Source organism: Sorex fumeus, unplaced genomic scaffold, assembly GCF_029834395.1.
Source record: "Sorex fumeus unplaced genomic scaffold, SorFum_2.1 ptg000010l, whole genome shotgun sequence".
Classification (NCBI taxonomy): Eukaryota; Metazoa; Chordata; class Mammalia; order Eulipotyphla; family Soricidae; genus Sorex; species Sorex fumeus.
The window spans coordinates 4,943,581-5,231,938 of NW_026606067.1; the positions used below are offsets into that span (position 1 = coordinate 4,943,581).

The 288,358-nt window shown below is 40.4% G+C and overlaps 1 protein-coding gene and 1 pseudogene across 3 annotated transcripts; one reads left to right on the forward strand and one right to left on the reverse strand.

Annotated features, from left to right (window-relative positions):
• Positions 1–56,372: 56,372 nt before the first annotated feature.
• On the reverse strand, positions 56,373–200,157 carry NEK7 (NIMA related kinase 7). Of its 3 annotated transcripts, none has more exons than XM_056110715.1 (10): positions 199,895–200,157; positions 140,250–140,334; positions 125,026–125,166; positions 111,794–111,856; positions 109,534–109,644; positions 94,084–94,192; positions 93,054–93,161; positions 80,300–80,394; positions 76,187–76,300; positions 56,373–59,344 (listed from the first exon to the last, which is right to left on the reverse strand). In XM_056110715.1, exons 2-10 carry the CDS (start codon positions 140,304–140,306, stop codon positions 59,234–59,236), a joined length of 909 nt encoding a protein of 302 aa, XP_055966690.1. In that variant the 5' UTR covers positions 140,307–140,334; positions 199,895–200,157; the 3' UTR covers positions 56,373–59,233. The 3 variants fall into 3 exon arrangements, with proteins under 3 accessions (XP_055966690.1, XP_055966693.1, XP_055966691.1); XM_056110718.1 differs by lacking the exon at positions 199,895–200,157 and adding an exon at positions 185,826–185,843; XM_056110716.1 differs by lacking the exon at positions 199,895–200,157 and adding an exon at positions 175,982–176,067.
• LOC130020215 (uncharacterized) lies at positions 184,542–184,731 on the forward strand (annotated as a pseudogene).
• Positions 200,158–288,358: the final 88,201 nt, after the last annotated feature.

The following is a 288,358-nucleotide window of genomic DNA, read 5'->3' on the forward strand; positions in this document are numbered from 1 at the left end:
TTATTGAGGACTTTATGAGAGCTGCCCTCATGGCAATCACCTTTCCTTCTTATTCTATCAATTACTTCTATCTTTTATTGGACCACTTTTTATCATTCATTGATTTAGTTTTAAAACCACCTACACTTCTATTACCATGTGATGTTCAAAGACAAACATATTAAATATTACCAGTGAACTTTTCATATGGAAAAATGAAAACACCATGGGACCGTTGAGTAAAGCCATCTCAGAATGTGTGGGCTTGTGCACATGTTGCATGAGTAGAAATGTTTTAACAGAGCAGAGAGGTCCAAGCATAGTTGGGTACCTGGGTGAAGATTAGAAAGAAGAATGAAAAGTAGATTCTAGCTCTGGTCTTATATGTTCTCAATACTTGCTATAATCCCTTGAGTTCCATTTTCACTTCTGTAATATTGGCAAGATAAGATGTGAGATTTGGGATGAGAGATAGTACAGCAGTTTAAGGAAGTTGACTTCAATGCAGTAGTTTGATCCCTAGAACAACATGGTCCACTAAGTATAACCATGGGTCAATCCCGAATACAGAGCCATGAATAGACTCTGAGTACTTCCCAGCCTCAACACCTCAAACAAAAAGATGTGAGTTTAATAAAAAAAAAAAAATCCAGGAGCAGAGTGCCTGGCAATCAGCTGTAAATCTTATTATTGCTGTAGGGGGGCACTATGTAAAATGAACATTGACAGTAATTATTTTTTAAATGATGTCCTTTGATTTATTTGGGGGTGGCAAAGAGGGGTTAGGTAAACATGCACCCCATTACCACAACACATTCATATGAGTTTATATTTTGCCACAGTTATGCAACAGAAAAGAGACACACACATCTCTTCCATTCTCCAAAGCCTCTGTATACTAATAAATTATTCATCTTGCAAGTACAAATGACTTCTCAGAAGACAAGGAGGGTCTTGCCCAATAAATGTTGTGATTAAAAGGTTCTGGCTAGGTTTGATTTGTCTGTGGATTTACAGATACAAGTTAGGGGTCAGAAAGAGAGCCAGACCGAAAACCCTCCATGACATTGAAGCTAATGGTATCTTCAAAGATGTCACACCACTGGCCGAGCAAGTGTAAACAGAGATAGATTAATGGGACTTTCTTAAACTAAGAAGCTTCTGCACCTCCAAAGAAACAGTGACCGAAATACAAAGACAGTCTACAGAATGGGAAAGGATATTCACCGAATACACATCTGACAAGGGGTTGATATCAAGGGTATATAAAGTACTGGTTGAACTCCACAAGAAGAAAACTTCCAACCCCATCAAAAAATGGGGCAATGAAATGAACAGAAACTTTCTCAAAGAAGAAATCTGAATGGCAAAAAAGCACATGAGAAAATGTTCACATCATTAATTATCAGGGAGATGCAGATCAAAACCACAATGAGATAGCATCTCACACCTCAGAGACTGGCCCACATCCAAAAGAACAAAAGCAACCAATGCTGGCGCGGATGTGGAGAGAAAGGGATACTCCTGCACTGTTGGTGGGAATGCCAACTAGTTCAGCCCTTTTGGAAAACAGTATGGACGACTCTCAAGAAATTAGAAATTGAGCTCCCATTTAACCCAGCAATACCACTCCTGGGAATATATCCCAGAGAGGCAAAAATGTATAGTCGAAGTGATATCTGCACTTGTTTGTTCATTGCAGCACTCTTTACAATAGCCAGAAAGTGGAAAAAACCTGAGTGCCCAAGAACAGATGACTGGTTAAAGAAACTTTGGTACATTACACAATGGAGTACTATGTAGCTGTTAGAAAAGATGAAGTCATGAAATTTACATACAAGTGGTACAACATGGAAAGTATCATGCTAAGCGAAATGAGTCAGAAAGAGAGGGATAGACATAGAAAGATTGCATTCATCTGGGGGATATAAAGTAACAAAATATGAGATTAATACCCAAGAATAGCTGAGATCAACACCAGGAAGATTACTCCATAGCTCAGAGGCCAGCCGGGTATTCTAGGGGAAAAGGCAGTTCAGATAGACAAGGGAGCACCAAATAAAGGGTGTTTGGAGGATCCTCCCAGAAGGGGAGATGCATGTTGAAAGTAGACTATGGACTGAACATGTTTGCCACTCAATGCCTCTTTTGCAGACCACAGCACCCAAAAGGAGAGAGAGAACAAAAGGAAATGCTCTGCCACAGAGGCAGGGTGGGATTGGGGGATGGGTGTGGGAGGGATACTGGGATCCATGATGGTGGGAAATGGGAACTGGTGGAGGGATAGGTATTTGATCATTGTATAATCGAAACCCAAGCACGAAAATTTGTAAATCTACAACTGTACCTCATGGTGTTTCACTAATAAAAAAAAAAAGAAAAGAAAAAAAAAAGAAAGAGAGCCAGACCACTTTAAAAGTAAAACAAAACAGAAATCATTTTAAATCTTCATTCACAAAGAACATTGCTCTCATCTTGGTGTTCCATGCAATTTCGTAAAAACAGAAGGAACTAGTCCAAACAAGTCTTATGCACAACAGAACATTTGTTATTTTATTGTTATTGAAGTAATGTAGTTGTCAATGTATTCCGAACACCTCCATTAAGTTTGACACAAATGTAGTGCTTTTTAGGCATGAATTCTCCTAAGTCTCAAGGAAATGGAAATTGAAAAGGGTGAATAATTTCTCCACATCTCATAGCTACAAAATGGAATGAAGAGTCTGGCTCTCATTCCAGTTCTGTTTGGTTGCACAGCCATCACCTTCTTACTCTAAGATATACCTCTGATATCATGCCTTTAAAAAAAAAGGCTCTGTGAAATAGGAAGTATTCAACAAATATATATATATATGCATATATATATTTAAAGGTACATGGGTTTTCTACAAAACAGAGGATAATTTGTGCGTATCCTCACAATGTTATGTACAACAATGGTGCATGCTAAATACATGGAAAATGAAACTGTGGAGAATGTATAGTTGGGCTTGTCTACACACTGGCTAACTATGTTAGGAATGAAACATTCCGAGAGTGTGTGTCATGGAGGTAGAGAAGGGAGGTAAAGTTTAGCTTCCCTTCAGAATGTCATCACAAAAAAATGTACAAAGGCTTGGCACTAAAGCTTTATCCGCACCATAGATCTATGATAACAATCTCTTACTGGTTACATCAATAAGGGAAAAGTACTCATCGATTTCACAATATAATCACTTGATATCCCATTACTCATCAATTTGCTCGAGGGGTCGCCAGTAATGTCTCCATTTGTCCCTGTCATGTGCTAGTGTAGCCCAATGGCATCTGCTCGTTCTAGGAACACAAAGAGCCTCAAACCGATCGTTCAGGATCTTGACGAAGAAGTCTGACCATCTCATAGGTGGGCGACCACGTGATCTTTTGACATCCCGTGGAATCACAGTATAATATAGATAGGAACTTGTATTTCAGTCTGAACAGAGAGGGGGAAATAAACACTTTCATTATAAGCTGGAAAACTGAGAAATTTCTCTGCTTCTATTGTTCCATAGAGTAATTTCATCTTACACGAGAAAAGCAGAACAGAGTAGTGATTCTTTGGGTCTAAGGCCCAGTTCTGATCTCATGAGCTGGAACCCTTTTGGAAGGTTACACGTTAATTTCTTTGTATGCAAATTCTATCATTCAAAAATTGGATGAAATAATGATATCTACCTCATGGGACCTTAACAAGGATTTAAATAACTCATAAAATGCTTAGAATCATAATCTTGAATAGAGTTAGTTTTGGTTAAATATTTTTAGTTATACATTAAAACCGGCAGAGCCTGGCAAGCTGCCCGTGACGTATTCGCTATGCCAAACACAGTAACAACAAGTCTCACGATAGAGACGCTACTGGGCCCGCTCGAGCAAATCAATGAACAACGGGAGGACCATGACCATGACCGTGATACATTAAAACAGAAATATTTGAACTATAATAATAATGAAAATGTTTAGGGTTCTAACAATATGGCAAAAGTTGAAACAAATTATCTTCATAGATTAATGCATTTCTTGCAGTAAATTGTCGAGGTAGGTACTAAACAGATGTGAAAAAAAATTTTTTTAAATATATGTGTTCAAGATTACATAACTCGTGAAACTGTCACATTGGTCAGCACACATCCTCAGGACCCAGAGTTCCCATTTTGGCTAGAAGATGGATCTCCTAGATGCTAGTTCTCCTAAATACAGAGAGCAAATCATATCATCATAAAAAGAATTAAATTAGAAAAAAACCTGGAGAATTGGTTAGTGATAGGTATCAATACCTAGTTTTAGAATTGACTCTACAGACACAACTTACTACTTTAAATTACAAGATGAATGTATAAGTGTTTAATATCTCAAAGATTATTTATATGAATCCAAAATACATATTCAAACCCTTGAAATTCTAGTATTGATTTACTTCGCCATAAACAGACCAAAAGAAAATAGCTGCATAGATTAACAGTGACCTAATTATGTTAGCCTCGTTCCCTCCAGGAACTTTCCAACTTAATTATCCAGTCTATATCTGACTAAAGATAACCTCGTTCTATTCTTAGTCATCCTCGAATTGCAGTATTAGAAATCCACAGAAAATACTCATCATTTATGCACTCTCTTGTATCTCATGTTGCATTAGCTTAAAGCTTCCCAAGTGATGTTAAGAAAAAAGTTTTAAGGTTGTAATTTGATTACTCAAGAAAGAAATAGATCTAAATAAATGAGCTGACCTGTTTGACTATTAACCATGTTTCCTTTCTCACAGCAGAACTTCACAGAATTATCATTACATTTCCCAGTGTGTCCTATGAACAAGAATGGAATTTAATAAAGCAATTGTTTCCATATACGTTTAATCTTAGAGAACTTTAGTCCTTAAAGCACATGTATATCAACATGGAGTATGATCTTTAGAACATACTCTTGAAGATGACATGCCAATATCATCTGGTTTACATATTACAAATTTCAAGGATGGGTGAGAACTCTAAACCACCACTTACATCGATCTGCCACTAAAACAAAAGCCACAGATACGGGGTAATTTGGCTCAGGTTGTGATATTACACGGCTGTGACAGGATTTGAACCTAGACTCAATCTATTCTTTCTCCCATGCCATGCAGCTTCCCTGCAAAAATTCAGTCACACACTTCCACAGTACACTGCCTGACTGCTATCCAGAACTTCCAGTTTCTACCCTACCCCAATCTAATTCGACCACAAGGAAAAAGGAAACCAACTGCTGTGTCCTAGGTTTCCTTTCCAACTTTTCCCTTTCATTCCAGGAGAAATATCCCTTATAGATTTGATATCTGGGTCTAAGAAAGATTTTGGAAAACACCAAAAATTTGATTTACCATTAGTACAAAAGCCCCTTTCAAAGACTCTAGAAGCCTCCAAAGCTTCTCAGAAATATCCAACCATGATGGTAACTTGCCTCCTGAGAAATGCAGGCCTCTGGATCAGGCTAAATCAGAACAGTCAATCAGTTCCTAGCAATAGGAAGGTAGAGATGTCGGTGGGGCAGAGTGCAATAGAATTTCATTTGAGAACTAATGAATGCACTTTTCCCTCTTGGAGTTACAAACATTCAGTTTGCCCTTTTGGTGACCACATTTTCTTCCACTCTTTGCCTCAGCGCATCAAGATTCTTCCTAATGTACTCCTAAATTGACTCTTAAAGTCAGAATCACAAATCCTCTCATTCACTCAACTATCACCCAAATGTGTCTCCTTCCTATCATTTCCACCCTCTCATTTAATATTAGAGGCTATGAATTTATTAAGATCGTACTCTATACTTTAAAATAAATTCTTAAAATTCTGTAATATTGGTATAGAAAATAAGAGTTTCTTAAGAATCCTGAGCAAATTTGGATTTAACTTACATGTGAAAAAACATTTTCTTAATATTTACTTCTCATGTATTTTGTTCTGATTCAGGACTTTGGTGCTCACTTATTACTGGGGTAGGAAGGCACATAATAAAATATTCTGAAAATTAAAAACATGGATTATTTTCTTTAATGAAGCAAATCTTAAAGTACTTTCCATGCATATAGGTAATGGCTTCCCTTTCTATAACTGCTATTGTAGAATGAAAATATTAAAAAGTTTAAACCATCCACACAGTCTTAATTAAAAGGTATCCATTCCCTTCATTTCCCTCTTAAGTTTTCATTGATGTGTTTACTTCAGTCAAATCAATGAAATCATTTCTAAACTGCAAGGTAACAAGAACCAGACCCTAAACCTTATGTAATAAAATAAATTATTTTCCCTTCTGTTCAGCACTTGTCCCATGTGTTTGACATGGTTGCACCATATAAGGAGGTGGCAGTTCTTGTTTTCCACCATTGATCTGTCCTCAACTTCTTGAAATTTTGACAGCAAAGCCTCTTGACATTAGATTGAGAGTAAAGACTGGGAAAACATTCAAGAAACCAAACTAAGCACAAATTCACTCTTCTAACTGCTCGCTATGGGATTGTCATATAAATACCTCTAGCTTACAAACACACAGAATAATTGGAAAACAGAGAATCTGTGTCTCTGTAAACACACAAACTATTTTTTAAATTGTAAAACAACAATAAGTACTTTGCACTTTATTGTATTTAGGTGTTCACAAGTTATTTGATTATTATGTGTCTCTCATTTTGGGAGTGCTTCTCATAAACACTACTGTCAACACCTATGAATTTTTGGTGACTAATAAACATTACCTAAAGAACTTACATTTTTATTTACAGATGCCAGATTTAGAGAATAAAAGATGTAAGTCAGGATACATGACTTGGAGCATGTTTGGACTTGCTCAAGTGAGTAAAGAGGAAAAATGACTGAATTCAAACACAGTCTAAGGAAAAAGAATATGAGCTCTAGACCACCCACTTAAAAATATGGAAATAAAAATAGAGTAACTAGGAAAATAAGTTAGAAATTCAGAAAGAAGCTATAGATTTCAATACAGAACATTAATTTCCACTAAATATATCACGATCACAACCATCCTGTTGTTCGTTGATTGCCTCGAGCAGTCCCGAGTAACATCTCCTTCGTCCTAGCCCTGAGATTTTTTTTTAAAGTGCCATATTCAAGGCTCTTTCAGGGTTAGGAGAATGAGACCCATAATTGTTACTGGTATTTGGCATATTGGGTACACCATGGGGAGTTTGCCAGACTTTGCCGTGTGGGCAGGTTACATTTGGTGGCCTGCCATTTTGTCCAAAGTAAGAATGAGATAACAAGATGTCGTGTGGCTGCAAATGCGGCCGCAAGCTTCCTTCCACGAACTGGGTTTTATAGTCTCTGGGTCTTGACCGCTGATGGGATTACACGGCGCCAGGGGGCCAGTTGGTGGGTGTGACCCCTGCCTACTGGAAGATGGAGGATCTGGGTGGAGGATGCTCAGCCCCGATCTGAGCAGGCTTGGAGATCTCAGCCCCAGGACCCACATACCTTTATTACTTTGCCAGTACCTTCATGCGTGCGGAGAGTGGTCTCAGCATGGTGGTAGCTGGTTCTGGAGGTCTTCAGCTGCCAGAGCCCTGGTCGGGGCAGGGAGAGAAACTCAACCCGCTCCCCTCCAAGGGCCCCTGGCGAGGAGTTTCCGCACGCATGAAGCTACTGGCAGAGTAATAAAGGCATGCGGGTCCCGGGGCTGAGATCTCCAAGCCTACTCATATTGGGGCTGAGCATCCTCCACCCAGATCCTCCATATTCCAGTAGTCAGGGGTCACACCCACCAACTGGCCCCCGGTACCGTGTAATCCCATCAGTGGCCAAGACCCAGAGACTATAAAACCCAGCTCCCAGAAGAGAACTAAATGTATCAATAAATAATAATTTATCCATTCATAAGACTAACATTTTTCAGACATCCATTTTAAATAGGACTGGAGCGATAGCACAGCGGGTAGGGCATTTGCCTTGCATGCAGCCAACATTGTCGACCCAAGTTCGATTCCTCCACCCCTCTCGGAGAGTCCAGCAAGCTACCGAGAGTATCTCGCCTGCCCGCCAGAGCCTGGCAAGCTACCCGTGATGTATTCGATATGCCAAACACAGTAACAACAAAGTCTCCAATGGAGACGTTACTGGACCCACTCGAGCAAATTGATGAACAATGGAAGGACAGTGACAGTGACATTTTAAATAAACTCATGTCCAAAAACAAATGCTTATTGACTAATAATAATAATTCCCTTCATTTTACCATCAAAATTTGTAGCCATTAATAATAATCTTATTTTAAACACATAACTGATGCTTTCTAATGTCAAAGAAATTTTATGACAAGATGTAGAGGCAGGAAGACTGAATACTTTCCATCAAGAATATTCCCTAGGGCACTCAAACCTCAAGAGTAAAACCCTTGTCTTAGAATGAAAATAATTAAAGATGAAGAATCTTATGATGAAACCAAGATATATTTCTATTTTTCTTGTTGGAAGAGATCCAGGAGAAATAAGAATGGATAAATGGGAATAAGAGTGGGGTGAGCAGCAGGAAAGGCAACTTGCGCATTTCTTTTTTTTTAAAGTGGAATTTAGTAAAATGCCACATTGATTCCCTATGACATCAAATTTTGCAATTACACCTCATTCCTGATTATAGTTAATAGGGACACCATTAGGCTTCTTCTTATATCAAGCAACAAATTTTAAATTGGCTGGAGAAAAATATGAAAAGATCAAACCCAATCCAAGCATCCAAGCAATGAAAAAGGAGAAAGTCAAGGGAGGGGTTAGAATGAGATAGAGATGAAATATTTAGTAAATTTGAAATACATGCTTATCAGGAAAAATTGGTTAAGACTCCATATACACAGAAAGCCTCCAACAATGTCTAACAGAGTCACATTACCAGGTTGAGAGAAGCAAGTATAAATTTCTAGGGCACAAGTATTTCCATTTGTAAAACTATCATCAATCTTCTAAAGACTCTTTTTTTTGCTTTCTGGGTAACACCCAGTGATTCTCAGGGGTTACTCCTGGCTCTGCACTCAGGAATTACTCCTGGTGGTGCTCAGGGCACCATATGGGATGCTGGGAATCAAACCTGGGTGGGTTGCATTCAAGGCAAATGCGCTACCCTCTGTACAATCACTCCAGCCCCTCAATAAAGACTCTTATCTTGTATTCTTTTTTCCATTCATTTCTTTACTGCAACATTAGTACAGATCAGGATCAAAGATGACCAGATGCTCTCTCTGAAATTCAAGGCAAAAGGTGGGAACTAGTTTGAGAAAGAATGTCCTTCCATTTCAGGGCACAATCACACAGACACACAGACACACAGACACACACACACACACACACAAACACACAGACTTGTGACGAGGAGCTCATGGACATGGCAATGAACCTTACATACTCCTCTTTGGCATGGGGGAGGAAACCATAGTACCCGGAGAAAACTCACATGAGAATCAAATCACAAACTGCACATGAGAGCAGCCCCAGTTAGAAATTGATTTTATCTTTCTCATCGATATCATAACAAAACAGTAGTGAACATAGGCACGTTATAATGAAACTGGAGGGTCCCTGCCTTGCATAGACCCTTTGAAGATCTGGAGTGATAACCACTGTGGGGATACAGTTTTGTAAAATCAGTAAAAGTGAATTTAATTATAATAGCATAAGATTATGGTCTTCATATCCATTCTAACATTCTCTGTTTATTCCATTCTCCTGCATGTTCATCTTTAGACAGGATGGTGTGGCTGTGGGTTTTTAGAACACCCCTGAAGGGAGTTAGATATTTAATATTGGGTTGTCAATCTGGGTCAAGAAAATCACAGTAGGACTAGAGTTATAGAACAGAAGGTAGAGAGCTTTTCTTGCATGCAGTCAATGGGGTTAACCCCCAGTGTTCTATACGGCCCCCAGAGCACTGCCAGGAGTAATTCCTGAGGGCAGTGCTAGGGGTTACCTCTAAGCATTGTCAGGTGTAGCTTCAAAAGGGAGGAAAAAAGAAGAAAAAGAAATCACACTAATTTAAGGTAGGAATGCTTGATATATATGTTTATGTTTATGTATATGTATATATATATATTGAAATATTGGAGTGATAAGGGATTGGACTCTTTAAAAAGAGAATGAAAGAAATGGATATGGCCATTATCAGGATGGCCACTACCTCAGGGCTGAGTTGGTGTGCCCAGAGAAAAGTTTCCCATGATTGATATCAGACTTTGCCAGGAAGGACCTCCTATCGATTCCTTGCATGGTAGAGAACTCACCATGCTGCCTTGTTGGTGGAATTTGCAAGGAATGGAATCTTTAGGGTCTAAGGCAGAGAAAGCTCTTTAGGGAAAGTCTCTTGTTGAAAGTGCTTTACTAAGAAGTCACTAAGGGTGGTATGATGAGAAACCACCAGCTTCTGGGTCTTGCTGGCCCCTGTACCAGACAATGCCTGAATCTGCGCTCCCCTGGAGAAATCTCTGCATTGCTGGAATTGGCACTAAGGAGGCTACCAATGGAACATGCGAGAAAAAAAAGAAAGCAAAACACTTTCTTCCTGTACCTTCCACCAACAAAGCCTCTACTGACAAAGGAAAATGTAAATGCAGAGCCCACGTCCATTTCTAGTGAGCAGATGAGTCTGGAGTTGAGAAGTAAAAAATTGATAATTAACTTAGTCCATCCCATTGGCCATTCAGTTTCTATCTTATTTGCATTCTTATTTGCACACATATTTGAACTCCTGTACATCAATAAAATAACTTTATATTTTACCTTAACAATGTTACCATGTAAGTATGAATTTTCACACTCCTTCCCCTAAGTGAGAATCCCTGTCCCCAGAGATGTTGCCTCTATTAATTTTTTGTTCCAGTCAATTTTTTGGCTGAATATTAAATGATTGCATGATCAACTAAATGATGTATAACGACTTGCATATAAAATTTAAATGAAGGTGGAATAAGAAAAGGGTAAGTACAAGTAAATAAACTTACGTATGCAAAAAAGAGAGAATATATCAAAAGTTTATTTTTATATATCAAAAGTGCATTCTTATTTGCACACGTATTTGAACTCCTCATCAATAAAATAACTTTGTATTTTACCTTAACAATGTTACCATGTAAGTATGAATTTTCATACTTCTTCCCCTAAGTGAGAATCCCTGTCCCCAGAGATGTTGTACCCATTGTTGCCTCTATTAATTTTTGTTCCAGTCAATCTTTTGGCTGAATATTAAATGATTGTATGATCAATTAAATGATGTATAACGACTTGCATATAAAATTTAAATGAAGGTGGAATAAGAAAATGGTAAGTACAAGTAAATAAACTTATGTATGCAAAAAAGAGAAAGTATATCAAAAGTTTCAATGATCCTTGTTCTTTCATTGCTCTTGAGATTGCAGTTATTACTTTTAGTTTTTTTCATTAACACCCAGTTTGTATTTCCCTTCACCCTTATCAGAACCTCTACTGCTCTGGGTTCTTTATCTTCAAACCTTCATTCTATAAGGATATGAATCCTTCATTATCCTGCCTTTTCTTGGGGGCTGTGATCTTCCCATTCCTCTACTCTGGTGACACCCCAGAGTCCCATTGGTTCAAGAGGGTCTTTCTTGTCTGTAATCTAAAGCTACAACCCAAGCTGTCCTTTGATATTCAGATGTAATCACTTAGGCAGAAGATTCACCTTTTTCCTCTGTTGGCTCAAGCATATTAAGGTCCCCAAATGGTAATGGATCAGGCCTCTCTTTAAGTTTTAGCGGCAAAACTACTGTGTCCCTGGTAGAAGTCCTCTTGAGTACTAAGATCAAAGCCCACAATAAGTGTTTTCTTTTTCATGGTCAGCTCAAAACAGGACACAATAAGAATGGCTCTTTCAGCGGGCACAGAAAAAGTGAGAAGAGGGCTGGGCACATGACTGTAGTGGTAGCACCCAAGTGACACACATTGGAAACCCTAGACTTAATCCCTGCCACCACCTGTTTCTCCACTTCAGACCCCAGCATCGCTGTGATTTACAATGTTATTGATAGTTGAATTTTAGGCATATAACATTTCAACACCAGTCCCACCACCAGCGTCAACTTCTCTCCACCAGTGTTCCCTTATTCCCTCTCCATCCCAACACTCACCCCTTCCCTGTCTGTCAACTTGGCAGGCACATAACAAATTTTCAGTGGTTGCAGCTTAGATCTCATGTTTTCAGTTGTTTTGAGTCTGCGTTTAGGATATATGCACAGGAATTTTCTAAGGCATGTAAAGTACTTCCTGCTCACCCAGGTTATCCACCTAATGTCAACACAACAGACCAAGTGATGTTTTTGTGAATTATCTAGATAGATACATGTGTATGTGCACGTGTGTGAGTGTGTGTGTGTGTGTGTGTGTGTGTTTGCTTTCTATACAGACTTATTGCCAAATATTCTTATTTAGGAAGATTCATTGTGGCTCTTAACTGAACATTGTAGCACAAATATGTATGGGCAGATGTGAAGCAAAATCTGAAATTGTTCACAGGAAGTGTGTGAAGAGTGAAAAAGAAACAAGATGTCAAGAAGAGTGAAAAAGAAACAAGATGTAAATGATTCCAGGTAAAAGTTTATTTGTGGAAGTCTCTTATGTCATCAAGCATAAGCATCTTTATTTTTTTTAATTAAATAATTTATTAATTTATTGAATCACTGTGGGAAAAGTTACAAAGCTTTCAGGTTTAAGTCTCGGTCATGCAATTATCAAACACATTTCCCTTCACCAATACTTTTTTTTCACCACCAAGAACCCCAATAAACCCCCCTCCCAACCCTCCTAATGCCTGTGAGGCAGATGAATTCTAGTTAAAACTCTATCTACTTTGATTAGATTCATTGTTTTGACAAAAGATGCACCATTAATATTTAGAGTTTACACTTCCAAATCAGACATGCTGAAAAGGCATTGTGAAATAATTTGTTTCCTACAGTTGGTTACAAGAATCAAATGATTTTGGATTTCTGGTATTTTACTTATTAAGCCTGAAAGTATTTCTGCTGAGAGTCAGATAATTATGAGATTGATTTCTGTTCTCTGGAGCCATGGCCGTGCTGGAGAGCCGCTCGTGGGGGGCAACTCCTGACCTCGGTAGGGTGTGAAGGACGAGCCAGGAACACCCCCCTTCCCATGAGGTTTCAGTCGCCCCGTCACGACCGGCTCATACCTGGCTTTCCACAAAGCTTCGAAGCGGCTGCCATCTCTCTTCCAGAGGGAAAAAGGCGGAAAGCATATGCATCTTTAGGTAACATGCAGGTGGAGTTGCAACTACTTGTCTAAATGGTAGGTTTTTTTAAAATTATTAGATAAAAAGTATATAAATTATTAAGCACCATGCATGTATTTCCTTTATCACAAAAATCAAATGAATGAAAGAATTTCTGTTTATAGATCAAAAACTTGCAGCATTACCACATAGAGCTAGAACATTTGTCTGAAATTCCATGTTTTATGTATTCCAACTAACAATAATATAAAACAAACTTTTTATCAATCCTGAAGAAAAAAAGGGTAAATAATATTTCCATTATTCTTCTTCTAAAAATTTCTGTTATTTTGAGAGGAAAATCAATAGTATGCAAACATCTAATAACATTCTTAAACATCTATAGCATTCTTAAATGCTAATTTTCTGGATTGGGGAATGTTTATGGTATTAATCAGGTTTTTTAAAATCATCTATTTCTTGGATTTTCTTCATTTGTTCTAAATAGAAACCCGGTTTCAAATTTAAAGTATATTGGTAGCTGGGGTTGGAGCAATAACACAGAGAGTAGGGCATTTGCCTTGCACGAGGCCAACCCAGGTTCGATTCCCAGCATCCCCTATGGACCCCGTATCACTGCCAGGAGTAATTCCTGAGTGTATGAGCCAGGAGTAACCCCTATGCAGCACCGGGTGTGACCCAAAAAGAAAAAAAAGTATATTGGTAGCTTTGTGCATTCTTATTTAAGTTTTTCAAAAGTAATTAAATGTCAGACCCACTCAAGCTCTATGTAAAATTGGTCATGTAAGGTACTCAGTAAAATCAATGTTTTGGTACACACATATACTTAGAATCAATCATAATTAATATAAGTATATATATATGACTTATGACTTTTATACTGAAATTTAAAAAATTTTAGATTTCTAATTTTTGTGAAAATATAATGTTGGATCAATAAATATGGTGCTTGCTTTGAAACACACAAACACAAAGGACTTGGCTCTTGTTAAATTTCTTATGAGTAATATGCTTCTTAAAATGCAATTTTAAACTGAAATATAAAATATAAACTAAAAGGTTCATTTGGGGTCTCAAAGCCCAATTCAGGACCTCTAAAAGTGATGTGGTAGTATTTATAGATATGTTTATTTAATTCTTTTTCAGCAGGTGGCAGTAAAGAGTCTTTTTCTAAAATCAATTAGAATGTGATTAACAATCTCTGTTCTTTTTTGCTTATTTTATTTTTGGACCACATCCAGTGATGTTCAGGGCTTACTCCTGGCTCTGCTCAGGGACCACTCCTGGAGGGACTGAAGTAAAGGAAACCTTTACTGGGTGCCAGGAATTGAACCTGGGTCAGCCATATGCAAGGCAAGCTCTCTGCCCACTGTGCTATCTCTGCCCCATGACAATAATTTCTGACAGATGAAGATAAAATGTTTTGGGGGAAAGGAATGTCTTTTCTGATTTAAACGAAGACTTTTAGACAACAAGAGTTCCTGAGAACCGGTTTAGTTCTCTAAGAATTCTAACCTACTATTGAGACGCAAATTGAATTTTGAGTCTGGTAGCCAACACAGCTACCTGAAATTGGGGGCTACCTTACCCTGGAACATCAGGGAGGAGAAGGGACATATTTGGAAGCAACTTGAGTATTTTTCTCAGGGTCAAGCTAATACAACTTTTAGGAAAGAACTAATTTGCTAAACACTAACGGTTCGTACCCCAAAAATGGACTGGATAAGGAAAAACATTTTAGAGTCAATGTGATTAACTGCAGTGTCAATTTGGACATAATATCAGTTTTATTTAAAACTCTACTCCTTGGGCAAGAGCCATCCTACAGTGGATAGGGCATTTGCCTTGCATGTGGCCAACCCAGATTCAATCCCTAGCACTTCATATGTTCTCCTGAGCCTGCCAAGAGTGATCCCCAAGTGCAGAGTAGGGAGAAATTCTTGAGTACCACTGGGTGTGGCCCCCAAACCAAACTAAAGTAATAATAATAATAATAATAAATAAAACTAGTCCTTTCACTTATATGAGTGTGATTCATGTACACATACAAAAATCATTACCTATGTGGTTTAGAAATCCAGAACTGTTAAAAATGAATCAAAGATTCTAAAAAAAATTAGCATTTTCTAATTTCTATTAGAAAATAGTCTTGGGGATATTCTTGTACTGAATGATGTGTTGGAAGAACAGAAGAATTAAAAGCCAAAGCTGAACAGCTGGGATGACTTCCATGGCTGAAGGGGCAGTCCGCAGCAGAGTGCTCTGAGAATAAATGTTCAAGAGGAAATAGCAGCAAAATTGTTTGACCATCTGAATAGGTACAGTAATCAAACTCAACTGAAAGATCATAATGGATGTGTCCATTATGCTTTTAACAAAAGATTAATGCAAGTTACTACATTACATTAGCTGCATAGGCAATCCACAAATTTATACTGCTTTTACTGGCCTCAAGTCCTGACGAATTCGACTGAAACATCTCACTTGTGGTTAAAAAACATTCCAATCTATAGGACATATATTTTACAGGAAATTCTGGGTCAATTTTCTTGTATCCCAGGAATGTAAGAACAGAACAAATAGGACTGTTTACACTTAATTTTCAAATTTGACTGGTAAACTTTAAATGTTTACAGAATTTATTTGCCATATATCTAGACTGGCAGTCAATCCTATAGCCTTTCTTTGGGGGAAATCTCATTTTAATCTGCTCTTTTGTGATCCTATAACACAATAGACTGTTAAACATTTTTTTTTAAATTTTTATTAGTGAGACACCATGAGGTAAAGTTGTAGACTTACAAATTTTTGTGCTTGGGTTTCAATTATACAATGATCAAATACCCATCCCTCCAACAGTGCCCATTTCCCACCACCATGGATCCCAGTATCCCTCCCATCCCCCATCCCCCCATCCCACCCTGCCTCTGTGGCGGGGCATTCCTTTTTGTTCTCTCTCTCCTATTGGGTGTTGTGGTTTGCAAAAGAGTCATTGAGTGGCAATCATGTTTGGTCTATAGTCTACTTTCAGCATACTTCTCCCATGCTGGGAGGATCCTCCCAACACCCTTTATTTGGTGCTCCCTTCTCTATCTGAGCTCCCTTTTCCCCTAGCATGTGTGGCTGGCCTCCAAACCATGGAGTAAAATTCCTGGTACTAATCTCGGCCATTCTTGGGTGTTAGTCTCCTATTTTGTTACTTTATGTTCCCCAGATGAATGCAATCTTTCTATGTCTATCCCTTTCTTTCTGACTCATTTCGCTTAACATGATACTTTTCATGTAGTACCACTTGTATGTAAATTTCATGACTTCATCTTTTTTAACAGCTACATAGTACTCTGTTAAACATTTTTTTAAAAAAGTTTTTCCTGAATAAGATTTGAGATGTCATTCTGTTTTGGGGGGAGGGGGTTCTGATTTAAAGCAAACGCTTTAGTCACATATAAAATTTATTAAAATTCAAGCTGATTTTTTGGTTGTGATAAACATTTTTTCCAAATTCAACTAATCTATTAAAAAAGTGACGCCATCTTTCCCAACCAATAAGTTATCCAATGCTAAAGTAACTTAGAAGTGCCTAGTTCACCAATGTTCAGTAACCAACAAACAAAGAAATGAAATTAAAAATACAAATGCCAAGTGTGGCAGTGGACAGGGAATAGGCAAGAAAATGAAGCTATTTAGAGATTGTGATAGAAGGGAAAGATGAAAATCAAGAGGTTGCTCAGCTCACCACAGGTCATGGGAAAGCATTTCAATAGAGATATTTGTCTGAAAAGAACTCTCTAGAACTGCTTCCAACAAAACAACTGAACCATATGTCATTTATGGATCCTATTGTTTTCAATAGCGGTCATTGAAACCCTAGCCAAACAGAACGTTCAAACTCAATATAGTAGGATCCTCCGTGAACTGTATTACGGATTCACTACCAAGATCTCATCATTCTACAAGGAAGTGATCATCCGTGTCAAGAGAGGGATTCGGCAAGGTGATACCATTTCAACAAAACTCTTCAGAGCCACCCTCGAGAACATCATGCGATGACTGGAATGGGAAGGAATGGGAATAAGATAGACGGTTGGCAACTTTGCTGATGACATCGTTCACATAACATCAAACATTAGCCAAGCGGCACAAATGCTTTGGCCAACTTCAACTGTGAGTGTGGAAAGGTCAGATTCCAGCTGAATCTCGCGAGGACAATGTTTATGAGAAACAAACTCGTTCCTGATATTCCATTTGCTCTCAACAGAATGACCATCCCCTAATGCAACAGTTATGTGTACCTAGGTCGAGAAGTCAAAATGACGAATGACCTGGCACATGAGTTGCACAGGAGGAAGAGAGTGGCTTCGAATGCCTTCAAGACCGTCAAAGAAATAGCTAAGAGGATGAAGAACCTACAGCTCTGGGCACATCTCTTTGATTCCACTGTTATTCCTACGTTAACATACGCCTCAGAGACCTGAGCCCTATGAAAACAGGATGAGAACGCTATTTGGGTCTCCCAAAGAGGAATCAAAAAAACTCTGCTTGGAGTATCATGCTTCACTCAAGTGAGAGAAAGAATCCGGAGTTCCAACCTCCACTGATGATCAAGAATCAGGGACACGCTCTTGTTTGCCAAGGCGTCGAAAATCAGATGGGCTGGACACGTAATGCGATTTGGAGACAACCACTGGACTAGAGCCATTACCACTGGACTCCACAGGACATCAAAAGATAGTGTGGCTGCCCACCTATGAGATAGTCAGACTTCTTCATCAAGACCCTGAAAGATCGGTTTGAGGCTCTTCGTGTTCCTGGAGCAAGCTGACGCCATTGGGCTACACTAGAACGTGACAGGGAGATGAATGGAGACATTACTGGCGCCCGCTCGAGCAATTCGATGAGTAATGGGATGTCAAGTGATCAAGTGATCAAGTGATTGTTTTCAAATCAAGGACTTCCTTAGGCTACAAAATGATGTCACTTAAAGGAAGAGAACCAAAGAAGTGAGAAATGGGGAAAAAGAAGGGGAGAAAGAGAAAGAGAGATTGAGTGAGAGAGAGAGAGCAGAGGTTAGGAAAGAAGAGAGATTTGTAGCTTTTGGAACAAATCATGGGAATTTATAGATCTACAAACTTCTGATGAGTGTACTAAATTTGACTGACTTACCAATTATTTTCATATATGGAGCTGGAACGATAGCACAGCGGGTAGGGCGTCTACCTTGCAAGCAGCCAACATGGCCGACCCGAGTTCGATTCCTCCGCCCCTCTCGGGGAGCCCGGCAAGCTACCGAGAGTATTCAATATGCCCGACACAGTAACAACAAAGTCTCCAATGGAGATGTTACTGGGCCCGCTCGAGCAAATCGATTACTCTACAATTGGCATCCAAAATCCAGGACTTATTCTAAAATATAGACTAGCCACTGAAGACTATCATCACTTCAGAACTGGTTCAACCCTACCTGTTAGCCCTAACCTGCACTTTCACCTTCATCTCTTAAATTTCTAAGTGTAGAGGAAAGGGGAAGGAGAGACCCACCTCAGCTGTGTCTGCTGTGTCTGAGAGAGAAATCTGAAGCAGGGGTTGGCTCTTCCCGTTAAGCAGAGCACAGCAGAATGAGACTGGGATGATTAAGGTGTCTCCCAAATCTTTAGAAAAGGAGACTATTTCTGTCCAATAATTTGTTAGTCTGTTTCTTGCATCTGTTTGAGAAAGAAGAAAAAGAGGGGATGAGGATTAGGGAGCAAGGGAGTAGAAGGGAGGAAGCAGCTGGGTGGCTTTCCAGTAACCAATGAATTCAGATTCAGTGAGGGGGCTGTTTTCCTTGCCTCAAGTATATAATGGGGACATCTTCCTAGGTTTGCAGAAAAACCTATGTGTAAGGATTTTTGCTAGGCAAAGATTCCATTGCAGCAGGGAATTGTGATGCATAAACCACAAGAAGGCAGAGGAAAGGTCATCCTGAAATCAGAATGCTGAAACTCAATGTTTGTGCAATTGGGAGTTGGTTTGTCCCTACAACACTTTTTTTTTTTTTAATTTTATTTTATTTTATTTTATTTTTTTTTTATAATTTATTTATTTATTGAATCACTGTGGGAAAAGTTACAGAGCTTTCGGGTTTAGGTCTCAGTCATGTAGATACCGAACACATTTCCCTTTACCAATACTCATTTTTAACCCCGAACCCCAATAGACCCCCACCTCCCACCCCTCCCAATTCTTGTGAGGCAGATGAGTTCTAGTTAATACTCTATCTACTTTGACTAGATAGATTATTTCGATAGAAGATGCACAATTATTGTTTAGAGTTTACGACCCACCCCCCACAATCAGACATGCTGAAACAGCGTTGTGAAATGATTTGCTTTCTACAACTTGGTTTAAGAATAAAATGAATTTCTGCTATTTTATTTCTGTTTTGAATTTCTGCTATTTTACTTATTGACCCTGGAAGAATTTCTATTAAAAGTTAGCTAGTTAAGAGATTGGTTTCTGTGTCCTGGAGTCGTGGCCGTGCCGGAGAGCCGCTCGTGGGGGGCAGCTGGCGACCCCGGTGGGGCGTGGGGGACGGCCCACAAAGCCCCCCTTCCCATGAGGTCCCCGCTGCTCCCCCCCCGAGCCCGGCTCAAACCCGCTTTCCACAAGGCTCCCGTGCGGCCGCCATCTTTCTTTCCAGAGAGGAACGGGCGGGCTGGTCAACGCCCTTCCCCCTCCGGGCAGGCTTGGTGGCGCGGATCAACACAAGTCCATTTGCTTTTCTGCTCCAAGCGGCTGGTTCTCTGTGCTAAGTCCTTGTGCCTCCGGGGCCGTGGCCGTGCCGGAGAGCCGCTCGTGGGGGGCAGCTGGCGACCCCGGTGGGGCGTGGGGGACGGCCCACAAAGCCCCCCTTCCCATGAGGTCCCCGCTGCTCCCCCCCCGAGCCCGGCTCAAACCCGCTTTCCACAAGGCTCCCATGCGGCCGCCATCTTTCTTTCCAGAGAGGAACGGGCGGGCTGGTCAACGCCCTTCCCCCTCCGGGCAGGCTTGGTGGCGCGGATCAACACAAGTCCATTTGCTTTTCTGCTCCAAGCGGCTGGTTCTCTGTGCTAAGTCCTTGTGCCTCCGGGGCCGTGGCCGTGCCGGAGAGCCGCTCGTGGGGGGCAGCTGGCGACCCCGGTGGGGCGTGGGGGACGGTCCACAAAGCCCCCCTTCCCATGAGGTCCCCGCTGCTCCCCCCCCGAGCCCGGCTCAAACCCGCTTTCCACAAGGCTCCCGTGCGGCCGCCATCTTTCTTTCCAGAGAGGAACGGGCGGGCTGGTCAACGCCCTTCCCCCTCCGGGCAGGCTTGGTGGCGCGGATCAACACAAGTCCATTTGCTTTTCTGCTCCAAGCGGCTGGTTCTCTGTGCTAAGTCCTTGTGCCTCCGGGGCCGTGGCCGTGCCGGAGAGCCGCTCGTGGGGGGCAGCTGGCGACCCCGGTGGGGCGTGGGGGACGGCCCACAAAGCCCCCCTTCCCATGAGGTCCCCGCTGCTCCCCCCCCGAGCCCGGCTCAAACCCGCTTTCCACAAGGCTCCCGTGCGGCCGCCATCTTTCTTTCCAGAGAGGAACGGGCGGGCTGGTCAACGCCCTTCCCCCTCCGGGCAGGCTTGGTGGCGCGGATCAACACAAGTCCATTTGCTTTTCTGCTCCAAGCGGCTGGTTCTCTGTGCTAAGTCCTTGTGCCTCCGGGGCCGTGGCCGTGCCGGAGAGCCGCTCGTGGGGGGCAGCTGGCGACCCCGGTGGGGCGTGGGGGACGGCCCACAAAGCCCCCCTTCCCATGAGGTCCCCGCTGCTCCCCCCCCGAGCCCGGCTCAAACCCGCTTTCCACAAGGCTCCCGTGCGGCCGCCATCTTTCTTTCCAGAGAGGAACCCCTACAACACTTTTTGAGGAAGAAAAACTTCCACTTTTTTGAAAGCTGGTTCCCAGCATCACATTCTCCATGAACCTAATAAAGCTTATGTCTCCTAATTTTGAGGGCTAGAGAATCATTAGTAAAATCAGTTGTATTTACTTGGCTTTTGGTTAAGGCCCTCCCGTTGATCATCGATTTGCTTGAGCGGGCCCAGTAACGTCTCCATTGGAGACTTTGTTGTTACTGTGTTTGGCATATCGAACACGTCACAGGGAGCTTGCCAGGCCCTGCCGTGCGGGCGAGATACTCTCAGTAGCTTGCCGGGCTCTCCGAGAGGGGCGGAGGAATCGAACTCGGGTTGGCCATGTTGGCTGCGTGCAAGGCAAACGCCCTACCGCTGTGCTATCGTTCTTGCCCCCAAAATTCCATAAAACTGTAGACTAGTGTCTATTTAGTTACATTTCTTCTCAGGTCAGCTGGTTTCGGTACTCAGCAGAAAGGAAATACAGCTGGGAATATATTTAGTTTGGGTTTGCGGGTTCCAGGGCTGAAATCTCCAAGCCTGCTCATATCGGGGCTGAGCATCCTCCACCCAGATCCTCCAAATTCCAGTAGGCAGGGGTCACACCCACCAACTGGCTCCCTGGCGCCATGTAATCCCATCAGCGTCCAAGACCCAGAGACTATAAAACCCAGATCCTGGAAGCGCACAGCCACATGACATCTTATTGTCTCATCCTTACTTTGGACAAACTGGCAGGCTATGGAATGTAACCTGCCCACACGGCAGAGTCTGGCAAACTCCCCGTGGCGTACCCAATATGCCAAATACCAGTAACAATGATGGGTCTCATTCTCCTAACCCTGAAAGAGCCTTGAATATGGCACATTTTAAAAAAATCTCAGGGCTTGGATGAAGGAGACGTTACTGGGGCCTGCTCGAGGCAATCGACGAACAACAGGATGGTCATGATCGTGATCGTGATCAGGATTGGTCATGTATATACTAATGTAGCAACCCATCACTTCTTAGCATTACTTGAATTATTGCTAGTCGTTCTGGTACAGGAAAAATTCAAAAATATTCCTACCACCCATTGTCCATTCTTATACATAGTCATGGCAAGAAGATTAAAATTGAGTCAAAGATCACTTTATGATATGAATATGTTCTATGCACATGTTATGAAAAATATATAGAAGTAGAAATAATATATAATATTTAGTCCAGTAACTAGATATAGAATTTTCAATTAGGTAATACAGTTTAAATTTGAAAAAAGTAATACAGATTGTGACTCTACGATTTATTTATAAATCGTAGAGTCACAATCTGTATTACTTTTTAAAAATTATTTCATATGTTTTATGTTTGAAATACAATGTAGTTACTCACATTACTAAAAACAATGTATGAAACTCTGAAGAAAGATTTTCTAAACTATCAATAATTTTTATAAAAAAATTTCCAACAATTTCTAAAAATGCAGCATTTGCTATAAAAATTCAATGACAATTATTATTATTTATTGTATGCACCATAATTTACAATACTGTTAATGCTAGGCTTTCATGTATAACGCATTACAGCACAAGCATATTCACCAGAGTTTACACTTGCTTTCACCACTGTTCCAGCGTTCCCCTTTTATCTTCGCCCCAAACATGGTAAGCTTTTCACTGAAGACCTTAGTTTCTATTGCCTTAGGGCATTTGTTATTACCATACTATGTTTTTTTAAAATAATATTTGGCATATAATGAGATTTTCAGTGTCTCTGTGCCTCTATATCGGATTAATTCACTCTGCATAATACTCCTCAGATCCATCCACATAGCTGCAAACTATGACTTCATCCTTTCTTATAGCCCAGTAGCATTCCACTGTGTATACGTACCATAGTTTCTTTATCCAACCATGAATTCTTGACACTTGGACTATTTCCAGATTTTTGGCTATTATGGATAGTGCTTCAATGAATATAAGGAGTGCAAATGTCCTCTGAATAGACTACAAAAATAATCACATGGCAAAGTGGAAAAAGAATATGAAAAAGAATATCCAAAAAATGAGGAAAAAACAATAACATAAATATGTATTAAGAAGCTAATAATGAAAATGACTTGCTGGTTTTTTGAATTCTAGCTATTTTCTTACATTATTTATTGGTCTTTAATGATCATAATTTGTTGTGCTTATGTTGAATAACTATTTGCTTTCTTATACAATTTTGTGTTTATTGTTTTCTTTTTCTGTAGGAGATTTTGTATGAAGCTTTAATTTCAATTCCTAATACATACATAGAAAAAGAAGTGGGAGGAGGTGGAAGTGGAAGAAGAGGAGAATAAGTGGAAAAGATGAGGGGAGGGGGAAGGAGATAAAATAGGAGGAGAAGGAAGAGATAAGGTTTGATAAGGAGGAGAAGGAAGAGATAAGGTTTGATAAGGAGGCTTTATCCTCAAACTATGGCCACACCTATATCTCTCCCTGGAGCAGGAATGGGAACAGTTTGGAAATAAACCACACTCCTTGTCTCTTCATATTATCCTATCACTGGCTAAGTGTTTGAAGTAAAATAAATAAATAACACACTGAGTCAAATATGAAAGTATAATTTTAGCAAGACTTTAAGAATGGAAAAATGCACCAAAGTGAAGCAATCTGCCCAATATTTTGCTAACGGACCCCATGGAATCATAAAAGTGGATTCCCTGGAGTACATTTGATGATGCTAAGCTGAGACCAAGAAAACCATATCATGTCATTATTCCCACCAGTGTAAGTCTGCACAGGCAGGAAAGAGAAAACAGTGACTCCCTGAACTGGATTGGAAATAAGATAAACACCACCCTGGAATGCCTGATCATTGTGCTGAACAGGGTGAGTAAGAGGATTGTGGCTAGTAAATTATATGCTTGTTATTTGTCTTAAAATTAATTTATGTTGAAAACAATGATCTCTAAGTGAGTGACTAATCTAGGACTGGAAACACCCAGCACAAAGAAAAACAATCTTTGCAAAGGAGAATTAAGTGGTTTTCAAATCATGAAAATAATATTTGAACTCCCAGGGGTGTTATCAGAAAGTTATTAGCACTAGAATAGGGATGTAAAGGCCATGTTCAATGCAAGGTAGTGTTAGGGAAAGCAAAGAGTCCTCATGGTGATGAAATTTGGGATTCTATAGACAGTCTCATAGATCTTACCACTGAAGGAGCATTGAAATGTAAGAAAAGATACAGCTTAGGACTTGGTAGGTGTCTAGCAATGTTCCAGGCCCGGGGAGTTTCTCATTTTTTAATCACCTTCATTGTCTTACCTGAACTAGAAGCAGAAGAAAGTAGGATGTCACTGTCTCTCTGTAAATGGCAGCACATTCCTCTCAGTACCTAGATTGCACTTGAAAACTTCTGCTACATTATTTGCTACCAGTTCATTTTCCATATCCTGAAAATGTGATCTTTCCAGGGTGCATGTTAGGTCTAGTCATTTGTGTGCTAAAAAAATATTCAGTGGCTCCCCTTGCCTGGAGGAGGAAGGGGAACATTTTAACATCTGCAGACTAAGTCATTCTTGACCAGTAAATAGCTGTGGATCTATTCCATATTCTATATCCTCCCTCAGGTATCATTGTTATAACTGTGCCAAGTACATTGCTCTGCCTTATATTTTCTTTTTTGGTCTTGAACCTACGAAATAAACTCATATCCTCTTCTTCCATATTCTTTCCGTTTTACTGTTTCATATACCACAATTCACAACTACACTGGTGAGTCATCATATTTGAGAAATTTTTCAGGACTCCTGCTTCTCTAGTATATTCAGGAACCTCTTCCAAGAGACTTTGTACAACCATAGCACCCTGTTATATATTTTGGCATGACATTTATCTAATTGAATATAAGCCTTTCTTCATTTCTTGGTCTGCTAATAGACGCCGTAATCTGGAATAGAGCCTGGAACTTGGTGGTTGCTCAATAAGGCACTTTTATTTGCTGAATGAGTGAGGATGAGCTGGCATGGAAAACTGGATAACAAGGCAACTCATTGGCAGCATTTGCCAGTTTTGGATTCTTTCCTGACCCTTTGCAATGCCTGAACGTACTGAAAAGTTTAGAGAGCTGCTTCTAAAAAATGCGTGATCAATGAAATGAATTATATGGGACTAAGAAAGGAAAGTTGAGGATGATGACATTTATAACTAAGAAGAACTAGAAGAGATATCATTAAAATCATCATTAAAATCTCTTAAACTAAAAGGTCAAAAGATGTTTGGAAGTATGATGTATGTACTTACACTAGAAAGTGTTGACAACTTTCTTTCTTGGCAACTTATTTCAGTTTATTGCTTTCCTCTAGGTTTTTCTCGTTTCTTGTTCTACATCGTTTCCCTTCGCAAATCTAAACACAGCCTTGGTGACTTTCACATAAAACCTAAGCAGAGGTGGGGACTGCTTGGCTCTAAACCACTGCAGGTGTGCAAAGAGGAGGCAAACAGCCAAGAAAATGTTCTGTCTTAGTTGTTGCTTTTGTGCAGTGAGAATGCTGTAAATGCTACCTCCTAGAGATAAACGATACAGTCCTTCTAGTCACAAACCAGTTATGCTTTTGTCCTCTTGTACTATCTAATATCTACAGAACATAGCCATTCTCTGGGAATGGAATAGCTGTTTACGGATTAGCTTGGAGATGGAGTTTAGAGGCCACTGTAGAAACTGCTTCTAGACAGGATTTGTGAAATAACATGTCAACGATCCTAAGTTGAGAGGTGCAGGCAGTTGACTTTCCTCTGCCTGACACAGCCAACAAGTAAACATGTTTCTAACTTCACCAACAGCATAGCAGGTACTGTACCAGATGGCTGAGTTTTGCCCTCACAGCAAACTGTGAAAGAGCTATCTTGACGTCTCATTTTAGAGATGAGGAAAAATAAAGATCAGAGAGATAACCTAAGCAAATCAGTTCTAGGTAGCCAAGAAGATAACAAAATCCAAGTCTTTCTCATTATATAATCTAAGCTCTTTACATTTTATCCTCTTCTAAAGGTTTAGGTGCTGAAGAGGAGTAGCATTTATTCGTCAGTAATACTTTCAAAGTATATTTAGGAGCCAGAGAGATAAATCAAGAGTTAAGGTGCTTGCCTTGTATGCAGCTGACACCAGTTCTATGCACCCCCACCCAGTACCACACCCTGAACACCATGAGGAGTCACCAAGAAAACAGATCCAGGAGTAAGCCCTGAGCGTACTTACCCATGGATGTCGCCCTCCAAACAACATAAAAAGTATATTTTAATCATTTGAATTAACTGTTTATTTTCTGATTATATATAGTTCTTCAGTAATAATAAATATATTGATCAAAAACATTTTATTCAACTTTTTCATTGAACCTCTTTATAAAAATCCAGGCTGCTTTTGAAAGCATCTTCAACCTAGCACAATCATTAGAGAATGTATGTAAATTATTTTAAAGGTGTAATATATCTCCCAGGACATCCTCAAAGATTAAATGTCAGAAATGAAATATTGCATTTCAATTTCATAGGCTTGTTTGGAGAGAAGATGAAAACAATAATGAAGAGTTCTGCAAAGTGCGATTGATGAGATTGTGATTCTAGAGATTGGTCAGTTTAATGGAAAAAAATTAATATAGACTTTGGCCCCTAGAGTAGACTGTGTCTGATCCTTCAGATGATGTCCTAAGCGATCTCATGACATTTGTGAAGGTAAAGGATGTTTACTAGTGAGCTTCACCACTGGCACTTTTTCTATGCTTCAGAAAAAAGAGTAGGATTGTTAGCAGAGTCTTTGGAAAAACACTTGATCTCACTTCTAAATGAAAGGATTCTTTAGAGGTCTGATGCTAAAAAATGTGATTAGTATTAAGAGGAGGTTGACTTTGGCTCGTGGACCGCTCATCATGTCAGCGGCCAGCGTGGCATCTCAGATATAGCTGGGCGAAAGAATCAAAGAAGAAATAAGGTCCATTCCGGTCTCCTGGGTAGCACGGCAAAAAGATGAATGCCTGTGGGCTCAACTTCCCTGTATTCAGAAATACTCACACAAAGCTCAGCCTTCTCTGGGCAGCAGGTGAGCTGTAAATTCCCTCCTCTGTTTGGTTCTGCTCTAAAAGCAGCCTGATTGAGCTCTGTGATATTGCTGTTTCACAATTTCCTCGACTGCTTCTTAGCCCTACAAAGAGGAAGGAAATCAATAACGTTTCTTCTGTTTGTTTATTTCAATTTTGTAGACAGTCACTTCAAAACCCCCTTTCCATGCTGGCTCTAACAGCTGAGGGAGGTGGGCAAGGAGCAAAGCCTTTGCTTTCTTCAGGAGCTTCCTCTTTTCCTCCCCCTCTTCCCTGTGGCTGAGAACAGGATAAGTGGACGCTGCGGCACAGTGAGGGGGATGTTGTGAGAGCTTCTGACACTGCCAGCCCCGATGGTGGGGACATGGGTCATGTGGGAGCGGAGGTGTGGCAAGCATCTCAACGCTGGCCCTGATTGTCAGCCAGTCTTCGGCTCTCTGGATTAGGAGAAATGGCATTTCTAGCCGTCATTTTTATCATTTTTATTTGGGGTCTGTTGTCAGTCAGGTTTTTCAACCAAAGAAATAATCACTTTTGACTGCTGCTAAGTACTCTGCCAGCCTGTGGTTATCAGAAGTTTCTAAATAAAGCCAACCACCAAAGCAAATGGATACGGCTCACAAAAACGACTCTTTTCTATAGGATTATGTGCCTGCAGTCAAAGCCCCTCTTTCTACCTAATTTTTTTAAAGGTACAATCTGAGCCTCTGAAGAGTGCTTTCTTTGAAAATAAATAGATATTCAGTTTAACTTCAAGCTTTTTTAAAAAACTAAAAATATGGGGAAAGGGGGGGGGGGGCTATTGCTCTGCTCCAGTAAATCGGTAGGAAAAGGGAGATGTTCTCCTTGAGCACAGACATGACTTGCTGCAAAAGAGAACTGCTTTGATATACTCAGCATTGGCATATAAGTGTACATTATTCTCCCTTCTTTTAGTTCTTCACTAGAGGAGACTGGATTTAGCAAAGCTCTTGGTATAATTTAGCAAAGCTTTGTGATTGGTATTTTCCTTTCTAAAATTGAAAAAAAAATTCTATGATATGCAACTTTTTCCAAGGTATCGTAGTTATTCTTGCTCTTAGCTGCAAAGATACATCTACATGGATATTAACATCAATCTAAAGAAACCTCAAGAAAAAACATGAGTTCTATGTGAATCTTTTTAGAATGAGAAGATATCACATCCCCATCAATGCTCTAAGTGGTAAAAATCTGGTGCGGGGGCATGCAAGGCCCATGAAATCATGTGGTCTGGCCCTGATACATTACCAAATAGACATGTATGGTCCTCACCAACTGCCCATACCCTGTCTGTCTACATTGTATGTTATAAAAATACAAATGGCCCTTCGCCAAAAAATACATTACAAGTCAAATAATGGAAAATAGCTTCCTCATTCTAATTGCAAAAGGGAGTCAATCTATAGAAAAATCAAATGATTTGCAGGACAAAATAATTCTCAGTGGCAGAAGTGTATTAGAGTATGAATCAGAAATACAAGTAATAAAATAGATGGGGATAAATGATAAATCAGAACAATTATATGATGCGTTAAAAGACATAATGAATTTGATGCAGAGAATTGATGCCATAAAAGTGTATCAATAAATATGGGAATATCGGGATTATGAAGTAAAGACCTGGAGTTAAAATGAATCACAATCTACAAGCAAAAGTAAAAAATGGTTTGAAGGAGAGTCCTGGAAGAGTATAAATTGGCTAAATTTACAAGGACTCACTGACTGGTAAGTTAGTAAGAAGAAGAGGAAAAGAAAGAGGGCATCTATTTCCCAATATTTTAAGTAATTTGTTTGCAAGGTATAATGAATCCCTGGTTTTTCTCTATCATTTCTGAAAATAAAAATGGATATAGATCTGTGTTGTCAGTTATTTGGGGGAAGAGGCTGTAGAGAGATGTTTACTGGCTCATTGCATAGTTTAGCTCTTAGAAATATGTGCTTACTTATTTGCTATTTATTACATATCAGTGCATGCTATTACAGAAATATTAAGAATTCCCCACTTAACTACTAAAGTCCCTGTTGACCCCCTTCTTTCCATTTCAGACTCCTTTCTTCATTATGTTCACTCCTGATTTGAATAATGCTGAACTCTTGTTTGTCCCGTATTTTACACAAGATTTTTTTCTTTTCAGATGCATATTCTAAAGAAGGAAACAAGGTTAATGAGGTATTTATCCAAAATTGAGGAGTGGTTTCTTAGCAGAATAGGGAATTTGATCAGAATAATTTTTTACTATTTGATGAAATCAAGTATTTCACTAGTTCTATATAATTTCTTGGCTAAAATTGTCAGCTGTGAAAAACTGGCTATATCGACCTAAAAGAAAGAACACTCAGTGCATAAAGCACATCTCAATACTGATGACTGTAGGACTTGAGTCATCATGTACTCCTTAGACCACAGGTTTTTATCAGGATAAAAATGCTTTGAACTAGCTGTACAAATGGAAAGCAGGCGGCTCTTGTTTTCACTTATGCATTTATATAAAGGTAAAGGTAAAGGTAAAGGCCCTCCCGTTGTTCGTCGATTTGCTTGAGCGGGCCCAGTAACGTCTCCATTGGAGACTTTGTTGTTACTGTGTTTGGCATATTGAATACGTCACGGGGAGCTTGCCAGGCTCTGCCCTGCGGGCGAGATACTCTCAGTAGCTTACCAAGAGGGGCGGAGGAATCAAACTCAGGTCGGCCATGTTGGCTGTGTGCAAGGCAAACACCTTACCGCTGTGCTATGCATTTATAAAAAGTGATTCATATTTTAAATCAGTGGACTTTTATTAATTGTAGAAAGATAGTAGTGTATTAGGCATAGATTAACTCTAAGGGTATGGCGCAAAAGTTTAACTCTATTATATGCAACTGGGATGCTTTGAGAAGAGTTAACTTCTCTTTTAACTTGACTTTTCTTCCCTTTTTAAAATTAGTTTTGAAAGGAAGATAACATCTACCTCACGAAGATAAGCATCAGTGACTATTTAGTATCCAGGTTTGTCAATGTGTCTTTTGTTTTTTCTCATTTTTTATATCCTCATTATCTAGAATCAAGCCTGGAACTTCATCTGCATCAAATGTTTTTGAAAGGAGGAATAAAGTTAATTTGCCATTTCTTTCTTTTACCCTTTCACTTTCTTCTAGTATTAAAAAAATGAAATTTGATGTTGATAATCTGATCAGGGCAGATGACCAAATGCCCAGTGTATGTGGGTCTATGTGTAGCCTAACTGGGATTAAGACATGTTCAAACGCCACCATTTATTTGTCCAGGAAATAAAGTCTCTTTGTCAGGAAACTATGAATCAAACACAGATGATCTGCTTATCAAGCTTAACAGCTCCTCCAATTTTGTAACTTGATTCTAATCCTTGATCCCATCCCATAAACTCAAGCCAGGGTACTATAGACCATGAATAATGACACTACTACAATGCTGTACAATACAACTTTGGTATGCCTTTCACCAGGATTGATCAAAAGGAAGAGAGAAGATCATTTTTCCTTCCTCCAATTCTCTCCCATTGTGTTGAAGCTTGAAGCTCAGATGATTCTCACCCATTCCTGATTACTTGTGTCAATGATCCCTAAAGGTAGTTTGGCTATCTGGTGAGGTGATGATGAACAGGAATATCAAAATACACAGAGAAAGATAGAACTAGCCACATGCAGAGCAAAGGATTCCCAAGGAAACTGACAGAAATGACCTCTGGAAATACCAGTGACCAGTTGAAAAGCCAGTGATGCTCAAGAGATGGTTAGAAGAGCTCACTGGATTTCATGATAAAGTTTTCTGAGACAACCCAAGGGTCTTTATTCATCTCATGAGTGTTGTGGTAGGTTCTTAAAGATGTTTATTTCCCAATCCTTGGAATCTGTGAATATATTATTGATGTATGTGTGGCAAGAGACTTTGCAGATATGACTAGCAGATTGATAAAAAAGAGGAGACTTTCTTGTATTATGCAGGAAATCCATTTTAATGACTTTCCTTAAAAGTAATGAAACTCCTGACCACAAAAGGATGGAGCTCGAAAAGGACCCTATCCATCATTGCTGGGTTAGAGGAAACCGAATCAAAGGATGCGGGCAGTCATGAGAGATAGGGAAGGCAGAACAGATCCTCTCCTAGTATTTTGAATCAATTCCCTTACCTACAAAATGTGCATTGTCAGAAATACAAAAAATTTGTGCAAATTCAGTCCTCTTTTACCACAGGAACAAAATAGGACCTATAGTAGGACTCAAGCCTAACATTTTAAAAAGATAGCCATCCACAACACTATTCAAAAACTTCTAAAGAGGATGAGATGGAAAACTAGCCCATAGTTAAATTGATAGATGTCACAAAATAAGTTACCTGTAGAATAAAATACAGAAGACTACTTTTAGATATACTTTAGTAAAATGGTTGCCCATTTACACACATGCATATAAATACACAAATACTTATTTTAACTAATTGACTTTAGGCCACACATATCTTAAGAAATGAAGCACAAACCTTATTTGGCTTCAAAATTAGATCAGTATTTGTATTTAACACACAATACTAAAGTAGATATTATTCCTGGGTTAAAAAAATACTTTCATCTTTGGTTGTCATCAACATTTTTCAGAGGTAAAAGGTAAATTACACATGGGCAAAGCTACCATTGCTAACCAACTGGGTTAACTGGGAAACTAAAATTTGAATTTCTGGTTATTTTTAATTTAACATTTCACCAAAAACTAATATTCTCAATCATACTGATTTTTCTTTACAAAAGCATTTAATTTACAAGAAGATCTACATGAGGGAATACTGAGAATGAACTTTCTGTGTTTAAAAAGGACTTTTTTCTTTCTCAGAACTATTCTGTGTTATATACTAGACAATTCTTGCAGTGATGATTTCTATTGACACTCTTTTCATGTAGAAAAACAATTTAGTAATCAACTTCCTAGTACTCCAAGAGAACTTTCCAAGGTCCAGAAGGATTTCTCAAACTCTATGGTACTAAATATTTAGGGCGATAAATATAAATGTGAACCTGCCTCCGAGTGTCATCTCAGCTCACCAATGGCCTTGGTCCAGAGACACAGCAGTGAGTCCCAGAAGACAGAGATCTTTCCGGACCCCAGATCGAGCCAATTCCCCCTGGGCACCTCAGATGGAGCAGGTGTGCCCTCTCCGCCCACTCCAGATGAAACCCCAGTGGCCACAAGCTTCCAGAAGCAAGGTCCAGGTATGCGGGTTCTAGGACTAAGACTCCAGGCCTCATGGCAGTGGCAGAGATGTTGGGCGGTACCTCCCGGTCTTCCTGACGCTCAGGGTCCTGGCTGTCACACCCACAATCTGCCTCTGGGCACCACATCAGTACACCAACAGTCTTGGCCCAGAGATTCCCAAATGAATTCCAAAATGGATTAGCTCCCTACAGAGATGTCTTTGGACCCCAACCATTTGCAATTTTAGAATTACAGAAGTGTGGTGCTGCTTTCTCAGCCGTGTGATCTCTCATGATATTCAAAGTGAGTAATATAAAATAAATTATCTAGCATCTGCCCCTGGCAGGCAGGCTTGAATGGTGGTGGGAAAATTTGAGCAAACTCTGATGCCCAAAATTAGAGAGAGAGTATGGGGGAAATTGTCTGCCATAGAGGCAGAGGGAGGGCTGGGATGTGGAGGTGGAGGGGGGGATACTGGGGACACTGGTGGTGGAAAATGTGCACTGGTGGAGGGATGGGTGATCAATCACTGTATGGCTGAAGCTCAAACATGAAAGCTTTGTAACTGTATCTCACGGTGATTCAATAAAAAAATGAAAAAATATAAATATCAACATTTATATTGCTGAAGGCTGTCCCATGTAATGTAATAGGATCTCTAGTCTCTACCACTTCCTGCCAGTAGTACTTTCTCCTCACCATCTCCACTTCTAGTTTTAGCAATCAAAAATGTCTCTAGGAGGCAGAGCGATAGTACAGCAGGTCAGAGCTTCCCTTGCAGGAGGAGGCCAACGCGAGATCAATCTCTGCCACCCCATCTGGTCCGTTTAGCCTACCAGGAGAGATCCCTGAGCAAAGAGCCAGGAGTAAACCTTGAGCACCTCCAGTTGTGACACCCAAAACAAAGTAAAAATATCTCCAAATATTGCCAGTGTCTCTGAAAAGGAAAATCTCAGTTGAGAATTATCAGTCTAAGTAATTACTAGTGATTAATGTAATCAAAAACCAACTACATCTTTAAAAAACATCAAGTCACATAGTATTTTATGGTTGTACTTTTTACTTTTCACTTTCTGAAGAACTCCAATTTTAGGATCTGGGGATATTTTCTGAATGCTAAAGTGAGTTAGTAATTACTAATGCAACAATAATGAAATGTCATTAAATAATAAGCTCTTTTATCTTTAAAGTCAGAATTAAAACAAAAAACTTTAAATGGTATCAATTTCTAGAAAAACTGTAATATTCTGTTGGCCTCACTCCCCAGATCGTTTTATACACAGTCACTGTCGCTGTCACTGTTCTCCAGTTGTTCATCTATTTGCTCGAGCAGGCCCAGTAACGTCTCCACTGTGACACTTGTTACTGTATTTGGCATATCGAATACGTCACAGGTAGCTTGCCAGGCTCTCCGAGAGCGAGGAGGAATCAAACCTGGGTCGGCCGAGTCAGCCAAGTGCAAGGCAAATGCCCTGCCCTGCTGTGCTATCTCTCCAAAGAACAGCTATGCATAAAAATATAACATATTAGTTGAACCTAAACAATGTTTGCAATTAAATATTATGTGCATTCTAACAATAAATATTAAATACAAGGGTGACAAAAATATCACCAAATTGCAGGTCTTTGAAAGATGGCAAAATTTCACCAATTGAGAAAATTACATAGGATGCTTTAGTTCAAGATAAACAAAATTCAGTTTTTAATTTTATTTGTTTACTTGAAAAATTCTTAGTGAGAGAATGAAGAAGGAAACAGATTCATAAATAAATTGCTGAATCATTTCTATAACCAGGTAAATTTTTTGGGTTTGTTTATAACACATAAAGATTTTAAGCTGACCTGTACGTGGTAATTTTTAAAAGGATATTATTGAGGGGCTGGAGAGATAACACGGCGGGTAGGGCGTTTGCCTTGCACCCAGCCGACCCGGGTTCGATTCCCAGCATCCCATATACTCCTGAGCACCGCCATACTCCTGAGCCATACTCCTGAGCACCGCCAGGAGTAACTCCTGAGTGCAGAGCCAGGAGTAACCCCTGTGCATCACCGGGTGTGATCCAAAAAAAAAAAAAGGATATTATTGAGATGCTTTAGGTTTTTTGAAGTGAAATAAGATATGTTGAAAATAGAGAGTATTCTTACATAAAATTTTGAATAGGTTCAAATATCTAGAAACACATACCAGAGTTGCAACAGATCACTGAAGTTAAAATGGTATTAGCCTAGGATACACTACAGAGAAAGCATCAATGGCATTTGAGGAGATACTATATCATAGAGAAAAGATAAAGTGGGTAAAACCTAAAGCAAACTAACTATGTGATACACACACACACGCACACGCACACACACGCACAGACACACAGAGTAAGATTGGTGTCTAGGTTTAAAAACATTTCTCGGGCTCACAATACAGATAGGGAAAATGGATTTTATTAGAAATTTTACTGAAAAAACTTAACATCCTCGACGGATGGTTTAACAGAAAAAATACAAGTTCATTTTAATTTATTTGTTTTAATTTGGGTTTTTGGACCACACCCAGCTGTGCTCAACATTCTGTACACAGGCATCACTCCTGGCGGTGCTCAGGTAATCACAGTGCCAAAGATCCAAACAGAGTTGGCTGTACGCTCAAGGCAAGTGCCTTTGATCCCTGGACTATCACTGTGGCACCAGAGATATAACTTTTGAAAGAAAACTATCTTTCACTCACACATAATTTCTAAAAACAGAGTTTCTGTGGTAATGGAAATCAAAGTCAACTTTATTTGGTTTACATAACTGGCATTAGGTGTGTAAACTTAGATTCCAGGGAATATAAAGAATATGAATCCCACTTCTAAAGAGTGCATTCTTTCTGAGATCCTCATTTTAAAAATACCAGGTGACTTTTTGTGGTTCGATGACGATTGCACTCACACACACACACACACACACACACACACACACACACACACACACAGAGAGAGAGAGAGAAAGAGAGGGAGCGAGAAACAGAGAGACAGAGAAGGGTGGGGAGAGGGAGGTAACTTGTTTTTTCTGTGTTTAGGGGACTGAAATTTGATTTCTAGGTGGTTGGTAATTGGAATAAATACCAAGACAGGTTGGTAATTGAAATCAAATTGTTCTCTGCTTCTCAAAACACTCGGCACAAGGGTCATTCCTTCTGATTGGTTATTCCTGGAGAGATGGAAAAGAGCAGAGGGAGAAAATATTGTGGCCAGATGCACCTGAGCTGGCTGCTGGATCAATGGTCAGTATCAGCAGGGCTCTATTTAATGAAGCGTGCACCAGTGTCATCGCCTTCCTGATAGCAGTGGGTAGCACTGGTGCCAAAGCAGAGGCAGCTGAATCTATTGGAGGACAAAATAATTGCCTCATTTTTTGGTACAAAGCTACAAATCTGATTTTTGTGTACATAAGAGCCAGCTTTAAGTCCTTAACTGGAAGAGGGCCTCACACAGAACACAGAGCGAGACATGGTAGAAAGATATGGTGCAGGGCAGTTGTTTCTACTGGCTCACAGAACTCCAGGAGAATCGCTGAGAAGCTTTATAGTCTAGGAATTCCGGGCTCTGTAGGCGAACACCCACCTGAAAGCAAGCTGTCTCAGTTACCCAGAGAAAATAGTTGTTTTCATTTGTGCTTTTCCATGATAAAGTGTTTTGACAAATCAATAGAAGGAGGGGGAAAAAACCCACTGGTGTGATTTACACCTAATTTATCTCATTATTGCCTCATTATTATGGGGGAGCCTCTGCAGGTATCTGGCTTATGCTGCAGAGTGGAAAAGCAAAGGAAAACTACAGAACTCAGGATAGCCATGCATGTTTAAATTTTCTGGAGTTTTCTCGAACTGTCTTTGTACTGGCAAGTTAGAATCATGAGATGGTTCTGTCTTTTAAAAGAAAATGTTACTCTTATGATATTCATAGCAAGCAATACAAAAGAGAGTATAGTGGAGATTGTCTGCTATAGAGGCAGGGGGAAGGGTGGGATGGGGGATACTGGGGTTCTTGGTGGTGGAAGATGTGCACTGGTAGAGGATTGGATTATTGATCATTGTATGACTGAAACTCGAACAGGAAAACTTTGTAACTGCATCTCACGGTGATTTGAAAAAAATAATAAAACAAATAAAATTAAAAAAGAAAATGATACAAAAATTAAAAACTAGGTACACATTCTTAGAAATAGAAATGTGGTGAAGCTTAAAAATTAATGAACTCCATTGGTTTCTATAGCATTCAGGCACCTCTTTATTATCTGATAATGAAGAATGCATCATGCTTAAGCATTGGGATAAAAATCAGTCCTCCACTAGACATCAAGGAAATCACAAAAAAAAAGATCTGTCCTGCTTCAAAGTCACCCTTGTGTAATAAACGCCACTGCAATTACATTTGTTTTCACAATCTTGATGGATAGAATTCAAGAGCGAAAAAGGATGGACCAGTGGGCATTCTCACCAACAGTGAAAGAGCATCCCTTTTTCCCCACATCCACGCCAGCACTGGTTGCTTTTGTTCTTTTGAATGTATGCCTGTCTCTGTGGTATGAGATGATATCTCACTATTGTTTTGATTTGCATCTTCCTGATAACTAGCTATGTGGAGCATTTATTCATGTGCCTTTTGGCCACTTGTATTTCTTTTTTGAGGAAACTTCTGTTCATTTCTTCTCCCCATTTTAAAAAGTAGAAACTGAGCTTCCGTATCACCCCACAATATCACTTCTGGGAATATATCCTGAGGATGCAAAAAAACACAGTAGAAATGACATCTGTACCTATATGTTCATTGCAGCACTGTTCACAATAGCCACAATCTGGAAACAACCCAAGCGCCCTAGAATAGATAACTGGTTAAAGAAACTTTGGTTCATTTACACAATGTAATACTGTCAGGAAAGATAAAGTCATGAACTTTGCTTATAAATGGATAGACATGAAGAGTATCAGGCTAGGTGAAATGAGTCAGAAAGAGAGGGACAGACATAGAAGGACTGCGCTTATTTGTGGAGTATAAAACAACATAACATGAGACTGACACCTAAGGACAGTAGATACACAGGCTAGGAAGATTGCGCCATAACTGGAAGTCGGCCTCAAGAGCGAAGGGGAAAAGGCAGCTGGAATAGAGAAGGGATCACTAAGAAAATGATGGTTGCAAGATCCAGCACCCCTTTATGATGAAAACCCTAGCCAAAATGGGTATAGAGGGGACCTTCCTCAACATAATTAAAGCCATCTACCACAAGCCTACAGCAAGCATCATCCTCAATGGGGAAAAAACTGAGAGCCTTCCCTCTATGATCAGGGACGAGACAAGGATGCCCACTATCTCCACTGCTGTTCAATATAGTACTGGAAGTACTTTCAATAGTGATTAGGCAAGAAAAAGATATTAAGGGCATTCAGGTAGGAAAGGAAGAAATCAAGCTCTCACTATTCGCAGATAATATGATACTATATTTAGAGAACCTAATAACCTCCACCAAAAAACTCCTAGAAACAATAGACTCGTATGGTAAAGTTGCAGGCTATAAAATCAATACCCAAAAGTCCATGGCTTTCCTATATGCAAACAGTGAGAGAGAAGAAAGCAATATGAAAAAAACAATCCTGTTCACAATTGTGCCCCAGAAAATCAAGTACATAGGAATCAGCTTAACTAAGGAAATAAAGGACCTGTACAAAGAAAACTACAAAACGCTACTTCAGGAAATAAAAGAGGACATGAGGAAATGGAAAGATATCCCCTGCTCATGGGTCGGGAGACTTAACATTGTCAAAATGGCAATACTACCGAAAGCATTGTATAAATTCAATGCAATCCCTATAAGGATACCCATGACATTCTTCAAAGAAATGGAGCAAACACTCCTGAAATATATACGGAACAATAAGCACATTTGTGGAACCCGGCTTGCTCGCATGGTTGTCCTTCATCTAGTGTTCTGCCAATCCTATTTAGGATGACTCGAGTGAACAACTTGTAGATGACAGACAATAGGCAGATCGGGCGATAGTTGCCAATGTCATGGATGTCTCCCTTCTTGAACAGTAGTACGGTCCTGCTGGTTTTCCACTGGGACGGAACCTTGCATTCAGACAGGTAGTGAGTGAAGAGCCGAGCCAGTGTATTGATGAGTACTGACGGCAGGTTCTTCAGGTGTTCAGGTCTGACCTTGTCTGGGCCGGGTGCTGTTTGTTTCTTTACCGACGAAAAGGCGTGTCGGATTTCGGAAGGGAGAACTTTGGGAACGACATATCCATCCTGTGGAATTTGGTATGTCGGCAAGTGGACATGGCTATCGAAGAGATTTGAGTAGAAGCCATGGATAATCTTCTCCATTGCCGTTCTGGAGGATGTGATGGACCCATCAGGATGTCGGAGGGCAGTCATCTTGGTCTTGTAGTTGGCGAAGGACAGGCGGGCCTTACAAATACTTTTCCCGGCTTCTGCCACATCTACCAGTACTTCTGCTCTTCTCTCTTTGAGGTCTTCCTTGATCACATCTCTGCACTGCTTTGCGAGCTCAGACGTTAGCTTGCGGTTACCTGAGGCATGCGCCAAACCACGCTGGCGAATTAGCTCAAGAGTTTTCGAAGATAGGCGATTTTTTGTGGCTATCTCTCTCTTGGCGTTCCTTGCACATTCATGGAGGTGCTGAACCAGTCAATCGTATTCCTCGTCAATGTTGTCAACAATGGCATCTTCCCATGTTGCCGCAATAGTACCAAAGAGTTCCCAGTTGGTGGTCATTCTGGGAGTTCTCTTTTTGAACTTTGCAGTCTTTTCTCCCCACTCTGTGAAGTAGAATTTTGCACAAAGGAGACGGTGGTCCGATCCCTTTCGAAATTTTGGGACAACAGCGACATCAGTCAGGCAAAACCATCGATTGAATATGATGTGGTCTATTTCGTTGTGGAATCATCCACCGGGAGACTCCCATGTCCATCGTTTAGATTCTGCCTTCTGGAACTGTGAGTTACCATGAATGGTCTTGGTCGACATGATGAACTCAGACAGTCTCTCACCCTGTTCGTTCCATTCTAGGCCATGGGTCCCGATGTGAAGTTCTTCAGCTGATCTTACGAAGACAATGTTTATGAGAAACAGCCTCGTTCCTGACGCCCCATTCGCTCTCAACGGAACGACCATCTCCGAATGCAACAGCTATGTGTACCTCGGTCGAGAGGTCAACATGACAAATGACCTGGCACCCGAGCTGCGCAGGAGGAAGAGAGCGGCTTGGAACGCCTTCAAGAACATCGAAGAAATAGCTAAGAGGATGAAGAACCTCTGGCTCCGGGCACATCTCTTTGATTCCACTGTTCTTCCTGCATTAACATATGCCTCAGAGACCTGGACCCTACGCAAACAAGATGAGAACGCTATTCAGGTCTCCCAAAGAAGAATAGAAAGAGCTATGCTTGGAATATCACGTTTCACTCAAATGAGAGAAAGAATCCAGAGTTCTGACATCCATCGACGATTAAGAATCAGTGACGCTGTCTCATTTGCCAAGGTGTCGAAAATCAGATGGGCTGGTCACGTAATGAGATTTAAAGACGACCGCTAGACTAGAGCTGTTACGGACTGGATTCCATGGGATGTCAAAAGACCGCGTGGCCGCCCACCTACCAGATGGTCAGACTTCTTCGTCAAGATCAAGAACGATTGGTTTGAGGCCCTTCATGTTCCTGGAGTGAACAGATGCCATTGGGCTACACTAGGACGCGACAGGGACAAATGGAGACATTACTGGCGCCCGCTCGAGCAAATCGACGACTAACGGGAAGTTAAGTGATTAAGTGATTAAGCCCCCATGAATAGCTAAAGCAATTCTTGGGAAAAAGAAAATGGGAGGAATCAACCTCCCGAACTTCAAACTGTACTACAAAGGTAAAGGTAAAAGGTAAAGGCCCTCCCGTTGATCATCGATTTGCTCGAGCGGGCCCAGTAATGTCTCCATTGGAGACCTTGTTGTTACTGTGTCTGGCATATAGAATACTCTAGGTAGCTTGCAGGGCTCTCCGAGAGGGGCGGAGGAATCGAACTCGGGTCGGCCATGTTGGCCGCTTATAAGGCGAACGCCCTACCCACTGTGCTTAAAACAGCATGGTACTGGAATAAAGGCATAACTGCAGACCAATGGAACAGGGTTGAATACACTGACATCTCCCCTCAATCATATGATCATCTAATCTTTGATAAAGGTGCAAGTAATGTGAAGTGGAGTAAGGAAAGCCTCTTTAACAAATTGTGCTGGCATCACTGGACGGCTACATGCAAAAAAATGGGCTCAGAACTCTGCCTAACACCATGTGCAAAAGTAAGATCAAAATGGATTAAAGACCTCAACATCAGACCAGAAACCATAAGGTACATTGAAAATAAAGTTGGCAAAACCCTCCATGACATTGAAGCTAATGGTATCTTCAAAGATGCCACGCCACTGACTGAACAAGTGAAAACAGAGATAGATAAATGGGACTATCTTAAACTAAGAAGCTTCTGCACCTCCAAAGAAACAGTGACCAAAATACAAAGACAGTCTACAGAATGGGAAAGGATATTCGCCGAATACACATCTGACAAGGGGTTGATATCCAGGATATACAAAATACTGCTTAAACTCCACAAGAAGAAAACATCCAACCCCATCCAAAAATGGGGCAATGAAATGAACAGAAACTTTCTCAAAGAAGAAATCCGAATGGCAAAAAAGCACATGAGAAAATGCTCTACATCACTAATCATCATGGAGATGCAGATCAAAACCACAATGAGATAGCATCTCACACCTCAGAGACTGGCCCACATCCAAAGAACAAAAGCAACCAATGCTGGCGCGGATGTGGAGAGAAAGGGACACTCCTTCACTGTTGGTGGGAATGTCGACTGGATCAGCCCTTCTGGAAAACAGTATGGACAATTCTCAAAAAATTAGAAATTGAGCTCCCATTTGACCCAGCAATACCACTCCTGGGAATATATCCCAGAGAGGCAAAAATGTATAGTCGAAGTGACATCTGCACTTGTTTGTTCATTGCAGCACTCTTTACAATAGCCAGAAACTGGAAGAAACCTGAATGCCCAAGAACAGACGACTGGTTAAAGAAACTTTGGTACATCTACACAATGGAGTACTATGTAGCTGTTAGAAAAGATGAAGTCATGAAATTTACATACAAGTGGTACAACATGGAAAGTATCATGCTAAGCGAAATGAGTCAGAAAGAGAGGGATAGACATAGAAAGATTGCATTCATCTGGGGGATATAAAGTAACAAAATATGAGATTAATACCCAAGAATAGATGAGATCAGCACCAGGAGGATTACTCCATAGCTTAGTGGCCAGTCGGGCATTCTAGAGGAAAGGGCAACTCAGATAGAGAAGGGAACACCAAATAAAGGGTATTTGGAGGATCCTCCCAGGAGGGGAGATGCATGTCGAAAGTAGACTATGGACTGAACATGTTTGCCACTCAATGCCTCTTTTGCAGACCACAACACCCAAAAGGAGAGAGAGAACACAGGGGATTGCCCTGCCACAGAGGCAGGGGGGGATGGGGGAATGGGGGTGGGGTGATATTATCCATGGTGGTGGAAAATGGGTACTGGTGGAAGGATGGGTATCTGATCATTGTATAATCGAAACCCAAGCACAAAAAATTGTAAATCTACAACTGTACCTCATGGTGTTTCACTAATAAAAAAAAAGAAGAAAATGATGGCTGGAGAAACTGGTCTGGATGGGAGATTGTGCTAAAAGTAGATAATGAACCAAACATGATAACCTCTCAGTATCTGTATTGCAAATCATAATGCCCCAAAGTACAGAAAGAGTATGGGGAATATTGTCTGCCATGGAGGCAGGGGGAGGGTGGGAAAGAGGGGGTATATCGAGGATATTGGTGGTGAGGAATGTGCACTGGTGGAGGGATGGGTGTTTGATCATTATGTGATTCTAACCCAAACACGAAAGCTTGTAACTATCTCACGGAGTGATTTAATACAATTTAAAAAAAAAGAATTCAAGAGCCAAACCCGTTCAATTCTCTGGCACTACATATAGTGCCCGCCCATATCCAGGGGTCACTCTTGAGCACAGAGTCAGGAATGGCCCCCTGTGCACTTCTTGGATGTGCCCAACTCCCCTCCCAAATGTGAATTCCATTTGAAGGTAAGTCTGTTGTAACTCATAAATCTAAATTCCACTTACTTCCTTGAACTTTTCTCATCTCAACAGCCTTTCCAAAATCCCCTTGTCTTCCCTTTGTTCATTGATATTCTGAACAAAGATTTATTTTGTGAAGACAATGAACTAAGAGTTTCTTCCATCATGTCCAGACTGTGTGTGACTTTGGGCAAAGCAACATTTCAAGCTTAATTTGCCCAGTCTTCTTCAAAAGAGAAAATAAGAAACTGGAGCAATAATACAGTGGACAGGGAGTCTGCTTTGCACATGGCCAATGTGGGTTCAATCCCCAGCATCCCATATGGTTCTCAAAGCATCATCAGGAATAATTCCTGAGGGCAGAGCCAGGAGTAATCCCTGAGTATCGCCGGGTGTAACCCCTAAAGCCATCAATCTATATAAATTACAAGAGAGAAAAAATATTAGCAACTACTTAGTGAAGTAATTTGATAATTGACAAAAACAAATATGGAGAATGCAGAGGCCCAGCACTTAGAATATTCCCTTCAATTCAAGTCAAATGCAAGTACACTCTATTTTTCTCTCTCTTCAATGATCACTACCAGATATCTTCACGGGATGTTAAGGAGGGTCTTATTAGGCTGCCTTCTCAAACTACTGTACAGCTGCTATATTGGGAAGCATGCTCATTGACCAAGCTATGTATCCAACACACCCACCTGGCACGTTAGACCTACAGTTGTTTTACCAAGCACCTCTATCAGCAAGTCACAAATGAGAAGCAGAGAGCAATAAAGCAAATGTGTTAACTAATCCATGTGTTTAGATCTTTAATTCAGCCCCAGAATTTCTTGGCTGGTTTCTCTGTATGTGACTTAGAGTAGAAGAACCCAAATAAAACTAATTCTTTTGGAAAAACTACCACATCAGGATCATAGTTTATCTTAACTGCAAAGTAAAGACAATGATACTCCAACAGAAATATGTTTTGTGGGGTGACCTTGGTGATAGTTAGCCTACTGGAACTGGGGTTCAAGTAGAGGGTCCAGGGATGCAAATCTGCCTGGGCTTTCCATGTTGGGGACTATCCAAGCAACCTGGATATTGTTTAGGAGCCTGCAGTGCTGTATCTGATGATGCTTGGGGGACTTTGTGGTGCTTAGAATTGAACCAACTAGGGCTGGAGCGATAGCACAGCAGGTCGGTGCTTGCCTTGCACATAGCCAACATGACCAACCCAAGTTCGATTCCTCCACCCCTCTCGGAGAGCTCGGTAAGCTACCAAGAGTATCTAACAGACACGGCAAAGCGTGGCAAGCTACCCATGATGTATTCGATATGCCAAAAACAGTAACAACAAATCTCACAATTTATTGTGAGACGTTACTGGTGCCCATTTGAGCAAATCGATGAACAATGGGAGGACAGTGCTACAGAGCTACAGAATTGAACCAAGTTAAGCTGTACTCAGGTGTATGTCTAAACCCTGAATTACCTCTCTGCCCACCATAAAACTTTTGAGAAAAGGGTGGATCCAGAGCCAATAGTACAGCAGTAAAGGTATTTTCTTACATGATGCCTATCTGGGTTCTATCCCCAGCATGCCATATGGTCCCTGGAGTTCTGAAGGAATGATGCCTAAGCACAGAGCCAAAAGCAGTAAGTGTGTATTTGGAACTATATTCCAGGTGCTCTGCTAAGCGCTGAAGATAAAGTACTAATCATGAGGGATATCGCCCTTCCTACTGTGGGCTGACACCATGCATGGAAAGCAGATATTAAATATGACAGAATGAGTTATTATAAGAAGGACAAATTACAAAGGGGACATGTAATGACTTGGAGTGTGTTCAATAGCTGTGATGTCAAGGAAAGTCTCAGGAAAGCAACAGAGTATAATGTTACACTCATTTTTAATACTGAATAAACATGATAAAGACATTAATTTTATTTATCCAAATCTAAGAACTGTACAATCATTACAATAGAGAAATATATCCTGAGTAATCAACTTACTCCATTTTTGTTTTAAAAAATATATGCATGGGCTGGATGGGTAGTACAGTGGGTAGGATGTTTGCCTTACACATGGCCGACCCAGGTTCGATTCCCAGCATCCCATATGGTCCCCTGAGCACCACCAGGAGTAATTCCTGAGTGCAAAGCCAGGAGTAACCCCTGTGCATTGCTGGCTGTGATTCTAAAACAAACAAACAAACAAAAAAACTATGCATGTTGAAAATACTCTATAGAGTGAAGCGCACACAGAGATCTTGGGAATGAGGTCAAGATTGCATTTCTTCCTGATTAAGTCATTCAAACACACATCTTAAGCTACTGAGGATCTAGATGTAATAAATGATAAAGAAAGTTTGATATTAATATATACAGTTGAACCCTCAGTCATTCTGAGATTAGGGACACTGGTCTGTTCCAATAAAAAGAAATCTGAGTGTAACTTTTGGTTTCCCTCAAACTGAACTAGAGTCACTTTTTAGTGTTCTTGGGGGGCTGGTTTTGGAATCCCTGTGAACACCAACATCTTTGTTGTTATTGTCATTTGGGGCCACACCTACTGGTGCTCAGGGCTTACTCCTGGCTCTGTGCTCAGATATCACTCCTGCCGAGGTTCAGGGAATGAATGTGGTGCTGGGGCTCAAACCCAGGTCAGTGGCACACAAGGCACATGACTTACCTGCTGTATTATCTCTCCAGCCTCAACATCAAAATTTTTGGACTGAAAAATCCCATAAAGCTAGTGAGTCACAGAAACTGTTGGTGGAATCTGTGACTGTGGATAGAAAACACACACACACACACACACACACACAGACATACACACACACACACAGCTAAACAGTGCTGTTCAGGGATAAATTTTATTCTGTATTCCTTAAGCTGTGTTAATCAGGAAGATTGTCAGTTTTCACTATGTCGTTCATCAATTCACTCATTCATCAGTAAAGTATTAGAAGTCTCTCCTTTAAGTAACGCAGCAGACATTCTGCATACTTTGGCCCCTTTCTGGTCCTTTGTGTTTTCTTTATTCTTGCCACCCATTCCCCCCCTGAGCCTTCACACTGCAATCTTTCAATGAATTCCATTCCGTATAGTCAAATTCCTTTACAAACTTGTAGTCAATTCTTTGCCTTCAGTTCAAGGAGTGGAAAAAAGTAAATATTCACTTCCCCTCTATCGGAATTTCCTGTTACTTGCCTCGCCTGCTTTATACATTTAATCCAGCCGCTGTGGGACAAGCAGCCCCACATAGGTGAGGTCCCCAGCACATGGTTCCAGCTGCTGCATTGGAGAGCCCTTGCATACTCCGTGACTTTTTCCATGGGGCGTTATTGCTTCCATGGGGCTACATGACTGGTAGAGGCAGAGCCCCTGAGACGGTTGGACTGGAGAGACATGAAAGCGGAGCTTCCAGGACTGCGAGCAAGGAGTCTGAGAGTTAGCAGGTTGCTTGGACTGGAAAACTCGTTCCAAAGACTGGGCATGAGCAAGTAGCCATAGGAAGAGTTAGGTTTCTTGCTTTCAAATGAGTAAGAAATTAAGGGAATTGCTTCTCTCCCAGAAGGGAGCAACATGACGCATGCCATAACCACGCTGTCGTACCCTGCGCCAGACTGTTTCGCTTGTGGAGCCCCAGACGGGGGCAGTGAGGCCCCTCCCTGCCCCAAGGGACCCAGCCCTGGCAGCCAAAAACTTCGAGAACTCAATCACCGTCCTGTTCAGGGCCACTCTTCACACACTCGGGTCAAGTCTCACCCATGAGTGAACCTTTTCCCGGACCATGCACCACATTAGTGGCAGTGAGATACTTCATAGAACACACCCCACTTATACTCCAAAAGTACAGCACCACATTTAATGGGATTCAAATTAGGAGGCAACCAATCTTAGAGGGAAATATTGTATTATTTTGGATAGCTTTGGGGCAGAGATTGGGGTTCGGAATGGATACACACGAAATATGGTGGTGGGAAGGTGTAATGGTGGTGGAATTGGTGCTTGAATATTAAATGTAATCAAATATTGTAAACTACTTATACAATAAAAAATTTAAGAAAAGAAATTAATGGAATTGCAAAAGAAGTTGGAAAAAAGCGAAAGTTGTTTCTTGTAGTAACATGTCAACAATTACATGTAGAGGAAATGAAAAAAGTTGAATAGTTTTCTTTCACTCAACAACCACTACAGTAATAGTTTAAAGCATATGTTAATAATTTAATGATACTAAACTATTTGCAAAAGTCTATTGAGAAACCTAGTCGACATCATTCTTAACCTATCTAGTCATTATATACTATTACACAGCTAAAATACCAATTTTACAATTATGTTCAACTTAACACATGATTGAACTTTGTATCAACAGTAATGGACTATTATTATTATTTTTTTTTTAAATTTTTTTTATTTATTTATTTTTTTACAGTTGTAGATTTACAATTTTTTTTGTGCTTGGGTTTCAATTATACAATGATCAGATACCCATCCCTCCACCAGTGCCCGTTTTTCACCACCATGGATAATATCCCTCCCACCCCCATCCCCCCATCCCCCCCTGCCTCTGTGGCAGGACAATCCCCTGTGTTCTCTCTCTCCGTTTGGGTGTTGTGGTCTGCAAAAGAGGCATTGAGTGGCAAACATGTTCAGTCCATAGTCTACTTTCGACATGCATCTCCCCTCCTGGGAGGATCCTCCAAACATCCTTTATTTGGTGCTCCCTTCTCTATCTGAACTGCCCTTTCCTCTAGGATACCCGGCTGGCCTCTAAGTTATGGAGTAATCCTCCTGGTGCTGATCTCAGCTATTCTTGGGTATTAATCTCATACTTTGTTACTTTATATCCCCCAGATGAATGCAATCTTTCTATGTCTATCCCTCTCTTTCTGACATCTCCCCTCAATCATATGATCATCTAATCTTTGATAAAGGTGCAAGTAATGTGAAGTGGAGTAAGGAAAGCCTCTTTAATAAATTATGTTGGCATCATTGGACGGCTACATGCAAAAAAATAGGCTCAGAACTCTGCCTAACACCATGTACAAAAGTAAGATAAAAATGGATTAAAGACCTCAACATCAGACCAGAAACCATAAGGTACATTGAAAATAAAGTTGGCAAAACCCTCCATGATATTGAAGCTAATGGTATCTTCAAAGATGCCACGCCACTGGCCAAGCAAGTGAAAACAGAGATAGATAAATGGGACTATCTTAAACTAAGAAGCTTCTGCACCTCCAAAGAAACAGTGACCAAAATACAAAGACAGTCTACAGAATGGGAAAGGATATTCACCGAATACACATCTGACAAGGGGTTGATATCCAGGGTATACAAAATACTGGTTAAACTCCACAAGAAGAAAACATCCAACCCCATCCAAAAATGGGGCAATGAAATGAACAGAAACTTTCTCAAAGAAGAAATCCGAATGGCAAAAAAGCACATGAGAAAATGCTCTACATCATTAATCATCAGAGAGATGCAGATCAAAACCACAATGAGATACCATCTCACACCTCAGAGACTGGCCCACATTCAAAAGAACAAAAGCAACCAATGCTGGCGTGGATGTGGCGAGAAAGGGACACTCCTTCACTGTTGGTGGGAATGTCCACTGGTTCAGTCCTTCTGGACAACAGTATGGACGATTCTCAAAAAATTAGAAATTGAGCTCCCATTTGACCCAGCAATACCACTCCTGGGAATATATCCCAGAGAAGCAAAAATGTATAGTCGAAGTGACATCTGCACTTGTTTGTTCATTGCAGCACTCTTTACAATAGCCAGAAACTGGAAGAAACCTGAATGCCCAAGAACAGATGACTGGTTAAAGAAACTTTGGTACATCTACACAATGGAGTACTATGTAGCTGTTAGAAAAGATGAAGTCATGAAATTTACATACAAGTGGTACAATATGGAAAGTATCATGCTAAGCGAAATGGACTATTATTATTGATTTATAAATTTAACATCAGTTCAAGAGCATCCCAGCAAAAATATTAATCAGACAAATCTGAGCTGAAGTAATAACTGTTTCTATAAAATAAAATAATTTGTTTCCTAAAGCATTCTATAAAATAACTGGTTTGTTCAAAACCATCAAGGTCACAAAGGACAAATAATATATCGAAGAACTGTTTATATGAATAAAGAGACTTGAGAACTAAGTGCAACACAGGATTCCTAGTAAGTTCCCAGGAAAAAAAACAAACAACAAAAAATGGAAGGCACCCTCCACAGTGCTCAAGGTTACTCCTGGATTGATGTTCAGAGTCACTACTAGCAGGGCTCGGGGACCATGCAGAGCCAAAGATCAAACCTAAAATCTCAGCATGCAAAGCATATGGTCCAGGAGCCTGAGCTACTCTCTGGCTCCTGAAGACAACTATTGCTATAAATATCACAGGTAGAATTTTGAACGCAATTTTCAGGTTAGATAAGAGTACTAAATCACCTTAATTGCTTGATGATTATGACTGAACTATGGTGGTTATGTAGGAGAGGATCCTTGTCTTTGAGGAAAGAAATACGCAAGAACTTATGAGCAGTAGACATCATGTTTGGCACTTTCAACTAACTCAGACAAAAATATTTTAAAAGAGAGTGTAATAAATAAATGTAGCTAAATTTTGACATCTGAGTAATCTGGGTGGTGTTCGTAAGCTCTTTGTTCAAGTCTTGCAATATTTGTTAATTATTTTCCAAATGAAAGTTAATGATGATATAGGCTCAACTAAAAGAAAATATTTTAAGTGGGAAAAACTCTTCCTGTGTTTGCACTGAACAAAAGGAAAAATACAAAGAGATAGAAGGAAAACTCTAACTAATGACTCCCTTTGGTGACCTCTGAAGGTAAAGCAATGCCAGCCATTAAATTTTTTTCCTTCCCTTATTCCATGTTAATGTGACTATATACAAATCCATGTAAGTTTTTTGTTAGTTTTTTAAACAGAATCCTGGAGTCAGAGAGATAGTACAAAGGTTAAATATTACTATTTGCAGATGACATGATAATATGCATTCAAAATACAAAGGCTTCACTAAAAAAACCCTAGAAACATTAGCTAATATAGCAAAGTAGCAAGCTACAAGATCAACACACAAAAACCCAGGCTGGAGAGATAGTAGAGGAGTTAAGGCACTCATCTTGCACGTGAGATTCTCCAGATTCAATCCCCGCCACAGTATATGAGATCCCAGTAATCCCTGTGCATCATCAAGCCCCCCAAACCACAAAATAAAAATGTAACAGAATCCCATATTATTAGCTTTGAAATCATACTAAGGGAGACAAGCATCATTGACTGAGAGAGAAGACGTAAGTTCACTCATCTGCTACTCGTAAGTACAAAGAATGTAACCTAATTTATTCAATCAATGCCCTATATAAAAACCCAGGGTTCTTCTTTTTCTGGGGCATGATGCTGCAATAAACATCTTTGTGTAAAGATAACTATAACCACATCTTTTAAAACTGTGTTCTTGTTTCTGCAGAATAGATTCCACAACTTGTGATTACTGGTAAATACGTAGATCTAAGTAATAACGTCACATTTCTATTTTTGCTTTGTATTTTTGTGTCACCCCTGACAGTGCTTAGGAACTTACTTCTGGCTTACTGTCTAGAGGACCATGTGGGCCCAGGCATTGAACCAGAAATACTGAAAGCACAGCCTGTACTCTGACCCTGTATGCCAGGACTGTGGAACCTTTTCCTGTCAGGGTTCTAAATGTGGACATTTAAAGCATCATCCACAGGCCATGCAAGATGGGCAGCTAGGCTAGAGGTTAGTAGGCTATCAAAGAAGCGTGTATGCCTGTCCTTCCTCATGCCAGCATCAGACTACAGTTAAACATTACCCAAAGTTTCTTATAATTTCTTCCCTTGTATTCCCTCCCTCTCTTCTTTCTTTTTTTCCCCTCTAGTACTTAAGTTTTATCACTTACTTTTCAATATTGTGAGTTGGGCATCTTTGTTTTCATCCAGTGGATAATTGTACCAATATCTTTTATTTAATAACATATACTCTCCAATAAATTGTATGTCAACACCCCCTCAAACCCCCCCCCCAAAAGCCTGAAAAACATTGAATTTTTAAACATTAGTATAAATTCCTACTGTCAATTTGGAAAGCGAGGTGAAATCACCTGGAAAATATAGGGAAGCGCCAACACTAACATGGCAGACTTTTATAAATGATAGCACAGAGGCTAGGGTGTTTGCCTTGCAGGCGGCCAACCCGGTTCGATTTCTCCGTCCCTCTCTGAAAGCCCAGTGAGCTACCAAGAGTATCCTGCAAGCTCCCAGTGGCATATTCAATATGCCATAAACAGTAACAACAAGTCTCACAATGAAGTAGTTACTGGTGCCTGCTCAAGCAAATCAATGAACAATGGGAGGACTGTGCTATAGTGCTACATTCTTTCATATATAATTTTCATCATATGTTTACCTTCAAAAAAAGTCTACTGCTTTATTCACTGATTTCTCAGCCAATACTGCACTGTTTTAGTTAAACTAACTTTATGTTGTTTTAGTGCTTAATAAACCAAACTCAATCCATTTTTATTAAAATGTTTTTGAGCTCTCATTTTTCCATATGATCTTTGGCAATTATGTAGTTTCTCAAAGAGCTGAGATTCGATAGTGCATTGATTCTACAGCACTTGATTTTACATGAATTTTCTCTCCTGTGCTTATTTGTGCATTTGCTTGATAATTGTTTGGTTGTTTGCTTTTGAATCACACCTGGGGCTGCTCCCAGTCTGGTTCTTGGGGGGTCATTTCTGGTGTTGGAGAATCTCGAGGTGCCAGGGATTGAACCTCAGGCCCCAGCACACAAACCACATGCTTCAGTTCTTGAGTCATTTTCTGCTTGTTCTGTGTGTGTGTGTGTGTGTGTGTGTGTGTGTGTGTGTTGAAGCCAAGGCCTCACACATATAAAGTATGTTCTCTTCTAATGAGTCACATCCCTTTCCTTAAAGGAAGAATTCATCATTTCCTTCACAGAGGCTTTAAAAGTTTCTCATTCAATTATTTACATGATTTGTAATTCTTCCTTTTTGTCCATTTTCCTCATTCCCATTCCTAGTTATGGCAAATATTGAGAAAATAAACATTTACAAGCCCACTTCTGACCCCATCTCAGCTTCTGCCACTACCTGAAGCCCTCTCAGATACTCTGTCGGCTGGCCCTTCCCCCTTGCTTGTTTCTCAGCTGATTCCATCCCTTCCTTTAGGCTTGACCTAAATGTCATCTACTTGGTGTCTCTTTTCCTCCAGAGCACTGATCAGAGCTTACATGTTTCTGTTAGAATGGCTTCTTCCTGAGTTAATAAGTCTAGAAAGAGACATTTTTCTGGAGACTGTTGAGTTTTCCAAACCTAGTCGGCCAATGGCCTCCTTTTCAGGAAAAGGAAGTTGGTGTCCCCCCACAAATCTCTTCATTTATAAGCAAATAGAAAGCATCCCTGTTCCCTAATTGTACATAAATCTACTTCCAGTCTTTTGGTTGTTCCAGCACCACCACCTCACCTACACACCCAGGGGTAGTATCTCCCTGTAGGGAAACATGGATCTAATGGACTTAGTATGCGGGACAGAATACTTGAGTAATTATGGAGTTCATGTCCAGATCTTTCCTGCCAGTCTCCTTCCTTCACATCACCTTTTCTCCCTCTCCATGGACATACCTCCCCACTCACAACCACTCTTGCCTTTAAATCATCTTAATTTAAGATGTACTTATCTGTAACACTTGAGCTACTGTTTCTTGTTACTATCTAATTTTTCTCTAGACGCAATGTTCCTATTTCCACACCAATTTGGTTTCATCTCAGTCACCTATTAAAAGGGCTGCCTCAAACATGATCACAACTTCAATAAATCCAGTGGTCAAATTTCAATCCCGATTTAATTTCTTTATGTTAGCTGATAACTCAAGTATTTTCTTCTGGTATAGTTTGTTTTGTGTTCTTTTCCTGCCTCTCCTATCTTTGATTTCTGTTTTTGCATCTTTGCCTGCTCCCTTGCTGTGCTCAACTTTACTTGCAACATCAATGCCTGCTCATTAATCAGCAAAAATGAACTAAGTGACCACCATGAATAGGGTATTGTGTGAAGTCCGTGCTACAATAGTCAAGACAGAATGTACTATGTACTTGTCTGGCATAGAGCTTAGAATCTGGCAGGGAGGGTGAAAGTAAATAAGAATCCCATCCAAATTGGGATGATATTGAAGAAAATAGGATGGAATCTGGGTGACTCCAGGGTGGAGGCATTTAATATTGACCATGAGAAATAGAGGAGTCGAAATTCTACCCAAAAGAGAAAAGCTATTTAAAACTTACTGGCCTTAAAGTAAGCAGGACCTGGGAGTTTGAAAGCCAGTCCAGTGGGACTCAATAGAGAGCAAGGCCGAAGGAGATAAAGCCCAGACCAGAGCAGACGATCAAGTATTCAGTGCACTCAGTGGCATCGTAGCTATGTTTATCAAGCACTCGGCCCTGGCAGGGCAGTTTGTCCTTTTTAAAAGTACTTCAGTATCATTCTTGCAGTTTTGAATTGATATTCCTCCCCTGTATTTGAGAAAGTGAGGATTACTAAAGAAATTTCTTCATAGGATGACATCATCAGGAAGGAGAGAAAAAAATAAATATCTATGCATTTAATAGTAAGTGTAAAAACATGCTGGGGGAAAAGGCAGCTCAGACAGAGAAGGGAACACCGAGTAAAGGATGTTTGGAGGATTGGCTGGGATGCAAGATGCGTGCTGAAAGTAGACTATAGACCGAACACGATGGCCACTTAATACCTCTATTGAAAACCAAAACACCCTAAAGGAAAGGGAGAGCAAAAGGGAATGCCCTGTCACAAAGGCAGGGTGGAGTGGAGGAAGGGTGTGGGGGGAAGGGCTACTGGGATCAGTGGTGGTGGAGAATGGGCACTGGTGGAGGGATGGGTACTTGGTCATTGTATAACTGAAACCCAAGCACTAAAGTTTCTAAGTCTACAACTGTACCTCATGGTGTTTCATTAATAAAAAAAGGGGGGGAGGGGCTGGAGCAATGGCACAATGGGTAGGGTGTTTGCCTTACACATGGCCGACCCGGGTTCGATTCCCAGCATCCCATATGGTCCCCCGAGCACCACCAGGAGTGATTCCTGAGTGCAAAGCTTGGAGTAACTCCTGAGCATCGCAGGATGTGATCCAGAAAGAAAAAAAAGTTATAAATATTAACTTTTAAAAACCTCACCTTTTTTTTAATCTCTTAAGGATTAAATTTAGAGACCCAAGTGAATAATGAAATGGGTACATAAGATCAGAAAGATACCCTCAAGCAAGCCTCCCAATTAAAAATAAAATATGGGGCTGGAGCAATAGTACAGTGGGTAGGGCATTTGCCTTGCATGTGGCCAACCCAGGTTCGATTCCCAGCATCCCATATGGTCCCCTGAGCACCACCAAGGTGCAGAGCCAGAAGTAACCCCTGCACATGGCCTGGTGTGACCCAAAAAATACACTTTGGGGCCAGAGTGACAGTACAGCGGGTAAGTATAGTGGGTAATCTGCGGGTAAGTGTAGTGGGTAATTTGCATTGTACACTGCCAACCCAGGTTCAATTTCCAGCAACCCGTATGTTCCCAATGATCTCTGAGCACAGAGCCAGGAGTAAACCCTGAGCAACCCAGGGTGTGGCCCCCAAACCAAAATAAATTAAATAAGCTTTATGAACTTTCCCATATGTCTTCGAAAAATGTCAATTGTCCTAGATATTCACACATAATTAAAACTAATGTGTATTTGTGGATGGGTGGGTTGGTAGTGGGGTGTTTTTGTCAGAGATAGCTCAGTGGCAGATCCGACCATAGCACCACCACCCCAAATGCAATCAAGTACATTGGCCCCATGATGAGGTTACCCCTCACATCGTCTCAACAGCAAAATAAATAAATGAAAGTTGAGAAGAGATACACATAATGTAACAACTTCTCAGAAGATTTTTTTCCAGTGCTTTTTTTTACCTGAGGGTCCTGTCAATAGTGTTATGACTAATGTTCATTTTACCGAGGGTCCGGTCAATAGTGTTATGTTTATTTGTTGGTTTTGGGGTCACACCTAGAAGATCTCCGGGCCTCTTCCTAGCTCTGTGCTTGAATGACCGCTGCTGGTGCTCAGGGGACCATGTGTGGTAGAGGGGATGAAACTTCGGTAGGCCACTCGCAAGAGTCTTTGACCTTCCACACTATCTCGCAAGTCTCTTAATGGTAACTATTATTGTGCCAACGAATACAGTCAGATATGTGTGGTATTTCCAAATTAATATACTTTGGAAATAAAATCTGTAAGTAGTTCAAGACCTATTTGTTGTTCAAATTCACTGTACTTTATTATTGTGTGCTTACACCTACATAGACATACAAACACACACGGCAGTGATTCTTTTAAGAGATGTTCAGGTTAACAGGCATTACTTTATTACTACTTCTGTGCCTGCCAGGAAGTCCAGGATGGTTGAGTTAGCTGTGACAAGTTCTGGTGTAACTCCAACCGATTCTGAATGTCCTGTTCTGCTGTTGTTTGGGGCCACACCAGTTGGTGCTCAGGGTTTATTCCTTTTTTCAGGGATCACTCCTGTTGAAGTCTGGGGGACCAAGTGTGGTGCCAGGGACTGAACCTTGGTTGTGTGTGAGGCAAGTGCTCTACCAGCTGTTCTCTCTCTCTAGCCCTGAATGTTCTATTTTAATCAGTCTTCTTCTCCTTCACTTGAAATGCCAGATTCCCAGGCTCAATGTTAGACCCTCACTGACTTGCCAAAGTCAACTAAACAAGAGTAGTGGCCTTGCCTTTCCATATGAATAAACCTCTGCTTTGTGTTAGGAGGCAGAGAGCAAACCCCAAACCAAAGACAAGTTGGGGCCTGTGAATGAATGAAGCAGTTTAAATCTATTTTTTTTTTACATTTTAAAATATTTTAAAATTTATTTAAACAGTGTGCACTATACATTATAAGCCTATGAGGGCAAGTGGTTGCTGAATTTTATTAGATTCTTCCTAAATTTTTCATTTAACAATGACCCAAAATGTACTCTGTAACATCCCCTTCTCCCTCGCATACAAAAATGACAGCATCTCCCCATTTGAAAGCCAACCATCTTCCACCCACTCAAATCTCTACCTAGTTTGGTTTTCATATTTTTCATATATTTGTTTTACGCTGTGTGCTTGAGGGACCTTGGAAGATGTTTCCCTTTTATTAGACACTTAACATGTGCACTGTCACTCTGTCCTATGTGGTATGTCTCCAAGTTATCATCCACATCTAACCTCAAGAGGAGATACTGCATTTTTAGCATAATTGGCAAGCACAGTCTGTGTTATTTATTATGTTCACTTCTCTGGTTCACAGTCCCATCTTTCCAGTATTATCTTGATTTCTTAACATTTTTAGAGCATTAACAGTGATTATAATCTGAGGCTTTCCAAAGTAGCAAAAATGTTAAATTCTGAGACTTCTTACAGTGGTAAAAGAACTATTTTCTTAGTTCCCCAGTACTTACCCTCTCCCAAACAAACAAAACCCCAAATAACTTTGAAGTTGAGGATAGAGCTTAGTGGCAGAGTGTATGCATCAAATATCTGAGGCTCTGAATTCAATTAATCAAACAAAGAAGAACCATTTCTGGATGTCTTTTAAATGAATCATAAAACAGGCAACTTTAAAGGGAAAAACAAATACATAAAATTCTGGTTGTACTTCATGTTTTAACTTTATATTTTTATTTATATTAGGATATTATACAATTTTCAAAGCTGATAACAGAATCTTTTAGGATGAGTATTTGAAGCATAACAAAATAAAAGTATTTCACAAAAGAAGTTCATATTACAGTACTATTGAAAGATAAGGCAAAGGATAATCAGACATTTGTGGGTTATAAACATAATACATTCATTTTAAAGAAAAAAACATTTAATATGAATAACATTTGGTTAAAATAAATATCATGTAAATGCTAACAGCAACACCTGAAGTATAAGGATATGAAAAAGGTGTTTTGTAATAGATACTATGGTGAACGGGGAAGCATTTATGGAAAGGTTGTGATCTGACTAAATTTACAGTCATTATGCACTGCTGAGCACTGGATTTAGACAGGGATTCCCTCCAGACACCATTTCTAAACCACAGCATATAAAAAAAAAAGTTACCCCATGTTTCCCTCTGGGCAACTGGTACCAATGTCTAAATAAGGCTTAGGATCAGTTGTACCTTTCATTTTACTTTTTGCGATTCAAACACTTAATCAATACCAAATTTATTGATTAAACACATATAAAGAGAACATTTTGTAGGCAGTTCTACAACTTAAAACTTCCAATCATCTTCATAATTTTCAGACATAATTCCTTTCAAAATTTAAAATCTTCACATAGTGGTTTCTTCAGGAAAAGAATGAATACTTAGATAAAAGATATGACATCTGAAACATAAGGTTTCACTACATGTAGAAAATGGATTTCCCTGATTATTAAATTTATCCCAGCTATTTCCTTCTAGCAAACAGATTTACTGAAAGGAAAAGCTGAAATCACGGTGAGGGGTTAAGCTAATGAACTTTAGGTCCGTGTATTTTTAAAGATTTTTTTTAAAGATTTCAAGAAAGAGAGTATCTTTCAACATGAATATGACACTAATGGTCAGGAAAAACAATTCTATTCCTACCTCTGGAGCTAGCTCTATGAATGTGCAAGATAAATGTTACCACAGTGTAGAATATTAGAATCTGGGGGAAACAGTGGATCAGACCCTCGCATAAGATAAGCCTGGTTTTCCTTGCCTCTCCCAAGATAAAACTGTCCTTCAAATATGATAACTGAATAACAGATCCCACAATTGATTTCATTTTCAAAAAAGAAAAGGTTATACTTCTTTTCTTTCTCTTTATGCATTTTTCCTCAAAATTTAATCAGATTTGAAAGTATTAAAATGACTGTCAGGAAACACTGAAATGAAAAAAAGAAGCCCAAGAGCTATATTAGCTCAAAGTAAGAGTCCTCTGAAATTAGTAAGGCTTTCCCATTGTCAGAACTATGCTCCCAAGGGCATAAAGTGGCAGGCTTTGAACAGTGACCACTAATTGGCCCTTTGGCTTTACAGATTTCTGAAGAAACTGGTCACTACTACCAGGAAGGCATTCAGAAATAACATATCTCCACAACAGTCCTCATTAATCTCTGCCCATTTTCTAAAACTGAACAAAACATTACCATCTCTGTCATCTTCATTCATGAATACAGTACTTTGCTTAAAATCTTCTCAACAGGAATATTAATCTCTTAAGAACTCTGGCTGTGGTAATGACTAGTTTTCATTTCATTTCTAAAATTAACATCTTGTCAAATGAATTGAAACAGTATCAACATTCACAGATACAGTACAACATACATTCTTTCCTCCTCTCAAACAAGACAAAATACATCCATACAGAGTGGCCCAATTTTTAAAATAAAGCTTTCAATTCAAGAAAAGTGTTGGTATACCAAGTATCTTTAAAGGGATGTTACATTCTCAGAAAATCTGAAACATTAATTGATAAAATGCACATGCAGTATAAATAATAAACTGAAGAATAAAAAAATTTCCAGAGGGAACCAATCAGTATATCAATGAAATCTTTAAATAGAAACATGTTTATACCATAGTACACAATTATGAATATAGCATCTAAATTTATAGAGATTGAAATATAGTACTGCAAGATTATTCAAATAGTATTTTTCAAATGTACAAACAATAATAAAAACACACAGTAAAAGCTTTGAATAAAATGTGCAAGTTTCAAAATTACTACCACATTAGCCAAACAAATCCTTAACCACTTTTTAAGTGAATTCATTTCTACCATTTTAATGCAGAGACTATCAAAAGAAAACAAACTAAAGCAAAAAGAAAAAATAAAACTCTTCAGTGTCTGACTCACATTTTGTCCCCAAATCATTTCACATTAGTAATTGTGTTTTAAAAGTATAAGCAGTCTAAAGGTTTCTCCAAGAGTTGAGAATGCCAACTCAATGTGGACGCATATGTCTACATTGATCTTAGAAAAATTTAAAGTTACAAATGCTAAGAACTAAAACACATACTTCAAACTTTTAAAAGTAAAATAATCACCAAAGTTCACAATTGTGTTCCTCTCAAATATCCATAAATGACTGCAAAGCAAACATGTCATTATGTTCAGACTTGTCCTCAGGTACTGAGTAAACTTCTGATAAGTGCCAAGCTGCCACCATCAGTATTTGGCAGAGAGTCTATCTGAACACAATTCATCAGCTCTGAACTCCAAATAATCCTAAAAAAACCCTTTGGCTATTAAAATCTGCCAGATTTTACTTATACTCCTAACATGCAATTTGATTATTCCTAAATCATTTGGGGTTTGCAAGGTGACTTAAACTGGTACAAAATGAAACTTAGTGAAAACTGGTTAAGGATTCAAAGCACATTAGCTCTGAAATATTAAATCTTAACACCCAGACAAAAACAGGGAGGTATGATTTGCACAAAAATACTTTAAATGATTTTGGTTCTGTTCTTCATGATCTTGCACATGCCTAGCTGCTCGCAGTGTAGGCATGCATCCTCTTTGCCACGTCGTAGACGTAGGTGATGTCTGGTCGCTTCTCGGGGTCTGGGTTGATGCACATGTTCACTAACTGTCGCAACTGCAGAGTAAACACAACACACTTAGGAGAACCGCTTTCTTGAGTTATTACAAATGAAGAAATTATGGGAAGATATAGAGGTACAAGTAAATTATTGGTTTTCCAACTAAAAGTTTGGTGAGAAATCTCTAATTTCAGTGTCCATGATTTCAAAATTAGTGGAATATCCCAAGTAAAGTCATTGGTGGCAAGATATACTTCCTGGGGCCAGAGAGACATTACTGAGGTTAAGGAGCTTGCCTTATAATCATCTCATCCCGGTTCGATCCCAGGCACGAAATGCTCTCTGAGCACTGATGGGTGCAGCCCTGAAGGTTCTCAAGCACCAGAGTGTGCCCATGCAGCCTGGGTAAACCCCAATACACAGACCCCAAGTGGCACAGCATATTGGGACCCTCTGAACTACAGGCCCCACTGGCTGAGAATCTTGGGGAGAGGGCCCAGGTCTCCTGAGCACTATCAGGAGGCTCCACCAATGACACAACCAGCCACCAAGAAGTATTATCTATAATCAGAGGTTGCAAATGACCTTATTATCTTTCAGAAAAAAATTATCAGAAGATAGCTCACAGAAGACAGTAGGTTTTAAATTATGATTCTAAATTAACTGTATATACACACACTTACTTGATCTCCATTAGCCAAGAAAATATGGTGGAATTTTCAAGTCTATTATGTATCTTAGAGTATATATTAACAAGAACTATATTTGCATATATACACCTTTTTTTAATTGGGTTCATGTTATGGAAAAAAGAACCCCCAGAATCTAAGAATTAAGAAATGTCAAGCAAGATAAGGTATAAATAGTACTCTAATTTTCAAGCGTATGAAGTGGTATTATTGTCCTCACTTTCTGGATGCCTGGGCTGGGGTTTAGTTATTTACATCATGAAGTAGCGGGTATCTCAATAAACCAAAATAATGTCCTTCTATCTGGTCTAAAAGCTTCTGAATAGAAGGATGTAGGATGTCATTCTCAATTCTAAATATCACCAGTTTATAAAACTATTTGCCTTCATAAGCAAATAGTTTATGGTTTTCCATAGGGAGCCAGTAAGTCAGTCGGAAGAACTGGACCCTTTAACTTTTTTGTCTTTAGGGACGATTTTAAGACTTTGAAAACATGTATTAACATTTTCTTATCAGTATATTAGCATTTAGTAAATGAACACATTTCTAGTATAGTTTTTTCACAGTCCTCAACTTCTTGTCTTTGTCTAGAGGAAGCAGTAGGTGATAAACATGTGTGGCTAGAATCTGTAAAAGAGCCTTGGAGAAGGCTATTGCTGGTGAGAACTCAACTTCAGAAAGAAGGTATATGTCAGGAAGCTCGCTGGATGAGGACAGGGTTTGTGGGAGACAAGAGAGCCATTGTGTATGAGGGGGAAGTGGAAGGGAGGCCAGGCAAACACCAACTATGCCAAAGTTATTTCCTTTAGACATGTGCCCACAAGTAAGTGTCGGCTTTTAGAGATTTACATCTTCATCTATCTATCTGGTTTTTTGTTGTAGTTGTTGCTGTTACTATTTTATTTTGGGCCATACCCAGTGTTGCTCAGGGCTTACTGCTGGCTCTGTTCTCAGAGATCATTCCTGGCAGCACTCGGGACGGTGTGAGGTGCTGGGGATAGAAAGCTGGTTGACTGTGTCTAAGGCAAATGTCCTACATGCTATATTATCTCTTGAACCCCCTTTCTAGGAAGAAACATGAGGTAAAAGACTTAGAATGGTTCTTCCAGCTCTAATCTTTTCAAACAGACGATTGTTCCAGAGTTCAATTTAATGAGTCAACTTCACATTTGGAAATCTGACAATGTGGATGGTAAGTGACAATGATTGAAAGGGTCTGCAGATTTGTACTGAATTCCTTGCAACAGAACAGTGTATAGCATTAAAATATTCTGGGGACAGGCAGATAGTACAGCACATGCTTTCCTTCCAAGTGGCCAACCTGTGTTCAATCCCTGGGCCTCATATAGTTCTCTGAGTCCCACTAGGAATGGTCCCTGAGCACTGAGCCAGTAATAAGCCCTAGGCACAGAAAGGTGGGCCCCTCCCCTCAAAAATTCTTAAGGACACCTATCTATCTATACAAGCCAATTTTGTTAGGATAATGGAAGAGAAATTTATTTATTTATTTTTTTTAATCATTTTTTTTTATTAGTGAAACACCATGAGGTACAGTTATAGACTTATAAATTTTTGTGCTTGGGTTTCAGTTATACAATGATCAAGTACCCATCCCTCCACCAGTGCCCATCCTCCCCCACCACGGGTCCTAGCATCCCTCCCACCCCCCATCCCCCCCCACCCCACCCCCGTCCCACCCTGCTGCTGTGGCAGGGCATTCCCCCTTGTTCTCTCTCTCTTCTTTTGGGTACTGTGTTTTGCCAGAGAGGCATTGAGTGGCAATCATGTTTGGTCTATAGACTGTTTTTAGCATGTCTCTCCCACCCTGGGAGGGTCTTCACAACACCCTTTATTTGGTGCTCTCTTCTCTATCTGAGCTATGGAAGAGAAATTTAAATCAGACTGGCATTTTACCACCTACAATGAAAACAGATACATTCAGTTATACATAATGCAGGAATCACTCAGAAAAGCATGTCTAATGATGATTTTACCAAAAAAAAAAAAAAAGAAAACGTGTTCTAATAACTCAAATAATTTGTTTGGAGATAAAAATCAAGTTTTTTTTTTTAAATAAAAGATGAGAGGAAAAGAGAGCTGCAGTACAAAGATTCACTGTATTGAATGAAAATACAAAGAGGTTTATGTATTTGAATAAAATGGCCTCATTGATCAGATGGTCCGGAAACCTTATTTTCTTGCATAACAGTTCTCCAACAGGGGAGATTTCTAACTGGCTAGGAGCTAACAGTGGGCCTGGAGTCTTTTTGTCACAGGAGAAATCAGCCAAGGTGAGCATCAGAATGATACAAAATGTAGCTGAAGGAGGCAGAGATTCTCCAGATGTCCAAGGAAGGGAATCAGGAGTAGGAATAAGGAGCAGCAGAAAAATGGGTAAGAAGGGAGAGGAGGAGGTGGTGGCACAGGGTGAAGAGTGCAGTAGGGAGAGCCTGCGGGAGGGGCAGCTGGGGCGGCAGGACCCTCCCAGAGAGTGTCAGAGGATGCACTGTTTGTTTTCCTCTCGATTTCTGTGCTTTAGTCTCTATCAGGGATGTGGTCTGTCATAAGGATTTGCCTGCTGCGGAGGAAATGTCAACAAGTGTCACAGTCTAATGTCAGAGATGAGTAACAAAATATGCAGACCGTGCTCTGTTTATGGACCAGGTAAGGTCGGGAAATATTTTTGCCTAAGCTTTGTTTTAAATAAAATATGAAATGAAAACCCTCCCCCTGTAAAACTAAAATAAGCTTCAGCAGTGCAGCAACTCACCATTCCGGTATTTTTTTAAAGAGAATCTGTAAGAGCCATTCTGCTTACAGGTAGGACCCTGTCCAGGCTTCTGTGCAGACATGAGGCAAGGCCAGATTCTCCCTCCTGACAGCCAACACTTCCCTTCTTTTTGCCTCTCCCTTCCCCTCCCATCATTCATTCAATCAATCAATCAAGTAGCATTCAGCATACTTTATATACCAGTGACTATACCGGAGTTGAGAGATAAAGTAATAAATGAAATATACATGGCAGTAGCCCCAATCCAGTTTAAAATCTACTGAGAACTGACAAAGAGATAAACTTAAGCCAGAGGGAATCAATAAATTCCATCATAAACTATAAAGTGACAGAGATTTTAAGAGAGACCTGTGAGATAGGCAAAAAGACTCCCTCTGGCAGCCGCCCAGGGTACAATTCTTACTGTCTTCCTTCTTCCTACCATCTACCTGACTCTAGCACTTTGACCCTGGGCCACGGGGTGACAGTCTTCTCCATGTTAAATGCCACAAACATTACATTGGGTCACTGGAATGTTCATTTCGACCCTCGATGGAAACCAAAGTTTCCTGCTATAAGCTTCCTGATTCAAATGATCGCTTTTCAGATCAGTTCAGTCTCGGTCTCCCAAGAACACATCCTACTTCTTAAACTGTCCACTGTCCCAGAAGCACTGGAAGGATAAACTCTTGCCCTTCCAGGAATCTCCCACCATGTACCCCAACTTAGGGATGCCTTGATTTGACTGAGACAGTTTTCAGTGCCTGCCTTCCTGATCAATCCTTCTCTTCTACATGTTTAAGGTGTTCACGTTCAGCCGAGTCCTCAAAGTGTAATCCTTCAGTCAGTGACTTGGCAGCACTGTTCATAATAAATCCTCCGACTTTTAGCTCTAACGACCCTGAAAAATGAGGACTGCTGAAGAAAAGCCCCAAAAACATACAAACTGGAGTCCCAGCCCCCAGATTCAAGACTTTCTATTGCAGTTGTGTCTTAAAAGCTGTTCTGTTTTTAAATATGGTATGTATTCTCCAAGTGCCTGATGAGCTCCAGTCTTCACAACTAGTTCATCTCTCTTTCGTCATTAGTGGTCATGTTTGTTCCCCACATCCCTCAACTCATGCAATGGCCTCCTACGTCACAGAGAAACCCCAAGGCTATCCTCAATCTGGTGCTTCTTTTGCACTTGTGTATCTGAGCCACCTCATCTCTGTTCTCCAGTGAATTTTCTTTTCCACCCTTAGTCTATCACTGGAATCTGTTCCAGAATCTGAATCTTTTATACATCTTTTATACAGTTCCTAGTACATAAACAATTCTGAATGAGTATTTGAAGGATAAAAATGATGATGCTGTTATTCCTCTTTTACATTTTCAATTTCTCCTCATTTGCTGGTTCTTTCATCACTGACTATTACTACAAGAAAGTCATCCTCAGATCTAAGAAAAATCAGAGAATCCTTGTTCACTGTTGCCCTACCTGAGGTTAGTTAAGCACTATGGGGTGAGAAAAACTCTATTATTTCAAGTTTCTTAATCTATAAAGTCTTCTACAATAGCATTTCTCCTTCCCTATCTCCCTAAAGTACTTCACAGAAACAGTTTTGGCAAAGGTCAGGAGTACATGTCGGTTGCTAAGTCCCAGGACTCCTCATGATCACCTCCGATGTGCCTGCCTTTCAGCATGGTGGACATGACTTATGACATCCCTGCTGAGTGTCCCTTCTCCACAAGCTCAGGACTCCAGCCAGTTCTCTTTCAACTTCTGGACTCCTACCTTCCCCTGGCAGCATCCCAAGTTCTTTCATCTCTCTCTCTCTCTCTCCCCTTCTCACTGTTCCCTCATATCCCAAATAACTTCATTCCTCCCATGGCTTCAAAACCACCAACGCGTTGAGCAAGGCAAACGCAGATCTCAAGGCAAATCTCTCTGTGGCCTCCACGCACATGCTGCCAAACGCCTTCCGAGCAGACCAAATGCCAATCTGAGCCCAAATACCTCAAATTAAATGTGCTCAGAACTAAGCTCTTACTCTCGCATATGTGGGACCCAGCAAATTAGTCACAAAGGGCCAAAGGCAACAAAGGGGAGAACTGGTCCACATTCAGAGTTTGTAGAGGGACCAGTTCAAAGGGAGGGGCATAAGGGCTGTGGCAGAAGGAGAGGGGTACACTGGTGGTGAGTGTGGTATTGAAATTACATACATGTGAAACCACCATTAACAATACTGCAGATCACAGAACCCCAAGAAATAAAGCTGGGATAAAAACCAAAAAAACTCTTGACATATTTTTTTTCTGCTGCCCCCTCCTCCCCCATACCCCATAGCCAGTTCTTCCTCTCTGAGGTAGCGCTTCCAAATTCTTAGACCAGAAAAAAGAACTTCGTACACGATGTCTCACATTTCCTCCAGAAATCAAGTCATATCCTTTCTTGACTGCCACTGGGCCGTGCCTGTGCTCTAGCTAAAGTCCACCACCACCCTCTTGGAACACCCTTGCTTCCGGGTTCCTCCCCATCTCTCTAGAACTGCATGAGAACCAAGTTGACAATATTTAATGAGAACCTGTTTGACATCTCCCCACTGCCCTCTCGAAAGTCCAGTACCTTTAGCAGAACACATCAGGGGCTTCTAAGTGTCTCCCATACCCTTCATATACATTCATTAAAGTCCACATAAAAACTTTGTTTAATGGCTAAGTTCTTCTATTAAACTGAAAGGCCTAGCTTTGCACAGGCCCGACTCTAGTTTGAATCCCAGATTTAAGATGGCCAGGAGTGATCCCGGAGCACTGAGCCAGAAGTAAGCCCTGAACACTCCAGCTGTGTGCCCTCTCTCTCCTATCCCAAGCTTTACAAAGCACCCTAAATTTAAAAAATAAACTGTAAGATCTGAGGTGGACATGGATGAGGAGGATATGTGCACAGGGATGCTGAATGCAGCACTCAGAGAATAGACAGGTAAACCCAAGCTGAAAGGAAAAGGGGTTTGTGGTTGTCTTGGTGGTCACTGAACTGAGGTCTTCTGAAGCATGGATATGATTCTCGTATGTAAAGGGGTGTAGAGGGTCCCAAGCAGAGGAAACAGAGAGGAGAGTAAAAAGAAGGGTACGGAGTCAAGGCAAGTCTGAGGTGTGCGGAAGTGGAAGCAACAGCGGGTTCTTTGGTTAGACTGGGGAGTGCCAGGGATGACATGACTTGAAAGGCTTGAGGAATTGACAATGAACACATCCACGTGACAGGGAAGTGTGAGGGATGCAGGCGGGGAGGGAGAGATCATGACCCCTTGCCTTCCACAGATACTTTCTCAGTATATTCAGATGGCAGAAAGCAATGCTCAATGAAGTTCCTCTAAGAGTTTAGGCAAAAAAATATTCCTTAGCGGGCGTACTCAAGAGGGTACAGGACAGGGAGTGCCATCAAGACAAATGTGAACAGAGGGGGGTGAGACAGAAGGAAGGGAACCTCGAGACTGCCAGAAGGAGGCTGAGCCGTGGCACAGTAAACTGCTCAAGGCTCAAGATCTGAGATATTTAAATGAGAGAGTTGCATACATCCATGGATTCCTGAGTTCAGTATCCACACCCAGAGAACGGAACTGCCTGTTTCACACTATGTGTGCGACTCTGGATTTTGTGGTTTAATTACAGACTAGCAATCTTGATGCAAATGAAAAGATGACAACTCAGACTGTACATGATTTTGATTTGCATGGTTCTCTTATTTGCGTTAATCAATCATTTTTAAAGAGCAGAGATGCAGGATGCTAAAATTCCATATATATATATGTATGTACAGGTATACAAACATATACATGTATATATGTGAATCTAATATATATTTCACAAAATATTTAGATATTTTACAAAATCTTCCATATTCTTTTAATATTTTTAAATCATATTATTCCCCACAACAACTCATTCTCCAAAAGTAGAAGCTAAGATCAATTTGAAAACTGATGGTGGAGTCAGAAACCAAATAAACACTGTTAGCATTTTCATGCAAACCTTTTACTATTGAGAGAAAGGCTTGCTTACTTTGGTGTACTTGAAATCCAGAAATTTTGTCTGGATTTCTCTGATGCTTGCCTCTTCATGAACCCCAACTGGTTGAATTTCAAGTCACTACTATGGTTTTGATACTCATTTAGGTTTTGGAGTAGGACCCAAAACAGGTGCTCTAGGGCTCCTCTTGGCTCAGTGCTTAGGAGTGACTCCCAGGGGTGGTGCTCTGGGGACCATATGGTGTGAGGATGGAACCTGGGTTTCCCTCACACCTGTGTGTAAAGCAGATGTTCTGTCTGTTCAGTCATCTCACTGGTCCTGTCAAATCATAACTACCATGAAAGGCTACCACTTGGTTTAAGGTGCTTGTCTGCATTTCAACCAGGAGGGATAAATTAATAGGAAACGTTAGTTGTAAAGTGATCATCATCAGATACAGGAAGTAACACCTCCAAGGACTTTATTCCTCTTAAGAGGTCCATCTGCCTGATTAAATCTGGAAAACAAACGGAGCGTTAAGAAGCCTCGACTTGGAACAAAAATGTCACCCTGATTTGCTGTTTGCTTTCCCTGAGGAGAATGAGCAGAAGAGAATGTATCACTCCAGGTCTCTGCTAAAGAGTATTTAATAATGTATTAAATATTCAAAGATTTTGAATGTTCAAAGAAATACTGAAAATGCTACTCTGTTTTCCTACCCAGCAAAATCCGAACTTAGTCTAAGGGTTCTTCCTGACCATCTCTGTACAAAGGTGGGGTGACAAACCAGAAAGGCACAGACAGTTGTTAGGCTATTTGATTAGATAAAGAATGCTGGCTGTAGGGCTTAGTTAACTGTTTCTAAAATCAGTGGATCTGCTCTCTGATTACAGACCACATCTGTCTGCCTGTTCGTTTGCTTGTTTGTTTGGGGGGTCACACCCAGAAGTGTGCCACAGGTCCATGCAGTGTCAAGGACAGAACCTGAGCCTCATGCAAGCAAACCATGAGCTCAGCTCAGCCCACTGCACCATTTCTCTGGCCTCCAAAGAGCAAGTTTAATTAAAAAATGAAGTGAAATTATTGTCTATACGACTCTACAAAATTTGTATCTGTGATACATGAATAATGTTCAGATTTGTATTTTAACTAGGTGATCATTTTAATGTTAATTCTAATCTGATTCATTCACTAGAGTGATAGTAATTCCCAACCAACAACTAAAATTAAATGGACTTTTAACACGGGTCTATTTCTTGTATTGGATTCTAATCTTTAAAATGGGTTTCTAAGTCTTTCAAAAAGACAGACATTAAGCAATAAAAATGTAATAATTTTCTAAAAGCATTCCTCCAATTTCAGTTTTATAATCTTTAGAAGGTCTGTGCAAATCTCTAGAAGAAAGTTACTTTAAAAATTTCTAGTATTTATCCAATACTTCAGCCAGGATCCTAAATACTGCATTATTAATCAAGGAAAGCATATATTCATTTTAAAACTTCAGAAAAATTATGTATATTCCTATCTGTTTGGTTTCAATTTCTTGTAGTATTCTGATAACAGAATGTAATTACAGATTACAGAGTTATTATGCTATTCTAAATAATATTCTAATAATTTCTACTCTTAGGCAATCACTTGTTCAATATTTTCTGAGTTTGAACTGAAGAAATTAGCTTTCCATCTTAAACATTTTATGATATCCATTACTTTCAAATACACTTATTCAGTATGATTTTAAAATGCTTATAAAAGCATATGCTTTGCTACTTTAAAAATATTATTTTATAGAATAATTTACAAATACAGGTCTCAAAATACAAATACCTTTATTAAATCAGAAGAAAAATGTTTTAATTCAGCTATTTAAGGGAAATTTATAATGCAACACACAAAAACATTTAAATGAGAAAAAGCATACACAATAAAAATAAGATAGATTGCCTATGATCTTTCTAAAGGACTATGAAATTGTAAGTCATGTATTAATGAATATTTGTTTTCAATAAAGCAGAGAAAATAATGGTGCATTTTGATCTATCTACTGCTAAAGAAATATCAAAGCATATAGGTTGGTTCCAGGGATATTAAAAAAAAGAGAGTGCTAATAGTCATTGTTGTCAGGGCTACATCCCAATTACTATCAAGTTCAGTCACGTCCAGGTAATAACAATAGGGCTCTTTGTGTATGATAGCTTTAGGTCACTAACACAATTCTCAACAGAATAATAAAGACTGATGCTATTGGTACTGTTTCTCTTTCACCACCCCCATCTTAATCCCTTGGAGACCAATTATGTTATATCAGCCTCCCAGTTATAGCCAATTTCCATCTATCCAAGAATGCATTTTAGCACCCCAAAGTGGGCCTGATACATTAAAGTACACTAGACTTGGGGGCTTTAGATATTCATACAAAATGATTAGGCGTATCCAAGTCGTACAACAAAGTGTCACCAGTGGCAGACTTGGGGGTAGAGGGAACAAGGATAAAAAAGCAATCTCACATAGATATAAGGTAATGTAATGTCTATATCTCACAACTGAAGATCATTCCAGTTTTTTCGAAAACTGGGTAAGTCTTATAGAAAGTTACATTTTTTTATAGCATCCCACAGGATACGTGAAATATAGGGCACGATTCTGGATTCCCGTTTTTAAGGATAAGGTCCCTGGTGCTGCTTCAGAAGCATCAGCGAACAAAGGGCATGGTTAAATATATATATTTAAATATATATATATTCTATTCTAAAACATAATATTTTATATATATGTATAAAATGGAACATTTAAAATATAAACATAAGGCCTTAACCTTAAATGGCAATGGAAAATATTAATAATATTATATATCTGAGAGAAGTATCTAACTTATTCAAACCAATTTTAGAAATTGGTATGAATAAATAAAAAAATCGATAGTATTTTTGGAGAACACTCAATGTTATCCAAAAGTAGTGGCATAATAACAGTCTTTCTATCATAGTATTTCTATGTATCTCTACTTTTCTTGTTTTGTTTTGTTTTTGGGGGGAGGTGGCACACATCCAGCAGTGCTCAGGGTTTACCCCTGGTTCTGAGCTCAAGAAGCACTCAGGGGACCAACTGTGGTGCCTGGGACTTAATCTGGGTCAGAAGCATGCAAAGTAAGTGCCCAAACACTTTAGGTATGTAGGCTCTATCCCCTATATCTCGGCATTTTGAAATCAAGTATACCCACCTACTTTAATACTGGATAACATAATTATAAAAACTATAGAAATATTTGTGAAAACAGGTACCACATGTAATCTGTGTCACTCCTATTTAAATATTCTTAGGACCATGTAATAGGAAGACTTTTTTTTTGATGCTAATAACTGATTGGTTTCCAGTAAAAACTCTAGGTATTAACATAATTTGTTTAAGATTTATAAATCTGACAACTATAAAATAGAAGTATTTAGGAATATTCAAATAAGAGAAAAAGTTTTATAGTTAGTTTTTTACTTTAAAAAGTGTCAAAATAATCTGTACCTGTCACTTTTATCTTGTGTTTTCTTTCTTATTTACATAAAGCAGCTCCTTTAAAAACAAAGGTCATGATTTTTGTCATTGACTCAATTTCTGAAAAAAGCTTCTTTAAGCATATTCTCATTTAAATACAAACATAAATTATTCATAATGTTGGCTTAAAAAATAAGTTGAAATTTTTCAAGCTTTCATTTAATACTTTCTTTTCCACATGAGTACTAGTCCAGTGGAAAATAAAGTATTCATCAAATCATGCGACTAATGTTTTTGGTTTACATATTATGGACCACACATCTGATATTTTAACTGAAAAAGAAGTAATAGTGTCTGCATGTACTCTAATATGTAAAATTAATTCCACACCCTTCTGTGAAGTTTCCTCTTTCTTTCTTTACAAAGTTTATGGTCCTTGAAGCAGAAGAACATTCTGAGCAGATATGTGGTCATGCACATCTGCCCTTGAATGTGCCACTCCTCCCTCTAGGGAAGAAGATTCCAGATAAATAGGAGATGTGAGGGTAAGAATACCAAAGAGAGAGATGAAGAACTGGTAAATCCTCTCACACAATACCTGAGGGTTTTCTTGGGGCTGTGTGTTTCAGCGGCAAATGTTACTGAGATATCACATGGGGGGGGGGGGGGAGGGCTGGAGTCCAGCATTACTATGATGCTATCTTGGTCCCTCTTTGCTCCTGTGTAAAAGTATGGAATAGTGCTATGGTCTAACAAGAAACTTGTTAAATGGATTCCTTTAATTAACAATCCTTTATTGTTTTGTTATGTATTATCTAATCAAGCAGAGACCTGAGGTTATATATTTGTTTTAAATTCATATGTTCTTAAGTACTCTGGGCGTGGGGCGTGGGGGGGAGTAGGCAAGGATCAGCACTTTTCCTTATCTCAATAGTAACACTGACCCTGGAAGGTCCCATGCATCTTAAGTGAAACAGGGAAGCAGGGAAGATTGCCAAGTTGCAGCAGTAAGTATTTCTTGGAAAGGTGGAAAGAAGGAAAAAGTTCTTCTCTTTCTCCATTAGCAATCCATTTCTCTGCCTTAAAATAAAGAGGGGAGATTAGATGTGGCACCATCTAAGGAAAAAAAGACAAAAACAATGAAAGGGAGGTTAAAATTTTTAAAAAAGGGTGTGCTGTCACTTTGAGAAGGCAGTTTATGAGATTCCCTTCTGAGAGTTCTTTGACTAGATGTGACCTTTTAGGTTGGTATTTTAAAAGGTAATTGTACAGCTAAGAAGGAGACCTTTTAACTGATTTTTTGATATACAATAAGAGACATTATGTATGTAAAAAACTTGATTCCTGATTTAAATATTTTAAAATTATTTTTGGTTTTTCCACTTACCAAAAACAGAAGTAAGTCCTATTGGGTCAGCAAATTGTCAAAAATATAATTTCTCTGACAACAAACACAGACACTGTGTCCTACAAAGTTCTTATTTGCACTAAATTTTAAATTGTTGATAAACCCCTGCCATCATAATAGAATCAGCAAACACTGTTATAATGAAGTAGCTCACTTTATCAAAAAGTTTGAAACATCTCATCATTTTCCAGATGCTTAACTTTCTTTTCCACTCAAATTATTTCCGTAAAACATCAATTGTGTTCATTCCTACTAATTTCAAATCAAGATCACCTTTATTCTCCTTACTGATTTCCATATTTTAATTTCATCTGCAAATTCTTTATTCAGTTTTCAGAACTTCCTTCCAAATCTATCTGCTTAAATTTAAAACAAAAAATTGTTAAACATAACCACTAAGGTACCATTTTATTAAATATTTCTTGTATTCTATTTAAATTATAAATTTTAATATTAAAAGGAACAAAAACATATACTTTGCATAATGTTAATGTTCAGATTTTCAAATTAAAATGCCAGTTAAGAAGGAATCAGTACAAAGTCACATTTTAGTTTTTCTAAGTTGTCAATTAACAAATTACTTACAAATTTCAAGTCTTGCAAGAAAATGAAGTAATAATAGTGAAAATGCCTTTCTGAAGACCACTCCAGAGTATTTTCAAAAAGTAAAATACTGACTGAGGGGAAAGATACATTTGTTTAAAATCTCTATAACTGAACACCAGATGGTCCAAAGACAATGCTGCTTGCTTTAAAAAAATGAAAGAAAGTGGATCAAAGAGATAATACAGAGGTTAAGGTGTTGCTTAACAGTTGGCTGACTCCGGTTGGATCCTAGATATTGCGTGTGGTCCCAGAGCACTGCCGGAATGATCCCTGCACCAGGAGTTGGCAGATGTAGTCCCCAAACCCAAACCAGAATGAACAATAAATATCATACAGCAGAGTTTTGATAACGAAAGAAAACTATCATATATTTGTCGTGTCTTTGGACAGAAATTTCTGCACAGAAAGAGTTCTTTGAAGAATTTTCTGTTCTACAGTAGTGATCATGCATTCTGCACTTTAGTTTATTCCTTCACTCTTATTTCTTCAATCAAGCAATGAGTCAATAATTGTATCTTTTAAAATGTGCCTGACTTAAAGATGCAGTGGTAATAAAAGCAATTGCGGATCCTCAGGTGCAGGACCAAGGCAGACTGGAGGGGGAGCTGCGGGTGCAGAGAAACATCTAGAGAGCAGTGTGATGTCAAGGATGCCAGGAGTGGGGAGCAGAAAGGGAGAGGGGATCAGGGAGGGGCAGAAACACTTCATGCCAGGGCAGGATGCTTCCTCGGGTTTTTGTTTCACAGAAAATGAGTTTGCTTGATAAAGAAGAGGTGAAGGGATATTTTGGAAGGAGGAAAACGGTATCTAGGAAAAGAAGAAAAATGGATAAAGCATCTAGTTGGACCTGCATTAGTAGAGTCGGGGAAAGTAGAGAGTATCCCCCTGATCAGCAAGTTTTGAGATGTGAGCCCAGGATTTGTATTATAATTCCTTCTGCATGGTGAATCCTTAATAAATGCCTGCATCACTGATAGTAATTTCACAATCATCAACAATATAAGTAGTAATTAAGATGAAGCAATCCTTAAGGGAAAAATATCGATCTTTTCCAGCCAAGGTTTTTATTAAGTGTAGCAAATCCCTATGGCTACTGGATGAGAACATGACTAGAAAAGGAACAGATATTGAGCACTGCTAAAAAGAATGACCCATACTTTAAAAAAAATCAGTCATTACAAATAATGCATTTCCTAACATCTCACAAGCAGCTGAGCTATTTCAATCTATAATCCCAATCGTATATGTGTAGGAATATCAACTTAAGTCTAATGGAATTATTTGTGAACTTTACTTTTCCAAAAGATACTATTTCCTAGTTTTGGTTTTTCTGTTTAAGTGTGTCTATGTTTGATCACACCACTTAAAGGAAAAAAAATTCAGATTGTTCAACTCTCAGTTCTTCCTATTGGAATGGTTTTATCTAGAAATAAGCCTCAATACATTCCTTAGGTTTTCTATCAATGAGGCTCACTCATAGGCACAGCTACTGTGCTTATGAAATATTCCCTATAAATCTTCTTAGGGCAGTAGTTTTAACAAGTAAGCAATAGAAAAATCCATTTAATAGACTATTAAATGATTATATGTAGGAAGTTAATTTCCTTAACGTTTTTATTTTTCATGTATAGTCTACTGATTTCATTATAAAACTGACACAAAAAATTACTCTTAATTTTAATCAAAAGCTCACTCTTTAGAAACAATATATTTTACTTTTTATTGTGACTAAATTTTGTTGGCTGAAAACTTGAAATAGCAATTTTGCCTGTTCATGGGCACAAAAGGCCTTCTGCATAAAAAAATAAAATAAAATAAAAAACAGTGAAGATGCCATTAATGGGGATATCAAGTAGATTGGTAATTTTTGCTCCTATGACTGCCAAATAACTATTTCACAAATAGATTGAGTAGCTCATGAAGGAGAGAAAATATTTATCAGCACATCTACATTTCAAAAGTCTTGTTCTGAGAACTTGCCTACATAACTGAACACATTCAAGCAACATTTTCTTAAAGTCTATATTTTCTTTCATTTCATTAGAATGAATTAGTTTCCATATTTACCAAGACATTATTGCTTCTGATTTTATCACATCATAACAATGATTTCACCAATGAGAGGAACTGTATTGTCTTTTTTGGGGAAAAGTACACCATATAAGATTTTTGGCTTTAAATTTCTTTTTCGAAACTGGTAACTCTACGAAGCCAAGTAAAAAGTGAAATCTATTTTCTTTTTCCCAACTCTAAGACCTTCTATCTGGGCCAGACTTTGATATTTGCCCCTTGGCTGAGAATTCGCATATCCAACTTCACACTTAGCTGCAGTGAGGTAGCCCCGCAGGCAGGCCGACTTCAACGAACCACTAGTGGTATCATCATTAAAATCCTGCTGAAGGTCACCATGGTAACCGCCTGCTGAGGCTTCACTGCTGCACTCGGCATCTCCTAATCAGCTACCATGTGAAATGCAAATTCAGACAGTCTGAAAATTAGTCAAGAAGAATAGGGGATGAGGATGCAGATATGTGAAATATTCATGTGCTTCATGGAAAAAAGAAGACAGCATGAATGACACAACAAAGAACGGCCCCTGACATTCTTGCCATCATTCTGCGTTATTGTTCACACCCAACTGTATTTCCAGGCCTTGAGTTCTGAAGTTGGTTTTGTGAAATGCTGTATATTCTAAACCCAAAATAGTCATTAAAAATGGCTAACATAATGGCATTAGCATCAAATAAAGATGATATTCTCTAAATTATCCTCACTGCCTTAGGAGAGTTTATTCTCATTATTAAACACAAATGCTATGAAGCAAACAAAATCAAAATGGGCAGTGCTGAATATCAGTATCAAAACTACTAGAGGAAAAAAAGGGGGTACTTAGAACATCTTAGGGCCACCCATGCTTTACACATAGTAAAAATTCTTTTGAAACATTCATTATTCAAGTAACATTGATTCAATTTTCCTTATATAGAGCTGAAGCTGCTAGTTATTTCAAAAGAGTGGTTAAGGCTACTTAAGAAGTGAATGCTGTATGTCCTGTAGTTTATCCCCTGCTCCTTTCCATTTCCTTTGGGCAATAAATCTGCTGCAAGGAAGAGGTGAGAGGTCCGATCTCAAGGCACTGCCTTCTCTGGGTAGCGCTGCAGCCAACTTTCAAAAAAAAAAAAAGTCATAGGAACGCATTTAAAAGAGTCGAGGCAGGGCTAGTCTGCAGATCTCCTCAAATATTGGCTAAGTCATGATCTAGCAGGCTAATCAGGAGGCTCCATGAAAAATAGGGTATTGGCTAGAGCCAAAGCAATTCCATTTCAATGGGTTATCAACTGAGATCATAGTTAAGATAAATAAGATCTTCTGAAATGTTCAATGTAATATATGTTTGTTTGTTTGTTTTTTAAAAAACCATGTTACAGTGATCATCTTGAAACAATTCTCCATGGACAATTGCAGCAATATAGCAATATGGTGTTGACAAATACTGCCAAAGGAGAGTGAGGAAAACTAAAGGGATAAAGTTGAAAGATGTCTGAGAGATGTAAGTTTGGATTTTCAAAAAAACATGGAAGGGAAGGAATTTCTGCCAACAAAGGAAGTTGTATCTGTTTGCTGTGAGAATAAGGAGTTGGCCAATCAGAGGGGCCACCAGATAGGATGATAAGCGGGAGTCTGGGTATGAACACTGGCCATGGGCAGTGAGCTACAAAGTTAGCACCTGTTCTCAGCACACCAGGAAAGGGGCCCATGTTAGACCAGCTGCTGGTCTGGGGCCCACTCCACCTTAGGAGTAGCAGAGTCAACTTTCATAACACCAAATCTCCCACAGAGAGGACACCTCCACTTGTCATTTGTATTTCTGGATAAAGAAAAACTTCTTAATAAAATGCAAACATTAGCAAAGTGAACAGCAGATGAATGCATGGAATGAAAGCTTACTTACGTCCTCTGAATAGTGATCCGAAGGAAGAGGGGGGTAGTCACACTGTTCTATCTTCTTACACAGCGAGTACAAATTCATTTTGTCACCATAGAAAGGACTCTGTAATGCAGCCATCTGTAAAATGCTCCCAATGAAACTGATATAAGTGACAGAGTAACTTCAAAGGGGATTTCATCAAATATATTACACTGGGATAGAAAATTATCACAAATACTTTGAATAAAGTTATTTGGTTTTTGTACTGCCTTCTGAGAATTATATACTAAGTCTTAGAAATCTTACTTCAACTTATGGGATTTTAAAAAATTAATTAAAATGGAAGTTTCCTAACAGGAAAAAATGCACATAATTATTTGTTATTTTATATAGTTCGGCATATAATTATTTGTATTTTACATAAATTATACATAAATGATAAATTCATGTAATATAAAACAGCAGTAAGAAAAACGTAATGTAATTATTTGCAAATATACTGCCACAAAACACTATCATATCACATGACTACAGAGGCATCAGCAGTATTTCTCAACCACATGATAGTACAATACAATAAAAATGAAGATAAAGTTACCACTGAGTGATTAAGCAATGGCTAGGAAACAAAATAAATAGCATTTTTTGTTACATAATAGCTTCTCTAAGTTAACTTTGAGGGGGAGAAAGATCCTCTCAATCTGATTGTTAATAAACTGACCCTGGTGGATTTACAATGAATTAGAACTTTTTTCTTTGGATAGTGTCAAAAATACTAAATCTGCTCCAACCCTCTACAACACATAGCTGCTGCTTCAAAGCATCCAGAGGAGTGTTCCCTGCAGGGGGTGAGGGCAGGGAGGAGGGGCGGGGGAGGGGGAGAAAACTTGAAAATGAACAACTTTAAAAAAGATATTATTGAATTTAAATTTATTTTTTGAGACAAGGTTCTAACTTGACATTTAAAGCGCAAGCAAGTCCTTCGGTAAGTCGGGTTACAAAGTAAAAAATTCCATTTAAAATGTTCGCATCCTGTTCAGAACCTTCTAAATCTTTGAACCGCAGCAGCACGAATACAACAGTGTGAGGCTGCCCCAAAGTCAGTCACCCTTTTCTACATGTGCTAATAAGTTTGATTTTGGAAGGACAATGTGTACATTCCCCAGACAGGCAGAGTGTGTGTGAAACACGCTAGTCCGTGCTGTGCTACTCAGTGAGCGTCAGTGGGGACAGGACAAGCTGAAAATGGCTCTCATCTGTCTTCCGTGCTCTAGCCAGACTTAACTCTTTCACAGCCTCAGCCAGGAGACCCAGTTCCACAATGTGCCTCAGTGATTTTTACCAAACCTGTATTTTATGTGAAATCAACATGAAACTCTCAAGGAAAACCTAAGGGGCAGTTTTTCCTAATGAAGAAAAAAAAAGGTAAACAAAACAATGCAAATGACTTTACAAAACCTGCAAAAGACTCCATCTTTGAGAAATGTCTTTAAAAAATAAGAGGCTATAATAATTACTTTTTTTGAATTTTCCGATAAAATAGTCTATTAAAAGTGCCACCTTAACACCATGCTGTATAAATAAAGTCTCTATATGTTTGCGACATTCCTGAGCAAAAGTACATATATTATCATATACCAGGAGTTCATTACAGTACTTTTGTCTCAATAGTACAGTGTTAAAAAAAAAAAAGAGAATCTGAATCTCCCCTAAGGAGTTAAACAGGAATAGTATATTTTCATGCATCTCCTGCTTTGACAGATGAAAAATGTCAACTGTCCTGTTTTTATTTTCAAGCTTTTGCACTATTCATCTGGTTCATTAGTGCATCTCGATGCTGCCCCTGACAGCTGCTCGCCCTCTCCTCCCAGCAGTTGAATTTTTCAGGCTAATTTGATCCTCCACACTGAGACGATCGCTAGAATGATTGACTTGCTCCCTGACCTCCAGGGTCTGACTTTCCTGATTAGTATTCTGGGGGTGTTGGAGGGACGAAAGCCCACTGTCTGTCTTCGGGGCTGGTGGCAGTTCTCTTTTTTTTTTGAACTGTAAGCCACCAACCTACAACCCTGTAAGGATGCAATAGCTGCGCTGAACAATAAAGGAAATGTGTAAAACCCACTTTTCCATGTTAAGGTCCGTGTAGCAAAAGCACAGCATCTTGATTTTAATTAGTAAAGTCTACTTTGTTGCATATCAATTAAAACTGTACTGCTAGGGTTTTTTTTTGAGGTTTCAAGAATATTTGAAAGTCTAATTTTCTGTGTTTAAAATACATTTTCTAAAAGGCTTCCTATTCCTTGTTAGTAATACATTCTTGGTGGGTCAAAACATAAAATACCTATCTTATGTGGTAGCCAATTCTTCAAAGCAAATTTTTGATATTTCCATGAAAAAGATATTGAAACACAAGTGGAAGGAGATTTAAAATATAAAGGCAAATTAAATTTTTGAGGGACAAATGCAGCTCTTCCAAATGCATGGAGGAACTGCAAAAAGGTGCGTGGATAAAAACCCAGGATGACACAATAAATACACTGATTCAAAACCAACTGCAGCACAGAAAACACATGGATGTCGGGGAGTCGAAAGAATGACTATCTGTTGTAATGATCACTTACAGCACTTAAAACAAGGGAACACTTCCTCTCAAAGTCAAATTTAGACTGTGAGGAACTATTTATTTCAGTTTTGCCTAGAGTGCTTTCTATCCCTAGAAGAATTATGCAAACTTCTCAAAAAAAAAAGAAGCCAAACATATTACCACTTGCTGAACATTTTTTTCCATTGCTAAATTTAATCTCAATAGTGGAATTTACTATTTACATTTATATGATTGAATAATATTTGATAATATTAGATTATGGCCAGAAGGAATAAAAGACTAGGCAAGTATAAAATATTCCTAAATGTACAAAGTGACTTTTAAGTATGATTGACAATATAGTCAAATTTCTTGACACTGTACCAAATTATCAGTTTTAACCTCATAGCATACATAAAATATATTTTGTTATATCACTATTTTTTCCTATTAAGGTTATTCCAGTGACATTCATTAGGCACTTTAGTAGGAAGAACAAAATAAATAGCATTTACTCTTAAAAGTAAGAAAGTTTGGTATTGCAATCAGTAAATAATAATTAAAGATCACAATACATGATTTAAAAAATTCGACACTGTACTTCCAAGTAAATAGTGGAAAAGTTAAAATAAATTACTTCATTATATATTTCATTTAAGTTAGGAGTATTAGAAGCAGAATATGGAGTAAAAAATACATTGGCTTCATACATATTTCAGATTTCCTTTGAATAGATTGAACAATAAATGGAATATTTTCCTTCAATTATTTTACTAAAAGAATTACTTCATTGTAGGCTAATTTTTTTTAAAAGTTACTTGCAGACTAATTTTTAACAGCTCTGAATGAAAAAGAATCCACATTCTTAGGAAAATTACCATTGAATTAAACACATAAAATTAGAGCAGTCATGGGCTGATAATCTTTAGCATAATCACTCTATAAAATGGAGATAGTGTGCTTCTGATATATTTTCTTCTATCATCCAAATTATTTGCAATGCATCTGCCAGAAGATCAGCCTACATGGATCCATCTTCCTTTGATAAAATATCACCAGCAGAACAGGACAGAGTATAATTCTCTATGCTGTACCAATGAAAACCGTTACAGAAACGAATTAAGTGAAAATCTACAACAATGACCTGCTGGCATACTATCCTTTAAGACAACTGTAATAGTTTAAAAAAATGGTATAAATATTTTTACTGTGTTTGCCTATACTGAATTATTCCATCTCTCCTGTGATGCAGATAAGCAAGTTTCTCTATTTAGATACTCAAATGTACATTTTTATAAATCTGTATGTAAACTAATGTAAAAACACATAAAAATAAGTTTCTGTTCAAATAATTATAAGAGGAGGGAAATGTGGAGACTACAGTCAGTAAAGTCTATTCTAAAAATAAATAATTACTAAGCCATGGAATTAACTTTTTGTAATGAAAGAGCTAATTCTTAATCATCAGCCAGGAAAAAGTATATACTATAAATGTAAATGAATTACAGTAAACAAAAGCATACCAATATATAGATTTTATCAACATTACCCACCTCATATAGTAGACAGCCAAGAGACCAGATGTCAGATTTGAAGTTGTAGCCATTTTCATGTATTCTCTCTGGGGACATGTAATAAGGTGTACCCACTGCAAACCAAACCAAACAAAACAAGAGGAATAGAAAAATAAGACACAGTTGTGTTAAGAAAAATTACATACAAAATTCTTGCTTAAAAAAATACTACAAAAAACCAATTCATTCAAATTCAAGTTGTTTTTGAGAATATGCAATATTTTAAATTTTCCTCTTTAATGACATTACCAGTTAAAAAAGTGCAACGATATGATATATCAATCCTGCATTTGAAAGAGTTGGTGGGTAAAGTTCAGTTTATTTCTTTTGGCCAATTCAAGGAAGATAACCTTAACGAAAGGGGCGGGGGCAGGGGGGACGGGACTCTAACAAGAAAACTTATCTAAATAATTCATATTTATTTCACTCATTTCATTGATTCGGACATTTCAAATATGGCCCACACATCCCAATTAAGAGAAATCATTTAAAAACACAAACCCAAAACCAAATAGCAACATTCAAATTGAAGCGTGTACATAAATAAAACATGCTTTTCCAGCAGTATATCCTTAGAAAATAGTTATGACTCTTAAAATTACAAATGCTATAATCATAATTTCCAGCACCTTACTTACCTACTTGAGACTAGAGAAGGCTTGTGCATGAAAGGGTTATATAACTACACTTGGAAAGGTCACTGGGATCTCTGAAAAATATGTGAGCTATTGCAACCACTACTGAGGACTGTTGAAAGATAAGATATGCTAGGTAATTATTAGTACTCTTCATTTTCCCTTTTTTAATGACTATTTTAGAAAACAAAAAAGTACACTAAATTCTTACTAGATACAAAATTTAAAAGGCATATGTGAAGAATAAAAACATTTGAGGGGCTTCCAGTGTGAGAATCATAAATTTCAAGCCTGATTATTATTTCACCATCACAAGCTGCGGGGGTTTTTTGTCAAGTAGGAAATCAAACTTGCAGAGCTGATTTAGGAGTTATTTAGGAGTTTTGCTGGTTTGAGGCAACAACCCCAACCAGAGAAGACAGTCACGTCCTTTTTCCTGTTAATGTTCAAGAACTCACTAGGCATTTCTCTAAATCTTAATGAAACAAAAACTCGTAATTAGTCAGAGGCAACAAGGAGAGTCAGGCCAGCAATTAGTCCTTAATGACAAGGTGTCAACTTTCCAGAAAATCCAACTCGAAGCCTGAGAGTTGTATGTGAGAAGCACTGAGGGGAAGACACCACAGAGCGTGCATTGGCAAAGAAGGTTCATCTACTGGAATCCGTTTCCAGCAGGAACTGAGCATTCTCCTCAGGGTGGATGGACAGAATGCAGATGAAAGGCGCAAAAACTAGAGCATGTGAACCGGAGGAGGAAATAGGAAGCACCGAGAACGGAAATCATCACTGAGGCCAACTCTAAGGAGTATATGATGTCAATGCAGTATTTACCCCGCGGAGAAACAAGTTCATTTGCCAGTTTCTGTTGGGATCTGGGGAACCGAAAAACTCTTAGAAAAAAATAAGTTTAAAGAAGTCCCATTGTGACTGGGTAAAAGAGAGAGGAGCTCTCTAGCTTGGGGAGTTGCAACAGTTTCACTTGTAGTTTGCATAAGCGGCAGCGATTACTGGAAATATTTACACACTATCTCCATTCAAGGGAGGAAGGTGGGTACTGTTGGAATAATAAACGGACTGTGCACAGGCTCCTGGTTTCAGGACATAAAGCAAGTGACTGGCAGTGAGAAATGTGCAGAGGCTTCACAGAATCCACAGGGGGCAACTGAAAACACTGAGGTTTGAAGGTTCAGAGTTTACCAGAAGCAAAGGTAATTTCAACCAGCAGCTCTGGGAAACCTGCTGATACATTAGGGGTTTGATCGGAGTGTGAAAGATTGATGATAGGGAAGAAGAAGAACAAATGCCAGCATTTTACAGAGATTAGCCCCAGCATAACACCTCAACTGTAACACACCCTGAACTCACCGGCGACCCACCAGCCAAGAAAGCAGAGAAAAAGAATGATTAGGAATTTGACTAACTTCAAACATAAAAACTTTCCATCTACCAAAACAAAAACAAACAAACCACTTTTTTTTTCTTTCTGTGAGCTTCTGGAGATCGTTATTAAAAGTGCCAGTGTGGGCTACTTTAGACACAACTACTTCATTCTATTTTAAACCGAGCTGCTTTCAACTCCAACAGTGGTTCTGCGTTCTCAGACAAACGGCAAGCTGCTTTCTAACAGAATACTCGTGTTTGACTTCAATGGTTCAATTACATGTAGCTTGGAAGCATATGAAAATGTCAGTCCAAGTAGGCTTCTTACCTCTGATGAACACACTTCTGAAACTGAGTGTATGAGGAAGAAAGTTTGTATTTCTGAACTATGCTGATCGACTGGATGAATTTATAATTAACTGCTGAACACATGCATAAGCAGGAATCTCCCCATGTCCCTCTCCTCTTCCCAAAGGGGGCTCTGTTCTGCACACGGGCTTTGTTGGTGGATCAAAGAGGGTGAACCCCCTCACATAAACATACTCTTCTTTACCTAGCAGAGGCCGGACCATTTCAACACTCAGGAGAATCTGAAATATATTTAAATGCACTGATACCTTTTTCACATCTTGTGCCTAATGTATATATAATTTCCTAAAAGCTTGCTTTTTTAAATCCATGACAGTTGTGTCTATTATTACTGTTGCCTCAAGAATGTTATGACTTCTTTTAACAGCTGTACAAAAAAAGGAGAGTTGTGGAGTGATATGATTAGACATTAAAATAATCATGCAAATTGCTATCTACTGAGGCACTTTGAGGCTGCAGGATGCATAATTTCATTAATCTTCTGAGAATTCATGGTGTAGTTAAAATGGGAATATATTTTGCTATCAGCTGATACTTTTGTCATTTTAACCTGACGACCAAAAAAAAGTATCAAATGACGGATATTCAAAAACACAGAATGAGGATAAAGGGAATACTGCTCACAATTAAAAATGCCACCTGACCTTTTCTTCATTTATGTTAATATCAAAATATAAGAGAGTTATTTGAAAAATAAGTAATATTACCATCAGATAAACTGACTTATTCTAGCTATAAAAGTCTTATATAAAAATATATGCCTTTAATAATAAACCCTAACATTCATCTGAAACAAAATTTCTGATTTTCACTACAGTATATTTGAGAGCCAAAAAATGTAACATTTTGTCACAATGGTAAATGTGATTAAATTATTTGATATTTTTCATTTTAATAGAATTGGTTGTACAAGTATATTTTTCACCCAACAGTTTAGCTCAAAGTCCAGCACTGCAATTTCTGTGAAGAACTGAGATGAGAGAAAACTAAAGTCACTGAGACATTTTCTAATAGTATACTCGAGAATCTCCTTGTTTTTATATTTTAATAGGAGAGGAGGGCCAAAGTCACTTTAGAGCTGAATGAAATCAACTTTATCAGAGCAAAGCGCAGCAAAAACAAAAGCATAAACAAACACATAAATAAAAATAAATAAAAAGCTTTGCATAATCCCTTGTCAGGAAAAAGTCAAAGAATGCAAGTCACCTTATACTGTGGCTTGACTAAAATGTACATACGTACGTGTACACACACACATATCCCACTTTAGACTGGGGATGAATTTTCCTGCTCTTAAATTGGCTCAGAAGTTCTATGGGCAGACTGAACAAGGAGAGAGGCTCTATCTATTTGGGGGGGGGGGGAGGGGGGTAAGGAGGGCTCAATCAGATTGGCTAAGTGGTACATCACTATTTCTTCTACAGAGAGACTGAAGCAATAGAACGAACACCTAAAGAACTTAAAGAACACAAGGGGGGGCGGGGGGGGGCGGGGTGTGAGTGGAGGATGTGGCAACTAAGACTCAGAGAGTTTTGTGGTTCCTGTTCCTGTGTTCCAAGCACTTTGTTAAATAAATGCATTAGATGGACAATTTTGATTAGCTCCAACAAATGTTCAGCTAGCTCCTATTTTATGGACACGCTGTTCTAAGCTCAGGGGTGACAAGGAAACAGGAAGTGGATTTGATCTCCCAGGGCTGGTGGACCAGTGGGATGGGGTTTCTCGGAAGGTAGCTTCCTGTGATGTCACTTCCATAATCCTGTATTCAAAGCAAAAGAGGGAGGTCAGGTCATAGCACAAGGATCACCAAACCTAAGCAAGGGAGGTCTGGTTCTAGAATTCCAGTGGGGAAGCTCATGCCGGCCCTGAAGCCGTGACTTACTTGGTTAAAATCCAACAACGTGAAACATGACACAAAATCCCTTTCTTTCCATATGGAAAAGTAGGATATCAAGAAGCCTCAGCACAGACACATGGAATGCCAGGCAGAAGTGGCAGGGCCCAGTGGAAATTATGCTGCACTGCAGCTAACTGACTGCTTTAAATAAACACTTGTTGTGGCAACTGACAGGTTAAATGCAAAATCAGCTACCAGGCTGTACCCGGATCAATTATTTAATTTTCAAAAACGGACTGAAAAGTTAAAAATTAGTGAGTAAAAGTAGACTCTAAGTACTGACTGAACATATGTTGCCCTTTGGACTCCAAAGCACAGTAAACCACAGAGGGGTAGAAGGCAACAGGAGCTGCACAAGAGGTGCGAGGGAAAGGTGTGGGAAAAACAAGTATGTGACCACAGGTGGCCCTTGGCACCACCAACGAAACTGTTTTAATGCCTGGTTCAAGAACGCTAATTTTCCGAGTTGAAATCAGAGGGTATATCACACTTGGAAATAGTGTGGGGAACATGAATTGCATACTCCAGAGACTTCAGTGTGAAAATTCAGAGTCTGGTCTGAATGACGGCCAGGCATCTACTCTGTCGGGGACATCACAAAATCAGAGGATTGGCTGTCTCATTGTGAGAGGCAAAGAGGAGTTCAAACAATCCCAGAATGAAAACAAAAACAAAACACAATTCCCTCCCAAGGGGTTTCAAGTATTTGTCTAACACAAAGATCAATATCAGAGAGTTCTAATTAGCTTTAAAGAAAAAAAAAGATTCCATTCTTAGGACGTGCAACAAATATATAAATAACTAAGAATGTACATATGCATACAAAAAGAAAACTTTCCATCTTTTCTGGACACATTTTTGAGAGCAGGTAACACGCTATATTAAAATACTGCACAACTAATAACGGTTCGCGGTTCGCATCTGCTTTCTTCCTTTTACTAGAAGAGTCAGTGAACACCTAGATCATGTAATAAATGAAACTTCAGAGCACATTTGCTTCAATAGCAGACAGTCGCCCCCATTTACTTACATGGACCTTTGAAGCATTATCTAATCTGAGTAGATTTTGACAGATTAAGTTTTAATTGCTTTGTTAAAATTCATCTATCAGGGCAGTGGGCAAAATGGTGACCTCCCTCTTTACTTCCGGGAGATCCCTGTGTATATCAGGTACAGACTCCAAAGGGGGCAGTCTAATCTAAGCCTACATGCCTTTAAAGAAGAGGATGGCCCAAGATTACCAGTAAAAGGTTCGCAAAGGCAAGAGACTCGCCATCATTGCTGGCTTGGACGATGGATCCAGGAATGAGGGCGGCCTCTATGGGCACAGCCCTCACTTGTTATCGCCAAATATCTGGATCCTGCCAATAACTAATATAAAGCAGAAACAGGTTCTCCCCTAGAAGCCCAGATTCTCCCCTAGAGGTGCCGCTCTGTGGATACTGAATCAAGGCTGGTAAAAGTCTCACAGGGTTAGTCGCTTATGAAATTACAAACACATTCCAACTATTTGATGCCGAGAAATTTTTGATTAATTTGTTAGGGGAGCAACAGAAAGTGCCTACACATGTGTAACTGATTCATGCCTCACACAGGAAAGCGAAATATACGATTCAATGGACTGAACTCCCCACATACCAAGAACTTTTGAAGGCACTGGCAAAAAGAGAACTACAATACAGTTGAAAGAACATCTGACCTCTGACTGCTCACTGCATCACTCTGGGATGCGAAGTGTGTTTTCTGTCTGTTTTATTTGTTTTTGCAAGGGCAGGGGAACATGAGAATTGGAGAATCCAAAACATTTACTTTAAAATGAATAAATTATGTTCTTCCATAATTGAAAACAGCTCAGTACCATTCAATAACTTTAAAAACTCAAGACCAGGTAATCTCAAGTAGCTCAGGGACTTGTTGAATTAGAAACACAGAATTAGACAATGGTTTATGAGCTATTTGACACTTAGTCTATAACAGACGATTGAAATTTGGTAAGAAACAATTCTTATGAATGTTTCAAGTTGACTCAAAGAAGATCATCCTAAGATCTACTGGCAGAAAAAGTCATGAGGAATAAATACTTGAGGGATTGTCAGAAATCATTCTATATTTTAAAATAATCTCTCTGCTCAAAAATTTTTAATTAAGTCTTTTGGGTGGAGACTGGGAGGGAACGGGGGGCTTTTTTGGGGGGGAGGTGCTCAGGGCTTCCTCCTGTCTCTGTGCTCAAGCAACCATCTGTTGGGCCAGGGAGGGTACCCGGGTTGGCCATGTGCAAAGCAAGAGACTTACCTACAATACTATATCTCTGGCCCCATATTTTTTTAATATTCAAAAGCAAGGAAAAAAGGACACTGATCACTTAGCAAGTTGTCCTTGGATCCAAACATTTATGCTTAATAAAAGAAGACTTTAGACTAAGTTTAGAAACTGAATTGTACAAAAAATTCTTTCTCTTGGGATAAGAAAAAAATCCTCTTTCTTTGCTCCGTTTCTATTTCACAGGTCTTAGTGAACATTTTAGAGTCACTTCTTTTTAAGAGATGGAATTTCTAGTAGATGGAATGGTTATGAAGAGAAACTTTGAGCTCCAAAAGACCTATTTCCTGTTTATTTCTGAATCGTGAAGCAAAGTCCAGGAGACAGAGAGAGGGTAAATTATGTTTTGTACATTCCCAAGCAATGCCAAAGTATAATTCCAGATGGAAATAAACAACAGATCAGAAAATAGCAGGAGAGGAAGGGGAATTCTACCAGCTACTGAGGGACTGAAGATTCATGCAGAGGAGTGAGCCAGATCAGGAAGCCATGGGCCTGTTCACTCTCTTCTAGCTCTGCAGCCCCCTGGCCCAGGAGTGCTTCAGGGTTCCCCTCTCCATAAGGGGAGCAATTTGTTCAAGTGCTCCCAGAAATCTGTAAGAAACTTAGGGAGCTGAATGCTCTGCAAACTACAGAGCTGACATGCATATTCGCACCAACCTGCACAAGCAGAGGGAGCACTGTGAAACGACTAAGTTCTGTTTAACCAAAGGAACCAACCAGAAAACAAACTTTTAGAAAAGTATATGAAAGCTAGAAGATAAAGGAGTGTCTGTCTTTAAGTAAGTGGAAAAGCATGAAACACCGCAAATACTGACTGACGTTTTCCAACCTGCAGGTCATGATGCATCAGTGAGTTGTGAAATAAATTCCCTGGGTTTCACTGGCTTATTTTTGGCAAAATAAACCAAAATGAGACAGACGACTTTAAATGGAAAACACTGGTACTTAAAACTTTGATTCTACTTATATACATTGGTTATGATTCAATGCTGGGAAAGGTGATTCTCAAAAATTTCAAGTCATTTACCTAAACTACCAGAAAGTGTGATTCAAAAGAAAAGGTAAGGCCTTACCATAAATTTTAAAGCTACAGCCATCCACATCACCAACTTTCTAGTATCATTCATACTTCCAAGGTGGTTAAACAATATGGGGGGGAGAGGGGACAGGCAAAATTCACCGGGCTCTGTATCATCCTACAAGTACCTTTCCAAGCCACACTCCCTGTTCATATCAACATAAAAACACCAAAATGAAGAGGTACATGGCAAAAGGAGGGGGGACAAAAATCAAAGAACTGTCACAGGCAGGTGTTAGTGCCATGGAATGGTGAGCTCATGGGTGAAACACTGCTCAGTGTCAGAGGGACAAGCCAAGAGAGACAAGTCAAGCTTAGAAGAGCCTGGAAAGAGCAGACGACTATGTTTGAGTAGCCTGAAAACAGAGGCGGTTGTGTGTGTGTGTGTTTGGGGGTGGGGGGGAGCTATCTTCAAAGGAGATCATGCCATGCCTTTGTTTCCAAGCTGCAGAAGCGAGCCACTACCCTTGGAATCAAGTGGAAACTCTTCCAAGGGCTGGTCGGGACACTTCCTTCACCTGGCTCCAGCTCAGGATGCTCTGGCCACTTTGATAGTCTGAGACATGATTCCTGTGAGATGCTCACAGTTAGCTCTTCGGAAACATCCTACGCTCATTTCAAAGTTCCTTCCTCACTGAGGCCATGGCCATGCCGTTTCTCAAATACTTTCCCTGCACATCCTCCTCTGTCACAGGGCTGACAGTCATCTGACTTCTTTATTTTTTTTGATGTATTTTTTCCTACCACCAGGTAAGGTCTAGGAAGAAGAGGACCTGTCCTGTTTGGGTTCTTGGTTCCTAGAACAGCATCTGCATGAAAAAGGATTGGATGGATTTGGCTATTGTAAATGAAAAGACCACAAAAAGTCCTTCTCTTCTACATCTTCCTACAGAACAACAGGTATGTAACTCAAGGTTTTACATCTTCAAACATGGCACATGTCTCAAGTATGAGATGCAAGAGAAGAGACAACTGAAAAAATTCAAAGACATGCTAATCTCAATACAAAAACTTTGCCTAAATTAAAAGGAAGTGTGTACCCCTGCTAATAAATCAAAATAAGTTAAAAGAAAGTAATTTAATTTTTTTAACAAAAATGAATTTTTGGAAAAACAAGGCATAAACAAAAAACTCCAATAAGACATTTGAAGAATCCTACAAACTTTTTAGACTTTTTTTTTTTTCTTTTTTTGCTTTTTGGGTCACACCTGGCGATGCACAGGTGTGCACTAAGTGCACTACAGAATCACTCCTGGTGGTGCTCAGGGGACCATATGGCATGCTGGGAATCGAACCCGGGTTGGCCCTGTGCAAGACAAACGCCTTACCTGCTGTACTATCGCTCCAGCCCCACTCTTTGAACTTTTTAAATTGAATTCATGAAAGACTCTCCATTACAAAGTTAAATGAAATTTAGTTTTAAAATAGGTTTCCAAAAAGAAAACATTACATGGGAATTTTCTTTATGAACTACATACACAGCTCATTTATAACTTTACTAGAATTTAGACCTGTTCTATGAAAAAAAGTCCAATCATACAAAATTTATTCTAAGCAAAATGATTTTGTATAGCTGGTCAAATTTTCAGTTATATTTTGGAACTATCACTTAGAAGCAACATTAAAAATTTATTCTAAGGACGATTCTCAAAAAATTAGAAATTGAGCTCCCATTTGACCCAGCAATACCACCCCTGGGAATATATCCCTGAGAGACAAAAATGTATAGTCAAAGTGACATCTGCATTTGTTTGTTCATTGCAGCACTCTTTACAATACCCAGAATCTGGAAAAAACCTGAGTGCCCAAGAACAGATGACTAGTTAAAGAAACTTTGGTACGTCTACACAATGGAGTACTATGTAGCTGTTAGAAAAGATGAAGTCATGAAATTTACATACAAGTGGTACTACATGGAAAGTATCATGCTAAGCGAAATGAGTCAGAAAGAGAGTGATAGACATAAAAAGACTGCATTCATCTGGGGGACATAAAGTAACAAATTAGGAGATTAATACCCAAGAATAGCCGAGATCAGTACCAGGAGGACTACTCCATGGCTTAGAGGCCACCCCATGGCTTAGAGGCCAGCCGAGCAATCTAGGGGAAAGGGCAGTTCAGATAGAGAAGGGAGCACCAAATAAAGGGTGTTTGGAGGATCCTCCCAGGATGGGAGATGCATGTTGAAAGTAGACTATGGACCAAACATGATTGCCACTCAATGACTCTTTTGCAGACCATAACACCCAAAAGGAGAGAGAGAACAAAAGGGAATGCCCTGCCACAGAGGCAGGATGGGAATGGAGGATGGGGGTGGGAGGGATACTGGGATCCATGGTGGTGGAAAATGGGCACTGGTGGAGGGATGGGTATTTGATCATTGTATAATTGAAACCCAAGAACAAAAATTTGTAAGTCTACAACTGTACCTCATGGTGTTTCACTAATAAAAATTAAAAAAAAATTAAAGAAAAAAAAAGAGTTGCCTTGCAGTCTGCTGAATCCTGAAGATCAGCCCAGGCTGCATGTTGGAAGTGACAATGTGCATGGCAGCACATGCACAGGACAGAACTTGGTGCCACAGCCTGGCAAGGAGCACCTGGATGTGTGCAAGTAACCCTGTGCTTCTAAGGAGCTCAATGACAGAATGCATTAGGCATTCATTCTTTTCAGGAGACTGTAGCACTGTAGCACTGTTCTCCCATTGTTCATTGATTTGCTTGAGCGGGCACCAGTAATGTCTTCATTGTGAGACTTGTTGTTACTTTTTTGGCATATCAAATACACCACAGGGAGCTTGCCAGGCTCTGCCGTGCACGCAGGATACTCTCGGTAGCTTGCTGGGTTCTCCGAGAGGGACAGAAGAATAAAACTCGGGTCGGCCTCATGCAAAGCAAACGCTCTACCCACTGTGCTATTGCTCCAGCAGACTAGGAGAGTGAAATTTCTCTTTTCAAGTGACAAACGGCAATGCCTCTAAATAGTCTGTGATTTTCTACAACAGAATCCTTCCTTGTTTTCAGTGTAAGAATTATACCTCTGTCTACACACAACAGACTACTACTCAGCTATAAGAAAGGCTTACTACAATCCCGACGGAGCTAAAGGGCATGACGTTAAGTGAAATTAGACAGAGGGAGAGCACATACTGAAGATCCAACTCACAGGTGGCATTTTATGAAACAAGGCAAAGGTATATAGATAGTATTTAATGAAAACGGGAAGATCAAACTAATACATGGTATTTTAGGAAAGAAGGCAAAAGAGATGATATTTAATGGCAGCCCCTAGGACTTCGAATACAGAATCAAGATTACCAAGTGAGGGACAAGTTGCAAAGAGAAAGAGGCAGACTAGACATAACCCCAAGATTATGGAGAGTCCTCAACATTTTGATGATAGTAAAGGAACAACAATTATGCACATTATAAGTTTGAACATAAATATACTATAACCTCGTTGCCCGAACCACAATATAAATATTCTTAATACAACTTAACAATTTTTTCCATAAAATCCCTAAAAAATGGATTAAGGTGTTATGAACATTTATGTATTTCCATTACAGAAAACCTGCAGTACTCTTCAAAAGTAAAGGGAGAGTAAAGAAAAATAACGCCAGGCTACTCAGCTTTGGCTACAATTTTATTCTCTTAAATTTTCAGCAAAAATGAAACTATGAATAAAGTTTAGAGTGGGACTCAAAATTCTGTCCTTCACCAATATGGATTTGCCTATTCACATGAAAGATATTATTCTAGATGGAGAAAAATGAATAGGCTCAGAGAACTTCCATAATATAGCCAGATGCTTGCTCCACTACTCTGATAGTTAATGTCACTAACTTACTCTTTACCAGGCCATTTAGGATATTTTTCTTCCTCATCACACTTATAAGCGGTTTTATTTCTTTTTAAATAACAGTTTTCAAAAATAATATTTTTTAAATAATAGCTTTCAAACTTTTTAAATAGATTTTTGTTGTTATTTTGTATTTGTGAGATTTGTGTGTGTGTTTTGGGGGGAGGGGTGTCATATCCAGTGGTGCTCAAACACTCATTCAGTCTGAACGATGTGCCCAACCCTGACTGAGTTTTAAGACAAACTCTTTCACTTCCTTAAAGTTACTCAATTGTTTCTAAACTGCATAACTCACTTTCCATTTTAAAAATAACGCTACAATAGCTTTGTTTAGTCCTATTTTAGAAATGAAGAACTCCACTATATTATTAGTTACGGAAAGAGTAAAACACAGCTATCTTCCTCTTTAGAGTTTAGGAGAATTTTTTCCTCATGAGTCATGGATTATCTTCAGGATTTCCCCTCTGCAGTAGTAATAGCCATAAATTTTTAAAAGTATTTGTTATTATTAAGATATTGAAGTAACATTGGTTTAAATTAAGAGGGGTAAATTGAGTAAACATAAAAGAAAATACTTGCATGTTTTAGGGGCACAGTGTTACCAGGCAATTCCCACCACCAAAACGCTAATCACCCTCCACCAGAGACCACCCACTCTTCCTTTCCACCCATCCCTTGCATCCCCAAATCAGGTAACCTCAGTTTCACTATCAGAATCTAAAGGTTTGTGTTCATTCTACATGGTCTATTCAATCCTGCCTTTCTTTCCTTACACACTAAGTCTCCAATAGCGTACACATTATTTTAGTAGACATTTAGAGACTGCCACTGGATTTTTAAAGGGTGGAGTAGCTTCTAATATGTGGTTTCTTCGCTATATTTTCTCAATATGATGAAAAACAAAATAACACAGGATAAAAGGAATGCTCCATGTCAACAAATTACTCCATGTTTGTTCATGAGCACTTTCTTTAGCAAGGGCCTTTTACCAAGGTCAAAGCCACAGAAAATTCAACTTCTTATGACATATAATACCTATAGAGTGCTGTGGGTATCTACTCATGACCTGAGGAGCTTTAAAATAGTTTCACATAGGAAAGAAAAGCCAACATGTAACTGGGATATTCCTTGTGCTTTTCAAACCCCACACTCAAAAGAGGTAAGTGAATAGCATTATGTTGTGTCTCTTACCTAAAGAATGTGCAGCTGTGGTTTTGGAGCTGAAAAACCGGCCAAGTCCAAGGTCTCCAAGTTTGACCACCCCAGTGGCTGTAATGAACACATTTGCTGGTTTTATATCTGTGAAAACGAAGGGAGCATTTGAAGATGATGTCAGTTTAGATATCCTCAAGAGATTAAAACCTACGTTTTTATAGCAGAATTCTAAAAAGATCTTAAAAATGAAAAGCAGTTTGAATTTTGAACCAATGATATAATTTTGAACCAATGAATAATGGGCATATATTTTAATGGTTCTGCATTCAGCTTTCTGATAATCACCATTGAGCATAATAAAGATCACTATTAATTTTCATTTAAATATTTTTTCTTTCATTTTAAAATAAACACTTGAGAAATTTAAAGCACAAAATGAATTTGAATCCATTTTATATTCATCTCAAAATATCCTTATTAATTTATTGTTATGTTCACATCAGACATAAAATGATAATTCTATTACATATGATAAAATGATAATTCTATTATATATTTATGCAATTATTTACTTAGAAAACATTAAAAACATTAATTGCTTGAATAAATCATACTGAAAGTTTTCACAAACAAAAATTAGTGGATAAATTTCTTAGAGAAAAACCTTTATGAAGCTCTTCCCAACCATTTGATTGATAATTAAGAATTTATTAAGAACTAATGCTGAAAGTCAGAATTCCAAATGGCCATAGTAATATAAACTGTTCAATCAAGGGAAAAACACATCCCTTTTTTATGCTTATCCAGCTGCTTTTCAGCACCATTTTTTTTTTCTTATCAACATAATCTGAACTACACCATAGCAGTCAAGGAGAAAAATAACTCACTCTCTTCTTTAAAACCACATGGAGTCTTACTTAATGGATTATCATCCTAGTAAAATTAAAATCTGGATGTAGATCAACTGGGAAAGCATGATCCTATCCAATGATAGAAAGGTCTTCTTAGCTTCCTTAATGATGTGCATCACTAAAAACGCTGAGAGCCAGTCACAGTTTGACCTCACCTCGGTGCATGACGCGTCGAGAATGCATGTGTTCTAATGCGCTGCAGAGTTGAACAAAGTACTTCCAGACAGTTCTCTCGGGAATTAGTCTCTTTTGTTTCTTAAAATGCTTTAAAAATTAAAATAATGATAAGAATAAAAATATCTTGATTTGCAAAAAAGCTGTAAGTCAGAAACCTGTCTTACTTTTATTTACATATTACCAAAGAAAAAGCATCTTATGTGCCACATTAAAATGATTCCAAGAATGTTACCTGACTTCGTGACATAGTAACTTATATCTCTTTCTCATGCATCTAACAGTGAAGGTAATATAAAGTTGCACTTTTGTGATGTGTAAGCATTTAAAAATAATTAACCTCTCTATAAAATAATTATTTTCCCTTAAAAGGGGGTGTCAAATTTCATCTCAAGGAAAATCAGAATAAAAACATCTAGAAATCTGAAAGTAGTAATGCCTTTTAAATGGCAATTCTTTTGAAACATGATTTCAGTATAGAATCTGTCTAAACTATTGAACCACTGCAAGTGATCTGAAATATCACTTAATTAAAAATTAAAATAAAAGGGCTAATATAAAATTTTGTGACTGTTCATATTATACATGACAAGTCAAACTTGCATTTTGCTTTGAATATGTAAAACTGTACTTTGTAGAAAGAATCCAGAAAGAAATTAAACATCAGTTAGAAAGTGTGGGCTGTTATACATTGGAGGGCAGTCATTAAGGCCAGAGGTGTACATTTATGCACATTTGTCATATCACTTTTATTAGGATATGCTAAAAACATTACAGGGACAAAATTTTTAGTTTCACAGTTTCATAAAGATGTACCATATAAAAATTTTTCAAAACAAAATTTAAGTGGCTTTTCTATTTAACAAAATCTGTAAATGAACATAAAAATTGTGTAAGCAAATTTCTAGAACATTTTCTGATAGATTCAACTTAAAAATAAAACCCAGTGAATAAATATGTACCTTAACACATTTTATCTGGAAACCTGACATTTCTGAAGGTCAACCGATTTGATTTTAATTTTACTACTGACTAAGAAAAGAGACTTTAGACAAGTTCAAAATAACTACCTCTGTCAATTTTTACTCTTGTGACCAATTATGATAGGCTAAAAATTAAAAACAATATAGAAATATCTGCTAATATCTCTCTTTAGTAACAAGCAAAGACTGTAATGTCTCATATGCACTCAACATACCAAAGCATAAACCTTTATGGTAAAGCTAATAACCTTAGCTCATTCTGTATTACAACAGGAAAATTAATGTAGTCATTTCATTGGCTTAGAAACTGGTGATTACCCCAGAAGCAGGAACAAATAACAATTAGATGACCACATAATTGAAAAACAAACCAGGATATTACTAAAGCATTGAAAACCTCCCTCATCATGTTTCAATACTAAGTCTTTTAAATTGCAGATTGTGTCAACATGTTTGCATTCTAAGGGGGCAACGCTGCAAAATCAGTTCTACACACATAATTTTCCTTCAGACTTGGAAAGAGTCCAAAGAAAGCCTGTGTATGCACTCTCCCTGTTGGATTAGCATATCAGAAGACTGTTTGATGTCAACAGGAAGATGGGGATCAGGTTTCTTTTCATTCAAAAAAATATATACTGTATCATGTAAGTATCAGACCATAAAAGAAAAATTTTATGCTTTTATAGAGATTCTGAAATCATAATTACAATTGATTTGGCAGTTTACTTTTAAAGTCCCATTAGTTCAAAATAAGTCATATATATAAAGGAAAAAGCAGACCAAAAATAAAAAAAAGAAACTGCCCTTACAAAAAAAAAAAAGAGAAAATGGTGATTATTTTAGGTGTGTTTACATTATTTTCTTTTAACAACAAATTACATACAGCATTAACATAAACTGACATCAATATAATGTTACAATATGAGATAACCTGCAAAATTAAGTATCCAAATATTCTGCATATTTTTGAAGAACAATTTTAAGCATTTAATTACAAAATAAAGTAAAAGCAGTTTGCCACAGATGTCACCAATATATTTAATGTTTCTGTTTAAATCTGTATAGATTTTCAACTACCCCTAAGTACACAACAGTTTTTTCTTTTTATAAAAAAAACCAATACTGAGGATGAGAAGCATCCACCTGTTCTGATGGTGGCACTGTTGGCTGCAGCTTAGATAATGAACAGGAAAATGGCAAGAATATCTGAGTTCTTTTACTACTGGTAAACTTGGTATTAGAGCTACAAAGCAAGAAATTCTATAATGTCAAGTATTTTTATTAAAAAAATCTTTTCATATGTAGTTTACTAATTAATATATTGAAAGTTAATCCCCATTCAAATAATATTTTCATGCAGACCCTACTTCTCTCTGGAAAATAAGATAGTCCCACGTTTATGCCTACATTAGAAATAAGCCTAAAGCCAAAATAAAGAAATAAAATAAAATATTTGTTGTTCTGGAAAGACTTTGATAAAGAAATAAATAATGGAAGCAATTTTAACGGACATTATCATTAAATATATATGTGAAAAGATTAAGTACTATGGCACCATTTAAGAAACAGAATGACTTTCTCATGGTGATTCAAAAAAAAAAAACAGAATGTATCTACTTAAGAAACAGAATTGTAACTTTCTATGCCTAAATAAAATCTAAAAAATCTATGAGGAATCAGAAATTAGCACTTAGGTATGTCATCATTTAGTCATTTTTTAAGGGTCGGTTAGTTTTTTCACTGTTCAAAACTTCAAACACTGCCTTAAAAATACGTTAGTATGTGCATCAACAATTTTCAAATAAATACGGAAAATTTCTCAAATCTTTTAACAGAGAGTGAACTAAAAGCTACCAGTGTACATATAAAAAATATAAAAACATTATATTATATTCTCATTTATATGCAAAACCTTTCACTTGTGTGAAAGTCAGCATACATTCAAACATATTTGCATTGCCACTAAAACAGGTGCTGTGTATTTAAGAGGTCATCTGTTACCTTTTTCAGAAAAGAAACACTACTCAGCACCCCTTTGGAAATCCACCTTACTCAAGCAAAGAAACAAGAAGTAAGCCTCCAACATACCCGAAGCTACTACCTCCTCACAGATGGTTCCAGAACCTCCCAAAGATGATTTCACTCAGTGTGCGAGACACTGAGCTAGCTAACACAAGCTATTTCCATTCTAAGACTTCAAAAAAAAGAATTTTTTTAAACTATCAAATTTCTTCCTAGAATTTAAAAGTACATGAATAAATCCAGTTACAGTGTGGACATGGTCTGTTTTGGACTCAACAGGGTCCCACAGTTCCTGAATTTAGACCCTACAATTCCAGCATTCCATGCAGGCATGGTTTGGGGGAAATATCAATCATATCACTCAGAATTGACTCATCCAAAGAGGAAAAAGAGAAAACAAAACAGGGAAGGAGCATCCTGTTTCAGGAACACCAAGTTAACTTCTGTGGTGTGTCAACCAGTGGAGCCCCCAGTGGAGAATGTTGCTCTTTAAAGAGAAAAAAAGATCTCCCTGATGCTAAAAGTAGACTGTAGACCAAACATGATTGCCACCCATTGCCTCTTTTGCAAACCACAACACCCAATAAGAGAGAGAGAACAAAAGGGAATGCCCTGCCACAGAGGCAGGGTGGATGGGGGGATGGGAGGTGGGAGGGGTACTGGGATCCATGGTGGTGGGAAATGGGCACTGGTGGAGGGATGGGTATTTGATCATTGTATAATTGAAACCCAAGCACAAAAATGTGTACGTCTGCAACTGTACCTCATGATATCTCACTAGTAAAAATTAAAAAAACAAATAAATAAAAATAAAGAGAAAAAAAAGAGCTGCATGTTCCAGTGCGTGACCCATGGGATCACACAAGACCCTCCCTGCACTTAGCTTCATGCTTCATCACTTTTTAAAACAAAGGGCTGCACCACAACTTGGCCGGTCCTGGAAACCACACCTGTAGCATCCTTTGGAGATGCACTTCTTCCTCAGTTAAAACAAAACCAAAAGCAACAAACATAATCCTGGAATGCACGGCATTCCTGAAGGTGATCAAGAGAAATTATAATTAAATAATGAGAAATAACGAAGTCCTAGGAGAACCAGGACTGCAGGCTGCAGCTGTTTTCCATCCCTTCCAATTATCTAAGAAGAGGAAGTAATTTATGTTGAATCTAAGGAAATACTTCCTGCTTGGGAGTGCTCTCAACTATTTAATGTGCCACTAACAGAATCCATGGTCACATTTTAATAACAGACCTGACCAGGAAGCCTGACAGTAATTGATGGTGTGACCTTAAACAAGCCACTTAACCTTGTTGGACCTCAGTTTCCTCACTTATAAACAGCTTAGTAATGATCTATGGGGTCCCCTCCACTTCAAACGTATAATCACTGAGCCTACAGTTTCAGTTACAAATAATTCACAAATAACAAATAGCTGTTTGTCACAGTATCACAGTTTAAAATGGTTATTTTATCGATAGATCCTATCCTTCAAATATCCAGCCAGTTATAAAAATATAAAACACCTCAGAGATCTTCCTTCATAGGTCCAGTGAATACTATTTTTGATCTCCAGGAAATGACATGAGCTAAAGTTCTTTGTGATAAACTTGTAATTAGGTCAAACATTAATCATCAGAAGGGATGTTGGTCCTCAGATGAACATATCATGTTCACTGGGCACATTGAGCAGAACATTTAAAATCACCAAGAATTAAATCAGACTTGTGGAAAAGATAAGGTTCTTCTGCAAGTATAGAGGCCAAGTCTAAGGGATTTTATTATATACTAGTCCTTCTCTGCCCTTCTCGGAGAGCCTGGCAAGCTACCGAGAGTATCCCGCCCACACAGCTGAGCCTGGTAAGCTCCCCATGGCCTATACGATATGCCAAGAACAGTAACAATAAGTCTCACAATGGAGACGTTACTGGTGCCCACTCAAACAAATCAATAAACAACAGGACAGAGCTACAATGCTACTAGTCTTTCTAGGGAAGCCGCTTTCCTTTGAAGGTAAAAGTGGGGGTCTCAATAACTGAAGCTGTAATTATACACTGTAAATTAGTTATAGCCCAGCTAATATTTAGCATGTGATACTAATTTACAATGTGTGGATACAATTTCTCTTGGGAATATGAATACAAATCAGATATCTTGAATTCCTTAGAGGGTACAAAACAGAACAGGGGAGGTTGGCATGAGACCAGTGAAAGTATCTATTACTGGAAGCTCACCCTTCTACTTTGATAAAATACTTCCTTTCCAAACTCTTCTCACTGTTTCCTTTCCTGCAGTGCTGGAAAATCCAGTTAGTTTAACAAGCTATTTCTAGATCATAATATAGTAGAACATCGATGTAACCTATACATTCCCTAAAGTCAAAATTATATAGGTTATTGATAGTTATTAAATGGGCCAATACAAGCCTCTCAGTATAAGCTATATGAAATAAAATGGGACAGAAATCTCTATGATTTACTTGACTATCTTTAGCTGAAATGGAGTTTTCAAAAAGCAGCTAAAGATCAACACAGTCTTCAAGTAAGAGGTGCAAAAGGTTCCTTCAATTTCATCTTCAGTGTTTTTCTAAACATAATTCAAAATTGACACACTGTCTTTTAGTTATGGCTATTGAGCTATGTAACAGCTACTCTAGTATACAGATTTCAATTTACTAAAATCTCTAAGCTCTATCCTACTTCACTGATACTGCACTTAAGTATCAAAGAAAATTCAACTTATATCAGTAGCACTATTTCTTTGAAAGTAATTCTACATGTATAAAAACACCTACAGAGAAAAAGTCAGTCCATATGGACAGACACAGTGATATGTATGTTATGTGTGTACCTATGTCTATAAAATTCAATTGGGTATAGTTTCTTCATAGTTCCACTAATTTATAACCTGAATACTGTCACACAATTCTAAGGTTATATATAAAATGGACAACAATTTTATACAAAAAATTCAGCAGAAAACAGCCTGCATTTGAAGTCATTAGAAATCCTCACCATTGTATCCTTAGGGCTATCTGCTTTATGTCAGATGCTGAAAGGAAAAGTGTGGGTGACTTGGTAAACTATAAATCAGAGTTAACAGAGATAGATGGTACAACTGGGAACCTTTTATTGCCTTCAGGATCCAAAGGTCAAGAGCGTAAAAGACATTTCAAAGTGTTTTTATTTCCAGTACAGCCTCTACATTTGGGTAAGAATAAATAAAATTGTGTCTGCAAATGTAAAAAATAAAACCACCAAGAAGGTGAATGAGATATATAAGTTATAATATTTGTAGTTAATACTTTCACCAAAGCACTGTTGGTGTGGTTAATATATTCACCCGCAGGAGGCAGAATCCTAAGAGGGATCTTACTGCCGCTCCCCAAGCCCCAAATTCCAAGACCAGGCATGTGATTCCTTCTTCTGATGTGAGTGAGGCACGTGAAGAGGATGAAAACCATACCCATCCCATGCTACCTTGTGGCAATAGATCTTGGATGTGCTACTTCGTTTCCTGGTTAGCTTCTTGTTGAGTTAATCAAAAAGGAGGACATCGTGTGGAGACCTGAGCTGCTCAGGGAAGCAGGCAGAGGGAGAGACTCCATGGCGGGGGGAGGAGGGGCAGGGGGGAACAGGGGGGGGGAGGAGCACTCCTGCGGGCCTTACAGGGAATGCCAGCACCAGTGGGACATGGCCTCCAGGACTAGAGGACAGCAAGTGACAACCCCAAGCTAGCAGGAATTTAATGAGCCAGATACAAAGAAATGGATTCTCCCAACAGCCCAGGAACCAGAAAGAAAATCAGAAAAGAGATGGGTGAACTGGCAGCCCCAGCTGACAGCTGGATTTCCCATCTTCTAGAACCCAGAGCAGGGAACCATCTGACAGATGTACGTAACTATCTGACAGAAACTGAGAATTTGGGTGGTGTGTTTTGTTTTGTTTTTCTTTTGGGGTCGCACCCAGTGATGCACAGGGGTTACTCCTGGCTCATGCACTCAGGAATTACTCCTGGCGGTGCTTGGGGGACCATATGGGATGCTGGGAATTGAACTCGGTCAGCCGCGTGCAAGGCAAACGCCCTGCCCGCTGTGCTATTGCTCCAGCTCTGAATGTGGGTGGTCTTAAGTCAATTTGTGCTACTCTGCTATGTAGTGATTTAAGAAAAACCTAAAATAAGGGGCATTTCTAAGCAAACTAAAAGTTCACATACACAGTAGCTTTGTGTCTCTATGGCACAGAGACACAATGCTGTCCGCATGTGTCAATCTGAAGAAAATGACAAAATGATATAGTCATAATGATATAGAAAACAAAAGTTGGCAACCCAGGAAGGTATGCTTTCTATAAATATTTAGCAATAAGAACAGATAACTTTAATAAATTATTTGAAATTGGGTCAAACACTTTTCATGAAAGAGTGATCACTTCAATGATCTTACTGCATATGTCCACCACCGTCACATATATAAAAAATACTAGGAAGAATAAAAAACTCTTGTCCTCCTTAAACTGTAAGGTATGGAATCTTTTGGCAGATAAAATCTTTGGGGAGATCAACAACTTCAAAGAGTTCTCTTGAGAGAATCATTGCACCAGGTTTTATTTTGTTGTGTTTCAATTTTAGTAAAGATAAAGTTTAAGAAATGGTAATACTGGGGTTGGAGGAAGAGTACAGGTCTTAAGATGCTGCTTTGTATAGAGCTGACCCTGGTTTGATCCCAGGCACTGCATAAGGTCCCCTGAGAATAAGGCCAGGAGTAAGCCTGAGCACTGCCATGTTTGGGTCCTAGCTCCCTCACCCCTGGCCAAATTAAGTGTGTGTGTGTGTGTGTGTGTGTGTGTGTGTGTGTGTGTGTATACACATACATGTATATATTCATGTATACCAATATGTACTTTTGCATTATCTTTTTTCTTAAACTGATTCTCTAATATGCATTTAGAGGACTTAACAATGCCATGATATTTTTGAAACATGAACTCTGAAAATTCTACACGTTTTAAAATTATGTTTACTATTGACAAGCTGAAATAAACTTCTTTGTATTTTTCTAGTATCTCAATGCTACTGTTTCCACCAGTAAATATATTTTTTACATTAGAAGGATGAAATAAACTATATTCTTAAAAAGCACAAATGGAGCATGCATGGGTTTGTTTTAGGGTACAATATATAGAAAATGAACAGCATATACCACAAGTAACTAAATTATAATTTGCTTTTAAAGAGATTATCTTTTTTCAAATTCTGACTACCCCCAAAAAAATCTATGATGAAAAAGTCTAGATTGCCTTTTATCCTAAAATTCACGTGGGAAGTATTTCATCTGACCACAGCCTCAGGTATTCCTTTGTCACTAATTAGAGAAATACCGACTATTTCAGCTATAAATTGCTTGATTATATTTGTCAGCCTGCTCTGAACCAATTAATTATTTACTTGTAAAAATCTTTGATGTAATTCTGTCTTGAAGTTCATTTCTGGAATACAGACCAGAGCTTTATTTTCTCTTCTATCCCAATTAAACTGAGCATTTGAGAAAATGAGATATATTATTATGATGCACAGTGATTTACAATATGACTTACTGTAAAGAAATGAATTGTGTTCTTAATTCAAGTGTCACTTTATAAAGTAGTAAGCTCTTCAAAAGAGAATTTCCTGGTTTTTTTGTTTTGTTTTGTTTTTTAAATTTTAGTTCTCCAAATGCTCTTAGTTCTCTTTTATTATAGAAGTGTGTATACAGGCCAGAGAGATAACTCAATGGGTTGGAACCTAAGTGTTGCTTGTAGGAGGCCTGGGCCCAATTCCGAGCACCATATATCCTCCTCTAGCACTGTCAGGAGTATTGGGCCAGGCCTGTCTCAACTTTCCCTTTGAGGTGAGAGGAGAGGGGGAATTGAGTCTAGTACACATACAAGAGTTAGGCAAAAAAATTTAGAATTTCTTTGGACCAGAAAAAAGTGCTTTCTATATCAGCACGTTATCTTCTCCCAGGCCAGTGGAGATTATAGCTTAGAATTACTCTAGGAGGCCAGAGAATGGAATAGGTAATGGCTGTGACTGATACACCACACCCAGCAGGCCACCTACTGGCCCCTGAAACAGAAAAGCACAGAAGAGAGAAAAGGAACAAGATTGAGCCCATTCATCGATCACCACACTCGCTCAGGTACAGCCCTAGATTATCTGGCCAGAAGAACAGGCATGGCTCTGTACTCAACGGAGTTTTAAGTCAAATGGGAAATATGAACGCAAATGAAACAAGCACACAAATAACTAATGGGTTAGATCACTATGTGCTACAACAGTGGGATACTGAATTCTAACTGCCTAGAGCATCACTCCCTGTGGAAGTGATGTCTGTGTGAAGAACTGGATGGCAAATAGACAAACTCAGCCATGGATGGGGGACAACAGTGTCTGAGACAAGTGATGAGTAGGGACAAGGAAAAGGCCCAGTCCACAAAGGATAGCACAAGGGAGTAGGGGTCACATCCACTGCGGGTGTTATCCCTGGCACCTGTTCTGCATAGGGCACTGTCCCCAGCGCCACAGAGGGTCATGGAAGGACACAAGGATGGACCCTTGAGAGTTTTCCATCTGAGTCACATGCAATCTGGCACACAAGTTCATCCTGACACTGAATGGGAAACTCTAAGGAAATCTGGAAGCTTGTCTCTTCTTCTGCGTTTACCCCCTCCCCACCTCTGGAAAGAGGTGGAGAAAGAGGTGGGAGGACCAGGCGGCAGATGCTGGGGACCGCCCCCCACCATCAAGGTGAGAGATGAGAGTCACACTGTGAGGAGAGAACTACCAGTGGAGCAGGGTGGAGCATTCTGAATGACACTTGAGGGGGAAAATAGGGCCACAGAGCTGAGTTGAAAATTGGATATTTCAAACTCCATCATGAATGGGCGGCAGGAGGAGACTGACTCAGCAGCGGAAAATCAGGTCTCCAGAGCGGAAGGAAGAAAACCACTGGCCCTGTCCGCCAGCAGAGGAGTTCTTTAAAAGAGAGGGGCTGAAAAGCACAGCCAACTGCAGCCGAGATCAAACAGAATGAGTTCTGGAAGGAGGACTGGCTCAGTGACAGAAGTCATTTAATGGCTATCACTGGAGGAATTTGGGAAGCAGGGTTGGGACTGAGTGTCAGTGAAGGGGAAAAATAAAGAATCAGGACACCACGAAGCAGTCAGGCCGAGGTGGTGGTGGTCAGACTTACGCAGTAGGGCCTGCTTTTATCTTCTTTCAAACAGAAACACCCCTCCTCTAAATTTCTTATTGCCCTTTAAAATTTTTTTCATTGTTCTTATCACAGCCGACATGTTACCTTTTACTATCTTATCACTTTGTCATTCCTGTTGAGGTTTCTTGAGTGAATACATGAATGAATGAATGAATGAACTTAACAATGTACTTCCTGAATATGTGTAAAATAACAATGTATTGAATGGCTCTGAAAGATGATGGACAAGATTCTGAACACCTTAGCATTTCTGAGTGTCTGACCAAAGAAAGGCAAAACACGAGGGATCTGAATACCTGAGAATCCAGAAGATGGGAGGGAGGGAGGGAGGGAGGGAGGGGAGAGAGAAAAAGGGAGGGAGGGAAAAAGGGAGGGAGGGTGGGTGGGAAGGAGAAAGAACAGAAGTAGACACAGTTGGTTTAGGTGTGGCCAAGGAAAGTAAGGGCAAACTTATCTAATGACACAGAAGGCATTAGGCTAGGTGGTAAAAAGTGTAGAAGGGTTGATTCATGTGAAACCCAAAAAGGGTTTGGAAAGGGTTAATCAGCAATGTAAAGAAATATGATGTGAGAAGCTGGTAGGTATCACCTACTCCCAACAGAATTCTGTACGTATACATATTTGCGTAGATACATATAAACGTCTATGTATGTGTTTTCCTTTTGACAGTAACTCTAAGAAAGGTCTTGCTGGGCAGGAGAGATAGTAGGTAGGGTGAAGGGTACGTACATAAATACAGAAGAAGCTGGCATCACATAGCTTCATCCCCACTCCAAAACCATCCAGTGTGGCCTTAGGGGCCTGTGAGTTACTAAGATGGATCTGGTGGTCCCTGGCATGGCGGAGCAGCATATCATCCAACCCCGAAACTGTTCCTCCAGCTAAGACTCGCTGGGCACAGCAGCCAAACTCCTGGGCATTGTTTGGGAGACCCTGCCCCCACCAATACAATGTTATCATCAGTCAAGTCAATCAAATTAATCGGAGAGAAGAAACAGAAATGATTACTATTTAAAATGCATCGATTTGCTCGAGCGGGCCCAGTAACGTCTCCATTGGAGACTTTGTTGTTACTGTGTCTGGCATATCGAATACTCTCGGTAGCTTGCCGGGCTCTCCGAGAGGGGCGGAGGAATCGAACTCGGGTCGGCCATGTTGGCCGCGTGTAAGGCGAACGCCCAACCTGCTGTGCTATCGCTCCAGCCCTTAAAATGCATCAATCCACCTAAAATTAATTCTATTTTAGGAAAGACCAGGAGAATTCTCCCCAGTCAGATCCTTCCAAGTTATTACACTGTTTTCTTTCAATACAATTAGGTATTTGCTCAGGTTCAAAATACTACACTGTAAAAGTTGAATACACACAAGTACACCAGGGTATGCTGGCTCAAACTTTCTGTTACAGTCATTAAGTCAGGACTGTAGGTTTGGCAATATGATTTTCAGCCTTTAGAACAGCTCCAAGAGTAGCTGAGAAAACTGACTCAGAATATCTTATACAATAATGTCTACTAGGAATAATATTACCCATTTCAGTGGAAGAACCAATTCAGTCTTCTACAAAACTACATGAAGTTTCTATGTAAGTGGGAATTGGGAGGCAGCAGTGGGGTGTGTCTAAATCAAAGCTTCTAGGATCTTAGAACTCAGTCTCTCTTTATTTTTTTAATTTTATAAATAAATTTTTATTTGATAGATACCTTCACATTTTACTCATAAATTCCAAGGGTAGTACACAAGTATACCTATCAAAGCTATAACAGTAATTCTCTACACTTTACCAAAACAGAATTCTGGTTGTCTAAATCTATTTTACTTCTACTTTACTCTGGGCCAGCTGATTAAAAAAAATCATATGATCATGTCAGCTGATTGCAAGATACTTCGGAGTTAAGTTCATGAACACAGAGATAGTTTTCCTTCTTCACAGACCCAAGAAATCCGAATCTATTTACCAAATAGGTAACAGGACTTCCAAAAGGCCCGCTCTCCCTGAATTCATTTGCTCAAGTGAAAGAACAAATGTTCCCATCAATACTCCTTTAAAAGACAACAATGCTTGGACACACTGTGACAACCGGATACGTATGGAGAAGGAAGAGAAAGGAAAGAAAAGCAAACTGAACTAAAGCAAAAAAGTCTGGTGGGTGGCAATCAAAATTCTGAATCGTCCATCTCTCAAACAGGGCAAGACGCTAAAAGTGAAATTGCATCTTGCTTTGCCTTTGACAAATATTTTTATAACAAAGATCTGCCATTTTTCCTTCCCTATGTAAGTAAATAACTCTTGTATCTGAAGGTGTCAGCAAAAAAATAAAAATAAATAAACCATACACACACACACACACACACACACACACATATATGCTGTTCTCTTTCATAGGAACTCGGTATGCTTGCCTAGATATGTTTATCTGATAGTCATCTTGTAACACTTTATATTTGTGTATTTTCATTTTTTAAAAAAATTAAGACTATATCTTTTTTTAACTCATTCATTTCCAAAGATACATTTTGTTGGTGGTCAGCTGTTTGTGCTACTCATGGGAAGTTCCTAGAACAGAAAATCAGATAAATGATTAAATGTGAGTCACACTCACCACGGGACTCAGAGTCAGCTTTGCAGATATATATATATATATATATATATATATATATATATATGTATATATATATATACCATCACAGGATGAATTTATATCTAAGCACCCTCATGAATATGCTTTTTTTTTCTCATTTAGATTTCATAATCTAGAAGTAATCTCTTAAACTGACTCCACCTGCCTGGTGAGATCACTAGCCATAATCAGTGGCTGATAATGAACCCATCCTGGAGACAGGATTCTTAACTCTGCGCAAGAATCTGTGAACACCTAGATCAGATGATCTGTGAATGCTCTGTTAGGAAAATAAACTGTGCATGGACATTATATTTTTCTAGACAGATGGTAAAGGGTTTTCAATCTAACTTTTCAATGGAGTTCTGTGAATTGAAAGTCTTTAAGGGATACTCACCAAAAATATATGGAGTATTATATCACACAAAACTAAAAATAACAATGCTTCAGTTTACTTTTGATGAGACAACTTCTTTCTGTGTCAAAATTGCCGCTAAGAAGCATTATAAAGAACAAATATCAGGTACATGAAACTTCTAAATTTGTTTTCTGAAACTATCTATGCAGAAGAGATAACTATCTGTGGCCCAGAATATATTGAGACTGAACCTATAAATGATCAATGGCCAGTCTATATATAAAAATAGAACCTGTAATAATCTAACCGGGAAACCAACATTTTATCTACTTAAAATACCAGGCAGCCCAACTATGATAAGACTTCTAAGAAGTCAGATTATGATCTCTAGTGAAGATGTTTAATATTATGCAAAAATACCTGTAATAATCAGCCTCCTAAACCAAGATTTGATTCCTGAAGACTTGATTAGCACAGCATACCTATTTTTTGTCCCAGAGCCATTGTAGGCTGAAACAAAGCAAATGAAATATGCAATGCTAGACAACTACGACAGACATCCACTTGTAGTTAATTCCCTACAGCTTTCAATCAAGGTATACCTGAAGTCCTCACTTATTTTTTCCCATTATAAAGTTTTCCTACTCCTCTCTCTGCCTGAGAACCTCTGCCAAAATGTTAGCCTCACTTTTCACATCTGGTTAGTATCCATTGATTTCCATGCTGTTCAACGCATCTCCCATAGTAACAGAACTTTAGCTTCTAGTATAGCCAAAAGAAGATTATGTTCGTCAAATGTAACTCTGGCTAATAGGATGCAGCTGAACACACTATGTGGCTGAAGCCACCAAAATACCTTAAAATACAGCCAGCAAGTACCCTTCACCCACTCTGCTGCCTTGGGATGGTGACTCAGCTGTAGAGAGGTGTGGTCTCTGAGGAACTGTCATGATCATGACAACCGCAGCCAACATTTACACTTCACTATGTATGAAACATGGTACTATGCTCCCTATAGAAATCAACTAAGTGATCATTTAAAACCACTCAAAGATGTGGTTTATTTATTATCAGTTTGTTTTGAGAAAATGTGGTAATAATTTGCATATAAGTGAATGGACATGGAGAGTATCATGCTAAGTGAAATGAGTCGAAAAAAGAGGAACATACATAGAATGACTGCACTCATTTGTAGAATATAAAATAACATAATATCAGACTACCATCCATGGACAATAAAAGCAAGAGTCAGGAGGATCTCCCCATGGTTGGAAGCCTGCCTCATGTACTGGGGGAGAAAGCAGTTGGGATAGAGAAGGGATCACTAAGTCAACGATGGTTGGAGGGATCATTCGGGATGGGAGATGTGTGCTGAAAGTAGGTAAAGGACCAAACATGATAGCCTCTCAATATCTATATTGCAGACCATAAAACCCAAAAGTAGAGGGAGGGAGGGAGTATTGGGAGAAATTGCCTGCTATAGAGGCAAGGGGAGGGTTAGGATGGTGGGGGGGGGGATACTGGGGACACTGGTGGTGGAAGATGTGCACTGGTGGAGAAATGGGTGTTTAATCATTGAAGGACTGAAACTCAATCATGAAAACTTTGTAACTATCTCACGGTGACTCAATAAAAAAGAAAGGAAATAAGAAAATGTGGTAATGTAAAAGTTAAAAACTTACCCATACAAGCAGTTTTGAAGCTACTATCACTTAGGGGTTTCTATAATATGCAGCTGAACTTAACCACAATTAATATTACCTTAGGAAAGATAATAAGCTGCAAATGGTTAAATCTAGGTTTGAGGTTGAAGGTCTGAATGCAGAACCTGCTTTTGTCTCTGATGAATACCTCCTCTTTACAGCCTTTCCTTAATATCCGAAGATGAGGTTCTGGTCCATGCAGAGAAATCAAGCTGCACATTCTAACATTAGTTATTAGAAGAAAAGTCTCTCCGTCTATTTCCAAGTTGATTTTGAAGTGTTCATATATTTAACCTAACTGTAAATGTCACCAGGTTATGCAATTTTGTAATCACAATCATCACCATTGCTTTTTACTATCTGCTGAATATCTATACTTATTACCTATCTAGTACATTGATGTCTTTAAAGTTTTTCATATGCCTAGTATGCTTAACAGGTGATTATATTAGAAGAATATAAAATTTTACCTAAAAACAAACCAATATACCTACCTTTATCATTCTGGATAGATCACCAGCATCTGCTAATTCCAAAACTATGTTTAGTTCATTATCTTCAATAAATGATGCATAATATTTAATTACATTTGGATGGTTCAGTTGCTAAGGGGGAAAAAAACAGTGAAAATTTTCTTATTAAAATCCAGAAGTCATTTACAGTTTTGACTTAAGAATAAACTTAAGATCCTACCATCCATTTATAAATTATATTTTTCCCTTCCCCTTCTCCTCCCAGTTTTTACTGTTACAATTGTGATGACTGTGCTCATACATTCTGAGCTGCTTCATTCCCACACTTCAGTTGTGATGCTCAACAGGGGTCCACACTTAAGTTTTATTTTCACAGTTTGTTTTGGTGCCAGGGATAACAAATGAATAACAGTAGGCGCAGGGGACAGAAATGAGACTGAATTTGTCTGTGCTAGTGAGCCATCCCTACAGGCATTTTTCAGCTACAGAAATCTTAGCATGCTTATATTTTTTCTTATTCCAGTGAATTTTGAAACAGCTATTATAATTATTAATAGTCAAACTAGTATTGATTTAATTTACTTGAAATAAAAAGCAAACACATGAAAATTGTCAAATATTCCTATGTCTAATATGTTTATAACTACATGTGAATGATCAAATAACCAGATGCTAAAAATGGTACCTTTCAAATGAAAAATTTCTTTTAAGATACTCAATGATAAATAAAGTACCCCTTTCACTTCGACTCTGAGTTCAGGACTAACTCCGCAGTAACTCCAACTATAGCTGGTTTGGTTCAGCAAGAAACCCATTCCTTTAAGGTATTTAATATATGTTATTTAAATGATGCCTTTGTGTTGAATAATATAAATGCAGCACTGAATATATTATCTATTAGAGTTATAAAATCATCCTAGGAAAGTTTTAATCTTGTAGAAAAATATGTGCACCAGTTTACATAAACTTATCTTTTTTTGTTTTCAAACACTAAACAAGTTAACATGACAAATAGTTTGCCAAAAAAATCATTCAAGAATTATCCTAGAGGGTTGTATGCTTTCTTCTTTTTTTCCTGTTTATAGTTTCCCCACTTTTTATGATGATGTAACTTCGATAATAAAAGCTTAAGTATTTTAAAAGCAGTTTCTTCATATGGGAGGTGGGGAGAGAGAACAGAACAATAGGATAGTTGGAAGCATGGTTGATTTTGATCTTACTCTTATCTTTTAGGCTATGTCTGATTCACTTTAGGCACAAACCAGAACAGATGGAATAAAAACACTCAAGTCTTATCTAAACATCAAAAAGACAGGGCTGAGAGATTGTACAGAGAGTAGGGCACTTGCCCCGTAAGCGGCCAACCTGGGTTCAGTCCCTAGTGCTCCATGCAAGTCCCCTAGCACGGCTAGCAGCAATTCCTGAGTGCAGGGCCATGAATAACCTCTGAGCACCACCGGGTGTGGCTCATCAACAACAACAACAAAAGCAAACCACTAAAAACATAAATATCAAAAATATAAGCAGCAGCATTTCTCCAAAGAAATTATGGTCTGAAATTATGGAGAGATAATACAGCATGGTGGGGAACTGGCCTTGCACACGGAAGGGCAGGTTCCAACCCCAGTACCCCTTGTGGTGTCCCAACCACCTCCAGAAGTGATCCCTGAGCAATAAGTCAAGAGGAAGCAGGGGCACAGCTGCACACGGTCCAAAAAGCCCAAACCAAAAAATTGAACTGAATTAGAATCAATATAAAAAGCACTGAAGTCTCATATTTTATTATTAAATGAGAAACCTGGGAAGTCAATTCCAAGATACACTTAATAGCCTCCCTCTCTAAGTTCAAAAATGGATTTCAGAAATGATAAAATTTAAAAATTAAACCTGTGAGCCATTTGAATCAGTTCACATTTTCAATATATTTCTATTGAGACAATACTAATAATGCACACTTATAATAAAAATGCTTTCAATTTATTATGACTTTTTAATCTATTTTCTAGTTTTGAAATTGAAAAAGAAATCCAGTATTACCAAATGTTCCTGTTATGTTATTTTACAATGAATCCAGTAATAACTACATTCTTTAATATACCAACATTCAAGAGCAATTTTCAAATTCTTTGAATTTCAAATTTACTGGAAATGAGAAAATGAGTACACATTTACTGATTCATTACTGAATCTTACAATACTTTTGTTTATATGTGTATTATTTTAATAAACCAGTTTTACTAATATCTTCAGTTATGTTCAAAAAGCATAGCTTGTTATTTACCTTAAGAAGATCAATTTCTTTGATACAATCAGCACGTGCTTTGGCATCCATTAAATCAAATATCTGAAAATAAAAATAAAATCATAATTACTTTTAAAAATATTCATTCCAGAATGTTATTTCACTAATTTAGTAGAGATATTTAACAATTTTCTTAGCATAGTGGGTAGGGCGTTTGCCTCTGCATGCAGCTGACCCGGGTTCGATTCCTCTGCCCCTCTCGGAGAGACCGGCAAGCTACGGAGAGTATCTCGCCCGCAGGGCAAAGCCTGGCAAGCTCCCTGTGACGTATTTAATATGCCAAAAACAGTAACAAGTCTCACAATGGAGACGTTAATGGTGCCCGCTGGAGCAAATCGATGAACAACGGGAGGATAGTAACAGTGAATCTTACTCTTATCGTTTGATCTTACTTTCATTTTAATAACTGTGAAGAATAACTGTATGTATTTTATGTTATCACTGCAATTAATTTTTTTTTCTTCCAGAGCTTAGTATTTTGAACTAGAGAGACAGTACAATGGGTAGGGTGCTTGCTTAGATGTGGCTGTCCTGGGTTGGATCTCCAACATCCCATATGTTTCCCCAAGGCCAACCAGAAATGATCCCTGAGCATTGTTGTGTGTGACCCAAAATCAAAGAAAGAAAGGAAGGAAAGGATGGAAGGAGGAAGAAAGGGAGGGAGGGACAGAGAAAGGAAGGGAAAGGGGAGGGAAGGGAGAAAGGGAGGGAGAGAGGGAGAGAGGGAGGGAAAGAGGGGGGAAGAAAGTTAGGGGGAGGAAGGGAAGGAAGGAGGGAAGGAAGGAAGGAAGGAGGAAGGAAGGAAGGAGGAAGGAAGGAAGGAAGGAAGGAAGGAAGGAAGGAAGGAAGGAAGGAAGGAAGGAAAGGATGGATTTTAAATGGAAAAAGAGAATAGTTACTATAGGTCTGAAGGTCAAATGAAATAAATTTTGATCACGAATATAATAAAATAATAGTGAATAATTAACTTGTGTAAATCTAATACATGAACTATCATTTCTCTTTTTTCCTCATAAGGACAATAACATTAGTGATTCTACCTCAGAGGTGAAGTAAAGGAAACCAAAAGATCTTAGAGACTAACAAAGTCTCAAAGCTAATAAATGGAACAGCCAGAGCTCATTCTCAGTATCCAACTAAAACCTCTAAGCATTCAGCTGTAGGACAAAATCATGTTTATAAGGTCTGGTGAATATATTCTTGACCAATGAGATATAGTAAGGAGGTAAAAATTGGCCCTTTGGAAATAGGGGTGACAAAAATCAAAATCAAAACTCCTCATGAACATAAAGCACAGATCTATATTAAATATTTCAAGATCTATATAGAATATTTGAATAGTATAGGTATATGAAAATAAAATTTTATAGAATGAATACTACCCCAAAAATGTCTAAATTCCTTTTACAACCACATAACAACAACAAAATTAATGATGGTAATAGCCATCAACCTGATCAAGAAATTTTTCCTAATTCAAACTGCCAAGAGATGCCAGGAAGAGTAGGTGTGTAAATTCAAGGCAGTGGTAAGATGGAAGAAATGTTTGAGGAAAGAACTGTTGAACACTCACATATCTCAAAGCACATGGGCTCTGTAAAATCACACTTTTGTCCTCCCCACACTTTCTCTCTCTCTCTCTCTCTCTCACACACACACACACACACACATACTTTCAGTCACTCACTCATGATTAAGAATCAAATGGCAAGAGAAACAATTGATTCTTGCCAAATCATGAGTACTGGGGCTATTAACTGGAACTGCTAAATAAAAGATTGAGATAATATAAAGAAATGCTGGGAAGTACAATGTTTTTGATGTCTGAGAAGAAATTCCTAGAAACTTTCCCAGTAATCAATCTCCCCGAGAGTAAGACATGTATGGGAGCTTTGGAAAGCCCTAACTGACTTAAAATACAAAGACAGAAGAACATACCTCGTAGAAGTCATAAATCTTTCATTCAACTTAATTTATATCTTGAATTACAGAATAACTATTTTAGTTTTAAATAATAATAACTGAGAGTATCTAGCCTGCACAGCAAATCTTGGCAAGCTACCCGTGATGTATTCAATATGCCAAACACAGTAACAACAAGTCTCAAAATGGAGATGTTACTGGGCCCGCTTGAACAAATCGATGAACAATGGGAGGACAGGTCTTCAATAATATTAAATTACTCTTCAAACATGAAGAGATACATGTCCCACTGAAGACAAAACCAAATGCTGAACTAAAAACACTTAATTAGATAACCAGCAAGTCAAGACAAACATACTAAATCTTCTGATCAAATCACCTATGACACAGATTCTAAGTTGCCTAATTTCATGAGCAAAATCTGACATATACATAAAGGTAAAGGCCCTCCCGTTGATCGTCGATTTGCTCGAGCGGGCCCAGTAACGTCTCCATTGGAGACTTTGTTGTTACTGTGTCTGGCATATCGAATACTCTCGGTAGCTTGCCGGGCTCTCCGAGAGGGGCGGAGGAATCGAACTCGGGTCGGCCATGTTGGCTGCGTGCAAGGCGAACGCCCTACCCGCTGTGCTATCACTCCAGCCCGACATATACATATAAAAATATTTTAATTTCAAAATTTTTTTCATAAAATATGTATAAGCTTGTCTTCAGAAGACACCATTTTCAGTTCTACCCAAGTTTCTTGAGGTTTTAACGTTTATTTTCTACATGGTAAGAGAAAAGCTGTTGGCAGTCTTTACACAAATTCAAATAGATTCTTAGCAATCTCTGAATCATTTAATAACTTTTCTTTTGTCATGTTCAAATTTTGCCAACATTACTCATGACTGACTAATGAAACTGAAAAGGTTAACACTTGATATCTTTAAGTAGAACACAATAGAAATGTGCTTGAAAAGACATGTCAAGTTGTTAAAACACATGAGACAGTAACAAAGAAAGTACTTAAAAATATATACTCAGAGCCTTTGGCAAAACTGGTTTCTCTCACTTTAAATAAATCTTACATATATGAAAATCTTAATGCCTGGTGCCCTACTTCACCAAACTTGTGTTAGTGAATTAACTGTGTGGCTTGTCCCTCTTTCAAGAGCTCTACATTCCATAAGGCTGGGCCTCAGTTCCTTCCCCTGGCTTAGGCTCCGGTCCATCCAAACCTTCAAGCTCCATTCCAAATGCTTCAATAGCTCTCCAGGGCCGCCACAAACCACAATGGGGGGGACCATCAGAGGGGATCCTTAACCCTGCCTCTACACAAGGAATCTATTTACTCTCAGTCTACAAAGCTTGGGTTCTCTCCCTAGCAGAATAGTAAGCAAATGCTTTCTCTTATAGAGACTATTTCATTCATTTTAAGAGGAAGAAAAGGTATAAAAGGCCACAGCAAAAGTATATACTTCTCTAAATATAAGTTACAGCAAACAAGACCACCTACAAGTACAAACTGACAATGGTCTTTCCCTGCCTATATTCACAGGACTTCTAAAGAGAGGAGATGGAGAGAGCAGGAAGGGGAAAGAACTCAACCAAGATGATAAATCCAGAGAGTTCTGCCTGGTTCCAGAAACCTTAAATCATCCACTACTCAAGGCTTAATCTAGTTTTCCTCTTTGCAATCTAAATGCAGTCTTCTCTTTGCAATCTAAATGCAACCAGATGTCCAAATTACAAATTAAAAGGTGGGCTCAATCTGGCAACAGAAACCCCCGCAGAACACAATCACCACCATGCTCACAGCCATTCTCCACAGGCTCAGGACAAGCATCATCCATGAATAAAGCTGTTGAAATACTCAGCTATGCAGGCTTTGTGAACGAACATCTCCAGGCTCTCACAGAGTTGGAGATGGGTGACTTTCCCTCATCCCCCTATTCTGCCGGGGACCTGGCAGTCATGCCCACAAACTGCCTCTGGCACCATATAATCTCATTAACCAGTCTAGATCCAGAAACTCACAAATAAATCTCAGAAGAGATCAACAAGCAGCAGATATGTCTCCAGATCCCAAAGTCACATTCCAGTTAAAAATCTAACTCCAGGGAGCTGGAGCGATAGTACAGCAGGTAAGGCGTTTGCCTTGCACACGGAAGACCCGGGTTTGATTCTCAGCATCCCATATGGTACCCTAAGCACCGCCAGGAGTAATTCCTGAGTGCAAAGCCAGAAGTAACCCCTATACATCACCAGGTGTGACCCAAAAAGCAAAAAATAAAAAAATAAAAAAATTAACTCCAGCTGTATCACTTTACTTAAAATTTTAGAATTCCTGGAGCAAATGCGCCTGTACAACATCTTATACTCTATACCACTGATGTACCAGGAGTAGCACACTACATTGAATGACGTAAAGTAGAAGGCAACCAATCTCTATTAAAAAATATTAGCACACAAGACTCAGCCTGTAAATATGTTAGTAATCTCTTATACAAGGGCTTAATAGTTCCAGGGTGAGAACAACAATCTTCACACACTTTTTTCTAAGGAAACCTGTTTTGATCATTTTTAGTGAAATATTCATAATAAGTAATGTAAAATAAATTATTTAGGGTCTACTATTAGTAGAGACTTTGGTGGTGGTTGGGAAAATTCAAAATATTGGTAGTGGGAAGGTGTAATGGTGGTGGGACTAATGTTGGAATACTGAATGTAATAAATTATTGTGAACAACTTTAAAAAAATAAAATAATTTTTTTTAAAAGATGGACTTTTTCTTGTCTTTGCATGCCTTGAGAGTTTGGAAAATTATATGGAATTAGATATCTGTTTATGTCACTATTCAATTACTATTAAAACTTTCATTTTCAAGGGGATGCCTTTTAACTCAATAGGTTAATAAATGGTGATCTAACTTCTAGTCCATCAGTAAAACTCACGAGTGATTCCCATTCAATAGGTTTTCTTAAAAGTAAGAGGACTCTACAGTTTAGCAAAGGAAGTTCATCTTTCATGGAAACTTAAACTCAACAAAGATTTGTCAGACTGTGTGAAAATTAAGGTGTTACCAGGAAGAAAGGTCCTAGGCCTGAATGGATGTTTTGCATGCTGGAGCCTGGGTTCCAGTTTCAGCATCACCTGGTCTGCTGAGCACTATCAGGTACAGAACAAAAATAAAGAGTCACCTTATCAAAGTAATATTAGAAGTCATGAATAAGGGCATGGGTAGAAGAGAAGCAAAAATTCCAAAATGACAATTGTAAAAATTGCCCCCAAAAGGCTGTGGAAAGAGAAGCCAATAGCCAGAATTTAGAGAACCAAGACAATGGATTCAAAATCCACAGAGAGGCAAGTTCTAAGAAGCTAAGCTGCTGTTGTTGAAAAACAGACCCTACAGAGATGTTAGTAAGAAAGCCGAAAGATATGTCTACAATCAGGGAAGACAGGCTAAAAGATGAGAAATGAAGCAAGTGGTGAAAAGCCCAAAGCAGAAAGATATCACCCAGAGCTCCGAGAGAATAAGAAAAGAGAGCAGAAATGATCTCTATCAAATGGGAAATGGAATTTTCTGCTGCGCATGAATCCATATGGGATTCATGGATTTCCATGTAGTAGTTTCAAGAGTGAAGAATGTGAAGAAAACAATGAACCCCAAAACTCAAATAAGAGATCTGGAAAATGTGGAAGAGCAACTGGCAGTTGGAATCAGGTCAAGGTTAAGTCAGCCTGGAAAGAGATGGAAATCGTAGATTAGAGAGGGGATTTTAACATTCTGCCAGAGAAAAAGAAGGTAAAATGTGATGGTCAGCTGACCCCACTGACTGCCATGGGGTCGGGCAGGTTAGTCCAAGAGATCTGGAGACAGAAAAATCAATATGGTATCAGGAAAGGGATAGAAAAACTGAGAGAAAAGGGCTAAAAAAAATAAAGAGACAGACAGACAGACAGACTACAGGCTGGCCTTCGAGATCAAGGGCCAGAGATTTATGTGGATGGCAATGGCTTCAAATGGAGAAGCGACAGACTGTTGAAAAAGGTATGAAGTGGCAGTGGAAAACAAGGCCTGTTGAAGATTCCATTAGACCCGAGTCAAGAAAGGAGAATCAAACTGATGATGGAGAGTTTGTGAGGAAAGAAGGAACATCAAATAAAAAGCACAGTCACTTAAAAAAGTCAGCAGTCAGAGGATTCTGGAAGAAAGGTCTTTTGGAAGAAAGTCAAATGTACAATCTCTTAAAACCTCATCTTATAAGAAAACTTTGATGATCATAATAATATCCTTAGGTACCAGAGTTTCTTTAAAAAACTGTGAAATATCAAAACAGGACTATTTCATTGATATCTATGGTGTAATTTAAATACGTAAACAGTGGCTCTACATTCACACCGTGTATGATAATCTTCCATGAGGCCAAATGCTCTGAACTAGAAGACCAACTCTCTAAACGTGAAAAAATTAAAACTTTGTTGTTGCATTGTATACATGCCTAAAATGCCTAAACTTAAATTGTAAATACAAATAAAAGCAGAAGCTTCTTTTTCAATGAAGTTGTTTTAGAAAACCATGATAAAGGGAAGATAGAGCTGAGAGTAGAAAGCTTTATTTTCTGGATATGTCTCCTTGAGAAGTAAATTGATGATAAATATTAAATTATTCTCTAATTTAAAACAATTCACTTGCTCATATTAAAACTATGAGGTTTTATTTGGGCGGTTGTAGAAATCAAACCCAGGGCTTCATGTGCTCTACCACCACGCCACTTTACTGGCCCCAGTTGTAAGGTTTGAAGGAAGTCTACAGGGATGAAATGAGAGAGGCTCAGTAATGACTAAACTATGACTATAGATACTTTAAAGACATTAAAATCTCTTTATAAATTATGGTAAAATGCTTTCATTCTTCATAAATTTTTAACTGCACACAACTCTAATTTTTACATATCCAAACATGTAGCTCTCGATATGAAATTAACATATTTAAGAAGTCATATAAGGGCTTTTTAAAACAATAATATATAAGTAAATACGCCTTTACTATAAAGCATCAAAGAATATTCATCCTTTCAGAAAGATTTTTTTCAGTTCACCTGAACCAAAAAAGTGGACCCGAACACAGTGTAATATCACATTGTTTTAAAGATGCAAAAGTGATCACTGTATAACTAAAACCCAAGCACAAAAATTTGTAAGTCTACAACTGTACCTCATGGTGTTTCACTAATAAAAAATAAAAAATAAAAAAAATGAAAAAAGATGAAAAAGTGCTTTTCTTCTAATGTCACTGACAGTAACACAGCATAACACAACGTAACACAAACATAGTCAATTCATTTACTTTTACTTAGACATGAAACATAAAGCCAAAAAACAACAATTAAGCATGAATAGCACTGCGATAGGGCGTTTGCCCTGCACGCAGCCAACATGGCCGACCTGAGTTCGATTCCTCCGCCCCTCTCGGAGAGCCGGGCAAGCTACCGAGAGTATCTCGCCCGCATGGCAGAGCCTGGCAAGCTACCCGTGATGTGTTCAATATGCCAAACATGGAAACAACAAAGTCTCCAATGGAGACACTACTGGGCCCGCTCAAGCAAATCGATGAACAACGGGAGGACAGTGACAGTGACAATGAAAGATAATACCTCACGTACTATTAGAAAATTACAGCAGCAAAAGTCAATGAACAAAAAAAAAAGAAAAGAAAAACAGGAGGCCCAGAATACATTCTATTATAACAGGCCATTAGCTTAACAAACTAGAAAATCAATTTCAGTTATATAACTGTCATCAATGAGTTTAAGAGAATAATATAGACACCGCACTGTATCCGATCAAAACAATTCTCTGATAATCCTCCAAAACAAGAACTGAGACTTTGAGACCCCAATCACGTCCTTCCAAAGACATTCTCACCCCCTAGCTTCTTCCTGGGCATCTCATGGCTGCTACCACTACAGGAGATTTAACCTGTCTCAAGATTGGAGGGGTATCTTTGTTGAGCTTCTGCTGGAATCCCAAGAGTCCCGTTATTTTATCTCAGTATTCCCAAAGCATTCCCACATTGACCAGCAAACATTTGGTGATCAATAGCCATGAACTGAATGAGCAGCAGGAAGGGAAGCAGCAAAGGGCAGCAGGGAGAGAGGACAGTAATGTTGCTATGTGGCATTTCACGGTGTGAGAACAGCGAAGGCACCATCTTAATTTTGACTAATGAATCATGACAAGATAAGAGGAGATTATATTCAGAAACTTAGAATAATATTGCCATATGATGGTAGGCCCTCAAAAATTCTTGGTGTTTTCCTGCATTTGGTACTTTTCTTTTCTCCACATATAAGCAAACAGTAGGAAACCCATCAGAAATTAGCACTTTATTTCTTTAGGGCCTCTCAAAAGTAGATGGTGTGGAATAAAATAAGGAACGTAGGAAAATAAGTTGGGAGAATCTGGCTGTAGTTTTAAAGTGTCTCCTTAAATACTCATAAGCAAAAAAAAAATCATTGTACAAGTCAATATATTTATACATACAAACTAAGGCAAAATTATAAGGATTCTAAAGAGCTGAGAATGATGGCACAGCTTTTGAAATAAGTTAACAATATCTAGCATAAGAAGTTGAATGGGGAAATTCAATACTTGTTTCTCTACGAGTTCTTTGAAGGGTTGGGATTCTTCAGAAAGGAAAACAGCCCAGTTAACAATATCCTAGGACATTTCGCTTTAAGTAAGAAAGAACCACGGGGTTCATTGTTCAACACAGTGTAATACATCATAAAAATCAATAGCATGTCCAAAATGCAAATGTATTCTTCCTCACAAAGATTTAAGATACTGCTCCCTAATTAGGAATATCTTTACATAGTGGAGGAAAAGGACACTGGTGAAGGGATGGATGCCCAAATGTCGTACAACTGAAATTCAATCATGAACAATTGTGTAACTTTGTATCTCAGTGTGATTCAATAAATAAAAAAAGTATTTTTTTAAAATTAAAAATATCATTACCTTATTCCTCTCTTCTATAATGAAATCATAAACCAGAAGATGTCTTAAAAATTTTCACTTAACTCTGAGAGAGCAAAGACGTAATTCAGAAGGAAAACTGAATTCCATACAACAGGAGGGGGCTGTCTGAGCTCTGTTACGTGGAATGTAGGGGAGGCTGTAGCTGTAGCGGACTGATGCTCAGTGGAAACACAATGAGGCACATTAACTCTTTTCTATTCAAATGTCCAGCAACAAGGTGAAAAACTACCTTCAACAAGGTCAAAACAATCCAATTCAGATGGTACGACAAGGAACCTACTGAACCTTTTGTTTTTTCTTACTTCCTCTCTGGTTGCTTCCATTTCCCTAGAAGTTACAAAGACACAGTTCTGGGATCACTACAGGCATTGTCAAAGACAGTACAGACCTGGTGTCTTTTCAGAACCACGAATCAGAACCAGAATCCCTGGAAAGATGGAGAAGGCAAGCACAAAGGCACCTACTCAGAACAATTCTGCAATCCTTCATCCTCCAGCTGAGCCATCTGGAAAAAAATCACCAGTTCCCTTTGTCTCTCCAAGCTACTGTGTGCTCAGTTTATGACCTTTTTTTGGAGGGTGAGGGGTTCGGGGGGCATACCTGGAGGTACTCAAGGCTTACTGTGGGCTCTATTTAGGGACCACTCCAGGCAAGGCTCAGGGGACCAAATGGGGTGCTGGAGATTAAATCCAGGGGTCCCACAGACAAAGTGCCTGCGACTCCATTTTGAAAAGAGCTAATTTTAGAAATTACTGCTCTACTTGAATATCCATGAGACTCCATCCTTACCATTGAAATTCTTTAATCCTGGGGGGCAGGGCAATAATACAATGGGTAGGGTGCTTCTCTTGTATGTGGCCAATCCAAGTTCAATCCCCATATTGTTCCCTGGGCCCTGCCAGGAGTGATCCCTAAGCAGAGTAAGTACCGATCACTGCCAGGTGTGATGCACAAACAAAACCATCAAATCTTTCCGCTGGCTTCAACGTTCTCCAAAATTCCATTTTACATTCATATGTTGGGCCAAATTCCAATTCTACCAAGTCCAACAGCTCAGATTGATAGCTCCATTGTGTGAAGGCCTATTTAAGTCAGGAAATCTAGGCCTCAGGGTTTAGTATTCTTAACTAAATAACCAAAGTTCTTTGCCACTTTGTGCCCCTTTTGATCTTCCCCCAAACCTAAGACTGTCTAGGGTTAAGAAAGCAAATACAGACCAGTCTGAGAATTAGAATCTGGAGGACATTTCCCCGTTTCAGGAGAAGTCAGCTTGCTACTTTGGGCTTGAGTTTTACAAACATATTTCAACTGACAAGTAGTCCAAATCCCAATGAACCCCGCTGGTCAGTGGGCACTGTACAATGGCTCCCTCCTCCATCCCCTTTCTCCTCAGTATCCTATTCAAACATGCCCATGATGACATTTCTCTGTCATTTGCTGTAGATGAGATGCATGTCCACTGCAAATGCCCACTGCTCTGCAGCATTAATATAATCTCTTGAAACTGCTACACACATAATGGCAGAAAGCAGACCCACACTTCCTCTCTCTGAAGCTTGCTCACTATCTATACTTTTCCCCCCAACTTTGTCAGTTATTTATGGCAAATAAGACATATACCATTATACCATTATACCATTGGGTATAATTACTGGATTATACCCAATGGTGCTCAGGACAGATTCCTCTCTTCCATTTATTTGTTCCTGTGACATTTTTTGAACACTACATTTAATCGTTCTCAACACTCTTTTTCTCCTGAAGGTTAGAATAAAGGCACAAGTATGCTCTTTTTTTTGGGGGGGGGGGGGAGGGAGGGGAAGAGGCAGATATTCACGAGTTACTCCTGGCTCTGCACTCAGGAATTATTCCTGGTGGGCTCAGGGGTCCATATGGGATCCTGGAAATTTAACCTGAATCAGCTGCATGCGAGATAAGCTCTCTCCCTACTGGCTATATAATTGTTCCGGCCCCACTAATATCATTTTAAATTACTCTCAGAGCTAATGATGCATAGAAACTAGGCAGATACATAGAAACTCAGGAAAGGCATACCCAAAGGTAACAAGGGCTACTCCAGCTAAGTGCTTGAAAGTCTCTCCTGGCAGCGCTTGGGGGACCAGGGAATACCAGGATGGCACGTGCCTATGCGCAAAGCATGCACTGAACCTGTTGAGCCATCTCCTCTCCCACACACCAACAGTGTTTTAAAGATGGATCAAAGGCACAATCAACTCAAGAGGTCATGTTTCAGAAACATGTTAATGTTCATTATCATATATTGTGTTTTCTTAAAGTATAAGTGCATAGTGAAAGAGAAAAAACTGCTACTCTTATATGCTGCTGGTGAGAAATCAACCAGTGCTATTTGCAGAATTTGGTATTAACTCGTGTACTAGCCACACAAATTCCACTGCAAGGCATGAACAAGAGACAAATTCTAATCTGTGTTCAGCAGGAAAGAAACATAAAAGCATTACACAAGTATTATAATAGCAAACTACAATGCAGAAAGAAGAAACTATAGCCACATGCACCAATACACACTAACTGTCCAAGTATGATAACATATAAAAAAAAACAAATTATATACATAATTTAAAATATTAAATAAATAATTTAAAATTTTTGAGGGGGGATTACTGGATTATACCCAATGGTGCTCAGGACAGATTCCTAGCTCTGTGCTCAGGGACCAGTTGTGGTGGGGCTTGGGGGACCATACAGGGAGCTGGGAGCCAAAAAGGTTGATCACATGGCAAGACTAATGCTTTACCCTCTGTACTATCTGTCTGAATCTACAAATAGATTTTTAAATGTGATATATACCATATATAATATGCTTCATGTACACAATGTTCCAAATATATAAGCACAAAGAATATATATTTAAAGTTTATAAGGAAGGGATAGGGTTGGGGGTGGGAGGGCTACTGGGAGCATTGGAGGTGGGGAATGGGGACTGGTGGAGGGATGGGTACTCGATCATTGATGACTGAAACCCAAGCACAAAAGTCTGTAAGTCTACATCTGTACCTCAGGGTGTTTCACTAATAAAAAAATAAAATAAAATAAATTAAAAAAATAAAGTTTATAAGGAAAATGGGTAAACCATAAATAAAAGGAAAAAAACAAAATTCAGGACCTATGAAGGTGGCAGAAATAAATAAAAATACATTTGATACTTTATTTCTTAAACAGTTGACAAAAAATCTACTTTTCTTCTTTACATGTAGTACATCAATACCATATAAAATCTTTCATAAATATTTATTATTTCAATAAAAAATATAACTGAAATTTTTGACTGTTAAAATTACAAGTATACTGATCTTTTAATCAATTTCAAAAGAAACTACGAAGAAACTCTAGGCCTCGGAAGAGAAAAGTTAGCCAAGGTGCAGAGAAAAATAGGGGCTCTCAGGCCAGCTGTAAACAGTGACTACATTATCTGAAATGCAGAAGGAAAGCTGGATGTCACATATACTAAGGCAGAAAGACCGGGGCAAATACAAGGAGACCTTCTGGATTCTAGAAGCCAAGTGAAATATTCAGGGTCCGGTGAGCAAGACAGAGACCCTGGAGCCCTATCCAGCAGTGTCGAGGTCTAGATAAGTAAAACTGGAGCAAGATAACAAATCTGAGGAAAACAAAGAGGGTCTGAACTGGAGAGCCAAACAAGTTCTAGAACAACACGACTACAACATGCAGAGATTTTAAATAAAAACCATCCACTCTTCAGTTCTGTCTACTTTTTGTCCCTAGTAAACAAAGATGACTTTGACTTCCTTTCATATATTGCCCAAGGTAGTTCTCTTCATTGGCTTAATACCTCACCTAAATTTTGACTGCCCCTTATTAGCTTCAAGCAATTCATTTTACGAGTCTAGTTTCCTAGTGTGAAGCCCACAGCTATAAAAGTTGGGCTGAGGAGATAACATCGAGTTACATATCCAATTAGAGGCAATCGTGAGAACTCAAACCTGTCTCTTCAATTCTACGGCTGGGAAAGCTTTGCTCGTGGCTGTCGCTGCTGACACAGGGGCCACAAAACCTGCTCAATTTTAAAGCAGGGAGTAATACTGAAACTGAACATTCACTTCAAATGGGCACCACACTCAATTCAAGCTTCTGAAAGTACAATTTTAACTTGCTCAGCACTCCCAGCTGAAGAATGCTGTTACCCACTTATCCGGGATATACTCTTCTCTAATAGTCACAATATTATTTTATACTGATTTATAGAATGAAAACCATCTTACCTGCACTTTTTTTAAAGCTACTGGTACTCCATCCAAGAGACAGGCTGCTCTATAAACTTCGCTAAATTGCCCGCGACCAATTTTCTTTTCTATTCGGAAGTTGGCTAGTGTATTATAGCCCATGTCCGGTCGTAAGGCCTTCTGCAATTGAAGAAGTCAGAAAAGTTTTTAATCACACAGTATACAACACATAATAGTAGCTGATTGCTTTCCCATAAGAATCCTACGATTAGCTTGCAAACTTCCATTCATTCAAAAAATATTGAACTCCTACTTATACCAGTTACTGGATGTTTACACATCAGCAGCAAACTGAACAGACAAAAATCCCTATACCCAAAGAACTTACACTATAGAGAGGAAAACAAATAATAAGCAAGTATATATGAAAAGCATCCAGTGACAGCAAAGGCTAACAAAACAAGGCAGAGGGAAATGAAATGTCAGAGGATGAGAAGGATTTTGAACCTTTAGATAGAAAGTTTAAAAACAGCCCTTATTTCACAGACCTAATTGTTCCATTAAATCTAGAACTTCCGTGAAAAAATATTTATTTTTTAAAGAATCTTTGAGATTAAATGTAAAGAAGTATATACATGGTCTATCTAGATACAAACATATATATATTTTATATGGATGTATTTTCACTTAATTCTGCTTGCCAGTTAATGCATGAAAAACTTGGGGACTTGGAAGTTACTGAATTCTAAGAGCATATTTCCAGTGGCAGGCAGTTTACAATCTCTGTGTTACTTTTTCAACTAAAAAGTTTTAGGGAAATTTTAAGTTCACAGCAAAATTCAGAGGAGGTACAAACATTTCACGTAGACCCCCTCCTATCAGTATAGCCTCCCCTATTATCAACATCTCCTGTTACAACCCACGGACCTACTAGGATCTATCACTGCTACCCAATACCTACAGTCCAAGCTGGGTTCACTTTCAGAGCTGTAAACTGTAGGTCTGGACAAACCCATGATGGCATCCACTTATCAAAAGGGATTCATATAAAGTGTTTTAAAGTTCTAAAATCCTCTGTGAGGGGGGCTGGAGCAATAGTACAGCGGGTAGGGCGTTTGCCTTGCTCGCAGCTGACCCGGGTCCGATTCCCAGCATCCCATATGGTCCCCCGAGCACCACCAGGGGTAATTCCAGAGTGCAGAGCCAGGAGTAACCCCTGAGCATCTCTGGATGTGACCCAAAAAGCAAAAAAATAAAAAATAAAACTTAAAAAAATTAAATCCTCTGTGAGGGGCCAGGGCAGTAATTTAGCAGGTAGGGTGCTTGCCTAGCACACACCGACCCAAGTTCAATCCCTGGAACCCCATATGGTTTCCCAATCCTGCTGGGCTGGGAGTGATCCCTGAGCACAGAACCAGGGGTAAGCCCTGCGCACTGCCAGGTGTGATCCCAAAACACAGAAAGAAAATTAAATATAAAAACTCTCTGTGCTGCACCTGTTCATCTCTCCTTGTTAGCTCACTACGTTACTGATATTTCTATTAAGCCCACACGTGTGCTTCCTCTGGAACATGGTAAGTCAGAATCATGAACTATGTGTAATCCTTTTGTACTGGCTTATTCCACCCAGTTCATGAATATACTTTTTAAATTATCTGTCATTGCTATTCAGGAAAATCCTATCATTTATCAACAGGTATTTAGTATGTTGAATTTGAGTCAAATTCTGTGCTAGCTGCTGAAGAAGTTGAGATGAATCTGAAAATTTTCTGCTGTTAGATATATGAGCTCAGTCACCCACAGGCAGTGCCTTCACGGTATTAAGTAGGACTGATTAAGGGAACTGATACCATACTGCTGTGCCAATTTTAAGACAAATCCACCTTTGTACAAACATTCTCTACCGTCTCATGCTGCTGTTTGTTAGTGGATAAAGTCCATCATAAGGCTAAATTAGCCGAATATCTTTTCCAGCTGCACACTTTGCATTCTTCAGACTACAACAAGACACTAGGTACTTTATGCCCCTCCTAACACGCATACCTGTTTTTATCATCTCTAATTATATAAAATACAACAAAATAGCTATTTTAGCTATCCTATGCCCTGATAGCTACTCTTTCCTGGCTAAACATGCATGAGTCTTTTCAAGATTCCTGAATTATTAGTAAATATACCTTTCCAAGCTTTCTACTACCCTGTTTGCATCCCTCTGGACTATTCTCTGGATTATTCTCAGAATAATAAGAATAACATTCTCTGTCGTGCAGACTAGGGCACTCTCTTAAGGATATCGAGCATCAAATATATATGAATTCAATCAAACATAGCACTAGTTCAACTTGAATTCAGTTCAACATTCAACTTGAATTCCAGGCGTCATATAAACCTTTGATAAAACTGATAACTCCTCTGTGGCTTATACAGAAGGTTATTTTGCTCCGTGAGCAGTATACTGCATTAATCCCTACAATTTTTTTCTTATTTAATTTCACTACTCTATTGTGCTAGCAAAAGAGAAAAAAACTCTACAAAATTCTCCTCAAGTTGAAGTGAGACTTTGTCTGCTACCTAATTTCATCTAATTCTACACTGTTCTCAAACCAAACCTCTAGCTAGGTGATTCCAAAGTATAGCCTACTGTACTAAGTCACTTATGGCATGACCCAATTTTACAAAACTCCACATGATGATTCACAGACATTTTCAACTTCAAGTCGTCGGAAGAAAAAGAAGACTGGAGACAAGGGCTAAAAATAATGAGCACCCCCCTAGGGGGGCTGAAACAACAGCACAGTGGGTAGGGCATTTGCCTTGTATACAGCCAACCTGGATTCAATTTCCAGCATCACATATGGTCCCCCGAGCACTATCAGGAGTAATTCCTGAGTGCAGAGCCAGGAGTAACCCCTATACAATGCTGGATGTGACCCAGAAATTAAAAAACAATTTTTTTTTTAAAAAGAGAGAGAGAGAGAGAGAGCTCTGGGCTGTGGCTCAGTGGTGAAGGGCCACTGCAGTATCAAGTCTGAGCCCCACATCCCTGAGTGGAATCCAGATGACACAGCACAGTGATGCCCACAAATGCTTGTCCTCCAGCACACCACCACCAAGTGTGTGTGAGCAATACAGGAGAGTGTGCAACCACAGAGCAGCACTGCAACCAAGTGTGCAGAACTCTGCGCAACTAGGCAGTCTCAGTCACTGCAACAACAAAGGGAAAAGAAAGTGACACTAAAATGAACATGCATGCCAGAATGGCGGGGGGGGAATGATCACAATATGAGAGACAACCTGCCCTGCTGTTCATAATACTTTTCTTTATGGCTATTGCAATTTATCATTTAGTATCACAGTGACAAGATGGCACCTACTAAACAAAAGAAACTTGCACAGGGCCATTTCTCAGATTTTTGGCATCTTAGCTTTAAAGTATCATTTTACAGAGAGGAATGGTTGGGTGATTAGTCATACTTTTCTAACATTGTCCGTCTGACTCTATGCACGTGCAAGTTCTGTGACATCTAAGATACAGAACTTCCTCGTCCCTCATATATGCAGAGACCATCTTTTCTGCTGAGGATAAAACTGCCAATCTCAACGGTTAAATACAACTTCATCAGTCGAAACCTTCTCACACAATCCAAATACTTGAAATTTGACTGGGAATTCCATATTCTGTCAGCAGCGTAACTGACAAATATTAGCGTGAACTGCTAAGGCAGTGTGACAACCGCATGCTGAGAGCAAAGTCTCACTAATGTGTTTTGGCATGCAGGTTTGTAATCACACATTTACATATGCAATGACCTATATTTGCATGTCAGATCGCACACTGTCTTGGTTTATTAAGACTGGGCACCTCCCTGTGCTTGGCGGCCTGAGTGGCGAGAGAGGGCCAGAGGGCGGTGTTTTTTGGCAGTTGAGGGATGAACTGCCACCAAGGATTAGGCTGATATGGCCTGAGCATTAGACACTTCATTAGACGTAATCTGTTTAACAGTGGGCAGTGTATGTAAACTTCACAGCCCATTTACGGCACCTTTCCCCCCCTCATAGTCTTTCTTCAAAGGGCAGTGTGGGTGAGTGACAGCCTGTCTCATCTGCTCCCATGTCCTGTCACCCAGGGTAGACATGGAGGGCTGACATGAGAAGGAGCATAGCTGCACATCTCCAACTACCCCTGGGTCTCATGGCCACGCTGCAATTTGTCTCAAAACAAGGTCTTCGTTATGAGATCACGAGGCAGGTCATCAATGGACCTGGGAAATGATTCTGCTCTTTTGGATGCCCTCCTTCCCCGTGACGACCTGCACTCTACAGCAGGCAGCACTGGGTCTGACACTTTCAACCAAAGTATCAACAAAAACGATCACTGAATGAGTTCCCACTCAAGTCAAGAACTCTTTTTTCGTTTTTTGCCCCCCTTAGGGAAGAGCTATGTAGCCTTTTTTTTTTTGAAAGACCTCCAATTTCTTACATTTTTTAGGGAAGCACTTGAGTTATAGAAGGAGGATTAAAAAACTCATCACAATGACATCACAATGATGTCCAATTCCTTGTATTTTTAGCAGTCAAGGGATGAACTGCCACAAAGGATTAGGCTGATATGGATTAAACAGGCACTGGAATTATAGAAGGGGAATTTTTAAAAAAACTCATCAAAATGATGAGAATCAGATCGGTATGCAATATAAGCCAAAGAAAATCACTTAAATTAGATGTTCCCATTCTTAATTATATTAAGTGAGACTTGGTCTCCTGCAGAATCCACTTAATGATCAGATTTTTTTTTTCTTTCTTTTTCTTTCTTTCCTTCTTTCCTTCTGAGCAACAAAAAAAGGCTCTGGGGCTGAGAAAAGTCACTGAAAGAACCTTAAGATATTCTGAAAGTAGTAAATTGTCCTGCTATAAAAATTATGCCAAGCCTAGGCCAGAGACACTCCAAGCCACATTCCTATCCTGCACATCACCCCCACCCCATAGGCAGCAGCGACCAGCCAGGCCCACTTGTATTGAGTGATGACCTCTAACCTATTCATGCAAGGCATTTGCTCGTCCCCATGTCTTTGGAAAAAATTCACATTTTATACCTGACACATCCCAGTTCACCTGTAAAACAATGGCCAGCCCTGCATCTCAGCACCTGCGCTGCTTTCCTGCCCTTTTCCTCCCTGGCCACCGACAAAAGTGAATCAACTCAAACCAGCTGAGCCAATCAGGCTCTGAGCGAGGTTCTCAATCATACCAGATTCTACTTTTTGTCTAGACATGTGCTTCTCCCTTCATAGGAAGTATCTCAAAAAACAAAGACCAAGCTTGGCTCTTTGCACTATCACTCCAAACTGTAGAGTGAATTAAACTGCACATAAAACCTTTAATGTTCTACATTCTTATTAATGAAGCTCGAGCTGATCTAAATGCACTCTAATCACATAACACCACTTTTTGCCTAAGTAATTTGGATTAACTCTGACACATCAGTCTGTGTTGACTGTTCCTTCACCTAAGTACTTTTCATCTAAAAATAAAATTCATTTGGTAGTGACACCGGCTCTTATTCGCACAGGTGAAGACTCTTTAGACAATTAATAATTGCCTCAAATTAATTTAATTTACTTCAAATTTGAAGGCAAGGGCATTAAACAAGCAATAAGATAATTCAGGATAACATTGTGATAATAGTTCTCTCTGGGGAAATTAGAAGAGTCACAGCATGGATTCAATAGACTCTCCAGAGAGAAAATTATTTCCTGAATTCCTAGAGGTATTGTTATCAATGATTGAATATACGAGTCAGCATTAATTACAATATTTAACATCATTAATAAGGTTTTCACTGCTATGCAAATTCATCTGTTGCTGATAATTTATTATATTACCAACTATATAAATTACCAACTATATAAATTAACACATTTATACTTTGTACTGATACAGAATAGCTCTAAAATTTAAGAGTGGTAGAGTTCAAAATATCCTTCAAATTTATTCAGCAATACAGCTCATGCTATGATCTTGAGACAACTGTTATTTATCTCCAAGCCATAAGCCAGAATATCCTTCCCAGCAATATCCAACAAAACTCATATTATTTTCTACAAACCTCACTGGAAACAAAGAGCCCGGCAAGTTACCGAGAGTATTCGATATGCCAGACACAGTAACAACAAAGTCTCCAATGGAGACGTTACTGGGCCCGCTCGAGCAAATCGATGATCAACAGGAGGGCCTTTACTTACTTACTTAAAACTCAAACATGCCAACAAAATCTAAGTATATATGCTTCTTTATATTAAAAAACTATCTCCTCATTTCTTGAACTATTTCAGAGGTAACTACTTTGGGACCCTGATGGTGGCTGAGGTATTGGAATATGTATGCATGAAACGATCTCTAAGGGTATTGTAAGTCACCTTACCCCAATAAAGATTTTTTTAAAGTAACCTGAAGATTACTAAGCACTGCAGAATTAAATCTATCTAGACAACATAACATCAGGCTTTTCACATAAGCAAAAATTCACTATAGCATAAGAAAATGAGTATACAAATATAACAAATTATCTTATTAACATTTAAAAGACTATAAAATTTCACCATTTAACTGTCATTAGTTATATTCCCCAGCATAATAATTATTATACCCAAATTATGTAACCACAATGCTAATTATATCTCCCAGTTTACAATAAACAAAATAATTCACTAATGGCAAAGACATTATCATTTTCCCAATTCCCCATGAGCATCACCTGACAAAATTAAATATGGGGAAAAGTAACCTCTCAATGAAAAAACAGAGATGAGAAAACAGAGGAAAGAAGTTTTTTTAAATTTATTCCACAATTTATTTAACAGGGGAGAGTTCTGAAACAAATACATAAAGCAAAAAAAAAAATAAAAAAGACTGAATAAATAATCATATCGAACATTTACTCTGCACACTTAAGTACTACGGAGGAACACAAAATAGAGATAAATAGGAAAATGCGCAAATGGTTATTTAAGATGGGATCATTTAGGGATGAACCTTACTGAGGCGGTGACATTTACACTGAGATGAAATTATCAGTTATCAAAAGAAAAGGCGGGGGGGGGGAGGCGGAATTTAGCCATAATAGAAAAGAACAGCTGGATAAAAAGTGACTTAAGGGAAAATGTGTTCAAGAAATCGCAGGAAAGATACTTTGGCAAGATCACAGAGAACATGAAGAATATTGGAGGACAGAAATAAGGAGTGACAAAAGTCAACAAAGTGCTCACTTTTACAGCAAGAGTACGGAAACTGGATTTTAGGTCAAGGAGCAATCAATCTACCATGATCAGATGTACATTTTACAGAAACAACACATGGAGAAGGAATTACAGAGGAGGGTTACTGAGTGAACAGTGGAAGCAGGAAAACTGCACAGAAGAAATGGACTTGACCTGAGTGTTATAGACTCAAAGGACAGCAGGAAGAATTGAAGACACAATCTTGGACATGGAGCCTAAAGATGTGTGAAAAGCAGAGAGAAAGAAATAACTCACAGATTTTCAGCTTGAGAATGTGGAAGGATTTCCTGGGATAACACAGGCTAATGAAGCAGAAGTTGGAACAGACTATAGGTAATAAATATATACTAGAGGTTACATACACAGATGTAAGCAATGGGAAGAGAGATCTGTGAGCAAAAGAGTTGTCTGATAGAACTTTGCTACCACATTACCATCATTATCTTTTAATGAGTGCTATAAACTGAGCACCAATGAAAAGCTGCATATCAGTCTATGAAATAAAGTCATTCTTTTTTTCATTGATTGATTGATTTTAAGTGAAACATACAGACGCTAAATAACATCCTTAATCACAGAGTCAGGAAAAAAGGAAATCTGAGAATTCTCCAGGCAGTTTGATTTCGGAGTTCATGCTTAGACCTTTTGTTTCCTTCCGCAATCCTTGACATATTCCTCCCACCAATGGCTACACTCTGTAAAGTAACATCCAGTATCAGCCTCCACTGCTTTTTCTGAGCACTCACTCTGGGAAAACTAATCCACTGTCCAATCTCCCCCACACTTTGGTCCTGGAAGTCAGTGCTAAGTAAGTTGATCCCAGGTCCTCCCCTCACCCTCCGTTAGACAAGCTATGAGAAATCTTCCAGACACTCCTTCTCCACCATCCTTTTGTCTTCCTAAACTAAATGAGATTCAATCAAGGAGTAGGAAAAGGGGTCACACAATTTATTCCACACAGAGATGGGAAAAAAGTTTTATCCGATTTTCTTAATGTGGATTTGTGAAACATAAGCTGTCATGGAAAGCTGGCATGGATGTGGGGGAAAAGAGACAGTCTTTCACTGTTGGTGGGAATGTCCACTAGTCCAGACTTTCTGGAAAACAATATGGACAGTCCTTCAAAAACTAGAAATTGAGCTTTCATATGACCCCGCAATACCACTTCTGGGAATATATCCCAAGGATGCAAAAAAGCATAGTAGAAATTATATATGTACCTATATGTTCATTGCAGCACTGTTCACAATAGCCAAAATCTAGAAACAACCCAAGTGCCCTAGAACAGATGACTGGATAAAGAAGCTCTGATTCATCTACACAACGGAATAAATACTATGCAGCTGTCAGGAGAAATGAAGTCATGAACTTTGCTTATAAATGAATAGACATGGAGAGTATCATGCTAAGTGAAATGAGTCAGAAAGAGAGGGACAGAGAAAGACTGCACTCATTTGTGGAGTATAAAAAAAAACATAATATGAGGGTAACACCTAAGGATAGTAGATACACGGGATAGATAGATTGCTCCATAGCTGGAAGCCTGCCTCATGAGCAAAGGGGAGAAGGCAGCTGGAATGGAGAAGGGATCACTAAGAAAAAGATGGCTGGAGGAATCAGTCGGGATGAGAGATGTGTGCAGAAAGTAGATAAAGGACCAAACATGATAACCTCTCAGGGTCTGTATTGCAAACCATAATGCCCCAAAGTAGAGAGAGATTATGGGAAATCATGTCTGCATGGAGGCTGGGGAGGGTGGGAAAAGGGGGTTATACTGGGGATATTGGTGGTGGGGAATGTGCACTGGTGGAGGGATGGGTGTTTGATCATTGTGTGATTGTAACCCAAACATGAAAGCTTGTAACTATCTCACGGTGATTCAGTAAAATTTAAAAAAAGAAAAGGTTATAAGATTTACATAATAATTATATAAAGGAAGACAAAATATAGAGGTATTCTAAATGCAAAATTATTTGCTTTTGAGCAAACATATTACTATATATATTCATTTGAAAAAGATGATCAAAATAACTACCACAGAAATACATGGACTTACTCCAGCAAGTTTATCAATGTTAAAAATGTTTTAAATTCCTCTTTTAAAATAGTAATAATATTTAACCTATGACTGGATCTATGGCTAATGTCATATGAAAATTGTCATCTCATTTAAGGAGGCAACATTTGAACTAAAAGCATATCAAGATAATTTACTTTGCTCACCAACACAAAGAATCTGGGAATACAATTCGCCCTCAGAAACTGAATGACTTTCATCACTGCAATTATTATAATTAGGTTTAGGCTCTGAATGCAATTCCAAATAAAAATTTAAAATAATTTGAATGAATGTTGCCTCATTCCTGTCCATATCACTATGAAAACATTCAAATACAAACTTCTAAAGAAGCAAATGAGAGAATTCTTAACATATTCTTAGTCTAATTCTACATTTCTAGAGTTAATTTCTATTTGAAGACATCATACTTCTAAATATATAAACAAACTATATAAAGTCAAAACACAACCAAACTCAAATCATTTTTCATTTTATAACTTAATTAGTATTCTATATTGCCACAGTTTTTTCCTAATGTAAACCTTAACCAAAACATAAGAAATATTAACAGTATCTAGTTATATGATTGAATGCTTAGTAGGCAGGTAGAAATTAGATTAACTTGCATCTAGGTTAACTAATCCAAGCAACAAACATTTGTCAAAAAATCATTATCTGTAATGCACTGGTAATAAAATATGACCTATAAAAGTTACCACTGCACTAATCATATGAAATCTTGTCACAATGAAAAGTACGACCAGTGGAAGGAACTATTCAACAATCATTTCCATTTGTCATCTTCAAAAACATATAATCTAATAACATTTAGTTAGATAATCTTTCACTATAACATTTTCCTGAGGATTTCTATCGTGGAATGTAATCAGTATACATAATAATGAATCTTTATGCTCACTATGATTAAAATTATTGGAAAAATCCCCGTAAATTACACTTGAGACTACTACCTCTCTCTCACTGACCTTCCACTTGGAGACGAAAGAGCATAGTACAAAGAATAGCATAATCAGAGTCCAAGATTGAAAATGACACAAAATGCAGCTCAACCATCAGCAGATACCATAAAGACATAGGACTATAGCCCAAGACTCAAGCACAACCATGACTCAAGCACAACCATGACGTGGAGATGAAGAAGGTGAGCGAGGAGGCTGAGCCAAGAGGTTCTGGGAGGGACAGTGCAGAGGTCAGGAGATAAAGGAGGAGAAAGCTCAGCAGCTGGAAGGTCTGAGTCTCCATGTAGCAGTTTCGGCCCTTCCTGTGCCCAAAGGAGAGGCTCTATGGATAAAGCACCGGTGGATGGAGAAGACCAGGCTGCTATTCCACCTCCTGATCCTACTAGCATCTGGCTATCAGAGAAGGGCTCTCCCCTGCACTCAGTGTCTTGGGAAAAGAGGCCCCTATATCCCAGGTAGAATAAGGAGGCAAAATCAAAAGCTCAGAAACAAAACAAAAAAGAAAAAAACAGAGAATACAGAAGGCTACTTACACGACAAAGTAGGAATCTGAGAGATATTTTCCATATAAAAGGTTGTGTTTGAAAAGAATGAGAATGGGTTAATATAAAATGAAGTTTGTAACCACTTAGAAAATACTTCTTGGGAGACCAGCCAGCACAGCAGGGAAGGCACTAAGGCACTTGCCTTGCACTCAGTTATCCTAGGCTCAATCCCAGCACCCCCTAAAAAACAAACAAGTATTTCATGAATGTCTTCTGGGGACCAGGGATAAAGTTTCTAGTACTGATCAGTGTTTCCAAAAATGAGTGATACTATCATCAGAAGTGGGAGGGGAAAGGAGTGATCGAGGGGAGCAACAGTACCTTTGGGCGCCACGAGGTGAGCACTGTTTGCCCACTTAAAGAAGGCAGATTCCTGGGAGCCACTGAGTGTCATTTTTACTGAAAGGGGTGGAAAGGGGACAGCTGTCAAACAAGTTTGGGAACCTCCACTTAAAGTGAAGATAATAAAACAAACAAGCCAGAGCGATAGGACAGCGGGTAGGGCATTTGCTTTGCACACAGTTGACCTGGGTTCAATCCCTGGCATCCCATATGGTCTCCCAAGCACTACCAGGACTAATTCCTGAATGCAGAGCCAGGAGTAACCCCTGAGCATCGCTGGGTGTGACCCAAAAAGCAAAAATAGATAGATAAATAAACAAATAAATAAATCAAACAAGAAAGAATACAGTGATCACTTTTACGGAAGGGACCATGTCAACCAAGGTGCAGAAGTGGATGGTGCAGACGTGACTATGACTAAGATTGAATAAGGACTACAGTATTTCACTACGAACTTGTAGATGAGGATGGGGTGGGCTAATGGGAAACAATGGAAAGGTTTGAAACAAACATAATTTGGTTGAAATTTTGTATTAAATGAAGTGTGTGTGTGCATGCACATGTATGAGAGAGAGAGAGAGAGAGAGAGAGAGAGAGAGAGAGAGAAGGGATGTCAAAAATTGAGCAGCACTCTAAGGCTACTGCTGACGAACTGGAGAGCTGCCCCCAGCATTTCTTAAGAAGGCATTTTGTATCAGGGGATTGAAGATGGCCACAAGGAAGCAAGCACATCAATCCCTATATTATCACTCCAGCCCCTGGATTTTTTGGGAAGGGATGCTAGGCGTCAAAGCCAGGACCTCACACATCACAAGTCAAGTGCTCTGCCACCAAACTACATCCCTAAACCCTGGATATACATGTGTGCTGAGAACAGAAGAAAACTCTAGCATGGAAGTGAAGAAGAGGCCAGCTGGGAAGCTAAAAGTAAGTATTTTCCTATTTTCCTGTCACCATCTTTAAAACAGTCCCTGTTGTTTGAATTCAATTAAATTCACTGCTTTGCAAACGAAAGTCCAAAAGTGACGAAAGTAAGTAAGATAATTTTCTAGTTAAAGTATGCTTCTAGAATTTTCTAGGCTTTAGTAATTTTTTTAAACAAGGGGAAAGAAAAAAGGAAGGGGACGAGAGGAAGTTGCTGGAGAAAATACCCTAAGTTCCACAGAGTGACAGTAATGTGAAAAAAATGTAACAGACACTTAAAATTCACATTCAAAACCTTAAGAGGAATGTGCACTTTACTGAAAATGAGACCACATATTACACATTATGGGGTTAGCCCAGTCATCTCAAAACAAGACAAAGATATGCCAAGAATATACATCACTCATCATTACAGTGGGGAATTGGTGTTTGACACTTAGAAAGCTGACATCCTGAGTTTTCTGTTTATGTCCAGACTGATATTAGCATTACAAAAGTGGAAGAAGTCACTCAGCTAACCATATGTTGCCTGATCACCCCCGTTATTCAGGCCAATGGTGTGGAACAAAACAAAAGAAGGTTGTCAACCCCACACAGAGCCTGTCCTTTCCCAGCCTTGGGAAATAATGCTACGGAGAGCAGGAGCATTGCTCAAACACTTAATAAGCAATGCGGCCTAGGAGCTTACATTAAGCCATCTTGCTTTCACTGTCTCACACTCTCCTTCTATGTGTGTGTGTGTGGTGGGGGGGGGGGGGAGGTAGGGGGGGCGTGTCACCCCTGTGTCTTTCCCACTGGGGAAGGAAGGAGGGATGCAGAGGCGGAAGGGAAAAGACCAGTGTGAAAAGGTGCAAAATGCTGCACATCATCTGAAACATCACTCTAGCCTGGCCTGAGCCCAACACCCACAGGTGGCAACGCCCACAGCCAAAAATGAAAGGAGGTTTGTTGATTTTCTTCCCATTGGAACTTAGAGTTCTTCAAAACTGTGAATTCTAAAATCATCATATAGTGGCTGGTGCGATAGCACAGTGGGTAGGGCATTTGCCTTGCATCCGGGTTCGGTTCCTAGCATCCCATATGGTCCCCCAAGCACCACCAGGAGTAATTCCTGAGTACATTGCCAGGAATAACCCCTGTGCATCGCGGGGTGTGACCTTAAAAGCAAAATAAAATAAAATAATCATATAAATGACTAATTTTCAGAGGTGCTTCTTTCACAGTCTTAGTTAGCAACTCTAAGAGGAAGCAACTGTGCTCAGGACACATGTGCGAGCAGGCACTAAGAGCATGTGTGTTCGAAGTTGCTTCAAGCTGACAATTTATTATACAACAAAAGATAGGCGGTGGGTTAAAACCAAAAAAGAAACAACCATCATTTTGATTAAAACTCAAACTGGTCCTACCCAAGTTAAGTGTAATTAAGGTAAAGGCCCTCCCGTTGATCGTCGATTTGCTCGAGCGGGCCCAGTAACGTCTCCATTGGAGACTTTGTTGTTACTGTGTCTGGCATATCGAATACTCTCGGTAGCTTGCCAGGCTCTCTGAGAGGGGCGGAGGAATCGAACTCGGGTCGGCCATGTTGGCCGCTTGTAAGGCGAATGCCCTACCCGCTGTGCTATCGCTCCAAGTGTAATTACAGAGAAAATATCTCTTTCTGAATACAGGAAATTCAGACAAGTTCAGCAAAGAACAGCAAGGTAAGTTTTTTTTTTTTAAGAAATCCAAAATTGCCAGGTTTCTTTTAATTACACATTTTTATTGGACAAGAGAGGGAGAAGAGAAGGAGAAGGCCACAGGAAAGGGAGCCAGAAAGAAGGGGAATCAGGGAGGGGAAGAAAGAGGGGAGGAGAAGGGAGGGAAGGATGGGAGGGGAAGATCCCACTGTGAAATAAACTTAGAAAACACTGCTCATATTATCTATTTCCCCCTTGGAAATTCACAGTAGACAGCAACTGAGCTTAGGAAAGGCTCTTACCCCAAGTTTCCCAAACCTGTCTGACCACAGAACTCATCTGAAAGTGCATGTAGCAGTTTTTCAAACAACTGCAAAATCACTGCCTCAGCAAAGTTAGGACAAGGCTAGCAGAGTAAATTTAAGACACACTGAAGAATGCCTTGAACACCAAGCCAAGAAACACCGTCTTTATGAATAATAATTCTGAAAACGAGGTGCTGACGCTATGGTTCGGGTGCTTGCTATTTTTAATAGAGGTATTAGTGCTATGTAACTATTAGTTTCAGGTGTACAGCAGGACTTGACAATTGAATACATACTGCAAAGGATCATCACAATAAGCCAAGTTCGTGTGCGTCACCATAAACAGATATCCAAGCAATGGGGTGGACAGGTGTTTTTCATTTTAAGGGTGTCAATCCAGACTGACCTTTATGGCAAGACTACGTAACAAATGCAGGAGGTTATATAATGCAATTCAATAGCATGTGTGCGGTTTTTACCAAAACATTCACTTTATGCTACGAAAATCAAGCAACTAGTATTAACAGGAGACATGCTCTATGGCTGGAAAGACTAAGTAAAGTGGCAGCGGTGAAAGGTGTCAGAAGACACTGAGCAGTCGCCCACACAAAGGAAGCACAAAATGCACAGACAAGTCCATACCCTGGCTGCCACCCTTCACCTTTTCTTCACCCCCTGAAACCTAACAGGAACCCCCAACATCAATAAATAGGCCACTAGATGTAAAAAGCTAAAGCAACCCTTGCATATTAGAATTACGAGCGATAGCACAGCGGTAGGGCGTTTGCCTTGCACGCAGCCAACATGGCCGACCCGAGTTCGATTCCTCCGCCCCTCTCGGAGAGCCCGGCAAGCTACCGAGAGTATCTCACCCGCACGGCAGAGCCTGGCAAGCTCCCCGTATTCGATATGCCAAACACAGTAACAACAAGTCTCATGATGGAGACGTTACTGGGCCCGCTCGAGCAAATCAATGAATAATGGGAGGACCGTGACCGTGACCAAACCCAATTTTAAAATCTTAACTAAAACTTCTATGCTAAAAATGAGCATTTCTAATCATCTTAGTTCCTAAGGCCACTCTAAGCAGACTGGTCTTTCTTTTGCCCATTTACTGTAGATATATGTGTGCCAGCCTGTATGATAATGGTTTACCTGCGGCTGGAACTGAGGAACAGGTGGCCCCTGCATTCCTTGGGATTGTTCATCCATTGTCCAAAGCAACAGGGATTGTAGAACTCTGCAAGAATAGAGGATTGAGATTTTAATTACTTAAGCATTACCAAATTCCTGTTGTTCATCATGTCTGATGTTTGCACTTAAAAATGAGACATTTATGTAATGTTTCTAAAACTGTGCATTCAAGATAGCATGGTACTCTTATATCTGCCACTTGCTAACTCCAAGCTCTGTCGGCTAAAACCAGTATCACTATCATCACTATCATTTCTGTTCTCCCAAGTACCATTATGCTTCTATTACTATTTCTGGGGCTAGAGAGATAGTACGGGGTACGTAGGGCACATGTCTCCCATGTACCCAATTCAAGTTTGATCCCTGGCACCATACGGCCTCGAGAGCATTACCAGGTGTGGACCTGGCAGTCCCCAAGCACCATACACCAGCTGTGGTCCTGATCCATCTCCTAAGCTTCCCCGAGGTGACTGTGGAAGTTCCCAGCATCACAGGGATGAAGCAGCACTACATCCTTGGACCCTCACTTTGAACCACAAGTGCATGTGACAAACAGCTTATGGCAGTAGCCCCAAAACCCCTGAGCAGCGCTTGGGAGGCACCTGCTTCCAAACCAAAAAGAGAATTCCATCTCATGGCTTCAAACATTAGGCCTTCTAGATGAAGAACGTTCTTCCCTTTACCTGACAATACAAGAAGATAACTGTAATGGCAAGCTTCCTATAGTAGTGGTCGGTGCTTTACATCCCTAAAGTGCACTCCAAGAAGTCCTTACAGATCTTCCTTCATGTCATCCCATCCAATCTCAGGGTTCTGGATACAAACTGACTTAAACATGCATTTTAAAACTCAAACCTATCAATTATAAAATCTGATATTAAAATTAGAAGAAAATATGGTGTTTCTATTTGTATTTATAAGAAAATCATTTGGTGGATTTTATGGTTGTTATTTCTATAAAAACAATATGGCTATCCACTGAAAAATGTTTATCAGTTCATATAAGATCATGCTCGCTTCCCACCCTGCCCCCAGGCCAAGAGCTGTCCCCCCATGAGCAGCTCTCCGGCACAGTCATGGCCCCAGAGGCACATGGACCTAAGTCTGAGCCCAGCAGCTTTCGGCAGAAATGTGAATGGACTATGCATTAAACTATGGCGCCGTGCCCCCCTGGGAGGGAAAGGGTGTCTGTCTCTTACGCCTTCCCCTGCCCCCCCACCCACACACACACACATACAACATGGTGGCTGCTGCCTCAGAGCTATTGGGCAGCTAGGTATGAGCCGGTGGTGACTGAGCAACTGCGGCCTCATGGGATGCGGGGCGGAACCGGCACATCCTTCCCACCCCGCAGAAGCCGAGAATTGCCCCCCACAAGCGGCTCTCCGGCAAAGCCATGGCCCCAGAGGCACACAAACCAATCTTGTAACTATGCGCCTTTTGGCAGAAATCCCTCCAGACTTAATTAGTAAAATATCAAAAATTCAAAAGCATATGGTCTTCATAACCAGCAATAGAAAATAAATTATCTCACAATGCCTTTTCAGCAGGTCTGATTGTTGGGGGAAAATTCCAAATAATAATGGTGCATCTTTTATCAAAATAATGAATGTAATCAAAGTAGAGAGAGTTAAGTAGAAATCATCTGCCTCACACACATCGAGAGTGGTGGGATGGGGGGTATATTGGGGTTCTTGGTGGTGGAAAATATGCACTGGTGAAGGGATGGGTGTTTGATCATTGTATGCCCAAGACTTAAACCTGAACGCTTTGTAACTTTTCTCACGGTGGTTCAATAAATAAATTTAAAAATAAATAATTTTTTTTAAAAAAATAGATCATGCTCACTAATTTTTTTCCTGCTTCTAAAAAAAAAATCCTGACTAAAGATATAACCACCAGTCAGGCTAATGTTGTTGTTGTTGTTGTTGTTGTTTTTGTTGTTTTTAGTTTAACTTCTAACTTGAAACTTTAATTAACTAGTGGTGACATAAAGACAGTGGTGGAAGGCCATGGCATATGGGTAGTGGCGAGGAAATCTAACACAAATACTATTAGGTCAAACACTGCAATCTTATTACTTAACTTTTAACATTAAAAAAAACACTTAATTTTAGAAATAAGGAAAATACTGGGTGGTTTAACAACCATAAAATACACCAAATGATTTAACAACCATAAAATACGCCAAATGATTTTCTCAACCATGTAGTCCTCTATGTGAGCCCAGAGTTCCCATGGGAACCAACCCATGCTGGGAACAAGACCTTGGATTTACCCAAGGACCCTTGGAAGTCCTGTCTGCTGTTATCGCCACCCTGTGGCTACTGGCAAGTTGGTCCTTGTCCCAACAGTGGAACAGGTGGTCAAGTAGGGGGCGCCTTGACAATGAATGTCAAGAAGTCATAAGACTAAGAAGTGATCTGAAAGGGAGTTGGTGCCACCAGCCCCCTCCTCTGGACCGAAGGCTGGAACCAGTCAGGAATCACAACAGGAACAAAGGTCTTCCCTTGGACTAGGAAGAAATAGCATCTGTGTCGCTTCCTTGGACACACCCAAGCAATAGCACTAGGTTCCTTAGGCTCCTTTTTTTTGTTAGTCTCTTGTGTGTTCTTTCTGGAGATTCGTTTTACAAAATGCAAAAGTAATCACAAGTTCTTTCAGAGTAAAAGTTAAAGGGCCATGTGTATAATGTGTATAGTTTCTTATTTCCCCCTCTTACAGAAATAGGCTCTTGTCTACACAAAAAGGACCCAGCGGAGGCAGCTTGGAGACCAGCCTACAAAGTTAGCTTGAAAAAGCAAAGCTTGCTTGCTCCACCCTGGGTGAGCTGCATATCCCACTTTGGGGTGCCTAATTTCTTTTCTTTACAGGATTCTTTCCTTTCTCTGGACAAACTACATTCTTTCTTAGAGGTACATCTTTTTCCTTGCTCCTTTTTAATACAGTTTCTTTGTCTTTAAAAAAAAAAGTTCGGGAGGGATACTGGGAAGATTGGTGGTGGAGAATGGGCACTGGTGGAGGGATGGGTACTCAACCACTCACTGTATGACTGAATCGTAATCATGAAAGTGTGTAAGTCTATAAATGTATCTCACGGTGTTTCATTAAAAAAAACTTTTAAAATAAAAATTTAAAAAATTTAAAACATTTTTTAAAAATTAAAAAAAGTTTAAAGAAATTATATAGTTAATTAAAGGTATGTATAGATTCTATTTATTTATTTATTTATTTACTTTTTTATTTTTTTATTTTATTTATTTTATTTTATTTTATTTTTTATTTTTTTTTATTTTTTATTTTTATTAGTGAAACACCATGAGGTACAGTTGTAGATTTACAAATTTTTGTGCTTGGATCTCGGTCCTACCACGATCAAATACCCATCCCTCCACCAGTGCCCATTTTCCACCACCAGGATAATATCCCTCCCCTCCCATCCTCCCATCCCCCCACCCACCCCCTGCCACTGTGGCAGGGCATTCCCTTTTGTTTTCTCTCTCCTCCTGGGTGTTGTGATCAACCAAAGAGGCATTGAGTGGCGAAATTGTTCAGCCCAGTCTACTTTCAACCTACATCTCCCCTCCTGGGAGGATCCTCCAAACACCCTCCACTTGGTGTTCCCCTTTCTATCTGAATTGTCCTTTCCCCTAGAATACCCAGCTGGCCTCTAAGTTATGGAGTAATTCTCCTGGTGTTGCTCTCAGAGATTCTATTTATTTTTAAAAATCTTTTCTGTATTCAAAACTGCATTTCCATAATCCTATCATAGTTTTCCTGTGATATCTAACTCATGTAAAACCTTAAACTACATCTATACCAATCTGAAGTGAGATTTCAGAAAAACAATTTATAGAACCTTTGCTTATCTCAATCTGTTTTTACAATTCTAAAGAGTAAACTGGAAATAAAATTTCTCCCCAGACACAATTATTCATGAAATACCCAATTCCTTCCAGTTATATGCAATATTAAATATCCTATGAATGAATATCCATAAGGGATATTTTGCTAACCAAAACAAGTATTACTTATGAATAATGAGGATTAACTATATAAAAATAGCAACACCCTATTGTTCAAAAGAATGACATTGACTTAAATATATGTATATGTGACACCGAAAAAAATGAAGAAACAGACATTTTAGTGTGACCTATACTTAGCCGAGTCCAAAACTCAAAGCCAGAAATAAATATTTTTCTTGGCCCCAAAGAAATACTCCTGACCTCACCCTCCTGTCTCCATTGAAATGACTGAGTCATCAGCCGTTCCCATAATCAAGCAAGCGACATTTCCATATCAGATAGCACAAGGAAGATTACACAGAAGCGATTAACATCCACAGTTCATTTCTACATCTCTGTATTATTAATGGGAAGACTTTTAAAGACTATCAAGAAACAGCTTTTTGAAAGGGATGGTAGATTTCTCTAAAGCATCATGATTTCAACAAGTTCAAAACATTCACTAATGGAGCTCCAGTATTGGTTTCTAAATGCCATTGTCCACTGAGAATATCTTACTATGCCAAAAACATAGGTGTGCTCACAGGACAGCATGGACACGCTGGAAGGACAGGGAAACATGTAAATAGGTACCCACCACAGGCTTCATTTGAAGTGATTTGAGTAGGGCAGATTTTAACCCACTGAATAAAATAACTCACAAGTAGGTAAAGATATAAACTAAACAGTGAGAAAGGGGTGTGTGCACACAAGCTAATGTGTGTGCACACAAATCAGAATAGCTGGTTTTTAGAATAGCATTAAAGTCACAATATATAATCGGTATTGCTGTTATAACATAAGTGCTATTATATTAGCAAACAAAATTTGCATCTGAGATTTTCATGTTTCATTCTTTCTCAACATACTTCTCTATATTATTAGTGACTGGAATTTCCTGCTACTTGGTGCAAAAAATATTTTTCTGAGTATCCTCAACAAACAAGTTAAAAATAACAACCAAGGAAAATGGGCACTGGTGAAGGGATGGGTACTTGATCATTATATAACTGAAACCCAAGCAAAAAAATTTGTAAGTCTACAACTGTACCTCATGGTGTTTCACTAATAAAAATTTAAAAAAAAAATTAAATTTTAAAAATACACAGTTTATCAGAGAATATGGTATTTACTTAGCACTCACTGTATGTCTTATATCCTCTCTTTTAATAAACTTTAGCACCTCCCTGCAAAGACCTTTATGTACATTCAGAGTTAGAAGCCAGATATTAAAATACGTTAAGTCACTTGCCTTAAAATCTAAAATTACTGAGAATAATCTGATCCATACAACTCTAATCTGAAAGGTGAATAGCATGTCACTGTTAGACATGCTGATTCTCACCTGATTTTCTTTTATAAACTTTGAAATTGGATTAAAATAAGATACTGACAAAACAGGTTAAATTTGGGTAAGATAAACAAGTGACAGAAAAACAGAAATTCAAAAGGAATGTCCATCAATGCTTTATAAGTCTTTCCAAAATTGAGTCAGGTGTATGTCATATTCAAAACAACTAAATTGTAAGAATTAAATATTAAATGATTAACCTGAGAATTAGATAATGTCTTCTAAAAAAATGTCTTCTACTTTAGTTCAAAAAAATGACAACCAAGTATAATATAACTAAATCACAGCACAAGTTCTCTAGAAAAACTTAAATTCCTACAATTTGCTTTATAGAACAATGTTGATTTTGTTGATAATTGAATAGCCATAAAAAATAACTTAAAATGTTTAAAATGATAGAGATACAAATTTAAACAACGAAATATTATACAATTGATAACCCATTTAGATGTTTCATATAGTTCTTATTTAAGTAGAATAACCTAGATAGAGATGTGAAACCAGCAAGAATCTTTCATATACTTCTACTCAGTAATCCTTTTTGTTTTTATTTTTGGCTCACACCCAGTGATACTCAGGGTTTACTCCTGGTTCTACTCTCAGGGATTACAGCTGGCAATGCTCAGGGGACAATATGGGGTGTCAGAGATTAAACCCGGGTTGGCCACATGCAAGGCAAGTGCCCTACCTGCTGTACTATCTCTTCAACCCCTTATTCAGTAATATTAATCCTATAATGCAATCCTAAAGAAATTCATCAAGGGTTGAATTTTGGATAACATTCAAGAATCTATATTACAAAAAGTATTTCTCATACAGCAAATGAAAAATTCTAGCTATATAAAATGGCTAAGTAAATTTCAGTAAACATATGAAACAACACTAGACTGACCAAGCATTTGTTAAAATTTTTATGATATTTAAATATATGCCTAGAACAAAGTGAGATTCAGAAACAGATTTCAGGATATGTAGGCACTCAAAGGATTCTATTCTTATCATAACCAATTAGTTAATTAGACAGGTGTTTAAGTAAGCTACACCTTGTCAAATTAAAATAATGACAGAAAATTATCTCTGTAATACACCACTGCATCCTTACACTGGCAAGCTGAGTGACTTCTAACTATTCTGTTATAAAGTCATAATATGTTAAATTAAAATCAGAAAGCTGCACATAAAATGTATAGGATTATCTTTATACAATTTGAATATGTATATGGGTGTGAAGTATACAGGCAACTGGGTTGTTTTGCATTCCTCTTCGTATTCTGATAAAATGCATGTGGTTGTTGATAAGTCAACAGAACAGAATACTGAAAAAGACAGAACAAAGACAACTCAAGAAATACTGAAACTGTTAATATAAACTCCTTTACAACCGTGAGATCCCTGAGCACAGAGCCAGAAGAAGGCGTGGAATAGTGCTGGTTATGAACCAAAATCTAAATAAAAATGTATCTTTATTTAGTTCACAGCTAAAACTCATAGCACTTGGAAAACATATTTTCTCTTAACCAGGATATTTGTCTTTTTAAGTTTTTTTATTTATTTGGTTTAGGGCCCACCCCAAGAGTTACACAGGGCTTACTCCTGACTGCTCAGGGCTCACTCTTGGTGGTGCTCAGGGTGCGCCAGCAATTGAACCTGGATCTGTCGCATTCAACTTTACCAACTGTGCAATCTCTCCAGTGTCCTTAGAACTTAATCTTTCAGAGCTACTGCTATAATTCAGATTTGTTCTCTAATGAAATGTCTGAGCATATTCTATTAGGGTAGCATTCTAACAAAGGAAAAAGTCTACATTCAAATGCAGCTAAAAGCACTGAAAGCTTTCTTGAAGAAATGTCTGACATGAAAACATCACTGAAAAATAGCAAGCTAAAGGTGATCATTAGGTCTAATGTTTTTGTTCTGCTTCTTGCTGACACCTGCTGGTTCAATTTTATCTTCTCCCTTCATATAATGTTATATAAGAATACAGAAACAAAGGTTTGTAGCACATGAAAACAAATCCTGATCCAAAAACCAAATGAGTACAAATCAGCCAGCTAAGCCCTGATCCACTGATTCCTCTATCCACTGATTCGTTGATAAATCATTGCTTCACTGCAAATCATTTCCCAATTTACTCCTAGCAAAGCCTCTCTGCTACCTAATATTTTAATTCTGTCTTATTTAATTTTGAGATTTAAATCTGAAGCTAAAGTTAGACTTTGGAGGCGGTTTGTTGTGTTTGTTTTGTTTTGTTGTTTGGGCTTTGAGGGCTGCGGGGGGATTGTGGAGTTTGTTTGTTCTGGGGTCACTATACTCATGGCTTACCCCTGGTAGTGCTCAGGAATCATACACAGTGTCAAGGATAAAACCTGGCCGGATGCATGCAAGGTAAGCAACCTGCTCATTGTTCTATCTTCGGTCCCAAACATAGATAGCTTATACCACAAGTCAGTGAGTCACATTATTAGATCTTTAAAATGTGGGGAAAGCGGATGCCTTTAAAAGTATTATTCAGGATAAGTTTTCAGTTTTATCAAATCTAAACCACTGTATTATAGATTAAGCTAATAATACTACATTACTTAGTAAAGCTCTCATATTTATCTCATCTCTCCCTCTTCCTTTCCCCTAAACCCATGGCAAAAAATGCAACTGAGAAAAAGAACTGTCCTCTTCCAGAAACTTAGGGAGTTCATATTAGTCACATAAACACTGCTAAAAGTAAGCAATATTTTAATTTATCCCTTTACTTTTCTTCACCTCTAATTTAGCAAACCTAATAAATCCCATCCACCACTATTAAATAGGGGAAAGGATTAAACCAAATTTAAGATTAGCTCTAAGGATACATGAAAATGCAAAAGAAAAAAATGGGAGGAGCTTTTCATACTTTGCATAGAATGTCATTTCTCTAATAAAAAATACATTCATTGAAAAGTGTACAACTAGTTTGAGAATTCAATTTTTGAGCTTGATAGGTAATGGGTTTATATACTTTCCATTTAGTGTTCAAAACTGTCAATGCAGCTAGTAATTTGAGCACTTGGGCAACAGTTACTAAAGCTACCTACTGAGTTTGGTCCCACTAAGACTATTTCTGATTCACACAGGGTTGGGAAAGCGGCAGCTCCCGCTGAACCCAAATCTGAATTGGTCCAATCTGAACCCAAACTGCAATAAGAAACGGGGTTTCCATCCCAGGCCATGGGCTGGAGGTGGGGTCTGCGGGAAAAGCTCTCCATTGCCCCAGTGGGTTTTGGGGATTGTAGAGGGTCATTAATGAGTGTCACTATAGCTTTCTAAAAGAAGAAAAACTGAGATGGAACACACATGTCTGTCAGGCATACAAACAAGTCTCTTTTGAGTATTTTCCCATTCCTTTCCCCAAAAGATCTCATGTCACTTACCCATTCATTTCAAACCCATATGAAATCTGATTTACTCGCCCAAACTGCTGTGCTTGGAACAGTTATTCTAGACCAGATCTAGAAAGATCTGATGACTTTTCAAGTAATACTAGGGAATATGCGCCAAGTAACATTGCAACACAGCAAAAAATACAGTGTTAAGACATGCCCTGATTTTCTGAGTTCCTCACTGGATCAGTAGATTGCTACTTTTCTGAAAACCAGCCTGGAAAATATATATACTACCAAAAGAAAACTAAAGGGAGGGAGGAAGGGAGGAGAATAGCCAAAGAAAGTCCCCAGTGAATTCCACCTCTATCCTTTTCCAAGCCCCAGCTCATATGAGGCCTCTTCTCAGTTCTCACAATTAGCAGTCACCAGTGGGCTTGGGGATGAAGACCATTCTTCCTCCATCTCTGACACTAGTGTTTCATTGAAGCGGAAGTACAGTCAGGATTATGTTACTTCTCACAATCCCCATTCTATCAACAATGGTTTAGGCCTCCCAAAGTCTGAAGGAATCAACAACAGATCTGCCTTCCCTTCTTTGGAAGGGAATGTGAAGGGCCCACAGGTAGAAATTCTTGTTTGTCCTGGTCAAGAGAATAGCAAAATTCTTTTTTTTTTTTAATTTTTATTAGTGAAACACCATGAGGTACAGTTGTAGACTTACAAATTTTTGTGGTTGGATTTCAATTATACAATGATCATATATCCATCCCTCCACCAGTGCCCATTTTCTACCACCACGGGTCCCAGTATTTCTCTCACCCCCCCCATACCCCCAATCCCACCCTGCCTCTGTGGCAGGGCATTCCCTTTTAGAACATTTTTTTTAATTTATTTTTTGTTAGTGAAACACCATGAGGTACAGTTGTAGATTTACAAATTTTTGTGCTTGGATTTCGGTCATATCATGATCAAATACCCATCCCTCCACCAGTGCCCATTTTCCACCACCAAAGATAATATCCCTCCCCCCCCATTCCCCCCATCCCCCCTGCCACTGTGGCAGTGCATTCCCTTTTGTTTTCTCTCTCCTTTTGGGTGTTGTGATCAGCAAAAGAGGCATTGAGTGGCAAACATGTTCAGTCCAGTCTACTTTCAACCTGCATCTCCCCTCCTGGGAGGATCCTCCAAACACCCTCCATTTGGTGCTCCCTTCTCTATCTGAACTGTCCTTTCCCCTAGAATACCCGGCTGGCCTCTAAGCTATGGAGTAATCCTCCTGGTGTTGATCTCAGCTATTCTTGGGTATTAATCTCATATTTTGTTATTTTATATCCCCCAGATGAATGCAATCTTTCTATGTCTATCCCTCTCTGACTCATTTCGCTTAGCATGATACTTTCCATATTGTACCACTTGTATGTAAATTTCATGACTTCATCTTTTCTAAGAGCTACATAGTACTCCATTGTGTAGATGTACCAAAGTTTCTTTAACCACTCATCTGCTCTTGGGCACTCAGGTTTCTTCCAGTTTCTGGCTACTGTAAAGAGTGCTGCAATGAACAAACAAGTGCAGATGTCACTTCGACTACACATTTTTGCCTCTCTGGGATATATTCCCAGGAGTGGTATCGCTGGGTCAAATGGGAGCTCAATTTCTAATTTTTTGAGGAACGTCCATACTGTTTTCCAAAAGGACTGAACCAGTCGGCATTCCCACCAACAGTGAAGGAGTGTCCCTTTCTCACCACATCCTGGCCAGCATCGGTTGCTTTTGTTCTTTTGAATGTGGGCCAGTCTCTGAGGTGTGAGATGGTATCTCATTGTGGTTTTGATCTGCATCTCCCTGATGATTAATGATGTAGAGCATTTTCTCATGTGAGAATAGCAAAATTCTTAAACGTCCATCTGCCATGTGGCTTCTCATACTCTTTGGGGAACCTAAGAAACCCAATTCCAGGAAACTGATCGGGAGCCAGAAGCGAGTTCACCTATGTTAGAAAGTCTTTCAAGGGCAACTTTTTAAGAGGCAAGGCGAAAAAAAAATGATTTCCCTTGTCCTGATACAAAATAGTCAAATCTTCACAAGGAACTACAGCTCTAGAAAGACAGACCCCAACATCAGCCACCCTCACCAAACGGGAACTCTGAACAATCTGAAACTTATCTTTTGAATTGCAGCATTTCAGGATGGAAAGTGATGGGGCCTAACATCTCTATCAACCTTTTCCAAAGGCCAGTCATAGAGATACATAGACTTGAGAAATAAGCAGCCGTGGGGAGAAGTGGTTACAAAGGGCACGTAAGAATCCATGACACCTGCAGATGAAATTATTGGCTTTTTCCCCAACAAGTTTTTGTTTCTGTTTTCCCCTTGTTCCTTCCCATCTCAGGCCCACATCAGTTTGGATCAGAATGAGAAGGCGCAGCACCGGTTCTGCACCAGTGATGGCATCTGGCTAAGACTGCGTGGTGGGATAGGAAGGAAGAACCTGGAAGCCAATCTCCACCTACCTGGGAGTTCTGTGTGCAGCCCATGACAGAGGTGCTGTAGTCATCTCCTTCCCAGGCCAAAATAACACCTTCCAAAGTAATGAGTCTTCCCCCTGTGTAGGGTGCCGAGTTCCTTGTTGATTGACAGGGGCCAGGGAAGCAATGAGAGCACCCAGCAGACCTCTCCAGGGCTGCCAGGGAACTAAGCCTGGGTCACATTTTTCCACACTCCAGACAACACCTACACCAGCACAACAACTTGACCAGGAAGATTGATGCCTGTGCACACTGATGGCCTAAGCCAGTGGAGCTAATGTGGAACTCGTGTGCTCTAAGGCCATGTCTGAGTTATTTTGGGGCTGGAAAGAGCCAGGGCTGAAGTACCTCTAAGTTTTTAGGCAAGGCCAAACAGAGTCAGCAGACTGTATGTGCCTGAGATAAATGCCTGCGAGACACTGTCCTCAGACGTGAAACTTTAACTGGATGCTAAATCTGCATCATCACTATGTGTCTCAAACCACCGTGTGTATCAAACCCAGCTTTTTCAAAGAGGCTCTATTTTAAAATAAAGTCTGGACATGACCAACAATTTACACTTATTTATGGTCACTGTTGAGAAGATCACCCCCAAGTCCCTTACTAATTCCTCAACAATTCCAACATTTCTCCAGCAAGCTACCACCAGGGTGAGAAGAGATGGTTCCAGAGAGAGAAGGAAATGGCAACAGGAAAGCAAGTTTAAAATAATATGTTTAGTCATACCCAATTCCTTCAAATATTAATCATGAAATCGATGGGGGGGGTGGGAAACAGGGGCTAAGAACAACTGCAGCTATCAAAGTAAACAGCATGCTCAGGTCCAAATACAGCAGGTGCCAGTATTAAATGTAAGTGGCAAACTCAAGTTATAAGAAACTACCTGACAAAATCAGTAGTTCTAGTTCTATTTCCAAGAGGAAACTGAGGCACGTTCAGGTTACTCACTGTACCCAGGGTGGCCATATAGGAAACTGCAGGCTTCCTAGTACCACCCAAAGGCCATTACTAAACTCTCCCTTGCCTGCCTCCACCACAAATTATTACTCATCTCCCTACCACTGTGCAGTGAGGACTGACTGCATGACCTGGTTTCTGCCATAGAGCAGAAGCACAAGTCTCTTTCCCCAGAACAGCTGCTCCTGTGTTACTCTCTCTCCCTGCCCACAGTACGGATGTGATGCAGCTGCCGAATCCACCAGACGTTTTCGTGAGAAAAAAGGCCCAAGAACCTCAGCAATAGAGTCCAGCCCTGACATCACAGAACACTGTCCTAGAGCCAGCAACTAATTCCCGATTCCCCCAAGTGAGAAAAATAAATCCGTTTTTGTTTGTGCCACTGTTGTTACTTGCAGCCAACTGCATTCCTTGACAGTTATGTCACACAGATCGGAAACGGGGAACTGAAATGAGCATCAGACTGGGGAACTTTTTCAAGTTTCCTCCTCAAGTTTGATAAACACATGCCTTCTCCACTCATAAGCCAGACTATTAATATTTGTAATAAAATCAAGAAGACAGATATCCAAGAATTCTGTTCTCCTGTCCTTTTCTACTCTATTACAGCATTAACTAAACTTGTGATATTCCTTCATGGACTTTTAAATATGGCTTTTCATGTACTATTCCTTGATCAACAATGCCCTTTCAGCATCACAAAAAGCATTAAGCTCTCGAACACTAAATCTTAGAGTTTTCCTAGAACCTAGTAGTATATAAGAGTTTGAATAATTGTTTTTGAGGGGTGGGGGTGTTGGGCCCCACTCAGCATTGTTTAGGGCTTACTCTTGACTCTGTGCTCAGTGATCACTTCTGAGATGTGATCTGCTTCCAGGAATATAAGAAGTGCTGGGGATCTAACCAGGGTTGACACACACAAGGCAAACACCCTACCCACTCTACTATCACTCTAGCCCCTGAGTTCTTTTCTTTTCTTTGCTTTTCTTTTTGCTTTTTGGGTCATAGCCAGTGATGCTCAGAGGTTACTCCTACTCTGCACTCAGGAATTATTCCTGGTGGTGCTTGGGGCAATATGGAACGCTGGGACGAACCCAGGTCGGCCACATGCAAAGCAAATGCCCTACCCACTGTATTATATAGCTCCGGCCCTCCTGAATACTTTTTAATTGGCAAAATTATCAATTTCTAATGTTTATGTCAAAACCTAAATCAGTAAACCCTTGAGGCCAGAGAAATAGTACAGGGGTTAAGGCACTTCCTTTACATGCGAATAATCTGGATTCAAGCCCTGGCACTGCATATGGCCCTTCAAACACTGCGAGGACAGACCCTTGAGCACAGAGTCAGGAGTAAGCTCTGAACACCATAAGGTGTGGTCTTAACTACCCTCCAAATAAGGGGGAAAAAGAAGAGTGCTGTAGTAAAATTTATAAATTCAGCAGACTGATGAAAACAGGAGGAAGGAGAAAGAATACAAAAAATTAATTTATGTCCATAAAATTGAGAACTTAAATGAAACTGACAATTTCCTGGGCAAATGTGTGTTGCTATGTCTACAGACAACAACAAAAGAGAACCCAGAAATATACTCACATGGGAAAAATTTCATATGATTGAGCAGATATTATGAAGCACACATTATTCAATGACCATTACAGAACACTGGTTATTGAGTATTTAAATAATTTTAAATAATGTTGTAAAGAAAGTAAAGGCCCTCCCGTTGATCATCGATTTGCTTGAGCGGGCCCAGTAACATCTCCATTGGAGACTTTGTTGTTACTGTGTCTGGCATATCGAATACTCTTGGTAACTTGCCGGGCTCTCCGAGAGGGGCGGAGGAATCGAACTCGGGTCGGCCATGTTGGCCGCTTGCAAGGCAGACGCCCTACCCGCTGTGCTATCGCTCCATTATTTATGTATTTAAAATAATAAAATTTAAAATAATGTTGATTATTTTAAATTTTATTATTTTAAATACATAAATAAGGTAATACCACCTTGTACTAGAATAAAGACCTAAATGATAAAGGTAAAATTTAAACATTTTCAAACTTCTGAAGAAAACAAACAAGCAACTTCATGACCAATAAGAAAAACAAACTTCAAGACAGAGATACAATCAAGACAGAAATTTCTATTAGATCTGTTCATCAAAATATATTGAAAAGAATGCCAAGAAAAAAGACACAGACCAAGGATGGGGGTGGGGGGGGGTGAGGGGAGTACTTCTAATACATAAAACTAACTCCAAATTAATATTTAGAATTTGTGATGGACTTGATAATAAAACACAACCCTGTTGTTCAAAATTGTCAAGTGACATGAGCTGACCCTTTCAAAACAGCATTATTCTGATGTTCAAAAAACAAAAAATAATCTGCCTAAGTCAAGGACCTGGGAATTAAACTTAAGAACAGAACATCATTTCACACCCGTCATATAAGCTGAAAACTGAAAATCCTGGCAAAATGAAACCAAAACCTGGAGGAACTGGAATTCTGACATACTGTAGGTGGGAATATTTGGAGGCAACAACTCTCTAACCTAGCAATTCTTTACCTAAATATCTATTTCAAAGAATCACACACATGTGCAGAAGAATGCTCAGGAGAGTACTGCTTAAAATAGCAGTGTTCAAAAGAGCATCTCATTTCTGCCAGGTCCCCATGGGGGAATAATAGCCAAGGGCAGCTTCATAGGCTAGTTTCCCATTTTGAAGACTCCTGATTCACTGAGTTAAAAAAAAAAAAAGTCGATCTCTGTTATAACTTCTTTTAAAATACTCTAAAACCATAAAATTGCACTATGAGGTACAGCAAAGAAATTAGCAAAATTGCCAAATAAAATACAGTGTAACATCTATGCCAATGCTGGACAATTTTTTTTTTCGAAGAAAACAGGAAATTTCTTCTGCTTTAGAAAAGTACTGAACAAATTCCATTTACTAAAAGTACAATAAAAATTATGTTCCTCCTCTGCTTGATCAATCTCCTAATAAATGAAATGCATCTTATGGTTATTGCAATATTCCATAAAATGGTTTACTCTATTCATTTTTTTAAAGCAAATTGTCTAAAAGCATCAAGAAAAAACAGTGGCATAAAAACTCTACAATTTGCCAGGCTAAGCTGATTTGTCTGTTTAGACAGAAAGTACCAGAGCAGGGGTAGGGGCAACTGAGGGTAGGGCACTTGCCAAGCACATGGCAGACCCAGGTCCCAATCCACATGTTTCCCACCCACCACCACCTACCACCCAAACTCCAACAGAGCCAGGAGTAAGCCCTGAGCATCACCATATATGGCCCCAAAACAAACAAAAGTACCAGGGTATAGACTGAGGATGCTAGAGGCTTAGTAAATTTACAGTTTCTAAGAGTCTGTTATATTTGATGTAACTGGCTAACAACTAGCATGGATTAGTAACTTTAAATGAACTAAATAATTGATTTTCCCAGTGAACTGTGACAGCACCTCTAAGTTTGCACCATGACCCAAAGGAAAATGGTTCCTATTTGGTATGAATTGGCAGGTTATTTTGAGGGGTCCAGGATCTAATATCACAAATTTGACAGGAAAATTTGTTATTGTGGATCACTTTAACAAAGCACTGTATTCTTAACATATTTACTTATCTAGCAATTCAAATAAAATAAATGAACAATCAGAAAATAATACTCCCTTGCTTTTAATAATCCAAACCAAAAGTTGTTTAATTTTCTATTTGTTAGTGTAGTGTAGTGAACAGTATCTTTAAATTGATTGAATACTACTGAACTTCATAGCTTCAGTTTTTAATTTTTTAAAAGTTTATTATCTGAGCTTAGCTGTACAATACTAAGAAACAAAGTTTCCCCACAGGAATGAATAAAATAATATTCAAGTCGTTGGTCCCAAAGAACAAATATCTTGAAACATAAAAATCTTTCTTCATCTTAAAAGTCCTTGACATTAGTCTGAATGTTTAGCGAGAACTGTAAGTGGGTCATGAGGTATTTGTTCTCGGGCTGAAAATCTGTACACAAATTGTTCCCAGGAAAGAATTTTCAACCAGAAAGTTATAAATAACAAAGGATTATTAACAGAAGCTTTGGCCTAACATCATCTTGACGACTACAACGTTCTACTAACTAGTATATTACATCTGTTCATTCTGCTCAGTTGGGATATATACTAAGTATTTTAGCTTAAAGGATGCAAATATTTGCCTTTCCAAGCAACTGTTCTTTAAATATAGCTGACCAAGTTTTAAGTGTTGGTTTATATATAACTGGGGATTTTATGACATTATCATTAACCAGAAATAAAAATTTTTAAATGTTTGTTTCATACAACATCCTTTTTCCACGTTCTTAGTGATACTAAAACCAGGCAAATTTCAATTTAGATTTACACACAGATTATGTAAGAAACCACATGTGAACTGAACTGATTCTGCACATGGATGGTGTTTCCTAAGCAAATCATTAACTGGGAATTTTGAAAAATGCCTCAAGAGAGTAATTTCTAACAAAATATTCACAGGCACACAAACAGAGGTTAAGAATAACGCACAAATCATTTTGACTTCTTCAAGTACACTTGATTTAGGTGGTAAAAAGACAAAGGGCAGAGGCTGGAGCGACAGCCCAGCGGGTAGGGCATTTGCTTTGCACGCGGCCAACCCGGGCTCGATTCTCAGCATCCCATATGGTCCCCCGAGCACCGCCAGGAGTGATTCCTAAATGCAGTGCCAGGAGTAACCCCTGAGCATTACTGGGTGTGACCCAAAAAATTTAAAAAAAGAATAGACACAGGGCAGAGCACCCGGGGTTCTGGTGGGGTTCCACTGCCTACTCTGAACCCACCACGTGCTATTTAACTCTCTGAACTTCATTTTTCTTTTGGCAAAATGGAGATGATGACATCTGTCTGACCTACTTCACAAAGAAGTCAAGATGACTCAGTGACATAAATTATGGGAAGTACTTTATAAATTCTCAAAGCAGATCTTAACTGTATCTACTACTATATTTTTACATATGTACTATTCTTAAAATACCTATAGTTTTTGTTTTGGCTTTGAGGTCACATCTGATGGTGCTCAGAACTACTCCCAGTTCTGGGAGGCTGGGGACTGAACTGGGGCTGCCACATGCAAGGAAGCACCGTAATTCCTGTACAATCTCTCTGACCCCCGAAATGCCTGTTCTTATAATATTTTAGGTATTCCTAACATCAGAAAGCCTAACTGTGGGTTATAATTCAATATAGATTTTATCTGTGTAGTATATGAACAGGATATATTTTCCAAAAATGACTTAAGTGGTCTGTAGGGTCTCATCAAATGTCCCAAGTTACAAGCCCTGGCATCTCATGCCCTCACCCTTTCTATAGTGACCAAGGTAAGCACAGTGTGACCTCACACAGTGCTCGCTCTCTGGGTGAGGGAAGCAGGTTTGCATGCTGAGCAGTTAACACGAGGTTTCTCAGTAGCAAGCCAACCCACTGCAGAGCACAGCCGGACTCAGCATGGTCCATCCAACTGTAGCATCCCGGCAAGGAACCCAGCAACATCCGGAGGAAGCCCTGGCTATGCGCTGTACCTGAAAGACTATCTCTCTCCCATCACTGCATCTGTCTACTTTTATCACCTCCACAGTTGTGCTAAATTGACCTGCATGCTGACCTGGTCATTACCCTTGGAACCTCTCCTCTGTGCATTTTCAAGAAGGTTCTGGTTTCTCCCCTTAAAATACTGGCACAACAAGCATGTCAAAGTAGATAATGATTTTTTTTTTGGAATTCCTTTAACAGAGCCAAAAGGAAGATAATCTGGTCAGCTATGGAGAAAGGGCTTCCAGAAGAAAAGCATGGATGGGGGCTGAAGGGAGACAGTGGATAGGTGCTTGCCTGGCAAGAGACTACCCAGGTTTGATGCTCAGCAGCCCAAACAGTCCCCAAGCCCCACCATGAGTGAGCCCTGAGCACAGAAAAAGGAGTGAGCCCTGAGCAACAATGGGTATGACCAGAAAAAAAAAAGAGCTGGATGGGAAGGCTGCGATGGGTAGGATCTATGGGCAAATGGAGGGGACCATCACCTAAGAGTCTTGCTTCAGAAAGGAAGCTGGGGGCCAGTGGTGGAAACCTAATGCATGCAGCTGGAGAGAGTGAGCCTCAGTAGTTAAACACAACTGTTTTGCAAGGCATAAAGCCATAAGTTGAACCCTCAGTACCTCCTGCAATGAGCATTGAACAGACATGGCAGCTCTGGCCCTGGGCACCATAACAAAAGTGTGCAAGTATCATAACCATATATTGAACCCCGGGCGGGGAGGGAGGGAGAGAGGGAGAAAAGGAAGGAAATCCTGATTGAAACTGCACGTGACCATTAAACCAGACTCATTCACAGAAACCCACACCACCCAGTGAAAAAGTACCAAATACAGTGAGCCCAAGGCCTCCTTAAGCAGCACCACCACCTCTGTGACCCATACCCTGAGTTTGACAAAATTTAATGAGAGGAGAGAATGACAATGGGACCAATGTCTCTCCATTCCCAGGGAGAAAGGGCAGAGTAAAGACAGGAACTTTCATGGCTCTTTCAAAGAGTGATGCTCAAGTGAATCTTGCATCAGCTTCTTTCAAAGGACAAAAGTCACACATTCAACTGGTTGAATGTGGAAGCAGAATGGAAGGGACAGAAACTTCTAGAGTCATCCAGAAGGGACCATTTGTATCTGCAGTGAGTCTGCCATGGTCTTGCTCACAATGTTGGACATATCTATACTGTGAACACTTGGTAAACACAAAGGCCACTTCTCAATGCATGATCTGCTGGATGATGACATGAGCAGAAATAAGCCTAACACGTCCCTCACATGTGATACAAAACACAAAACAAAACCCCAGGAAAAGAATAAGAAATCATGACCTCAGATAAGGACTTTAAGGTGGAAAGTATAGCAAAAGAAGCAACAGCTCAATCAATTCACCCCATGCCCCAAAGACTAGCTGGAGGTCCCCCAGCAAAGCTCACCAGCTGACTTGGGTCTTTGCCCTGTTTCTTTGGCTGCTCAAGACATTCTGACCATGACTGACCCACCTACACAAACTGATGACACCTAGTTTGCCTGCTGGCCAGTGCAATACGCACTTTCACTCCCTGGAAGTCAGATCAACATCAGGTTCCCTTCAGTGCCTTAGATTTCAAGATCGATCCATTATGCAGTCACCAGGTTACCCGAATGTTCCAAGGCCTTGAGAAGTCAGTCCTTCCCCCTCCCAGAAAAGCTCAGTTCCACTATGAGGGTGATGACCGGATGACGGGTAGGCAGGTTCAAATAATGCTCAGGGGCAAGGACTTTGGAGCAGGTGCCGACTCACATGAGAAGCCAGAAGTGGCTTGTTAATCCTGCTCAGACATATTCAAGTCAAATTCTTGGAGTCATGTTGGTTACTGGAGACGGTGAAAGAAAAACTGCAGCCTCCAGCCCCAGCTACCAAAAAAGGAGATACTTAGTTGGACCCTGTGGGCTTCGGCAAAAACATGTGCCCCATCTGGGCTATCATACCCAAGAAATCCCCAGACTGCTGGTTCCATACCGCAATGTGAGTGCTGGACCCTGGCAGTGAAGCTCACACCCAGAGTAAATGGCCAGGAACTTGTCCTGGGCTGTCCATGCCGCTGTCCACAAAGCAATATTCAGAAAGCCAGCATGAATATTCTAGCTCTAAACTGCATCCTAGCCTAGAAGGACAAATACACATACACACACACACACACACACACACACACACACACGGACAAATGAGACAATCCACATATTTCAAGAGAAAGTTGTAACTAACTGAAATAAATCTTACTAGTACTTTCCAGGACTTAATTCAGTGGGCTGAGTTCAGAATCCTGGGCACGTGACTGAGATAGACACCACAGGTTGGTCCCATCCTGCTGATAAATGCCTAGGACATGCAACAAAGTCATGTGGCCTGCCCTTCAAAGCAAGTCTAATCTGAGTTGCTGATGGGATGGCATACCCTGGGAAAATCTGAATTCAGTCAAAAATGTGCCTAGGCATAGGACAAACCGCTGGGAAAGAAAACATCAAGAGTCACTGGCATCCATGCAACATCTTTACCCAGGGTACTGTGATGCATGCATACCAAAAGTTCTCTGTTCTTGTGCCACTTCTGCACCCGGAGATAGAGTGACAAGCTAGCTTGCTTCAGAGAAACTTGAGTGCAAACCAAAAGGCATATCCACATTCCACGCCACCTTCCCTCTCCGCGGAACTTGCAGGGTGGAGCACTGTCGTGCTGAAGTGTCTGCTCCCCACTGAGCTGGAATAAATGGTCTCACTCTTGACTGCAGAATCTCCCTGTCTTCTCAGCACCTATGGCGTGGCAGCTCGCCAACCTACTTACTCACATGGTCGCTGACTTAAAACTCCTTGTCAAGCTGCACAAGAGCTGGCCAGTGACAATGTTCAAAGGCAGCTGAGTGCATGGACTGGACCTGACATTCCACACCTTTAAAGGCCATTGTAAAGGCAAACAAAAGTTCAACATAAGAACATCTGCTTTGACAGATTTAATATCCCATTTCACCGCAACTTACAAACTGATAGTCCTTAGTAGTCACCTGAGGTTCTCAGCAGAAGATGAAGATGATATTTCTGCTCATTTGGGTGGAGGGGAAAAAAAAACATCCTTTCACGAGTAAAAATAATTTCCATTAATCATTTTGTAGTTCAAAACATATTTATCCTAAGCTTAAATATGTGAGGATTAGGTGATGCAGTAACATAAATCTTCTGGCTAGTTACGGCATGCGGCATAAATTACTTCTCCTGCATTACATGACTCCTCCGAGATAAGGTCATCTTCAAGGGCCAGAATTCTGTGTACACATTTTAATAAAGAAAATGATATATAGATTTTCACTTTCAGTATGCACCCACTGGCAGTCTCCGGAATGAAAAAGAAATCACAAGTTATCTGGCTTATGAATCGAAACCAGTTGTGAATCAAACTGATGAACAAATCCTTTTGATAAAATCAGCTTTATATGTCAATCAATAGGTGATCGATAGACTGATAGATATGAACTTCGTTCAGATTATACCGAAACAAACAGCAAGATGCTTTTCTCCTCCCAATGCTCACTTTTATCCACTGTTACTCCCTCACCAATTTGTAGTTCATCCCTTTTTTTTTTCTTTTTGGGTCACACCCGGCGATGCACAGGAGTTACTCCTGATTCTGCCCTTTGGAATTACTCCTAGCAGTGTTCGGGAGACCATATGGGATGCTGGGAATTGAACCCGGGTTGGCCACATGCAAGGCAAACACCCTATCCGCTATGCAATTGCTCCAGCCCCCATGCCTTTTATTAAAGGTAAAGGTAAAGGCCCTCCCGTTGATCGTCGATTTGCTCGAGCGGGCCCAGTAACGTCTCCATTGGAGACTTTGTTGTTACTGTATTTGGCATATCGAATACTCTCGGTAGCTTGCTGGGCTCTCCGAGAGGGGCGGAGGAATCGAACTCGGGTCGGCCATGTTGGCTGCTTGTAAGGCGAATGCCCTACCGCTGTGCTATTGCTCCAAAATAATTAACGTAAAAACATTTACTATGTTTAGGCAATGTGGTCATAATAGTGTTAACGTCAAAAGTTTGGATGTACAAAGTTACTGCAACCAGCAGCAAAGCACATAAGACCCTCCACCTATAGAGCTGGTTCTTAAGCATCTCTCACAGGATGTGCAGAAAATGTCTGACATTTTGAAGATTTTTTTCTCATAAATTCAAACTTTGCAGCTTTCTAAAGCCGCTTCTCAGGGCTGGAGCAATAGCACAGCGGGTAGGGTGTTTGCCTTGCACACGGCCGAACTGGATTCGATTCCCAGCATCCCATATGGTCCCCCGAGCACCGCCAAGAGTGATTCCTGAGTGCAAAGCCGGGAGTAACCCCTGAACATTGCTGGGTGTGACACAAAAAGCAAAAATAAATAAATAAATAAATAAAGCCACTTCTCAGGTTAATGTTTCACAGTATGATCACACTGACCTCAACTTTTAAGAAGGAAAAATACACCCATGAGTTAACTTACACTTCAGTATGTGTCGCTCACAGGCTTATTCTGTACTCAGCACAACATGGTCACCAGTGCAAGAACAGTATCAGAACAATAGTTTTGAATATTTAAGTCAGTTTGGACATAAGAAAAAGCACATTTTAAATGGAGGGGGGGAATACTTTGAAATATGCTATTATACCTACAGCATCAAAACAAAACAGTACAGCAGATAGTATATGAAGAATTAAGTAATTTTGAGAAAGCTGCTGCACTAGATGACAGGTTTCCAAAATTATGTGGCTTACAGCCCCCTTTTGCAGGAAGCATGCTACTCGCACCCTGCCTCCTTTAACTGAACCAACAGAAAGTGCCCCCGATTGCACCCAAGGCTACTTCTGCTCCCCAAAATCTCTCCAGTGTCCCACTCCAGGGCTGAAAGGGGACCAGTATCAGCCACTGTGGGAAACAGGGCATTAAAGTGTTTCTGTTATGGAGAACTGGGAGGCAACAAAAGCAGCACAATGGGAAAACATATACACAAAACACACACACACACACACACACCAGCGACAGGCTAAGGTTTTGAGATCCTGACCAGTTAAGTAAGGCAAAATCACTTATGCCAAAAATTTATGACCAGTTTGAGGAAGACAACTCAGCTGTCATCGCAACACAATTGATGAGCATCATCCACCACACAGCAGAGAGACCAGTCAAACCACTGCCACTGAGTTGGTGGGAGTTTTGGGTAACTTTATACTTCAGGTGAGTTGAAATCTAAAGTGGGAAGCAATTAATGACAGAGCCAGTCTTCTAATATGTCCTTTTGTAATCCTTCTATTAATCTTCAGACAGCGGTGGCTGGGTTTAGCAGATTTCATTAACAATGCTCTGTTCACTAACACAGATGAATGATAACCCCTTCGTTTAACCCACTTGAGAACTACCATGTTAACATCCAGGTCACTTGAACACTCTCTAGGAAGGCCCTTCACACGCCAGGCACCTTACAGGGCACTGAGCATCCCCAATCTGCACAGCACGGACATGGACTCTGCCATCACATGGCTTGCAAATGAGTGAGAAGGGCTGTCTCTGTACCTACTTAGTGACGTGTGGCAAGTAAAAATCACAAGCAGAGTTTAGTTTGTTTTATGAGTTTTTTTTTGGGGGGAGGGGCATGTCAAGGCATTCTGAGTCACTGAGAAAGTGACATCTACCTGAAGCCTAAAAGATAAGCAGAATTTATTTCTATTTTACCATAAGTGACTTTTTACTTTCAAATACAGGTCTCTAATATTTTTTACTAAGTTGATTTCTAGGTACTTGAGGTTATGGGACACTATTTTAAATGGAGTTGTCTTTATGAATTTGTTTTCTTCTGGTTCATTATTTGAATATGTGGCTGCAATAGATGTGCGTGTAGTGATTTTGTAGCCTGATACTTTGCTCTACTGTTTCTAAGAGTTTCTTACTCGAATATTTGGGTCTTCTTGGATTTCTAATAATTTGATTTTAGACCACTGCAATTTTAAGGAATGAGATTCTCAGATTCACAAGTCAGGACAGGCATACCAAGAAAGCAAGGTCCGTGTGGAACTTGGAGAATTCCTTAGCTCCCTCTCAGAGGAATATAAAGTGGAAAGCACTGATCATATTGTTAGTTTTGCTGATCAGAGACACACAAGAGAGGAGAAGGCAACCATGCTAACAGTTTTTAAAACACAAAATAGCTGATCACAAACCTGGCTTAACTGGAAAATACAGTTCCCCATTCACGACAAAGCAAAATATAAGACAATCATTTCTCTCTTTGAGAAATTAAAAAACAGAATATGGACAGTAAGAGCTAAGAAACTTTTTTTTGAGAAAAGAAAAGTGGACCCTTGTAATAAAATTTCCAAGGGGCTAGAGCAATAGTATAACAATTAGGCACTTGCCTTGCATGCTGCTGACCTGGGTTTAATCCTTGGTACCTCATTTGGTGCTTGAGCCCCAGAATGAGTGATTCTTGGGCAAAGAGCCACAAGTAAGCATGTACTGCCAGTGTGTGTGAGGGGGGGGGGGAGGGGGGGGGGGAATCCCATGGTCTCCGTTAGCATGCTTCTTTGTATTTGGAAACATAGCGTTGTTTTTTTTTTTCAATTGAAATTACCCCACTACCATTGAATATCACCAGGCTCTCCCAGAACCACCTCTTCACCTTAGAACATGTTGTCATTCTATTATCGCCACTAAGGATAATCTGTTATTATTGAAACCACTGTTTCAATGTTAGCATCTAAGTTGCTTGTGAATAATCAGTGGATCCTAAGCATTTTCAAAAGACAAAAATCTGGTAGTTGTACATCTCACTATGAAATCATTCAAGGACAGCTCCTGCTAAATAGGCCTCTAGTTGTGAAGTGGCTTAGGTGGCACCAGCACAATGTCCAGGAAAGTCTGCAGGACGTCCCACAATCCCAGATTTCCACTAGTGAGATCCTTAGAAACATTTTTAAAAATTAAGGCAAGAAAGTATTTGATTTCTGTATCACTTAGCAGTTCTCAATTATCTTATCATTTAAAATGCTCTCTGGGGCTTGTGGAGGTAAACTCAGATACTGGAGCATAGCAGGAGGGACAGCCTGAGCCTGCAAGGCACGCTTTGCCCCCACCAGGAGCTAGCCCTGAGCACAGAGCTAGAAGCAGACCCTGAGGACTGTGAGATGCTGGTCCCCAAATAAGACCAAGCAAAAGCAAAGCAATGCTACTTGCAGTCACGCACTTCGGTTGTCTTGCTAACTATGGTTTCAATGCTTAGAACATTACAGGCAGACATCAAATATGTGCTGAAAGAGTGAAAATAGAAAGCCAGTCTAATCCTATTTCATCTTGGCGAACTAAAACTCAGTGCTCAGGGGCCAGAGGAATACCATGGGGTCCCAGAGGATTGCCTTACAAGGCGGTGGTCTTACGCTCAATTCCCCAGTGTTCTCCATGTGCCAAGTCTGACCCTGGCAGTTCTACTGTGTGTGACTCTTGGAGCCACATGCAAGGTCTGGTGGTTCCACTGTCAGGGGTGTGTAACCATCAGAGAAGGGGCTGCAACAACCGCCCGCCACAAGCACTGCCAACCAAAGATGGAAAAGCACCATCGCCACAAAGTCTGGCCAGCACCTGTGTGAAAGCTGCAGGTGTACACCCACCCACAAGTACCTCCACAACAACTTGCACCCCGCAACAAGTTGGTGTGCAAGGACTGCACAAAAGGCCAGCAGACCACCCTCGGTGGGCAACACAGCCCAGAAGGTAAGCACTACTGCACCCTGCTCTGAGAGCCCAGCCAGCACCTCAGTCAGTCACCACCACAGCAAAGGGGGGGGAGGGAGCTGTGGGTGGAATAAAAGAAGAAAAATAATAATGAGGATAAGTGGTTAGTGGGGAACTAACTGGACCTTCATCCCATGAACTGACCACCACATTAGTTTAGGATATCTTTATATACACAAATATTTGCTTAGGATAATTCAGAAATAGTTGAAGGTCTAGAGTTTACAGAGCTACCATGAATAATAACCAATTCACTGCAATTAATCACCCCAGAATACTTCTCAATACGTATTTCACTGCATCAATCTTATATTTATGAAGTTCTAGGGGCCAAGGAAACAGCTCCTAGAGACAGACGGCCTACTAATCCGATGTTCCCCAAAGCACCATCAGCCAGAATTAGACTCTGAGCACCACAAGCTATAGGCAAAACCCCAAGCAAACAAAGAAGAAGTACAAATTGTTCTCCACCATCTTTGTTAAAATAGTCCTAATTCCAGAGTCTGGATGTATAGGCCCCTATTTATTCAACAGGAATGTACTACACGTCTCCTTTGAGTCAGGCAGGTAGGAAGGTAGAAAGAAAACGGACAAACAAGCCCTTCCTTAAAGAACTCACAGCTTAATGAAGTATTTAAAAGCAGCTGGCGGAGACAGAGCCCATGGAAAATCAAGAGAAGTCCCAAATTTCAGGCTACCAGATGCAACTGTTGAAAACCGGTTCTCGGACAGGGAGTTGGTTTTTCATTTTGCAAATACCACTTTGGCAGCTATAATGAGAATGAATCAGAGTCTCATGTCTTACTATTTTTGCCAAACTGGCCCATTTCTCAAGTTTAGAAATCCTCATTTCACCTACCACAATCGCGTCCCCTCAATGCCAATGCAAAATTCCCTCAGCTCCTCGGGAACCTTCCTGGAGGACAGTTAAACCAAGCAAGAGCCCTCCCTCCCGGCCACCGGCCCTGCTCTACACGGTGCGACACGCTCATAGCAGTTAGGACCTTCTTCAAACTGTCACTGACACAACCTAAAGTGATTTTAAAGTCCTTAAGAACAAAGACTGAAGAGTTTTCTGAATCACCATTATACCTTGTACAGGTCTTTTTGGCTATAATATGCCTTTATAAAGCACAATGGATAAATAAATGTGGATAATCAGCTGAATGCAAACCCATTCACGTGTGCTAACACCTAGATAATTACTACCATGGAGCAAAGAAGATTTTAAAGTAACTGTGCTTAAAATCTGGAAGGCAGAAGTAATATCTCAAAAATAAAAGGAAAGCCAGTTTACCTTATTATTTTTTTTCAGATTACCTAATTACTCATACTATATGCAGGCCTGGCAGCACGAAGGCTATCATCATAAGAAAGCACATATCAAAAATCTCAGAATCAATCTCTCTCTCTCTCTCTCTCTCTCTGTCTCTCTGTCTCTCTCACTCTCTCTCTCTCTCTCTCTCTCTCTCACACACACACAGACACACACAGGCATGTGCATACTCAAACACATATTAATATTCACTTTCTTCCAGATCACTTTCTCTCTCTTTTCAAAGCCTAGAGATTAAAGCAACTTTGTCCACATAAATACAGAGGCAACTACAGTTACTATTATTAAGTTTAAATAAAATAAAAATCAAGAATGCCTAGACATTACTAATGTATGTCCAATACCATCTTTCTAACTAAAAATGGACTATCAGACTGTGTGCATATATCTAACTCTTCTGGAATTTACAGTTCTGCAATCAGAAATATTTGTTCCAATCATCTATTTAGAAGCACAATATTCTGCTCATCATTTCATCTTATTGCTTTTATTTAATTCATGATTCCTATCAAGTAGAGGGAAATCTCAAGAATATCTACTCATTTTTGCTAGCGTGTCAAATATTGACATTTTTAATATAACAACATATATTTAATATTATGGGCTTTTTATTACAACACAAACACATTATCCTAACACAGGAAAATATTCCATGAATATGCAAAGCTTAGTGAGGTTTACATTCAATTCTACTTATACTTTTCACATGACTTTTTTTTGTTCTTACATTATCTCTGAAGTTTTATATTTTTACATAGCTTCAAATAAAAATTTAAGACAATGATCTCCAGATGCAACATTTCATTATATTAAAGTTGGCAATAAAAAATAAAATAATGTAGCAAAAATGTAAAGATTAAAATGTTTTTAAAACATTGCTCACCATTAACTATTAAACAAGGCAATTCCCTTGCAGAAGAATCCTCAGAAATTGTTTATTTTCCAGTATGCAGCAAACTTTTTTGTTTGAGCATATCAAGTTATTTTGTCTTCTAGCTCTCTTTTTCTCTGTCTTTTTTTTTTCCTTAAATTTTTATTAGTGAAACACCATGAGGTACAGTTGTAGACTTACAAATTTGGGGGCTTGGGTTTCAGTTATACAATGATCGAATACCCATCCCTCCACTAGTGCCCATTCTCCACCACCATCAGTTCCAGTATCCCTCCTACCCCCCTTCCCCCCAACCCATCCTACCACTATGGCAGGGCATTCCCTTTTGTTATCTCTCTCCTTTTGAGTGCTGTGGTTTGCAAAAGAGACATTGGGTGGCAATCTTGTTCGGACTATAGTCTACTCTCATCATGCATTTCCCATCCTGAGAGGAACCTCCCAACACCCTTTATTTGGTGCTCCCTTCTCTATCTGAGCTGCCTTTTCCCCTAGCGTGTGCGGCTGTCCTCAAAGCCATGGAGTAATCCTCCTGGTACTTATCTCGGCTATTCTTGGGTGTTAGTCTCCTATTTTGTTACTTTATGTTCCCCAGATGAATGCAATCTTTCTATGTCTATCCCTCTCTTTCTGACTCATTTCACTTAGCATGATACTTTCCATGCAGTACCACTTGTATGTAAATTTCATGACTTCATTGTTTCTGACAGATACATAGTATTCCATTGTGTAGATGTACCAATGTGGGAAGCCAAGAGCCCTCTCACAGACCCTGGCCGTGGTTCCCATGTTAGGAACTGCTTGGGACAGACATTGGTGACAGTCTCCCAGGGCTCCCTGACCTCAGCAGATGCCTGATCTATAGCCACATAACATCAGGCTGACAGTTATCTTATCTGGCCTTATCTATAATGACCTCCAGGATGCATCTACTGCCCTAAGACCCTTTGATATACAAATGTAAAGCTCAGGATGCACCTACTGCCATAAGACCCTTTGATGTACAAATGTTTACCTTGAATGTTAGGTAAAGTTCTTGTTGCTGACCTTACCATGTATGGCCATGTATGGTTATATTGCTTCTGCTCCTGACTGGGCTGCCCCGACCCTATATAAACAGCCTATAGCTCCTAATAAAGTTCTGTCCCTTTTTCTCTCTGTTTCTAAACTGTACTCTGTCTCTTGTGTCTTGTGTTCATTCGGTTGGTCCCTCATTGCACCATCGGATCAATCCTCAGGCCACCTCCGCGGGCCGGAGAGTGGTTAGCGGGGGCCCCCGCCATACCAAAGATTCTTTAACCAGTCATCTGTTCTTGGGCACTCAGGTTTTTTCCAGATTCTAGCTATTGTAAACAGTGCTGCAATGAACAGACAACTGCAGATGTCAGTTCGACGATACGTTTTTGACTCTCTGGGGTATATTCCCAGGAGTGGAATTGCTGGGTCAAATGGGAGCTCAATTTCTAATTTTTTGAGAATCGTCCGTACTGTTTTCCAGAAGGGCTGAACCAGTCAGCATTCCCACCAGCAGTGAAGGAGGGTCCCTTTCTCGCCACATCCGCGTCAGCACCAGTTGCTTTTGTTCTTTTGGATGTGGACCACTCTCTGCGGTGTGAAATGATATCTCATTGTTGTTTTGATCTGCATTTCCCTGATGATTAATGATGTAGAGCATTTTCTCATGTGTCTTTTAGCCATTTGGATTTCATCTTTGATGAAGTTTCTGTTCATTTCGTCGCCCCATTTTCTGATAGGGTTGGATGTTTTCTTCTTGTGGAGTTCAACCAGTACTTTGTATATCCTTGATATCAACCCCTTGTCGGATGTGTATTTGGCAAATATCCTTTTCCATTCTGTGGACTGTCTTTGTATTTTGGTCACTGTTTCTCTGGAGGTGCAGAAGCTTCTTAGTTAAAGATAGTCCCATTTATCTATCTCTGTTTTCACTTCCTCGGCCAGTGGCGTGACATCTTTGAAAATATCATTAGGTTCAATGTCATGAAGAGTTTTGCCAACTTTGTCTTCTATGTACCTTATGGACTCCAGTCTGATATTGAGGTCTTTAACCCATTTTGATCTTACTTTTGTGCATGGTGTTAGGCAGAGATCTGAGCCCATTTTTTGCATGTAGCTGTCCAGTTTTGCCAGCACCATTTGTTAAAAAGGCTTTCCTTACTCCACTTCACATTTCTTGTTCCTTTATCAAAGATTAGGTGATCATATGTTTGAGGGGAGATGTCAGTATATTCAACTCTGTTCCATTGGTCTGCTGTTCTGCCTTTGTTCCAGTACCATGCTGTTTTAATTATTACTGCTTTGTAGTAGAATTTGAAGTTAGGGAGGTTGATTCCTCCCATTTTCTTTTCCCCAAGAACTGATTAGCTATTCGTGGGGGCTTATTGTTCCATATAAATTTCAGGAGTGTTTGCTCCAGTTCTTTGAAAATTGTCACATGACATTTTTAAGAAAATGATCTGTTCTGCCTTTTAAGTATTAAAGGATATTTAAAATTCAACTTGTGGATTAATTCACCATTCAGGTAAGTTTTTTGAGCTAATAATTTCTCCTACTATGGCAATGAAAAATTCTAAGTCACAATCTTATAAAATTAGAAGCTTATTTTTGTTGTTGTGTACTTCAGTTGTTTTCTTTTCAGTATTATTCAGAAGATTCTCACACAATGGGGGGAAAGTATTGGAATATAACACAGGATATAATATTAATTAGTTTTTTCTAAGAACTAGTGCTGGAGCGATAGCACAGCGTGTAGGGCGTTTGCCTTGCACATAGCCGAACAAGGTTCGATTCCTCTTTCCCTCTGGGAGAGCCCAGCAAGCTACTGAGAGTATCCTGCCTATATGGCAGAGCCTGGCAAGCTCCCTGTGGTATATTCGATATGCTAAAAGCAGTAACAAGTTTCACAATGGAGGTGTTACTGGTGCCCACTAGAGCAAATCGATGAATAACAGGAGGACAGTGCTACAGTGCTTTTTCTAAGAACAACCTTCCTTTTCATACTTGACTAATCCTCCTTACTTAAGTAACCTCAAATATCAAAGGTAAATGAATTACATGATACCCATTCATTCTCAGAAGTACACTCCAGGGCCCTAAGCAACAGTACTTCAGGTAGGCTGTTTGTCTTGCCTGCAGCAGACCCAGGTTCGATCCCTCAAAACCCATATGATCCCCCAAACAGTGGCAGGAGTAATTTCTGAGTGCAGAGCCAGGAATAACTCTGAGCATCGCAGGGTGTGCCCCCTCTCTCAAAAAAAGTACATTCCATGGGCTGGAGAGATAGCACAGCAGGTAGGGCGTTTGCCTTGCATGCGGCCAACCTGGGTTCGATTCCCAGCATCCCATGTGGTTCCCTGAGCACCGCGAGGAGTGACTCCTGAGTGCAGAGCCAGGAGTAACCCCTGTGCATTGCCAGGTGTGACCCAAAAAAAGCAAAAAAAAAAAAGTACACTCCATTCTGAGTTCTTTGAAATAAAAGACAAAACATGCTATATATTCACTTTACTGACATTTGATTCAAATGGAGCAGTTCCAGACAAGCAACAAAGATTAGGTTCAAATCCCTACGAGATCTGTTAGTGTAAGTCCTTCTGCAAGAGAGCAAGACTGAAAGAGTTAGAGATCAATTTGAAATTTAAAATATCAAGAAAGAAAAAGTTTTTTTTTAATTTTTTTTTATTAGTGAAACACCATGAGGTACAGTTGTAGATTTACAATTTTTTGTGCTTGGGTTTGATTATACAATGATCAGATACCCATCCCTCCACCAGTGCCCATTTTCCACCACCATGGATAATATCCCTCCCACCCCCATCTCCCCCATCCCCCCCTGCCTCTGTGGCAGGGCAATCCCCTGTGTTCTCTCTCTCCTTTTGGGTGTTGTGGTCTGCAAAAGAGGCATTGAGTGGCAAACATGTTCAGTCCATAGTCCACTTTCGACATGCATCTCCCCTCCTGGGAGGGTCCTCCAAACACCCTTTATTTGGTGTTCCCTTCTCTGTCTGAGCTGCCCTTTCCTCTAAAATGCCCGACTGGCCACTAAGCTATGGAGTAATCCTCCTGGTGCTGATCTCAGCTATTCTTGGGTATTAATCTCATATTTTGTTACTTTATATCCCCCAGATGAATGCAATCTTTCTATGTCTATCCCTCTCTTTCTGACTCATTTCGCTTAGCATGATACTTTCCATGTTGTACCACTTGTATGTAAATTTCATGACTTCATCTTTTCTAAGAGCTACATAGTACTCCATTGTGTAGATGTACCAAAGTTTCTTTAACCAGTCATCTGTTCTTGGGCATTCAGGTTTCTTCCAGTTTCTGGCTATTGTAAAGAGTGCTGCAATGAACAAACAAGTGCAGATGTCACTTCGACTATACATTTTTGCCTCTCTGGGATATATTCCCAGGAGTGGTATTGCTGGGTCAAATGGGAGCTCAATTTCTAATTTTTTGAGAATCGTCCATACTGTTTTCCAGAAGGGCTGAACCAGTCGACATTCCCACCAACAGTGAAGGAGTGTCCCTTTCTCGCCACATCCGCACCAGCATCGGTTGCTTTTGTTCTTTTGAATGTGGGCCAGTCTCTGAGGTGTGAGATGGTATCTCATTGTGGTTTTGATCTGCATCTCCCTGATGATTAATGATGTAGAGCATTTTCTCATGTGCTTTTTTGCCATTCGGATTTTTTCTTTGAGAAAGTTTCTGTTCATTTCATTGCCCCATTTTTGGATGGGGTTGGATGTTTGAAAGAAAAAGTTTTGATTTGTTTAAATCACCTATCAAGTACATTACATGACTCAATACAAAGCTAAATTAATCTGTCTGGATTTATTATTGTTTTCTGAACTACTGAAAGATGATGTGGTATGCCAAAATTCCAATTTATAATTATTCATTTCATCAAAGTAGCATGGGAACTACTGTGTGTTTAAAGCTAATGGAAAAACTACTATATAAAGAAGGTCATATTGTCAGTTCTATTAAGTGTTCTCTGTAAGCCTCTCCCACATAGGTTTTTCACTGAAATTTTAAAAAGTCAATGTTTTATAAATGCATATTTAGGGCACCATTTATTGAAGTATTTTGTGCACAGTTTTTCCTATCATAAATCAACATTGAAAAATGTGTGAGCTGTAAGTCCATTACTGATTCACACTTTTATTTTAGTAAATGACTAAATGAATATAATTTATTTAATAGGTCTGTGAATTTGTTTTCTCAAAGAAGAAAAACCTACATATCCTGTTACTGAAAATACTCCATGTGGGTTCTCACTCTGAGTCTTCAATTCAATAACTAAAGCAACACATCATTTGAGTAACTTCATAAAAGATTATGATAATTAACAAAAATTATTACAAGGTCATAATTGTCAGCAAAAGAAAAAGCTTTCCCCCAGGTGGGGAGGGGCAGGGGTAATGTGTTAAGTAACAACATCAAAAATTATGAATTCTAGTCCTTACACTATCACCACCAAACAAACGAAACATTAGGAAATCCATTTACCTTCTCTGAATGCCCTTCCTTTACCATCTGTCAAGCGAGGAAGTTGGCCCATTCCTAAAGCAAATCCTCACAAAGGAACCTCATTTAAAGCTCTGTTGTCATATTTTCTTCTAGCAATACAGTTAAAACAACACGTTTCCTTGTATATCCTAAATAAAGTAATTTAGAGTAGTAGCAAAGTATTAGCAGACAAGTACCATTTCCCAGTAGTGATACCTCTGCATTATTGATAAACTTCTTGTGATGATACAAAAGAAATAAAATATTCAGTTCAAATTGCATGCCTAATTTTTATCCAACATATTTTTAAGATATTTACATTTCTCCACTGTCATGATTTCTCGTTTCCAACTTATATGTTCATAGTATATGAAATATGTAAGCTCAAATTATGTTTTTTGTACTGTTCCAGCAAAATGAGCACCAATCTGCTTTACTGATAATCTCCACTTTCAGTCTGACATTTACAAAATGTTTCCACAGATATCTCCTCAAAACATAAGACATAATTTGCAGATTAAAGAGGAGACTATTGGAAAAAAAAAAGCAACTGGAGTTTCTTTCTGGAGATGTTTCTTTCTGAAAGAATACAGCACTCTATGTGAATAAAAAAATCTCAATCTGAAAAGCCACAGTCCATAAGACCACAGAAACTGGTGCTCGTCCCAAAACCTAACCAATTTCTAGAGTTGTGAGCTAGCCTCGGGTCCCAAAATTCCTTGGTTTTCCTCCATGAACACTGCTACACTATCATTTTGAGTTTTTCCTATGCATCACCCTTTTGACGAATAATCCTTTAGGGAGAGGGGGCACATCCTGTAGTATCAAGGGCTCTGTGCTCAGGAGGGACCCCTGACACAGTGCTCAGGTGTGACACCTATAGTTTTGTATCTGGTGCCAGGGATTTTAACTGAGATCAGCAGATGTAAGGCAAATGCCTTAAGCCCTGTACTATTTCTTGGACATGATAATCCTTTATTAAATAAACAGTATCTATAATACCCCTTTATTGTTCAAGAATTTTATAAACTGTCACTATTAAAATTCATTTTAAGATCAAGGCTTGCTGAAATAGTGAATAAAGCTAACATCCTGGAGATTATCATATTCAGGTTTCTAAAAATCATGTTTTATACCAAAAACAAAAAAAACGCTTACATGAAGAAAAATATTCTTATAAATCTGTGTTTAAATTTTTTTAATTTAAATCTAAAAGTTTTTGTAAGGCTATACTTCCAAATAATGTTTTGATTTAACAAATACTATAAAATGACAAAAATTAGAACGGTAATTAATAGTTGTAAAAACTTATTTCCTATCCTCAAAAAGCATAATGTAGAAAATAATACCAAAAAAATTCTACAGAACAGCTATAAATATATTGACTACAGTCCATAACAAATTATATTCCCAATATTCTCAGAGGCCTTTTAAAACTAAAGGAGAGGGGGATTCAAAGATATCAAATTCTTTTCCTCTCTACTAAGCTAATACACAAATTTTCTTACTGAACCAAATGAAGTAATAATGCTTATATAACCAGTACTTTGTTATAAGCCTACTCTAGTCAGGTAAAATTTCTTTGATCATAATTAATGACTCTTTAGCTGTTCCAATATTCTTCATTTTAATGCCAATACCCATAAATATTTTCCAAATTCTGATTTTTAAATCATCAGAATGAGTTAATAATTGGTATTTCATGACCAAAAAAAAAAAGAGAATTAAAGGTGTATTTACTGTTAAAGTCTGCAATATTTTGGATGAAGTATAAAGTCAAGTAGGTTTCTCTTTTTTTGGTTTTTTTTTTTTTTTTTGCTTTTTGGGTCACACCCAGCGATGCACAGGGGCTACTCCTGGCTCTGCACTCAGGAATTACCAATGGCGGTGCTTAGGGGACCATATGGGATGCTGGGAATCAAACCTGGGTCGGCCGCGTGCAAGGCAAACGCCCTACCCACTGTGCTATTGCTCCAGTCCTAGGTTTCTCTTTTTTAAGACTTATAGGGGATAAGGTGCTTGCCTGGCCCGGCACATTGGTTTAGAAGCCCCAGCATCACCTGATGTCAGAGGTCACTCCCATGCAGAGCAAGGAATAACCCCTGAGCACCACCAAGTGTGACCTACGCCCCACTTCTCACCCCAGCAGAAAAAAAAAAACCTCATGAATCATTCATTAAATATTAAAGGATGCTGTATCTCTTTAAAACATCTTTATCCAACACATATTTTTCCAAATATGTCTAGACTCAAAAGTCTTCCACCTCTCTACATATCCTAGAGAACTCTGGCATTCTGTTGAATACAGTTTGGTCAGTATTTTGTGTTCTTTTCTGGTATAATTTTTGGTATTCAGACTATACTCACTAGGGGCCAGAGCGATAGTGCAGCAGGTAGGGCATTTGCCTTGCACAAGGCTGACCAGATGGTCCCATCTCCAGCATTCCATATGGTTCCCCAAACACTGCCAGGGGTAATTCCTCAATACAGTCAGAAGTAAACCTGGAGCATTGCTGCCTGTGGCCCAGAAACAAACAAAAAAAAGATTATACTAACTCAATAACATGAACTGGAAAATTCTCATTCAATTAAAACACTTCAAAGTTAAAAATAACAGGCTTATAGGTGCACTGTGAAGCCTATTCATTTAATTTTCCAAGGTCAAATAAGATCGACTCATTATTATATCTTGAGTCATTTCATTTTTTCATTTCATCATCCTGTTATTCGTCGATTGCCTCGAGCAGGCCCCAGTAATGTCTCTTTCATCCTAGCCCTGAGACTATATTCAAGGCTCTTTAGGAGAATGAGACCCATCATTGTTACTGGTATTTGGCATATTTGGTACGCCACAGGGAGTTTGCCAGACTCTGCCCTGTGGGCAGGCTACATTCGATAGCCTGCAAGTTTGTCCAAAGTAGGAATGAGATAATAAGATGTCATAAAAAGATGTCCTGATAAGATGTTGCGCGGCCGCGTGGATTTGTCCCTCTGCCAGTACCTTCATGTGTGCGGAGAGTGGTCTCAGCATGGTGGTGGCTGGTCCTGGAGGTCTTCGGCTGCCGGAGCCCTGGTCGGGGCGGGGAGGAAAGCTCAACCCGCTCCCCTCCAAGGGGCCCCGGTGAGGAACAGCCAGGCACAGGGGGCAGGAGACTGCACTGTTCTCGTCCGGGAGCTGGATTTTATAGTCTCTGAGTCTTGGCTGTTGATGGGATTACACGGCGCCAGGGGGCCAGGTGGTGGGTGTGACCCCCGCCTACTGGAATTTGGAGGATCTGGGTGGAGGATGCTCGACTCCAATCCGAGTAGGCTTGGATATCTCGGCCCCGGAACCCGTGTGGATTTGTCCCTCTGCCAGTACCTTCATGTGTGCGGAGAGTGGTCTCAGCATGGTGGTGGCTGGTCCTGGAGGTCTTCGGCTGCCGGAGCCCTGGTCGGGGCGGGGAGGAAAGCTCAACCCGCTCCCCTCCAAGGGGCCCCTGTGAGGAACAGCCAGGCACGGGGGCAGGAGACTAGTCAGACTTTCAGCGAGAGCGCACCGATCAGCACGCCCTTCCGTGGACAGGTCTGAACTATCTTGAGTCAATTTTTGAAAATTGTTCTTTATCTTAATATTTGTTTTTACTGAGTTCTACTTTAGAATTCATACCATTGCTCTTTGTCTTTTCTTTTGTGTTTTCCTTATAAATCTAGGCCTCACCTTACCCTGTGTAACTTTCTAGGCTTTTTTGTTCTTTGAAAACCAGCACAAAATAGAGGATTGTTTTTCAATCTGAGTCAAATCTTTAAAAAAACAACTTAATGTGTTGCAAGTAAATTGTCTTACTGACACTTCTCTTCTATAATTTTTTGCTTCCTTGATGTTCTTTCATCTCTTGCCATGTGAACCATGTTTGCTTGTTTGACTCTTACCCAGATAGTCAGCAAAACATATATTCTCTCCTATTTTAAATTCTGCTAATGGTGACATCCAAGTTTTTTAAGTCCTCCCTTAGCCAGTTTCTGGCGGATGATCACAGGAAAAGTGAAATGTATCTTACAACAAACAATCCGGTCCGGGTTAGCCAAGGATTGGTCATGCCACTTGCTCTTCCCTTTCCCTAATCTTCCATCCCCAAATTCTTAAGATTATAGGCTTTTTATAACCATAGCCTATTTCTCTGTTTCTGGCATTTAGCGCTATTTCCAATCTTGTATAACAACTGTTTTATTGTTGTTTCCACATTTATTTTTTTAAATGCTTATTCCCAATGCTTTTATACAAAGAGGTCCCTTTCCCAAACTCTTAATTTTTATTTTTCTCCTAGAATACGTCTTCAAATAATAATTTTAGAGGGCATTTAACACATAGGGTCAGAAAGATAGTACAGAGGGTAATTCACTGGCCTTGCATGCAGATGACCCTGGTTCAAACTCTGGTACCACACACAGCTCCCACCCACCCCCAATCCCAAGGTTCACCAAGAATGACACCAAGCACACAGTCAGGAGTAGTCCCTGAGCACCACTGGTTGTGGCCCCAAGCCCAGCTTTACACAAAATTTAAAGGGAGAAAACAAAGGACACCCATGCAAAACATTTTATCTACCCTCAAAAAATCTAAAAATATTTCATTTTCATCATCTATGAGCAATAATTTGGTTGCATATATAATGTTTAGGCATAATAATAAAAAATTCTTTGTTTTGTTCTCTGCAGATCTCTGAATAATTGTTCCATTATTTTTGGCATTCTACAAAGAGAAAACATTAATCCACTCCCAATTTATAGGATGATCCTAGTCCCAGGACTCAATTTTACCAGTTATTTGTCAAGGTGAGTCACACATATGTGCTAGTGCTATTTAACCCAATAACTAATAAATTAAGTCAAACTCGAAAGTGGGTCACCATGATAAATAACAGATAAATGAAATACTGTATGTTTAGATCTCTCTCTCTCTCTCTCTCTCTCTCTCTTTCCTTTCTTTATTTTCTTTCCTTCTTTTTTCATTTCCATACCAAACATACCTTTTGATCTGTGGTCAAAAAGCATTCTGTTGATTTTCTTGCTCAGGTTTTATTTAAAGGTAAGTCCCTTGATTAAATAATCAGACATTTTCAGCTGGCACAGAAACTGCCTCCTACATATTGATGATTTATAAACCAGTACCTCCAGAATTTCATTTCCAGTCACTGAATCACTCTGCCTGTTCAACCCCATTCAAATCTCTATTCCCTAAGTGAGTGGCAATGTCACTGAGCCAATCCTGCAGGCTGTGGCAAATTCTTCTGTTCCCTCACCTCCACAGCCTCCCAAACAGCTCTGCTCTCCCCAAACTCTCCCCAGTCTCACTAGTCCTGTAACCTAACAACTCTTCTGCCTGACTTTAATTACTGAATGCCTACTCTGTGCACTTACCATAGCTATGCATTGAAATCTAAGTAAAAGAAAAGCTGTGAAAATGAAAACCAAATCATTAAGCACTCCTGCTTAAAACTTTTAATCACTCAAACACACTTTACTTAGCTTTGCTCCATATTTGCCAGCACTCCCCAGAGCCCCCCTTACAAACTGTATGTTCCACCTGGAGTGAGCCATTTCCATTTTCTTCACATGCCAGGCTATTTCATGGCCATGTCCCTCTGACACAGGTCACCCAATCAGAGACCCAATGTCTGCTCATCCGGTCAGAGAGCCCTGCTTCAAGCCCTTTGGAAAATCCCACCTTAATTATTTGTCTTTGTTTATTTTAACGAATCAGTTACCTGTGAATGTGAGAGCTTAACAATTAACTACTCTAAGCAACTACTACCTTAGGTAGGTAAGATCTGCCAGTTATTTCTTTCTCTTCAGTGCATATTAAGGACGAATATCCTGTCCTGTCCTCATTCATCGATATGCTCGAGTGGGCACCAGTAACGTCTCCACTGTGAGACTTGTTGTTACTGTTGTTGGCATATCGAATATGCCACAGGGAGCTTGCCAGGCTTTGCCGTAGGCTTAGAGTAGGTAGCTTACCGGGCTCTCCAAGAGGAGCGGAAGAATTGAACCTGGGTCGGCAGCGTGGAAGGCAACATCCTACACACTATGCTATCGCTCAAGGACCAATATATTACTGTAAAATAAAAATTACAAAAATACAGCTCTGACAAATGAGTCGAACTAGATTTTTTTTTAAGTTCACGGGAGATCTAGTTTTGAATGACTAAAGGTAAATTATACCTCCTGTATAACTTATTTCAGCTCATGCCCTTTAAAGAAATGGTCAATATGTAATAGCATAGGCCAGCTGGACAAGGTCTGAAATTGTTCCCACAGAGTAACAAGACAAGGCAGTTTTCTACTACCAAAAAATTGGGGGAAAATTGAAGTCGTAATACTTCCCAAAATTGTTAAGCTGTACCCAAAAGTAAGTATTTGTAAATGTGTCTTTATGATTTCCTTTGCTTGTCTTTACAAATTCTGAATTAGAATTCTGTCTAAAGAAACAAAACACAAGAAATTCCTACTCAGCCCTTTCTAAAAAAGTAATCCAAAAACCTTTTGACAGACTTTCTCTTTGCTTAAGCTCTATGGGCCCAAAATGCTCTCACGAACTCGGTAAATGGCCCCTGACATTTCTGCCATGTCACTCAGTTACTCATATAGCAACAACCAAGGCTGGCAAAGCAAGTACATCAGTACTAAGCCAACCATTCAACTGTAACCCTAGAAAAATTGTGGCTGGCTAGCAAACTATACCCATCCACAGGGGAAAAAAAAACTGCCATAATTAAAGCACTAAGATAACAGTATGGACCCATCTTCCCAAACCTGATTACAAAAAAACAATGGACTGAATTCTCTGTACAAAACACTTCAAAGCTATGAGGAAGTCTTCATAGCAAAGCTGATAAAGCACTATGGAACACAAATGAGGGCTTGAAGGCCCTTTCACTGATATGAATTACTTATTGGAAGATCATCTGTTTTAGTAGTTCGTATCTGTAACAAGTAATCACTAATCCAAAAACTCACCACCAAAAAAATTCTTTAAAAACCAATTTCTCATTTATATAAAGATTTTTAAAAAAGCAGACCTTTCTAAAACGATGATTTAGAAATCAATCAACGAGAAAAGCAGAAGACGTAACACAGTCTTATGTCTGAGTACCACTTAGCACTTTGAGCAAGTATTAATACTTGGTTCTTTCAGTCTTTTTTTTTTTTCAGTAGAAATCTCCCTGAACCTGATTCTACGAGAGAAGGTTTTTTGAGCCTGAGTGTTGAGAATGATTTTACATTTTATCCTTATTTTAAATGCTTAAAGAATCAGGTTAGTCATGTGCTCTGTATACTTACTTTATTGAAGACCACGTTCAATGCACTGATTATTCCTGAACTCATAATATACTTATTTTTTCAAAAGGCCCCTTTCAAAGACTTCCTATCAATTACTTCTTTTGATACTTCTAAAACCAGGGTATAGACAAGAAAAGCGTGGCCTAAAGGGAAGTAGAAAAGCACGAATGATAACTCACAGTGCTGCTGTCTTATAAGTGACTTCATTAACCTTCGCCTGAGCTCAAGGCATCCTTAAGATCTGAGTTAACCAGAACAAATTAATAATCTACTCAACAGATAATTAGATTGGTTAGTATAATATAATCAACGTAGTAATGTTTCAACAAAATGAATCTAGTCTGTATACTACACTATTATTGTTTCCTTGTTGTTGTTGTTTTGGAGGGGAGCATACCCAGAACGGCTCAGGGCTTACTGTGGGCTGCATGCTCAGGGATCACTCCTGGAGGTGCTCAGAAAACCTTATTTTGTGCTGGAGCTGGGAACCTGCAAGCATCAAAACTCCTGTACTATTGCTCTGGCTCCTGTGTACTCTCTTTCTAGGATGGAAATATACGTGTGCTCCTGTGGACTGTCCTCTGGAAATACACGCATGCTCCTAGATTCTATACACCACTTCACCTTGGAAACAGCAAAGGTAACGTTAACTGTATCTGTGGGTTTGTTTGATCTCTCTTGTGCTGTGCATACATTCCGAATGCAAATTAATATTGAGGGAAAACTAAGAAAGGAGTGAAAATAGATACGTGAAATACACTGACTCAGAGTTATACAAAAGTACCTCATTTGTAATAAAAAGATTTTCCAATGTACCTCTGTCAGAAAAAAAAATTGCTTACATTTTGCCTTTCAAATTTTACTGCGAGACAAAATTCAACTGCTTTTACACTCTTTGTGTCAAGAAAAATGAGTTATTCTCTGAATGGATTATGCAAAGTTAACCCAGGCAGCTGCTAAGAAAACTTTCTCACCAAACTCTGCCAAATTATTTCAATTCCAACCTGCACCATCTTGCAGTCCCTTTTGTGCACTTTTGAGCACAGTCTATAAATTCATACCAGCCTGTGGACATACATCTTTTCATATACACAAGCACATGCTAGGAACAAATGTACCTTCTCTGGTGCACTTATCACGTGAAACTAATTTTTATAAATAATATCCAAAGAATAAGGATTGCTATTTTATGTTAGTAGCTGGACTAAAAACAATCATGATGCCATGTGACAAAGCTGTGTTAATTTTTATGTGAAATATAAAGGACTTGAAATATAAAGGACTCACAAAAAAAAAACCAAAAATCAAGTTAACAGTGTGTTTTTCTTAGAGACCGGAATTACATAATTGATATTAAATTGGCTCCAGTGACCTGTGGAAAGTGTGAAAGAATAACTGCTCTAAAGTCTTTTCTAACTTTTTTTTAAATTCTTAAAGAGAGGCTTAAAATGGCAGAAAGAGAGGCTTAAAAAGCACAGATTTACTCAGGATAGAAATTGCACAACTTGGGACAGTCCAAGAAAATATTTTAAGTATTATACTTTTAGCCAGAATCAGAGTGCAACGTGAGTGACCTTGGAGTCTCTCCCTGGATTCCTCCTTCAGCATTTCTTTACTGTCTAATAAAAATAATTGATCTTTGAACTAGGCAAGGAAGAACAGGACCTGACACACTTTTCCCGGACAGACTCATGTGCTACTACACATCATCCCCTCATGACTGGTGGCATTAGAGCACTAAGCTGGGCCAGACTTCTCTGCTGAGCTCATCCGCCTGCTCGATTCCATCATCTGTAGAATCCACAGATGCCCGGGACTCACAGGCTTCCTCCCAACACACGACGCCTTTACATGTGCCTTACCTGGTTTAGTTTTATGACACTAGATTGAATAAATGGAGAACATTTTCTTCACTTCCTGTTAGAGCACAAGGGCTCTGAATTCTCAGCAGATCTGGCTCCTGTTTCTTCTCCTTTATTCCTCAGCATAAGGCACCGTGACAATAGGATTGACTGAGGCAAAGCCAGGAGCCCTCTCTCTCTTCTCCCAACTAGCAACTAGGAATGGACACAATTTTGACAGTCACTTGAAACGAAGGATCTGGGATGACCCATGTGACCCGCACAAGCCAGCTCCACCCACGTTTTGATTCCAGATATGGGAAGACATCTACAACCAGAGTGGAAGAGTTTGTCCTCACTACCACTCATGAGCCCACTGCCACTGAGAAGGCCAAAGCTTGGGGACAGAGAGACAGAACAGGGGTTCAATTTTGCATGCCACCGACCCCTATCAGATTCCTGGCATCACAGGATGCCAGGTGTCAGAAGCCCGAACACCATCAGGCCGTCCACATAACCCCCACCACAGCGATGCATAAGGCCCTTCCACTGAACACCTGCTCAGCTGGCTGAGGATCGCTGGGTGGCAGCCCCAGACCTACTGAGGCCCCTACCCCCCCCCAAAAAAAAATCATAGAAACTCAAAAGTGCCAACAAATATGAAAATATCCCAATAAAAACAGATAGTGCTTCTTTATGCTAAGTGAACAACTCCTGTATCTCTGCCCTCCACAGGGCGGCAAATAACACGAGTAAGATGTGCTGGGGCCTGAGAGACAACTCAAAGACTGGAGCTGCGCCTTTGCCTGTACGAGGTCCCTAGAACCGGTGTGAGCATTAACTTCTAGCCTGCGCTGACAGTGGGGGTAGCCCTCCTGATCTACAGAGCACTTCCTGGGCAGTCCAAAAAAAAAAAACCGTGAGAAAGTGAAGTGTCTAATTTCTTTATTCTCTCCATGTTTCAGCAGAGCCACAGCTATCCAGAGTAGGAAGGTGCGAGAACTGGAAAATAAACACCACCGCCATCTACTCACCGGAGACTTTTATCCTTCCCAATTCATCACTAAGCCATTGCTGGAGCCCAACTTAAATCTCTACCACAGTTGCTGGGAACGCAAAAAGGATGATGGCAGCTCCAGGCCCGCAGTTACTCAGAACATGAAGGAGACGTAGAGAGGCAAGAGGACAACACCCAGGTGATAGGGAGACAGGAAGATGTCGAAGCTGGCTGTCAAGTCAGTAGGGTCTGGGAGTTCTCCCAAGTGTGAGGGAACAGAGAAGGGGGAAAGCCAGGGCATTCCCACCGGGTACACTGGAAGCAGGTGGATAACAGGAAAGGCAGCACAGGGAGCTGCAGAGGCAGAAGCCAAGAGACTGTGGTACCCGAGATTATTTTTAAACAAGCATGCAAAAATATTCAGAAGCTGGTAGCAAGGACTTGGGGAAGAGGGAGGAGAAGGGAGAGGGGAGTATACTTTAAAAAAAAAAAAAGCAAAAATTGATGCGGGTGGAATCAGAATAACAGTATAGCTAGTAGGGTGCTTGTCTTGCATATGGCTGACCCGGGTTCAATCCTCGGCATCCCATATGGTCCCACAAGCACCGCCAGGAGTAATTCCTGAGTGCAGAACCAGGAGTAACCCCTGAGTATCACTGGGTGTGATCCAAAAAAAAACAAAAAATATAAAATGAAAATAATGATGCAGGTATCAGAATCCTAGATTTTCAAGGGGGCAATCACCAAGGGAGCTTGAAAAAAAAAAAAGACTATACTTTCAGGGATCACTTCTATAGTTTCTTACTAGAGAAGTTTCTCTTATTGTGCAGAGCAACCAAAGCCCTGTAGCTCTGGTTCCAGAGCTTCCTCTCCTGAGCATGAAGCCGGTTCTAGGTGTTTGCTTTTGCAACTGCCTTTCCCATGGTTTTTCAAATGTACGACAATATTACTGAAGTTTAGATTTTCAAGTCTCATCCATTTTTTCATGTACTTTATTAAAAAAATCAATTCATTTCATCTAAATTACTTGAAATCTCCATTCTATTCTGATGCTAGCTGCTGAGATGCCATTAACTAAGAACCAAATACAGAAACATTAAACCGCAATAGATTTTGTTGCTAAAATCAAAATTTTGGAAGCCTAAAGGTAACAGTAACTGTAATCAGATCACAGAAGAGGAAAGAGAGGAGTAGGAGAGAAGAAACTGGAGTGAGAGGAGGGGAAGAGCGGGGAACTGAGGAGGGTGAAGAGAGTTGAGGGGAGAAAAGGAGAGGAGGGAGGAGGATGGGAAGGGAAGGGAGAGGAGAGGATGAGGCATTCAAGACAACTGATGCTGCCATCTCCACGCCTCTGGGTAACGTACTGCCTGTCCCTGAAATCCCTCCTGAGTATACTTTTGAGCAGGTGGCACTGACCCTTTGTATGTGCTCCACAGAGTGGGTAGGGTGTTTGCCTTGCATGCAGCCGACCTGGCCGACCCGAGTTTGATTCCTACACCCCTCTCAGAGAGCCCAGCAAGCTACCAAGAGTATCTTGTCCGCACGGCAAAGCCTGGCAAGCTACCCATGCTGTATTTGATATGCCAAATACAGTAACAACAAAGTCTCACAACAGAGATGTTACTGGGCCTGCTCAAGTAAATCAATGAACAATGGGAGGACAGTGCTACTGTGCTAAAACTAATTACTGATGTTGGGACCAGAGATAGGTAGGCAGGGCATATGCCTTGCATATAGATCCTTGACATCCCACATGAACCCCTGAGCACCACCAGGAGTAACTCCTGACTGCAGAGCCAGGAGTAACCCCTGAGTACCACTGGGTGTGGCCCAAATACCAAAATAATAATAATAATAATAATAATAATTGATACTGTGATTGTTCTTTCAAGGGTCTAGCAATAGGAACTATAAAAAGATACAAAACAAAATGTGTCCAAGGGTGGAAGAAGCTTTCCCTTTGTCCAGGAGATAATAATGAGTCAAATAATAATGTTCCCTGAATTCAAATGAGTCATTATTCTGGGAAATAGAACAGTGAAATAGTTACCTGGTTTCTTCCCTATTGTAGCCTGTCCCCCATTTCTCCACCCGGTAACCTCTGGGACATGGAAATGGCAGCAATCTGCGAACAGAGAGTGCCATGGTGGGCAGAGAGGGGTCTACCCCTTCACAGAGTACCAGACCACTTAACTCCAGCACAAATCCACAGGACCACAGAAGTTCCCAAACTTACTTGGTCTACAGACACCTTTTCAGGGGGGATAAATGCTTAGCATCCCTAATATCTACCTTCTTGATATGAACAAACAGAAAGTACACACCCCGACATCCTACACTGTACCAGTGGCTTCACGCTTCTAGATGGTTCCAGCACGCATAGTGGGAGGAGCTTGGGTGTAGTACCTCTCACTTTGGGAAAAAATGACATCACCTCTAAGGAAGGAAAATACTAAGGGCACTCATTGAACAAATGAACACGGCAACTCCCAATCGATTCCATCGGATGGCTGGCCCTGTTCTCACTTCCTGTCCTGATTCCAGAAATCCAGTTCTTACACGGGTTGCCCAAGCCTCTAACACACCATGCCAAACTGGTCTCCACTCCTGACTCCACCCCTCCCTGATCCCACCGCGTTCCTGGCTGGCACATCTAGTGCTCACCATGGTTCCCACCTCGTCCCACGTTGAGGTCTTTCCACACTGAAAAGGCAGAGCGCAGACACCAAGCCCAGACAGAATCTCTGCTTTTTGGGTCACACCCGGCGCAGAGGTTACTCCTGTCTCTGCATTCAGGAATTACTTCTGACGGTCCTCGGGGGGGACCAATTGGGATGCTGAGAATCGAACCCGGGTCGGCCGCTTGCAAGGCAAACTCCCTACCCTCTGTGCAATCACTCCAGACCCCTAGACGGAATCTCTGGACGTATCCCCTTGGGCCCTAGCACACCAGCCCTGGGCATAACACAGCAAGCCTCCCCCCCTCGCCTGCCCCTGGGCCTGGCATTCATCCGAGGCTTCCCAGCAAGCAGCAGCTCCACTGCTCTGGACATTCTCTCACTGCTGCCCACACTTTCTGCTCCATGGGAGCCACTGAGGTGCAGCTCCTGGCCACAGCCAGAGCGGCCGGTTCCTTTGAGAATGTTCTGAGGTACAGCAGAGCAAGGAGCTGGGCTCAGGACAGGATCCATGCCCTGGAGAAGCTGAGATTTTTCAGAAGGAAGCTCAGCCCGGGAGAGCCACGGTGCCAAGGGTCTGGGACAGGGACCGGGAGGAGCAGGAGCCTGAGTCTGGCTGGGGTCATGTCTGAGACTGAGCAGGGCTGAAAACAGGAGCCAAAGTGGCGAGAGAAGTATAAAAAGGCAAAGCAGAGAGAAGCCGGAGAAACCATGGGACTTATTTTTTTTTTAATTTTTATTAGTGAGACACCATGAGGTACAGCTGTAGACTTACAAATTTTGTGCTTGGGTTTCAATTATTTTTTTAATGGCAGTTGTCAGATGTGAGTGGCGGAGGGGGGAGAGGACAGGGATGAGGCGGGAAAGGTAAGCCAGGGTCAAGCTGGCAGCACCGTCTCCGCGGAGAGTCACAAAAATAGGTGAGCGAGACGGACACCCCGATGCGGCGCGGAGTTACTTATTCCTGGGCTCCCCAGGCTCTGTGGCTGTGAAAAATTAAAATGTTTTTTAAAGCATAAAACTCAATCTTTCTGTGGATATGGCACATAAACTCTTCCAGACACAGAGAATAAGATTGGAGTCTCTGAGACAAATGGGAAGAAGCAACTTCCTTCCTACCTTCCTTTCTTTGTTCCTTTCCTTCCTACCTTCCTTCCTTCAGTTTCTTCCTTCCCTTCCTTCCCACCTTCCTTCCTTCCTTCACTTCCTTCCTTCCCTCCATGCCTCCCTGCCCTTCCCTCCAACCTTCCTTCTTCCACTTCCTTTCTTCCCTCCATGCCTCCCTCTTTCCTTCCTTCCTACCTTCCTTCTTTCCCTTCCTTCCTCCCTACAGCCTTCCTTCTTTCCCTTCTTTCTTCCTTCACTTCTTCCCTCCCTCCCCTTTTTTTTCTCTCTTCTTCCTCTTCCTCCTCCTCCTCTCCCTCTCTCCCCCTCAACTCTTCCATCAAGGTCTCACATATGCAAGACAACTGCTCTACCGCTAAACTATATCCCTGACCCCAAAAGAACCTCTTTTGACTGTTTGCTACCTTCCTTCCATGCCCTTCAGCAGATAAAGGAGTTATAAAGTTGCAGTAATACCTAGAATTTTTTTTAAAAAAATCCACACTTGAGACCGTGTGATTTAAAATTCTAATACATGAAACCAAGTGATCTATATGTATTACCTTATTCTTCCAGTCATGCAAAGTATACTGACTGGTGACAGGCAATTTTAGAATCTTTTTGTTTTAAATAAGTAGACATTACTGAAAGCCACTACCTATTAGCCTTCCTCACATTTTTCTGCATTCACTGTCTTTATTTTTAAATAGCTTTAAAAATAAAATGATTTAGTATTTTAGTTAAATATGTCCTTTATTAAATATTTTCCTCTTTCCATCTTATGCTGCAAAGCATTTCATCATCCATGTCCATCATCCCACTGGCCTTCCTACAGACTCCTGCAAATGCCACTCTTGTTGGAGGTTTTTCTTTCTCAGGCTCCCTCTAATGCTTGATGCTTGTCATTTGTTTGTTGTTTTCGTTGTTGCTGTTGTTTGGGGGCCACACCCAGTGATGCTCAGGGTTTACTGGCTCTGCACTCAGGAATCACTCCTGGGGGTGCTCGGAAGGCCATATGGAACACCGGGGAATGAACCCAGATTGGCCAAAAGCCCTCCCCACTGTACTACCACTCCAGCCCCTATGATGCTTGCCTTTGATGTCATTATGCCCACTCACTATTGGCCATGTCCTAACCACCTCCAAGTCTCTTTCTTCAGCCTCGGACTTGATGGGACCTGGATGGGAAGTTGGGAGAGTGAAAGAGGAATAGACAGGAAAAGACGACTGGGAAGGGAACTACTCTCGAAGAAGCACCCACCTTCCAGGGGCTGGAGTGCCCCAAAGACTCAGAGGCCTGTCCCTGAGCTTCAAACAGGAACAGAGAAACATCATGCCATCAACTGCATCGTCTCTAAAACAGTCTCGAAATCTATACACAAACATCCCAGAAAGTTCACACAGGAAGAATGTGAGCATGACTGCCTGATCTTGGACAGAAGGTAAGTAGAGGAGAGCAACAGGAACAATAGCCAGCCAGGAACGGCAGCACTACCCAGGGTCCAGGCACATCCAAACTCACACTAGTACTGCATTACAAATCTCGCTGCCATTCCCTGCTAAACCAGATACCCAATTGGTCTAATCTGAGTCCTCTGGATGTTCAATCAGGTCCAACTATAGGCCCCTTGTGCTTGGCATTTGAAAAGATAAAAGATAAAAATGAACCTGAAAATAATTTAGAGATCCAACACTTGGATTGTCAAACTGCCTTTTATTATTAAAACCAAAAAACTCTGTGTGTGTGTGCGCGCGCGCGCGCATGTGTCTGTGTGTCTGTGTGTGCACATGCGCACTTGTATGGGGAGGGGGGAGCAAAGGGAGGGGGGATTGAGGGAGGTGGATAGAAGGTCAGAAATGGTCATGAACAAAAAGTGCCTGGCCTTTGATAACTAATAAACTTCAAAAGAGAGGGTAAAATAATAGAAACCATTGCTTGCTAGACACTAGTTTTAAACTGACCAAGTAGGCATTATTCAATACAGATTAAACTTGCGGGCAAATACCTGTATTCACCAGCATGCAGCAGAGTGCTGAGAGTCAAGTCCCAACCACCTGTTATCAATGGAAATAAGACAGTCATGGCTAATGGAAGCGGTTACTCATCATCAAGTTCTGCAACACTTTCTGGCGAGGCTAGAGGTGCAGGATGCCGCCAATCCAAGAAGCGCGAGGGAGGTATGGGCAGGCTGCAAGGAGAGGCCAGGGCTCCAGAGGCAAACCAAGAAATGCAAGGAAAAGGGCTTCTGCCCTTCAGCTCAATGAGAGCCTCTCAGAGGCAAGGGGTGTGGTAGGCTTTCGCACCCCGCTGAGCGAAGCACTGCAGAAATGCCAGAAAAGGTGCGAACAACACCCAGTGCAAGAAGTAAGAGGCATTGACCATTTGGCTGGGACAAGAACTAAAACTAACACTCAGATGCACTCTGCGATCTCACTTGCTTGAAGTGGAATTTTCTCTTCTGTTATTACTCCCTTGCTATCTGTAAGATATGCATGTTCCTGCATCTAATTGCTTCAGAACTTATCTAATTGATTTCAACTAATTTATAACAGCGATCTAATTTGCTTTCATTGATTCATAACAGTAATTTCAATAACACCAATTTGCCATCCAGACTGAATCACTGAACAGTCTGATTACTAGACATAAACGAATCCAAAGGACTAAAAAGATGATGCTCCCACTAAGAAAGGACTCTCGGAAATAAATAATTTTTAATACAAAATTCTCTACTTAGGAGACTGCAAGAGAGGGAATAAAGACATCAGAACTGTATGCACTCAAGCCAGAGACATACAGCGGGGTAGGGTGCTTGCTTTGCACACAGCTGACCGAAGTTAGACCCTGGTATCACACATGGTCCCCCAATCCCCTCCTGGAGTGATCCCTAAGTATTGCCAGGTGTGGTGCCAAAACAAAACAGAATTTTTAAAGAACTGCATGCACTACTTGTTTTAAATGTTGGCTTCCATCCTAGATCAGGAGATTTTATGACTCTTTATATAAAAATCATGGGGGGGGGGGCGGGTTAAGGCAGAGACAGAACTAGGTTAAGGCTCATGCCTCACCTGCAGCTGTCACCAACCCAGTCCTCAGGACTATGTGTCCCCCCAAGCACTGCCATTCTGCAGGTCTCCAGCCTGGCAGGTGGCCTGGGGAATCTCTGGTACCACAGGGCCTGAAGAAGTAGCCCTGGCACCAAACTGCCTCAGGGTTGACCAACAATCCCCAGGGGGGACCCTCACGCTTATTAGTAAGACCCTTTTTTAAAAAAAAAAAAAGGTTCTTGTTTTAAACTGCCAATGAGCACATGTTAAGTGAAAAAATCTCTGGCAGAGGTATTCTGAGGCCAACAGTCTGAGAAACAATGCAACAGGACAAATGCTTTGAAAGCACAATTTACTTTAGTGACAGCCCCCAAAAAAGGTCACTCACATATTTTCAACTGCTATAAAAACTTCGTAAAAAATATTTTCAACATCCGAACATTTCAAGGAGTCACAAAGTAGCCCTTTACGGGCTAACTTGCTTAATCTCCGATCACTCTGCTTCGAAAAGCAGGATTTTCAGAGAGAACCAAAAAACAAAACTCAGCTTCACAGGGGCCAGAGATAGGACAGTGGGTAGAGCGCTCACCTTCCATGCAGCCCAACAGGATTCAATCCCTGGTACCCCATATGGTCTTCCAAGCACTGCCAGGAGTGATCCCCAAGTAAAGAGCCAAGAGTAATCCCTGAGCATCACTGGGTATATCCCCGGCCCCCTAAAATATCAGCTCCTTAAACAGAGGCATGGCTAAGAGGCAAAGGAGGCAGAGCCCAGCATGATCTCTGAAGCACAGAGATAAGAGAAACTGGCCCACCTTGTGGCTGCAAACATCCCAGGCTCCAGAAGCAGGGAAGGCAAATGTTACCTTCATTTTGCTAACAGACAACAACATCAAAGGAGGACTTCAGTTAGGCAAAGCAGCTGCTAACATCATGAAAAAAAGTGTCTGTGAAATACCACCCAGACAACCCTGAGAACATCATAAACCCTCTGACCTTTTCTAACCTATCCACTGCCTCGTCACTCAGTTGGCTCCTCCCAAGATGAGCCTCCATGATGCTCACTTCTTCTTCCAACCTGTTGATAGGCTGTAGTTTCCTTTTGGTGTCAATGGAAATACTTCCACCACAATTCATGGAGGCACTCAAACACCTGCTGAAGTGAATCAAGGCCCAGAGATGGGTAGGCCATCTTCCTATGAGCAAACCTTTACAGGGAATATACCAGGAACAAAGCAAGAGTCTACTAATTTGGGAAAGATTAAAACTAAAACACACACACACACACACACACACACACACACACACAAAACCCCTATCTATGCCTACTATCAGGATTGTTACAAAAGCAACACACAAAGAAATACTTTTAGAATTTCTCATAAAATAGCTAAGCAAATTTACACCCAGGGTTTTAAATTAAAAGGCCAGTTTCTTCCTGCTCTGAAAGCAATGGCTTTCGTGAATTGTGCACTTACGCTCTCCTTGGAAAAGAGTCTATAAGATATGATAATAGAAAATGAAGACTGTCTTGTGATTGGGAATCTAAAGCTCACCGGTAAGGTCGAAAAAGAGAGGTATGGGCTTTCCCGGTTCAACTTTAAGTCTAAGAAGGTGAGGTGATTTCTAACCCAGGATGAATAGTGGCCTTCCAGGAAGAGAAGCAGACACCCCAAAAAAGACCACACTGAGACAGAGGCAGAGCTGGGTGCTGTAAATCATGAAACATGATAGAAAAGCTTTGGAACCCATCACACTTGAGGTTTCAGGGGACTGTTGACCTTGTGGATAACTTGATTTCTGTCTGCAGAACTGTTCATCACCCAGTTTAAAGTGCCCTGCTTAGGCAGTCCTAGGAGACCAATCTAGTGCTAATGGCCAGAATTCAGAGCATCCCAAGCCTGGATCATCAGAGTCCAAGCAAGGCTGTGGACCCCCAGTAGTTTTCGTTTCCTTGACTGTGGTTTGTCTTGATCAGAGCAGTGGAAGACAGTCAAGGAGACTGCGACCCTCTCGGGGACCTGCTATTAGAACACTTTGCTGGAAACAATCTCTCTCCCACACTTCAAATACTATTAAACCAGGTGATGAATTCCTTCCTACTTGAGAGGAGGGTTACAACTGCCTAATAAAAATACAATGTCAACAGCTGATATTTCTAATATTCAATCATAAAATAACAAAGTGACACTGAAAGCCATAGGATGTTATCAAAGATAGACATTTCATTAATACAAATGAAGATTACTGAAAATGTTAAGAAATACCTATTTTCCACTAAATACTTCACCTGCTATCACATGACTCTGTATTTTAACACCAAAAACTGTAAAGAAAGGAAGTGAATTTGAAATTTTCCAGAAGACAATGAAGTGTTTCTTTCTATAAAATCAATCCATCAGTAAGCATCTTTTTTATGTATCTCATCCAATCTACCTGTAATGGTTAACAAACCAGGTCAAGAAATAAACTGTAGAATAAGGACATACTACTTGCCTCAAATAAATTATCTACTGTGTGGGCTGGAGAGATAGCACAGCGGGTAGGGTGCTTGCCTTGCACGCAGCTGACCGGGACCGACCTCAGTTTGATTCCTCTGCCACTCTCGGAGAGCCCGGCAAGCTACCGAGAGTATCTCACCTGCACGGCAAAACCTGGCAAGCTACCCGTGACGTATTCAATATACCAAAAACAGTAACAACAAGTCTCACAATTTGTTGTGAGATGTTACTAGAGCCCACTCAAGCAAAATCGACGAACAACGGGAGGACAGTGACAGTGACAGTGAACTGATAAGTAAAATTTGGGGTCTTATAAAGATTAGAGCCACAGGAAAATATATCCAAAATTATAGAAGGGCAGGAGTATAGTGCAGGAATAAGATTCTTGCCTTGGACATGGCCGAGTGAAGTTTGATCACTGGCATCCCATATGGTACCCTAAGCATCACCAGGAGTAATCCCTGAACACAAGGCCAGAACTTAAAACCTGAATACAACTGGATGTGACCCACAAACAACAACAACAAATATATGATAGATAGAGGTATAAATATATAGATATATAGTTTGTCAAGTAAATATGAGCTAATTACAGAAATATCTTAAGCATGAAAAAGGGCTGGGGGGTAGGAGAAGATTGGGAAGGGTTGGAGCACAAGATTTGCTTAAGGAACCCCTTGCTTTAATATCCAGCACAGCACACTTCCAGCCCCACCAGGCATGGCTGAGTCAGAGATGGACACTCTCCTGGGTTGCACCGGGTATGGACCACCCCCTCCCCCACCAAAAAAAGAGAAAGAGAGCTGTAAGCAATAATAGAACATTTCTATTTCCAATATTACCAATTTTTAATCTGTATTCAAGAATTATGCTGCAGCCCCGTGTTTTGTTGTTTTTTTTTTTTTTTGGTGCCCAAAATATAACCCTGCAACCTAATGAGGGTTTTTCCTCCCATGGAACCGTGGCAGACTGCCTCTCCTCCCTCAAAAAAATATAAAGTATATAATAAAAATACTGAGTCAGATGTGGGAACCATTAAATTATGAAGATGAAAATCACAGGGCACAGGGATGGGAGCCGGGCTGAACAGAGAATATAAACATGGCAAGAGAGCTGTGTCAGGGCCTACGCAGACCAGCTGACTGGGCAGCGTGGCTGATGCAGAGACCTGCCGGGCCTCCCACTCAGGCAGGCCCTAAGAACAGAGAAGCAGATAAAATGTAAAAAACACCTTCCCAGCCTACAACCGTGGATTTAAAGGCTTGTTGTTTTTTTTTTTTTCCACTGACCACCTCAAAAGCAATCTTTTTTTTTGGGAGGGGGTCACACCCAGCGATGCATAGGGGCTATTCCTGGCTCATGCACTCAGGAATTACTCCTGGTGGTGCTCGGGGGACCATATGGGATGCTGGGAATCAAACCTGGGTTGACCGCATGCAAGGCAAACGCCCTGCCTGCTGTGCTATCGCTCCAGCCCCCTCAAAAGTAATTTTAAATGAGAAAACTGTGACCCAACAATATCGAGTCAACTCAACTGAGGTCAGAAAGTTGAGGTCACAGGCCTGGAGCTTGGTGCCTCTCTCTCTTCTCTCTTCCATCACAAAACATCCGTGTACATTAAGAACATAAGACTGGCTACAGCAACTGACTGGAGAATGGTGAATGCCCCATGCCCCACCTGAACACCTGGGGATATTAATATTCTGGTCCATCCAGCACCCACCCCTGGCCAGGACTGGGAAATTCCACTGTGTCATTTCTAAGCTGTTCCATTTTCCATTCCATTCTCTCCTTCTGAGTAGCTGTGCCCAGGTCAGCCCACAGAGAATGCTCCTGAAAACAAAGGAAGGCAGTATTTATTCCCTCCAACAACCCGACCATACTACATGCCCCACACCGCCCATACCATCACCACCCCCAAAAAATAAACATAAGCCCTCTCTAGAACTGTTTTATTAGGGAAGAAGTTTTACTGGGAAAACATTAAGTAAGTTCGAAAAGACTAAGTACCTTTTTCTTAAAAAAAAAAACTTCCCTCTTGTAGTTCCCTCTAAAGTTTAGTCAGTTAAAATGGAAACAAACAAACAAAACACACTTCAAAATACATCATATTAAAAAGCCATCCATAATTGGAGGGATCACTTGGGATGGAAGATGTGTGCTGAAGTAGACTGAGGACCAAACATGATGGCCTCTCAGTATCTGTATTGCAAACCATGCTGCCCAAAAAGTAGAGAGAGGGAGTAAGAAGGAAGGTGCCTGCCAGAGGTGGGGTTAGCGGGAGGGATACTGGGGACATTGGTGGTGGGAAATGCACACTGGTGGAGGGATGGATGTTCAATCACTGTAGGGCTGAAACTCAATCATGAAGGTTTTGTAACTGTATCTCTCGGTGACTCAATTTAAAAATAAAATAAAATGCCATACATCACTCCAGCAAAGAGAAATATCTGATGCCAGATTCAGCATGCTTTAGTAGAGGAGAGACACACACTTTGATCCTTTCCGCAAGAGGGTAGGGATCTGCCAGATGCAAAGAATGGGGAAAAACTCTTTTAAAAAAAAGTGCAAAACTGAAAAGCACCTTTTCTGTTTATGAAATCTACAAAATGAAACACAAAATTGGGAGATGAGTAATAGGCTTTTATTCTCCGGCAGTGGCAATATATGTATATATATATATATATATATATATATAGAGAGAGAGAGAGAGAGAGAGAGAGAGAGACTGTCACAACGGTCTAGTGACCTAAAAATTCTATTTACAGAAACACTGCCATGAAAAGTCCAAGTCAACCCAACAGCAATGGTCTATTCAGTATTATCTTCTCAAGCTCTGATGGGACTCCAGTCTGTTTGTATAAAGAAAGGTCTTACTGGAACAGAGTCACACCCACCTGTTCAACTGCTGACCAAGTCCACAGTGGCAGCAAAGAAAGACACCATATGGCTCACGGTGATAGATCAGGTACTAACTAGTCTCTTAGCAAAAAGTGAGCAAACTCCTATTCTTTACAAAAGCAACAGGGAGTGGAAAAGGTGACTCTATTTAGTATCTACACAAAACCAAGACAAGGTTTACAGAAAGTTGCACTCGCCATTAAGTAATTTAAAACATACCTTTCGAATGTCCAATTAAATAAGTGTGCTTCATTTAGACACTCTTTTGATGAACACTTCAGAAGTTCAAAAATACCACACTGTATAAACTCCATTACACAGTCTGACAAAAGTTTAACACCTAAAAAGGTTTCCTTCTCCAAAAATCTTAATATTTAAAAAGGTTTCCTGCTCTAAAAAAATTAAGGAATGTTTCCTGACCATCTGTCTTTCTCATTCCCACTGTGCACACACACAATTAAATAAATTTTCTAAGTATTTTGAGCAGACACATGTAGGGATCATTGGGGTATTAGTCACAAAAAAAAAAAAAAGGAAATCAGCAGTTTAGTAGTTTAGCAACAGAGTGCCTGGTTCCACTTTAGTTTTATGTATAAATTTAAAAATTCTCTGCTGCCATTATATTTAGTAAGTATATTATACTTTCTTAGTTATATAATCAAGATTATCCACCCATATTCCCCATTCAGGTAAAAGGTGGAGAAATTAAATCATTCAAAAACTTCTTATGATATTTTATTATATAGTTACAAAAATGCTAATAAAGTAACAGCAGATAAAGCAACTGGGAGCTCACACAGATCATACATACCATTCCCAAGATGCCCTTTAAGCATCATAGCGACTAGTATCGTATTTGTATATAAAATACTAAATAACTATCCACAAACTCCTGAGCAAATATTTTATGGGACAACTATTTTCATTTGACTGAAAACAGGAATGTGGACAGAGCTACTTTGTACAGCTGCATCTAGACTGAACATTTTTTAAATTCCAAAGTCTATTTAAAAAGGGGGTGACACGGGAAATAAAACCTGAGAGGGATTTAGGGACTTATCTAATGAAACCATTTCTGTTCCAAAATCGCACTCAAGAATCCCTGTTTTCTCCAGATGGCCTAAATGGTGGCCACATCAGAAATGTATGTATGTACATTTCACAAACTTCAGACCCTAGGTAAAGGGGGGTGGGGAATGAGGGGGAGGGGGAGGGGGAGGGGGAGGAGGGGAAGGAGGAGGAGGAGGAGGAGGAGGAGGAGGAGGAGGAGGAAGAGGAGGAGGAATAATCTACATTTCAGTAAGAGCACAACACTCCTGGGATCTTAATCTTGCAATGCATGCGTGCAAAACACTAGAGCCCAAATGGCCTGTGACCAGCCCCCAGGCTTTGCAGGCTAGTTATTTCCACAAACTGTAGCAGCACTTTGCGTCATTTAACACTGGTTTTCATTTTCCAGGTATGCTCTCGCCACATCCTCCAATCTCCCCTCTGTTCCGCAAGCTGCCTTCATACCAAAGGGCTTTCCTCATTCTTGGACTCGGTGCTGTTTGACTGGGCTGGGGGTAAAGGGGTTGGTTGGGGAGGAGGGGGGCGGAGGGGAGGGCGGTAGGTACAGAAACTGTCCAGCCAGGAAATTGTGAAAGTGATTTAAAGAAATTATCCTGACCAGTAAGCAGTTCGGGTGATAAGGTTTGCAGCTGAGCTGCCACCCTTTTCACTTAAATGCGACTGAGATTCCGACTCCGTCTTGGCTGTCACTTTCAGAACCTTGCAGACTCAAACCCCCTTCGGCCGCAATTTTGAAAGTCTCATTCGAGTGTGAGCAATTCGAACATTTCAGTGCAATTGCAGCGGGGGTGGGAAGCCAGACGCTGAGAGGGGTCGGAGGAAACCCGGGCCCCCACCCACCCACCCAGCTGTCGCCTGCACTTCGCACGCAAGTCCCGCGACGCTCCGACGCTCCGGGCAGAAACTTTCCCACCTCGCCGACCGGGCCCGGTAGGAAGTACCCGCCCTCCCGCGCTGCCCTCGCCGCCCGTTGGCTGCCGCGCCCGTCGGTTCCGCGGAGGGGCGGGAGCGGAGTCCCGGGTTGGAACCGCGCCGAGCGTTCCCGGCCTCCCCACCCACCCCGAAGAAGGAACCGGCCTTCTCCACGCGTGCCCTCGCCTTTTTCTTTCGCCCGCCCTCCTTTCACCGTGCCTATACCAAGTCTGCCTCTTTCGACTTCTCCGAGAGGCAAAAGTTTTGCAGAGTTCCCCATATCTTCCCCGCCCCAGCATGCTCGCCGTCCTAGAGGATGCTGCGGTTTGAGACGAGAAAGTAAGCGATGGGCTGGTTCTCCCCGGGACTACGGAGGGTGCCTTCCCAGGCCAAGAACAGGCTGCCGAAGGTCTGCCCGTTAACCAGTGCAGTGGTCATCACCGAGCAACATTCGGCATGCACTCTGCAACAAAGCACTATTATTTTACCTCTGGCTTTACTAGTCATTATTTACAGCGTCTATTCGGGTTGCTCCGAAAGTCCCATAAGATCTTTGAGTGAAATGTCTACGCCATACTTCGACCACATCCGCAGCCACTCAAGGCTCTGCGGCACAGAAGCGCGGGCGCGCGCACACACACACACACACACACTCACACACACACACACACACACACACACACACACAACTTACCCTGTGCTTTATTCCTTAACTCAACCTGGCAAGACACACTGCTGCTACTTGCAAGGAATGTGCATACTCCCTCAAACTACAAATTCCGTGAAGAAAATTAGAAAGGGCATTTCTAATTATAACCGGTACACAATGCTCTAAAAAAGAAAAAGAAAGGAAGGAACCTATGGGCATCTGATCTTTTCAACTGCACGCGAATATTGGAGGTCTTAAAGCAGGAGGAGAACAATTTCTCTTCTGTGTCATCACCAGAATCCATCCACTGATGGAAACATTGCTTGCTGTACCATGAGTCTGAGTACTGACCCCGAATAAGGATCACAGCCGGAGAACACAATTCATCCATCTGCTAGATACACCACCTCCCAAGCCCTGCAGAATGCAGGAGGGAGGTTAACAGTTCTTCAACCTCACTGCAGCATCCTCAGGGTTGTGTTCACTTCCTGGAACTACCCCGGCAACGTGATCTTCTCACTGTTCTCCCTCCCCCAATCCTTTTAGGCTCCCTTCTTTCTCCTTTTAAGTCAGTCTCTGTCTCTGTCTCTGTCTCTGTCTCTCCCTCTCTCTCTCTCTCCACTCCCCCCCCCCCACATTTCCACGGCCACCATCGTCACCCTCTTACGACACTCCCTCTCCCACATTTGCTGATACAGATTAAGTCCCCCCTAACGCCCCTTCTCCTACAGATCGCCCCCTCCTTCCGGGTACCCCTGGAGCCTCTCCAGATTCTTTCCCAGCCGCTCCACTCCCACCACCCACCCAAACGATCTCCCAAGCGAACTTCACGCTTCTGAGTTTGGCTGCGGCCGAATCCTGACAGCCAGACCAAGCCAATCCGCGCGGGATAAATAACCGCGTCCGCCAATGAGCGGCCGCCCGGAGGCGGGAGGCGGGACTTCGCCCAAGTTCCTCCGGTCCTGAAACCAAAGACCTGTTGCCGCCGCTGCCAGGCCGCAGAGTTTCTTAGTTACCGCGGCGCCCACGGTGGCCTGGGGCCGCGGCCGCCGGGACCAGCCCTCGGGTCCCTGCCGCCCGCTCCCGCCACTTGCCAACCCACAGGGGCTCGAAAACCCCCTTCCCGGGCCGCGCGCGGGCGGCGCGCCCCGCCCCACGTCCCCCGAGCCGGAGGTTTCCCCGAGGCCGCCGGGCGCTGTCCCGGCCCCCGCCGGCCCCCCGCGAAGCCCTGAGACCCTCGAGAGCGATCACTTACCAGGCGGCGGCTGGGGGGTCCTCCGTGCGTCCGGCCGGCGAGCCGGGGCGGTCGGGCGGCTGGGCCGGGCGGCGCCGAGGACGCGCGCGCGGGGCCCGGGGCTGTGGCCGCGAGGCCCGGGGCCGATGGGCACCTCGCGCCGCGCCGCCCCCCGCGACGCTGCAGCCGGCGCGGGCACCCGCTGTGCGCACGGCCAGGCGCGTCCCGACTGCGAGCCTAGCCGCGGCCCATCCTCCCGCGGCCGCCGCTGTCAGGAGTGTAAACATCCCGGCATCCCCGAGGAGAGGGCGGGGCGGCCGCCGGCCACTCCCCGCGCCCCACGCCCGCGCGCCGCTGCCCTCCCGCCGCCGGCCGGCGCGTCCTCCCCGCGGCTGCCCGTGGGAGCCGCGCCCGGCCCCGCTGCGGGCCGCTTGCCCGCCTCTCCGGGAACCGCTCCGGGCCCCGTCTGGATTCTCCGCGCGTTTCGGTTGCTCCGCGCCGCTGACAGGTTCTGCGACGGAGCGGGGACACCCGCGCGTCCGAGGTCGCCGGGGTTCCTCTCGCACGGCCTCTGCGGCAGAGGACAGTGACTCTGTGTGGACCTCTCTGAGAAGCGAGCTGCGTGATTCCAGGGGGGATGTTTGGGATCTGACTTGGGGTTTGGGGGTTTTTTTGGGGGGGGGTGTTTTGTTTTTTTGCGGGGCGGGGTGGTGGCTCACCCGGAGATGCTCAGCGCTTACTCCTGGCTCTGTACTCAGGGATCACCTGTGGGGTGTCAGGACTCCAACCTGAGTTGGGCAACTTGCATGGCAAGTACATTAACCCCTGTATTATCTTCATTATGTAGTTCTTGCTCTGGAGAACCTGGCAAGCTACGGAAAGTATCCTGCCCACAAGGCAGAGTCTGGCAAACTCCCCATGGCCTACTCAGTATGCCAAAAACCAATAACAATGATGGGTCTCATTCTCCTGACCCTGAAAGAGCCTCGATTTTGGCACTTTGTAAAATCTCAGGGCTAGGACGAAGGAGACGTTAGTGGTATCTGCTCGAGGAAATTAATGAACAGGATGACAGTGACAATGATTATCTCTCTAGTCCCCCCCTCCCCCCCACGGGGGGGAGGATAGAGAGAGACAGAGACAGAGAAAGAAAAGAGGGAAGGGGAGGAAAGGCTTTGAGAGGGATTTTGAATCCACTGGGAGTGTTCACGCCACACGATTCCCGGCACATGACTGAAGGAGACAGTAGGAGGCAGTATAGAGTCAGCAGCCCCTTGATTCTAGTCTAACCCCACCACCACCACCACTACCACCATCACCATACTTGATTAATGCTGGATCTAGAGATGCTGGTGGTCACCAGGAACAGTTTGGAGTGGAGTGACTTGCTCCTGCGTCGGGGGAACCTCCAAGACTGAGCGTGTAAAGGAATAGGCCCCACTTCTTCAAGCTATCTCAGTGCACCAAACACCTTGATTCTGATCTGATTGAATCTGTGACCTGTGGCAAGTTGCTTCATCTTGCAAAGTCTCAGGACCTCTGTAAAAAAAAAAAAACACAAAGAGTCTTTACACCTAGGTCTAGGATTACAGCTAGAATTAAATGAGATAAAGCTCAGTGCTGAAGCACAACAGCCTAATATCCCTGAAGTGCTCATAAAACACCTGTACTCCTACTTCTTTCCCTAGTTTTACCTCTCAACAAAAGAGTCAAATCTCGAAGTAGATTATGGCTTAAATATTTTAAAGTTTTAGGCTGTGGAAAATTAAGACTCAGAAAGTTTGTGTTTAGCAAAAAAAATAGATCATGAAGTCAAGAGATGCTGATTTCAGTCACTCGGGATGTTTTAATAAATGTGCTGAGCAGTGAAGATGCAGTAGCTCAAGATACAAAGCCCGTGCATACAGGGAGCTTTCTTGCTATGAACAGCTTATTTTTATTAAGTAGTAGTAAAAATAAAAACTACCAGCGAAAATGCAATGATAACAAGTGAACACGGGCATCCCATGTCAGCTGACGATCAAGAGAAAAGTAAAGCAGGGTGAGGCAACACGGAACTCAAACAAATGTGTTTTTCCCGGAAGACCCCTCTGACATGTGAGCAGAGAGCCAAAAGAAGTAAGAAAATGAGCGAGGCTTTTATCCAGGAGCAGGGAGTTTTGCACAGAAGGAATAGTACAGGCAAATGCCCTGCAGAAATGAGCTTGCCATGTTGGAGGAATCAGCAAGAGACCCAGGCAGCTGAAACTCAGTAAGGGAGAACATAAGCTAAGAACCAGGAAGGAGGATGCAGATATGACTAGGGGACAAATGGAGAAACCTGTGACCTTTCAAAATTTGCCTAGCCATCCATTTATTTTGAGCTACACCTGGGACTCCGCGTGCAAAGAATGTGCTCCAGCCCTCTGAGCCATCTCCCAGGCCTTAGAGTTTATTTTTAGTGATTTGTAAAGCCATTGTAGGAATGACTATGTGGACCAGAGTTAGAAAAGAACATCTGTGCTCTGGAGAGTAGGCTGCAGGATAAAAGATATTGATGACATACCATGTGCAGGTTATAATAGTGGAAGTTGTAAAAATGATCAGATTAGATATATTTTCACCAGTGAGTTGGAAGGGATACCAGGAAGTAGGGCATTTTCCTTGCACGCAGCCAACATGGCCTACCCGAGTTCGATTCCTCTGCCTCTCTCAGAGAGCCCGGCAAGCTACCCAGAGTATCTCGCCCACAGGGCAGAGCCTTGTAAGTTACCCGTGACGTATTCGATATGACAAACACAGTAACAAGTGCCACAATGGAGACGTTACTGGGCCCCCTCGAGCAAATCGATGAACAACAGGAGGACAGTGACAGAGACAGAGACCAGGAAGTAAGGAAGCAAGGATATATATCAGTGGAGTTGGGATTTGAACCTCACCGTTGTGTCAGCTCAGGTCATACCAAACCAAAGCCAGCTTTAAACTGAACAGTGTGATTTAAGACACATCATTCAGGCAGGCAGATGTGCCAGATATGCCAGGAATAATAGTGCAGGGTGCTTTCCTTGCAGGCCAAGCCAGACTTAATTCCCCAACACTCAATATGGTCCCCTGAGCACTTCCAGGAGTGACCCCTGAGTACCACCAGATATGCCCTCCAAAAAAACAAAAAAAGAAAAATGCAAGATATTCCCAGGGTGAAGACATTACAACCTGATGCTTGAGGTCCAGTTAAGGTATTTTTTCTTCCAAATTATCATGTATAGTTCTTCTTAAAAAATATTTATAGAATAATTGACAGATTGAAAAATAATAAAATATCCCAGTTTACATAAAATTAAGATTAACCTACAGAACAGATCTTTTATTGACTTAAGGAAATTATATACCTCATGAGTACTGATTTGGATGAATTCATGAAATCCTAGGAATGCTAAAGTCACCAAGAGTTCACGTTTCCAGATATTCTACCAGTGGGTATATGGTGTACAAAGCTGTAAGATCATCTGGACATGTCCTGTTTCTTCACTTTATGAAGTGACAGCGCTACAGCTAAATGGTATAGTATTTAAATTTCATTAAAATGGTCAGACCTGCACTTTGCACTTTCTCTGTGGCACTTTGTCTCCAGGTGGTAGATGGGCAGGGTTTCCAGGGGCCTTTGTGGGCTTCAAGGATCAGCAGAGTCCTGGACAATTCTGCCAGTTTTTCTATACCCATTTCAATAGCACTTGATCCAGAAATGCTTGTTTGACTCCACAAAATGCATTAATTACAGCCCTTTATGTGAGCTCTGTAGAGTTTATATCTAATCCCCAGGCACTGCGTTCTATCAGATTCACTAATAGTTAAACTATCAGATTCACTTTGCTATGAGTGTATTTATTATATTTATTTATTTATTATACTTTCAAAGCTTTAATAATTTCCGGGTCTTTGTGTATTATTTGTGGCACTTTGCCAGCTCCCTACAATTAAAACAAAACTTGAAGGTAGTATTATCTACCAAAACTATATTTTAATCAGAATAACCAGGACCAATTGTTACATACTTGGTTTGGCATGAATGATGCTACAGGGAGAGAATTTTGCTGGAAAACAAGATTTTCCTGATGAAGGACAGTGAAGAAATAATGAAAACTGCTCTGCTTTGAAAGAGAGTCTAGCCACAGGGGTAAACCAGAAAGGTCTAGCATAGTGCTAGCAACAGGTGTATTTTAAAAGCTCCTAGTGATATTGGCAGCCACCAAATTTGGCAGCTAAATGGTGACAAGGCTTAGTCAAGCTGTTGAAATGTCTGGCCTATGCTGGGCCAAGAGGCGGAAGTCAACGTGCAGACTACAGAGAATCAGGCAGATCACTTTTCTCTGGCCCTGGCTGTGGTACAGTGTCGGAAAATAAATCTTAATCTTACTTTGCAAACACTCCTGAAAAACATTAGAAAGTTCATTTTCTAATTTAATGACCCTTGGAATTTAATGATTAATGAATCATGCAGATGAACTGCCAGTTAAGACAAATAGCCCTGATATGAACTCCCATCCAATCCCTAGAATTCATAGCAGACAACTCTGATATGTCTCAATTATCTAGTTAATGGTATTTTGAGTATACAGTTCACGGTTAAAAATAGTGGCATACTGATGGTGGCTTTTTCCTGGCTATTTTTGCAGCAGTTATAAAACTGAGGGGACATTTCAATGCACTATACATATTTTTCATGTCGGAAAATGAAACATTTTATATTGATTCCCAAACAGGAAAATCCACGGTGTTACTTAGTTTTTTATAGCAACTTTGGTTCACAGAATACAAATAAATTTACACCTTTTGCCTTAGTATTATAGTCAGAGGGCCAATATGCAGTGTAATAAGTCAAAGCAATGAAGGAAAGATATTCAGAAATGATTTCCCTTTCCAAACCCATCTGTCCCTTCCTTGATATGGAGCCAAACTCCGGGGCTGTTTCATAGGAATACACTTACTCACATCGGTGACTCTTTCTCTCTGTCCCCTAGCACCTGCTAATAAGCTACACTAACAGAGTCCTAGAATGACTCTCAAGGGGACTATTTTTCTTAAAGAGTAGGTTTCTAAGCAATATTTTGCATGCACATATTTAGCTTGAGAAGGGTTCTTACAAGTATCCTGTGTTTCTGTGAAGCTCAATGAACAGAACCAATAATCCTGACAGAACTTCCTGTTCTGTCTTCCTCGGCCTCTTCTGTAAATCAAATAAACCCCTTTAGTTCTGAGCAATGGTAACAATTGTCTGTTTCCTAAATAAGACAGAATGGGAAATAAGTTTTTCTGTTTACTTCAGTATTTCCACTTCAATTGAGAGATAACAGACCTAAAATTAATCCCTAACAATATCAACACAGAAGTGAACGTCGTAATCAGTATTTTTTGCCTCAAACTTTGTTTGTTCATACTTAAGCCTTGCTTGCTTTGAATATACATCTTTCTGATCTTGTTTCCAGCTGCCCTACTTAACAATTCAAGCACACTTAAAAAAAACACCTGAGCAATTTTTTCTCCAGTAATTCAATAGTACTGTTAATGTTCAATCTATTTGGAAATACAGGATGTGGATGTGAGTAAAATCACAATTTGGAATCCTGCCACATCAAACTTCAAGATCTCCCGAAACAGGTTCTGATTGTCTTCTGACAATAAGCTTTGTAAATCATCAACAACTCACAACCTCCAGAATTCTGCCACTGAATTCACTACTGAGTAAAATCCCAGCTACCTGAGCATTTTGCTTCTGTGAGCATACATTCCCCACATACACATTCTCTTGCAAATGTTATCATCCTATAGTGATGCAGCTAGAAGAAAGAATTGTCGTTTCCATTGGCAGGGGCGGGGGTGAGTGAACAGCAAAAATGTGCTTTAAAATTTGATGAAGTGCCCAGTCTTTCAAGTTAGAGTAAGAACCTTTCTATTCTTAAGCCATTCAAATACTGAGAGGCAAGTCAGTGTTTATCTATAGGCTTAAGGGGATGAGCTGTTCTTGAAAGAGTGGAAGAAGACAAAATAATAGAACTTCATCCAAGGCATCTTAAATAGCCCAAATTGGGCAGTGTTGTTCCATTTGTTTGGGCCAGCTAACAGGTTTATTTAACCTGTATAATTATAATACTATCTACATAAATATTATTTTATATAATTTGTTATGCATTTTATGGACCAATTTAAACAAATTATTTGAGGTTATTTTATATAAAACTATATGGGAAGGAAATAATTTAAAAGCATTATAAAGTATATACACAGATGATAGTTAGAATAACAAAAATATATAACTAAATTTCTGTTTTATTTTTTCTATGCTCAAATTAAACAATAAAATAAGCACATTTTCCTGAATACAAGTAAATAAAAATATTAGCTCTTCATGTAAATGAAATGAATCACAAGTTCTAAATCTTCATAGCTCCTGAAAAATCAGGTATGTTTTATTATTTCACATTGGAAAATTTGTGGAAATATCCCAGTGTAAGTTAGAACTGACTGAGAAAAATGAAAATTAATCATGCCATAGCAATTACTTACTTTCATTTTTTATATATAGTTTAATTTTTTTCTCTACACTTATTATATAACCAAGTCTTTATTACTAATATCTAGGTAGTGATGTTGCAGGATAGTATACCTTCTTGGATTTGGAAACATGTACAGAATATATTACATCAGAATAATAATATAATCTGAATCTTTGCTGTTGGCTGGCTTTCTCATCAAGGCTACAATCTACTTTTATTTTTCAAATCTAATATTGTAGTAATTTATTTTATGACCATTCAATTCATTTCCTTGCTTCATAATTCTTTAAAACCATGAAGCCAGAGTGAAAGCTCAATGGACTAGAGTGCATCGTTTGCATACAGGAGGTTGGATTTGATCCTGCCACTGCTTGTTTCCCTGAGCACTACTAGGAGCAACCCCTGAGCATTGATCCAAGAGCGACCCCTGAAGACGCTGAAGACATAGGTCAATAGGATGGAGTACGTTGTTTTCTAAGCAGAGAGTCTGGTTTAATCCCGGCCACCTCATTGTCTCCTTGTACATGAGTCTGGAGTAGCCCCTAAGCACTACTGGGTCTGATACAAAAACCAAGAGCGATCCCTGAGCATGACCTGTATAGCTTCAAAACCAAGAAAAAGAAATAAAATTATGTGTACATAAAGTACACAATAAATACAATTCCTTAAATCCAATCCCCAAATGATTCTTAACACACAGATTGTTGGCCGCAATGCTGAACCAGGAGGAGACGGTTGTTCACCAGCCAGTGGTGGGCCACTAGTGTTGGGATGGCATTACACTTCATCAGGGTTTTGTAAGGTTTGCTCCGTACTGAAAGGTGGTCAGCTGATGAAATATAGACAATCCCGGATCAAACTGCCCCCTCTGGCACTGAAGAGAGGGTTTTTAAGGTCCATCCCAAGCCTATAACCCCCCCAGGCTATATTCCCAGGCTTAGCAGGTTTACTTCTCCTGTTGGTCTCTGTTACCTTTCCCTCCCAGGACAACTTAAAACCCTACTTAGTCTCTCCTAGGTCTTGACTCTGTTCCACCCTCACTGGTGGACTAAAGGGTTGGCCCTGGAGCGCATCCCAATAAACTTTCCTTTACTTGTGTCAGACCCTTGGTTTGCACTGCGTGAGGTTTGCCACCCATCAGATTTAGCCCCTGGGTTTCTATGTAGGATTGTAGGTGGAGCAAAGGAAAAGATTAGGGTGCAGAGGTGTGGAAGGGTGGTGCTCCAAACTCACAAACTGCATGGAGTTTTCCAGTTGCCGTGCCTTGGGGACAGCAAGAGGAGAATGAAGGTTCTGTTCTATTAAATTACACTCTCCAGAGTAAAGACAGTCATTACATATTGTCAATTAAAACATGAAAATCTTGCAAAGCTCTGGTCTAGAATTATCTAAAGAAAAACAACCCAAACTTGCAGAGTATGCTCTCAAATCTCTCTAATTAATGATTTGGGACATCCCCAGAAGTACTGAATTGAGGTGTAGGAGAGGTGAGTGGGGGTGAGGGATACACGGGGCCACATCTGCAGTGCTAGAGAGTAAGAAACAATCCCAGCAGCTCTTACAAGCAAGGCTCATGCACGCCACCCTCCAGTGCTCTCACGGACCTCCTCTACCAGTGATTTTTTTTCTTTTTGGGTCACACCCAGCGATGCACAGGAGTTACTCCTGGCTTTGCACTCAGGAATTACTCCTGGCGGAGCTTGGGGAACCATATGGAATGTCAGGGATCATACCCCGGTAGGCTGTGTGCAAGGCAAACGCCCTACCTGCTGTACTATCGCTCTGGCCCCAGATCAATGAATTTTTTTGACGCTATTAATTAGCTTTTTTTTTATTAGTGAAACACCATGAGGTACAGTTGTAGACTTACAAGTTGTTGCGCTTGGGTTTTAGTTATACAATGATCGAGTACCCATCCCACCACCAGTGCCCATTCTTCACCCCCACCTATCCCAGTATCCCTCCCACCCCTCCCATCCCCCATTCAACCCTGCCTCTGTGGCAGGGCACTCCCTTTTGTTCTGTCTCTCCTTTTGGGTGCTGTGGTCTGCAGAAGAGATATTGGGTGGCAATCATGTTCTGTCTATAGACTACTTTCAGCATGCATCTCCCATCCTGAGCAGATCTTCCCAGTACCCTTTATTTGGTGCTCCCTTCTCTATCTGAGCTTCCTTTGCCCCTACAGTGTGCGGCTGGCTTCTAAGCCATGGAATGAACAACCTGGTATTTATCACAGCTGCTCTTGGGTGTTAGTCTCTTTTGTTACTTTATGTTATCCAGATGAATGCAATCTTTCTATGTCTGTCCCTCTCTTTCTGACTAAGCCAATGAATTTTTTTTAATAAAGTTTACTTCATCTTTTTGGTCAGGCTTACATATTAGTGATCCAAAAACAAGAAAGTTGAGCTAGACTCACATAAATGTACTGATTAGCTTGTATAAATCACAATAAACTTTCGTATTAGCTAATTAGTTGTCCAGTTCCAGGAAAACCTGCAAGCAAGTCAAGTTGCCACTCGCTTCTCCTTCCCGGCCCTTCTTACAGAGTTTTTCATTCATCATCACGGATTGATTATAGGTTTGTAGTTTTGCTGTTTCAAGGTTAATGAGTGTTAGTGCTTGTCACTTTGTTAATTTTCCATCCTGAATCTTGTAATTAATATGCACGCCTTCCTTCCTTCCTTCCTTCCTTCCTTCCTTCCTTCCTTCCTTCCTTCCTTCCTTCCTTCTTTTCTTTGGTTCCTACTCGCTTTTTGATCTTTGATACCTCTGTTAAAGTATTTATGTTTTGGGAAATGAGTTTTGCATAAGCCTTCTTAATGAGCACCCTGTGTAGATGCGTGGACAGAACAAAGAATAAGTTGTTCTCTCATAGAGACTAACAACTGTGGTGCACTTAGATTAGAAAGTCCTAGAGTGCTTCCCTGAGGAAGTGACATTTAAGTGAGGTCTGGATGCTGTGAAGGAGCAAGCAGGGTGAATTACATCTTCTTCTCCTCCCCATTCCAGGGAATGAAAAATTGGCTAGAGTCCACAGACGTCAGTTCAGTTGGCTACGTCTTTATTAACTCAGAATAGTCAAATCAATAAAGGCTCCTGTACATAAAAAATTGGAAATGTATTATACCAAGAAAGCCTCAGACTTGTGCCCAATCAACTTTGGGAAAGGTAATTATTCTTTCTGCTCTTTTATTTTGTCCTTCCTCTCTTCTTTCCACTTACTCTCCCTCCAATGTGTTCTCCTTCTTTCCTTCCTTCTTTTCTCCTGCCCTCTACCCCTTTCTCCCTCCCTCCCTCCCTCCCTCCCTCCCTCCCACTCTCCTTCCTTCCTTCCTTCCTTCCTTCCTTCCTTCCTTCCTTCCTTCCTTCCTTCTTTCCTTCCTTTGTTCTTTCCTTCCTTCCATATATTTATTTGGTGTTTTCCATGCATTGTAATTCAGATTCTGTGAAAGTACTTTTCTTGGTTCTTTCTTTTCAGTTTTTTTTTATTGAATCACAGCCAGATACACAGTTATAAGGTTGTTCATGATTGGGTTTCAGTTATATACTGTTCCAACACCAGTGTACATTTCCCACCACCAATGTTCACAGTTTCCCTCCCATGTACCCCCTCCACCACCTGCCTCTGTGGCAGGCACTCCTCTCTCTCTCTCTCTCTCTCTCTCTCTCTCTCTCTCTCTCTCTCTCTCTCTCTCTCCCCCTCTCTCTCTCTCTTTCTCACTCTCTCTCTCTCTCTCCATCCCTCCCTCCTTTTGGGCATTATGGTTTGCAACACTGAACCCTTTTCTATTTTAACTGTTGTCAAGGCTTTTAAAATACTTTATTTGAAAATACTTAACATCTGTGAAGCTAGACTGCCAGCTCTCTAATATGAAACCTAGTGATTGGCCACTATGAATTTAAAAGACTATCGCTGCTACATGGTTTTGTAGCTTGATTACAAGAAAGCAGACATCGATAAAGAAATTTTAAAAACACACTTTGCCAAACAAATTCTTCTAAGTGATACTAAGTAGTGGAAAATAATATTGACATTAACAACAGCAAAACAAAGAAAGAATAGTAAATGCCCAGAACATATGGCCCTAACACATAGTTGGATCTCCAGCTAGCTCATAAACTTATATCCAAGAATTTTGCTCAAAATTGAGAAAGAATAGAAAATAAACCCAGAACTACCAAATGCCTTTTTGGGTATATGTCCAAGGAAACCTGCCTAAAATGCAATTGATGTTCAGGCAGATAGAAGGAAAAGTGGAAAAAGACAAGTGTCTACTGTTGACTTAACCATGTAACAGATGTTAGACAATGCCTCTTGATTCTTCTTCTCTAAGTGCTGCCACGCTTGTCAGCCTCTGATTTTAGAGCCTAAATGTGCTACACAGGACAGGTAGAGTCAGAAGGAATGGGCAGCTGTTCTTTCTGCAGGATCACTTAGCATTCCCAAGACCCAAGGATTCAGCTCTAAGACTTTGGTAACATGACCAGGCGAAGCCAAGATCATGATGTCTTTAGCTTCCTGAAATTCAGAAACTATAGAGCAGTCCTAAAATAGAACCTCACACCTGGTCTGGGCATCAGAGCCAAGAGGAGGGATCCTGGATTTTTTATAGCCTGTCCAGATTCATTACTAGGGATTACATTTACTGCTTGCCTCTGCTGCTAAATACCAGGACCATCGTATCAGGAATTCCTGCTCTCAGTATTAGTAGTCAGTTCATAGTCGTCTGGAAAACTCTCCAAGTCTCAGTCTCTTCATTGCTAATATAGGCTGAGTATATGATAATTAAAATAGTAGATAAATGTACACAATACATATTATTATACCAAAAAATTAAAACCAACTTATTGAAGTTCCCCAATTATTAAAGAATTGTATTACTTTTTTGCATGGTAAAACAGTCATGATCAATTGATGTTTTGATTGATCTTTTCTAACGGGATTTTACTGTATGATTATATACGATAAAATGTACAAATGTTCAGGTGGATCACTTGACAGTTCAATATATCTATATAAATAAAATAAAGCTTTTGACACCACAGGAAATTCCTTCATGTCTCTTTCCAGATAGTCTCCTTAATTCTGGGTGAATTCTACTGCTAAATAAGTGTTACCTGTTCTAATTTTAATTTAATTTTAAGACTTTTATATAATCTTGTATCTGAGTGAAATAAATCAGAGGGAGAGGAGCAGATACGGAGTGCTCTCGCTCTTATGCAGAAGATAAAGAAACATAGTATGAGAATAACTAATGCTGAAAGACAATAGAAAAGAAGAGTAGGAGAACTTGTCCTAGTAGGAAGTTTGCCACTGCAGGTGGGGGGTGGGCATGGGGTACAGATCAGGAAAGGAACTGATACAACAAAGAAAGGGACAAGGACTGGGTCCTGAAAGAAGGTAAAGTGTTACGCATGACACCCTATCTGTAACGTTATTATAAACCACAGTATATAAAAGGGGAAAAAGAAAAAGAGAAGGGCTGGAGCGATAGCACAGCAGGTAGGTCGTTTGCCTTGCACACAACTGACCTGGGTTTGATTCCCAGCATCCCATATGGTCCCCCGAGCACCACCAGGAGTGATTCCTGAGTGCAGATCCAGGAGTAACCCCTATGCATCACTGGGTGTGACCCAAAAAGCAAAAAAAAAAAAACAAGAAAAAGAGAGGGCCAATGAAATTGGGGACTCAATTGGTAGAGGAAAATGGACTCTAGGAAAGGGATTGACATTGGAAAATTATACACCTGAAACTCAATCATAAATAATATTGTAACTTTGTATTTCACAGCAATTCCGTTTTTAAAGAAAACCAAATTGTAAGTTTTAAAAAAAGTTTGGTGGGGCTGGAGAGATAGCACGGCGGGGAGGGCGTTTGCCTTGCACGAGGCTGACCCAAGTTCAATTCCCAGCATCTCATATGGTCCCCTGAGCACCGCCAGGAATAACTCATGAGTGTAGATCCAGGAGTAACCCCTGTGCATTGCCAGGTGTGACCCAAAAAGCAAAAAATAAAATAAAATAAAATAAAATAAAAAAAGTTTGGTGAAGCTGGGTTTTGGAAGATTTCTGAGAAATCATGAGAAAATCAACATAGAACTTAAAATAATGTGGAGGTATCCAATCTAAGAAGGTGTACAACACAAAACAGACATGCACATTTTATTACTAATAAATTGTGATTACTTAAGAATGAAACAAAAAACACTGTACTTTCAAATTACACGTATTACCCCTTTTTTAAAAATGACTACTAAATTGTTAAAGTTACAAAATTGTAAAACTTATAAATACTAACTTGTTTACTTTTAAATCTTTAATAAATGATTTAAAGTATTTGGTACTTTAAATACTTGCCAAGTACTTATTTCTTCTGCAAAGAAAATTACTGATATATTCAGGGTATCATAACTGAGAACATTGAAAATCTTTGCTTATCATGTATCTAATGTTATTTTACTGATTTTTACTCAGTTGAAGCATCAGAGCTCAGAATTAGTGCTTTCAATAATCAGGATTTAAATATGACTGACTTTGGTCTTAGTCTCAAAATCTGACTGGGTCTCTAAATTTATTTATTTATTTAACCAACATTTATTGGAACATCACTATAAAGTACAAAGCTCCCAGGGGCATAATTGGTGAATGGTACAAGATTTCCTTTTGAAGGAAATCAAAAGGAAATATCTTTATATCTTCCTACACAAATATTGTCTCTACAAAACAATTTAATTACAAATTTTTTCTTCTGTGCGACATATGTAAAAATGCCTTTCCCCGAAGAAGGAATTAGAACAACTACTAATTTCATCATGTCACCATTTTCTACTTTCTCAATTATCTATGCAGATTTATCAATAATTCAACAAAACTTCCTGTGCAATATGTTTGACAATTTGAAACTGTCAGAACAATAAATTTAGACAGAGTATGAAAATGACATTTGTGGCTAAGGCAGTGAGTGGAAGGCAGGCTCAGCATTCAGGAAGGAGATCATTATCCTTCAAGGGTGAAAGATCACTCACTTTACCTTTAAGAGAGAACTCACCAGATGTGCTGGGAAAAAAGAATTCTAGCTTCAAAAACCATCTTATCCCGGAGGATAAACACTCTTGGGAAAGTTTTCCTGGTTTTTACATTCTTTTTCTAAAGCATGAAGACTACCAATATTTAACTTGAGGTGATAATGATAAACAATGGAAGTCAGAAAGTGCAAGCTTATAATGAGATCCTTTTTCTCGTGTGGAATATAATCAAACCAACCAAACCAACCAAGTAGTCTCAACAAAGATTACTCTCAGACTCTGTGAAATACATATCAGTTACTGGAGGCAGAGAAGGACAAGAATGAAAGGAAAAGGTAGAAGGGGTCAATCTGATCATGGAAATGATCTTAGAACTTCAGTGTTGGGTGTGGTGAGGATTCATAGTGTGAAGCTGGACCTACCAAATATGTATAGTGTTACAAAATAATGGGGAGTTAATAAAATTTTGGTTAAAAAGTGAAAATAATACTAGTGTTCGGGGGCAGGGAGATTGCTCACTGGCTTAAAAACATACTCTGCATGTTGAAGACCAGGGTTCCATGTCCAGCATCATATAGTCCTCCCAGCATTGCTACCAGGAGTAAAACTCTAGGCACGGGGTCAGGAGTATCCCCCTGAGAACCTCTGGGTATATCTAATAAACAAAAGTAAAAATAAAATAAAATAATGCTAGTATTTTTAAAGTATGACTCCAAATACTGAGATAGATGATGAAAAGATTAAATACCAGAAAATTATAAAGTGAATATCTAAAAAATTTTATTTTACCTCAGCCAGACAGACTATGCCAGTGTCAGTGGATGCCAATGATACACTAGATTATTTTAAGTTCCTGAATATTTTAAAGTTCCATGGGGAAGTTCTCCATTACTCCCAAATGTATTGTGATTACTTGCAATGGAACAGATTTGAACTTAGAGGAAAATATTGAGGGAAAAAAAACTTTGAAATATTTCATAAATACTATTCCCTAATTAAAAATTGAATTATTGACTTTCAGGGAAACAACCAAAGGAAAACCTCTCACGCAGAGGAAGAGGACATGTAACTCTAACACCTGGAGAAGTAGAATAAGCAGAATTTATACCAAGCAGTTGAAAATTGATTCCAGCATTGCAAAATTATTTCTTATGTAAAAGTATTTTCTTATAAGAAGTAATAGTAATCACCCTTTCCTTCCTTCCTTCCTTCCTTCCTTCCTTCCTTCCTTCCTTCCTTCCTTCCTTCCTTCCTTCCTTCCTTCCTCTCTCTGCTTCCCTCTACCCTCATTCTTCTCTTTCCTACTTTTCTTACCTACCTCCCTTCCACCCTCCTTCCCTTCCTTCCTTTTTCTTTCTTTCTTTCTTTCTTTCTTTCTTTCTTTCTTTCATTTCTTTCCTTTTTCTTCCTTTTCTTTCCTTTCTTTCTTTTTCTTTCTTTCTTACTTTTTTCTTTCTTTCTCTTCTTCCTTTGTTCCTTCCTCTTTCTCTCTGTTTCTTTCTTTCTTTCTTTCTTTCTTTCTTTCTTTCTTTCTTTCTTTCTTCTTTCTTCCTTCCTTTCTGTCTATCTGTCTTTATTTCTATTTCTCCTTCCTTCCTTCCTTCCTTCCTTCCTTCCTTCCTTCCTTCCTTCCTTCCTTCCTTCCTTTCTCCCTCCCTCTCACCCTCCCTCCATCCCACTCTCTTTTTTCATCTATGTCAGAAATAAAACTCACATGTAAGGCAAGCATCTTTGCCTCTGACCATCTCTCCAGACCCTCCTGAGCTTCTTTATCATTTTCTGCTCACCCTTCAAGGGAAACATAGTTCCTCCCCACATTCTCCCCACCACACAAACACCCCACTAGCCCTAGACAATCTTGGCCTCTTTACTATTATGTAAGTCATCTTGATTTTTCCAGCCTCAAATATCAATTATTGATGTTCCTTCAGGTCAGCAATGGTAACTGCTTACCACTCAAAATGCTTCTGAACATTTCACTTATACAACTTCCTAAGGTCAGTTAGTATCTTCCACAGAGATGGTATCCCTGAGCAGGGATTGTGTTGTGGGAGGAGATGCTTAGAAACCTATCTGAAAAGTCATTCCTTAAACCCTGGAATGCATTCTGGATTCATTAGTATGTTTCAGACTCAACCATTGAAACGCCAGCATCCTGTACTTTCAAAAGAGCTATCATGGGTACCAGGACCATTCTAGAGATGAGCTGTTCAAGTTAAGTTAACATGAAGGTGGGAAGGTGGGAAAATGAGCTCTCATTTCATCTGACTGGGGTCCTTAGAAGAAGAGGAAATTTGAACACACAAAGGGAATAGCAGGGATACTATTCCCCAAGGGATGTTGTTCAGCAAAAAGAAACCACTTGAATAGGCAGCAAGAGGGCCCCCATCTGTGAGACTAAGACAAAAGAGGGCCTCAAAGGTACCCAGTCTTGTCCACATCTTGATTTTTCCAGCCTCAAAAAAAATCAAGAAAATAACTGCTGTCTAATTCACCTTGTTGAGATATGACATTGTAACAGACCTAGCAAATGAATTCAGTATCCTAAAAGATGACTGGACTATAAATAAATTCCAACAACATCATTAAATTGAGTCACTTTCAATCTGTTATAGAAGCCTTAATAACAGTAAAAATAATATAATTCTAAGAAACCAAAATGGAGTATCTTAAAAGAGTTACTATTAAAAAAATCACTTATTGGAGAAATTTCCTCCACTCTGATATGAATACTGAATAGAACTTTGGAAGACACATAAGAATCAATCTAAATTTGCATCTGTTTTAAAATTATAAGAAAGTTCCAGTGAAATGTAATTTTTTGCAAAACATTTAACAAGTGCAGTAATTTTTGTGGTTTGCCTAATTTGCTGCGTGACTGGCTTTTTGCCTTATGTCTAGTTAAATTTTATAGCAACCTGTAATAGCTCTTTCAATTTAATAGATTTTTTATAAATTTATATTTGCCCAATATGTGCTAGTACACGTAAGTATGATCAATTTAGTGGTCCATGCCAAATATAAGATACTTATAAAAGCATTTTAGAGCCTTTTGTAGAGTTTTAGGTATTAACAGAAATAATTAAAATAATAAAATTCGTCTTTTGTAATAGAGCAAAATGTAAATGAAGTCTTTAAAAGATGTTAAGGTCAGATTATACTGATAATTAAAAGGATTAAGTTCCCACAAGGGCTGGAGCCATAGCACAGCAGGTAGGGCGTTTGCCTTGCAGTGCAAGCAATAGCAACTGACCCTGCCTACCAGGGTTCAATTCCTATGCCCCTTTTGGAGAGCCTGGTAAGCTACCCAGCCTACTGGGTTCAATTCCTCTGCCCCTTTTGGAGAGCCTGGCAAGCTACCGACAGTATCTCGCCTGCACTGCAAAACTTGGCAAGCTATTCGTGGCGTATTCGATATGCCAAACACAGTAACAAGTCTCACAATGGAGACGTTACTGGGCCTGCTCGAGCAAATCAATGAACGGGAGGACAGTGCTACAGAGCAAGTTTCCACAGAAAAAGAATAAATGCTAAACAATAGATTTTTAATGTCAGTTTAGTAACTACTTATTTCTTCTTGCATCCTTCCTAATGTTTTGCTGTGTCACCGCTCAAAGAGTTCCATGCTTCATCCTTACATCAGGGGGATACAGGCTGTGATAGAGGCTCTACTGCCATCCTGTTCACTCCCAACCCCGTTTACCTCCCCAAGATGAAGCTTTCAATACCCTCACACTGGGAATCCATATGAATAGGGAGAAGGGAAATGGATGTCTGGCCACAGTCAGCGTCTATCAATGTACAGTGAGCAGAGTCTCCTACTAAAGGGAAAAGTTGGGCTGGGGAAATAGCACAGAGGTGGGACCCTTGGCTTGCATGTGACTGACCCTGCTTTGACCCCTGGCACCACATAGCGTCCCCTGAGCACTGCCAGGAGAGTTCCCTAAGCATAAAAATAGGAATCACCCTGAGGGACTTTGGATGTGTCCTAACCCCTCTTTGACTCCTAAAAATAAATTAAAAGAAACCTTTTAGCAAATATCATGTTTTCTTTGTTAACTAACCATGTTAAAAACATAGTGTAGAGTCAAGAGATGGTACAGAGAGAGGGCACTTGCCTTGCACGCAGGAGACCCAGGCTCATCCCTCTTACCCCAAGTAGTTCCCCTGCACCCGACCTGGGTGATACCTGAGCACAGAGTCAGAAGTAAGCCCTGAGCACTGCTAGCTGTGGCAAAAAAATTTTTAAAAAAACCTAAATGAAATTAAAAATAAAAACACAGTGAGTTCTCTCACAATCTACTTTAATAAATTGATTTTACATACACATGACTTTTTAAAACTTTGCCAGAGTTTGGAAAAGGTTTAAAATGTAAAATACCACAGTGCTCTCCCCACTATTTTTAAACCTTTCATCCTGTAAACATCACTTGATCACTTGACATCCCATTACTCATCGATTTGCTCGAGAGGGCACCAGTAATGTCTCCATTCATCCCTGTCATCCCTGTCACATGGCATCTGCTCATTCCAAGAACATGAAGAGCCTCAAACTGTCCGTTTAGGGTCTTGATGAAGAAGTCTGACCATCTCGTAGGTGAGTGGCCACATGATCTTTTGATGTCCCGTGGAATCCAGTGGGTAACGGCTCTAGTTAAATGGTTATCTCCAAATCGCATTACATTTCCAGCCCATCTGATTTCCGAAGCCTTGGCAAACGAGACAGCATCCCTGATTCTCAATCATCGACAGAGGTCAGAACTCCGGATTCCTTCTCTCACTTGAGTGAAGCGTGACACTGCAAGCATAGCACTTTTGATTCCACTTTGGAAGACCCGAATAGCGTTCTCATCCTGTTTTCATAGGAAAGAGGTCTCTGATGTGTATGTTAATGCAGGAAGAATGGTGGAGCTGAAGAGATATGCCCAGATCCAGAGGTTCTTCGTCCTCTTAGCTATTTCTTCGATGCTCTTGAAGGCATTCCAAGCTGCTCTCTTCCTCCTGCGAAACTCATGTGCCAGGTCATTTGTCTTGTTGAGTTCTCGACCTAGGTACACATAACTGCTGCATTTGGAGATGTTCGTTTCATTGAGAGTGAATGGAACATCAGGAAGGAGTCTATTTATCATGAACATTGTCTTTGTAAGATTCAGCTGCAGTTCGACCTTTCCACACTCACACTCGAAGTTGGCCAGCATTCATGCCACTTGGCTAATATGTGGTGTTATTAGAACGATGTCATCAGCGAAGCGGAGGTGGTATAGTTGCCGACCATCTATCTTCACTCCCATTCCTTTCCATTCCAGTCGCTGCATACATTCTCGAGGGTGGCACTGAAGAGTTTCAGTGAAATGGTATTGCCCTGCCAAATTCCTCTCTTGACATGGATGATTACTTCCTTGTGGAATGGTGAGATCCTGCTAGGGAATCCGTATTACAGCTCACAGAGCATCCTGATGCATTGAGCTTAAATACCCTGTTTGGCTAGGACCCGGAAACAGAGATCCTCTGCCTGCTTCCACCAATCTCCAGCGACCCAGGGATCACACCCAGAACACCAACCTTGCCAGAGCCAGTTAAATACCTCATCGACCGACCTCCACTACCTCCAGTACCCAGCCACCACCACAATCTAGGCTGCTTTCCGCACTGCGTGGCCGCTTAAGACACTTAGTACCCATTTTCCACTATTACTGTACCATATTTGATGGGGTTCAAATATGGTTTGAACCATGGGAACACCTGCAAGGGCAATTAGAGGCCACCCTAAAAGTCTCTATTCCTCTCATAGAGCCCGGCAAGCTCCTAAGAGTATCCCGCCCGTGTGGCAGAGCCTGGCAAACTATCCGTGGCATATTCAATATGCCAAAACCAGTAAATACAATGGGTCTCATTCCCCTGACCCTGAAAAAGCTCCCAATATGGCCTGTAAACATAAATGATTTTATTTATTTATTTTGATTTGGTTTTTGAATGACTCCTAGCAATGCTCAGGGGTTACTCCTGGCTCTGCACTCATCAGAAATTATTCCTGGCAGTACTTGGGGGACCATATGGAATGCTGGGGATTGATTACCTGGGTCAAGCTACCTGCAAGGCAAATGCTCTTCCCATTGTACTGGCCCCTATAACTACTTTCAAAGATTTTTTTTTTAGCTCTTGTCATGTTATCCACCACAACTAAATCTACATGCAATATTAGGGTCTAACTCAAAGATTCTACTCTAATTAACAAGAATGTGTGTGATCTAAACTCAGCCAATTTTTTTCTGGAAAGTTCTGCTTACCTATTCATGCTTACATTCATTTCTTTAGCAATTGCTTGTTACCTTCTCGTTCCAGGAAATTGTTTTCATTTTTTGAGGTGTGGGTGGACATATCCAGCTGTGCTTAGGGCTTAGTCCTATCTCTGAGCCCAGGGGTCACTTCTAGCTCTAGGGGACTTTTCTAAGAACTTTGACACATCAGCTAATAAGAGATACAATTACTGTCACAATTAGGTAAACTCTATAGCTTGTCAAAATGTGATCAGAGTGATAGAAAATGGTAAAGCTTTAAAATAGAAAAGGTAAGCAAGACTGGAAGTGATGGGGGAAGGGGACCACGTAAAGGTTTGAAGGCAATGAAGATACATAAAGTAAAGCAACCAGCCTTTGCTGAGAGCAACCAGCCTCTACCAGGAGCTTGTCATTCACGTGTGATATTCTACAGTAGGAAGAGCAGGGAGTGAGGCAGTCCCTGAAGAGGATGAAGTCACAATGAGGTGGGGAGAATCTAATGGGCCTGACAGGTTCTTGGAAGGCGTCAGAATTTTACTGAGTCATTGCAGAGTTTTTGCATGGTTTTAAGCAGAGACAACTAGATATTTGTGGCATCTTGAGAGGATCTCTGACTGTTGAGTCGGAAAATTCTTTAGCAAGCAAAAAAATAAATAAAGCATAGAGACCAAGTAGGATGCGACTTTTTGTCATTTAGAGCAGAGGCTGCAATAGTTGGGATAAAGATGTGAGCAGCAGAGGCATAAAGAGTCATTTTTCTGGGTATGTTCTGAAAATAGAGTAAACAGAAATTCCTAATGAGTTGGACCGAGGTTGTAAAAAGAAAAAGTGTGTGTTTGGGGGTAGAGAGATGACAAATGCTAATGCACTAATTTTAGACTTTCTTTAAATCATTCTGAAAACTTTTTTGTGTTGTTCTCTCAATGTCTGTGACCACACGCAGCTACCCTTTTGGATATACTGAGCGGCGGGGATAAATGATAATATGAATCTGTCCTCTCCAATATGAGTCAAATTCAAAGTTTTCCCCATACATCTATAACAGAATCATCATCAACTTCTCAGTGCCAATCCAGTGACAGATTTTGAAGTCTCATTTGCATCTGAGCAAGAGGAGGGACTAGAAATAGGCTCCTTGCAAAGTTCCCTGTGTGAGTGCTCGGAAGGGCAATGGGAGGGGAAATGGTTCCTATGTGTTGCATTACTGAGTTCCAGGCACAAAATTGTCACTGGCTGGGCAGCAGAGACAGTTTCTTCCAGGCATCAGTGGATAGTACTGAGAATTTGCATCATCACACTTGCTCTGTTACATGCTTTTTGTGACAGATTTGTCAGAATAAAAGGGAACATCTCGTACAGACAAGACAATAGGAAATGACAAGTGTGATAAACGTGAAGGAAAAGTTACACACTGGTAAAAGACAGTTTTGCCAGTTTTCAAAAATAAACTATATTTTGGAAACTTCTTAATCATATCACTTAGTTAAATGGGAGGAGCAGGAGTACTTTTTTGAGGTCAAGAAACTGTAAGTCATGTGAATCCTAGGGACTCTAAAAGCCTGTGATGAATTCACCAACATAGTGTTTAGCTGCAGGCCACCTTGGCCTCAAGGTCAAAACAAACAAAAATGTAATACTGCCCCTTTTCCATTTCAAAAGTGTTTGAATTCTGTTTTAGAAGCCAAAGTTGGGAGAGACATATTTTCCCATTCAAAAATCAAGATGATTTAGAGTAAAGGATGAAGCAAATCTTGATGGAATCACAAAACCAAAACGGTGGAGAGGAGAAGGCAGAGAAATGGGCTCTTCCTGAGTTACTTCAGAGCCTGGAGATAAAAGAAATAAAAAGAAAATTGGGTTAGAGGTGGTATTCCTAGGGATGAGGGAGTATAAACAGGCTTTCTGTCCTGTGGTTTAAAATTCTGAATGCCAGAGTGATAGCATAGTGGTTTGGGTACTTACCTTGTACATATCCTACCGGGGTTTGATCCCCAGAACTCCATATGGTGTGGCCCAAACAATCCCCCCAGAAATAGTTGTAAGTTAGGGGTTTGGATGTGACTCAGTGATAAAAGCACTTGCCTTGCTGGGTTATATTCTTAGCATTGCAAATAATAATAATAAAACAAGATGCTAAAAGTGGATGTCATCAGAAATCCCAGCATAGATTTCCATGTTTGGGAATCTCTTTCTAATCTGTACCTGGAACTCTGAGAAAAGATTAAAAAAAGTGTTTCCTGCTAACACAGGACAGATACAACAAGGTGTTAGCAGTGGCATATAACAGGTTGGGGAAAAGTTAAGGCCTGAAGACTGCAAGCGCAGAACGTCTAACACACCCTGTCCACCTGAACTCCTCAGGGAACTCCAGTGTGCTGCAAGGGCCAGAAAGAAGGGGTCAGGATAAGAAATACACCTGCCTCCCCAAATGCAGCATGCCAGTTAAATGTTAGATGACCAAGGCATAACTTTTTCAGTATTACATAAAACATACTTTTAGGAAATATTATGTGTGATAAGCTGGAGCCATAATGCAGTGTATAGAGGCATGTTTTGCACATGACTGATCTTGGTACAATCCTGGGCATCCCATATGGTCCCCCAAATATTGCCAAGAGTAATTCCTGAGTGCACAGCCAGGAGTAACACCTGAGCATTGCCAGGTGTGATCCCACAAGTGAACAAATTATGTGTGATCTCAACTAGGTAGCTATATTTTTATTCACCAGATCTGGGAATTCAAGGGTAAAACCACTGGCCAAAAACTGACATGCTGGTGTCACAAGCTGAGTTTAGAGGTATAATGGTTGGTGTCTGAGAAAATCACTGTGAAGAGACAACATACCAGGTGGGTCAATGTACCGTATTTTTTTAATTCAAAATCCTGGGCTGGAGCGATAGCACAGCGGTAGGGCGTTTGCCTTGCACGCAGCCAACGTGGCCATTCCGAGTTCTATTCCTCCACCCCTCTCGAAGAGCCCGGCAAGCTACCGAGAGTATCTCGCCCGCACAGCAGAGCCTGGCAAGCTACCCATGATGTATTCGATATGCCAAACACAGTAACAACAAGTCTCATGATGGAGATGTTACTGGGCCCGCTTGAGCAAATCGATGAAAAACGGGAGGACCATGATATATATATATATATATATATATATATATATATATATAATTCAAAATCCTGCATACCCAAAAGTTTATTATTTACCATCTCTGTGTCCTCAAATGCTTTCATTTTTGTCTTGTGCTTTTCTGCTGCTCCTTAGAAATGAAATACTTTATGTTTTATAAAATGACAAGTAATATTAAATGAAACATAAGTTGAAACTAGTCTATCCACTGGTTGAAAAAAAACAGAGAACTACCTAATTTCAGTGGTTGGCCTTTCTAACTTATAAAAACATAAAATCATCTTACCCATATTTTTTGAGATTTGGACTGCTAACCCACCTAGTTACTAATTACCAGAAAATGCCTGACCTAGGGGATCACTGTTATTACTGAAAGTGGTTTAAAATTCATAACAAAAATGTTACATAATCAATGTTTTATGTGTTGAAACATGAGAGGTTGAATAGTCGTTTGCAGCAGAGTCTGTTCTGCTTAAAGTTCTCATCATTTTTTAAAGTCATTTAAAGTGTACTAGAGTAGCCAATTGGAAAGCAAGCTTTATTTCTCAACATTCCATTAGGTTTATAATATACAGTAAACCTCAGGACTACCACTTTTCACTAGCCCTGCAAATTAGCCTGTCTACATCTTGGTGGGAATGCAAGCCAAGAACTGAGTGCTAAAAGAAGTTAAAATGGTCTCCATCTAATCCATAATTTCTACAATCCAGACCGCACCACTGTTCTGAGTCAAGAATGAGCCAAGTTTTAGCACTGACCAGTTCAGTGCTTTGCACTTGGAGCATTTGACAGTGATGAAGCATTTGACAGTGAGTGTACACCCGTGTTTCAGAGATGAAGATTTGTTTGGTGACATGCCAGCCTCCAAAGTCCCTGGTATTTAAAGCTCATCCTGACTGATAGCACAGTGGGTAGGGAGTTTGCCTTGCGCGCGGCCGACCCAGATTCGATTCCCAGCATCCCATATGGTTTCCCGAGCACTGCCAGGAGTTATTCCTGAGTGCATGAGCCAGGAGTAACCCCTGAGCATCGCCGGGTGTGACTCAAAAAGCAAAAAAAAAAAAAAGTAGAGAAAATTAAACATGAGGCTCCAGTTTAAAATTATTAAATACCTTTAATACTTGGGTCTCACTCCCCTGACCCTGGAGGAGCCTCCAATACGGCACCGTTGGGAAGGACGAGTAAGGAGAGGCTGCTAAAATCTCAGGGTTGGGACGAATGGAGACTTTACTGGAACCTGCTCAAGCAAATCGATGAACAATGGGATGACAGTGATACAGTGATACCTTTGATACTTGGAATTATTTCAGGTAGGTACATAGAGTGAAGGATGTATATGAGAACAGTATGTTCTCCTTTCTTTCTCTCCTGCCCGCATTGGCTACTCTCAGTTCATGTTTCTAGCTGACTCTCCGCAGTGCTAGGGGAACTTTGAAGTTTTAGGGAGCAAACCGTGGCTGTACAAGTGCAAAGCAAAGTATGCACACTAGTCCTTTGAACCACCTTCCTACACTGCAGCTTGTGCTTTTTGATGCACTCCTTTCCATATCATTATTCCTTCTCCTGTTAATTTTATTTGCTTGCCAATTTTCTCATTTGAAAGGGCTTCCATGTTGCTGATTTTGCAAGAAATGAAAAACAGTCATTGCAATTTCTATCCTTTTTTTCTACAATTAGGACTTCTAATCACATTAGACATGTTTTCAGCATCTAGAGAGGATGCCTGCTCCCTACAGCTATCATGAACCTTAACTTTAATTAAAATTTACAAGTCTAATGTTGTTACATCTGCTAAATGCATTAACTGCCATGTTAATTACCAAAATGGTAATGTTGCATTAAAATAATGTTCTCTTTTGACAGTTCATCTATAGTTTAATTATTTATTTTGTCAGGGAATGTGTTCCCAAAACTGAAAAGAGAGCAGGCTATGAAGTTAAATTTGAAAAATGAGAGAAAGTAACAGAAATTCTAAAGAGTAAAGCCTTACGGTTCTGATAAAGATGGTGGAAGCAGAGTTGTATTCTTATCCTGTATTTACAGGAAATATAGTCTCTCATCTTACATCTGAACATTTTTTAGATTAACATTTTCCAGTTTTGCAACTAGCTTACAATGGGTCACACTAATACTTCACATAATCATGAAACTCCCAGGAGCTTACAACTTCCTTTTACATTTACAAAGTTTACACTTCTTTATTCACATATATCATTTAAAAGAAATGCCAGTTTTTAAAAGTACCTCTATATTTTCTGTGTGAATATATGTTTGTTTTTTAAAATAGACTTATTTCAATATCTAGCCGATATAAATTTGAGCTGATAAACCTGAGGAATCCTCAATAATCTACATAAATCATCACAGTAACAAGTATATATACATATACATATATATTTATACACACACTTTAATAATTAATATAATTTAATTAAACATACAGTTCTGTAATTGTCCTTTCAAAATTAGGAGTAGTCAATTGGATGCAACATTCCTAATACTAAATCAAATATGTTGTTTCTGTATACTTAGTAATGCACTCAAACTGATTTTCAGGGAAGGTGGGAGAAACCCCCAAGTAATTTCTTTTCTATATCACTGTCACTGTCAACTGTCCTCCCATTCATCGATTTGCTCGAGCTGGCTCAGTATCATTGTGAGACTTGTTACTGTGTTTGGCATATCAAATACGCCACAGGTAGCTTGCCAGGCTTTGCCGAGATACTCTCAGTAGCTTATCAGGCTCTCCGAGAGGGGCAAAGGAATCGAATTCAGGGGTTGGCCAGGTTGGCTGTGTGCAAGGCAAACGCCCTACCCACTGTGCTATCGCTCCAGCCCCTTTTCTATATAAAGTATTAAATTAATTTCTAAAATAACAAGCATGCTAGACACCTAAGAGAATAAGGAATCTAATTTTTTTTGGTGAATGAATAAAAATGAACCTTTAACTCCCTCCCTCTCAGTGTTGCCAAAGTGTAAATGGGAAGTAAAAGGGCTCTCTCTACTTCTCCAAGCCTTTAATCCACTGTATCGAGACATGTATCTGAACTATGGGAAGCTGCTGCTGAAAAGACTCAGATTGACCTTCTTATGTCTGCACATTCACAATTAAAGATTTTTAAGTGTTTTACATACAGTGGGCTGGAGTGATAGCACAGCGGTAGGGCGTTTGCCTTGCACGAAGCCAACATGGCCGACCCGAGTTCGATTTCTCCGCCCCTCTTGGAGAGCCCGGCAAGCTACCGAGAGTATCTCGCCCGCACAGCAGAGCCTGGCAAGCTCCCTGTGACGTATTCGATATGCCAAACACAGTAACAAGTCTCATGATGGAGATGTTACTGGGCCCACTCGAGCAAATTGATAAACAACAGGAGGACCGTGACTGTGACATACAGTATCCCTAATTGTGGCAACTCTTCTCTGGTAAACATCTGGAACAACATACTGAAAACAAATCAAAAAATTCAAACACCTATCAATGTAGGTATAGATGAAATGAGTGCTTAAGATCAAACAGATAGGTTCTTTCTGATTTGGAATGTGGCTCTATGTTTAAGGATGACAAAGCAAAAAATTTACTATAATCAATTATATGATTTTTCAGTGACCAGAAGAGAAAGTAAATAGCTTTCTTAGAGTGAACAAACTGTTCCCAACCCCCAGCTCTAGCTCTAGCTTCAGAAAAAATAGATCCTGCATGTCCTTTTATAATGGGATGTAGAGAAATTAAGAATGAGACTTCCTCTTTCCTTATAAACAAAATATGAGATTTTCTTATGTGCGGAGGGAGCGATTCTTGGGCTGGGTGCTTGGGGATTGCTCCTGGCAATGTTCAGGGGACTATACAGAACCTGGGACTGGACTGAGCTTCTTTCCTGCAAAACATTCACAATAACCGTTTGAGTTCTCTTCTGTCAGCAGAATGAAGTCTAAGGATACAATCCAATCCACAAAACATGGTGTGTTCTTGCCCTCTCTGAACTAGGACCCAGAGGTTCACATACCACATGTTCCTTGGTCCTTGGAATCCTCAGGCATGTCAGAGCATCAGCCCAACCTCCCAGCACCTCTTCATCCCCACCTCACCCCCACCTGCCAACAGTAAGAAACAGAACCTTGCTACATCCTCCACTGCGGGCTGTAATTATTATCAGGCAAACTTCTTAACTTTACTACACATCAGTTTTCACGCTGCAAAATAAAATTAGACATACAACCTGGGTCTTCCTTGACATAGTATCACTCAGATCTTGGCAGGTGACAAGTTCTCAATAAATGTCTGTTGAAAGTGAGTAAATGAAGTTAGCACGAGGGCCAATGAAGATGGTTTTGTAGATTTGAGGGGGGAACTATTCAGCTGTATTTGAGAATTTCCATCATAGGTTAAATAGAAGGCAATGCTTTTGGTTGAAAAAAGTGAGTGGGCACTATGAAATAACTCACTACAAAGAGCTTTATAGCATGCTAACTCCTGAAGTCCAAAGCCCCTAAAGCCAGTGACCAGAACTTACACTGTAGCAGTCCCTCCTGTTATACTCAGTAACTAGGGTTCAAACTTTGGAGGATATTTTCTAGGTTAGACTAATGCTGGATGAAGAAAATAAAGAACAGAAGTATTGAAATGTTGGTAAAGAAAAAAATATTAAAACAGATACTCATTTAGTTGCCATGGGGTTAAACTAATTTCAATGCAGTTTTTTTCATTGACTAAATGCTCCGAAAAAGCTTCATAGTCATCACCCTCTAAGCTGAGAGAGAAAGAAATTAAATCAGAAGATAGTACATGAAGAGGAAGAAGGCCAAGAGAGAATCCCCATTATATCAAGAAGATCAGTTTTAATGGAAATAATTGAGAAAATTATCTCGAAATATAGAGATTCTGCTTGGAGACTGTAGTTAATAACGAATTGGACATGCATTAATATAGTTGGGAATGAGTCAATAAGCTCAAAAGTGAGTGGGATTTGGGGTCATTTTTAAATCATTCATTAATTTGAGACAGGTACATCATTAGGCTTCAACCACTTCAACCATGGACAGTTACTGGTCCAAAGCTATAGAAAACCAATGGTCTGGCACAGTGGTCATAACTGCTGTTTCATGGACTGATGTGCAGAAAAGGTTTAGAAAGTTTGCAGGAAACTGGTTTAGAATAGTTATTAAGTCATTATTTTATACTAATAGTTCTATACTCCCTCCACAAGTGTTTCAGGATCCCTCCACTGTTACCCCACTTCCCAATTTCCAGATTTCTCAATTCCCAGATCTATTGATCTCGACTCAGGTGTGAGTTGAATATTACCTAATTAATACCTTTCTTCATATTCCACATATGAGCAAGATTCTTTGGTGTTTAGTTTTAACATTCTGATTTGCTTCTCTTAGCATGGCACCCCCCGGTTCCATCTTACTGCCCCAAACTACAAGATTTTATCATTTTTCAATACTCTTCATCTGAACAGTATTCCACTGTGTATATATATGGTTTCCCAATCCACTCACTTGTGGTTGGGCACTTGGGTTGTTTCCATATATCTTGGCTATTAATAATGCTATCATGACCATAAGAATGCATATGTTTTTGTTATGTGGATATATGACAAATTCTATCAAACTTTCTAGGATCTTTTTTGGGTTGGAATAATGCTGGATGAAACAAAGAAAGAACAAAGGCATTGTTTCTTTTAACAGAACCAAGTTAACAAAGTAGATCTCAAAGTTTGAGAAGATGGCAAAATGCATTTTTCTGGGACCTTTGCTTTAACATGAGTGGTTCAGTGCTTCAATACAGCTGAGCAGTTGATCTTAGAATCTAATTGCCTTGTGGGCTATCCAGATGCAACCAGTCCTGGACCACAGAATCCCAGAGGTTCTGGGCTAGACTCTGACTCTGGTTGGCTAACACAGGGTAAAAAAATGGATAACTGGAGATGAGAAGACCAAGGAACTGAGAGGCCTGGGTGTGGGGTGACTCATTCAAATGGTTGCTGAGGTCACTCAGGATAGAGACCAGACAGTGTGGAGGAGAGGACTATGAGCCAGAAGGCAAAGTTGCTGATGACTGGGGGAACACAGTGCAGTGAGTGAGACTGAAGAACAAAAGGCTCTTATGCTAGAGAAGGAAGAGGGTGCAGAGGGTAAGAGATAGTATCATCTGATTCCAGGGTCTTATCAGAACAGGGATATTGCAAAAAGCTAGAAAGTAAAAGTCTGCTGTTGGCTTTGAAAAGCCAGTTAGTCACTCAGAGGAAATTTAAGGTAATAGTTGTGACATCAGAGAAGAATGAGCTTCTGTTGAGAAGGCTGCAGGAAAAGTTGGGTTCTTGTGGTGAGCCACTGGCCTGGGTTAAGGACTAAGGCTCATGCTATGAAGAAAGTCAGCATATGGGAGAAAGATTAGATAATAGAGAAAGTTCTAGAGGGTTCTATGGAAGAAGGAGGAGTGGGAGCCCCACATAGAGAAGAGGAAATATAAAGCATTATTGAGATTAAAAATTTTCAACAATCAAATTGACTAAAGGGGTTGATGTTTTAGGCAAAGAAAAATGAGATGTGCTAACAAAATAAAGTTAAAAGCTATCTTTCTTCTTCACTCAGTACAATGGTGGCTAGGAGATGGGTCTTACAAAGGAAAATGGGCTAAATGGTTAAAAATACTCTTTCTTGGAGCATAGAGGACAGCTCAATGGGAAAGCACCTGCCTTGCAGGCATGAGGCCCGAGTTAGATTCGTGGCACCACCACACATTCACAGTGCGATCCAATGGGCTTCACCACAAAGCCCATGATGTGAGAGGATCTCTGCAAATAACAGTGTATGAGCACTGCAACTAGGGTTGCAATCCTTAGTCATTATAACAAAAGGAAGGGGGAATAAAAACAGAACAAATACTGCACTGTCCTGCACTGCGCTGTCCTCCCATTGTTCATAAATTTTCTTGAGTGGGCCCCAGTAACATCTCCATTGTGAGACTTGTTACTATTTTTGGCATGTTGAATATGCCACGGGGAGCTTTCCAGGCTCTGCCATGCAGGCAGGATATTCTTGGTAGCTTGTTGGACTCTCCAAGAGGGATGGAGGACTCGAACGTGGTTGGCCATGAGCAAGGCAAATGCCCTACCCGCTGTGCTATTGCTCCGGCCCGAACAAATACATATTTTCATATATTTCTATCTACTGCATTATTCTTCACAGTCCCAAACTTTTTTAACTGTAGCATATTTGGTGACTCTGTGTTTAGTAGTGCCATTTATTATGTAATTAAGTCCCCCAAAATGACTAATTATTAGTTATGACTGAACAAGTTAGGAGCTGGTGGAAAGAAAAGCACACATAAGCTTTTTGAAAAGTCATTATTATATCATCCTTAAATAACCCTTTGCTGCGATGGAATGGGCATGAAAAGGGTTGGACATTGAGTACATTGGACACTGAGCACAAGATAATAGAAAAAGACCTTAGAATTAGATTGAGAATTTTTGGAATTAAACATGGATGGACACCACCATTGTCACTTCCTATTCCTCATTGATGTGTATATATGCTTTGTTTCTTTTCTTTTTCTTTCTTTCTTTTCTTTTTCTTTTTTTTTTGTTTTGTTTTGTTTTTTGGGTCATACTTGGCGATGCACAGGTGTTACTCCTGGCTCTGCACTCAGGATTCACACCTGGCAGTGTTCGGGGACCATGTAGGATGCTGGGAATAGTATCTGGGTCAGCTGCGTGCAAGGCAAATGCCCTACCCACTGTGCTATCGCTCCAGCCCCTATGCTTTGTTTCTTAAATCTCAGGAACTACCCAAGCCAAACTGTGCAATGGTATGACTTCATCAGAAGAAAGGAAGATTGATCTGATGTTGAACCTCTTAATCATTTTAAGTCAGAATGTTGTACAGCATCTAAGACATGTCTTTGTGTTTTTCTGATATTCATAAACATACCACTGAGTCTGATGGGCTTTGCCAGGGTATGTAGATATACAGTTGAGAGTTGTGGTGCCACGATAAAGAATTTGGATGTACATCAAACTATGGGGAACCACCTGAGGGCTTTAAAGGAGGTGAGTGAGTAGCATGGGCCTTAGAAATGTTGGTGTGGAGGAGAGTAAGAACAGAGGAAGACAGATGATAGATGCCAAAGAGAACCCAGAAAACATAACAATAAGTGTCTCTGGAGAGGAGGAGCTTGGTGGTGTGGCTGGAAAGAGCAGTGATGATTTTTATAACTTTCGTGTCTCTATTCTTTGATAATCTGCCTATGGCAAAGTATTCTGTCATTTCTCCAAGAATCTGTGTTCTGTGACTGCTTAGACCATGGAGTACAGAGGAAGTGACGAAGTGCCCATTTCTAGGCCCAGCCTTTAAGAAATAAAACTCCTACTCCCTCCTTGTGGTTTGCTTGTTCTTAGAACCCGCTTCCTGACTTATGGGTGCTCATTTCTCATATTGTGAGGGAAATTAATGAGCACAGAGAGGTACATCGAGAACTTTGGTACCTCCGTGGCCACAGCCACAGTTGAATTTGGCAACAGTCAGCCTCCACTTGCCAACATTACAAGTGAACCCTTAAAATGGGCCCTTAGCCAAGCTGTCCAGCTGCTCTTGCAAAGCTAATTGGGGCAGAGATGAGCTCTAACCTCCAAATCTGAATGGATTCATGAGCAAAATAAATGATTGTTGTCTCCAGACACTAAGGTACAATATATCCTGTTCCTACAAGTCAATAGGTAGGTGAGAGTCAAGTTTACTCATTTAAGGCATCATATAAGCCTAACACCAATGCACTTTATCTGAAAGTTTGATGGACTTCTTAATAAATAAGTTTTGAGTTATAATCATTAAGTTTTATGATGCAATAAATGCTTGGTTATGAGAAAATTGAGACAGAGCACATTTTCTCAGGGTCATACAATTCACTGGTGCTGAATTGAATTTTTTAAAAAAAGAGGAGGACTGGCCTCGAGTGAGAGGACAGCAGGTAGGAAGTTCACCTTGCCTGGGTTTGATCTCCGACATCCCATACGGTCCTCCAAGCACTGACAGGAGGAAATCCTTAGTGCAGAGCCATGAGTAACCTCTGAGCATCGCTGGATGTTCTCTAAATCAAAAAATAAAATACAAATAAGAAAGACTAAGGGAAAGATTATGGAGACTGAGCTGTAAATGTGATATGCTATTTTTGTCATTGCCTGATATAACTATGAGAACATAGGAAAGCAAGTAACATGAGGAAAAGGGTAAATTAGCAGGAAAGGGATGACTGTTGTAGATGTTTAAGTGAGACAGCTCACAGCATTCAGCAGTAGAGTCTAGAGTTCAAAGGAGAACTCAGGACTAAAGACAGGAACTTGGACATCACTAGGACAGCAAAGCAACCAACCCCGGGCAATTGATGACCTCCTCAAGGAAAAGAATATGGGCCCAAGGAATAAGAAAAGGTACTACTCTCACTGTGATAAGATTTAAGAGAGAAGAAAGAGAGGGAAAAGAAAAAAATCAATGCAGACACAGGAAGAAACCCAATAAAAAGTACAATGAAGTCATTTAAGAGATGAGGTGCTTTCAAAAAAAGGAAAGACTGGGAAATTTTTCCCAATTCTGTAGAAAGGACAAGTGAAAGAATGCCTGGCACAGAAGATGCTGGCTTGGTTCAGGGCTCTTCATGGTAGTGCAATGAGGAGGCAGATTCCAGTGGGTGGAGAAATGAATCAGAAGTCAGAAATTGGAAAGAGCAAAGAGCAGGGCTTGAAAGCTCTCTTTTCTTTTCTTTTCTTTTCTTTTCTTTTCTTTTCTTTTCTCTTCTCTTCTTTTCTTTTCTTTTCCTTTTTTGAAATAACAGGGAAAGCAATTGAACTGAAATGAATTAGGCACAAACTATCTGTTGGCTCTTGGAACTCAAATACCCCAGAGTAATCCTGGCTTTGGCCACTGCTGGACTCAGCCATGCCAGTGATGTCACCAGGATCTAGTTTCTCTCCTTTGCTCAGCAACTCCTCTGCGTTTGCTCACCCCCAGGGATTGGCACACGGACAGCTGCAGCTCCCGAACTAGGCAGGTCAGGTTCCAACCCAAAGGGAAAGAAAACCTACCTCCTCAAAACCTCAAACACATTTCCCAGCCGTGAGACTCATTGGCTCTGATTGGTCTGGCGTGGGTCCCAAGTTCATCTCTGAATCCATCAGGACTGCTGAGGTCCCCCCCCCCCCAAAGTATTGAGTTTTCTCAATATGCCCAGACAAAACTTCTTCCAGTAAGTGTCAGGTGATGTTGGGGAAGAAAGTCTTAATTCAGTCCCTGTGGGCCTAAAGGAAACTGTTACTTCAACTTGAAGAATGAATGTTATTTGAGATAAAAGCAGAGGAAAGCCCTAGAGGCTGAGAAAAAAGGGTGGTGTGTGTGTGTGTGTTTGTGTGTGTGTGTGTGTGTGTCTGTATCTGTGTCTGTGTGTGGCTGTGGGTGTATGTATACAATTATCCAGGTGTTCATTTTTCTGTAAATACATCTTCTGCATGTGAGAAACACACCTCTGTATTCTCGGGCGAAAAGACAAGGTACTCCTTTTCATGGTATGCAGTGTCCCCCTTTCCTTCATGCCCCTGTCTTTTATTACAGAACAGATATCTCAGATTTGCTCCATTTCTCTTGTGAATTTCCTGCCATGTAGCATCTCCATACACATGTTAGGTTGGTTTCTTTTCCCCTTTGCTAACCTGTCTGATACTGTTTTGACAACTTGTCCAGAGTAATAAGAACCTACAGGGTTGGGGTTGTTTTTACCCTTACCCAGACACCGAAGTAACCTGAGAGATGGGTTCAATAAGGTTTAGATTATATGTGTGTGGGAAGAAAAGATACTGATTTCCAGAGAGAATAAGGGTTGATAGCTGCCAAAACAACAGTCTTGGTCACAGTGATTAGGAACTAGCATTGTAGGGCTTTGGGTGCAAAGGCAAGAAAATAAAATTATTAAGAGCAGACTTGACAGAGAAACATGAGAGCAAGGCAATTGAGACATAGAGGGTGAAGCTATCAGAGGGAGTGGGAAAGGGAAATGGATGAATTAAATCACACAGGTAGGAAGGCATTGATAGGAACAAGAAAACACTTGAAATCCTGGCTTTAATCTGGAAGAGACAGACCTCGTCCTCTGAGGCCAGATGGAAGGTCAGGCACTGTTCTAAACTCTTACATGGAAGAGCAGCAAGTTTTTGAGTTTATACCTCATGACCTCTGTTTTGTCTGTGATTGAGAAAGAAAGGAATTATGCTGTGACTGAGGAGGAGGAGGAGTTGACTGGAGACGGAATGTGATGGTGTCACTGGGAGATGGGGGGGGGGGGGAGGGTTGGACATACCAAAATTGCTAGATGACAGCATCAGGTTTTTAAAGAATGTACTTTCCTATTTAACTTTGTTTTCATAAAATGCCATTTGGCCTCCCAATGACTAAAACAGAACATAGACCTCAGCTCAGACAGTGGAAACTTGGAATTATATCATGCTAAAGTATAAAAATGGCTGCATTTAGCATGGGGGGCATTTTAGTGAAGCATTTCTTTTAGATAATTGATTAATAAATTCTGATAGTGTTCTGAGCCCTCCACTGTGCTATGAAGAGAGAGAGAGAGAGAGAGAGAGAGAGAGCACATCTGTGTATGCACATGTATGTAAGGCATTACTGAGTAATGGTGAGTGGTGCAAATCTGGACAATGGGAATAATATTTTCTTGATTTCTTGAAGAATGAAAAAGAAGTTCAAAGAAGATAGGAAATTAAGGGAAAACTGCTTTCTTTTTAGTATAATCTTCAGATTTTTGGGTAAAATTTCTAAACTTTGGAAATTTTTAGCAAAAAACGTGTTTGCTTTGTTTTGTTAAAATATCTATAGAAGGGGGTATGATGCCGCCAGCAGGTCAATCTGTACCTGTGAGGCGAATGCATCAGCAGCCTGATGGCACCGTCAGACTTTCAGATACCCCAAAATTGCTGCTGTGCCTTTGGCCAGATCCCAAAAACTTGGAGCAAAGTTTACCAAGAAAGTAAACGGCCAAAAGTTAGGTACGTGGGAGACACACCCACAAACCACCTCCAGCTCAGCTATATAATTGGAGGCATGGCCTCTCTGGTTCCTGATTGAACTGCTTTATGGCTATGATCCCAGAGACTCAGAAACGAATCTCGGAACTCAAAGGCTTTTGGCAGAAATGCATCCTGTTCCTATAGTAGGTTACTGGCGCTGGGCCACTCCATGTGGGAATGGGTTTCGTGCCTTGGCCTGTTCCCCCTGGCAGCCTGGTGATCGCCATCCTCCAAAGGCCACTGGATAGTCAGGTTTGGGCCTGCAGTGATGAGACACGTGGGGCCTCACCAGATGGGGGTGGAACCGGCCCTTTCCTCCCCATCCCAGCAAGACCCCGAGTTGCCGCCTACAAACGGTCTCTCTGGCCCCTGATCAAGCTGATTAATGGCCATGATCCCAGAGACTCAGAAACAAATCTCAAAACCCAGTGGCTTTTGGCAGAAATGCATCTGGACCGCATACAAGGTGGCTGCCGCCTCAGAGCTCATTGGAAAGCCAGGTATGATCCAGCGGTGATGGAGCAACTGCAGTCTTATGGGAAGAGGGACGGTATTGGCTCGTCCTTCACGCCCTACCAAAGTCATGAGGTGCCCCCATGAGCGGCTCTCTGACATGGCCATGGCTCCAGAGGCAAAAGGACTTAGTCCAGAGCCTGGCAGCTTGCGGCAGAAAAGTGAATGGAACATGCATTAAACTACAACGCCATGCCTCCCCAGGAGGGAAAGGGTGTTGCTCCCTACCACCTCCCCCACCCCACCCCTCCCCCGGCAGCTAGGTGACTGTCGCCTCAGAGCTTATAGGAAAGCCAGGTATGAGCCAGCAGTGACGGGGCAACTGCAGGCTCATGCGAAGGGGGGCGGTATGGGCTTAGCCTTCACGTCCTACCGAGGTCACAAGTTACCCCCCCCCCCCCAAGCAGCTCTCTGGCATGGCCATGGTTCCAGAGGCAAAAGGACTTAATCCAGAGCCTGGCAGTTTGCCCCAGAAAAGTGAATGGACCATGCGTCAAACTACGGCACCATGCCTCCCCAGGAGGTAAAGGATGTTGCTACCTTCTGCCTTTCCCCCCCTGGCAGCAAGGTGGCCACCGCCTCAGCGCTTATAGGAAAACCAGGTAAGAGCCAGCAGTGATGGGGCAACTGCAGTCTCATGGGAAGGGGGGCAGTACCGACTCGTCCTTCACGCCCTACTGAGGTCATGAGTTGCCCCCCATGAGCAGCTCTCTGGCACAGCCATAACACCAGACGCACAGAAACAAATCTCATAATTATCTGGCTCTTTGCAGAAATCCAAAATCGCGGCTGCATGACATTATATGATTTTCATAACCAGCTATAGAAAACAAAGTATTTCACAATGCCTTTTTAGCAATTCTGATTGTTGGGAGGGAAATTCTAAACAATAATGGTGCATCTTTTGTCTAAATAATGAATGTAATCAATGTAGAGAAGAGTTAAATAGAAATCATCTGCCTCACAGGCATTGGGAGGGGTGGGAGGGAGGGTATATTGAGGTTTTTGGTGGTGAGAATGATTACTGGTGAAGGGAAAGGTGTTTGATCATTGTATGATCGAGACTTAAACCTGAAGGCTTAGTAACTTTTCCCACGGTGATTCAATAAGTAAATATAAGAAGAAAAAAATAAAATTATGAAAAAAATAAGGTGGAGTTCATGTCCAATTCAATCAGCTAATCAGTGGCTGAATAAATAGCAGTACTCCTACATTTAAAAAAAAATATCTATAGAAGCAGAAGACTATGTCTGCGGCCTTTGTGGATGTAAGCAGAATCAAATCAGTGCTCAGATGTGAAAACATGGAGATTAGAGATAATTAGGGGTGGCGTTCCTAGGAATGAGAGCAAAAATTCTGAAATTGCTTCCCAGACTAACTTTTCCCAGGAGGGCACGAATTTGAATGTACATCTTCTGAACCTTGTTCTCACATTTATTAAGATCATGTATGTTGGGAATAATAAATTCTTATTGGGTGAAACTATTGGAAATATGTTATGAGATGATAAATATTGGAAAATGAAAATGTTGTAATACAGAAGATATATGGCAAAATTAAAAATTGTAAAACAGACTTGAATTACCAAGAACATTTAACCATTTAGTTCATAGAAATTATCTGAGGTGCTATCAAGCTCTTTGTTTCTTGACTCTATTCTTTCTCTTGGGCTGTATATATGCTGTGCAACAAAAGAACAATGACTGTGTGTTGAACATTCACCACTGTATCAGCTGGCTCTTTCAAATGTGCATTGTTATGGAATTTCAATCTATAAAATAGAAAAGGTGTTAATGTCACATAAATAGTACTGTAGCACTATCCTCCCATTGTTCATCGATTTGTTCAAATGGGCACCAGTAACATCTCCACTGTGAGACTTGTTGTTACTGTTTTGGGCATACCGAATATGCCACGGGGAGCTTGCCAGGCTCTGCTGTGGGGCTGGGATACTCTCAGTAGCTTGCTGGGCTTTCTGAGAGGGATGGAGGAATCAAACCCGGGTCAGCTGCATGCAAGGCAAATGCCCTACTCGCTGTGCTATCGTTCCAGCCCCCGGCTAAGTAATAACATAAGATCCAAGTGTGTTGTCAGGTAGCACTGTAGCACTGTTGTCCCTTTGTTCATTGATTTGCTCGAGCAGGCACCAGTAACATCTCCACTCTGAGACTTGTTGTTACTGTTTTTGGCATATCGAATACACCACGGGGAGCTTGCCAGACTCTACTGTGTGGGCAGGACACTCTCGGTAGCTTGCCAGGCTCTCCAAGGATGGAGGAATCGAACCCAGGCAGCCCCATGCAAGGCAAATGCCCTACCTTCTGTGCTATCGTTCCAGCCCAGTATAGGCACAACTTTATCAATTACCCTTTATTTAACATTCACTCTAATATTAACTTTCATTTTCAACTTTAACCATAGCCAAACCTAATCTGAACGTTATCTGAATCCTAACCCTAACCCTAATTTTTTTACAGTGCTAAAAATTATTTTACTACCCAGTAATTAAAAGTATTCAAACATATCTTTTCCTTAAAAAGGAATCAACATCAAGTAGACTATGGACTGAACATTTTGCCTCTCAATGCCTCTTTTGCAGACCACAACACCCAAAAGGAGAGAGAGAACCAAAGGGAATGCCCTGCCACAGAGGCAGGGTGGGATGGAGGGGATGGGGGTGGGAGGGATATTATCCATGGTGGTGGAAAATGGGCGCTGGTGGAGGGATGGGTATTTGATCATTGTATAATCGAAACCCAAGCACAAAAATTTGTAAATCTACAACTGTACCTCATGGTGTTTCACTAATAAAAATTAAAAAAAAGGAATCAACATCAAATGAACTATTTTCATCTTTTTTTAGAATATTGTTTATGTTTTTTTATACATCCAAGATGTTTATTTATTTATTTATTTGATTTACAAATTTTTGTGCTTGGGTTTTGATTATACAATGATTAAGTACCCATCCCTTCACCAGTGCCCATTTTCCACCACCATGGATCCCAGTATCCCTCCCACACCCATCCCCCCATTCCACACTGCCTCTGTGGCAGGGGATTCCATTTTGTTCTCTCTCTCAATTTTGGGTGTTGTGGTCTGCAAAAGAGGCATTGAGTGGCAATTATGTTCAGTTCATAGTCTATTTTCAGCATGCATCTCCCCTCCTGGGAGGATCCTCCAAACACCCTTTATTTGGTGCTCCCTTCTCTATCTGAGCTGCCCTTTCCCCTAGAATGCCTGGCTGGCCTCTAAGCCATGGAGTAATCCTCCTGGTACTGATCTCAGCTATTCTTGGGTATTAATAGCCTATTTTGTTACTTTATGTCCCCCAGATGAATGCAATCTTTTTAAGTCTATCCCTCTCTTTCTGACTCATTTTGCTTAGCATGATACTTTCCATATAGTACCACTTGAATGTAAATTTCATGACTTCATCTTTTCTACCAGCTACATAGTACTCCATTGTGCACCTAGAATATGCAAAACCCGATTAATTACCCTAAATTTAGCATTCACTCTAGTATTACCTTTCATTTTCAACTTTAACCATAGCCAGACCTAAAACCTAACCCTTATCTGAATCCTAACCCTAATTCAAACCCTTACCCTAGCATACGTGAAACCCTATCAATTACCTCATCATTTTCATGCTGAGGGACTGGAAAGGATTCTCAGAAGCCAGGGTTCTCGTGCTGGCCCCTGGAGGACAGGTGGTATTATTTCACTTAGAGGCAACTTCAGGACATACTTGACAGAAATTATGGGGTTGCAGGCATAGAGATGGATATCCATCTGTGTCTCTTCTAGGAGTCCTTCTCAATCCCACTCACCTAGCTAAACCTACTCCCAACATCCCACAAAAATCAAGAGCCACAAACTGCAGAGATGACCCCAGATGCTGCCACAGGCTTATCTTCATCCAGGACAACCGGAGCCTCCACAGGCTCGAGTCAAACCTTCCACACATGAAAATGAATTTACCGAAAACCCCAGGTATGTGACTTTTGTGACCCCCAGGCTTCTGTTGAGTCTGGAAGGACACCTTCACCCAAATCCGTCTCCTGAAGCCTGGTGTTCGTGCCCATGAACCACTTCCAAATGTCATTTAAACTCATTAATAGTTGTCAGATAAATAAGCTATAATTATTCTATGACAAATTTGGTTCATCTGATGGGTAAGGTTGTAAGGGGTAGGGGTGACAAGGGATATGGGATACTAGATGTATAAGATTTGGGGAAGCATAAAATATTATCATCAAATTTCCTAGTGTTATTTGACCCTCATCACAACATTTGAGGAAGTAGAGGCAAGAATAATAGCTTGATTCTATTTGTTCCTGAGAATAAGATACTATTGCAATATAATGTGATCAGGGACACACATATGCACACACACAAGTGCATACACGCATACACATGCGCACACACATGCACACACACATGCACACACACACACACAAAGCAGCTTTCACTGTGGACCCTAATTCCTATTGTTTATTTTGCTGTGACAGAGAGGATTAGACTATAACTCCTAATATGAGACCACTTCCTCATCATTGTCCCACTGACTCTCTAAGAAAACCACAGGCTTCTTTTCTCCTAAATTCAATTATTTAATATTATTTAAAATAAATAATATTCATTTATTTTAAAATACTTATGTATATGTGTTTTATTTAATTCAAAATACCCAATATTTGTTTAGCTCTGCCATGAGCCAGCCACTTTCTAGATCAAGTTATCAATTTATTAGATCTGGATGGTTGCAAGAATCAGTGGTCTCTAGTAGAAAATTCTAGTGAATCTGTTTGTCTATAATTATCTTTTAAAAAAAAAAGATGTTCATTCATCATGCCTGATCTGAGCTCCAAATCTTACATTTTCTTGTGCTAAGTGTTTATCATAGCTTTAATGCTTCTTCAAATTTTACTGTTGTCCCCAAAATTCATATACTGATAACCCACTGTGATGGCCAGAGTTGGGACATTTGGTTGATCTGGTCATGAGGACTGAGCCTTTTTGTATTACCTCTTAGAGATCAGCACTCTCAGTAAAGAGACCTAAAAAGTTCTTCTTGTCCTTTCCATCATGAAAAGTTCCAGCAAATAGATATTCATAAAGGAAGTGGAACCTCACTGGATACTGATTTTTTGCCAATGTTGATTGTGTGTGTGTGTGTTGGTGTGTGTGTGTATGGTGGAGGCACACCCAGTTATGCTCAGGGTTTACTCCTGACTCCGTGCTCAGGGATCACTCCTGGCAGGGGCATGGAGGAAAGGGTGTATGTACATGCCGGCAGAAATACCTTCTGGTTTGCTATATGCAACACAAATGTCTTGTCTGATACATTGTCTCTCTGGTTTCCAGTGTCTCAATCTTGAACTTTCTCTAGAACTATGTGAAATGAATTTCTGCTGGTCATAAGCTACTCCATTAGTAGTGTTTTATGAGAGCAGTCTGAACCAACCAAGACAAATTCTTTTCATTTCAGTATATACAGTCCCTAGATCTTATGATGTTCTCACTTCTTTTCTCTACTGGTTCCTCTTGAATCCAGACTGCATTTGTGACTCTTAAAGCAGATAGAAAGCACGGTCTGGTTACTGTATTTGGCATAACAAATACATCACGGGTAGGTTGCCAGGCTTTGCCGTGTGGTGAGATACTCTTGGTAGGTTGCTAGGCTCTCTGAGAGGAGCAGAGGAATCGAACCCAGGTCAGCCAGGTCGGCCGCATGCAAGGCAAACGCCCTACTAACTGTGCTATCGCTCCAGTCGGATAGAATGTAGCAGAATTAATATTGCCAGGTTCCAGGACTGATTTTACCTTTAAGTCATGAAATGCCGCATGGTATAGAAAATTTTAGAATACTTGGGGAGAAAAGACTCAATTATATCAGCTTATTAAAAGAAAATGAATGAATGAGTATAGCTGAATGAATGAGCCCTGGAGAAACTAGAAACCCACAGTGAAGTCTATATTTACTGTTTGAAGTTATTGCAGTTTATGATTATGCAATAATAGGTCACTGATAAAGAATGCTAGAAAACTGTGGTGTATTTGTAGAATCCAATCTTTTTTTTTTCAGTATAATGGAGTATTTCAGATACTTAAAAGACCTTAAGTAAGATAACTTCAAAATATTATTTCTACATTTCTTTTAAATTTATAGTTAACATTAAAATGTTTATACTCTTTAGGATTATAACATTATGACACTGATCACGGAAGAGCAAATATCTGTCAGTAACAGTACCGAGAACTATCCCTTCCACTCCCCTGCCCCTTTAGTTAAATCTCACGGTTTGTTTTCATTGAATATTGTTCAACTCTTCTTTGGGTTTGTATCTTTATACTACTTATAAGTGACATCACCAGCATCTATCTTTCTCCTTAATATTTTTCTTAGCGTTCCACTCTCTACTTCCATTCATGTCACAGCAAAAAACAATATTCACCTTTTCTTAGAGCTGAGTGTATGTTGTTACTGTTACTGTGTCTGGCATATCGAATACTCTCGGTAGCTTGCCAGGCTCTCCGAGAGGGGCGGAGGAATCGAACTCGGGTCGGCCATGTTGGCCACTTGTAAGGCGAACGCCCTACCCGCTGTGCTATCGCTCCAGCCCATCATCTGTCTCTGGGCACTTGGGTTCTATCAAGATCTTGGCTGTTGTCAATAGGGTTGAAATGAACACAAGTTTGCAAATATCTTTTCAGCTGAGTTTTTTTTTATGTTCTTAGTACAGATACTTTTTAAATATATCTTTGGGTCCCTAGATTTATTGGCCTCTCTGAGAGCTACTTTCAAAGGTGCAATCAAATATTTTTCTTTTGGAAACATTTCAATTATGTACATTTTTCCAAATGGGAAAAATATGTATCACTCAGACATGTGTTTTTTTGGCCATGAAATGAGGCTACTGGGAAAATGCACATAATTTCTGAAAAAAGCAAGGATCATATTCAGCTAAAATCATATTTTCCTTTTTTGTATTACTTTTTACATCTTTCCAGGAAAAGGGCTACTCATAATGGTGGGTTTGTTCTCTTTTACATAGATGGGATATTTAAATTCATTTTACTTTGCATATCTTTCAAATAAAATAATATTTGAAGAAAAAAATATTTCAAAAACAGAATTACATAAAGCAAGTTTTTAAGGAAAACTTTTGTCTAATACTAGAGCAGAAGTCAGTCTTGCTCCTGGATTTTGTTAAAAGTTACAAAAGTTTAATTGCCTAGAGCAGGTCTTCAAAGTAAAATTTACTCAAATATAGGCCTTTGGGACTGTATTTTTTTGGGAAACACATGCTTCCCAAACATCTCATTTTATAATTTAGTCAAATCCAGTTTCTGCAGAATATGAATATTTTAAGAATTAAACCAATGATCTGAAAAGAACCTGATATCAAATGTACAATTCTTGAAAGTCACCCAAATTAAGGTAATCTTTTGCACATTTAAATATTACTACCATTCTCAGCCAGACCCCACCCCATGCCTTGAGCCCTGTAGCTCTTAAAACTGTCTGGAAACTAAATCGTACTTTAAAAATTATTTTTATAAGGGAAAAATGGAAACACATTTTACTCTTCTTTGTGTAAGATCGTGCACCTTCTTACTCTGCTGCAGTTTGCCAGAATCCAGAGCAAACTTCTGTTCTGTCTTTCACCTACAAGAAGAGTCAGAAAGCCCCTTGATTTTTGTTTGTGTTGTTACTGTTGTTTGGCCACACCCAGCAACGTTCAGGGGTTTACTCCTGAGCACTCAGGAATCACTCCTGGCGGTGCTTGGGGAACTGCATGGGATGCTGGGGATTGAACCCAGGTTGGCCACGTGCAAGGCAAATGCCCTTCCTGCTGAACTATCTCATTGACCCCCTAAAGCCCCTTGTTTGGCCTTGAGTGTTAGTACAGTGGGTAGGGTGTTGTTGCCTTTCATGCGGTCAACCAAGATTCAGTCCCCAGCATTACATATGGTCTCCCAGGAGTAAGCTCTGAGCACAGTTCAATGTGACACAATCACCCTCTGCTCACCCCCATGCCGCCGAAATAAAAAGGCAGGCAGGCAGGCAGGAAAGAAGGAAGGTAGGAAGGCAAACAGGAAGGAAGGGGGAAGGGAGCGAGGGAGGGAGCTAGGGAGGGAGGGAGGGAGGGAGGGGAGGGTTAGTACAGTGGGAAGGAAGGAAAAAAAGGGAGTTTCTTGTTTGCAAATTTATCAAAACACCTACCCTCATGGCTCAGACAATTTCACTTTGCTGCAAAGTTAAATTAAGTATGTGTTTTTTTTCTGCTTCCTTCCCGTCCCCACCCCTGCCACTGTTTCATATTTTTAAAGTCGAATGAGCTTAGATATCTTTATTTTCACCCTTTCAGTGCATGCCTAGACTTGTTCTTTCCTCAGAATGGAGGAGTAGCAGGGGTATGTACTTGTCAGAAAGATCACGACTCTTAGCAAGCATCTGTGTCTTCTCATTTCGAACTAGAACACAGGACTGTAAAACTGGGCAGCCCTTCTGTTATTACTTAATTATAAGGCCCAAATCAGGACACTGTTTTATATGCTCTTTTAAGAAATATGTAGAGGATATTTTCTTTTATCCTTTGAAAGGAGATTAAAATTTTCCCATCTAATCCTCAGCAGTGCCATATTTGGTCAGAATCTCCGATCTTGAGGTTCCAGGGCAGTGACGCTGCACGGTTTCCTTGTCTTGCTCCTCCCATAAATGAAAGGTTCTCACACCTCATACCTGTGCCAGGAAACCACATTTTCCATTCTTACATCACCCCCACAGCAGAGTTCCCAGAGAGAGCTTAGTGATTAATCCTTGAGGCTGCAAGAACTATGAGGCCCCACAACCCTCCAAGACACTGATTGAGAGTGGAATCTTCATGTCCCCTTCAAGTTTTGCTCCCATGAAACATATAAAGGCAGTCTCCTGGTTTCCAAACCAAACTGGACCCTTGACTGCCACTCTAGATTCTTCTTTGTCTTCTTGTTTTGTTGTTTTTGTTTTTGGTCCAAACTCAGCAGTGCTCAAGATTTGATTCTGGCTCTGTGTTCAGGGGTCACTTGGGGAACTGTATATGTGACCAGGAATCGAACCCAGATTGACCATGTGCAAATCAACAACCATATCTGCTATAAATGGCTCAGGACCTACTCCTGTTTCTTAACTGAATTGTGTCTTATGAGGGGAAGAGGAAGTGACTATACAATGGTGAAAAATGATTGTCATTTTGAAAGGAAAATTGCATTTCTGCAGATTCTCCACTCTGTCTTAAATTCCTTCCTTCCTTCCTTCCTTCCTTCCTTCCTTCCTTCCTTCCTTCCTACCTTCCTTCCTTTCTTCCTTCCTTCCTTCCTTCGGTGTATGGGGGTGGCAGGGAGGAGGGCAATGGGGTCTTCTTGAGGGAAGTCACATCCAGTGTGTACAGGAGCTGTTGCTGGCTCTTTGCTCTAGAGTGATCCCTGGTGGGCTGGAGGGCTCTTATTTGATGCCAAGAATTCAAACTAGGATCAGTGGAATGGAGGGATGGTGGGTTGATGGTATAGATAATATATATACATATATATTATATATACATATATATTATATATTCATATACATGTATATGTATATTATATACATACACACACACGTTTTTCAACTTTTTTCAGCCTTTCCCACCTTTGAATGATTGCTCCTGACACTCCCTCTTCAAAGTCAACAAGAGTCAGATAGGCAAGTCTTTCTCACTGTGCATGGCTCTGGCACCAACATTTCTCCTTCCTCATATCAGTTACCCATGGGACTACAGTGGGTTCACCTGGATTATCCAGGAAGATAAGGTCAGTTAATAAGCAAGCTGAATTTTGTCCCAAGCTTAATTCTCCTTTGTCCTGTGTCTCAACATATTTACAAGTTCCAAGGAATTAGATCTTAGGGAGCCGCTGTTCAACCTGTCACTCCTGTGTATGAAAGCCACAAGTGGCTCAGGGAAGTGAGGTATTTGGCAACAGGGAACTTGGTCAAGAGGCAGCAGAGCTGCAGGATCTACTGGAATTTTATGGGCAGAGAAGGTGAGACGGAAGAACACAAAGCAGGGCTTCCAGTGAAGGCCTTCGTGTCTTCATTAATCTCTTTCAGTTGCCAAATTTTTCATGACCCTGCCAGCTTCAGGGACACAACCCCCAAGGAGGAAGAGACTCTGGTTTCAAAATACTTGACCCCAGAGGTGAGCCATACAAACAAAGCTAATATTGCTCAACAATGTACATTTCCAGTAGGAAGAATGCATGGGAAAGGTATTTTTGTCCCAGAGTCTGGAGTGAAGCTGAACTCACAAATGCATTGGACAAGTTTCCTTAATCTTTGGGGGTCTATCAACCACGGAGCAAAGGCACAATAGGTGGTTGAAGGCTTCAGGAGGTGATGGGGATGCTTGGATGGAGGGTAAATTTCTGGATATATACTTTACATATACTTTTTATGTCTGTATATACTTTAAGTACACTAGAAATACACTTCTAAACATCTCCTATGTCCTCCTTAATTTTCTCACCTGCCATTCAGATCATCCCTCTATTGTTTTTCAGTTTGTTTGAAAGTTGTGGTGGGTTCCAGAAGTAAGAGAGAAGGGTGACTGGATGAAACTAAAACCAGATAATTCAGATGGAAGCAAAGGCCACAGTTTCTTGAATAAATGGTAATAAAGATTGGTGAGCAGATTGCAGCTGGGGTCTCTTGTGCTGAGTGCATCAGATTTTTTTTTTTTGTATCAGATTCTTAGACCCAGCATCCCCAACCAACTGGGTAACTGGCCAAAAATGAACCATTAGAGCCTCACCAAATCACATCTAGGGGTAATGATGGTCCCAGAATATCCAAGGAGAGGCAATCATGTTCGGTCTATAGTCTACTTTCAGCATGCATCTCCCATCCTGGGAGGATCCTCCCAACAGAGGCAGGGTGGGATGGGGGGATGGGGAATGGGAGGGATACTGGGATCAGTGGTGGTGGAGAATGGGCACTGGTGGAGGAATGGGTACTCGATCATTTTATAACTGAAACCCAAGCAGAAAAATTTGTGTCTACAACTGTACCTCATGGTGTTTCACTAATAAAATTTTTTTTTAAAAAAGAATATCCAAGGAGAGACAAAGTCAAAAGAGCTACAATCTAAAAATAATTGCACTGCATTGCATTCTCATTTCTAACATCATCTCTGCCTCTAAAAAGAAAGCATAAAGAGGAAAAAGGAAGTGAGAAATTGAGACATTCAAAAGGGAGAGTAGAAGAGAATGCCCTGAGGAAAGAGTACTCAGTACATTATTTATAAAAATCCATTTTAGTATTTATATTTTATATTTATGGAGACGTTACTGGTGCCTGCTCAAGCAAATCAATGAACAATGGGAAGACAGTGCCACAGGACAGTGCTACAGTATTTACGAAAAAGAAATCTCATGTCCAAAACTGTCTACTTAATAAATACAACTTTCTATACTGTACAGACTAGTTGGTGGTTTTTAAAGTCAAATAATGAGGCAACCGCTCACCCCATGAGTGCATTCCCTACATAAATCTCATTTGAATAACAACACAAATAACAAACATTACAGAACATTATGAAGTTTATAAAAATCTATACACTAAATTCTTTCCTAAAATTAATTCTACCTGAGCTGAAACTACAGTTTAATGATTTACTTTCTGAACTGGTGACCTCATAAATATCTTTACTTTTGCTCATATTTCCCAACTATAAAATGAGAAGAATTTTAATGCTCAGTATTTATATATTTGAGGACTACCATAATAAAAGTTGGTATGTTCTGTTTTGAGATTGAAAAATAAAATGCTACCATTGAATATAAAAAATTTAGTGTCTTCTTCAAATATTTTCATCTTTAACAACTGTACATACAGCCTTGCATGTGGCTGACCTTGTCTTGATCCCTGGAACCACAAGACCCTCCAAACACCATCAGTACTGAGTCCAGAGCTTGAAGGTTGAAGTAGCCCCTGAGCACCTCTGGGTGTGACCCAAAGTCTCTCCAAATAAACTTTAGCTTTAAAATTTTAGCTTATTCCTTTTCTGTTTGCAAAATTACTTCCTTAACCTTATTGAGTAATTAATTTCTAAGCATTCTAACTAAAATCCAAAAGTATTATTATTTTCCTTAGTGAATATGTATGATTTTATCCTTTAGATATCTAACATCAAACCTGTTTGCTTGTAGGAAAAAGAATACAAACAATCTTACAGTATCTATTATTTAAAATACCCACTGTACTATGCAATGCATTGTTCTGGAGTGGGAGGTGGTATAACATAGTGAAAAGAGACTGATTTTAGATATCAAACAGAAACAGTTGAATTATATTTTGACTATTAGCAAATTACCTCCCTGTGTTTTAATTTCTATATCAGCACAGTGGTGAGATGATACTGAGCTCTAATAAGTGTTATAAAACTTATAGAATATCATTTACTTGGGGAGCTAGAGAGATAGTACAAGGAGTAAGCTGCTTGCCTCGCATGCAACTGACACAGATCGGTCCCCCGAGCCTGCTAATAGTGATGCCTGAGCACAGATCAAGGAGTAACCCTGAACATGGAGATGAATAACCCCCTCAAAAAAAAAGTAGTTTTAAGTGCCCAGAAAAGGGAGAACTCCTCCTCTTTCTCTCCCTTTAATTTGCTTTGCTGCCTCTCCCTTTAATTTGCCTTGTTGGTTTGGTTGGAGCAGATGAGGGTGTTTCTCATATGGGTGTTTCAGGATAAAAAGTATCGTAGCATTAATGTTTCTTGCAATGATGGCCAAAAACAAAGGCCAGTTGTTTTAAGCATTGTCCATTTCTGACTGGGAATTCACCTCAAGTGCCTGTAACACTGGTTTTCTGATTTCTCAAGTCACATTGGATCCTCCACTTTTAGCGCCAGTCTTGGAGTCTGGTTGACAATAAAAACAAAAAAAAACAATAATATTGCTTAATTGGTGGATGAGGAATGTGTATGGGGATGCTCAATGTTCATCTGTTTGTCTGTCCAGGTTTCTCCAGTGCTGACCTGGTAAGAATGGCAGATCCAGGACCAGAAGTGGACCATCTACCTCCATGCCTCATCCGTGATTGCAGATTTGTTAGAATTTTTGATTTTTTAAAATCTATTCACACAGCAATTATGCCACCTTTAGAAAAACAAATGTAGACTTGTCTTCTCTCATTGTGCAGTAAAATCACACACACACATTGAGTCTAGGTTGCCTCAGTTATTGTATCTCTGATTCCTAGCCCAGGAACCTCTTCAGCACTGTGCTTTTCCAGTCTCCACTTTGCCCAAGTTACACTTTAGAGCTTATATACCAATGACAGACCTTTTTTCCTTTTTTTTTTGGACAAATGCCACTGCATCTAAATGCATGAAGTAAAGCCCCTTTAACTGCAGTGAAAGTGGATAAAAACATATTTTTAATGGAAAAGGCACCCTTGATTGAGCTGGAGATGTGCAACTGAGCAGTTGGCATTATTTACATGGCCAGGATTCCTTGAGTCCAAAGTCTCACCTCTGGTTATGAGGTCAGGCTGGACACAGTAGCACACATCGCAATCCCAGCCCAGCTCCTGTCCAGCAGCACAGAATGTCTGCAGGACACGGCCCCTGGGTCCAGGGGAAAGGTCAGAACCTGGACTGCAGTGGGTGGGTGCTTTCTTTTTGATCACTTAAAATAGATTTCCAGGGAAAGTGCTGCGAATTTATTTTTCTGGAAAGGAAGCAGTGGGCTAAATAAATTTGGAATCCCATGATCTAAGGCAAAGTTTTAGGTTTCAGCTCTGTTCAAGCACAGCAAAGCTATTTTCCTCTGCAGCAAAACTCCTAATGTAAAATTGAGCCCAGCCCTGATGCCAAGAGTTCAAGTTAGGAAGCACCGAATTCACTCTTCAGGAGTCTCCCCCGAAGAATCTTTGGTGTCTTTGATGGTACTGAAATGAGTCCCATTTTCTTAAATTTTTTTTCTATTTCCTTGTGGCATTTGAAGTTGCCCTCTTCATTCCTGGCATTAGCCCAATTAAAAGTAGATTGGATGCCAGCCATGGGGCTCAGGGGTGGAGCACAGAACTCCCAAATGATCTGGGTTTGATTCCCAGCACCACAAAAAGAGAAGAGTCCAAACGCAAGTTATGGCAAAAGATAAACAGTGGCAGACTCAGTCACTGTGGAGCCACCAGCATCGCACCCCAGGCCATGCGTGCCTGCTTTGCATGCCTGCTTTCTTCACTCCATCTTGGCATGGCCCCCCGCCCGTCCCGTCTGGACCTGCCCGTCCCCCTAGCCTTCATGACGCTCCCCTCTGGGGTAGCCGCTTCCCTACCCTGGCTGTGTCCTCGCTCCTTTACAGCCTTACCCCTCAGTGCCCCTGTCTGTTAGGCCATGAATTTGCTTCATTTGGCCTTTCCTCTCCCTCTCTAGAGAATTCCACATCCTCCTTAAACGATTTTATTTCCAAAAAAAAAAAAAAAAGTTTAACAGTTTGGAAATGTGATTAAGAGAGTGGTGGGACTGACGTATTCAAATTGTTAGCAAATCAGAAAGAGAAGACAGTATGTTTGTGCAAAGCCAAGAGCAGAATCACACCAACTGGAATACTCTTCAAGGCTTAGGCTATGAAACCTTTTCTTTACACATATTTTTAAGATCCTCCGAGAGCACTCGCTGGATTCACAGATGTTTATAATGTCTTGATGAGTCAGTAATGATCAATTTTAGAATCAAACTTTTAGTTCCTTTCAGATTCCCCCCCCCCCCATCCCACCAAAAAGTTCTCTAACAGGTCTGGCAAGCAACTTTAAGACCATCGTGGTTAAATTAATGACTTATGACATAAATTCCAAAAGTTTAGGAATGTGTTAAATCTAATTACTCAAATAATAGATTCACAAATTTTCATTTGACTTTTCACTGAAACCCACTCTGTTCTCTGCCAGAGCCTAGACTAGCAAGCTGCAATGTGGTCCCTGGGCACCAGTGGCGCCATCCAGCGGAGAAGTGTTGAATAGGCATCCCACGTAAGCTGTGAGTTTAGTACTTTGCATTATCATAAAACTTCTTTATTATACCTTTTGTTATAACTTGCAATCGACTCTTCTTCTTTTGTGGTGCTGAGAATCAAACCCAAAAACTCATTTGGGAGTTCTGTGCTCCACCCCTGAGCCACATAGCTAGCCTCCAATCTACTCTTTTGGGGGGGGGGGGGCGGTCACACCCAAGCGATGCTCAGGGGTTACTCCTGGCTCTGCACTCAGGAATTACTACTGGAGGCAATGGGGGACCATATGGGATGCCGGGGATTGAACCTGGGTCCGCTGGTGCACGACAAACGCCCTACCTGTTGTGTTATAGCTCCAGCCCTCCAATCTGTTCTTTTTTTTTTTTCTTTTTGGGTCATACCCGGCGATGAACAGGAGGGGTTACTCCTGGCTCATGCACTCAGGAATTACTCCTGGTGGCACTCAGGGGACCATACGGGATGCTGGGAATTGAACCCCGGTCGGCTGCATGCAAGGCAAAAGCTCTACCCACTGTGCTATTGCTCTAGTCTGCCTCCAATCTATTCTTTTTTGTTTAATTGATTAATTTATTTTTATTATTTTTTCATAGTTTTATTTATTTATTTTTCTTCTTATATTTATTTATTGAATCACTGTGGGAAAAGTTACAAAGCTTTCAGGTTTAAGTTTCCGTCATACAATGACCAAACACCTTTCCCTTCACCAGTACTCATTTTTCACCACCAAGAACCCCAATATACCCCCCACCCCTCCCAATGCCTGTGAGGCAGATGATTTCTACTCTTCTCTACATTGATTACATTCATTATTTCGACAAAAGATGCACTATTATTGTTTAGAATTCCTCCCCCCCAACAATCAGAATTGCTGAAAAGGCATTGTGAAATACTTTGTCTTCTATAGCTGGTTATGAGAATCATATAATGTCGCGTGGCCACTATTGCTATTGTGGCCACGCAGATTTTGAATTTCTGCAAAGAGCCAGATAATTACAAGATTGGTTTCTGTGTGTCTGGTGTTATGGCTGTGCCGGAGAGCCACTCGTGGGGGGCAACTCGTGACCTCGGTAGGGTGTGAAGGACGAGCCGGTACCGTTCCCCCCCCCCCCCCCATAGAACTGCCTTTGCCCCGTCACCACCAGCTCACACCTGGCTTTCCAATAAGCTCTGAGGTGGCAGCCACCTTGCGGTCGGGGCGGGGGGTGGGGGGGAGGCAGAAGGGAGCAACACCCTTTCCCTCCAGGGTAGGCATGGCACTGTAGTTTAACACATGGTCTATTCACTTTTCTGCAGAATGCTGCTGAGCTCTGGATTAAGTCCTTTTGCCTCTGGAGCCATGGCCGTGCCAGAGAGTCGCTTGTCGGGGGCAACTCGTTACCTTGGTACGGTGTGAAGAATGAGCCAGTACCGCCCCCCCCTTCCCATGAGACTGCAGTTGCTCTGTCACCGCTGCCTCCTACCTGGCTTTTCAATAAGCTCTGAGTTGGTGGAGACCTTGCTACCAGTGGGGAAAAAGGCGGAAGGGAGCAACACCCTTTCCCTCCGGGGAGGCATGGTGCCGCAGTTTAACGCATGGTCCATTCAGTTTTCTGCAGCATGCTGCTGAGCTCTGCATTAAGTCCTTTTGCCTCTGGAACCATGACCCTGCCAGAAAGCCATTTGTGGGGGCAACTCTTGACCTTGGTAGGGCGTGAAGGATGAGCGGTACCTCCCCCCTTCCCATGAGACTGCAGTTGCCCCGTCACCACCGGCTCATACCTGAATTTCCAAGAAGCTCTGAGGCCGCGGCCACTTTGTATGCGGTCCAGATACATTTCTACCAAAAGCCACAGGTTTGAGATTTGTCTCTGAGTTTCTGGGATCATGGCCGTTAATCAGCTTATCAGGAGCCAGAGAGGCCACTTGTAGGTGGCGACTTGGGGGTCTCACTGGGATGGGGAAGAAAAGGCCAGTTCCACCCCCATCTGGTGAGGCCCTACGTGTCTCGTCACTGCAGGCCCAAACCTGACTGCCCAGTGGCTTCTGGAGGATGGCGGTCACTGGTCCATCAAGGGGAACAGGCCAAGGCACGAAACCTATTCCCATCTGGAGTGGCCCAGTGCCAGTAACCTATTGCAGGAACAGGACGCATTTCTACCAAAAGCTTTCGGATTCCGTAATTTGTTTCTGAGTCTCTGGGATCATGGCCATTAAGCAGTTCTATCAGGAACCAGAGAGGCTATGCCTCCAATTATAGAGCTGAGCTGGAGGTGGTTTGTGGGTGTGTCTCCCACATACCTAACTTTTGGCCATTTACTTTCTTGATAAACTTTGCCCCAAGTTTTTGGGGTCTGGCCAAAGGCACAGCAGCAATTTTGGGATATCTGAAAGTCTGACGGTGCCATAAGGCTGCTGATGCATTCGCCTGACAGGTACAGATTGACCTGCTGGCTGTACCATACCCCCTCCAATCTATTCTTAATCTGAGTAATGCCAGGAATGAATAGGGCAATTTCAAATACCAAAACTGAGAATCAAAAATACAACTAATGGGGCTGGAGCAATATTATAGTGGCTAGGACGTTTGCCTTGCACATGGCCATCCCGGGTTCGATTCCCAGCATCCCATGTGGTCTCCTGAGGAGTTACCACCAGGAGTAACTCCTGAGTGCAGAGCAAGGAGTAACCCCGGAGCATCGCTGGGTGTGACCCAGAAAAGCAAAAAAAAAAAAATGCAACTAGTTTACAATCGTGATGCTCTTAGGATAATTTCAATGTGCTAAGTGAGGAAATTCAAAACTTTTCTGGTACTTTTTTTCCCATTTCCCTTCCCATTGTTCTTGCATGCTTGTTGGAGGCCACACGGTTCCTGGCACACCTGTTTTCAGTTTTCACACACACCAAGAAACAGTGTGCCAGCGAGCTCGTGCTCTATTGTGATGTTGGAGATCCCCAACATCATTGCTTCTGGGGTCACACTCAGCATTTTGGCTGATGCCCTGATCCAACACAAGGCCTCACGCACACAATGCAGGTGGTCTATCAACTGAAACAGATCCCTTGGTCCTTGTGCTGCTGATTCTTATCAGATCTTCTGAAGATGAAGTGTACATATCCCACTGACATGTACACAGAGACCTCTAACTTTCTTCATAGCAGACTACTATTTGGATGGGTTTGACACACTGCGATTTTTCAAAAAATATAAAAAACACTCCTGAAATTCATATGGAGCAATAAAAACCCCATGAATAGCTAAAGCAATCCTTGGGGAAAAAGATGGGTGGTATCACCTTCCCCATCTTCCAATTGTACTACAAAGCAGTAGTAATTAAAACAGCATGGTATTGGAATATAAATAGATCCGCATACCAATGGAATAGAGTTGAATATTCTGACACAGACTGTCATGTATATAATCACTTGATCTTTGATGAAAGAGCAAGAAGTGTGAAGTGGAGCAAGGAGAACCACGTTTTCAACAAGTGGTGCTGGAAAACTGGACAGCTATATGTAGAGTAAAGAATTCAGATCTCTGTCTAATATCAAATACAAGTCAGATTAAAATGGATTGAAGACCTCAATCAGACTTGAATCCATAAGGTACATGGATGAAAATGTAGGCAGAACCCTCCATGATGTTGAAGCTAAAGGTACCTTTAAGGATAAAACACCACCAACCTAGCAAGTGGTAACAAAGATAAACAAATGGGACTATATTAAATTAAGAAGCTTCTACACCTCAACGGATAGTGACCCGTATACAAAGAGAGCCCATCGAATGGGAATATCCCATAATTATCCAATATCCATCCACTACCTCCACTACTCAGTTGCCGCCACACTCCACTTTTTCTAGACACATCATAAGACACTTAATACCCATCTTCCAAGATTACCGCACCATATTTGATGGGGTTCAAATGTGGTTTGAACCATGAGAACACCTGCAAGGTCAATTAGAGGCCATCTTAAATGCCTCTTTTCCTCTCAGAGAGCCTGAGAAGCTACCGAGAGTATCCCGCCCTCACGGCGAGTCTGGCAAGCTATCCGTGGCATATTTCATATGCCAAAACCAGTAAATACAATGGATCTCATTCCCCTGACCCCAAAAGAGTCACCAATACAGCAGCTTTAAGAAGGATGAGGAAGGAGAGGCTGATAAAATCTCAAGGTTGAACTAGACTGCCAAAAATAACTCTCTGTACTTTCAATGAACATAACGCTGGCATTGAATGCATCCACCGAGGACCTGATGGTACAAACGCAAAAGATCAAGTATGACATCATTGGTCCGACCAAGACAAGAAGGCATCAATCACATCATGCCGTTTTTGACACTGGAGAACTGTTCCTCGGAACATGCAACAAAAGAGGCATCGGTGGTGTCGGTGTCCTTGTCAACATGAACTTGGCCATGAGCATTGATTCATTCTAATGCCTAACAACCTGAATGGGACAATTACACTTGAATATATGTGGATTACTGCTGCCAGTTTCTATCTTTGTTTTCTACACACCAACATCCAATTATGATGAAGAAAAAGTTGAGAAGTTCTACATGGAGCTGAAGAAGTTCTATAAAGAAGACCACACCTTCTACAAGATCATTGTCGGTGATTTTATGCCAAGATAGGACTGAGAAGATCAGCTGAAGAACTCCACACCAGGACCGATGGTCTAGAATGGAACAAACAGGGTGAGAGACTATCTGAGTTCATCATGTCAACCAAGACCATCTGTGGTAACTCACAGTTCCAGAGGGTGAATCTAAACATTGACATGTGAGTCTCCTGGTGGACGGATCCAAAACAAAATTGACCACATCATATTCAATCCATGGTTTTGCCTGACAGATTCATTGTTGTCCCAAAATCCAAAAGGGATCGGACGACCGTCTCCTTCATGCAAAATTCTACTTCACAGAGTGGGGGTAAAAGGCTGAAAAGTTTAAGAAGAGAACTCCCAGAATGACCACCAACTGGGAGCTCTTTGGCACTATTGTGGCAACATGGGAAGATGCCGTCATTGACAACATTGATGAATGGTTCAGCACCTCCATGATTGTGCGAGGAATGCCAAGAGAGAGATAGCCTGTCTTCAAAAACTCTTGAGCTCATTCACCAACGTGGCTTGGCGCAAGCCTCAGGCAACAACAAGTGAACATCTGAGCTCACAAAGCTGTGCAGAGAAGCGATCAAGGAAGACCTCAAAGATAGAAGAGCAGCAGTGCTGGTAGATGTGGCAGAAGCAGGGAAAGGCATTCGCAACGCTCCCCTGTCCTTCACCAACTAAAAGACCAAGATGACTGCCCTCCAATGTCCTGATGGATCAATCACATCTTCCAAAAGGGCAATGGAGAAGATTATCCATTACTTCCACTTAGATCTCTTTGATAACCACGTCCACCTGTCCACATACCAAATTCCACAGAATGGATTTGTCGTTCCCTTCTGAAATCCAACACACCATTTCGTCGGTAAAAAAGCAAACTGCACCCAGCCCAGACAAGGACAGACCCGAAAACCTGAAGAATCTGTCATCAGTACTCATCAATACACAGGCACGGCTCTTCACACGCTACCTGTCTGAATGAAAGGCTCTGTTCCAATGGAAAACCAGCAGGACTGTACTACTGTACAAGAAGGGAGATATTCATGACATTGGCAACTATCACCCGATCTGCCTGTTGTCTGTCATCTATAAGCTGTCCACTCAAGTCATCCTGAATAGGATTGGCAGAACACTAGATGAAGGACAACCATGCAAGCAAGCCGGGTTCCGAAAAGGATTCAGCATGATCAAACATATCCACATGGTAACCAAGCTCATTGAGGTTTCTCAGGAGTTCAAGATGCTGCTCTAACGTTTATTGATTTAAAGAAGTCCTTTGATTCTGTTGAGACAGAAGTGTCATCAAAGCCCTAGCCAAACAGGGTGTTCAAATTCAATACATCAAGATCCTCTGTGAGCTGTATTATGGATTCATTACCAGGATCTCACCATTCTACAAGGAAGAGATCATCCATGTCAAGAGAGGGGTTCGGCATGGTGATATCATTTCACCGAAACTCTTCAGTGCCACCCTGGAGAACATCATGTGACTACTGGAATAGGAAGGAAAGGGAGTGAAGATAGATGGTTGGCAACTATACCACCTCTGCTTCTCTGATCACATCGTTCTAATAACACCAAACATTAGCCAAGTGGCATAAATGCTAACCGACTTCAACCATGAGTGTGGAAAGGTCGGGTTACAGCTGAATCTCACGAAGACAATGTTTATGAGAAACAGTCTCGTTCCCGACCTTCCATTCACTCTCAATGGAACAACCATCTCCAAATGCAAGAGTTATGTGTACCTAGGTCAAGAAGTCAACATGACGAATGACCTGGAACCTGAGTTGCGCAGGAGGAAGAGAGTGGCTTGGAACCCTTCAAGAGCGTTGAAGAAATAGCTAAGAGGATGAAGAACCCCCGAATCCGGGCACATCTCTTTGATTTCACTGTTTTTCCTGCATTAACATATGCCTCAGAGACCTGGGCCCTATGAGAACAGGATGAGAACGCTATTCGGGTCTTCCAAAGAGGAATCAAAAGAGTTCTGCTTGGAGTATCACGCTTCACTCAAGTGAGAGAAAGAATTCGGAGTCCCAACCTCTGTCAACAATCAAGAATAAGGGATGCTGTCTCATTTGCCAAGGCATCGAAAATCAGATGGGTTGGACACGTAATGAGATTTGGAGACGACCTCTTGACTAGAGCCATTACCGACTGGATTCCATGGGACATCAAAAGATCGCGTGGCCACCCACCTACGAGCAGGTCAGACTTTTTCGTCAACATCCTGAATGATTGTTTGAGGATCTTCGTGTTCCTGGAGTGAGCAGATGCCATTGGTCTACACTAGCACATGACAGGGACGAATGGAGACATTACCCATGCCAAGTGATCAAATGATCCATCAGATAGGGGGTTAATATCTAGGATATACAAGACACTGGTAAGAACTTTACAAGAAAAAAACCTCCAACCCCATCAAAAAATGGGGAGAAGAAATGAACAGAATCTCCTTCAAAAAGGAAATACAAATGGCCAAAAGGCACATAAAAAATGTTCTGCTTCACTAATCATCAGGGAGACATAAATCAAAACAACAATGAGATATCATCTTACACCACAGAGATTGGAATACATCCAAATAAACAAAAACAACCGGCGCTAGTGCAGACATGGGGAGAAAAGGTGTTTCATTCATTGTTGATGGGAATGCTGACTGGTCCAGCCTTTTTGGGAAACAATATGGACATTTCTAAAAAAAATCTAGAAATTGAGCTTCCAAATGACCCAGCAATACCACTTCTGGGAATATTTCTGGGGGATGTTAAAACCCACAGTAAAAATGACATCTGCACTTGTATGTTTATTGCAGCATTGTTCACAATAGTCAGAATCTGGAAACAACCTGAGTGCTTAAGAACAGACAAATGGTTAAAGAAATTTTGGTACATCCACACAATAGAAAACTATGCAACTGTCAAAAAAGATGAAGTCATGAAATTTGCTTATAACTGGATGAACGTGAAGAGTATCATGGTAAGTGAAATGAGGTAATTGGGTAATTATGTACTTCAGAAAGAGGAACAGACATAGAATAACTTCACTCATTTGTGTAATATAAAATAACATAAAGAGACTAACACCCAAAGACAGTGGATACAATGGCCAAGAGGATCACTCCACGGTTTGGAAGCCTGTCTCATGTGCTGGGGAAAAGGAAGTTGGGATGGAGAAGGAACCGCTAAATCAATGACGTTTAGATGAATCAGTTGGGATGGGAGATGTGTGCTGACAGTAGACTAAGGACCAAACATGATGGTCTCTCAGAATCTGTATTGCAAACCATGATGCCCAAAAGTAGAGAGAGTAAGAAGGAAGATTCCTGCCACAGAGGCAAAGGGTGGGTTGGGGTGGGGATGACAGGAGGAATACTGGGGAAATTTGTGATAGAAAATGGCACTGGTGAAAGGATGGGTGTTTGATCATTGTATGACTGAAATTCAATCATGAAAGCTCTGTAATTTATTTCACAGTGATTCAATTAAAAACAAAAGATGCCAAAAAGTTTTTGCCAAATAGAATCTTACAACCAGAAAAAGCATGGTTTAAATTAACTTCTTAAATGGTGTGTTGTAGCCAAATATGGAAGCATAAACTGAACTGTGGAGATTGTGAAGAAAATACTTTAAATCTATTTTTAAATTAATTTCTTCGTGATTTATTGTCAGTACATGTTTGGTTTGAATACCCATTTTATATACCCTCTACAACCAGGAACCCATAACAAATGTCTTAGGTGAAAGGGATCACAGTGGAAAATGTTTAAGAAGATTTAGTATAAAGGACAGAGACAGTGTCCTCAGTGTCGTGGACCTACCTTGGTAATATGATTACAAATAGCTATTTGGAGAATCCTTTCACAATGTTTTGTAGGGATCAGTAAAGCAATAATTAAAACTAGTTCAATTTGATTTTTTAAAAAGATGTGTTTGTTTTGGGGCCTCATCTGGTGGTACTCATGGTTTTCTCTTGATTCTGGGCTCCTCTGATTTTGGGAGCCTCCTGGTGGAGCTCGGGGACCATATACAATATGGGAAATTTAACGAGGGACCACAACATTCAAGGCAAATGCTTTAATCCCTGTACTATCTCTTCAGCCTTTTCCTTGTTTTATTTTTTAATTAAACTAACACTTATAAATAAGTTTCAGGGGCACATCATTAGAAATGAGCACCTATGTAGATTCCATTCGATCACTCAAAAATTTTAATTTTCATTGTCATTATAAAACTGAAACTTTTTGAGTAATTTACCTATCTTCCACCCCTTATTTCCCACCAGTAACCTCCATTTTATACTTCTGTAGTCTAAGGGTTTGTTTCAGCTTTATTTTTTTATTTGCTTTATTTTTTTGCCTTCCATATATGAGTGAGATCCTCTGGCATTTGTCTTTCTGCACCTGAATTATTTCACTCAGTTATGGTCCATTCATGTTGCAAATGAAAATTATGCTTTGTCTTTTTTATAGCTATTTGTATAACATCTTAGTTCCATTCATTCAAATGTTTATCAGTATTTAGTTACTTCTAAATCTTGGCAACTGTAAATGATTATATAATGAACGCAGGGGTGCATCTATCTTGTTGAATTAGCATTTTCATATTCTTGTGAAGTGGAATAAAACTGAATCATAAGGCATTTCTATTATTACTATTTTGAAAACTATCCTATTTTACATAATGATTGTACCAATTACATTTTGATGAACAATATAGGAGAGTTCCTTGTAATTGATACCTTTACTATTAACGAGTTGATTATTATTTAAAAACTAAGCTTTTCGGGGCTGAAGCAATAGCACAGAGGGTAGGGCATTTGCCTTGCATGCGGCCGACCCAAGTTCAATTCCCAGTAACCCATATGGTTCCCTGAACACCGCCAGGAGTAATTCTTGAGTGCAGAGCAAGGACTAAGCCCTGTGCATCACTGGGTGTGACCCAAAAAGAAAAAAAACACTAAGTGCTTTTCAAAAAAAGTCCTTTCTGGAGTATGTTTTATTTTTATTTTTAATTGTATCTATTTTTGTTATTTCTTATAGTTTTGGAATTTTAATTTTTAAGTTTAAATTTATGTTATAATATACAAAATTATTTTGTATTAGTTTAAGTTTATAGTATGTTTAAGTTTATGGCATCAATATACAAAATTGTTACATTTCACCATCACCAAAATATCCCAGAGTCTTCACATTATCCCTATATCTTTTCTAGTCTGGTCTTCCCTCTCTTCCCTCTCCACATTATTTGCTAGTTGATTTTGTATCCCAAAGCCTAGAATTTATCATTGTTCAGTGCTGTCTATTCTCTTATTTTAACTCTATATCCCACAGATGAGTGAGATCATCCAGTATTTACCCTCCCTCTGACTTACTTCCCTTAATGAGGGGGAGGCATCTGCACCTGTATGTTCATTGCAGCACTGTTCACAATAGCCAGAATCTGGAAACAACCAGAGTGCCCGAGAACAGACGACTGGTTGAAGAAACTTTGGTGCTTCTACACAATGGAATACTATGTAGCTGTTAGGAAAGATGAAGTCATGAAATTTGCTTATAAGTGGATGATCATGGAGAGTATCATGGTAAGTGAAATGAGTCAGAAAGAGAGGGACAGACAGAATGACTGCACTCATTTGTGGAATATAAAATAAAAATATGATACTGACACCTAAGGACAGTAGACACAAGGGCCAGGAGTACTGCTCCATAGTTCAAAGCCTGCCTCATGATCTGGGGGAGAAGACAGCTGGAGTAGAGAAGAGATCACTAAGTCAATGATGGTTAGAGGGATCATTCGGGATGGGAGATGTGTGCTGAAAGTAGATAAAGGACCAAACATGATAACCTCTCAGTATCTGTATTGCAAACCATAATGCCCAAAAGTAGAGAGAGAGTTTGGGGGGAATTATCTGCCATAGAGGCAAGAGAAGGATTGTGATGGGGGAGGAGGATATTGGGGACATGGGTGGTGGAAGATGTGCACTGGTGGAGTGGTGGAGGGATGGGTGTTCAATCATTGTATGACTGAAACTCAAACATGAAACCTTTATGACTGTATCTCACAGTGATTCAATAAAAAAGGAAAATCACCAAAAAATGAGGGGGAGAGCATAAAGACTATCACAAAAGCTGGCAAATAATATTGAAATAGGAAATCACGAATCACGAATCACGACCATCTTGTTATTTGTCGATTGCCTTGAGAAGGCCCCACTAATGTCTCCTTCATCCTAGCCCTGAGATTTTTAAGAAAGTGCTATATTCAAGGCTCTTTAGAATGAGAGCCATCATTGTTACTGGTATTTGGCATATTGGTACGCCACGGGGAGTTTGCCAGACTCTGCCGTGTGGGCAGGTTACATTCGGTAGCCTGCCAGTTTGTCCAAAGTAGGAATGAGATAATAAGATGTCATAATAAGATGTGGTGCGGCCGCGAATGCGGTCACGCACTTCCAGGAGCTGGTTTTTATAGTCTCTGAGTCTTGGCCATTGATGGGATTACACAGCGCCAGGGGGCCAGTTGGTGGGTGTGACCCACACCTACTGGAATTTGGAGGATCTGGGTGGAGGATGCTCAGCCCCGATCCGAGTAGGCATGGAGATCTCAGCCCCGGGACCCGCTTGCCTTTGTTCCTCTGCCAGTACCTTCAAGTGTGCAGAGAGTGGTCTCAGCATGGTGGTGGCTGGTCCTGGAGGTCTTCGGCTGCCGGAGCTCTGGTCGGGGCAGGGAGGAAAGCTCAACCCACTTCCCTCCAAGGGGCCCCGGCAAGGACAGCCAGGCGTGGGGGCAGGAGACTGCACTGTTCTCTTCCGGGAGCTGGTTTTTATAGTCTCTGAGTCTTGGCCATTGATGGGATTACACAGCGCCAGGGGGCCAGTTGGTGGGTGTGACACCCACCCCCCACCGCCTACTGTAATTCGAAGATACCATCTATGGGATTATGACTGAACACCTCGAAATCAGAATCCCGCCCAGGCGTAACGATAATCCTGCTCAGTACGAGAGGAACCGCAGGTTCAGGCATTTGGTGTATGTGCTTGGCTGAGGAGCCAATGGGGCGAAATAGGAAAATCACATCTTTATTCAGCTATACTTACGTTGTTTGGTATGTTCAGGGCTAAACAGAATGGGGAAATTCAACACAGATAATTAAGGATAGAAATAAATATGAAACTCCACCAAATACTGTGAGAGACATAAAAGACATTTTAAAATATCCTGAACCCATATCAACAGCCCTGGTAATACATGCCCCAAATTATTCCTTCATGCCACAGATATTTTTTAAATGACAGAACTTTTTTTAAATTTTTATTTTCATAAAGATGTTCACATTAATTGATTATATTCAATATTTCAATACCAATCTCACCACCATTATTTCGAATTTTCCCACCATTATTCAAGTCTGCCCGCCAGGCGCCAATGCTAGATAATTTATTTTCATTTCCTTATTATGAATCTCATGAGAGGTCGCATGGCCATTTTTTTGTGGCCACGTGCTTCTGGAATTCTAGGTTGTAAATAATTGGAGTCCAGAGACATCTCTGTAGGAAATTAATTCATTTTGAGATTCATTTGGGAGTCTCTGGATCTAGGCCATTGATGCGTTTGAGATGACGCCTAGAGGCAGATCATGGGCGCTGACATCCAGGACCCAAAGCAGGCGGGAGGTGGGAAGGAACAGCCCATCTCCACCTCCACCGTGTGGCCTGGAGTCTTAGACTTTGAACATGCGTATTGAAGTTTTGCTTGTTGAAGCTTGTGGCCACCAGGGTTTCATCTGGGGTAGGCAGAGAAGGAAAACCTGCTCCAAATGAGAACTTTTAAGTATAGTTATAACTTGCTCCCCAGCTTCTACTGGCCTCTATTAGGCTGCAGTAAGTTTATAACCAAGAACTTTCGCCATGAAGAGTGACAGTCAACTTCAGAGTTAGATAAAAAAAAGAGGAAAATTTAAAAAGTGTCATGATTTATTACTTCCTCAAAAAACTTGTGAACTAATAATTGACCCATATAGTTATATCTAAACTAACCAGAGCAGGGGCCAGAGTCATAGTCCTGTGGCCAGAGAACTGACTTTCCACACAGGGTATCATGTGATACCCCAAGTACCTCCAGGAGTGATCCCTGAGTATAGAGCTAGGAGTAATCCCTGAGCACTGCCAAATGTAGCCCAAAGACTAAATACATAAATAAATAATAAACTAAGCAGAGCAGAAATAGAGAATTCAGTTAAAATTATTGAGCATATTAAATGGATATTTGAAATATATTTTACATGAGGCTCCACTCATTCCATTTTATTAATTTCTCAACTAAGTCAAGGAAGAAAATGTTTGGGTATTTTTGTCTCAAGACAGGAGTCAGATAAATTTGGATAAGAATGACTAATATATCTAAACTAGTTCTCCAAATTTCCTAACTCATCTCCTGCCATTTTTCTATTTGCTGATGGATTTTCAGACACACAAAGCTTCATTCTTCTCAAATACTCTAGCTTCCAGCTTATCTCTTTTCTATCACCTTCACTGTATTGAAATAGTCTCTTGCACACAATCAATAACTCAAAATCAGTTAACCCATCATGCAAGATCTCAAGCTGCTAACTTTTCCATAGTGTTGGAAACCAATCTGTCATTACAGAAGTACTTTCTATCTGGAATCCTTGATACTGAATTTTCTTGGCTTATCTCTGAATTGGGCTGGAGCGATAGCACAGTGGGTAAGGCGTTTGCCTTGTACACAGCCAACCCAGGTTCGATGTCTCCATTGTTCTCAGAGAGCCTGGCAAGCTACCGAGAGTATCCAGCCCACATTGCAGGGCCTGGCAAGCTCCCTGTGACATATTTGAAATGCCAAAAACAGTAACAAGTCTCACAATGGAGATGTTAGTGGTGCCTACTTGAGCAAATTGATGAACAATGGGAGGACAGTGCTACAGTGCTACAGTTCTATCTCTGAATTGTCACTAGATAGCATTTCAGTATTCTTAATGGAGCTCTCCTCTTTGGTCCATTCCTCAAATGTAAACTTTCAGATAAAAAAACAAAAACTCAATACAGCCTAAGAGAAGGACCACATGGAGGGCGGAAACCACAGATCCCAGAGGGAAAAAAAAAAAACAGGTTCCAAAAAGAGCCGAGATCACCAGCAAGTCCCAAATGGGGTAGGTACCACATCCCTCCTCCCCCAGATAGAACCCCGGTGACCAGAAGCCTCTAAAAGTACAGCTCGAGTATGCGGGAACTAGGACTTTTTCTCAAAACCGCACGGCCGCTTACGCAGACACGCGACATCTCTCTATATACAAAGTGATCAATGGGAAGTAAATCACCCAACCTTTCTCCCTGAAAATCAGAGTTAAGTTTGGAGCACGGCCACAGCCCCAGAAACACAAGGACTTAATGCAGAACCCAGCAGCTTGGAGCAGAAAAGTGAACGGACTATGCGATAATCCAGGCCATCAAGTCTGCCGGAGGGGAAAGGGTGTTGCCCCATTCGCCCTCTCTTCTCTGGAAAGAAGGATGGCGGCCGCATGGGAGCCTTGTGGACAGCAGGTATGAGCTGGGGGTGTGGGGGCGACTAAAACCTCATGGAAAGGGGGGCGTTCCGGTCCGTCCTTCACGCCCTACCGAGGTTACCAGTTGCCCCCCATGAACGGCTCTCCAGCACGACCACAGCCCCAGAAGCACAAGGACTTAATGCAGAACCCAGCAGCTTGGAGCAGAAAAGTGAACGGACTATGCGTTAATCCAGGCCATCAAGTCTGCCGGAGGGGAAAGGGTGTTGCCCCATTTGCCCTCTCTTCTCTGGAAAGAAGGATGGCGGCCGCATGGGAGCCTTGTGGACAGCAGGTATGAGCTGGGGGTGTGGGGGCGACTAAAACCTCATGGGAAGGGGGGCATTTCGGTCCGCCCTTCACGCCCTACCGAGGCCAACAGTTGCCCCCCAAGAGCGGCTCTCCAGCACGGCCACGACTCCAGAACACAGAAACCAATTTCTTAACTATCTGACTTTCAGTAGAAATACTTCCAGGGTCAATAGGTAAAATAGCCTAAATCCAAAACCAACATTTAATTCTTGAACCCAGCTGTAGAAAGCAAATCACTTCACAATGCTTTTTCAGCATGTCTGATTTGGGGGGGGGGGTAAACTCTAAATAATAGTGGTGAATCTCTTATTGAAACAATGAATCTAATCAAAGCAGATAGAGTGTTAACTAGAATTCATCTGCCTCACAGGGACTGGGAGGGGTGGGAGGTGGGGTTCTATTGGGGTTCTTCATGGTAAAAAATAAGTATTGGTAAAGGGAAATGTGTTTGATATTTGCACGACTGAGACCTAAACCTGAAAGCTTTGTAACCTTTCCCACAGTGATTCAATAAATAAATTAATTAATTAAAAAAAATAGTAAAGGAAAAAAAAACTCTACATAAAAGTAAGTTTGCAGTAAATGATCAACTTTTTGTCATGGTTATAAAATAGTTAACTATTTGGAATATCGACACTACCTCCACTACCCAGTCGTCACCACATTCCAGGACACTTTCGGGACCCACACGGCCGCAAAGCGGCCGCGCAACACATCATAAGACACTAAATACCCATCTTCCAGAATTGTCGTACCATATTTGATAGGGTTCAAATATGGTAACACCTACAAGGGTGATTAGAGGTCGCCCCAAAAGCCTCTATCCCTCTCGGAAAGACTGGCAAGCTACCGAGAGTATTCCGCCCGCACGGAAGAGCCTGGCAAGCTATCCGTTGTGTATGTGATATGCCAAAACCAGTAACTACAACTGGTCTCATTCACCTGACCCTGAAGGCTTCACCGACATGGCAGCACTGAGAAGGATGTGAAAGGAGAGGCCGACAAAATCTCAAGGCCAAACTAGGCTGCTACAATGAAGGAAGACAAAAATGATCGTCTATACTTTCAATGCACGTACGCTAGCATCAGATACATCCATTGAGGACCTGATGGTACAAGCGCGAATGATCAAGTACGACATCATTGGTCTGACCTAGACAAGAAGGCACGAATCTCACCATGCCGTTTTCGACACTGGAGAAGAATTGTTCCTCAGAACATGCGATAAAAGAGGTGTTGGAGGCGTTGGTGTCCTTGTCAACACAAACTTGGCCAAGAGCATTGATTCATTCAAATGCCTAACAACCCGAATCAGACGTTTACATTTGAATAGATGTGGCTCACTACCTGCAGTTTCTATCTTCGTTGTCTACGCACCAACATCTCATTATGATGAAAGAGAAATCGAAAAGTTCTACATGGAGCTGGAGAAGTTCTATAAAGAAGACCACACCTTCTACAAGATCATCGTGGGTGATTTTAATGCCAAGATAGGACCGAGAAGATCAGCTGAAGAACTTCACATCGGGACCCATGGCCTAGAATGGAACGAACAGGGTGAGAGACTGTCTGAGTTCATCATGTCGACCAAGACCATTCATGGTAACTCACAGTTCCAGAAGGCAGAATCTAAACATTGGACATGGGAGTCTCCCGGTGGACGATTCCACAACGAAATAGACAACATCATATTCAATCGACGGTTTTGCCTGACCGATGTCGCTGTTGTCCCAAAATTTCGAACGGGATCGGACCACCGTCTCCTTCGTGCAAAATTCTGCTTCACAGAGCGGGGAGAAAGGGCTGCAAAGTTCAAAAAGAGAACTCCCAGAACGACCACCAACTGGGAACTCTTTGGCACTATTGCGGCAACATGGGAAGATGCCATTGTTGAAAACATTGACGAGGAATACGATCGACTGGTTCAGCACCTCCATGAATGTGCGAGGAACGCCAAGAGAGAGATAGCCCAAAAACACGCCTGTCTTCGAAAACTCTTGAGCTAATTTGCCAGCGTGGTTTGGCGCATGCCTCAGGCAACCGCAAGCTAACGTCTGAGCTCGCAAAGCAGTGCAGAGATGCGATCAAGGAAGACCTCAAAGAGAGAAGAGCAGAAGTACTGGTAGATGTGGCAGAAGCTGAGAAAAGTATTCGTACCGCCCACCTGTCCTTCGCCAACTACAAGACCAAGATGACTGCCCTCCGACGTCCTGATGGATCCATCACATCCTCCAGAGCAGCAATGGAGAAGATTATCCATGACTTCTACTCAAATCTCTTCGATAACCATGTCCACTTGCCGACATACCAAATCCCACAGGATGGATATGTCGTCCCCAACGTTCTCCCTTCCGAAATCCGACACGCCATTTCGTCAGTAAAGAAACGAACAGCACCCGGCCCAGACAAGGTCAGACCTGAACACCTGAAGAACCTGCCATCAGTACTCATCAATTCACTGGCTCGGCTCTTCACTCGCTACCTGTCTGAATGCAAGGTTCCATCCCAATGGAAAACCAGCAGGACCGTACTTCTGTTCAAGAAGGGAGACATCCATGACATTGGCAACTATCACCTGATCTGCCTATTGTCTGTCATCTACAAGTTGTTCACTCGAGTCATCCTAAATAGGATTGGCAGAACACTAGATGAAGGACAACCATGCAAGCAAGCCGGGTTCTGCAAAGGATTCAGCACCATCGACCATATCCACACAATAACCAAACTCATTGAGGTTTCTTGGGAGTTCAAGATGCCGCTCTGTTTAATGTTCATTGATTTAAAGAAGGCCTTTGATTCTGTTGAGACGGAAGCAGTCATTGAAGCCCTAGCCAATCAGGGCATTCAAGCCCAATACATCAGGATCCACCGTGAGCTTTATTGCGGATTCACTACCAGGATCTCACCATTCTACAAAGAAGTGATCATTGATGTCAAGAGATGGGTTCGGCAGGGTGATACCATTTCACCGAAACTCTTCAGTGCCACCCTCAAGAACATCATGCGACGACTGGAATGGGAAGGAATGGGAGTGAAGATAGATGGTCGGCAACTACACCACTTCCGCTTTGCTGATGACATTGTTTTAATAACACCAAACATCAGCCAAGCGGCACAAATGCTGGCTGACTTTGACCGTGAGTGTAGAAAGGTAGGACTACAGCTGAATCTTTTGAAGACAATGTTTATGAGAAACAGCCTCATTCCAGATGCCTCATTCACTCTCAACGGAACAACCATCTCCGAATGCAACAGCTATGTGTACCTAGGTCGAGAAGTCAACATAACAAATGACCTGACACCTGAGCTGCGCAGGAGGAAGGGAGTGGCTTGGAATGCCTTCAAGAACGTCAAAGAAATAGCTAAGAGGATGAAGAACCTCCGGCTCCGGGCACATCTCTTTGATTCCACTGTTCTTCCTGCATTAACATATGCCTCAGAGACCTGGGCCCTACGCAAACAGGATGAGAACGCTATTCAGGTCTCCCAAAGAAGAATAGAAAGAGCTATGCTTGGAATATCACGTTTCACTCAAATGAGAGAAAGAATCCGGAGTTCCGACATCCGTCGACTATCAAGAATCAGGGACGCTGTCTCATTTGCCAAGGTGTCGAAAATCAGATGGGCTGGTCACGTAATGAGATTTAAAGATGACCGCTGGACTAGAGCTGTTACGGACTGGATTCCACGGGATGTCAAAAGACCGCGTGGCCGCCCACCTTCCATATGGTCAGACTTCTTCGTCAAGATCATGAACGATCAGTTTGAGGCCCTTCATGTTCCCGGAGCGAACAGAGGCCATTGGGCTACACTAGCACGCAACAGGGACAAATGGAGACGTTACTGGCGCCCGCTCGAGCAAATCGACGACTAACGGGAAGTGATTAAGTGATTTGAGATAAAAGCAGTGGGATAAAATTTTTATTTCATGTCTATGATAACTTTATGCAAATTATAATGTCAGTTAAAAAATTAAGTATGCACATACTTAAAATTAGAATAGGACTATTAATCATGAAAAGCAAGATTTATCTCTATTCAACTGCCACCCAATACTCGATTCTACTTTCCAGGAATTAATTTGAATCATTTATATTTTAAGCTTTATATGCCCTTATGACTCTAAATTTTTTTGTAGTAGGAGAATAAAGTGAGGCTGTTCTAACATAGATTTAAAAATAAAGAGGAGACTGGAGCAATAGCACAGCGGGTAGGGCATTTTTCTTGCACGTGGCCAACTGGCGTTCAATTCCCAGCATCCCATATGGTCCCCTGAGCACCACCAGGAGTAATTCCTGACTGTAGAGCAGGAGTAATCCCTTTGCATCGCAAGGTATGACCCAGAAAGCAAAAATAAATAAATAAATATATACATACATAAAAATTAAATAAATAAAAATAAACAGAGGGCCCGGAGAGATAGTACAATGGGTTGGGTGTTTATCTTGCATGTGGCCGACCTGGATTTGATCCCTGGCATCCCATATGGTCCCCCAAGCACCACCAGGAGTAATTCCTGAGCATAGAGCCAGGAGTAACCCTTGAACATCACCGAGTGTGATCCAAAAAAGAAAAATAAATAAAGTGAAGTAAGCAAGACAGAAGTTTCTTTTCTTTCCATCACAATCCCAGCATGCTCTTCAGGTAACTAAATAGTATTGAGATCCAGGCTCCTTCAAGGAAATAAAGAAGGAAGAAAGGAAGAAAAGGAAGAAGGAAGAAAGGAAGAAAGGAAGAAAGGAAGGAAGGAAGGAAGGAAGGAAGGAAGGAAGGAAGGAAGGAAGGAAGAAAGAAAGAAAGAAAGAAAGAAAGGTAAAGGAAAGGAGAGAGGGAGAAAAGGGAAAGGAGGGAGGGAGGAAGGAAGGGATTTCTGACTTAGGTACACTGCAGCCTGGGAAGTTAAAGAGAATGACTCATTTACCTAAGGACCTGGCTAGTGTTGTACTCTATAATGCAAAACAATCTTTTTGGCTATAGACCACTGCAAGCAAACTCTAGTTTTCAAATGGATGGTCATGGACTCAGTCATTTTTTTTCATAAAAGAAAGGAAAAGAATGTGGAAAAAACAGATCAAAAAGGAAGGATTACAAAGGAAGATAGGATAACTCTCAGAGGTTCGTTATTTTGACTATTATGTGACTTCAGGCTGGAGCAATAGCACAGTGGGTAGGATGTTTGCCTTGCACGTGACTGACACAGTTAGATTCCTCCATCCCTCTCAGAGAGCCCAACAATCTACCAAGAGTATCCCACCCTTATGGCAGAGCCTGGCAAGCTCCTGTAGCATATTCGATATGCCAAAAACAGTAACAACAAGCCTCACGATGGAGACATTACTGGTGCCTGCTCGAGCAAATCAATGAACAATGGGAGGACAGTGCTATTATGTGATTTCACATATATATTACATTAATTAAACACTTTTAAAATAAATTTTACATTTTAAAATCATGTATTTTATTATACATTAAAAGCAAAAATTGTTTTTAAAGTAGAAGTTTTCAAAGATTAAAACCTGATTTGTGATATAGTAGTAATTTTTTTATTCTGCTTATCTTTAAAAGTCATGTTTTATTTTGATTGAAACACAAGGGGTGTGATTGAAACACAGCCCTAGTGTTTAAGAATTTGAGAACATTCTGGTGCTTGGGGGTGAACCTGGACCTCCCCTATGCAAAACCTGTGCTCAAGCCCTTTAAGTCATCTCCTATCCATCAACATTATATTTCAAGAATATTTATAAACATCAGAAAATACCTATAAAATTCAGAAGCAAACGCAGTTCTGATTGCTGAGAACTCAATAAATATTTGCTGAAATTTAAATGGATGGTGCACAGTGAATGAATGAGATCCCAATCATGATAACTTTGTCTCTCATTTCTCTTAGTTTCTGTGATAACAAATAGTATGCGGTTTTCTTAGTTTTTCTTTATGCTTTGGAGACTTTGGTAAAGTTGGGCTTCCTTAACTTCACATGCAGACAGGAATCAAATAAACAGACAAACAAAAAACCCACTCTTTTAAAAATTTCTCAAAATTACTCACTCGTGCAAATAGTTTTTTTAAGTGTTAATTATTTTATTAATTCTTTTTTTTTAAATTTTTATTAGTGAGACACCATGAGGTACAGTTGTAGACTTACAAACTTTGTGCTTGGTTTTGATACAGTTTGGGATCTGTCAGGCATGCCGGGGGAAATGCAATCAAAGGGATTCCCCCAAAGTCCCTGGAATGCTGACCCAGGTAGGGAAATTGCCCAGAACCAAAGCACTTTGCAATATGGCATCTCAAGTCTCAGAAGGCCAAATACCTGAATGCTCACAGACAGTGCTCCCTGAGGGACAGAGAGTACTGCTTTCTTCTGTATCTTTTATCCTGAGCAGGTAAGATCACCTGGCACCAGAACCTTTCTGCCCAGGGAACAACCAAGCAAAGGGGAAACTGAATGTCCAGTGTTGGGAAGAAGAAAAATGTATCAGCTAAGAAGCCACTGTAGTGCATCAGGAAGGACAGGGTTCTCATGCAAAGCAAGAGCCTCAACCCAGGCACAATCTCCCCAGCCCTCCTGACTCTATGCTCAGGGATCAATCCTGGTGGTGCCAGGATCTAACCAGGACAGTCCATGTGCAAGGGAAGCACTTTACCTACTGCTTTTTCTCTACAAAGTCGGTTGCCTCACTAGGGCTGAGACAACACAACACAGTGACAGTTTGAGGAAAGCCTCACCGGGAGCTGGAGAGATAGTACAGCGAGTTAGCCTTGATGTTGATTCGATCCTCGACATCCCATACAGTTCCACAAGTCTCACCAGCAGTGATCCCTAAGCACAGAACCAGGAATAAGATGGAAAACAAAATGGAAAGCCAAGAATGTCTCACTGTAATCAAGGCACAATATCTCTGGGCAATTTTGCCTAGTAGCATGCTGAATTACCAAACGCTGAAGAATTTTCTAAGGAATGTGGCACTAGTGGAAAGAAACACACAAAGCTCTAGTGGCCCCAGCGTGCAGTAAGCCTGTGCCATCAGCCCAGAAATATCAGCCAGTAAATATGCTTGATGTGGCCTGGGGCCTTCCTGTACCTACAGCACTTGAAAACATGTGACCCCAGGAAAAGCAGGTGAATGACCAGGGACAGGAGCTCCATGCCGGCACCACCTATGGTCCCCCAAGCGAGCAAGGAGTGATCCCTGGGCTCAGAGCCAGAAATAAACCCCACATACTGCTGGGTGGGGCCAAAAAGCAAAAAAACAGCATTAAAGATGAGGACTTGGGAAAGCCTTTGCTCATATACCCCTATCCCCCATAAGATGTGGCCCAAACACTAGAGTTATCTGCCTTGCCAGTCTTAGATTTTGCTTCCTGGCCAGCATGAGGCAAGGCAAGGTGTAGAGGCTGTCTGTTGGGATGAGCTGATTTGGCAGGAGGGGTGTAGATGGGGCCTGAAGGAAAACTGGCAGCTAGAGCCAAGGGAACTCTCATTCCCTGCTTTGCGAAGATGTACGGTTGTAGGGAACAGAGAAGATGGTACACTGGGTAGTGTGTTTTCCTTGCACAGGGTTGACCGGAGTTCGATCTCCCACATTCCGTGTGGTCCTCAGAGCACCACCAGCACCACCAGAAGTAATTACTGAGTGCAGAGCAAGGAGTAACCCCTGAGCATCACAGGGTGTGAGTCCAAAAACAAAAGTATGTTCTAGTCCAGGAACCTGAAAATTTGAAATAGTAGTGGGGGATTGAGCTTTATTGGTACAAAGCCACAGCTGAAGCTGACTCAGGAAGCTCATGTCTGTATCACAAAATGGTCTCCAAAGAAATTACATTGCAAAATACTGGAAAGAAATGAAAAGAGGAAAACAAAGCAACTCAATCTCAAGGTTTTTTTTTAAACAAATAACAAACAAATAAACAAAGCAGAATGTGAAGGGGAAGCATTTCCTGTGGGGCAGGGGTGGTGGTTGGGATGTACAGATGATGACAATATTGGAAACCTTAAGAAAACTTAGATTTCTCAGTGTTAATTAATGCATTTCTGTACTATCAAAATGAAGGCTAAAAAGAGATGGTATGAAAAGAGAATCTTGAACAATGATTTTGATGATAATTGATTAAAGAAGAAACGAGATGCTGCTGACAAACCAAGAGACAGTGCCAGTGATCTAGACCGTGAGTCACTGGTGCTAGAGAAGAGGTGCGGGATCAATGTTCCTCACAGATTGAAAAGATTCCAATGAGGGAGACAAGAGCTGGCAAGAGGCAAGCATGAATAGCCCCCAAATTGTAATTGCTTTCTATAATGAGAAACTTACTTGGCTTTCATTGTCTAAAGTAGGAGCCTTCATAATTGTTTGTACTGAAGAAGTATTATAGACATTTATAAATAGAGAACCAGAATGCATGCATCCATCTGTATCTATATAAAATCTGGGTCTTATACTTTTATTAGTGAGAATAAATAACTATAGTCAAAATAAATCGCCACAGCCAATGAAATAATTTTGAAGTGATATTAGAAGAGAAATTTGTTGATTTTACCATGCATTCATCTCCATCACTAGTTACTATGAATAACTAAACACTCTGTATAATTGCATCCTTTATTAGAGAAAAAGAGGGGAAATTTTAAAATGTCAGATAGAAGTCTCTGCCATATAACAGCTATTTTTGAAATAATCAGGCTCAAATGCTGTTAATCTCTGCAACATTAGCTGAATGTTCAGTTTATTTATAACTTCTCTTCCTCTATCCCTTACACATTGCATTCTATCACTAATATCCTCTCTTTCTAATATAACCATTATTATCTCCTGTATCCTTGCTTCTACTTCTCCATACCATAACCAAATTTTACTTTTCTATTGTCTAGTTTCATAGCACTTACATCCTCTTCTGTGTCCTATAGGTGATTCTGTAAGTTGATCACTTGACATCCCTTTACTCATGGATTTGCTTGAGCAGGCACCAGGAACGTCTCCATTCATCCCTGTCATGTCCAAGTGTAGCCCAGTGGTGTCTACTCATTCTAGGAACATGAAGAGCCTCAAAATGATTGTTCAGGGTCTGGATGAAGAAGTCTGACCATCTCGTAGTTGGGCGGCCATGTGATGTTTTGACGTCCCACGGAATCCAGTCGGTAATGGCTCTAGTCCAGCGGTCATCTCCAAATCTCATTACGTGTACAGCCCATCTGATTTTCAATACCTTGGCAAACGAGACAGCGTCCCTGATTCTTGACCGTCGACAGAGGTCGGAACTCTGGATTCTTACTCTCATTTGAGTGAAGCGTGATACTCCAAAGAGAGCTCTTTCAATTCCTCTTTGGGAGACCTGAATAGCGTTCTCATCCTGTTTTTGTAGGGCCCAGGTCTCTGAGGCATATGTTAATGCAGGAAGAACACTGAAATCAAAGAGATGTGCCCAGAGCCGGAGGTCCTTCATCCTCTTAGCGATTTTTAGACGCTTTTGAAGGGTTCCAAGCCGCTCTCTTCTCAACTCAGGTGCCAGGTCATTCATCATGTTGACTTTTTGACCCAGGTATACATAACTGTTGCATTCAGAGATGTTCGTTCCATTGAGAGTGAATGGAATGTCAGGAATGAGACCGTTTCTCATAAACATTGTCTTTGTGAAACTTAGCTGTAGTCTGACCTTTCCACACTGATGGTCAAAGTCAGCCAGCATTTGTGCCTCTTGGCTAATGTTTGGTGTTATTAGAACAATGTCATCAGCAAAGCAGAGGTGGTGTAGTTGCCGAATATCTATCTTCACTCCCATTCCTTCCCATTGCAGTCATCACATGACGTTCTCAAGGGCGGCACTGAAAAGTTTTGATGAAATGGTATCACGCTGCTGAACCCCTCTCTTGACATGAATGATCACTTCCGTGTAGAATGGTGTGGTCCTGATAGTGAATTCATAATATAGCTCACGGAGGATCCTGAGGGCAATGGAGAAGATTATGCTGAGAGCAGTGGAGAAGATTATCCAAGACTTCTACTCGAATCTCTTCGATAGTCATGTCCATACCAAATTCCACAGAATGGATATGTCGTTCCCAACGTTCTCCCTTCCAAAATCCAACACGCCATCTCGTCGGTAAAGAAGCGAACAGCACCCGGCCCAGACAAGGTCCGATCAAAACACTTGAGGAACCTACCATCAATACTCATCAATATACTTGCTCGGCTCTTCAGACGCTACCTGTCTGAATGAAAAGGTTCTGTCCCAGTGGAAACCCACCAGGAATGTACTACTGTACAAGAAGAAAGACATCCACGACATTGGCAACTATCACCCGATCTGCCTGTTGTCTGTCATCTACAAGCTGTCCACTCGAGTCATACTGAATAGGATTGGCAGAACACTAGATGAAGGACAACCATGCGAGCAAGCCAGGTTCTGAAAAGGATTCAGCATGATAGAACATATCCACATGATATCCAAGCTCACTGAGGTTTCTCGGGAGTTCAAGATGCTGCTCTGTCTATTGTTCATTGATTTAAAGAAGGCCTTTGATTCTGTTGAGATGGAAGCAGTCATTGAAGCCCTAGCAAAACAGTGTGTTCAAACTCAATACATCTATATGTTAAAAATTTTTAATAAATGTGGGTCACTATTGTGCCAAGTAGAGCATTTCAAATTCACTCCCTTCTCTAAGAGACCAGGCTTTGGAACATCCTTTCTTGAATCAAGTTCAAATCAGCTTTCTTATTCTTTACCATTCATTCAAAATCAGATCATATTTCAATGTGCTTTACTTTAATACATTGACTATCACACACATATTCTATCTACCTGTTTCTGAATGTTTTCTTCCCGCTAGCCATGGTATCTTCCAGTCAAGCAGTACCCTATCCATTTGCTTCTTATTTAGGATATGCTGGGTTTTGTTTGTTTGATTGATTTTAATAATTTATTTTTCTTTTGCTGGCAATGCACAGGGGTTACTCCTGGCTCTGAACTCAGTTATTACTCCTTGCGGTGTTCAGGGGACCATATGGGATGCTGGGAATTGAACCTGGGTCGGCCGCATGCAAGGCAAACACCCTACCTGCTGTGCTATCACTCCAGCCCTGGATCTGCTGTTTTTGCATTTGGACCTGGTCTTTGGTTGGACCTGGAATTCCTAATACCCTCTCATGCTCTGCCCTCTTCCTGCTGTTGATTCCTCCCGTGTTCAGTCACAAAGTTCTTTGTGGTCAATTGTGCTCTTTGCTTCAACGGTTACTACCTAGAACTTGTTACTCTTGCTCCCTCCAGTATAAACTGTTTTCTACCTCCTACAAATTATTCTCTTCTGACTTGTTCCTTTATTTCCTTGGAGTACAATTTTCTTAGAAACTACAAGAGAAGAAAACTTTTTAAACTTCTATATCTTAAAGCACAATGAGGGGGGGGGGGGGGTTGTTTGCCTTGCACTTCACTGGCCCGAGTTCGATTCCTCCATCCCTCTTGTAGAGCCCAGCAAGATACCGAGAGTATCCTGCCTGCATGTCAGAGCCTGGCAAGTTCCCCATGGCATATTCGATATGCCAAAAACAGTGACAACAAGTCTCACAATGGAGGTGTTACTGGTACCCACTCGAGCAAATTGATGAACAACGGGAGGACAGTGCTCCAGTTCTATATCTTAAAGATGTCTTTTAAAAACAAAAAAAGAGTATCATATGCTGCCCGAGCCCAAGTGTGCTTGCACCCACATGGCTGAGCACATGTGGTGCCCAAGCACATGTGTCACCCACATCTCTCTTCTTGAGATGTGTACTTTCATGCTTTCATGTCTAATGCTGCTATGTGTGTAGAGGCTCTCTCTACCCTTGGAGAAGCTTGTGTACATTACTCTCTCGAGTACATTACTCTCTCTCTCACTCTCTCCCCCTCCACACCTTAAAAATCCTCCAAATAAAATCCGTTTAGTTCAAAAATAAATAAATAAATAAAAACAAAGAAGAAAGAAGTGGTGATTAAAGATTTAGCTATAGGAGTCTGGGCTCATGGTATTTCTTTTCAACTTGGAGGAGCAGCTCCAGAGACTCTTTGGACGCTTTGCACCACTCTGTATAGAATCCAGTAATGAATTTCTATTTCCAGCCCTACTTCCCCAACTCACCTATAACAAATCTCATTGGGTAATCAGAAAACAAAGGTCTCCTGGGAGTTTCTGTCAGGTTAGTTACCCACTCTCCTCTTCATCAGCTTCTCAAAGGGCTTTCAACTCAGCTTTACTTGTCAGCACTTTTCTTAAGAGCAGTTCTTCTTCTATAGCTTCTGCTCTCCACCAAACTCTCTTTATCATTGTCGCATATTTTCATCTTTTTTCCCACTATAATTTCAACAAGATTTCAAGAGAGAAACTAAATCAAATGTTTGTGCACTGACATCTTTCATTGGAAGTGTATACTATATGTTTTTTAAGTTTAGCCAAATCACTACTCTTTAAATGTTGTCCTAGCTTCTTTTCCATCTGTCGACTCAGCTTTGATCTTCACTGTCAATTGAGATTTTTTTTCCAGTATTTTTATACAAATGACTTCTAAATTTCTACATGTAGCTCTCACCTGATCCTCAGATTTATATGTAAAATGTCATCTAGATGAGCTATGAGGATTTCTAGCTCATTATTTCATTTCTGGGAGATTAGATTAGAATACACCATCCCTTATCCAAATCCATCTCTGGAAACAGATGGTAGAAAGGGTAATTCTGAAGAACACAAAATAGTTGATTGGAATTTTGGAGAATTTTCCCTTCCAATGTGATATATAATGAAAATTATTTCTTCTTCCATCTCCATAATAATGATGATAGGTAATGTTTCTTTCTTTATGCTTACTTAGGAGGCACCCAACACATACTAACCTGATTAATACTTCCCTCACCTATATGTAGAGAACGATCATGACCATCCTGTTATTCGTCGATTGCCTGAAGCAGGCCCCAGTAACGGCTCCTTCGTCCTAGCCCTGAGATTTTTAAAAAAGTGCCATATTCAGGGCTCTTTCAAAGTTAGGAGAATGAGACCCATCATTGTTACTGGTATTTGGCATATTGGTTACGCCACGGGGTGTTTGCCAGACTCTGCCGTGTGGGCAGGTTACATTTGGTAGCCTCTGCGCTGAGGCTACGTAGAGAAAAGGACTATGATTATCCTTATTTTACAGACTGGGAGTAAAGCACAGAGGAATTAAATTCTCTGCCCCAAAAACTCAGGACTCGAAAGCTACGAGATGGATTTAAACCATGCCCTTGGCCATTATTATATGCTGCCTTCTGGTGGATTCTACATTTTTCATGCTGCTTTTGTGAAAAACACAGGCTTCTTGCAGTGAGTGTACAAAGATGCTGATATCTATATCCACGTAGTAAGCAGCAAAGACATTCATTTTAATGATGCAGGGGAGAGAAGATGAAGTGTCCATTACCACTAAGGTGGTAAAGATTCTGACTCTGCAGAGGAAAGGCCATTTCTTATTATTCCATATTTCTTTCAACACTAGTCCTGCATTTTCCTCCTCTAGGGGGTCAACAAACAATTATTGCATTAAATAATAATGAGCTTACGTCTCATTTATAGTGTTAGTCTAAAAACTATATTGTAATAATTTGAAAGTTACTTAGAACTCCCACATGATGAGTGACAGCAATAAATATCATTTGTCATCTTCTAACTAAGCAAAACCTCATTTGCATATAATTTTATTTTATGAAAAACAGACAAGTATTATGTCAGGCTCATCTGTAATCAACCTCTGTTAAGAGGAATAGGAAATTACTCTGTTAAGCAGAACCCTCAGCCAAAGTTTTTCAACTCTAATAATAAAAAATATCTCTGGTCCGTAAATATTAATAATTCATTTAAAATAGCACAAATATAAAAATTAGTCAACTTTATATACCTACTCTTATGATTATGCATTCTTCTAGGGCTGACAATAATTTTGATTTACTGATGGAGACCATATGCTTTGTTTTCATGACATTTAGCAGGAGCAATCCATTAATCAGCCTCTTGTTTTCCCTAAATCTGAAAATTCATTCCAAAAGAGTTTCATAGAAACTCTTAATTACTGAAAATCATGGTTCTGCTACTATATAATGTCGTGAATAATAAATACTATACTTAGGGGGATTAATTATTAAATTCAGCTAGGAATCATAGCCTTCCTAAGGCAAATAATAATAATAATTGCACATAATAATGCTTGACATCTCCAATGGATACAGAAAATGAAACTGCATGTAAAAATAGTAATGAAGATTCTATACACCATAGTGAAATATTGCCTCAACTTCTCTAATGAAACTGTGGCAAACAGATAAACAAGGAATTTATATGTCCCTCCTTGATTTTTTAGGGCCCTTCATAGAAATTAACTTCCAATTATCTGCCATAGAGGCAGGAGGAGGGTTGGGATGGGGTGGGGGAGTACCTGGGGACATTGGTGGTGAAAAATGTGCACTGGTGGAGGGATGGATATTCAATCATTGTAGGACTCAAACTCAAATATAAAAGCTTATAACTGTATCTCAAGTTGATTCTATGAGAAAGAAAGAAAGAAAGAAAGAAAGAAAGAAAGAAAGAAAGAAAGAAAGAAAGGAAACTTCTGACCCTGAATTTTTTATATTTCTACTATGGGGAGGAGGAGGTAGATAACTCTGGAATGGGACTAGATAATGTTGAGTTTAAATTGCATATCCAGGTTAATCCACCTACTAAGTCGTGTGATCTTGGGCCAACTCTTTACAATCCCTGAAACTTGGCTTCCTTATCTGCATAATTGGGGAAATTCTACCTATTTAAAGCAGACAATTAAGAAATGCCTTCAGGATGTGATACTTTTTTTTAGAGTCCTGAAATGATTTTTCAAAGGTTGTCAATTTTAAGAAGTACACAAAATCTCAAACTCTAGAGAAAACTATTATTAAGTCCTTATGCATTCTGAAAAACTATAATATGGTATGAAAAGGAAATAACAGGCCTACAGATAGTTTCCATCACTAATAAAGAGCTTCAATAAACTAATAATAACGGGAAAAGTTGGGGGCCATAGAAAGAGTATAAGGACCAAAGTGCTTTGCTCTGCATGCTGCTGACCCATGTTAGAACTCCCAGCACCATGTACGTTCTTGCAAGCATCAACAGGGGTCACCCTTGAATGGGCTGGAGCGATAGCACAGCGGGTAGGGCGTTAGCCTTACAAGCGGCCAACATGGCCGACCCGAGTTCGATTCCTCCGCCCCTCTCGGAGAGCCCGGCAAGCTACCGAGAATATTCGATATGCCAGACACAGTAACAACAAAGTCTCCAATGGAGACGTTACTGGGCCCGCTCGAGCAAACCACTAAGAATGAACCAAAAATATTTTTTTCTTAATTTTGTAAGAGAACTACTAAATAAATAATGGTCAGGTCTGAAAAAACTTTTAAGAAAAAAAAGCCTTGGTCAGTAAGCATAAGGAAAAGAGCCCAATTTCTGTCATAATGAATATTGCTAATTAAAGATCTAAAAGAGATCATTATTAACATCTAAGAATTTTTCAATAACACAAAAATGACAATTAGTTCTAAAGACAATAACATTAAGTAGCTTTTTTACAACTCACCAATATTAAAAATAATAAGTATAAGATTAAGGCACTGGCATCAACTTATCAATTGATTTATCATTCAATAAGATATTTATAAAAATTGAGATCATTAGCAGTTAATACAACAGTGTAACAAATAAAAAGTTGTATTTGTATTTTGTTGAGAAACATGGTTTACTCTGTTAGATTAATGAGATTTTTATTATTATATGAATTCCATTTTGTAATTCAAAGTTGAAAGAACATATATTGACCATATTAGAATGACACTACATTGTCATAATAAGAAAACAGAAACTTCATATTTTGGGAGGGTTCGTTAAAAATGTAAGCATAGAAATAAATTAGTCTAAGATCTAGTTTAAGTTCTCTTAAATAGAGAGCCCTTATTCAGTGCAAAACCTGAGCAACTATCCATGGCAATTGTAACTCAACCTCATGGAGAAAAACCTATGTACTAGTGTCATGAAGGATGGAAAGCTCAGGTGTTCCCACAAATGAGTCAATCAATGGGCGAAAAACCCCACTCAATTTATAATCATTTTTTTCACCTCTGCCTAGCTTAAAAAATGTTTCTCTAAGATTCTGATTTTTGGTGTTTTATTATTTTAATCCTTATTTTTTTCCCTTCATCGTTTTGTTAATGTTGGTGTGTTTCAACATGGCTTAGAATTCATTCCCGGGCCAGAGCGATAGCACAGCAGGTAGGGCATTTGCCTTGCACGCAGCCAACCCCTGAGCATCACTGGGTGTGACCCAAAAAGCAAAAAAAAAAAAAAAAAAAAGAATTAATTCCCATATCAAGTCAGTACTGTTAGACTAAAGGGGAAATAACTTAGGGAGGCCTAGGGATAGCACCCATAGGCAGAACCTTTAACCCAAATGTGTGAGACTCTGGGTTGATCCTGGTACCAGAAACACACAACAAATTAAGATCATTGCTTGTGTTGCTTTCTAAATTTAACTCTCTAAAAGAAATTATAAAATATATTGCTGTTCATAGAAAAAATCTTAACTTCTGATAAGTTAGTAAAAACATGCTGATTGATAATGTTATAGTCCTGGAACCTATGTGGTGCTCTAAGACAATATTGCTTTGATAATAAATTTTTAAAAAAATAACACTGATCTGTGGTTGGTGCAATGGAACAGAGAATGGGGTGTTTGCCTTACATGAGGCTGACCCAGGTTTGACCTCCAGCATCCCATATGATTCTTCAAGTACCACCAGGAGTTATTCCTGAGCACAGAGCCAGGAGGAACCCCTGAGCATCACCTGGTATGTCCCCTCCACTCCAAAAAAAAAAAAAAAACCCAGAAACAGACAACAAGATCACAACCAAAAATCTAGTATTTTAACCATGTTTTTTAAGAAGACATTAACCTAAGAACCCCCTTTTAAGATATCCATCTGTTCTAAAGATGAAGACATCTCATTTATAACTTTTAAAGTGTGGTTCAGATATTATATGTTAATACCTGGCAAGTTACTTTTCCTATGTGAAAAGACACGACCAGAAGAAATTTCTCTTTTAGAAGAAAATCTACTACCAACTTCAATGTGGAAAAGGGGAGCACGAAGTGAGAGCCATCTTTCTTTATTTTTAGAATTATTTTATTACTGTTTAAAACTTACAAAAGCAACACTGCTTTTTTATCTTTACAGAATGAATACTTTTGATCCTATTAGCATATGCATTATTTGAAAACAAAAGAGTTCCAACATTTTCGCTTGACTGAAAATATCTTGAAAATCTCTGCTGACTTTATCCATTTTACCAACTACCTTGTAACAATAGGCGTTGACTTACAGCAATGCTTACAGACTAAGCTGTTTTATTAGTTCAGTGACCCAGTAAGAGTACATATGTATAAAGCATATATATGAGGATATTTGTGATGGTGATTAATTACAGAGCATGGCATCTTAGGAGTATGTAAATGAAAGACTAAATAACGTATTCCATTATTAACATTTCTCTGTGAAGTGAGAAGTATAGAAAGCATGGAACAATGGTGTGCAGAGAAGTTCGGTCAGACAAGTGATAAATCAGTAGTGGAGAAATAGGCAAGTAATTATCATAAGCATTAAGCTACCATTCTAACACAATGAGAACAGAATAATAACACCTTATTTGTAATTATAATGATGTTCCTTATAAATTATAGATCAATTTAGAAAATAGCACATTTATATTTTACATAAATGTAGACAGTATATCCACAACAATACAAATAGGTGAATGATAACCCTCAATGAAGTCTTAAATCCTAAAATGCAGCTGTTTGTATTAATTTCGAGTTGAAATTATTCCTAATTTTTTATAAGACAAATAATCATTGTTTTCAGTTCTCTTACTTTGCCTATAACAATTCACTCTCTCTATCTCTGAATTTCAGATAACATCTAGGACACCTGCCAATGATACAGCAGACAAAATAAAACAACTAAGAACTGGAGAGAGCTCAGAGTTCTGATGAATTAAAGAGGTAGTGTGGTGATTTTGTTCACAGACTTACTATTTTCAGGATTATTTATCTACCATTCTAGATTCCAAACTCCTTAAAGACTGGATTTTTTTTTAATTAATTAATTTATTTATTGAATCGCTGTGGGAAAAATTACAAAGCTTTCAAGTTTAGGTCTCAGTCATGCAAATATCAATCACAATTCCCTTTACCAATAGTTATTTTTCACCACGAATAACCCCAATAAACCCCCACCCCCCAACCCCCCTCCCAATGTCTGTGGGGTAGATGAATTCTAGTTAACACTCTGTCTACTTTGACTAACTTCATTGTTTGGATAAAAGTTGCACCATTATTATTTAGACTTTACCCCCCCCCCCCAAACTCAGCCATCCTGAAAAGGCATTGTGAAATGATCTGCTTTCTACAGCTGGGTTCAAGAATTAAATGATTTCTGCTATTTTATTTATTAACCCTGCAAGTATTTCTACTGAGAGTCAGATAATTAAGGGATTGGTCTCTGTGCTTCTGGGGCCGTGGCCGTGCCAGAGAGCCGCTCGTGGGGGGCAACTGGTGACCTCGGGCGGGCGGGCCGGAGCGCCCCCCACCCTCCGGTTCCATGAGGTTTCAGTCATGCCCCACCCCCGGGTCAGACCTGGTCTCCACCAGGCTCCCATGCGGCCACCATCTTTCTTTCCCAAGACTGGATATTTTTAATATTTATTTCTAATTTCCATAATACTTATGACAACGCCAACTAGATTTTTTGATTCTTTGTTTTTGTCTCTTAATTACAGGATACAGGATGGGCCACACCCAAAAGGGCTCAGGGCCAATCTTGGTGTTGTCAGGGGCACTGGGCAGTGCTGGGGATCAAGGAGGAAATTAAGCACCTTAATCTTTGTACTGTATCTGTAGCCCTATTATGTTGTTGTTTTGTTTTGTTTTGTTTTGTTTTGTTTTGTTTTGTTTTGTTTTGGGGGTGGAGCAATAGCACAGCGGGTAGGACGTTTGCCTTGCACACAGCTGACCTGGCCCACCCGGGTTTGATTCCTCTGCCCCTCTCAGAGATCCCGGCAAGTTACCGAGCGTATCTCGCCTGCAAGGCAAAGCCTGGCAAGCTACCCGTGACGTTTTCAATATGCCAAACACAGTAACAAGTGTCACAATGGAGACATTACTGGGCCCGCTTGAGCAAATCGATGAATAACGGGAAGACAGTGACAGTTACAGTGAATAGCTGTTTTCAGAGGCAGTTTGAGTCTATGCTACAGAACAAAAGAGAGTTAGAAGAATCACTCACATCAGAAAAAAAGAAAAAACTTTAAAGATAAAGAAAAGCCAGTATTACAGAAAAAGAACACTATCCCCTCAGGCCATAACATCAGAACTACTACTTCCACATCTCCAAAGAAAGGTCTTGGAATCCTGTGTTTAATGGGTAAACCCCCCTGATTTGGGGGTCTGCAAACTAATCTTTCTTATCCTTGCCTGGTTTGCTATAAATCAATGCAATAGATTATAGCTTCTTGCTTTATACTTATGAAACTATATTGTTTATGTAGGAAGGAAGGAAGGAAGGAAGGAAGGAAGGAAGGAAGGAAGGAAGGAAGGAAGAGAGGGAAGTAGGGAGAGAGGAAGGGAGGGAGGGAGGAAGGGAGGATGGAGGAAAGGAAGGAAGGAGGGAAAGAAAGAGGACTTAAATTAGACTTTATGCTCCAAATATCCATATAATTAATAATCAATAGTCACGAATGCTAATCACCAAGTACTCTTTAAACATAAATTTGGCATTGTTTTTAAAAATATGATAATTAGAGAAGTTAAATGTCTTGCAGAAAATGAATCACTATGGGAGCCAGATAAATAGTTCAGTAGACTGAAGTCTCCTTCTCTCCAAAAATCAATAAACAAAAATCATTCTTAATCAAAATCTCACTGATATCTGGTCTTAAAATAGTCTTACAAGGAATAGTCAGTTAAAAGTGGGGCAAAGAAACAACAATGTTCAGGCTAACATTGCATAGGCAATCAATATTAAATTATGGATTATATCTCCCTGCCATTACTCTTCAAACTAGTTGTTACCATTATTAGAATTGCATTCCCTCAAGAATGGACCTTAAAAAAAAGTAAGGAGGAGTTCATGCCCAATTCAATCAGCCTAATCAATGGCTGAATAGCAATACTCCTATATTTAAAAAAAATGGACCTTCTGGTATACAAAGCACTGGTTGAACTCCACAAGAAGAAAAAATTCAACCCCATCAAAAAATAGGGTGAAATGAACAGAAAACTTCTCAAAGAAGAAATATGAATGGCTAAAAGGCACATGAGAAAATACTGTACATCACTAATCATCAGGGAAATGCAAATCAAAACAACAATGAGGTATTATCTCACACCACAGAGACTGGCCCACATCCAAAAGAACAAAAACAACCAGTATTGATGAGGATGTGGGGAAAAAGGTACTGTCCTTCACTGCTGGTGGGAGTGCTGACTGGTTCAGTCCTTTTGGAAAACAATATGGACAATTCTCAAAAAATTAGAAATTGAGCTCCCATTTGACCCAGCAATACCACTCCTGGGAATATATCCCAGAAAGGCAAAAAAGTATAGTTGAAATGACATTTGCACTTCTATGCTCATTGCAGCACTGTTGACAATAGCCAAAATCTGGAAAAAACCCGAGTGCCCAAAAACAGATGACTGGTTAAAGAAACTTTGGTACATCTACACAGTGGAATACTACTCAGCTATTAGAAAAGATGAAGTCATGAAATTTGCATACAAGTAGTTCTACATGGAAAGTATCATGCTAAGTGAAATGAGTAAGAAAGAGAGGGACAGACATAAAAAAAACTGCACTCATCTCAAGAATATGAAATAACAAAATGGGAGACGAACACACAGGAATAGTTGAGATAAGTACTGGGAGGTCTGCTCCATGGCTTGGAAGCAGACAGCAGATGCTGGGGGGAAAGTCAGCTCAGAGAGAGAAGGGAACACCAAGTAAAGGGTGTTTGGAGGATTTGCTCGGGAGACGTGCTGAAAGTAAACTATAGATGGAACACGATGGCCACTCAATACCTCTATTGCAGACGACAACACCCTAAAGGAAAGAGAGAACAAAAGGGAATTCCCTGCCACAGAGGTGGGGCGGGGTCCGGGGGAGGATGAGATGCGGGGGTGGGAGGGCTACTGGGTTCATTGGTGGTGGAGGATGAGCACTGCTGCAGGTATGGGCACTTGATCATTGCATAACTGAAACCCAAGCACAAAAGTTTGTAAGTCTACAATTGTACCTCATGGTGTATCACTGTAGCACTGTCGCACTGTCCTCCTGTTATTCATTGATTTGCTTGAGCAGGCCCAGTAACACCTCCATTGTGAGACTTGTTACTGATTTGGCATATCAAATATGTCATGGGTAGCTTACCAGACTTTGCCGTGCGGGCGAGATACTCTTGGTAGCTTGGTAGCTTCCTCTCTGAGAGGGGCGGAGAAATCGAACCCGGGTCAGCCAGGTCAGTCTTGTGCAAGGCAAACACCCTACCCACTGTGTGATCACTCCATCCTCTAATTTAAAAAAAAAAAAAAAGAGAGAATGGACTTTCCAGGGAGGGAGCTATGGCACAGCAGTTAGGGCATTTGCCTTGCACGCAACTTACCGGGGTTCAATTCCCATCATCCCATATGGTCCCCTGAGCACTGCCAGGAGTAATTTCCGAGTGCATGAGCCAGGAGCAACCCCTGTTCATCTACAGGTGTGACTCAAAAAGAAAAAGAAAAGAATAGACCTTCTTTGAATTTACTATATTTTGTCCATAAATCAATCAGAACTGGAACCAATTCAAACTCCCAAACTCCCAAACATGGCTAAGAATCAATTCATTTTTCTCTTCAACTTTAAAGGTTGGTTTGAGAACACAGAAAAAAAGAAAGAAAGAAAGGAAGGAAGGAAGGAAGGAAGGAAGGAAGGAAGGAAGGAAGGAAGAAAGAAAGAAAGAAAGAAAGAAAGAAAGAAAGAAAGAAAGAAAGAAAGAAAGAAAGAAAGAAAGAAAAGTTAACTGGACTGACTTGCTCAAGCGGGCCCAGTAACATCTCCATTGGAGACTTTGTTGTTACTGTTTCTGGCATGTCAAATACGTCACAGGGAGCTTGCCAGGCTCTGCCGTGCGGGCTCGATACTCTCGGTAGCCTGCCGGGCTCTCCGAGAGGGGCGGAGGAATCGAACTCGGGTCGGCCATGTTGGCTGCGTGCAAGCAAACGCTAACTGGACTGAAAAGAAGAGAAAATAGAAAAAGATTTTACATTTGTACACATCCACAGGATAATGAAAGGAAATTATCATTCACTGAAAGCATCTTCTTCCTGACAAGTAATAATGATGGCTAATGAGACTGACATTTACATGGTTACACACACAAAAATTATTTCTCTAAACTTAATGTATAATTAACACAACTTAAACACAAATAATATGCAGAGAACACTTCAAATTACCAGGATTTATAGATGAATAATTCCTACAAAGCATTATATTCACTCCATGTTCTATGAATAACTGAAAAATTATTACGATAGTTTAAGTAACATGACTACAATAGTGTTAGTAATTATTTACGGGTTTAACTCACAAAGTATCTACACCTTTACAGATATGCCCAAGATCCTCCACCACTGCACTTATGCAACTTCTACCCTACATCTTTCTCACTTCCTCATCTCTCTCCTACCTATTCCTTGCTTATCTGAGTTTTTTAATCCAAGGTCAAGGGTTTGTCATCATTTTATACTATTTATTCTCCTGGGTTTTTTTGCCACAAATAAGATCATGTATTATTTGTTATTCTCCCTATTACTTATTTGCTCAATAAGATATCCTCCAGTTTTATCCATGTTGTAGTAAGCTATAAGATTTCACCTTAAGTATTTCATTGTGAATAAATACATAATTATTTCATTATCCGTTCATCAGCCGTTAGATATTTAGGTTATTTCCATATCCTGGCTATTGTTGTAAGGGCTGCAATGATCAAAAGTATAATATACATTTTAAGTTATTGTTTTTATTGCTTTGGGGGTAGATTCCAATGAATGGAATCACTGGGTCATCTGAAAACTCTATTCTTACTTTTTTTGGTTTTGGGGTTTTTGGGGTGTGGGGGGCTGGGGGATCACACCCAATGATGTTCAGGGGTTACTCCTGGCTCTGCTGTCAGTAATTACTTGTGATGGTGCTCAGGGATGCCGGACACTATATGGGATGCCAGGGATTAAACTCAGGTTGGTCAAATGCAAGGCAAGCACCCTACTTGCTGCACTATCTATCCAGCCCCT

What these genes read in the sequence shown, in the direction of transcription:
- NEK7 (XM_056110715.1), bottom strand. Translation starts at nt 140,306, where the DNA reads ATGGATGAACAATCCCAAGGAATGCAGGGGCCACCTGTTCCTCAGTTC. An exon ending in TCGACGCGTCATGCACCGAG is followed by an intron (nt 93,162 to 94,083) that starts GTGAGGTCAAAC and finishes TCGTTTTCACAG; the next exon opens with ATATAAAACCAGCAAATGTG. An exon ending in CGGATCACTATTCAGAGGAC is followed by an intron (nt 59,345 to 76,186) that starts GTAAGTAAGCTT and finishes TTTACTCTGCAG; the next exon opens with TTGCGACAGTTAGTGAACAT.